Source organism: Diabrotica virgifera, chromosome 5 (assembly GCF_917563875.1).
Source record: "Diabrotica virgifera virgifera chromosome 5, PGI_DIABVI_V3a".
Taxonomy (NCBI): Eukaryota; Metazoa; Arthropoda; class Insecta; order Coleoptera; family Chrysomelidae; genus Diabrotica; species Diabrotica virgifera.
The window spans coordinates 209,970,790-210,259,147 of record NC_065447.1 but is presented as its reverse complement, the minus strand read 5'-3'; the positions used below and the strand labels follow the sequence as shown (position 1 = coordinate 210,259,147).

At 34.2% G+C, this 288,358-nt stretch overlaps 2 protein-coding genes and 5 long non-coding RNA genes across 10 annotated transcripts; 4 read left to right on the top strand and 3 right to left on the bottom strand.

Annotated features, from left to right (window-relative positions):
• Positions 1 to 5,134: 5,134 nt before the first annotated feature.
• LOC126884586 (uncharacterized) lies at positions 5,135 to 8,178 on the bottom strand. The gene is made up of 3 exons (XR_007698107.1): positions 7,796 to 8,178; positions 7,425 to 7,735; positions 5,135 to 6,614 (listed from the first exon to the last, which is right to left on the bottom strand). It is a non-coding gene; the product is annotated as an uncharacterized LOC126884586 (long non-coding RNA).
• A 1,696-nt stretch (positions 8,179 to 9,874) lies between these two features.
• Positions 9,875 to 12,030, bottom strand: LOC126884587 (uncharacterized). 2 transcript variants are annotated; one of them, XR_007698109.1, is made up of 3 exons: positions 11,330 to 11,638; positions 10,963 to 11,231; positions 9,875 to 10,601 (listed from the first exon to the last, which is right to left on the bottom strand). It is a non-coding gene; the product is annotated as an uncharacterized LOC126884587 (long non-coding RNA). The 2 variants fall into 2 exon arrangements; XR_007698108.1 differs by having other exon boundaries at positions 10,963 to 12,030.
• Positions 12,031 to 12,324: 294 nt separating this feature from the next.
• Positions 12,325 to 13,677, top strand: LOC126884588 (uncharacterized). The gene is made up of 2 exons (XR_007698110.1): positions 12,325 to 12,699; positions 12,855 to 13,677. It is a non-coding gene; the product is annotated as an uncharacterized LOC126884588 (long non-coding RNA).
• A 4,698-nt stretch (positions 13,678 to 18,375) lies between these two features.
• LOC114329704 (U3 small nucleolar RNA-associated protein 6 homolog) lies at positions 18,376 to 51,086 on the top strand. Its single transcript, XM_028278887.2, has 4 exons — positions 18,376 to 18,727; positions 18,794 to 19,966; positions 34,280 to 34,623; positions 50,689 to 51,086. Exons 2-4 carry the CDS (start codon positions 18,912 to 18,914, stop codon positions 51,045 to 51,047), a joined length of 1,758 nt encoding a protein of 585 aa, XP_028134688.1. The 5' UTR covers positions 18,376 to 18,727; positions 18,794 to 18,911; the 3' UTR covers positions 51,048 to 51,086.
• Positions 51,087 to 76,368: 25,282 nt separating this feature from the next.
• Positions 76,369 to 76,821, bottom strand: LOC126884585 (uncharacterized). The gene is made up of 2 exons (XR_007698106.1): positions 76,498 to 76,821; positions 76,369 to 76,438 (listed from the first exon to the last, which is right to left on the bottom strand). It is a non-coding gene; the product is annotated as an uncharacterized LOC126884585 (long non-coding RNA).
• Positions 76,822 to 95,152: 18,331 nt separating this feature from the next.
• On the top strand, positions 95,153 to 225,208 carry LOC114329703 (tubulin-specific chaperone cofactor E-like protein). Of its 3 annotated transcripts, none has more exons than XM_050650576.1 (7): positions 95,153 to 95,441; positions 167,816 to 168,078; positions 173,252 to 173,935; positions 179,702 to 179,886; positions 183,484 to 183,715; positions 211,243 to 211,349; positions 224,893 to 225,208. In XM_050650576.1, the coding sequence occupies exons 2-7, from the start codon at positions 167,827 to 167,829 to the stop codon at positions 224,960 to 224,962; spliced, it is 1,530 nt and encodes a 509-aa protein (XP_050506533.1). In that variant the 5' UTR covers positions 95,153 to 95,441; positions 167,816 to 167,826; the 3' UTR covers positions 224,963 to 225,208. The 3 variants fall into 3 exon arrangements, with proteins under 3 accessions (XP_050506533.1, XP_050506535.1, XP_050506534.1); XM_050650578.1 differs by lacking the exon at positions 95,153 to 95,441 and adding an exon at positions 109,035 to 109,230; XM_050650577.1 differs by lacking the exon at positions 95,153 to 95,441 and adding an exon at positions 167,593 to 167,739.
• A 4,500-nt stretch (positions 225,209 to 229,708) lies between these two features.
• Positions 229,709 to 232,791, top strand: LOC126884584 (uncharacterized). The gene is made up of 3 exons (XR_007698105.1): positions 229,709 to 230,495; positions 231,209 to 231,366; positions 232,611 to 232,791. It is a non-coding gene; the product is annotated as an uncharacterized LOC126884584 (long non-coding RNA).
• The last annotated feature ends 55,567 nt before the right edge of the window (positions 232,792 to 288,358 follow it).

Here is a 288,358-nt window from a genome sequence, read left to right as displayed (position 1 = left end):
ACAGCGACATCTCTTGATTGGAATGGTAACTAATTTGCTGTCTTGACCTTGACAATTTACGTGAAACGTCTATGAGTATGTATGGTTTGTGAGCGCACTAATAACCGGCAAAATTGCGCAAAAGATGGAAAACATTATACATTGCGAAACAAAAAGAGATGAAACTAGTGAAGGTGGAAAGCACAAACCATACATACTCATAGACGTTTCACGTAAATTATCAAGGTCAAGACAGCAAATTAGTTACCATTCCAATCCAGAGATGTCGCTGTCAGTCAATTCTCTTGTCGTATTTAACAACTGACAGTTGACAATCAAATTAATTTGTTATTTACTTTTTATTTTACAGTGTGTGGCTTAATTATTTTATTATAGTAGTGTTACGTTTTTAATTAGATTTAATCACAATTTTAATCAATTGTATTAACTTCCTATCTGTTTTTATGAGTAGAATTTTTAGTTTACATTGATCATCCCGTGTTGTGTTTTTCCACGTTTAAAAAAACAATATAATAGATCCTGAAACAGTTTATTCCAAGAGACAAGTGTGTCATCAACATTTCGGGCCTATATATTTTTGGAAGTGTATAAAAGATTATAAGGTAATATTTATCTAAACAATCATCCTACAAGATTCTTTCAAAAATTTTCATTCAACTCAATATTAGACATCAGCGCTTTCACGTGACACATGGCAGTAGTGTTTAGCATTTTGAAAACAAATTGGAATATTTGAAGTTTTCAGTAAAATATTGAATAAAACATTGAATTGACTTTCTGTTGTTTTAATTTCCTGCGAAATTTCATCAAAAATCCCACAAAATTTATAATTTTAAATTCCCACGAAACTGAAATTTGTCAATTTAGTTCCCATTCCAATCAAGAGATGGCGTTAATTCGATCCGAAAGATTGGCTGCATTCAGCAGAAAACTGCGATGACTAATCGATTACTTAGCGATGTGTAATCGCTAATGATTCTTCTGAATGGTATACTTTCATGTACATACGAAATAGGTTATGACAACTGTCACATTTTTCAAAATGATTTGCAAATACGTGAAAGACACCTCAAGAACAGAAATGGAAATTATTATGAAATGGTAATTTATCGATAACCCCGTTTAATTCATACATAGTTTCAAATTCTTGAATTTCTTGCGACATAGGTAAACCATAGGTACATACGAATAATCCAACAAAGCAGCTCAGATATTTATCAGCGTGATTTATATGCCTTTCAGCCTTCAATTCATGTTTTTTAAAGATACCTAACTTAAAATATACGTGTTACACACACGTCATACGTCAATCTTATTTTGATTTGCTAAGTAATCATATTTCAAAACCGATGTTTAAAATGGCGACCGATAAGTCATCGAATGATAACTAATCGACAATTTATGTGGCATTCAGCAGAAAATCACTAAGCGATTAGTCATCGATTGAGTCTGCTGAATGCACCCATTAACATGGTCGTGAACCGTCTATGAGTATGTATGGTTTGTGGTGGAAAGTATCCTTTAAACGTATAGGGCTTTTCATCGACTGTCATTTGTTTCGAGCTTCTGTCATGTGTCACATAATATTAATATATCTACGCCATACGTCTTTGGTTTGTATCATTGGTATATATCAATAACGTATGACGTAGATATATTAATATTATGTGACACATGACAGAAGCTCGAAACAAATGACTGTGAATGAAAAGCCCTATAAATAATTGACATTACATTACAGAGTGTCACACGTCTGTGACAGGAGTATTTTATAAAAATTCTACTGTCACAGGTCACAGTGACAGTTGTCGTACTCCTCTGATACGTCTAAAGGTGGGAAATTATGTAATTTAATGTTAATTTATACGTTTATAACGGTAATCTCTACCTCCACTAGTTTCATCTCTTTTTGTTGCGCAATGTATTATGTTTACCATCTTCTGCGCTATTTTGCCGGTTATTAGCGCGCTCATCACTGTATTTGTTATGCCTTTTGTAAAAAGCTAAGCTTATCTTATCTTATCATAAAGCTTATAAATGTGTGAGACTGTGAGATGAGATGAGGTTGATTGGTCTATAGTTTATGAGATTTGTTAAATCCGTTTATTACAACTGTTTATTAGAACATGTTAACATTTGCTAGACACTGCTAGAGTATTAAATTCAATTCTTTGAGATGGTACGAGAACTCACGTTTGATATTTCTTTTAAACAAAAAATGGCAAAATACATTATTGAAAATCGATCTGATGCTGTAGCTGCGTCACAGTATATAGGTTTATACAACAAGCAGTATAGTCACTTGCCGTGAAGTACGTTATGAAAAAATGTTTCATTTTGATACACTGCTCGAAAATAAATAGGACAAATTTGAAATAGATTTTTCGAAATAAGGAATACTTTTCTACAATTAACGTTTACGAAGCTCTTGACAATTTATCGATAGTTTCATAAATAATTATTACTGTTGTTCTGAAGACTAAATGTATCAGCTTTAATGGATTCATTGAGATTATGTACCACTATTTTCAACTAAATAATTTTTTCTATATAAACAAAATTTTGCTCTAACAATGGGCTCTACTTTATCTTCATTGGTCTTCTTCTTCTAATACCTACTCCACTAATGAAGGTTGGCTATAACCACTGCAAATTAGTTTCATTATTAGCGAATATATTTATGGATTTCTAAAGAAATATTGTTTTCACTCAGTTTTGAAAAAAATGTGAAAGCGTTGAATTATATACGTCCGTCTGTCCGTAAACACAACTCCTCAGCCATTAAACCAGATAGAATGACAAATGAGGTGTCGGATGAAAGCTTATAATCCAAGGATGGTACCAAAGGTGAGATATTTGGCAAAGGACTTCCAGTTTTAAAAATGCAATCGGAAATACGGTTTTAAATTCTCCGGGATAGTACAAGCGATATATTATTCGACGCGCCGTAGCAAGAGGAGTCTTCCTTCTTGTAGGTAGGCTTTAAAGACTGTTTCTTCTTCAATATTAGCCTCCTAAATTGTTTAAATTATCGCACCATCTTTTTCTTAGTCTGCAAATACTTCTTCATCCATTTGGTGACTTATCTCGTGCTATTCGTACTATCCTATCCTCTGCCATTCTACTAATGTGTTCGTTCCACTCCAGTTTCCGTTTTGTCACTCATCCATTTGTGTCTTCTACATTGCATGATCTTCTTATGTTTTCGCATCTCTCTCTATCCAACAGACTTTTCCCTGATATTCGTCTAAGTATTTTCATCTCGGTTGTTTCTAGTAGTCGTCTCGTTTTAGATGTGTCAGGTCTTGTCTCTGCCGTGTATGTCAATATAGGTCTAATTGCTGCTTTATAGATTCTTGCTTTTGTGTCTTGTCTTGGTGTTCGTTCTTCCAGATTGTGTCATTAAGAGATCCCAGCGCTTTACTTGCTTTTAAGCTTTGTTGTCGTACTTCCTCTTCAACATCTCCGTAACTGGGTATATCTATTCCCAGATATCTAAACCTTGCTTCCTGCTTTAATATTTTCCCATCAATTTCGATTTTACCTCGTAGTGGGTATTTAGATGTCATACATGTGTTTTTTCTGCTGATATTATCATATATTGATATTGTATTTCTTGGCTGTTGTATTGAAGATGTATGTTAATCTTTGGAGATTGTCTTCTGTCTTGGCGATTAATGCGGCGTCGTTTGCATAACCTAATATTTGGAGTTTTTTGTTCCCCATTCTGTAACCATGATCTTTACATACTGCTTCTATTATTTCGTCCATTATTAGATACATTAAAGAGCAGTGGGCTTAACGGGTTCCATTGTCTGACTCGGCTTTGTACTGGTATAAACTGTGTTAGTTTTCCATTTATCTTTGCCTGTATTCGATTATGGAAATAGATGTTTTCAATGGTTCGTATAATATTGATTGGCATGTATCTTCTATACAGTAAGTGTAAGACGTCTTCGACTTGGATGCGATCGAAAGCCTTTGTCAGGTAAAACATAGATATGCTGGTTTATTGTCTCGATGGCCTTTTCTGTGATTTGTCTACGCTACAAACGCATTCAATATGCTAAGGAAAATGTGGTCTTCACATCAGATGACAATTAAAACCGTGAACCGCAACGTGAAGACTGTATTACTATATGGAGCAGAAACTTGGAAAGTGTCAAGAAAATGTATTGGACAGATGCAGGTATTCATAAATAAATGCCTAAGGAAGATTCTTAACATTTACTGGCCAAACCGTATATCAAACCAAGAGCTATGGACAAGAACTAACCAGAAACCTATGTATATCTAAGATAATATGCAAAAGGAAATGGAGTTGGATGGAGCACACACTAAGGAGACCTGACACAGACATAGCGAGGCAAGCCCTAGAATATACGCCACATGGAAAGAGAAGACCAGGTAGACCCGTAGAAATGTGGAAAAGAAGTGTTGAAAAAGAAATTAATGGTATAGGGCTTTTCATTGATTGTCTTTTGCTTCGAGCTGCTGTCATATGTTGTATAATCTGTGTATAATACTAATATACACAGAGATATGTCAACAATAGATCAGGCTAGTCATATGCCACTCAATGCATCGGGGTGTAACGCTGATATCAAGTACGGTGGTCTAGCTATCTTTGTCTGTCGTGCGAGTGTATCTACCAAGAGGTGGGAGTAATGGAACGACAGTTACACAGAGGCGGCAGCCATCATATGCTAGAGAGAGAAAGCTGAGCGCCAGTAGAGAGAGAAAGATAGACCACCAACCCGAACTGTTCTGCGTTACTCTATTTTTCGAACTGGCCTAATCTATTCTGTTATATCTATGAATATACACGGATTATACGACATATGACAGAAGCTCGAAACAAATGACTGTAAATGAAAAGCCCTATTGGGAAAACCTGGACAGAAATAAAGATCAGTGCAAAGGATAAGACAGAATGGAGGCAGACAGTTGACGCCCTATGCTCCGCATGGAGTGAAGAGGAATAAGTAATTAAGTAAGTACTGGCGTCTACGCAGGATCTTCCGGATCTGAATCCTTGTGAGAAATCTAAAAAACGAAGTACTGATGTCTTGTCAAGAGCTAATGAGAAAACTAATAAGAGGACTTTTCTATAGAGGAAAAAAATAATAATACATTCGAATTATAAATTATATTTTGAGAATTTCAATTTTACAATACCAATTTTATTTTTTACAGATATATTCCCTACAAGCATTTCAAATTCATCCTTAAAATAAAGTTTAATAGGTACATAAAATGAACTTATAAATTTCTGTTTTGAAAGGATTGTAGATACCTACTATATACCTACTTAGATCTATACCTACTCAGCATCATATTGAGAAATCGCAGAATCGTAAATATACAGTAATGAGCACTCACACTAATAACCGGCAAAATAACGCAAAATATGGAAAACATATTAACTTGTGAGATAAAAAGAGATGAAACTGGTAGAAGTGGAACTTATCGTTATAAACGAATAAATTAACATAACCTTGGATAAGAGTTTTAACCTGCTAACTCCATTTTTCACTTTGAGTGATATTGGGCTAGTTTCTGGGTCCGTGTATTTTCATACACCACCACACAAACCCGTCGACACCAATGTAGTTTAGAAATAAAAAAAAAAAAAATGATTTATATCAAATGTCACTTCACTTATAAATGTTTAAATTGAGAAAATTACTGTAAAAATGAATAAAACACCTTAAAAGTCATGACGATTCTCATATAAAACGAAGTCCCGCCAGAAGAATCCCATCTGAAGTATTTCGCAATCCTTTGTTGAATTTTATTAGAGATTTTCGTAGGTCCGATAAACAAAATTTAACGTTAACTGAATTAGTGAGTAGAGGAGCCCAAATTTGAAGACAGATGAGTGAAAAAGACTATTTAATACCTTTTTGTAAACTAAGATAAATTAATGTTGTTTTATAATCAAAATTTAACCCTCACGCACAAGTTGTAGTCCATGTGACTAACAACTTCAGTGAGAACTTGGGTTTATTATTATGTACTAATTGTTACAAATAAACTCTATTATTATTATTATTATATTATAATAGCTATCTCTAAACTACAGTGGAACCAGCGGGCTTGTGGGACATGGTATGAAGGTACACAGACCTAGAAACTACCCCAATATCACTCACAGTGAAAAATGGAGTTAGCAGGTTAACACTCTTAGCCGACGATAACATTACATAGTTTCCCACCTTTAGATCTCTGTGACAGGAGTATTTTATAAAATTCTCCTGGCACAGTGACAGTTCTCATACTCATCTGATACGTCTAAAGGTGGGAAACTATGTAATGTAATGTTAATTTATATGTTTATATCGATAATTTCTCTCAGTTTCATCTCTTTTTACTTCAGAATGCATCCCATGTTTCCCATCTTTGGCGTTATATCCCATATTTTGCCAGTTATTAGCATGCTCATCACTGCATATTGGACTTTTTACACATAGTATCTTAGAATCAGTTGGAAGTAAATAATAAATCATGTACCTAGTTTTATTTTCATCAATAAATTCATGAAAGTATGACTGATGTTGAAAATTCATTTGACATACTGGCAAATAATTGTAATTCCTTCAGAGGAGATGTCCCTAGAAAGAATAACATATGTTTTATATTAAAATATATTAAAATCATATTGATTGGCAGAATAAATAGAGTTTTTAGGTTTAATTCTCCTCAATCACATAATTTAATACCAGATAATGTCGCCCTACTTCCATATGCTAATGACCTAATTTTTTATATAACAGCCTAAACCCCATTTTGGACTCCATTCACATTAACCAATATTATCAGATATTCATGAATAGTGTCACCACAATCCTCTTTAACAACATACTATTCTTTCATAGATCTGGTCGTTATCACAATATAATCCCATATATACCAAAAATTCATGCTCGAGTGAGAAATTGGAAAGCCAAGCAAAGGATAGGAAAGAGTGGAAGCTGATTCTGGAACAGGCCAAGACCCACCATGGGCTGTAGAGCCAATGCTGATACCTAAAAATGAACTCAAATATTTAGTGGTCTTTTTGTCCCGCAATCTTAACTAGAATAAGCATATTGAAAATATAATTGGAAAAGCTATTAAAGGCATGGCTGTGCTGCCTAGTAAGACCCATATAGATTTTTGAAGCATCTTTATGAAACCAGCACGTAAACAATTATTATAGATTTAAAAATTAGACTCACTATGGATAGGGTAGTAAGATGATACAACGAATGCAGAGGTAACCGTCTATATTTGTTATCAATGGTTTCTAGGAACATGGTTTTTCAAAACAGATGTCAATGATTTTTAGAGTTTAGATAAAGACAGTTACGTACCAAATTCATGAAAAAAATTTACATTTTCTCAGAATCATCCAACAATTAATTTTAAACATATACTCATACCTTCAATTATATATGTCATAGATTCCCTTAAGGCACTTTGCCACTGGTTGTAACTTCTCAATAGATGTGCATACAGAATTACAAAATTATCATTCCAGTTTAAGAAAGAACACACCTTCAACTTGAATGTTTAATCTCAAGACATATTTCATTTATTTTATTTTGCATTGTTTTGCAACCCGCTTTTCAGTATTTCTGCAAAGGCCTGCTCCTCAAGATGTAAAGTGCATATTTAAAAGTTAATGTAACAATATTGAGGACTGTTCATAGAAAGTTTATCACATTGAACAATTTCTTTTCATTCTGCAAACCTAAAACGACAGCACGTCAAAAATGATGTCAATGATATTAAATAGAATTTACGTTCTTACCGATTTTCATCCATGGGCAACAGGAAGAAACTCAAATTTTTATGGTGCCTGGAATTTTGCCACATAAATAAACACACATTAGGGAATCCATCGACCTGTCAAAGTTAAATCACGTGATCTTTGGTTGGCACACAAAACTGTTCTTAACCTAAACTCAATGTAATTATTGATTTTTCTTATTTGTTTTTTGTCGTGATTTTGAGGTAGTATAGTATTTAAAGACATTCATTATATTAATTATTTTATAAACTTTACGTTTTTGGTGATTTTGAGTGCTGACAACATGCCTGTGACTTGTATATTAGTGAACTGTGGAAGTCCAACTGATCGGGATAATGTTAATTTGAATTTGTTTTTTGTCCTGATTTTGAGCTAATATAGTATTTAAAGACATTCATTAGATTAATTATTTTATAAACTTTATGTTCTTGGTGATTTTGAGTGCTGACAACATGCCTGTCACTTGTATAATAGTGAACTGTGCAAGTCCAACTGATCAGAATAATGTTAATTTGTTTTTTGTCGTGATTTTGAGCTTAATATAGTATTTAAAGACATTCATTAGATTAATTATTTTATAAACTTTACGTTTTTGGTGATTTTGAGTGCTGACAACATGCCTGTGACTTGTATAGTAGTGAACTGTGGAAGTCCAACTGATCAGAATAATGTTAATTTTAATTTGTTTTTTGTCATGATTTTGAGCTTAATATAGTATTTAAAGACATTCATTAGATTGATTATTTTATAAACTTTTCGTTTGTGGTGATTTTAAGTGCTGAAAACATGCCTGTAATCTTTATAGTAGTGAACTGTGGAAGTCGAGCTGATCGGATAATGTTAATTTTTTTCGTGTTCCCTCTATAGGGCTTTTCATTCACAGTCATTTGTTTTGAGCTTCTGTCATATGTCGTATAATCCGTGTATAGTAATATTATACACGGATTATACAACATCTGACAGAAGCTCGAAACAAATGACAATCGATGAAAAGCCGTATTAGAAACTCATTTATGTTTCCTCACCTAACTAAATTGTCAAATAACAGGACGCACTCATGCTAGGAATTATGGTTTTTATTAATATTATTACAATTATTTATGTGACACTAACGTAACTAGTGACATTAATTTTTAGGCCAATGTGACAAACTTTATTAATAGTACTAAATTTTAACATTTATCCCCTATTTTGTTAAAACAATATTATTTTGTTTTTCATTCTATTCAAAATAAATGCAGTTTTGACAGGGAATTTGTTTTGTTATTTATTTATTCCATATAGACCTGGATCCCGCGTACCAAAAAAAAGTTGATTAATAGCAAGCTGAAAATTTATTAATAGCTTAATGGTGTCTAGTCTGACAAACTTTGATGTACGGGAACACTGGAAGTTTTTACTGTGGAACAGGTTAAAAATTTGGAACGTCAAACTACGAAAATGTTTATGTAATTTGTCAGATAAAACTTCCAATTGATTTGCTACCAATTCATTAAACTCTCATGCAAAAACCAGACTGGTGAAAAAATCACCAACTGGGCATTTTAATGAGTAGAACACGAAGACCATGTCAAACTACAGGAATCATGTTGGTTAGTAATAGCAGTCTGATTTTTGCATGAGAATTTAATGAAAGGATAACAGATCAATTGGATGTTCTGTCCGACAAAATATATGGGATGTTTTTGTAATCTGATGTTCCAAATCTGAGTTTCCAAACTGTTTCACAATTAAAACTACCCCTGTTCCAGTGTCACAATACATCAAAGTTTGTCCAACTGGACACCGTTAAGCTATTAACAAATTTTCAGCTTGCTATTAATCAATTTTTTTGGTACACGGGATCCAGACCTAATAGGTTTGTTCATAGTACGACACAAACGATTAGCAACTGCTGCCAACCATCAGATGCATGAGCAGTTAACAGTTAGCGTTGTGCAGTTAATAGTTAGCATTCATAGACTACGAATGCACATGTGTCTGATGGTTGGCAAGAGTTGCTGATCGTTCTACAAACAAACCTATCAGTAAGCACAATTTGTGATATCCATGGGTAGTTACTAACAGAAAGAGGCAGGATTCGATTTTTAAAACATTTATTTTAGAGTCAAAACATAGTCATACCCTCAACGATAAATGTATATTATCATTACAAGTTGATACTAATTACAAAAATAAATACACATTTAAAAGACCAATACATAATTACTCATGATGAAGAAGTACATTATAATTAAAAATGAATAACCATTTTCATATCACTGCAACACAATGCCAAAGCCATCTTATATTTCAATTCGTTTAGTGAGCGCAACAAGCACTCTGACCGAACAGTTTCAAAACTCATTAGTTTTTCATCAGAGAATGCATATGTTGCTATCTCCAAACCATCTATACCTCGTCCAATTTACTTACCGTTGCACGTCATCCGCGCCATAGCCTGTGACACGATACCAACACAAAATATTTAGGCGGTGGATGTGTTCTTTTTTAGAATCAAAATGATTCTAAAGGGGAACACACCTACCGCCTAGATATTTCGTGTTGGTATCGTGTCACAGGCTATGGCGCGGATGACGTGCAAAGGTAAGTAAATTGGACGAGGTATAGCTGTAACATATGTACATACATTGGGTTCTTCTTCGTCTGTCTTGCCCTGAGCATACTAAGCTAAAAATAGGATTGCTGCAGACTTCACTATTACCGGCCATACCCATACAATGTGAATTTGCTATGTCATCAGAACTGGCTATCACCCCACCCAAGCATTTAGTCGTTTAGCATTAGATTTTTGGAAATGCTTCACCTAAAAAAAATATTTTTTATTAATACCTTTTATTTTGTTGGAAATTCTTCAACTACAAAAATTTATTTTTATTAGAGTATTTGCGTTCTTTACAATGATTGAGAATATTTTATTTAAAATCAGACATTCATATAATATAATTTTAGAACAATCATGACAGTAATTCAAATATATGGCAGTAATAAATCATTTTCAGAGAATTATGGAGTTCGCAGTTTACAGATTAGGACGATGATATGTCTGGTTTCATACAGATATATAAACGTAAATAAATCTAATATTTAAAACCAATTTATCCAAAAGACACTAATACTGTTATCCATATATTTCTTAATGGTGAATAAATAAAATAAAGGCATACCTTTCCGACAATAATATGGAAATCAGGAAATCATTAACAATTTTTACTCCATTCAAAACAAATCCAGCTGTAAAATATTTATGTGCCTGAAGGCTTTTGTATGCTTTCATCTGCTGCTTAGAGTAGCAACTGTGACATATCAGACTCCACCAGATATGTATAAATATCTATAATAGTAACTTGATGGACTGCACTTTACTGTAAAATCCAATTCTGACTGAATTGCGTATGGATCTAAATCCCCAATTATTTTCAGCTTCAATAAATATCTAGAACAATAAAAGAAATAATGTTATTGCTTGCAAAATTCATCATTATTGATAAATATCGGGGCAAAATGAACAGTAAAAAAAATTGTTTCGCCTACCTTTCTCGCAACATCTGGAGTTTCCAATAATAATTTCCTTAAATAATCAGTTTGCATTGTGGTAAAGTTTATAAAGTTCACAAAAACAGGAAACGAAATCCAAATGAATCCAAAATACGACGATAAACAATGAAAAATCATTGAAAAATAGATACAAACATAACCTCTTTGTTAGTTTGTGTGCCAACCAGAGGTCACGTGGTTTGGATTCCCTAATTGCCTTTGGGTTAAATTCATCATAATCCCAATTCAAAATCACCAGCCTTCTTAGAAAACTGGAGAAATACCACAGTAATGCATATTAAATTCGAAGTAAACCAACTTAACAACTGCAAAATATCAGAAAACAATAATAAATTAATAAATAACTCTAAATAAACAACTGTTTGTTTATAAGGTTATGTTTGGAATAAACATACATAAATAAACCAGGTCTAGTCACTGTTGCCAAATGTCACCAATTTAGATAGTTACTTGTGATTAATTGTTTGAATTGGCTCCGTGCGTCTCCCCTCTACGTACAGTCACGTGATACGCTGTCAGATTTTGTAAGAACGTTTTAACATTGAGTCTTATGGGATTATTTTGTTAAACTTGAATATTTTATTTTGTAGTGATAATAACCGAATACAATTGTTAGAATTCATTAGTTATTAATTTATACTGTAATTTATAGTGCAACAAAATATTTTCTTTTTCGTTAATAAATATTTATTGACATAAACTGTGATAGTGAGGTTATGCATACAAAATCAAACTGATATTCAATATTGAAAAGTGAAGAATTTATAGTGCGTTTTTATTTTCTGTTTATATTAATACATAATATCACTAACGTGACACGACATTTTTTTAAATGTCTCATTTAAACATACACAAAGCGTCCTTATAAAATTTCAAAAAACCGCCACCATGAGCAGGTCGGTCGATTTTGCTTTGACACTTTGTTAACGCTCGGAGCGAATACATTCAGTCCACTTTACATCAACAATAAATTGGACAAGAAATTGACCAAGTTATTCAAGGCCAAATTTGACGTGTCAAAGCACACTTTGACATCTAAGTTTGTTCGTTATAAACTTCACGTGAAGAAATTGACGAAAAAGAAAATTGTTCTATTTTTTCATTTATTTGGCGTGAATTCAGTGTCACCAACCTGTGTCCATTTGGCGGGAAGTGGAAGTAGAGCTGTAGAGCTTTTTGTTTATTATTATTTGTTGAGGTTGAGTCTTTCATGTTCATGACAACCTAAAAATTTTGATTGGAAAATGCATATAAGATAGGGGGTGGGAAAATGGAAATTAGTGGCTTTTTTGCAGTTCTGTCTGTTAGTTTTGCTCTGGCTGGGTCTCTTTTGTTTAAACAATTATGTAAGTATTATAAAAACGTTTTCAATTTTCTGTATTCTTTAGGAAACGAATTATTTATGCATATTATTACCTGTAAATAGTAGTACCTATTTCCTATTTCTTTTGATTTTTAATTGTAAAGAATAGAAAAATTACCATTCATTTTAATTTTTTAGAATCAGCTGAAAGTGGTCTACAAAAAAACCAGGAAGGAAACGTATTATAGCCTTGTTGTGGCTATGAAAGGCAAAAGAAAGATACCTATAAAAAGTGTATTGACTAGTTGGAAGAAACTCCACATTGTCGATGCATAATAAGATATTACTTTATAAACAAATATCAAGACCTAGGAATGGAACCTGGATAATATAGTCATCAAGAAGATAGCAGGAGGTCATGAGCAACAACAACTTCATAAGTATGAGAATATTGAGGAAATCCAGCTCCTCGATATCTACTACTGGACAAACTAGAAGATTGAAGAGGACAAAGCCTTTTGAACTAGTTTGAGTGATAGGTGATAGTGAAAAGCAGAGCGTAGTGCTTGTGTGCCTGTGTATGTTAGAATAGTGCACGATCTTGTTAGATTAGATAAGAGACGCTATAGGGTAAGCTCTTCATTTTAAGGAACAGTAGTAATTTAGGTTAAATTAAAATTGCTCATTGGTCAGTTATGACCAGATTGTAATTCTCTGATGTTTGGCAAAAAGGGCTGAAGTCAGAATTGCACATCAATAATGTTTTGATGATTTCTGGACCATAAAAAAAGTGTTGCAGACTTAAACTGTATGTACCAATAAAAAGAGCCGATTTTTCTGGTCCAGAAATCATCAAAACATTATCGATGTGCAATTCTGACTTAAGCCCTTTTTCCCAAACATCAGAGAATTGCAATGTACAATTCAATACAAATGAATCATCATCGTAGTGATGATTATGGAAAAAAATATATATATATAGAAATATATATATTTTGTGCAATAAAAATGTTTATATTTATCAAGGATGTATTATTTGGTATGGCCACATATACTTCTGGTATATCGTCGGTGATGTGACAATACCTCCTATCTGCTTTTTCATGAATTTTGTAGGAGACGAAAAACCATTTTTAGGGTCATCTGTTTTCACATGTAAATTTTGACATGTTTTGTAGTAAATAGATAATTGAATTTACTACAAAACATGTCAAAAAATATCATATGAAAACAGGAGGTGACTGTAAAAAAAGTTTTTAGTCTCTCTTACAAAATGGTTAACAGTTAATAGAGAGACAGATAATCGAGGTTCCACTGTATAGTGAAATTTGGACACCCGACACCCCATACAAATTTTATGGGGGTTTTGTTCGTTTAAACCCCCCCCCCCAAACTTTTGTGTAAATTACAATTGAATTATTATTGTGGTACTATTAAACACAATGTTTTTAAAACTTTTTTGCCTCTTAGTACTTTTTTGAAGTCAGTTTTTATCGTGATATTTTGAATATTTGTCAAATCCACCACATATTTGTATATGGTTAAGTACGATTGTAGAGACTAATAATATGAAAATTTATTTATGATTTACATTTTTAGGTATATTTTGAACCATTTTAAAAAGAAGCCATATCTTGATAAAAAGAGCTTTATCGAAAAAATAGAAAGAGGTAAAAAAGTTTTAAAAACACAGTGTTTAACTAATGGTACCGCAGAAATAATTTAATTGGAACGTACCCAAAAGTTTGGGGGGGTTAAAGGGAACAAAACCCCCATAAAATTTTTATGGGGTGCACAAATTTCACTATAATTTTTCTTTAAGATGTTACTGCAATAATATTGCTTCATGTCCATTTTCAATAAAAAATCTTTAATAGTTTTCGATATATTCGAAAAAATCGAATTTTCATTTTGTATCTTCAAAGGGCTGTAACTTTTTTTGTGTGCATATTTGTACTAAGGTAAGTTAGGTTCATTCAAATTATTTTTGGTCCCAGAATATGTGATTTAATTTACGACCAATCTTTTCGGGACACCCTGTATAATAAATGGGATTAGCTGGCTTAAAAATTCATAATCTACGTTCTGTAGAAAATATACAGTTTTTGGTTTCTTTTTAACTAGATCTTAATATCTAACCAAGCATTTTAAGACCTTTTTATTATTTTTTCGATGATATATTCATGTTTTTAGTTTGTTCAAAATATTCTAGATGATTGTACACTATAATAGATAGCCAACTAAATAAACACAAAAATTTTATTTTTGTTACAGCCTGTATATAAGTTTACCTATATATACAGTGCATTACGCACCACCTTAAAAATTGGGCATTTTTGATGTCTCGAATTTCCTAAACCTGTTGTCCCATCTAAGTGATTTTTTTATAATAATATAGCCTGAGGCTATAGGTTACTGCCTTATGCTTGTCATGCACGGGGAGCTATACTGTAATATATATTATATCACGTCGCTCTCTATAGTAATGAGTGAGCCTGCACATACGGAACCATTAGTTCCCTGTCTGCAGGCTCACTCATTACTATAGAGAGCGATATGATATAATATACATATATTACAGTATAGCTACCAGTGCATGACAAGCTTAAGGATGTAACCTATAGCCTAGGCTATATTATAAAAAAATCACTCAGATGAGACAACAGGTTTAGAAAATTCGAGACATCAAAAATGCCCTATTTTTAAGGTGGTGCGTTAATTTCTTGGAGAAGTGTATTGTAATTTAATGTAAATAATGTAATATCCAATAATTGTAATTTAATATAAGATGTAATATAAGTTCCTTAAAAATATATTTTTTATTTCCCACCATACATTCTCCACAGGTCTAAATATCGATGCTAGACGTCCACCGGAGGTCCTCTCAGGACGTTAGATGGACGTTCGGCAGCAAGACATTGGACCAAACTGGGACATCCTATGAAGGTCCAATTGACATTCACTGAACGTCCCCTCGGACGTTAGGTGGACGTCCATTGGACGTTTGGCAACGTGGCATTTGGACCAAAATAGGACGTCCTGTTAAGGTCCAATTTACGTCCCCTAGGACGTCCGATTAAGGTCCAATGTACGTCCCTTCGGACCTTAAGTGGACGTCCAACAGACATTCGGTAGCGCGACATTTGGACCAAAATAGGACGTTCCTTGGACGAAAACGGACCTCCCTAAAGTCTGTGAAGGACATCCTTGTGCTATTAGGGATGTAGGTATATAGTATCTTTATTCTATTATATTCTACTCTATTTCAAACCTATTCTATATAAGTATCTACACATTACACCTATTATCATCATCATCATTCTCTTTGCCTTATCCCTATGCAGTGTCGGCTTCCCTAATTGCATTTCTCCACACAATTCTATCTTGAGTCATATCAATGTTAATCCCCTTTATCAACATGTCCTGCCTTATCGTCTTCTTTGGTCTTCCTCTCCTATTCCTTCCAGGAATCTGCACTTCAGCTATTCTTCGTATTGGGTGATTAACGTCTCGATGTTGAACATGACCAAACCATCTTAACCTATGCTCTCTCATTTTGGCATCAATTGGTGCCACACCTAGACTTCCCCTAATATACTCATATCTAATTTTATCCTTCTTTGTCACTCCACTCATCCATCTAAGCATTCTCATTTCCACCACATGCATTCGTTGTTCCGCTTTCTTTTTCACTGCCCAACATTCAGTTCCGCGCATCATAGCCGGTCTTGTGGCTGTTTTATAGAATTTTCCCTTCAGCTTCATTGGAATTTTTCTGTCACAACACACCACTCGCTTCTTTCCACTTCATCCATCCAGCCCTAATTCTACTGCATGCATCTCCATCTATTTCTCCATTACTCTGTAATACCGATCCTAGGTACTTAAAACTATTGCTTTTCACAATCATTTCACCTATTATATTATATTTTACTTTATTCTATACTATATATCTATTCGCTAATCTATCTATATATTTCATTTAATCTGTTACATTCTACTCTATTCTGTTTTAAATCAAATACTTTATTAGTAAGTATCTACATATATATTACATCTATTCTATTATATTCTACTCTATTCTATTTCAGTTTATTTTATACTATATATCTATTCTAATCTATCTCTCTATTTTATTTATTTTATTAATCTGTTCTATTCTATTCTGTTTCAAATCAAACACTTTACTCAAACAAAGAAACAAACGACATTCAAAAGCTTCTAATAAAAAAATCATTGCATTGGTACTACTGAAAATATTGACATTTTTACAACATTTATTCCAAGTTCCTTCAATTTTTTTGAGGACAAGAAAATTTTGCTTTCAAGAAATTCACGAATTTATTGGCGTCAAGTTAATAACGAACAAACTTGGATGTCAAATTGTGCTTTGAGAACCATAGAGGTATATATTAACATAGAGGGAGCCTATCTTCCGCGCTTCCTGACGACAAGATCTCATGGACTGGTTTGCTGCATCTCTTTCTAACACATTGTATCGAAAATCTATGATGACATTCAGTGTGAATATAGGCATGGAAGAGGAGGACAACTGTAGCAGCTTTACTATGCGTGAGAGTGAAACAGCACTAATCCAAATAAAAAAGATGGTGTCGTCACTTCGCTCTGAATGACACTCTCTCTATGCTAATATATAACTCTATGTTGAGAACACGTCAAATTTGGCCTTGAATAACTTGGTCAATTTATTGTTCAATTTATTGTTGATGTAAAGTGCACTTTCAATCAATAATTAGAAAATATTATTTTTCAAATTTTATACAAGTGTGTACGTAAAGGATTTTACCATTTATGAATTTAATTTTCAGCTTTTTGAAAAAAATCGATAATCATAATTATTTTATTATAATTTTGGAATATTCTTTATCGGAATATTTTAAATCTTGCAACAGCAACATTTTCCTCCTAGTCTAGTCTACTGCGCAGTCTGCTAGGACACCGAACAACGGTGTTCGGTGGCTAGGAGTTTCTGCAAGCGAAGGAACCGCATAAAAACTAGAGTGAACTAACTGATTCGTATAAGCAAAAAAACTGTGGCTGCGTAGTACAAAAATCCAGTAGGTATTTATTTTTCTGTCCTAACCAATGAACTGTCAACGGATGGAATAGGCACGAAGACAATTAATGCAGCCACGATACAAGAGAGAGCTCCTAGAGAGAGACAGACAAGGTGCTGGAAACTTTGACAGGCCGTGTAATTTGAGTTGCCTATATCAACTTAAATCGGGGAAATGTAAAATTCTAAATATAAAAGTAACATAAAAACATAATCAAGGACTTCTTCACTTTATATAAAACAGTCACTAATTTAGTATTTAAATAGTTTTAAAATTATTTAACTCCCAAATGCTTTAGGAAAGTAGGTATTTGTTTTGATAAATACAAATAACAATTCTGAAAAGTATTTAAACTGATTTAAACACCAAGTATAGTACTATGTACTCTATTCACTCTGTAAATACAAAAAAGTATTTAAATTTTGAAATATGTACTGCCAATCAGCCCTGAAAGTTAAAATATGAGGTCCATTCAACGAACTGTCAATACTGATTCAATCGGGTCCATTTATATAGGCAACTCAAATTACACGGCCTGTCAAATTCTCCAGCACCTTGTCTGTCTCTCTGTAGAACCTCTTTCTTGTATGTTGGTGGCAATCTCGCTTCACTATTTGAATGGGACAGGCCCATTCCATCCGTATTGACAGTTCATTGGTCCTAACACTGATTTCATGTAAAATAATTTTAATTTCTTTATGTGTAAAACTGGTTGCATACTTCCGACATATCCACTAATAAATTTTAAAACACAAAAGTAGTGAAAAAAGAACATAAAAAGAATCAATTAAACTAAACCGTGTCGTCACTTCAGTTTTCTTAGGTTTTTCAGTGCCGCATGGTGCTGCAGCATTTCTGTATCATGGCATTTCTTAGAGCAAGACATTGATTATAAATATTCCTATGTAATTATTAATCAATGAGCAAGACGAGCTACCAAATGTATAATGGCTGATGCACAAGTGTGCAAGCCAAATAAAGTAGAAAGAAGAAGTATGTATTATGTACAGTGATTTCTAACCTCAGTTGTCTTGTTTTTGTTGTGTTGTTTTGTTTTAGTTGAATAATAAACCCTCCACAACGTTCTTTTTAAATCATAGCTAAGTAATTGTACGAATTGTATTAATTATTAATATAAAACCGAAATTAGCTACACCAAGCAATTACTGACGACACCATGGCTGAAATTGTAGAAGGCAGAATGGAATCCATGACAGAGATACAAGAAATGCGCAGACTTAAACTATTCTCAATTATAGAAACGAAGGATATTATAAAAAAACGAAAAGCTTTTGAATGCAAGCTTAATGGGGTAGAGAAAAATTTGCAACATTTTAAGGACTACATAAATTATGAACTCTCCTTATTAAAAGACATAAAGTTAAGAAGAAAGAAATTAAAAATATCAGAAAATAAAGACAAGATAGAAATAAGAATCCTAAATAATATAAAAAGTCGATATGAAATAGCCTTACAGCGATTTACAAATGAAATGAATTTTCATCTTGAATATTTCAAATTTTGTAGAGAGTATAACTTTCATCAAGCTGCATGTTTGTGTGTCCAGAATATGATTAAAGCTTATGCACATGTTCCTGATATTTGGCTAGCTGCAGCAGCCTATTACGTCTCCCGCGATACTAAGCAATCTTTGGCTCTGATACATAAAGGTATCGCAATTCATCCCAGTTCTCAAGCACTACAGTTAGAAGCTATTCAACTAGAGCTTTTACAAAGACAAGAAAATCAGTATCCTAGCGATACTCAATGCGATACCCTAGATGACGCCTATTACAAAAAAATAGAACAATATATTGATGCTGTAGAAAAAAATATTCACGACCATGCTTGTTTAATTAGCATATTGAATATATTAGATCCACATAACTTTACTGAAAAAATTCAGCACAGAATTATAGAATTGTTGATGTCTAAATATTCCAATGAACCAGATGTATGGCATTTTTTGGCTGAAAGAGAACAAAACGGAAAACACTATCCTGTGCCAGATGAGCTTAGAACTTCAACAAAATTTAAATTACAAAGGTTGATAGATAAATACGAACTCGGATTAAGAAAAATTAGCATTGAAAAGAAAGTTGCATTGTGGACATATTACCTAGATTTTTTAATAGAACTAAATGAACTGAAAGATATATCAAACCATATGATTAAGAGTACTTTAAAGGAAAAGCTTCAAGATGCTAAACGGGATTCAGTATTGAATGAAAGGTAAAACTTAATGCTTTTTTTTTAAACAATTTTTCTTATAGGAGAATAGTTTATTATTATTATTTCAGTGTGCCCTGATTTGATCACAAGAGTTGTATTAAATATCAAACTTAACTGTTTAACATGTACAAATAGGGCTATTTATCGCATTTCACTTGTTTCAGGCACTTATGTCATATGTTGTATAATATTAATATATCTATGTTATAATCAATAACTTTTAATGGGAAATAAGCCACAATTTTACCAAAAAAATGATTTTATTAACGTTTTGAAGCCCAAATCAGGTTTCGTTGTCAAAATACAAAATACAGTAAAACCTTGATATAACGGACCTCTATTTAACGGACTTCGGATATAACGGACCAAAAATCCGGTCCAATGTAAAAAAATTAAAAATGTCCTGTTAATATTATATATACTTACATACTTAACCCTGCCGATACCAAGATACATTGCATAACAACGATGTCCCTGTGGATCCCAAACGCTATATTTTACAAAGAATTTCAATAAACTTTTTATTATAGCATAATGAGGACACATTTCTAAGTAGTCTGATTTATTTTAAACCTATTTTTATATAACAGACTTTCGGCTTTAACAGACACTCCGTTCCCCCAATTAGTTTGTTATATCGAGGTTTTACTGTACTACTAAAATAAACAAAAATGTTGTTGCTAAGTAAAAAAATTCTTCTAATAATTTATTTAATCTGACTTATTTATATTGGCAATTCAGACGTATATTATACATTTTAAAGTAGAAGACTTTAAAATGATATCGTCAATATTTATGAGTTGCGTTCCTGGGACGACTTTACTAAAAGATAGTTCATTCGATTACATGAAATCAGTCCCAACTCAAGAATATCCGTCACAAAAAAAAATCATAGCATGTGATCTGTCTTTAAAAAGACAACCAAATGCAACAATGACAGTAAAATTCTCGCGTTAGAGATTCCATAGTAAATCACGAGGGAAAACAAGGAAAAAACCTCGTGATACTATCCCGACATCGTAAGTATTTGGTCTTACATTTAATTTACTTTCAAAAAACTAATACCAAATTCTGACTTTAATATGTTTAAATTATAAATAATATTAATAATAGATAGATATACAATGAGTAATACTAAAATATAAAATTTGTATTAACTCGATATGTTATTGACTTACTAATCGTGGTATTTTCTTTCTATTGACTTCCTCTTTCAGTATGGGTAACAACATCTTACTGCATTCTACCGAGAAATTTGCGACACAATTGGTTTCATTTAGCATAATTAGAGCCGCTTCTTTGATTTTTCTCTTTTTACTATCTGATTCTTTCAGGACAACACTTGAATCTCTTCACTGAACTCTATGTTCATTATCCCATGCATGTTGACATATTTGAGATCTATCAAATTCTATATTTTTAATATAAGACTGATGCTTACTTATTCTAACGTTTAATGGTCTTGATGTTTCACCTAAATAAAATTGTTCGCATTCACAAGGTATTTTATAAATACAATTCTTTGTTCTTTCTTGTTCACTGTTAGGTTTAGTTTTAGATAGAATAGATCTCAATGTGTTTGTTGTTTTGAATGTTGTTGAAATGTTGAATTTATTTCCTATTGTTTTAAGTTTCTCGGATAGTCCTTTTATATATGGTATTGATATTTTCCTCATATTATTTCTTGTGGATGTTATAGGATCCCGTTCTACGTTGTTCTGTTCTATTCGATCCAGTCTTAACAATTCCTTACTTATAAACGATAATGGATAATAATTTTTCAATAAAACAGATGTTAACAATTGTTTTTCTTCTAACAATGAATTTTCGTTAGAACAAGTAATTTTGGCTCTACCATATAAGGATTTAATGATTCCCTTGTTAACGTTGATGTTGTGATTTGATTTGTAATTGAGATATCTGTTGGTGTGTGTTGGTTTTCTATACACTTGAGTCTCATATCCAGTATCCTTCTTTGATACTAAAACATCGATGAAAGGTAGAGTGTTATTATATTCCTTTTCCATTGTAAATTTTATTGTCTCTTCTTGATCGTTTATAGTATTTAGGAATGTATCCCAAAATTCTGATCTATGATGCCATATTGAAAACACATCATCTACATATCTCCACCATACTGTGGGTTTTAAATTTTGTTTAGAAATGATATTAGTTTCGAAATCCTCCATAAATATATTAGCCAATAATGGAGATAAAGAAGAGCTCATTGCTAGACCAAAGTTTTGTTTATAGAATTCATTATTTAGTTGAAAATAGGTATTATTAGTACATAATGTCAATAACAAATAGCTGATACATTTAGTTTTGTCCTAGTTGTCAATGTATTATCATTTTCTAATTTCGTTTTGATTATGTTTAAAGTTTTATAAATAAAACACATTTGTAAATAAACTGTTTATGTCAAAACTTACTAACATATTATTTGGATTAAATTCAATATTTGATAATTTGTTTAAAAAATGTTTTTTATTTTTTATTTCCCATTAAAAGTAATTGATTATAAAAATGCCACAAGAAAATAGCTTCAGAACAACATCTATGTTATAGTTATTGGTATATAACAATAGGGAACTTGCATAAATTTTTAAATTCGAAAAAAATGTTATAAATCACAACAGAACATAATTTAAAACATGTATCAAAGATAAAAAAGTTTTGTTTGTCTTTCATTTGGCCCCTAAAGACGATTAAAAATTCAAATTAAAACAGGTGGCAAAAACGCGTCGTGACGTCACTGGGTTGTACATTTACATTTTTCCAATAAAGTAAACAGAATTTTAAATTAGACGTTATAAACGTCAGTAGAAAATACATTTATGTGACGTTACAAGTATTTTTGATCGTTTGAACTATTCATAGAAAATTTTTACTTTTACAAAATGGTTTTATTTTCAATAGTAAACCTTCGTTCCTTTTCTTCAAAAACAGTATAAAACTCCAATTTTAACAAACTGGTATATATTATTACAATGACATACGATAAATGTCATTAGAATATAAATATTTTTGACTTATTCCACGACGATGAGCTGGCCAAATACCCAAGTAGGTGGAGGCCAATAAACTAAAGAAGGAGAAGAAGAATATACCTAAATATAAGGTTGTGTCTAGGTATACGTTAACGTGTACGCAAATAAAAAAGTTAGAGTGTCAGTGATTTCTTATTTTTTATTTGTTTAGTGTTTGTTTTTAAATTAACTATGGAGTGTGGACAATTATTTAGTTCTTTTAAGAGGATCGGTACGTATTTTCGGCTGCAATGCTATCCAAATGGGGATTCATTTTTTTCGAATCCTGAGAAAACTAATAAGTATTTTTGAAAAATTTAAACGCAGAATGAAAGATTACGTTATTAGCGAGGGCCGAAAGTCCCTGAGAACTTCTATAATGTTTATTTTAATAAGTTACAGGGGTGAAAAAACTAAGAGAAAATTTAGTGTGATTTTTAATTTCAAATATCTCATTCAAAATAAACTTTTTATTTATTCTAAGGGACTTTCGGCCCTCGGTAATAATTTAGTCTTTCATTCTGCGTTTAAATTTTTCAAAAATATTTATTGGTTTTTTCAGGATTTGAAAAAAATGAACACAATGCCGTGGTAATATTTTCCAAATCTGTCTTTGTCTTACAACGCACTCAACCGAATATAATATTGTCAGCATATATTGTCAGTCAGACACTGACAATCAGTGACAATTTTAAATATTTGACATTGCATCGGGAATATTTTGAGAAATTGATTAAATATTATTGATATATAGTGTATTTGATAAATAATTGATTTAAGACGTGAACTTAATAAAAAGTTATTTATTGTGTATTATTTGTGGAAGATCCAAGCAGAGAATACATCAGATATATATCCTGTGATCCAAGTATTTTGTTGTTAGAGATGTTCAAAATTGTAAGCGTTCCAAAATAACAACATATTAAAAAATCACTTTAACACTTTTTCTCTTTTCTCGATTGATTATTAGTTTTTGTTGTACAAATAAATTATTACACTCACTGAAAACATAGTTAGTGAAAAAATTATCACATTTATTAACTGAATTAATAATTTGCAATTATAAAAATAACAGTTATCCAAGAACATTCAAAAGCCATCTCTTTAAATTAATTATGACATTTTCAAGTAGAATGACATTCTAGTAATGTTTACATATCCACACCAGTGTGAATTTTACTACACGTAATTTGCCGTATAAAGACAGAAAAAGTAGGGATACACGTAAAATATTTGCGAATTATGTACCCATAGCCTTAACGGGTTTAAGAACATTTTAAAACAGTACGAAAAAGATAAGAGACTATAAATTAATATATATTTTTTTAGTTATTAAGTAATGAAATAGTACTACCGTCCAAGATTAAAATAAAAGGAAGACCTAAAGCTTTCACAATAATAATTAACTTGTTCTGAAGCTATTATCCTTGTGGAATTTTTGTAATCAACTATTCTAAATGAGAACTAAGCCACAATTTAACTAAAAAATTGATTTTATTAACGTTTCGACGTCTAAACCTGATGTCGTTGTCAAAATACAAAATATTATTAAATTAAACAAAAATGTTGTTGCTTAGTAAAAAATTTTTTCTAATAATTTATTTAATCTGACTAATTTTTGTATTTTGACAATGACATATCCGATTTGGACGTCGAAACGTTAATAAAATAATTTTTTAAGTTCAATTGTGGCTTATTTTGCATTTAGAATAGTTGATTATAATAATTCACTTACATATAAAAATAATTTTAACAATATTTTGTACCTACATGTCATGTCAACTAAATACATATAATTATTTTGCTAACCTAAATATATACTTTTATATATATTATATATATTATATACATTGATTTATTACAATTAAGTTTGAAACATCTGATTTGTTCTGCTTCCCTTCCCTTAACAAATATTTTTCTATCAAACAAACACTAAACATATCAAAATAGCATGTACTAAAATGTATAGTCACTGCGCAAGCTAAATAATGACGTCACTGGCTTAATGAAGTTTAATTCACGTCTACCTAACTGTTTTATTTGCGTACACGTTACCGTGTACCTAGACACAGCGAAATATAACCATAATCAAAACTAATGCAAAACTATGTGACGTCACGGGCCGTTTGAACTATTTTATACCGCCGAAGACTTTAAATATGTATTTCTAAGTTATTACGAGTTTTTGAAGAGTGAAATTTTGGAAATCTCATTTTTAAACAAAACTGAACATTATTATCTAATAAAAAAAATGTGCAAGTTCCCTATTATACAAAGGAAAAACATATGATGTATATGTCTTAATACACTGTGTCTCAGAGAAAATGGGTGATCCGCAAAATTGGTCATTTTTGATATCTTGAAATTCCTAAACCTGTTGTCTGATTTAAGTGATTTTTGAAGTTATACTTCTTTAGGCGCGATAGGGAGCGAATTTTTATTATTCTGCGCGCATGCGCACAGAGACAGTATGTTTTTCGTTGCTAAATATTTTAAGTTATATGTATCAGTCCAAAAAAGGTGTGGAAAAAATATATTAGTATTTTTAGTAAATATATTTATTATAATTTTTGTGTCTTTGGATTTGTTTTCCTCGGGAATAAGGTAATACATATTATTAAAACATTTTCATTTAACACTTCACTTCATCAATTTGTTACCGTGGTTGTCATATTGTCTGAGAAACCGTCAAAACAATGCTTTCGTAGCATCGTTGGTACAGCATTCCACTATGAATCGAGAGGTCCCGGGTTCAAATGCGGACAATTGCTGTCTTTTTTTTTAATTTTTGGATTTTTGGAAAGTGGTAAGTAACTATTAAACTCAGTTTAATATTTAATACAATAAAAATAAACTGTTAAAAATATTTTATTTCGCTGAAATCATATAATAGAAGTATAACTTCTTACGTGCGTACAAGGTACACACATATTCTTTTTTTTTAATGTGTTATAGCCTTATTCTTTAACAATATCGCTGTAATAATATTGTTGCTAAACAGGTAAATTTTCATTGTATACCGGGTGGACCAGTCAAACTGTGTTTTTTTTCTCAAAGTTCGCAACACCCTGTGGAATATTCTAGCATTTATAAAATATTGAAATTAAAACTCAACTACAGCCTCAGGTTTTCTTAACAGTCTGTTTTTTGATTCATTCGCTTATGTGGGATAATAAAAAAGTTTGGTACTTTAACAACTAGCCATGTTCTTGATCAGTACAGGGTGTTTCTAAATAATTGCGACAAACTTTAAGGGGTAATTCTGCATGAAAAAATAATGATGTTTGCTTTATAAACATACGTCTGCAAATACTTTGTTTCTGAGATACAGGATGTTGAACTTTTTTCTTACAAACTTACGATTTATTTATTGCTCTAAAACCGGTTGAGATATGCAAATTAAATTTGTTAGGTTTTAAGAGGTAATTATTGCGCAATTTTTGACATAAAATAAGAATTTTATATTCACCACAGGCGTGCATATGGGTAATATGACCATAAAAGCTTATGCACATGTTCCTGATATTTGGCTAGCTGCAGCCTATTACATCTCCATTGATACTAAGCAATATGTGGCTCTTATACATAAAGGTATTGCAATTCATCCCAGTTCTCAAGCACTACAATTAGAAGCTATTCAACTAGAGCTTTTACAAAGACAAAAAAAATCAGTATCCTAGCGATACTCAATGCGATACCCCAGATGAGGCCTATTACAAAAAAATAGAACAGTATATTGATGCTGTAGAAAAAATATTCACGACCATGCTTGTTTAATCAGCATATTAAATATATATTATACATAGCTTTACTGAAAATATTCAGCACAGAATTATAACATTCAAAAATGAATAACCATTTCCAATTTCATTGCAAATCGAAAATACAGCCGCAACATATTCTAGTCCAATCAGAGAGTGCAGCAAGCACCTTTACCGGTTTCGAAACTTATTAGTCTCTCATCAGGAGGCACCTATGCTGCTCTCTCTGATACAACCAAAACAAACCCCGGCGTGCAGTCCCGGATTGCAACGAACGAAATGGCATAGATGCCCTAGCGGCAACTGCTAGCAAAAGACTAAGTTTTCACTCTAATGGCATATAAAACAACATAATGTTACTCTACATCCCATCAGACTGAAAATAATGGGAACCTTCTCTGGTTACACCTCCGAGACTTCTACAATTTGCAAGCCATACGGATGCTGAGACTAAGGAAGATGAGGGAATTTTACTATTTATAATTCACGTCCCGTCTGCTCAGCGCGGTAAAGTTCCAACGAGAATGGTTCCCTTCGTACTCCAATCGGAGTAAACATATAAATCAAAAATGAACAACCATTTCCAATTTCGTTTCAAAACGAAAATACAGCCGCAACATATTCTAGTCCAATCAAAGAGAGCAGCATATGTGCCTCCTGATGAGAGACTAATAAGTTTCGAAACCGGTAGAGGTGCTTGCTGCACTCTCTGATTGGACTAGAATACTAGAATATGTTGCGGCTGTATTTTCGTTTTGCAACGAAATTGGAAATGGTTATTCATTTTTGATTTATATGTTTACTCCAATTGGAGTACGAAGGGAACCATTCTCGTTGGAACTTTACCGCGCTGAGCAGATAAGACGTGAATTATAAATAGTAAAATTCCATCATCTTCCTTAGTCTCAGCATCCGTATGGCTTGCAAATTGTAGAAGCCTTGGAGGTATAACCAGAGAAGGCTCCCATTGTTTTCAGTCTGGTGGGATGTAGAGTAACATTATGTTGTTTTATATTCCATTAGAGTGAAAACTTAGTCTTTTGCTGGCAGTTGCCGCTAGGGCATCTATGCCATTTCGTTCGTTGCAATCCGGGACTGCTCGCCTGGGTTTGTTTGGGTTGGATCAGAGTATCAGAGAGAGCAGCATATGTGCCTCCTGATGAGAGACTAATAAGTTTCGAAACCGGTAGAGGTGTTTGCTGCACTCTCTGATTGGACTAGAATATGTTGCGGCTGTATTTTCGTTTTGAAACGAAATTGGAAATGGTTATTCATTTTTGATTTATATGTTTACTCCGATTGGAGTACGAAGGGAACCATTCTCGTTGGAACTTTACCGCGCTGAGCAGATGGGACGTGAACTATAAATTGTAAAATTCTTTGTCTGGTTGCTGCCGTTACTTCTTCTGGTAGGATTTCGGGACCTGAATTATCTTGGTGGGTTCTTGTCCTGTTCTAAGGTCGTGGAAAAGTTTCCCCAAGTATTCTTCCCATACTTTCTTTTTATCTTCTTTGGTTATAGCGAGATTGCCTTCATCATCCCTTATTTTTTCGCTGTTGCGTTTTCGGAACTTACCAGCTATTTCCTTCACCTTTCGATGGACATTGAAGTTATCATATCGACTCTGATACTCCTCTATTTCTTGACATTGTTCTGTTTTTTTTTGTTTCTCTTTGGCTTCTCTTATCTTTCTTCTGATGATGGTGTGTATTCTCTTATATTCTTTGGGTTTTTCTTTGTTTGTTTTCTCTGTTCCATAAGCTCAAGTATTTCATCGGTCATCGACGATTTCCGTTTCTCTGTATCTTTCTTCAGGTGTTGTTATTTTACTTCTCACATTGTTTCTTGTATGATGGTCAGACTTTCATCTATAGTTCCTGCATTTCAGCATCTTTGTATTGAGGTTTTCACTCACCTTCAGTTGAACATTGAGATCTTTCAGTTTTCTAATATCATACCTTTTCATCGACTTACTTGTAACCCTCTTCAATGTGATTTTGAAATTACCTACAACTGGTACATGATCAGAATTTATTTCTGTCCCCGGGTATGTTTTGACAGATGTACAGCTGTTCCTATACTTCTTATAGGGCTTTTCATCGATTGTCATTTGTTTCGAGCTTCTGTCATATGTTGTATAATCTGTGTATAATATTAATATATAGTATTTTTACTACAAAAGCGATATTACGTAGGTCAAAATTTTTGACGTAAGAGAACTGTCAAAACATTAGAATGTGACTTTTCATTATTGCCATGTTTATTATAAACATGGCAATAATGAAAAGTCACAATCCAATGTTTTGACAGTTCTCTTACGTCAAAAATTTTGACCTACGTAATATCGCTTTTGTAGTAAAAATACTATACATGGATTAAACGACATATGACAAGCTGCTCGAAACAAATGACTGAATATTTTTGACGAAACAAATGCCCTATTTACTAGTATGTAATCGATCTGATTTCTCACAATCCTTTCCACAGAATCCTGTGGAGATTTCCAGGTGTACAATTTCCTTGGGTGTAACTTAAACCAGGTGTTCGTTATTACTAATTGATTTGCTTCCGCAAAAATCTCCAATGTATCTCCCCGATCGTTCCGGTTTCTTAGTTCAAATGGTCCATAGCGTATTTTATATATTTCGTTAATTATTTTACATAGGGAGATGTTAATTATTTTACATAGGGAGATGTACAATATAGTGGCGGCTCAACCTGAGAGAATGTTACATATTACATATGTACCGGGTGCCCCAATAAGAATGGCTCTCGGCCATATCTCAGGAATCGTTTATAGTACAGCTTTGAGAAAAAAATATTTATAACAAAAGTTGCCTCGAGAAAAGCCTGGAAATTATTTTCATAATTGTAGTTCCACCGCTAGAGGGCGTAATTGAATATCAAAAATAAAAAAATCAAAATTTTACAAAATGTACCTAATGAAAGGGCTCTGGAAATCCCATCATCGTATTCTTCATAAAATGCTGCGCATATTTGATTTGAAAAGTTTAAGTCTACCTTTGCAAATAAGAGGTGGGGGCTGGGTGGGAACCTTCTTATGAAAAAATGGCTGTAAGTCCGGTTCTGCTAAATCTAATTTTGCATACCTGGTCTTGTTGAAAACAGCTCTTTTTTTGTCAATGTAAAAGTCTTATTTTCGAAATAGCCTAATAAGTAATTAGCCAGCTAGTAGGCGTTATTTAATTATTTTCGGAAATCTAGTTTTCTTTGGAGAATATCAAATACAAGTATACATTTTTAATCCTGTATTACAAAATTAGACCAAATTAGCAACATAATACCGAAAACCGCATGTCGATACCTTTTTTCTATCTCGAGATATGTTAAGAAACGTATAAATTTTAAACAACTGTTAATGTCACCGGTAAACGAAGTTAAGGAAAAGTAGTGTGCCATGGAAAAAACAAAGAAACATTTTCCAGATGTAAACGTATATAATTAATTAAAACAACAATAAGACAAACAACACTATAAAATATAACAAAGAAATAAAAGCAACTATTTACTTAGTGACGACCTAAATGTTCAAATTGTTGCCCATCATTTTCGATGCAAGCATTTACTCTTTCAAGAGTAGATTAAACAGCAGTCTCAATTTCTGCTTTTGCAATGCTTTGGATGGTGTTTTGTATTCTCTACTAGATTCTAGATCATGTTTTCTGAAGTAGTGGGCCTAGCGGCAAAAACAAGGTCTTTAATCCGTCCCCATAAATCAAAGTCTAAAACAGTTAAATCTGTTGCTATTCAATCTACTCTGGAAAGAGTAAATGCTTGCATTGAAAATTATGGGCAACAATTTGAACATTTAAGCAGTCACTAAGACTACGTAAGTAGTGGCTTTTATTTCTTAAAAAAACAGTAAATCCTTTATAAAAGGTATATTTAAAATCCCTAAAAAGGGCTACATCACAATCACAGAACTAGTTTTCGACTGGTTTACCAGTCGTCATCAGTGCTTACGTGAAGTTTACATACTAACCACCAAGATATAATTTTACAAAAATATGAGGGTCAAAGTTCTATATAGGGTGAGGCTTCCGGTTATACCGGAAGTTGCTTAAAACTTCGTTTTTTTTAAATGGGACACCCTGTATATTTTTACATTTTTAGATTCTACTCGATGTCTTTCTTAAAATATGCGGTTTTGTAATGTTATACAGGGTAGTTTAAAAGCTAATTACGTTTTTTTATTAATTTCGTAGGAACTTTCACACCCTGTAGAATTGTAGTAGTTGGATATCAAAAACTTTATTTATGTTAAAATGATTTTTAATATAGTCTACTATTATTAAAAATTATTAGTATAGCTAAATGTTACATTTTAGTATACAGGATTGGTCGAAACTCGGAATGACGATTTTCTGAATTTTCTTAAATGGAACACCCTGTATTTTAGTATTGCAATGAAAAGACATTTTATGGTACTTTTTTATTTCTTAAGCATTCCCTACACCTAAATGCTTTAATTTGTGCTTAATTGTTAATCGCGCCAAGAATGTTAACTACGTAGGTATTTTGATAGCTCAACCATTATTGGGAATTTTAAAGATCAGTCAAGATTAATATGTATTTATTTCCGAAAAATTATTTGTGTTTGAATATTTTCACCAACCTAATAAAATTTCACGTAATTTTTGTTGAAATTAATGTTTGGCTTGAATCACCAATAACTCACAAATTAAAGCAGTTAGGTATAGGGAATGCTTAAGAAATAAAAAAGTAGCATAATATATCATTTCATTACGATAATAAAATATAGGGTGTTCTATTTAAGAAAACTCAGAAAATACTCTTTCCGAGTTTCGACCAACCCTGTATAGTACAATTCAACATTTAGCTATACTAACAATTTTTAACAATAGTAGACTATATTAAAAATTATTTGAACATAAATCGAGTTTTTGATGTCAAACTACTACACTTAATTACAAAATTAAGAAAAAAAACGTAATTATCTTTTAAACTACCCTGTATAACATTACAAAACCTCATATTTTAAGAAAGAAGACATCCAGTAGAATCCAAAAATGTAAAAATATACAGGATGTTCCATTTAAAAAACCAAGTTATAAGCCACTTCCGGTATAACCGGAAGTAGCAAATCGATGAAAATATTTTCATTAAAGAGATCACTCTTCAAAACCCCTTCATTCCAATTTTCATAATTCTGGTTCCTTTAGTTCTCGAGATATTTCTAATAGGACTTTTATCTGCCTCACCCTGTATACGTTGGCCGTTAAGGAAACATCGGTTAAAGATGCCAATTAAAACATGGATGTTAGAAATATTTTACCATTATGCCCTAGGTAACATCTGAGCTATAGTGTGACTTGATTACATGGTGGAAGTCAGGCAGCAAGTATATTTTTTGTATTACATGGTATACAGCTAACTACAGGAAAACTTTTTCCTTGTGGATTTTTATTTCTTTGTTATATTTTATAGTGTTGTTTGTCTTATTGTTGTTTTAATTAATTATATACATCTGGAAAATGTTTATTTGTTTTTTCCATAGCACACTACTTTTCCTTAACCTCGTTTACCGGTGACAGTAACAGATCTGTTTAAAATTTACACATTTCTTAAGATATCTCGAGATAGAAAAAAGGTAGCGACATGCGGTTTTCAGTAATATGTTGCTAATTTGGTCTAATTTTGTAACACAGGATTAAAAATGCATACTTGTATTTAATATTTTCCAAATAAAACTAGATTTCTAAAAATAATTAAATACCGCCTCCTACCTTGCATATTACTTATTAGGCTATTTAGAAAATAAGACACTTACATTGACGAAAAAGAGCTGTTTTCAACAAGATCAAGTATGCAAAATTCGATTTACCAGAACCGGACTTACAGCCATTTTTTCATAAGAAGGTCCCCACTCACCCCACCTCTTATTTGCAAAGGTAGACTTAAACTTGTGAAATCAAATATGCGCAGAATTTTACGAAGAATACGATGATTGGATTTCCATTGTAAAATTTTGATTTATTAATTTTTGATATTCAATTACGCTCTCTAGCGGTGGACCTACAATTATGAAAATAATTTCCAGGCTTTTCCCGAGGCAATTTTTGTTATAAATATTTTTTTCTCAAAGCTGTACCACACCATAATAAACTAGACCAGCAAGGACACTCCCCGATGCCGCCTTTGAAGTTGAAAAGTACAGAGTCGCCATTTTTCGCGTAGTAGAATTTAGTGGTGATGTGATGTGTTTGTTCATCAATGTTGCCGATGTCACTATATGAAATTATATTAAGCCACTGCTAAAATGATCAGATTTTGCTAAAAATTATGTTAAAATTTTTGATCTTGGTAGTTTCTAAGGGTAATAAAAATACATTAAGAAAAAAATTATTTTATTCAACTTAACTTGTTAATTCAATAATACTTGTAACAAAATTATATGTAATATCATATATTATACTATAATAAAACTACATCTGGAAGGCTTTCAAATAAAATTTCCTCATCCTCATCTTGTGAAAATGAAGACTTTATGTGATTAAAATAATTTAACATTTTTTGTCTTTTTGAAAGGAGTAACCATTCTTTTACTCCTTAACAGTAATTTAATATTTGCTCATAGATCGCATTTAAACGTCGACAGACAACGATATCTAAGAAAACGTGATTTTTTTATTTCTGCATTGCTGCAATTATTGACATAATTCCCACAGGCATACGTATAAAATTATGTTAAAAAATATTTATTATTAGAATGTCATAAAAGTTAAGTAAATCTGATAATGATGTACAAATCGGCAACACTGTCGATTTTCTACACTGTCTGACGCATAAAATGGCCGACGATCTGCGCAGTAATAGTGCGCGAACTTTTCCCGCCTTCTAGTGTGTCACTGCTGTTGCGTTTATTATGCTGTGGCTGTACTATAAACGGTTCCTGAGATATGGCCGAGAGCCATTCTTATTGGGACACCCGGTACATCAAATGAACTTTTCAGAGCAGCTGTCTCTAAAGTCCCAATAGCTATGATGACTGCAGAGCGTTTGGGGAACTTCTTCCATTGCTTCTTATAGCAAAAGCCAGATGGGCCGATCTATTTTTGGCCATTCTTTTTTCTATTAGTTGTTCGACCGTGTAAATGTGATCTAAGCACGCTTTCCCTGCTGTGAAACCTACCCTGGTTCTCTCCGATTTTCTCCTTTATATGTATTTCTAATTTTTCCTTTATCGTCTTATTGATATCTTCATGTATGAAAATATGATGTGATATTATATGCTTGAGTTCATTTTACCGGTAAGTCTTCTCCATTCAGTGCTCTCTCAAAAATTTTGTGTATCATGCGGAAAGTGCTTTCCCAATCCGTTTTTTATCAGTTCATTTGGTATTCCGCCGGGGCCTCCTGCTTTTTTGTTCTTTAGAGTTATGATCATTGCTTTTACTTCAGCTAGGCTTAATTTAATTTCATCATTCGTATTTTAATTATTTGTATTTTAATTTTTTAATTATCTTCTTGCTTATTTTAGGTACTATCTGACTTGGGCAAAATTGTATACAGAGGAATCAGACATATTGCGAATCATTGAGGATGGTTTAGCTGCTCTTCCTAATTCATTGGCACTGTGGAAAAAGAAGTTAATATGCATGACAATGCGAGATGATGTAAAAGCATTAAATGTAGAATTTAAAAAGGGGCATATGGCACTCAAAGAAAACTCTACTCCACTCTGGATAATTCTTATAAAATATCATCTCTTGAATTCACCAGAAAAAGTTGTTGAAACTATCTACAGAGACGCTTGCCACCAACATGGGTCAATAGCTAATGAATTCAAGGGTGATTTTGTTGAATGGGCTGCCCTGAATAAAGGTAAGTAAGAACATAGGCGTAACCAGGGGGCGGTTTTGGGGGTTGTAACCCCCCATTTGGATGTACTTTGAGCTCTATACGCTTAACACCATTACTATTCCATACCCCCCAGAGACCATTAAGTAGTTGTAACCAGGGCGGCCGAGAGGGCGGTGCAGCCGGTACATTTTACCGGGGTCCGGCGATGTAAGGGGCCCGGCGTCGACCAGACCAAAGACGTAATTTTTCCCGTTTTTTTTTTGCTCTTTATTTTATGCCCATAATCCGTTTAATTAATACTCAGCTATATTTAATATTATGACCTTTAAGGCTATGGGTACATAATTCGCAAATATTTTACGTGTATCCCTACTTTTTCTGTCTTTACACGGCAAATTACGTGTAATAAAATTCACACTGGTATGGATATGTAAACATTACTAGAATGTCATTCTACTTGAAAATGTCATCATTAATTTAAAGAGATGGGTTTTGAATGTTCTTGGATAACTGTTATTTTTATAATTGCCAATTATTAATTCAGTTAATAAATGTGATAATTTTTTCACTAACTATGTATTCAGTGATTGTAATAATTTATTTGTACAACAAAGACTAATACTCAATCGAGAAAAGAGGAAAAGTGTTTAAGTGATTTTTTAATAATATATTGTTATGGAACGCTTACAATTTTGAACATCTTTAACAACAAAATACTTGGATCACAGAATATATTATCCTTATGTATTCTCTGCTTGGATCTTCCACAAATAATACACAATAAATAACTTTTTATTAAGTTCACGTCTTAAATCAATTATTTATCAAATACACTATATATCAATAATATTTAATCAATAACTCAACATATTCCCGATGCAATGTCAAATATTTAAAATTGTCACCGATTGTCAGTGTCTGACTGACAATATATGCTGACAATATTATATTCGGCTGAGTGCGTTGTAAGACAAAGATAGATTTGGAAAATATTACCACGGCATTGTGTTCATTTTTTTCAAATCCTGAAAAAACCAATAAATATTTTTGAAAAATTTATACGCAGGATGAAAAACTAAATTATTACCGAGGGCCGAAAGTCCGTAAGAATAAATAAAAAATTTATTTTGAATGATATATTTGAAATTAAAAATCACACTAAATTTTCTCTTAGTTTTTCACCCCTGTAACTTATTAAAATAAACATTATAGAAATTCTCAGGGACTTTCGGCCCTCGCTAATAACGTAATCTTTCATTCTGCGTTTAAATTTTTCAAAAATACTTAATAGTTTTCTCAGGATTCGAAAAAAATAAATCCCCATTTGAATAGCATTGCAGCCGAAAATACGTACCGATCCTCTTAATCGATTTGGTTTAAAATTTTAACAGCAATAAATCACAGGAGTCAAGTAATACAGTGCAGTCAGATAAAACTATGGTATGGGTATGGATATGGAGATTAAAAATATATAAGGGCTTCTAGAAGATTTACAAAAAAAGAATGTGCGTGTACTTTGTACGCACGTAAGAAGTTATACTTCTATTATATAATTTCAACGAAATAAATATACTTAACAGTTATAATACAAAAAATTAACAATAATTACCAAAAATTAACCAAAACTTAACAATGCCAAAAATTAAAAAAAAATGAATCGTCCGGGATTTGAACCCGTGATCTCTCGATCTCTGGTCCAATGCCCTACCAACCAGGCTATCAAGGCGTCTGTTATTGACGTTTCGCATATACATAATTACACATCACGGTGACAAGTGAAATATAAAAATAGATATTTTATTATTTTACGCCCAAGCAAGACAAATCCAAAGACAAAAATTATAATAAATAATACATTTACTAAAAAACACTAATATATTATTTTAATGGCTTATTTGCGCTGATACATAATTTGAAAGATTAGCAACGAACAACATACTATTGAACGTAAAGAAATAAATTATTAATCACCTAGGTAGATCTTGGCCATAGAAATAAGTTGCTTTAAACTGCAGTGAAATATATCGCAGTAAGTACTTAAGGCATTATAATAGCTGCACATGACGAATAGAGGAGAATTCAACATAAGGTTAGTTCTAGCTTGTGTATTTCTGAATGTAATCGAATTTCTTACTGGATAAGACCGATACGATTATAATAAAGATACAATAACATATTTTAATAATACTCATCTTACTCCTGAGGAAGACAAATCCAAAGACAAAAATTATAATAAATATATTTACTAAAAACACTAATATATTCTTTTTCACACCTTTTCTTGCACTGATATATTTATACATAACTAGAAAGATTTTGCAACTAAACGCCATACTGTCTGTGTGCGCATGCGCGCAGGATTATGAAATTTTACTCTCAATCGCGCCTAAAGAAGTATAACTTCAAAAATCAGAAGAATCTATGTCGAAGAACCTAAATTAGTTACCAGCAATTATGGAATAAATCCAGTATTTACATCAAATAAAGAAAAACGGCACAGAAAGCCTGTGAGATTTTTGATGATGTGCCTGGGCCTAGTAGTGACGCGACTGATAATTTTGAGCCCGACGCAATATTTCACTGGGAAATATTTAATATTGTCATATCGATACATTTTTGGCAAAGTAACGTAAGTGACATTTTTGGCGAAAATCATATTTTTCCATTAAACTAACACTATTATTGTTTAGAAGGTACTGCCAAAGTGTAGTGAGCCTAAAATTACTTTAAACATAAGGCTTACTACACTGTGGCAGTGCCTTCTGAACAGTAATAGCGTTAGTTTAAAGGAAAAACATGATTTTCAAAAATGTCACTTACGTTACTTTGCCAAAAATGTATCGATATAATAAGCAATTTAACCAGAAGATTTAATGCGCAAAATAAAATTCATTCGCTATTTAAAATTTTATGGATATTCCGAGATGAAGATGAAGACAATATTAAAAAAAATTGATATAATATGTATTGCGCGAGTTTTATAAAGAAGACATCACTGAAGAATTGATAGATGAAATTTTTTATTTGAGAGCGATATACACTGATAATATTGGTGAATCTCAACTTTCTCCAATATATTTGCTTAATAAAATTAAACATCTCAAATTTGAATCGTTATTTAGAAAAGGCGAAAACGGCGAGTTCGTTGGAAAAAATACTCCCATGAGATTTTTTTGCATATGTCACAGTGCGTCACAAATGATAGAAAAAAAGGTAAGTCCGTGATAATATACATTTTAGTGACATGACATTTTAGTTAAATCTGACAGTTGTCAAATTTTATTTGCAATTTGGCAAAAAACAAATCACTTGTGTTTATTGCATTTATAAAATGGTATTTTCTTTGATTTGTATAGTCTTTCAAATTGTTCAGATTATATTCGTAGATATATTATATAATTCGCAAATTATTTTATTTTCGATTGTAGCGCCATCTGTTGACAACTAGAATAAATGTTATAAATGTCACCGACGAAATGTAATCACCGACGTGCGTTTTTTTCTGTCACATACAATTTAATGGGTTAGAAAGAAATCGAAAAACTGTGACGCACTGAAAGATCCTCATGAGAAAAAGCATAATCACATTCGTGAGACCCCCCTGAATAAGGTTAAAGAAGTTGCTCACACGAAAAGTGGTCCAATTTTTTTTAACAATTTTTTTTATTAAATTGCAAAAATCTATTTTTTTCGCCCGGAGAAATTTTTTTCAGATTTTTCGCACCATTCCGGACAGAAAAGGTCTCTTATAATTTTTCTGTAAAGTTGATCGTGTTCGAGTTATAAGCAATTTAAATTTTTTTTTATTATTTAAATTTATGTGTCTCGGCAGCAATGGCCATTGACACAAACAATATTGGTTATACAATAATTGATTACAATAAGGACTTAAAACTAATTATTATAACAGTTAATTTCTAAATCTTAAATAACATTAGGTAAAAATTATAAAAAAAAAATTGGATATACAATCATTGGATACTATAGAGACGTACAACTAATTATAAAATTGCTTCGGTCTTCTTGGGATACTTCGGACGATGTTTCGTCATAGTAGCAGTTGCATATAAACTAGTAAGATTACTGGAAGAATTGGGTCCAGACATGGTGATGCTAACAGTGGGGGAACATTGATTTAAATTGTTACTCATGTAGTCAAAAGTAACTTGAATTTGTTTATATTACGCTTTAGATGTCTGGAAATAACTGATAACCTTGGATACATCACTGGTTGCCTAACCGTTGGCGTCCGTTGGGACGGGATAGCAACAGTGAAAAACTATTGACAGTTTGACACTGAATGGGTTTAAGTTGGAAGATTATTAAGTAAAACATCTCTTACTGACTGACGCTTCTTGATGATTAACACGTAACACAATTGTTATTAGTCACTATTTGAGCGAAAACTAATTTTAATAACTAGTATTTACAGTAATAATTACAAATTTCGGCACCAATTTACAGATCGATACATACACGTTCTGACGTTAGTTTGACAGTCAATTTAAAATTTGAAAAACGCGAAAATGGCCATTTTTAAGACTTAATAACTCGGTTAAAAATGATTATTATAAAAGTCAGAAAGTGACTGAATTAAATTTAAAGCCCCCCATTCATGATCCTGAAGAAATTTGTGTCATTAATTTATTACTAAGTTGTTATTTTTAATTATTAATAATGAGTGGTAAGATCGTATTGACGCGGCTGTAAATGTGAGTGCGAGTGAGATTCGCCATTGGACTGCCGGAATGGCATCTCTTTCGCACTCATCATGGACGGCCGCCTAATACGTGCATGGCGCTCATTATTTTTATTTAAAAATAACAGCTTAGTAATCAAATAATGACAAAAATTACTTCAGGATCTTGTAGGGGGCCTTTAAACTTTGATTTAGTTACTTTCTGACTTTCATAGTAATAACTTTTAACCGAGTTATTAAGCCTTGAAAATCGCCATTTTTCGTTTTTTTAAATTTTAAAATGCTTTTACCTCGAAAACGAATAACTTTACAGAAAAATTGTAAGAGACCTTTTTTATCCAGAATGGTCCAAAAAACTTGGTAAAAAATGGTAAAAAAAATTGTTCCGGCCAAAAATATTGATTTTTGCAATTTGATTAAAAAAATTGTTAAAAAAAAATTTGGACCACTTTTCGCGTGGGCGACTTCTGGAATGTCTCACGAATGTGATTATGCAAAAAAATCTCATGGGAATATTTTCTCCAAAGAACCCGCCGTTTTCGCCTTGTCTAATTTTGCACATTACCGGTGACAGTCGCAGAAGCAGAAAGATCCTTTAGTTTTAGATCTAATTAGTGACATTTTTGCCGATCAGAAAACTCGAAAAACAACTGTATTATTATAAATAATTTCACTATTATAAATATAATCAAAATTTAATAAAATTTGTATTTGAAATGTTTTTTATTATTTATTATTAATAATTTTATTTCTGTAAAAATTAAACAATTTTTTTCGCTCTTCACTTTTTGCCGGGGGCCCGCCCTTCACTTTTTAGCGGGGGCCCGCCCTTCACTTTTTAGCGGGGCCCGCCCTTCACTTTTTACCGGGACCCGCTTATCCCTCTCGGCGGCCCTGGTTGTAACCCCCCCCCCCCCATAGGATCATCCTGGTTACACCTCTGAGTAAGAACTTCTTCTTCATGTTGCTCATCCTTTAAGGATATTGGCGATCATCATGGCCCATTTTATTCTGTCTGCAGCTGTTCTGAAAAGTTCTAGTGTTGTTTTCCCACTCCACTGCTTTAAACTTTTCAACCAGGACGTGCATTCTCTCCCTGATCCTCTTTTCCCTTACACTTTCTCTTGTATAACCAATCGCATTAACTCATATTTTTTATTTCTTAGAATGTGACCAAAGTAGCTATTTTTTTTCCTTCATAGTGTTGAGTATTTCTTTTCCCTTTTCATCTTTCTGAATGTTTCCGTGTACCTTACGTGTTGTGTCCATGATATTTTCCACATTCTTCGATAACACCACATCTCAAAGCTGTAGTGATGTTGATTATAGTTACTTTTGAGTATTCGTTACAAATCGTTACTTTTGTATAAAGTAATCATTTAGAGTATTCGTTACTTTGATTACTATGATTACTTTTGTATTTGAGTACAGGTAATCATATCGAAAATCGTATTTCTCAGTAGGTAGGTATTTTGTATAGGTATTCCGATATAACATTATCACAGATATAACAACTGTAGAAACATTATCATTTCCACATTTTTCCGGTCAGTCTAGAAACTAGAAAGTAATCAAGTGTACTGGCTGTAGATACAATAGTCGTTACTCGCTCTGATACGATTGGTACGAAGTAACGATAGTCTAGTAAAATAAAATTACACTACATGTAAATCAAAATGTAAATTTGTACAGGTTGAAACAAATTTTATATCAAATTTAGGTGGGTACAAAAGATATTTTCAAGAAAGTATCCAAATCATACAAGGGGATCATTGTTTAAATAATTAAAAAGGGGTCATTTTTCCAAAAAAATTTACTTTTTTAACTGATGAGGTCATTCAGTTACTAATGAAAGTCTCTAGGATTGTTTTCTGCAAAGTTGAAGGGTAAATCTTTCACATAAGACTAACTAAATTAAATTTGACCCTCTATTTATTTAAATAATTATACATAAAACTTTAAAATCAAATTTGCAAAAAATTATTTTTAGCGTTTTAAATACCTAAGCATTATAAAATATCTTATTTTAGGAGAAGTTGCGCTATGTTATCAGTATTAACAAAAAAAAATTGGCCCAAAAATATTTAATATTTTTTGAGATATTGAATTTGTTTATTAAACGTTACTCTATTTTCAATTGCAAAAACGCGGTTGTTGCCAAAGAAATATTCACCTGTATTAAATATCATTATTTTTATTTTTATGTATATTTTCGATAAATGTATTGATAAATTCAAATTTCAATTAAACTTCCCCTTAAAATGACATTTGAAAATTATTCAAATTTGTTTATAATTTGTTTTCTTAATAACGTCGTGGGGATTAAATATTTTGAAATGCCGTTTCGATAATTGGGTTACTGGGAATTTTTCACCAATTAACAATTTTGTTGTCTTTTTTTCCTCTTCTTTTTTTTTCTTGGAGTTATTTTACTACGGGCCCTTTTAGGGTTAAGTTTCATTAAGAATGTCGAATCTCAAGTTGTAGATTCTAGACCTAAAAATATTAAGATTGGTCTAAACTCACTTAAATAAAATGTGGCTACTTACTGAGTTACAGGGTGTTTTATTTCAAAATTTAAAAATTATTTTTACCAAGTACTTTTAAACTATTTGACGTATCCTTATAAATTGTGATAAATAAAAGTTTCTAGCTACTACCAGAGGCGTACGACAGGGGATAGTTAATGGTTGACGCTTCCAAAATTCTACGCCACTGAGGGAATTACTATTTCAGCGAAATTTTTTGATTCTCCAATACTTTCTATGTAAATAATATACTCTTTACTGGTAACGATTAAGTCATTAGTTTTCGAGATATTGGACGCTAAAAATAAAACGGCATAGTTATTTTGATTCATTAATTCATTCATTTTAAGCTTCCATTATCTCTCAAACTGATGACTTTATCGATACCAATAAAGTTATTTACATACAAAGTATTGGAGAATCGAAAAATTTCGCTAAAATAGTAATTCACTCAGTGGCGTAGAATTTGGGAAGGGTCAATCATTCACTATCGCATGTCGTACGCCTCTGGCACTAGATAGAAACGTTTATTAATCACAATTTAGTAGGGTGTATAATAGCCACACTTTCTACCAAGTATGATAAGGATACGTCAAATAGTTTTAAAGTACTTGGTAACAATAATTTTAAAATTTTTAAATAAAATACCCTGTAACTCAGTAAGTAGCCACATTTTATTTAAGAGATTTTAGTTAAATCTTAATATTTTTAGGTCTAGAATCTACAACTCAGAGATTCGACATTATTAATAAAATTTAACCCTAAAAGGGCCCGTAGTAATATAACTCCAAGAAAAAAAAAACAACAAAATTTTTTTAATTAGTAAAAAATTCTCAGGAACCCAATTATCGAAACGGAATTTCAAAATACTTAATCCCCGCGACGTTATTAAAAAACAAATTATAAACAAATTTGAATAATTTTGAAATGCCATTTTAGGGGGGAGTTTAATTGAAATTTGAATTTATCAATACATTTATCGAAAATATACATAAAAATAAAAATAATGAGATCTAAAGCAGGTGAATATTTCTTTGGCAACAACCGCGTTTTTGCAATTGAAAATATAGTAACATTTAATAAACAAATTCAATACCTCAAAAAATATTAAATATTTTTCGATCAATTTTCTTTTTGCTTAATACTGGTAACTTAGCGCAACTTAATCTGTAAAATAAGATAATTTATAGTGCTTATTTAAAACGCTAAAAATATTTTTTTGCAAATTTGTTTTTAAAGTTTTATATACAATTATTTAAATAAATATGGGGTCAAATTTAATTTAGTAAGTCTTATGTGAAAGATTTACCCTTCAACTTTGCAGAAAAATATAAGTCATGAAGGTCATAGACCTTCATTAGTAAGTGAATTACCTCAGCAGTTAAAAAAGTATTTTTTTTGCAAAAATGACCCCTTTTTAATTATTTAAACAATGATCCCCTTGTATGATTTGGATACTTTCTTGAAAATATCTTTTGTACCCACCCAAACTTTGATATAAAATTTGTTTTAACCTGTACGAATTTACATTTTGACTTTTTTTTATTTTATTAGGCTACGAAGTAATCAGAGTAATCAAAGTAACGATTTGCCTCTCTGTATTGGGACCGTGCAAGTTCGGCAAAGCGACACATATTTCTACGCTCTGCAACTTTATTCGCTCTTTTAATAATATTGGCCAATTATATTAGTCCTGGTTACTGGATAATTAATAGTCCAAAGTCCATAGTCCATAGTCCAAAAAAATAATAAGAAGAAAAAATAAGATTCAGGTTATGTTATTAAAACGTAAACAATTGTATGTAGTAAATAAAATGAGTTATTAAAATGCAGTACTGCAAGCAAAATACAATTAATTAAATTTACCTTTATATAATAATTGCATATCATATCAATATTGTGGAGCAACATATAATTGTTCTTCTTCAATGACAGTAGATATGAAATGTACGTCAATTTGACAATTTCAATTGACAATATGAATTATTTAAGAAAGTTGCAATATTTCTCCGCTATTCACGCACGTTCGTTTCTCAATTCCCTTCCAAGTACTTGCACACCGCGAATAGTAATCGTTACTTTCGGTATTCGTAAGTAACGAGTACTTTGTAACGAATAGTTACTTTTTCAACATCACTACAAAGCTGGTGAGTCTTTTTTCAGTTTCGTCCGTAATTGTTCAGGCTTCAACTCCATATAAAAGGACACAGCATAATATGTAACATCTCAATACTCTAGTTCTAATTTCTATTTCCAGTTTTCCATTACTTAATACTGATTTTATTTTATTGAAAGAGCTTCTGTCCATATCATTGCGTCGTTTTATTTCAAGGCTGCGGTCCCATTGTTAATTTAGTGTTAATCTAGTGTTCTTACTGACAATCATTGTTTTTGGTTTTTTTTTGTGTTTAGAGCCATTCCATATCTCTCTTAATACTGTGTACTGCTATCAACCAAAATTTGCAGCCCTTCTCTGCTGTCATCAAAGAAGTATTGTATATAGATATTGTAAGATAACAGCATCAACCACTTTGGGTTATTAGCTATACTGCAATTAATACATGGTTACTTAAACCTAATACATAGTATTTTTGATTATTACATAATATGTTCACAGTTAAGTAACAGTATCATAATTTACAAATTAGAAATGGGATGTACAAAATGTTAACAGTGATTACAGTTTGTTTAAATCATTAGTGTCTTTCAAATAATTTGTAAGCTAACAGTTTGGTCTTAAGACTGCTTTTAGACTGGTATTGAGTATTTTCCCGTTTGTTGATCACTTTTTCTTTAAGGAACGATTTGTACTCGGAAATAGACACTAAGTTCGCGAACACTGAAAACGCACTGTGTATTGTTTCTCTGGTATGAAAAACTGCTTTTTCGTTTCCTTGAAGTCTATGTGTGATGGAACCCATATAAAGCCTACTTGCTGCCTCGTGTTCTTTAGGAAATGTAATTGTTCTTTTATTAAAATGCCTACAGGATTACTTGTATATATATATAACTGTTCTATCGTATGTAATGCCCTGAGAGAGTCGGTAATTATGACAGATTGTGGAAATTTTTGAGTACGAATATGAATGAGGGCTTGCATAATTGAATATAGTTCTCCAGAGTAAATACTGCAAGTGGAAGATAATTTAAATTGTAATATAGTGTTCGAATCTTAACTGCTGATCCCACACCATTAATAGTTTTGGATGAATCTGTATGAATATGACATTGATCTGGGAAAGAAGCAAGTATGTGGAGAAACGATTGAATAATTGTTGCATGGGTGGTATCAAGCTTATTGTATTCAGAAAGAGTTAGATCACATATTGTACGACGAAAGGTCCAGGGAGGAGAAGTGACTGTGTTTGTCTTATCAAAAAAATTTCTAAAGGGGTTAGAAACCGTTAACATTCCATTGAAGAATCGGATCGAAGATTTTAGTTTATTTCTTGAGTTGAATTTGTTGTACCATCACTTTCTTGATTATCGGCATCGTCTAGCATTTTGTGGATTTTGTTTAATAATTTAGTACATTTGGTTTTCATGCTTTTTTCTGTAAGATACGGCTTAATTGTTGTTATCATGCCAGTAAAGTTGGGTATATCCGTTGTGTATGTTTGTAGTAAACTCAAGGGATCAGTCGAGCTAGTACAATTTTCAAAAAAGTCAACAGTTTGTTCATATGTTAAGTTCAATTTATTTGACATATCGTGAAATATTGTTTTTGTTGGCATCATTATTTCTTGAATTGATGTGGTAGCTTCAGTTTGCTTTTTTTATTTGTTTTTGGTTTGTGTTGGTATTTTAAATTCTTTATTTAATTCTTCAGTGGGAGATGGAGTAGTATTAATTTCCGAAATTGTTTTCTTATTGTTCGTTGACTGATCCTTAGATATACAATTAGATTCCATAAATAATACGGGAGCTATTCAATTAGTATCTTTTTGTTGGTTAAGTGAAGGTTCGGTACTAGAATTACTGACTGGATGATCTGGTTCCATTTCTAAGGGTGATGGATTAGACTGGGGTTGTTGTATTGGCGGTTGTACTTGCGCTTGTTGTTGTATTGGTTGTTGTGGTTGGCGTTCGATATGAGAGGAATCATTTTGTTGATTATGATTTGGACAATTTGCTGCAATGTGATCTGTTTTCTTACAGATAAAACACGAAGGTTTATCTAAACTTAAAAATATGCGATACGGAGTTTGTTCATATGTAATTAAGAAAGAAGAAGGAAGGTCAATATCTACAAGTGGTTGAATATAAGTTTGTCTTCTAAAACTGAGGATGTATTGAAATTCTGGAAGTTGACTACCGATTCTAAGGAAGGTTAAAGGTGACATTAATTAAGACATAATCTGGTTCATTCTCATCAAACTCATTCTCTATTAGAACATGTGGAATAGAAGGGCAAACATTTGATAGTAATAGTCTTTCTTTCGGAGTTACCAATTTTCGTGCTTTTAGATTTTCGCCTTTAATTGTTATTTCTGCTGGACCGGACATAAGTTTTTCCACCAAGGATTCGCTGGAGAGATAAATACATATTCTGTTATTTGATAGTCGTGATGAAAATAAAATATTCCGTGGATGAACAACTTCACCAAGTGCTATTAAGTACTCTTCTATTTTAGTATCAGGCAGCGCATTAAATAAAATTGATTGGTGCTTTGAAGGGAACTGAATTGAAATGTTGTTAAGCACAGCGGAATATGATGTTTTGTTTTGAGGTTGTTGATCGTCAGTCATGATTGTTAACAAATTTGTTAGGTTGGATCTAGTATCATTTGTTAAACTCATTAGTAATTGAGTCAGTTGTAGAACCAAAACTGGTTCTGATAACTGGCCTTTCGGTCGTCACTTAACCTTACAAACGGTATGCTTTGTAATGTTTTGAAGAAATAAAATAATAACTCACTGTTTTATTCCATAAGGAAACTGCACTATATACTCTTACTTTTTGCTTATTTTCAAGTTTAGTTGGATATAAATTACTATGAAAAAGATGATTTTTTGGGACTGAAATGTAAACACTGTTTGTGTTACCATGTTCAGGACCGGACTCCAATGTATGGCTTTCTGATATTGGAATAAATTTGTAATGAATCTCACATCACGATCATCTATTTTTGTGTTCCGTAATATGTTTGCAAGTCTTCTATGTTGTACTTTGTCGAAGTCAACCAGACATATGAATATGTCACAGTTGACATCTCGACATCATTCTGACCCCTATCCCCATTTAAAAAATCATCACACCCAAATGGGTGACGTCACTATTATAGTATGTATGTCAAAAAATCATAATTTAAAAATAAAAATCAACCTATTATCTCCGGATTTTCCAAAGTAGCCTATTTTCGAAAAAATGAATTCGATGGCTTAGAGCTTAGAGCCATAGTGACGTAACTACAAAATTGGCGAAATTGAGTTAAGATAGCCAAAAATATGTCTAAGGTGTAAAAATTTAGTGCCAAAGAAACGGAATAGCTACTATCAATATTTAAGAAGATGGCATTACGCGTAAGTACAAAAAAACATTATTGTTTTGGCCCATAGTAAAGTAAGAGCGCTTACGTTATTTGGGTTCATAAATAAATTTTGTAAAGTAAACTCGTAACGGGCGATACGTTCTTTTGGCACTAACCGTCCCTTATAAATGTTGACCTTGCGACGCAGTTCTAACTACAGGGGAACAAAGAAAACGAAGAAGAGTTGCTAATCCTATAATGTGGAAAAAAATCAAAGAACAACAAGTAGACAAAAAGGTGAAGCCTATATTTCTGTTCGTGGTAAAAAGGTGCCTGAGAAAAAAATGAAGGAGAAAGACTGCGCAATGCCCAGACTGTAAATGCCCAAAAAAGTATAGTAAAAATTTTAATCCAGAAACGAGAGATGAACTTCATAGAGCTTTTTGGCATATTGGGGATATTGAAAAACAGCGTCAATATATCCGCTCATTGATAGACATTATTAAGAAAAAATCGAAACAAACTGAAGCAGAAGTGTCTAGGCGACATAACACCGTCATATACAGTTTAGTTAAAGAAGGGGAAAAAATTTCAGTATGTCAAGGATTTTTTCTTAAAACTTAAACATATCTGAAACTTTTGTAAGGAGAATTCTATCTAAACGCACTCAGGAAATATAATACAATCTGACAAAATACGTCATCACCTACCTGCAAATAAACGTCCTGAAATTGCTAAACAGAATATTATTGATCACATAAATTTATTTCCTCGAGTACCGTCTCATTACTGCCGAAAAGATACCGGTAAGCAATATCTGGCATCCGACTTAAATGTTCAAATAATGTACTACCTCTATAAAGAAGACAGCTTAAATAAAAAATTGAATCCAGAAAAGCTGTGGTATTACAGAAATATTTTTAATACGGAGTGTAACTTGTCATTTCATACTCCCAGGAAGGATTTGTGCGACAAATGTTTCGCATTTGATCACTTGTCAGCAAACGAACAAGCTAAAAAACAGAGTGAGCGCGAAATCCATTTAAAAAGAAAAACATTAGCCAGAAATATGAAGAATTCCATAAAAGAAAAGGCACTTGCTGGTGATTGTTCCTTAGCTGAATTCGACCTAGAAGCAGTCCGCTATTGCCCAAAAACTAGTGCAAAAAAACGTTTTTACAAACGCAGATTAGCTGTCTATAATTTAACAGTTTTTAATGTTGCTTCCAAAGATGCCTATAATTATGTTTGGCAGGAAGGAATGGCTAAACGCGGTTCAGTCGAGATTGCTTCATGCATCTGGAAACATTTATCCGAAAATCAGCTGCACAGTGATCATAATTTTTTTTCAGACACGTGCATTGGACAGAATCGAAATGATAATATGGTTTCAATGTTTCTCTATGCCGTTAAAAATTTAGAGAGTGTTTTTATAATTAACCACATTTTTTCGAATCTGGCCATTCCAAGATGGAATGTGATTCTGTCCATGCGCAAATAGAAAAAAAAAGTCGAAATGTAGACATTTTTGATCCATCTGGTTGGTATGCGATTATAATAACAGCATCCAGAAATTTAAAGTACAGGGTGATTGAAATGGATCAAACAGCGTTTTTCGATTTTAATAGCTTGACACAGAAAACTATACATAATAAAAAAAAATAGATACAAATGGCAACAAAATAAATTGGCTTAAAGTCGTTTGGTTTCAGTTTAAAAAAGAAAGCCCAAACACAGTGTTTTTTAAATACGAAATGGATTCAGAAGCTTTCCTAGAATTTGATGTTTCAACTAATATTTCTGTAAGACAAAGCTTACGTAGAGAACAAAAAGTAGAATTTGATCTGGAAAGAATGTATACAAGTATCATGGCTATCTCCTCTGAAAAACATAAAAATCTTTGGAGCTTTGTCAAGATGTTATTTCTAAAACATATCATGTTTTTATGCTTCTTTAAACGAGTGTCATGGAACAGATGGGAACGAAAACATATCCGATCAAGAAGATAGTGATTAATATTATTTTTTTTTGTATTTTTTATTATTTGGCTTAATAAATACTGTTTATTTTTTTTTATTTTTATTATTAAAACGATCACTTAAGATTAAACGTATCTACATTTTTTAGTGTAACAAAAACGTAACTACATATAGGTGTAACTAAAACCTATATCATTTTTACCAAAAACATAAAATAATAAAATTTACTACAATTCTATTTCTCATACCTTTATTTTGTACTAAAAAATACTTTCGGTTGGTATAATTCCATTAAATATTTAGTAATTTGCGTTTACCCTGTTTTAAAAACCTTTATTTCACTTTATTAGAAATTGTGTTTTTTGTAGTTACGTCACTATGGTTCTAAGCCATCGAATTTATTTCATAATTTTGAACGTCTCTATATAGATAGCCGAAAATAAGAATGCAGCGCCAAAGTTAGCAATTGTAGAACTATAAATATTGACATTGGTCATTGGAGTTTTGCACGAATTTGTTGAATGTTAGAATAATTGTTAATAGTAATAATTCGTTGGTAATAAGTTTAATAGGTTAATAAGTTTAATAGTAATAAGTTTAATTGTCATAAGATTTTAATATTATAAGTTTCAATACATAGTATTGTTTGTGTTATATTAAATAAATTTATTTTATAAGACTTTTATCGTGAACGGGTGTATTACTGTGTATTTATTTTATATCTGAGAAAGATAGTACGTATATTTTTTCTCAATTCAGTGTAACCCTGTTAAAAAAATTTGAGGTAAGGCTAGACTATTTTTAAATTTTAAATTAAAAATAATCACCATCGGTAAAATGCAGTGAACATGCTTCCATATTTTTTGGTAGGTAATTGGTTTACCAATTTTCAGTTTGTATTTCCAAGCTTCCTGTCGATTCGTTAATACTTTACTTCCCAATTTTCCTTCTATCCATACAGGATATTTGTCCCCAGTTTGGGGGAAAGCGTGGAAAGTAACATTTGAATTTTTCTTTTCCCAGGAGGAAAATTGAGGAACGGAACAATACCGATTTGAACGACTCACACTTATCAAATTACTTTTAACATGTAAATATTTTTATAAAAACACACAAACTCAAAGCAAAATGGAAGAACAATGTCAATATATTTAGTTACTCCTATGCTCACCAGGTAGCGTACCGATTATTTTGATTTGCGTATACATGCGTATAGGTAGAGGTAAAGGATTTTGACAAGAGCTATGACCTTGTAAATAATATGTAAACTTGTGTGCTGCATCGGCAAGACTCATAACTCTTGTCAAAATCCATTACCTTTATATAATACGTTAAGATTAATACTAGATTACAAATTAATGGTTTAATTTGTGATTGAACATGCTAATAAGTTACTTATTGTATTTTAGGTATTGAAGATACAAGAAAGGTTTACCAAGACTTGGCTTTTCGATCTCCATTTTGTAAGGATTTACATATAAAAATGGCTAAACTTGAAGAGACAGAACTAATCGTAAGTGCCAAAGACATGGAACATCCTCTTAATCTATTATGCAAGCAGTTTGGAAAAGATGATCCCGATTGTTGGATTGCCTTAAGAGATTGTTACTTAAATCATCAAACTCTGTTTGAAAACGCTTATCCAGCGTTTAATATTAACACCAAACTTGCTCAGATTAGAACAGAGGCTCTTAAATCTATAGGAGATAGTGGACCAACTAAAGCTGAATTTTTAGCTAAATATGATACTGCTTCATTTAGTTCATAAATTTCATGAACAGTGAATAAATTTATGAAGTTAAAACAAGTAATTTGTTTTTAATTCCCTTTTCCATATGTGTTAGATGACATTGTAGCTTGAATCAATTTTTTATAGTTTCAGTAAAATAATTGATAAAAGCCAGTGTATGGTAGTGATGTAACGAATATTCGTATTCGCATTCGCAAATATTCGCATGTTTTTGCATATTCGCATTCGCATCCGCATTCGCGAAATTTGTGCGAATGTTTTGCGAATATGAAAACCAGAAAAAAAAATAATTTTAAGATAATATTAGGTTAATCAAATCAAAATCTATTCACTTCTCATCTTTTTTTATTAAGAAAAGGTAACTTAACCTCAAACATGCAGCTACTCTCAAATGGAAATATGCAGAACACAACAGCAGACAAAGAGACGGAAGATGGAATGAAGCGATAACTCACTGGAGACCTTGGGACTACAAAAGAGGAAGGGGCAGACCACAGACGAGATGGTCGAATGACCTAAAGAGATACGCAGCGACCAGATTGACAGTATTAGCACTGAACCGAGAAGAGTGGAAAAGTAAGGGGGAGGCCTACGTTCAACTTTGGACAAATGAAGGACAATAGATAGATAGAACTTAACCTTGTATAATCACATTATCAGCCTTCACTTTTTTTTTATTATTTGGTATTATGTAATAAAGCTTAAGATTCAGATTGATTTACACTAAATATCAATTAACTTTTCATTAAAAATTTAGGAAACATTACAAAAATAGAAACAAATTAAAAAAAACTGGACATTCGCATTCGCATCCGCATTCGCGAATGTTAAAAAAATGACATTCGTTACATCACTAGTGTATGGTACAGTGTTAGTGTTATGATCCAGTAATATTCAGGTAAGCTAAAATATTTTAGTTTTCGTAGTGGCGTCTTGGCCTGTTCTAGAATCAGCTTCCATTCCTTGCTATCATTCGCTTTGATTTTCCAATTTCGTTCTTAGTGTAGGAAACAGAAGTTGAACCTCGCAAAATGGAAACAAGTCCGGTTTTATTTTTTTCTGGTATACCAAGGGGTTCTTATTATAATATTATAAAAAATTTCGCCCCAGAACCCCCCTTTTCATCCCTTTAAAGGGGGTAATTTGTGGTTTTTGCGAAACGTAGCCCTTCCTGTAAGTTTTGCAAAAAATTTACTTTATAGTAAAATGAATAGCACTATATTTCCTACTATTTATTTCCCGACAGCATATGTCTATCACCCACCGTTTAGAGGGGGTGGCGCCCCAAAGTTGACAAGTTTCAAAAAAAGATGTTTAAAAAAATTATTTTTCCCTAACTGTAATGAAAATTGAGAAGAAACCCTGGGGAGATTAATCACAATCACAAATAATTGGATGATTTTTTGGTATAGGTTTCATTTAAGGGCAATTGCCCATTTTTTAATTACAGGGTGTTACATTTTAAAAAAACCCCTTTTTATACCATCTGAACCACCTATGCTAGAGTAAAAAAACTTTCAGCGATTATCACACAGTGGTGGCCCAAAATTAATTTTTTATTATTTTCTTTATTAATTCTCCTTTTTTTTGGGTGGTTCCGGGGAAAATATGGGGGTGCATTATACAAATTTGTAAATAACACTAGTACATGGATAATCGCTGAAAGTTTTTTACTCTAGCCGTTGATTGATACATCAATCAACGCTCTAGCATAGGCGGTACAGATGGTATAAAAAGAGGTTTTTTAAAATGTAACACCCTGTAATTACAAAAATTTGAAATTGCCCTTAAATGAAACCTATACCAAAAAATCAGCCACTTTTTTGTGATTAAGTACCGCAGGGTTTCTTATTAATTTTCATTAGAGTTAGGAAAAAATATATTTTTTTAAAACATCTTTTTTGCGCCACCCCTAAACGGTGGGTGATAAGGCATATGCTGTCGGGAAATAAATAGTAGGAAATATAGTCCTCTTCATTTTACTATTAAGTAAATTTTTTGCAAAACGTACAGGAAGGGGTAGGTTTCGCAAAATTCACAAATTACCCCATTTAAAGCGATGAAAAGGGGGGTTCCATGGCGAAATTTTTTAAGAAAAAGTTAGTCTCATAATAAGCACCCCTTGATATAATACCAGAAAAAAAATAAAACCCGACTTCTGTCCATTTTGCGAGGTTCCACCTCTGTTTCCTACACTAACTCTTAATACTAGGGATGGCAACGATGTATCGATACATTAAATATATCTATTTATTTTAAAATTTTATTGATATTTTTATATCGATATTCAATTTTTAATATATCGGAAAATATATCGATATTGGAGATTCAGTGTATCGCCCACACAGGATTAATATACCATAATTTGGCAGCATATAGAATTATACATAATAAAGCAGGCCTATAAGGCAGTTGATGGAAAAATACAGGAGTAAAGAAACAAACGCTCATATGGTATTCATTGATCTTGAGAAAGCATATGATAGAGTTCCTCGAGAGATTCTGTGGTGGGCACTCGATAAGAAAGGAGTCCCTGGTGAATATGTAAAGATTGTGAGGGATATGTATGAGGGAGTAACGACTAGTGTTAGGACAGGTGTGGGAGAGACTGATAAATTTCATGTGAAAGTAGGATTGCACAAAGGCTCTGTGCTTAGTCCGTATTTATTCTCATTAGTTTTGGACCAGATAACAGCGAAACTACAGGGTAACATTCCATGGTGCTTAATGTATGCTGATGATGTCGTGTTAGTAGGAAATAGTGAAAGAGACTTAGAACAAAAACTGGAACAGTGGAGACAAGCTCTGGAGGAAAAAGGTTTAAAACTTAGTAGGATAAAAACAGAGTATTTGGAATGTTCATTTAAAAATAGAGCTACTACAAATAAAATGGTATCTGGATGGTGAAATGATTGTGAAAAGCAATAGTTTTAAGTACCTAGGATCGGTATTACAGAGTAATGGAGAAATAGATGGAGATGCATGCAGTAGAATTAGGGCTGGATGGATGAAGTGGAAAGAAGCGAGTGGTGTGTTGTGTGACAGAAAAATTCCAATGAAGCTGAAGGGAAAATTCTATAAAACAGCCATAAGACCGGCTATGATGTACGGAACTGAATGTTGGGCAGTGAAAAAGAAAGCATGTGAAAGAACAACGAATGCACGTGTCGGAAATGAGAATGCTTAGATGGATGAGTGGAGTGACAAAGAAGGATAAAATTAGAAATGAGTATATTAGGGGAAGTTTAGGTGTGGCACCAATTGATGCCAAAATAAGAGAGCATAGGTTAAGATGGTTTGGTCATGTTCAATGTCGAGACGTTAATCACCCAATACGAAGAATAGCTGAAGTGCAGATTCCTGGAAGGAGTAGGAGAGGAAGACCAAAGAAGACCTGGGGGGAGACGATAAGGCAGGACTTGTTGGTAAAGGGGATTAACATTGATATGGCCCAAGATAGAATTGTGTATAGAAATGCAATTAGGGAAGCCGACCCCGCATAGGGATAAGGCAAAGAGAATGATGATGATAGAATTATACATAATAGCATCTTAAAATATAATTTACATCCTCACATTTTCGAAATGCTTAGTATGTATACTTAAAGAAATAAAGAAGGTGTCTCGACCAGTATTATTTATTTGAATATTTTATACCTACCCTTAAAATGTTAAAAACTTTCAGACGGTTTCAGCTAGTAGGAACAATATAATTTTTGAACTTTTAACAACGTTTTACGAGAGGGCAGTTGTATTATATTTTTTATTAAAACTCAACATGTGTTCGAATCCAACATTTCATTTACATCGACATCGAGAGTTGGTCCAAGTTGGTACCTATTGAGTTTTATTTCCTATCTTTAAGGTGGTATTTGGGAACAGTGTAGAATATTGTGTTGTATTGTACCGGGTGGCATCTAAACATTCCGTATATGTATTTGGAACCTAGGAGTTTTCTATTGGTTCGTTGCAGCACGCGGTCATATTTTAACCAATAGACGGCGAGGTCCCAAACGCATATACGGAATGTTATTCGGTTCCAAATTCATATACGGAATGTTAAATATTCGTACACCGAAAAAGATAAGTTTTTATTAGAGTCTGTTAAAAGGAGATTAATTTTAAAATACTTGTTACTGTATTATTAAATAAAAATAAAACAATTATAGTATTTGGAATGTTATTTGGTGCGAAATTCATATACGGTATGTTAAATATTCGTAGAACAAAAAGACGATTTTTATTAAAGCCAATTAAAATGAGACTGGTATGCAACGAGCATTTAATGATGGTCATTATGAAGCGAGCATAAGGGATACGAAACGAGCCGCCTAGTGGCGATTTTTCGTAAATAGTTCAAAGAGTAAATATTCGATCGAAAAGAATATTGAAAAAATGAGGTCTATCGACTGAGTAAAAGACAACTGTAGCTCATGAAAAGTTTCTCTTATTCGTCAAATTCCAAATCAAATATTTCAACGTGAAATAACCAAAAAATGAAATACTGTTCGGGGAAACTCATTAGAACTTTTTGTATATATATATATATATATATATATATATATATATATATATATATATATATATATATACAGGTCCAGCGATATTTAAACGGATCATAGCCAATACATGAATTTCGGCTCTAGGCGGTTGGCCAACAAAATATTGTCAAATAATTATTATATTATACAAGTCCAATACCTCAGTCGACTGCTGGATTCTGAACTAAGCTACGTAAATGCAAAAGCCCGCCTACATTTACCATTTCATTCTGTTTTAAATCAACCGAACGAGTCTAGAGGTGGGCTAATTTACGATACAGTGATATTTTATTCATTGTGATTTTTGTCTGTAACTGAATCAGTCATTGTGAAAACAATACATGTTACAATGTGTAAACTTTTAAGGAAACGTAAAAATATTTTCATTAATAGTTGGATATTCCGAGATGATACAATATTTTATACAGTGAGCACGTAAAGGTTGGAATAAATTCATTTTCTCGAGAATGGACGATTTTGGTAAAAAATCCCAAAACAGGTCAATTTTTTTTTCAAATTGCGACTTTTTGACATATGTATCATACTAGTGACGTCACCCATCTGTACGTGATGACGTCATCTATAATTTTTTTAAATGAAAATAGGGGTCGTGTGATAGCTTATTTGCAAGGTAATTCAATTCTCTATTCAGTAATATAAACATTAACTAATTATTTATACAGGGTGTCCAAAAAAATTTTTTTTTGAATTAAATTTATTGACAAAAAGAAGAATTTGTGTAATATATTTAACTTAAAATACATTTTACTGCTGTCAGAAAAAACAGGAAATAATGTTTATTTGACAAATAAATATTGTTTTTGCATAAACTCAATATTAAAGCCGCCACCCACCTTCCTCTTAACAGTTTGAACATTTGATTTAAGCGAAAAGGAATGATTATTTTCCAAATAAACATTTTTTCTGTTTTCTGAGAACAGTAAAATGTATTTTGAACTAAATAAATTACATTCATCCTTCTTTTTATGTCAATAAATTTAATTCAAAACAATTTCTTTTGGACACCCTATATAAATAATTATGTAAATGTTTATATTAGTGCATAGAGAATTAAATTACCTTTCAAATGAGCTATCACACGACCCCTATTCCAATTAAAAAAAATAATCGATGACGTCATCACGCCCAGATGGGTTACGTCACTAGTATGATATATATGACAAAAAGTCGTAATTTAAAAATAAAAATTGACCTCTTTCGGGATTTTTTTCCAAAATTGTCCATTCTTGAGAAAATTAATTTATTCCAACCTTTACGTGCTCTCTGTATAAGTATTATGGGTTATAAATGAATCTTTCTGAAAGGCAAAACAAGTTTAAATGTTTATGTATATATTATTGTGTTTCAATTTATCAATCAAAGGCAAAATGAAAATTAAATTAAAAAGAAGAGAAAATTGAGTGTGATTTTTAATTTCAAATATCTCATTCAAATGACACTTTTTTTATTCTAATGGACTTTCCGCCCTCGATAATAATGTAATCTTTCATTCCGCGTTTATATTTTTCAAAAATACTTATTATTTTCTTAAAATTCGAAAAAAATTAATGCATTGAGAAAGCATTGGCCCGAAATTTGGCGCCTATGCTCTTGTTAGATTTTCTAATAACAATTAAGACAATGAAAAAAACATGAAATTATTTATTAATGCGATATTATTTTCATTACAAAAACTACTTTTTGAATAAAATTGTTTCTCATTCTAACAGACCTAATTTTATAATCATGACCTCGACAAAATAATAACACCTGTTGAATTTTTTTGAACATTTTTAATTAGGAGTTTAAAATACGACTATTTTGTTGCTCTGTTAAATCACAATCACAGATAAAAATTACGATGGGTTACGGTTACATGATTGCAAATACTTCTAGCCCATCTCTAGGTCAGAATCAGGTATAAGAAGTATTTTATACGACCGGTTCCTATTTAAGGGTCCGCCTCGCGATCGCGCCAAGGAATAGAACCGAACCGACCGGCGACCTGACTACATGCAGAAGGCGATTGCAGAATTTGCAGATCCTTCTAGCTTTTTGTGCATACGCGGTACGAATAGAATATTTTATTTTTATAAGTTTAAGTTTATGAATATGGTTTTTTCACCTAAAATATTGTATGAAGCTATTTCTTTGTGGCGTTTATGTAATTTATTATTCTAAATACGAAATAAGCCACAATTTAACTTAAAAAATTATTTTGTTAACTTTTATTTCGAACGTCGTTGTCAAAATACAAAATATTAATAATTTAAACAAAAATGTTGTTACTTAGTAAAAAAAATCTTCTAATAATTGCCGATATGAATGAGTTAGAATAAATTATATTATTAGAAGAAATTTTTTTTACTAAGCAACAACATTTTTGTTTAATTTATTAATACTGTGTATTTTGACAACGACGTCCGAAGTGGAGGTCGAAACGTTAACAAAATCATTTTTAAGTTAAATTGTGGCTTATTTCCCATTTAGAATAATAAATTACACAAACGCCACAAAAAATAGCTTTAGAACAATATACATAATATTATGTATAATGCCAATCATCATTATCCATAAATAGATACGATACACATGAAATATTTAGCACTATAAATATTAAAATAAATATTTTAGGTTAAATTATATGTTTTAAATACATATCCAAAAACTTATAAAAATAATAACCCATTCGTACCGCGTATCTGCAATCGCCTTGTCTGTGCATGTAGGTAGTGGGTTCGGTTCGGTTCTATTCCTTGGCGCGGTGCGGACCCTTAAGTCCGATTATGTACTTTCGGCTCATTCGGCTGGGCTCGCTATTTTAGTAAATTCCCAAAAAGAGAGATAGAAGTAGGAGGTTCTAGTTCAAAGATATTTTCTACATGCCAATGTTAATGTTGCTATGATTTCTGGTTTTAATGTCTGGAACTTTTATATTGGTCCACTATCTCAAATGCAGTTTAAACACTGTGTCTTAAAAAGCTATGTTCCATATTTCTTTAATTTATACTGTATATACAGCGTGTCTACTTGAGTTGGAAACATATGGGAAACTTTTTTATTATTAATTTTACGAAAAAAAGTTATTCTTTATAAAAAGTTCTGCATGCCCCAAAACCTAAGATTCAATCATCAGATATCAAATTTTCTGAATATTATACGAGGTATGTCAAAAAATATGAATTTCGGTCAAGGGTAAAGTACCTTTATTTCTCTCAATATCGAAAATTCTTATGATAAAAAGTTGTTTGGAATTAAAAACTAAGATCAAATATTAAATTACATGCTTCTTATTGAAAAAAAAAAAATTTTTCTCAAATTTAAGGATACCCAACATTGTTTTTAATTATTACAAATATGATAACTCGTTTATTATTCATTTTACGAAAGAAAGTTATTCTTCGTAAAAAGCTTTGCATGGTCTAAAATCTAAGACACAACCATGATATATCAACTTTTATTAATTTTATACGAGGTGTGTCAAAAAATATGAAATTCGCTCAATATTATAGCACCTTTATATTTCACAGTATTTCAATTAGAAGGATGTAATTGCATATTGACACATAGTTTTTAGTTCTAAACAACTTTTTTAATAACTGTTTTCAATATTGTGAAAAATAAAGGTACTTTACTCTTGAGTGAAATTCATATTTTTTTACATAACTCGTATAAAATTAATAAAATGTGATATCTGTTGGTTGCATCTTCGGCCTTATGACCTACAGAGCTTTTTATAAAGAATACCTTTTTTTCGTAAAAGTAATAATAAAAGAGTTATCGTATGTGTAATGAATCAAAACGAAGTTAGTATCAATAAATTTGAGAAAAATTTGGAAAATATTTTTTTCCAATTAGAAGCATGTAATTGCATATTTGAGCTTAGTTTTTATTTCCAAACAACTTTTCAGAATAAGCATTTTCGATATTGAGAGAAATAAAGGTACTTTACTCTTGAACGAAGTTCATATTTTTTGACATACCTCGTACAATATTCAGAAAATTTGATATCTGATGATTGAATCTTAGGTTTTGGGGCATGCAGAACTTTTTATAAAGAATAACTTTTTTTCGTAAAATTAATAATAAAAAAGTTTCCCATATGTTTCCAACTCAAGTAGACACGCTGTATATATATAACACCAGGCTTTTGTAATTCCTTGTTTCCAGCAGGTCGGTGGCCTTCCTCTTTTCCGTTTTTCTGGCGGTATCCATCTCATTGTAATTTTTGGTAATCTTTCATCTCCCATTCGTTGGACGTGTCCATACCAATTAAGTTGGTTTCGTTGTACCTCGTCCACTATTGTTTTCTGCTTACCTACTTTTTCTCTGATCTGTTCATTTCGAACATGGTCCCATCTCGATATTCTGGCAGATCTTCTAAAAAAATCCATTTCAGTAGTAAGCAGCTTATTTTCGGATTTTTTGTCATTTGCCACACTTCGGAGCCATACGTTAAAATTGGATTCAGAATAGCGTCGTACATCCTCATTTTTGTATTTAAATTTATGTTATGTTGCCATCAGACAGGGTTTAGGGCTCTAGTAACCTTTCTAGCCTTCGTCACTCTATCATCTATACTGGGTTCCGTTCTTCCACTATTTGTTAATTTAATCTCTAGATATATATATATATATATATATATATATATATATATATATATATATATATATATATATACTCTGCACAACCCCTGATATGTAGTCACTTCCGTCAAGATCTAGGTCCTCCTGTTGTATTTGGTTACCAATGTGTAGATATTGTGTTTTCCTTATGTTTACCTCTAAACCCCATTTTCTGTATTCTTCCATCAATTTTCTGGTCATATATTCTAAGTCTTCCTTATCTTGGGCAACTACCACCTGGTCGTCTGCGTAGTTCAAAGTGTATAATGTTATGTCTCCGATTGGTATACCCATACCACTGCATTTCTGCTTCCAAAGTCTGAGAGCACCGTCGGTATATATATTGAAAATAATGGGAGATAAGCAGCGCCCTTGTTTTAGGCCTTTTGTTACTTGGAAGCTAGATGACAGATGGTTACCTCTCTTTACCCTTGACATAGAATCTTTATAGAGGCATTGTATGGCTTTGATGACAGTTGCAGATATGTGTGTATTGTCCAAAACCTCCCACAATTTTTTCACGGGCACTGTGTCATATGCTTTCGTTAGGTCGACAAAAAATATATGTGTGTCTTGTCTTGTCCAAAGAAGCTTTATTTTTTACAAAAGTTTCTAGCATCAAAACTAAGCCAGTTACGCTCAAAATACAGTTAATTCCATTTTTTGGTAAAAAATTGTGAAAATCTCCCCCTATTTAGCACCCCAAATGAAATTAACCATTATCGCCTTACAAATTACCTAACTTTTTTATACGACCTGTAAGTTTCACCGATTCAAAGTGCTTATTTTTAAGAGGGTTCTAGTTGAAGGGCTTGAACGAGTCACTAATCACGAGTATATGCAAATTTTAAACAGCCATGTCTTAACCAATTTTTGTCCTACAGAAAAACAAAATAAAGCCAAAATCTTTATAAAAGCAAGACCTACATTTATTTATTCTTTGAGATTTTTCGTGTCACTAATACTTTTTCAGTTATTTTGAAAAAAGGCGTTTTTCCAAAATAAAAAAACATTTAAATTTTTTCAAAAATAAGAACTTCGAACCGATCAAATTACAGATCACATAAACAATAAATATTTAAAGTAAATGGTAAAGCGCTAATGATAAATTTTATTTGGGGTACGAAATAGGGGAAGATTTTCACGATTTTTTTTATCAAAAAAGTGGTCAAATTTATTTTGAGCGTAACTCGTATAATTTTGGTGCTACAAACTTTTACAAAAATTAAAAAAAAAAGCTTTTTTTTGAAACATTTAAGAAAAGTTAAGAGTTTTTCCCGAAAATTGCTTAATTTTTTGGTTATTCCAGGTTGAAATATTCGATTTGGAATTGGACAAATAAGAGTAATTTTTGAAGTGAAAACTTCTTTAGAGACGTTGTGCGATTTTTGGATAGGGGAAAAAGCATTGAATTGGCGACCGTCATCGCGACCATCATTGCGACCGTCATCGCTCATGCTATATATTATGTGTATGTATATATAAATTGTGCAGAAGTATTTAAAAAAAAATGTAAAACCTATTTTAGGATGGGGAAAAAGGATTGATTTTGCGACCATCATCGCGACCGTCATCACTACGGCGAAATAAATTTTGTACATATATATAGGTATATTATGTGTATGTATATATAAATTGTATAGAAGTATTTAAATTTAAAATAAATGTAAAACCTATTTTAGGATGGGGGAAAAGTATTTATTTCGCGACCGTCATCTCTTCGGCGAAATAAATTTTGTACGTATCTATATTATGTGTATGTATACATAAATTGTATAAAAGTATTTAAATTTAAAATAAATGTAAAATCTATTTTGGGATTAGGAAAAGGATTGATATCATGACCGTCATTGCGACCGTCATCGCTTCGACGAAATAAATTTTGTACGTATATTATTATAATGTACGTATAATAATACTAATATTATTAAAGTGAAAACTTCTTTAGGGACGTTGTGCACTTTTTAGATGGGGAAAAAGTATTGAATTAGCGACCGTCATCGCTTCGGCGAAATAAATTTTTGAAGTGAATAGTTCTTTAGGGACGTTGTGCACTTTTTAGATAAGGAATAAGTATAAATTAGCGACCGTCATTGGTTCGACGAAATAAATTTTTGAAGTGAAAACTTTTTTAGGGACGTTGTGCACTTTTTAGATGGGGAAAAAGTATTTTTTTAGCGACCGTCATTGCTTCGATGAAATACATTTTAGAAGTGAAAACTTCTGTAGAAACGTTGTGCCCTCTTTAGATGGAGAAAAAGTATTGACTTAGCGACAGGGATCCCAACCGTCATTGCTTCGACGAAATAAATTTTTGAAATGAAAATTTCTTTAGGGACGTTGTGCACTTTTTAGATGGGGAAAAAGTATTGAATTAGCGACCGTCATTGCTTCGACGAAATAATGTTTTGAAGTGAAAACTTCTTTAGGGACGTTGTGCACTTTTTAGATGGCGAAAAAGTATTGAATTAGCGACCGTCATGGCTTCGACGAAATAATGTTTTGAAGTGAAAACTTCTTTAGAGACGTTTTGCCCTTTTCGGATGGGTAAAATATTGAATTAGAGACCGTCATCGCGACCGTCATTGCTTCGACGAAATACATTTTTGAAGTGAACACTTCTTTAAGGACGTTGTGCACTTTTTAGATGGGGAAAAAGTATTGAATTAGCGACCGTCATCACTTCGGTGAAATAAATTTTTGAAGTGAAAAGTTCTTTAGGGACGTTGTGCACTTTTTAGTTGGGGAAAAGTGTTGAATTAGCGACCGTCATTACTTCAACTAAATAAATTTTTGAAGTGAAAACTTCCCTAGGGACGTTGTGCCCTTTTTAGATGGAGAAAAAGTATTGAATTATCGACCGTCATTGCTTCCACGAAATTAATTTTTGAAGCGAAAACTTTTTAGGGACGTTTTACACTTTTTAGATGGGGAAAAAGTGTGGAAGTAGCGACCGTCATCGCTTCGGCGAAATAAATTTTTGAAATGAGAACTTCCTTTAGGACGTTGTGCACTTTTTGGATGGGGAAGAAGTATTGAATTAGCGACCGTTATTGCATCGACGGAATAAATTTTTAAAGTGAAAACTTTTTAGGGACGTTTTGCACTTTTTAGTTGGGGAAAAGTGTTGAATTAGCGACCGTCATTACTTCGACGAAATAAATTTTTTAAGTGATAACTTCTCTAGGGACGTTGTGCCCTTTTTAGATGGAGAAAAAATATTGAATTATCGACCGTCATTGCTTCGACGAAATAAATTTTTGAAGCGAAAACTTTTTTAGGGACGTTATACACTTTTTAGATGTGGAAAAAGTGTTGAATTAGCGACCGCAATCACTTCGGCGAAATAAATTTTTGAAATGAAAACTTCCTTTAGGACGTTGTGCACTTTTTGGATGGGGAAGAAGTATTGAATTAGCGACCGTTATTGCTTCGACGGAATAAATTTTTAAACTGAAAACTTCTTTAGGGACGTTGTGCACTTTTTAGATAGGAAAAAGTATTGAGGTTGCGACCGTCATCACTTTGCCGAACTAAATTTCGTACGTATATATATTATGTGTATTTTTACATAAATAGCATAGAACGTACGGAACGGGTATATAATATAGGTATAGCACTTCTTTTTGGATGGGGAAAGCGTTGAGCGCATAATTTATATACTATAAAAAGTTTTCACTTCTGTGGGCACTCCCATGAGTGCTTTAAATTTTTTTATTAGCTTTAACTGTGCTTTTAGTATGTCGATAGACTTCATGAATAAGTACACCATTTTCTGTATCTTATAAGCTACATTTTTGAGTTATTTGCGAAAAATCCGTCTGAAAACGTTGTTTTTTTTTTGAAAAATAAACATTTTCGCTAGCAAATGACTTGAAAAGTATTAGCATAGGTAAAGAAACTCTATAGAAGAACAAAAGTTGCTTATAATTAGTCAATTTATACATTTCCGGACTTATTTTAAACGTATGTTTTTCACCCCAAAGAGGAGTGTCATCCCCCGAAGTAAAAGCAACCAACGGCATAAATCCAACTTTGAAGAGGAGTGTAACTAGAACGTAAATCCAAATTGTTAAGCAAATACGTCCGTCGTGACTAGTGTTGCCAGGTCCGATTTGTTTTTAATCGGTACATAAGCAAAAACAAATCGGGATTTAGGGTTATAGATCGGGACAAATAAACAACAATAGTTTTGGAGTGTAATTTTCAGAGTCAACTCCGAATTGAATGAAAATGTGGTTTTAGGTTCTACTTACTGTTTACTTCAAAGTTGAACTTGTACCGTTGGTTGCTTTTGCTTGGGGGATGACAGTTACCCCTTCTCGGGGGTAAAAAACGTGCGTTTAAAGTAAGTCTCAAAATGGATTAACTGACTAACCCTAAAAAACTTTTGTTCTATATAATTTTTAAACTATGTCAATGCTTTTCGAGTAATTTTATCGAAAAAAATATTCTTAGCAAAAATGTAGCTTTTAAAATAGCAAAAAAAATGTATGTTCAGAAAGTCTATAAAACCAGTAAAAGCAAAGTTGTAGCTCATCAAAAATACGTTCTTATTCGTCAAATTCCAAATCGAATTTTTCAACTTGAAATAACCAAATAATTAAGCAATAAGTCTGTAGAATTAAAACTAAGCGAATTACTCTCAAAATAAAATTGGCCCCTTTTTTGATAAACAAAAATCGTGAAAATCTCCCCCTATTTAGCACCGTAAATAAAATTAATCGTTGCCGCTTTACCATTTACTTTATATGTGTATTGTTTATACGATCTGTAAGGTTTACCGGTTGGGAGTGCTTAGTTTAAAAAAAAATGGTTTTATAGTAAAAAAAATTTCCGAAAAAATATTGGAAAATGCCCTTTTTTCAAAATAACTTAAAAAGTATTATTGATACTAAAAATCTCAAGGAGTAAAAAGTAGGTAGGTTTTGCTTTTATAAATATGATAGATTTGCATACACTCGTGATTAGTGACTCGTTCAGGCCCTTTCAATCATGTAAAAAATACATAAGTAAAGTAAATTGTTTGTAAAGCGGCAACGATTAATTTCATTTAGGGTGCTTAGCAGGGGGAGACTTTCACGATTTTTTTACCAAAAAAAAAAAGGAGTCAACTTGATTTTGAGCATAACTCGCTTAGTTTTGATGCTAGAAACTTTTTTAAAACATAAAAATAAAGCTTTATTAAGAAAGTTTTAATTGGTTTTTCCTGAAAATTACTTAATTTCTTGGGAATTTCACGAATAAGAACGTATTTTTCATGAGCTACAACTTTGCTTTTGCTGGGTCTATAGACTTTAACAACTTCACAATTTTTTTCATTTTTTTTATATTATGCTACACTTTTGCTAAGAATATTTTTTTCGATCAAATACTTACTTTTTGAGTTATTTGTGAAAATCGCATGAAAACGTGGTTTTTTTGTCGAAAAATAAACATTTTCAATCGTAAATAACTCTAAAAGTATTAACTAAGTTAAGATTCTGTAGAACTAAAATTGCTTAGAATTAGTAAATTTATCCATCTCCGGACTTATTTTAAACGCGCGGTTTTTCACCCCTGGTTAGGGGTGACTGTCATCCCCCGAGTAAAAGCAACCAACGGCACAAGCCGTCCAAATTTTTCATGCAATTCGGAGTTGATCCTGAAAATTACACGGTGTCGCCGTATTTCCCGTTCATTTACTGGACTGTAAGGTGTTTCTATAATCTGTATTTAATCCTACATAATAGTAATAATCAGACGAAATTCCAAAAAAATCGTAGATTAGGTAAATTATTTATTTTTTATTAAAATTATATTTTTCCTTCCATTTTGCCGCTTTTAGGAGTGCCTCGTTTTTATAACATAGTTATAAAACTCACTGCAAGTCCTTCTGAAATTGGTTTAAGTGGGTGAAAATCGGGACATTTAGTGTCCCGATCAGGTAAAAATCGGTACGCGTCCTTAGACCCCTGAAAATCGGGACGTCCCGCGCAAATCGGGACACCTGGTAACGCTAGTCGTGACGCTGATAATTTCACTCCAAAACTGTCACTTACTGAGATATTGGTGTCTTCATGCATTGTTTATGACGACTTACATTTTTCCTCTTTATTGGTATAGAATAAAATAGAACAAAAATTACTAAATTATTACATTAGTATTATTCTATGAGATTAAAAACTTTCTTCGTGCACTATCTACTATCAGCAAATATACAGGGTGTCCAGAAACTCTACCGACAAACGAAGACAGGAGATTCTTCAGATAATTTTAAGATAATTTCACCCAATTCACTTAGTCCGAAAATGCTTCCTAAGGGAGCTAGAGCTCTTTGAAGATGGCGTATTGTAATTAGTTTTCTTAAATACCTCCAGAACGCTTCAATTAAGAAAAACAAAAATTGGTACGCGTATTTATTTTCAAGATATAAATCTAATCCACCTATTGCAAATTTCTAGTACCGATCATAGGCGTCCGTTTTGGGTAGGGCAACGGTTATTTTATCGCATAACTTTTTTATCTTTAGCTTTTATGCATTTCTGACACTGGATTATTAAATTGTGAAGTCTTCTAGTGCTAAAAGATACTCTTGTTTTAAATCGGTAGGACATACCGTTTTCTAGAAAACTCAATTTGAAAATTTTTCGCTTTTTGAATTAAAAAAAAAATTCAAAAAAAAACTGTTTAGAAAGACGAAAACTGGTACATTTATTTATATTCCAGAGATAAATCGATTTCATTAATTGCGAATTTCTAGTACTGGTCATAGGCGTCCGTTTTGGGTAGGTCAACAGTTATTTTATAGCATAACTTTTTTTTGTCTTGAACTTTTGAGCATTTTTGACACTAGACTATTAAATTATGAGGTATTCGAGTACTAAAAGTTACTCTTACTTTATGTTGGTAAAATACTTCGTTTTTTGTTGAAAAGTTCTTTCAATTTTTTTTCAAATTCCAAAAACGAAAAACTTTCAAATCGATTTTTCTAGAAAACGGGGTGTCCTACCGACTTAAAGCGAGAGTACCTTTTAGTACTAGAATACCTCACAATTTAATAATCCGGTGTCAAAAATGCATAAAAGTTAAGGACAAAAAAGTTATGCGATAAAACACCCGTTGCTCTACCCAAAACGGACGCCTATGACCGGTACTAGAAATTTGCAATGGATGGAATCGATTCATCTCTGAAAAGTAAATATGCATACCAGTTTTCGTTTTTCTAAATAGAAGCATTCTGGAGGTATTAAAGAAAAACTAATTTCATGACGCCATCTTCAAAGAGCTCTAGCTCCCTTAAGAAGCATTTTCGGACTAGGTGAATTGGGTTAAATTGTCTTAAAATTATCTGAGGAATCTCCTGTCTTCGTTTGTCGGTAGAGTTTCTGGACACCCTTTATATCTACAATTTGATTAATTCGAATGAACAACTTCATTTTCAATACTGAACTGCTTAAAAAACCTACGTATTCAAATAATATAACAACACATTTTTACATGTATTAGACAACAAGATGGGGCCCTTGACATATTGGGCCCCCCGTAAGCTTAATGCTGCGCGGGCCTCTGTTACGCCTCTGGATAATTGTATCGAAATACTAAACGTAGATAAAGATTAAAGAGAAAACCCATTTCTAGATTTAGAAATATTGTTCTAAAATTCGGCAAATTGCAATTCTCAAATCTTTCAATAGTCACGTATTTACACTTTTACAAAGCATTATAGTTTATTGCCGTTACCATAAAATTTCGGTAGGCCGGGAGGGATTAAGTTTCTAGATATTATAAGATGATTCACTTGGTAAAAACGTCTATTTAAAAATTTAATTTTAAACTCACAACGTAAAATAATATAACAGTAACAGCTTTTTACATAATATCAGATGACAAGATGGGGCCCCTAAGCGATTGGGGCCCTCCTGCAAGCTTCACGCTGCGGGGGCCGCTGTTACGCCCCTGACTATACATACCTATATATTTTATATACCAATATTAATATTATACGTATGTATACAATATATTTTAAGCATAATATAAAAATCCATATTGCATCACATTGTTACCTCGTACTCTCGTACATTCATCTCAAATATCTTGACAAGCTCTTGAAATTCGCCCCAATTCTTAGCGCAAAAATCACAAGTTGTAGTTTAAAAATAGCATTTGTGCTAAAAGTGTTCTTTTCCTGACCTATAACAGTCTCACTACCATTGGCTCACTGCCCTATATTTTACGGTTGGATGTTGCTTTAATTCAATTACGTTGGCACAAAAATGAAAACGTTACCTTGGCTTTTGACTATTGTGTTGGGTGAATTTTTGATCCGTTTACATTCTCCGAATGACCATCAACCCATTAAGAAATGAAAAGGAAATTGTTTGCTTTGCTTATTAACTTATAAGAAATATTAAATGTAACGGTTAGTTATTTCATTAATTTTAATTTTTAAAGAATTTTACATAAATTAATTACAATCCTCGAGCTAGAGCAGCATTTAAAGGTCGGTACACATATGCGAGCCGAACTATTTGCGAACGCTATATTTCTATAATTTGTACGGCCGGGCGGCGGGATGAACCGCTTGCGAGCTATTCGTTCGACGCTCGTCACGAACCACGGCTCGTTGGTTTTTGGGACGAACTCATCAAGAAGACAAAGTTTATAAGAATATAGAAATCTCAAAGAAATAACGAAAATATCTTCATAAACGTATCCAGTGTCGAACGAGTCGTCCAATATGCATATCAAATAAAAGCATAGGGAGACGCAGAATATCGTGGCTGCGTAATTTGAGAGAAGGGTACGGATATACATCAAATGAACTTTTCACAGCAGCTGTCTCTAAAGTCCCAATAGCTATGCTGATTGCCGACATCCGTCGCGGAGATGGCACTTAAAGAAGAGAAGAAACTGTTGGGGGTGAAATAGCTGTTAGTTTTGGTTCATAATACAAAGATTAGGGTCAAAAATTACCAACCGCCAGTACCTAGTATGTACTGTGTTTATATCTTTAATTTTGTTACAGATAAAAATGGATTACGAAAAGGAGCAGGCACGACTCACCTTTGTTTGAGGAAGTTTCTTACGGTGACTAACAAATCAGCGATGAATCTCAAAACAAAGAAGATGTGCTTGAAACTAGAACGGATAATTCAGATTTTGAGCGGGAAGGATGTGACTCCGATTTCAAAGTAAGTGAACCAGTTAAAACAACTCTCATAGTTCCACCACTCCTCTGTAGTACACAAATCCCGAAGATGGTATATGGTTATATTTAATGCTATTATGAATTTAGTAGGTATTATTACTCAGATTATTCATGCAGCAAAAAATCCAAATTACAATATACCTACTAAAATTTTCTCAAAAAAATTGCCTTCCCTGTAATTAAATGGGCAATTATGTCAAACGCAGAGCTACAATGACTAATATTTTCCTTCCTTTATGTAAGAAAAAGAGTACAAGAGGTTGCTGGTACAGCTGGTACTTCTTCAAACTGTACGTAGCCTCCACCAGGAAAAAGAAAGAGATGCAGTAAGCAGTAAGTGTAAATATTACAATAATCATCATTATTGCATTTGTTTATGCACAAAATGTCTCTAGCTAGGCTTAAAAAATCATTTTCAATATTACTGATAATTAAATTTTTATAATGATTTGTTTACTTTTCATTACAATATTTGTTGATAAACTAGAAAGCCATTTAAATTAGCTCAAAAAATCTTTATCATAAATAAATTTAATTCAACTATCTGATTTGTTCAAGATAACGCCTTTTAAATAAATAAGATAACTAATAATAGAAGTAAAATATGGTGTTCACGAAAATCACATAGTGATTAAAACCCATTATGGACCAGCTAGCCAGCATCTGGCCAGCATCCTGTAGAGCATAGGGCATACAACAATGTGAAGCATATAGAGCTTCAGTGAAAACGCGCAATCGAGTTCTATTTTGCGGTAAGCAAAGACGTCATTCCAAGACTTTTCTTGACGTCTTCAGGTTTGATCTTCTCCAAGTTTGTACGGACGACCTCTTTTAATTTTTCATGGGGAATCTACTCTAGGGCAGTCTTTGCAATACGGGAGCTATTTTTCGAAGTGTTACCGATCCAACCCCATTGTCTGGACTTTATTTCATTTTCTACCCTCTCTTGTTTGGTCAGTTGTAGCAGATCTTCGTTTCTAATGATATTAGGTCAGAAAATACGAAGAATTCTTCATACTTGCAATTATGATAACACGAACGCCCAGTGATCTATTTATAGCACGAGTCAAAATTCAAAAATATAAAACAGTTTTATGAATATTTCTATATTAAGAACAATATTACTGATAAAAATGTCAAAGTAAAATTTTTGAAATTTTACTTCCGCGACTATGGTCCGTTTGTCCTACCTGAAGGGTATTAGTGCCAGAAGGGTGACGTTTGTGCTTCGACTCTCCTGTGGCTATCTCAATTCTTCATTCTTAAGGGTTTCCTCTATATTCAGCTAACTGCTGTCTAGGCCGTCTATGTACCGTTCTTTGGTTTTCGTCATACTAAGTCAATTCTGGGATGGTTCCTGATATTGTCGAATATTTGGTGTGCTCTTTCGTCTATCATTCTCAGAACTTTCTTTTGTTGCATATGTCCAAATACATATCTTAATGGGAAATATTTAGGTATGTTCACAGCTTCCCTGATCATGTGGTTTTGGATGGTTTGTATTTTTTTCTTGTTGGTTTTACACGTGTGCCCCCATGCGGCTGAGGCGTATGTCAGTGTTGGCAAAATTATAGAATTTGCCATCCTAATCTTTGTCCTAAATCTCAATTTACTCTTTCGACCTATTAACGATGAGAGTTGACTCCTAAGGGCTTTAGCTTTGTTGATTGTTTGTTTTACGTGTTCTGTAAAGGTTAGCGTTTTGTCCAACATTACGCCTAGGTATTTGGCTTGATTTGACCATTCAATTTGGGTATCAAATAGGGATAGTACTTCATTTGGTGTGCCTCTCCATTTTTGTTACATGACGGCCTGTGTTTTGTCAGGATTGACAGCTATTTTCCACTGCACACACCATTCTTGTAGTTCGTCAAGAGATATTTGTAGGTGTCTTGTTGCAAAATCTGGGTGGGTACTGCTGTATCATCTGCGTATAGACTTAGCAACGATCTGGGTTCAGTTGGGGTGTCTGCCGTATATACGATATGTAGATATGGCGATAACACAGCCCCCTGTGGCACACCAGCCTCCATGGTCCCAACTTCGGACAGGGTTGGCCCTATCCGAACTCTGAACCTCCTGTTGGCTAGGTATGACGAGAGAAAACACGTCATCGCCTCACTATAACCATATTGGTTCATTTTATACAGCAGGCCGTCGTGCCAGACTCGGTCGAATGTTTACTGACGTCTATAAAGGCGGCCGCTGTATATTTCTTTTCGTTGGACCCGTTCGTGATATATTCTGTTAACCTCAGCACTTGAAGTTCACACGAGTGCTCGGATGTGAATCCGAACTATGCTTGAGGTATTGTTCCGATTGCTTCAGATTCTTCTTTTAGCCTGGCTAATATAACCCGCTCTGCGATTTTGCTTAATGCTGGTAATAAGCTTATCAGTCGATAATTTGTGGAAATGTGCTATTTTTCCTGGTTTTTGAATCATGATTAGCCAACCAACTCTAGAACAATACACTAAACTGCAGAGATTACGGTGGGCAGGGCACGTGGTCGACATGCATGAGAATATAATCCCCAGAAAATTGCTAAATGCGAAAGTGCAAGGAAAAATACCTGTTTGATGACCAAAAAAGAGATAGGAAGACGAAGTAGATGAGATGAAGATGCCAAAAACCTCCTAAAAGCGCGTTCATGGAAAAGAACAGCAGTCAAATGATTGGAGAAGCTTGATGAAGGAGGCCAAGGCCCGATTTGGGCTGTAGTGCCAAAGTGCCATTGGATGGATGGATGCACTTTTGGATGCATGTTACGCACTTTCAAATGCAAATGCATTTCCACCAATTTTTCTATAGTAGACTTTTTCCTGACATTATCCTGAACACAAAAGTTGCAAGTCTCTAGGTGCTGTATTTAAAAATCGTTTATTTCGTTGTTTTTAGTGCTAAATGCCCTGGTCTAAAAACTAATTGATCACGGACGCTTTCTTGCAATTAAGGAAAAGTAAAATCTTCGGAATGTCACACTATAAATAACTCCTTAAAAACAAACTGAACACGCATTTAATTATAGACAGTAAAGTTCCCAGTAAAGAAAACTATGTAAGATAACAAATAAAGAAACTAGTTCCATGTTCTCAGATAGAGGACTGTTGACCTTTATTAGTGCCTGCCTACTCGCATTTTGTACTCAACATCTGGAGGTGCATTATTTTCTAAGTATTTTTGTCATATTGTTTACTAAATGAAATAAACATTAGTAAAGAGGAAGTTGTTATCACCATTTTGCAATGTACATATTTACTTGCATCGTGGTAATATGTAACAATAATTGTATTAATGGTACACTTGAGAGCAAAAAAATCGACTCGCTCGCTGAATTGTACACTTTAGATGTCTCGAATTTTCTAAACCTGTTGTAAGATATGAGTGATTTTTTGAATATATTAATATTATAGCCTTATTCTTTAAGAATATCGATGTAATAATATTGTTGCTAGACAGGTAAATGTCATTTAATACCGGGTGTAACAATCATAATGTGTTTTTTTTCTTAAAGTTCGGAAAACCCTGTGGAATATTCTGGCATATATAAAATATTTAAATTAAAACTCAATTGTAGCCTTACGATTTCTTAACATTTTGTTTTTTGACATAATAAAAGAGATATGTACTTTTATATTACAAATGATGTATGTATGCTATTTGGTTTTAATCAATTTCATTCCAAATCTCGAGAGCTAATATTTCTACCACTTGTGAGGTTCTAGTCTTCTGCCAATTATGTCCCACAAATTAATGTTCGATCCGGTTAAGATCTGAACTATGCGATATGGCCAATTCAAAGTCCGAAGATTTAACTGTTGTAAACATTCGGTTACAGTTCGTAAAGGTGAGGTCTTGCATTATCGTGCACTAGCAAAACATTGTTACCAATATAAGGAACCGATAGCATGGTAGCTAAGTCCTTCGCTATGTACGATCACTGCTTGAACACACTCATCGCGGGTTACATTCCTTGTAGCTCGTTCCATTTCCACCAAACAACAAAAAAAACGACTTAATTATTAAATAAATCTACTAATTTTCACAGCAAACCAGACACTTTTTTACTGTTAACAATTTGACATCCAATAAATTGTTAATTTCTTATAGCCTACTTTGGGCTTGTTTATTAAACTAAGCAGAAAATGAGGATTTATTGATGAAAATCATTGCTAAGTTGTTAACATACCTAACTTTTTGAAGTTTTACTGCTTTAGGCGCGATCGCGCGATTGAGGGTTAAATTTTATTAATCTGCGCGCATGCGCACACAGACAGTATGGAGTTCGTTACTAAATGTTTTAATTTATGTATGTATCAGTCCAGAAAAGGTGTGGAAAGGATATATTAGTGTTTTTAAATACATTTTTCTATAAACGTGTTAAAAATGCAATTTATAGCACTCCATAGGAGCGTTAAAAATGCTACTTTAAAGCACCAGTGCTTTAAAAATTTTAAGGCACTGCAGTTAAAAGTGAATTGTCAAATTGTGAAACGTCAAAATATTTATATTTCATTTATTAACATTAATATTAATAATACAACTTGCGCAATTTGAAAAAGGTGGTTTAAAAGGTTTTTTTAAATTTAATTTAAACTGTATTATTGCATATTTAACACGTTTGTAGAAAAAAACTATTAAAGTTTGTTAGAATATACAAAAATAAAAGTAGATGTTATTCTATAGTTGTTATGATTTACGTATTGACAGTATAAGTAGGCAGTTTTGATGTAATGTCAAGAAAAATATAAAAATGGAATGTCAGTCAAGTTCAAGTAAAAGTTTTTGTAGGTATTGTCCTGTAATTGAGAATGGATAAATTATAATTGTTGATATATAAGACGTTTGTAGAAAAAATATTGTATGATATAGGTGTTAAAAAGTACATTTTTAAAGCACTCATGTGAATTGCATGCACAATGAGCGAAGCGAATCTTTCATATACGTGCCTTAAAATTGTGCTTTTAACATTTATATCGTAAATAACTATTATTATAATTTTTGTGTATTTGGACTTGTCTACCTCGGGAATTAGATAAGTAATATTTAAAGTATTTTATAATTCACTTCGTATGTTTGTCACTATGTCTCGAGAAATCTTGTAGCCCGTATAAACAAAAGGGTATAGCTCAGTGGTAGACCGTTGGGCTGGAGATCAATAGGTCCCCGGTTCAAATCCTGGTGTTTTCTAATCTTTTTTTAATTATTGGTATTGTTTTAATAAAATTTTTTGGAAAGTAGTAAGTAAAAATTAATTTAATCTTTAAATAAAATACAAATAAACTCTCCGAAAGTATATTTGAGGGGTGTAAAATCAAAGTCGGCAATCTCCCATTTCCATAATTTTGGGAAACCGCGAAAAACTGTAAAAACTAGCAAAATTAAATTAACGCAATAAAACTGATAAGAATCATATAAAATTTGTTTTGTGATCGGATGTCCAGAAGGCGGAGCTTAAGAAATTATTAATTTTCCTTTTTTTAAATATTTTTGTTTGGAGATTGCCGCTTTTGTTTGCAACGCTAGTAGATTGACTGACATGAAAATGATCTATAAGGATATTACCAGTTTTAAAACTAATTAAACATCATTGTGCCGGTTACTTAGTGAAGAAAAATATATTTTGATATTCAACAATAATGTAAAAGCAATTTAAATGCATATTACGTAAACCAAAATATCCGGAAGTTCGGGTATATATTCACAGGTTTTGACAGAGGTCACGACATTTACAGTTGATCACGTGCGAGCGCAACGTGGTTCTTATTGGGCCGCAGCGGAGATTGCCGTGTTTGGTACGCACTCAGCTATAAATACTGCCGCTTTTGATCCTAACATGAATTTTTAACTGCGATTTTTATACAGTTAAGACCGCTTTTGGTTTTTACAAATAGTTTTATCTAACAGATAATAAAAAAACGCAACAAATGGCGTCTCTAACTCAAAACATGAAAAAGTGGAGATTGCCGCCTTTGATTTTACACCCCTCATTTATTTCATTGAAATCATATTTAGAAGTATAACTTCTTACGTGCGTACAAAGTACACACACATTCTTTTTTTTATTATCCAACATAAGCAAATGGTACAATGTTGCATTCATAAAAAACAGAATTTGGGCCATCTTTTTGGAAATAGTGTGAATGCAGAAAGATACCTATAATTTTTGAATAAACGGTGTGGTCCGATTTTCTTGTTGACCTATTATTGAAAAACAAGAAATATGGTGCCAACGTGATGGGGCAACATGTTATTGTTAAAAGAAATTTTCGAGACTTTGACCTATGTACTATTAATGGTAAATGGATAGGGAGATATATGGACTTCCTTCGGTCTCCAACATCTCCAGACCTAACCCCTCTGGTCTGCTTTTTGAGGCGTTATTTAAAACAATAGGATTACATTAAAAGTCCATTTCGAGAGGTGGGGCGAGAGAGTAATAAAAGAAGTATGTGAAGCTATTACACCCGATGCAATTAGAAATGTAATTAATGAATTTAATTGAAGAACAACCGTCTGCTTATAAAGGAACGGGTATATTGAAGTTGAAATTACGCTGTAAATGATATAAGTTGCGTATGTATTACGGATGTAATTGTTAGTATAGATATGACAATTTATCAGTTTTTATTTATTTTCTTATTATTTTATTCAATAAATGTAGCAATTTCTGACGTGTTTATTGAAATATTTTTGTTAATTTTTCTCTAGAAACGCCATGAAATTGGAAACAACAAGTTCTATAAACGTTTTGCTTCATGTGAATTTGATTATATTTTTACTCTTCACTATAATTTATTATGATTTGTAGTGGATGACTAAATATTGAATACTGAATAACATGACACAAATAGCTAAAGATAATAAAATAATTAAAAAAGAAAACCAGATATTAAAGGATGAAATTAAATTAAAAAAAATAGTTGAAAGACTGATAAGTTTGTACACACTTGAATGAATAGAGGAAATAAAAAATGTAGTATATCAAAGTGTGTAAATAATTTATTTCTTTAGCTGAGCGCTTTCGACATAAATGTCATCATCGGAGCTAATGCTAAAATAAAAAAAGAGGTCTTGTAAGAAAAAGAAGTACAAAACTCTTTTTTTACTTACGTCAATTGTTAAAAAAGTACCGCTACAAAATTGAGGTGTTAACATTTGCATCTTGTGAAAATAACTTTTGGTTGGATATCCTCCGTACAACCCCAAACAGCAAAAACAGAAAAACGGCCACATTACACGTTACACAAACACAAAAAGAATTTTTTCATGGTATAGGTATCACCCATCCATTGTTGGCCTAGTAGAAACAGCTGACTGACAAAGTCGGATATTTAAATCTGCTTTTATCTGTTCTGCGTTGACGTATGACATCTGACATTAAATTCTGAATAATTTTAACATTTTTGAAAGAAAAATTAAAAATTTTTAAAAAATTTTTAAGGAAATTTACCTTAGATGTTTGTACTAATCAACTAATAAATTAATTGATAACATGATTGATTTTAAGACTAATTGGCCCAACATACATACACACCTTGTCAGATAAAAAATAAAAACAGGAAGTAATGAGGAAGATCAGTTTTTAATGGTGAATTCTCAAATTCAATATTCTAGGAGATATTAGATCATTGAAATTATAGATTGAGATAATATTAGATTGTTGTTGTTATTCATCTTTTGTAAATTATGTAAGTCATTGAAATGACCTTGACAGAGTGTATGGATATTTTACTAAGTTGAATCGTTAATGTTTATAGTAGAAATATTAAATTATTTAAATGCTAAGATGTTAAAATGAGTATATTCAGTTTCTACTGTTGTAAGACATTGATAACAAACCAATAGAATCGTGTTCAGTGGAATTCAATTCTTAACAAAATAGTTTCAAACACTCTTGTTGTTAAGTGTTTTATTTCTAAAGTTCTCATTACTTGATGATATAAGTATGTTATGTAAATATCTGTAATACAACAATGTATATATAAATCCGGCCAATAGACACAAGTTTTCCTTATTTGTATTTTAAGTTATAAAATTAAATGTTAAATATAAATACACTAGTTTTTATATATATTAAGCATTTTTTTTATCTTTTATTTTTTATATATTATTAAGCATCTTTTTTTATTTTAGCATTAGCTCCGATGATGACATTTATGTCGAAAGCGCTCAGCTAAAGAAATAAATTATTTACACACTTTGATATACTACATTTTTTATTTCCTCTACTGAAATTAAATTGACAAAGGAAAGATTAGAAGCAACATATTACTACAAGGGTTACCAGTTAATACGGAAGAATGTAATACACTGAAAGAGTAAATGAAAACCTTTAGAATGAGATTAAGATGTACAGGTGAATGTAAGATACGTCAAGAGATTCGGAAGTAAAACAGGTCTAAAAACATGATAAAATTAGGAAATGATAATATAATATCATGAAAAATAAAATCAAATTAAAAGGAAATAAAAGGGAAACAATATACATCAACGATGATATGTCCGAAATAGAAAGAGACATACAGGGAAAATTAAGAAGAAGAAAGAGATAATAGAAAGAACGTAAAAGTAGTTTTCCGGAAATCTATAATAAATAATACGGAATGTAGATGGCATAAAGACGGAGGCGAATTAACTTTTCGGTGTGTCATATAATATACGCCACGTTATTCAGTTGGTTGGGTGTATTCGTGGGCCACGAATACACCCAACTAACTGAATAACAAGCTGAATCAAGCGAAAGTGAACAAAAGACTAACATGAATGGAAATACAGAGAGAAATGTAAAAATATAACAAATGCAAAGCAAGAATTTTTACTAAATTAAGAACCTAGAATATCAAAAATTACACCATAAAGAGAAAGAACTAGAAATGGAGTTCGAATCTAAATTTAGAAATGGAGTTCCTAACCGAAACGAATGGGAAACAAAGAAGTAAAAATACTCTGTTACGCAGACGACGCAATATTGATAGACTAAAATTAGGCTGCAAGAAGTTAGTCTGCAAAGATTAGTCCCCAGATTTAACCTAAAAGCAAAAGAATTCAATATGACAATTAAATTTCATCTCAAAAAACTAAAACAATAGCAATCAGTAAAGAACCAATCAGATGTAAAATAGAAATTGACGGTACCTATCAGTCTTGAACAAGTAATGGCAATAAAATATCTTGGAATTACATGGTCAAGCTATGGAGACCTGGACAAAGAAGTAAGAAATCAAGTACAAAAAGCAAATAAACTGGCAGGATGTCTTAAGTCTTAATAACACGATGCGATGTGGTGAAACCGACATATTAATCCTGAGATGAAGTTAAGAATTTATAAAGTCAGTGTAAGACCAATAATGATATATTATGCATCAGAAACACCACCTGATACAGCCACAACACAAAGAGTACTGGAAACGTCAGAGCTGAGAGTACTGAGAAGAATTACAGGAAATACGCTGAGAGATCGAAAGAGGAGTGAAGTAACGAAGATGGAACGTAAGGTACAATTTATAAAATAGTGGACACTAAATAGAAAAAAATAATGGAATAACCACATAAGCAGCTTGAAGGAGACACGTGTGGTCAAAATAGCAAAGAGATAAATCACCAACCAGTAGAAGAAGTATCGGCCGACCGTACAAAAGCTGGAGTGACAACCTTCCATAGAGAGAGGTATTAATCCGCCAATGAACAATCAGAATTGCTTATAAAGAGGAAAGAAGAAAAACCGAAACTAAAAAGAAAGGCAAAGTAGAAGTGTGACTATAAAATAGGCATTTTATGTTATGGAGTGGAGATTATGAAAAATAAAGAGCAACAGGAGGTGTAGGTTTTATAATATATACCAAGAAAATAAAGATTTTGCAGAAATGGGAAGCTATCTCCTATCTCAGAAAGAATAATAATTATAGTTGAGGATGAAGAATTATCACAAGTAACTGAAGTTAGCAAGTTACATACGTATGTTGTAGGAGATCTTATAGGCAGAGTCGTGAAAAGAGATCACTAGTATACATCAGTAATAGGAAACACGGAGACTCAACAAGGAATAACAATGGCAGAATTACGTAATTGCTACCGATACCTAGCAAAGATCAGATAAGAAACAATGTTACAAGAGATGAATTGAAAATATAGTGTCGGCGGCAGGGTATATTGAAAAAAAGCTCTGAATTTGGTGGGGTTATCTGCAGTGACTAAAAAATGATGAAATACCGATCAAAAGGCTAATATAGGAAACTAAAGCACAAGGAAAAAATAGAAGATCTAGGGAAACTTAGAATGATGTAGCAAATAGCAAAACAACAAATTGAATAGCGAAACAACAAATTGAATATCAAAACAACTTGACAAATAAAGTTACGTGGTGAGAAGCAAAAGTTATGGCACAAGATAGGAAGATCTGGAAGATATTCGTGCACAGTTGAAATGACAGTGCATTTCATCCCTACACCCTATATTGCAGGTATACTCTGGGCTAATTAGCAAAATTCATGGAAAAGTTATATACCAGCAATTTTATTGCTGGAATCGAATTATAAGATCCTATATATTAATAATATAGGTATGCAAAGTCCGCAGATAGTGTGCTACTTTTTTTATAAACAAAATGGCGCCGACAAATCGTATTTTTTTCAATTATTGCTCTATAACTCCGAAGATTTTAACTTTACAACAAAAACACCCAAATAAAAATTCACCGCAATTAAATTCTGCATAGAGACATGTTTTTCACGATTTGCTCCGACGAAAATTTTCCTAACAAAAAAAAATTCGGGTTTTCCTAACAAAAACTATAATTTTCAAATAAAGTTTTAGGTAAGTAATTATTAATCAATAATTAAATAACTTAGTGACATCAAAGATTTCTTGGTATAGATTGTAATTCCAGAAGCCGGTGAAAATTAAACGAATATTTTAGCAACAATTCAATTGTGAATTAACAATTTACGATCGCAATAATAACCAAAATAATCATGATACATTGATCAAACTTATAAAGATTATAAAGATGAGATGCTTGTTTAATATTTAATCGACAAAATATAAATTTTTCTTTTTTTTTGCATAATCATTAAATTTTGAAAAAAAAATAGTTATAATACGTTGGTCTAATTAGTAAAGTACAAAGAAAGGTTATTTACCAGCAATTTTATTGCTTTAATCGAATTATAAGATCTTATATATTATTAATATAGGTATGCAAAGTCCACAGATAGTGTGCTACTTTTTTTATAAACAAAATGGCGCCGACAAATCGTATTTTTTTCAATTATTGCTCTATAACTCCGAAGATTTTAACTTTACACCAAAAATACTCAAACAAAAATTCACCCCAATTTAATTCTACATAGAGGCATGTTTTTCCCGATTTGCTCCGACGAAAATTTTCCTCGGAAAATGTGGGTTTTCCCAACAAAATCTCGAATTTTCAAATAAATTTTTTGGGGCAGTAATTATTTATCAATAATTATATAGCTTGGTGAAATAAAAGCTTTCTTGGTATAGATTATAAATTCAGAAGCCGGTTAAAATGAAACGAATATTTTAGCAACAATTCAATTGTTAATTAACAATTTACAGTCGCAATAACAACCAAAATAATCATGAGCCATTGATCAAACTTAGAAAGATTATAAAGGTGTGGTGCCTATTTAATATTTTGTCGACAAAATATAAATTTTTCATTTTTTTGCATAATCTTTAAATATTTTAAAAAAATTGTTATAAACAAATTAACATTTCTTAGAAATTGTTTATTATATTCTAATTTTAAAAAATACTTAAAATGCGCATTTCATAGGTCTTGAAAATGAATGTTTTAAAAAAATTTTCCAACCATTTGCAAAAAAGTTAGGAAACTGCAAAATAAATATACGATATCTTCATTGTTTATAATTTGTTTTAATTGTTTCAAAACTTAAAAGTGAGTCTATGGTACAATCTAATTACTCACAAAAAATGTGAAAAATTAGTGCAATGGTTATATTTTAATCAAAGATTAAAAATACTTTTTTTGTAATTTTTAGCGCGAAAGTAGGCTTGATACAGAGCTGGAGATAAAATGTTCACTCGAAGCGACTGACACGCTTAAACTCGCGCGAGTTTTTTATGTGGGCGGGTAGCTACGATACTGTATTATTCTACTTTCGCGCGTGTAAATTACAAAAAAATATATTTATAATCTTTAATTAAAATATAACCATTAAGCTGATAATCGATATTGTTTTATAAATAATTAGCTTGTACTTTAAACTCACTTCTACGCTTTGAAAGAATTAAAAAAAATTATTAACACCGTAGTAATAGTATGTTTATTTTGCTGTTTCATAACTTTTTTGAAAATGGTTGCAAAAAAGTTTTAAAGCATTCATTTTCAAGATATTTGAAATGCGCATTTTAGCTATTTTTTAAAATTATAATATAATAAAAACTTTCTGAGAAACGTTAATTTGTTTATAACTATTTTTTTTAAATATTTAAAGATTATGCAAAAAAATAAAATATTTATATTTTGTCGACAAAATGTCAAATAGGCATCTCATCTTTATAAGATTTCAAAGTTTGATCAGTGCGTCGTAATTATTTTGGTTATTATTGCGACCGTAAATTATTAATTAACAATTGAATTGTTGCTAAAATATTCGTTTAATTTTCACCAGCTTCTGAAACTATAATCTAAACCAAGAAGGCTTTTAAGTCACCAAATTATTTAACTATTGGTAAATAATTACTTATCTAAAACTTTATTTGAAAATTAAAGATTTTGTTGGGAAAACCCGCATTTTCTGAGGAAAATTTTCGTTGGAGCAGATCGGAAAAAACACGTCTCTATGCAGAATTTAATCACGGTGAATTTTTATTTGAGTGTTTTTGTTGTAAACTTAAAATCTTCGGAGTTCTAGAGCAATAATTGAAAAAAACACGATTTTCGGGCGCCATTTTGTTTATAAAAAAAGTAGCACACTATCTGAGGACTTTGCATACCTATATTATTAATATATAGGATCTTATAATTCGATTCCAGCAATAAAATTGCTGGTAAATAACTTTTCCCAAAAATGGCCTATTCTCCGATAATCAGCCCAGACTAGTATAAGAATTTGATCTTTCAATGTATTATTCTTTTTTTTTCGAATTAATGCTTTTTTTATATAAAATTGTTTTTCCGTTTTCGTTTCTGTACTTTCAAAATAAACTAAATTAATTCCATAAGTCAAAAAAGTCGGAACCTAAAAATTTTTGACTTAGGTTCATAGATGATGTGGCAGAGGGAATGGGTAGCCGAAGTCGAGAAGGCGGCCTGGACGAGATCCCTGATTCCAGATGTGGTGAGGTGGTACGAGTGCCGGCATCGGCGCATCAGCTACTATTTCACACAATTTTTGACGGGACATGGATCGTTCAGGAAATTTACTCATCGTATAGGGAAAATCGTGGACGATTTATGCCCTGAGTGTGAAGTAGTGGATGACGCGCAACATGTCGTCTTCGTGTGCCCTGCATACCAGGCGGAACGTACCGTGCTGCAGCTGGGACTGGGATCCCCTCTAGGCGAGCCTCAGGAGCTAATTGATAAAGCTATCAATAGTAAGAGAGACTTCGACCTGATCATTGCTTTCGTCACGAAGGCAATGAAGCACAAAGAGGGGAAAGAGAGGCGACTGCAAGCGGGATGACCGTCTATTTATTTATTTTTTTAACGTTTTTTTTGTGCCGTAGAGGGCAGCCAGTGGAGGAGGATCCTTTACATCCAACCTGCGCTGTCTGTCTTATTTTAACTAGTTTTCCTTATTTATTTATTTTATCTTGTTTTATCTCTTTATTTACTTCTTCAATCTTATTTATACAATATTTATCATTTTAAATAAATTTTATTACTCAAGTGTGTTGCGTGTTGTAAGCGGTAGTCAGCAGGGGGAGGACTTTTTACATCTGACCCATGCTGATTGCCTTTGTATTGTTTTGTTTACTTTCTGTTTTGTCTTGTTTTTTTAGTCTGTTTTTGTTTTGTCTCAGGTAGTGAGGGAAGATCTTTACACCCAACCTCACTGACTGCTTCCTTTTAACTGTAGAATGAATGGGTATGGGTGTGAGAGCGAATTGATGGCAGCACGAATGCTTGGAGTTGCTCGTAACTGTCGACTGGTATCCTTTTGCTAGTTTATGTTGGATTGATGGCACCCTGGTCGCCCCTCCCGCACATGGGCTGCACGGGACGGTCTTTGTGTGGGGTGTGTGCGGGACGGGGCGGCTGGGTGGCCACTTAATCTACGGAGTGCACGCAGAGGGTGCCCGTGGGGAGTTATGGGTAAGGTCGACGGGTCATACATGCTCGCCAAGAGCGGTTCCAGACCTGTCGGCTGGAGGAAGAGGAGGTGAGTTTAGTCGGTAGGCGGTTTCGGCACGGTGAAGCGTGACGGACCGAATCCGACACACCTGGGACACCTTCCCAGATGGTCTTTTGAAGATTCTCACCTCCCACAAAAAAAAGTTTCATACATGATGCTTATAGTACCTTTTTGTAATTATTTTAATAATTACCCTAAAAGGTGAGAGAGATTTGTTTCCAGTTCAGTGCTTCTACGGAGGTGCTCTGACGAGATTTTTGAAATCGAAATGTGCATAAGCACATGCATAGTGGAGGCCCTATTCTGAAACCAAATCTCAATCATCTTTTACTTTTAAATTAATTCCATCCACGCTTCAGCGTCAAACTCCACTAAAATTATTTTTAAATTTGATTTTGTTTCTATACGGTATTTTTATAGATTAATTATTGTTTGATTATTGGCATGTCCGTTGAGTATAATATTGTTGGAGGTTTTCTTTTTCTTCTTAAGCCTTAAGTTATCTGACTTTGGACATAGGCCTCCCCCAATTCAATCCAGTCTTTTCTATTTTGAATTGGAAAAGACTGCAAGACTTGTACACACTTCTAAATAGGTCAAAACGGCAAACAGGTGTATGTTTTCAAAAAACTTTTGATAGTGTGTAAAAAATATATTTTATATCAGCTAAGTACTTTCAACACATAACGTGCCATCATCAGAGCTTCCTAAAAGGACATATTTAAGATAAGATTTTTTTCATATATCTTAAATATGTCCTTTTAGGAAGCTCTGATGATGGCACGTTATGTGTTGAAAGTACTTAGCTGATATAAAATATATTTTTTACACACTATCAAAAGTTTTTTGAAAACATACACCTGTTTGCCGTTTTGACCTTTTCTATTTTGTGCCACTTGTTTCCAGTTGTGTCTCCAATCTTCTTAATGTCATCAGCCATCAGCCCATCTCATTTGTGGCCTTCCTCTGCTTCTCCTTCCTAACCATGGTCTTCATTGTTGTATTTCGTGGTTTCATCTTTTATCCTTCGGTCGGGCATTGTGACCTGCGAAGCTCCATTTTAATTTGGCAGCATGTTCACCTGCTTCTTTTACTTTGGTTTTGCTTCTAATCCATTTGTTTGTTTTTTTCTCTATAAGTCTCACCCCGAGCATTGATCTTTCCATCGCTCTTTGTGCCTTTACTATTTTATCCATATTGGCCTTGGTGAGTATAGGGAGGATACACTGATCGTAAACCCTGGTTTTCAAAAATTGTTCTATTTTAGTGTTTTGGAGATTTTCTAGAAGCTATAAAAGTGGATGTAGGGAGATTTGAATCCAGACAACTCAAATTAAAAAAAAATGGAATAAATTTAAAGATCTTAAATTGACCATTTTTTATATTTATCATTGGAAGTAGCTATCAGATTACCGAGTACTGTATTTTACAAATATTTATGTGTATAGAAAACATTTGAGTAGAATGTCAATAAACACATTATCAGCTGTTATATTCTAATTAAAATAACAATTTTGTTATGCAAATGCAATAATCTTGTGTTTTCCTATGTAAATGAGGTAGGTACATACTTTTATTACATGTCAGTTAAATTAACAAAATCAAGGTCGTCGTAAGTTTTAACATTTTTTTCCTTATTGAATACAATCGAGTTTCTTTATTATTAATTAAAATTCAAATATCGCTATGGGAATGTGGCTTATACCGTTGACTTTGAACTGACCTACAATACAGCATCTTTTTTCGAATATTCCTTTCATAATACAATTATACCTATCGATTTAATTCTCACCTTGAATTTAGATATTTTTTACGAATTACAAATAAAAATGTCGGTGTGTCAAACACAAATTTAAACTATTATGATAAAATTGTTACTGAACCACAACAGTGGCACACCATGAGTTGCAATATTATTCGGTGTATTTTTCTGGTTATTACGATACCAGTACCAGTTTTCAGAATATACAGGGTGTTTGGTAAAGAATGGGCCATAGCTTAACCATAGATTCCTGATGTTAAAATAGGTCGATTTAAGCTTACTTACCAGTACAAAAGTTGATAATAACCAGTGGCGTAACTAGTCTGACCTGCGCCCCAATGCAAGTATTCCTCGTGCGCCCCTATTCCCAGACCTATTCTCCTCCCCCCCCCCCCAACGAAACTAACAACATTTCTCCAGAGAAAGATTATACAAAGAAATATAACGGTAATTTTAAAGTTAATTATTAAAAAGTTATTATTCAACAAATTAATTGAAAGTAAAATTAAGGGGCTATCCTAGTGTAAAAGTACGAAATTCACATACTTTTTTTTTTAATTTCTAAAATAAAAAGAACTGTACCAATTATTTTGAAAATTTGCATGAGCATTGCACCGTGAAAATAAACACAGCTCCACTGCTGCAGTGATTGGGACTAATAGAGACCCTGAAACATGACATTCCAAAGTTATTATTGAAATATAAGTTATTTTCTATACCATCAACTAGGGGTATTTGATCGGATAAAAAATGTCAATTTGGCGGTTTCTGAAACTGCAAATGTTTTAGCTAATTTAAAAAAAAATTCAACACTTCGTTATTTTCCCAAATTTTAATATTTTTCAAACATCATAGTTGATGGTATAGATAGGAAATAAGTTGTTTTTTATTTTCACGGTGCCAGTATCTGGCGCATAAATCGTTTAATTTTTAATATTTTTTAATGAAAATTGTTTTACTTCTTTTTATAATACATGCCTATGCCAATTTTCAAAACAATTGGCACAGTACTTTTTATATTAGAAATTCCCAAAAAAACTACTTATATGAATTTCGTACTTTTACACTAGGATAGCCCTTTAAGTTACTGAACATTTCCAAATACCAATAATATAACTGAAGTAAGGATCACATTATATACTTACAATTAATTAATGTACTTTTTAGGACGATAAAATATACACTACTTACTTTACTCAACATTTTTTATTTATTTAGTGCCCTATACAATATAGTATACATGATATCGCAAGCAACAATATAATGTTTATGTTCCGTTTCTCAAACTTTGATTAATTTTACTAGATGATGCATTCTTACAGTCAAACCTACCTACAGCTCAAAGGAACAACACTGTACGTTAATTCCTATTCCCTGACAAAGCTTCTGCGGCTCTTTGTTTCTAGGAACAGCCTTGATAACTTTTCTACATCTAAAGACCGAGCTCTTTCATGTTCAATACTAATTACTAATTACACTAGATCACACAGTCTAGTATTGGACATAGAGTTCCTTAAGTAGGTCTTTATTATTTTTAGTTTAGAAAAAGATCTTTTACTACTTGCCACAGTTACGGGTAATGTAAGAAACATTATTAATACTGTACTTACGTTTGGGACACTTGATGCAATAAATTTCCTAATCAATAAATTATTCCTAATCAATAGATAATCAGCCAAGTGGCTGATTTTGCTTATTTTATTACTTTTGATATCGTCTTTGACTACATTTCTAAAGCAAATTACTTCATTGGTCAAAGCATGAGTCACATCAGATTCATATTTTTTACAAAACTCCGAGGCTGACTTTACAAGTTGTTCGTCAGAAAAATATAATAAATTATCTGGGTTTAAAAAACTGAACGTGTCAGTTATACATACCATAGATTTAAACCTTTCGTTTAACTGTGAAATAAGAATATCAACAGCTCTCAAAAATACCTTAACTTTAAAGCAATGCACAGGATCACTAAACTCATAGTCACTAGAAAGTTCGTCAAAAAAAGTCTTTACTTTTCTTTTGCGTTTGGAGGTCATTGTCAGTTTTTGGCGCCCCCCTAAGGTCTGCGCCCCAATGCACCGCATTGGTTGCATTGGCGTTAGTTACGCCACTGATAATAACCTAAATACAGGGAGTCAAAGTTAAACTTTTATTTTATTTATTTTTGAATATTTCCTCACAGACATGGGAAAACAACACGAAATTTGGCAAGTGGTACTTGTAATGTACAATCTACTAAATTAGGTTAAACAAACGTTTCTGGCTACTACCAGAGGCGTACGACAGGGGAACATGAATGGATGATCCTTCCCAAATTCTACGCCACTGGCGGAATTGCTATTTTAGTGTAATTTTTTGATTCTCCAATACTTTCTATGTAAAAAACATACTTTTCATTCGTAACGATAAAGCCATTAGTTTTCGAGATATTTGAAGCTAAAATCGAAGGAGCCTAATACATTAATCAAAATAAGTGGGCCTTTTCATTTTTACCTTCAAATATCTCGAAAACTAATGATTTTATCGTTACGAATGAAGAGTATATTATTTGCATAGAAAGTATTGGAGAATCTAAAAAGTATGCTAAAATATCAGTTTTATCAGGGCGTAGAATTTGGAAAGGGTCAACCATTTACTTTTCCCTGTCGTACGCCTCTGGTATTAACCACAAACGATTATTTAACATAATTTAGTAGGGTGTACAGTACTACACTCTCTGCCAAGTACCATAAGGATATGTCAAATAGTTTTATAGTACCGGGCACACATATTTCTTAAAGTTTTAAATAAAGAATAAATTATTAAAAAAAAAGAATACTTTAAAATAATTTGACATATCCGTGTGATACTTGGCAGAAAGTGTAGGCACTGTAGACCCTACTAAATTATGTTAAATAATCATTTCTGGCTACTACTAGAGGCGTACGACAGGGGAAAGTGAATGGTTGACCCTTCCCAAATTCTACGCCTCTGATGAAACTGCTATTTTAGTGTTTTTCGGTGTTTTTCACACTATTGAGCAAGTCTCTTTTAGCAGCTTCATGCTCTGAGATCGAGACTTTGTATTAATCGATGCTCAATTGACCTTTGCACCAATTAATGAATCAAACGGGAAATCGGGAGGAAGGTAGAGAAATTTTTAGGGGAATGGCAGCTGCATCATCTTTGGATCAAGGTTCAAAATTTTTTTGAGCATACCTATACTGTTTTTTATGGATTTATGCTAATAGACCTCGTGCCAATCCGGGCCGCGATTTTACAAAATATACCCGCTCTCAGCACAAGCTCCTCCTCCTACGTATACGTCATCCAGAGCTGTAAGAATCCCTACCCGTTATCAACAAATCTTACTAAATATACCCGATTCCAGCACATATGGTGCCATTTGAACCTTTTAACAAACTACTATGCAGTAATCTTGAGTGTGGAATCATGCTCTGATAAAGCTAATTTTAACGTGTGCGTATGAACAAATCTAAACTAGAAGATTTACAAATCTGCCACAAATCTGCCACAAATCTAATGTGCCAAAAATCTAATGTTGTTTTAGTCACATGATGACAAAAGAACACAGTAACTTGAATACTACAGCTTCAAATATTAAAATTAATTTAGAGTCATCCAAAACTCAAATTTTACCATCAGAACATTTTAATGAAACTTGCTCTTTTGAGTTCACGAAAATTATTCGAGATCTAAAATCAGAAAACGCCAGAATAGTTGCCCTAACAGAACAAAGTATTATCAAAGAAAATAAGGATATAATACTTAGATTTGTTCAATCACTCAAGCGTATTACGACCCCAGCACGATTAACTCGATTCTTCGTCCATACAAAAATTAACACCAACTAAGTTAATCAAAGATCAGGGTATTAGTCAAAAATGAAAGAGACCAAAATTAAACATTCACTTATTACATAATAACATAAATAAAAATCGACCCAGCAACGCTAAAATACATTCAATGAAGCTTTGAAGCTAACTTCTGTATTAACTAACTCTTAAGAGCATAGGCGCAAAATTTGCTTGCAATGCTTTTTAAAGGCAGTCATTTTTTTCGAATCCAGAAAAAGCTAATAAATATTTTTGAAAAATTTAAACGCAGATTGTAAGATTACATTATTAGCGATGGCCTAAAGTCCCTTAGAATAAACCAAAGGCCAATAAGATATTTAAAATTAAAAATTACACTCAATTTTCTATTTTTCTTACCCCTGTAACACGTAACTTATTAAAATAAACATTATAGAAGTTTTCAGGGACTTTCGGCCCTCTGTGATAATGTAATCTTTGATTCTGCGTTTAAATTTTTCAAAAATACTAATAAGTTTTCTCAGGATTCGAAAAAAATTAATGCATTTAAAGAGCTTTGCAAGCAAATTTTGGGCCTACCAACTTAAATTATTTTTTATCTGTAAATTTATCTGTAAGCCACGCCGCACACCAAAGAAACATGAAACGAAAAACATGAAACATGAAACGAGAAACATGTTTCATGAAACTAAAACACTGCTAAACAAATCTCAAAGTCCGCCTACCAATGAAACGAGTGTGATTCATGCTCATGACACATTTTTATTTTCGGAGAGTTTCATAAATGGCCGGATGTATATTTGTTTAGCACTGTTTTATTTCCATGAAACGTAAATTACGTTTCATGTTTCTTTGATGTGCGGCCTGCCTAAGTCTTATAAGTTTTAGTGCACGTTTTAATGCAGGTAGGCCAGGGACCGAAGCTTTTCACCTCGCAATTTTTACAGAATGGATCGATTTGCTTGAAAATTTGAGAATAAGTAGTGGATAGTCCAAGGATCAAAATCTATATGATGCCGAAAGGCGCTTTTACCATGGGGGTGGTTGCCACCCCATCTCGGGGGTGGAAATTTTCTATTATATTTTGATTGCAAAAGTTGATAAAAACATTCATTATAAGCAAAAAACGTTCTATACATTTTTTTGATAAAATTAATAGTTTTCGATTTATTCGCTATCGAAAGTGTTAGTTTTGTATAGAAAAAAGCAATGTTTTTCGATATACATACTCATTTACGATTCACTTAATTTTTGCCGTAGAAAAATTTTTTTTAACCAATTTCTTGGGAATTAAATAATAACCTACAGTTTTATATTGAAACAATTTTTCGTATCCCTGATGCTAATCTTTCTATTCTGAAGAAAATTGCATTTTTTACCAAACTACAAAAATTCTTTATTCGCTTTTAACTCCAGTTTTTTAAAAGCTAATCATTCTAAGCCAGTCACACTTCTAGAATCTATTAACAATACATATAGGTCTGGATCCTGCGTATGAAAAAAAAGTTGATTAATAGCAAGCTGAAAATTTGTTAATAGCTTAAGGGTGCCTAGTCGGATAAACTTTGATATATGCGAACACTGGAACAGGGGCAGTTTTAATTGTGGAACAGGTTAAAAATTTGGAACGGTCAGACCACGAAAACGGCACATTTATTTTGTCCGACAGAATAGACTTAAACTCTCCGAACAGAGATTAAACTTTCATGTAAAAATGATACTGCTATTTATCACCTGTCATAATTCCTGTCATTTGACATATTCTACATGTTCCGCTCCTTAAAACGCCCCTTTGGTGATAAATAGCAGTCTGATTTTTGCATGAGAGTTTAATCTCTGTTCGGAGAGTTTAAGTCTGTTCTGTCGGACAAAATACATGTGCCGTTTTCGTGGTCTGACCGTTCCAAATTTTTAACCTGTTCCACAATTAAAACTTCCCCTGTTCCAGTGTTCCCATATATCAAAGTTTGTCCGACTAGACACCCTTAAGCTATTAACAAATTTTCAGCTTGCTATTAATCAACTTTTTTTTCATACGCGGGATCCAGACCTAATAAATAAATAAGAATGAATAAGGCCAATGACTAAAAACACCGCTAACTTACATTATTATGCTTACAGAAGGATTTCTCCTTTATTTTTTTCAAAAAAATATATTGATTTTTTAACCGTAACTTTTTTTATTTTTATTAATATTAACTCTTTTTATAATCCTCAGTCGCAAAAAGAGGTGACTTTGAAAGTGTTGGTAAAGGTGGTTTTTTCATATTATTACAAGTTTTAAATGTCAATAGCTCATTCAATTCTTGCCGTAACAAAAATTTTTGCAAACCAGTTTCTTGGGAACTAAATAAGCTACAATTTCATATTTAAACATTTTTTCAAATCTCTGATGCTAATCTTGCTATTCTGAAGAAAAGGTCATTTTTCTTCAAAACTAGAAAAATTCGTTATTCGCTTTTAACTCCAGATTTTTAAAAACTAATCATTCTAAGCCGGAAAAACTTCTAGAACCTATTAACAATACATAAATAAAAAAGACCAAATAAGGATAATGATTAATTTTAATTAGGGTGGTGATTAGGGGGTCGCTTGCGATCACTTTTTCGCTGAAAAAAATGGGGACTGACATTCTTTTCATTATAAGTCACTTAATTTTTGGGCTAGAGACTTTTTTTATTTCTGGAGATAGATATTTTTAAGTACTTTAAATTAGTTTGAACAAGTTGTCCTCGAAAAATGCATAGTTTTCCCGTCTTTTGACTTTGAAACTACAATATTTAGCATTTGACGAAGAAGAGCCAACATATAATAAAGCATAGCTCGATTACTATTGGTCTTAAAGGAAATTTAAAAAGAAACGGTTTTGTTTATTTTTTCAAACGGTACATTTTTGTAAAGTAAAGTTGTTGTGATCAACGCAAAAATAGGAAAAGAGCAACAATACCTACCAACGATAGGTAAGCACAGCCTCCATGAAGTATGCAATGACAATGACATCAGACTAATAAATCTAGCAACTTCCCTTAACATGGTCATTGCCAGCACATGCTTCCAGCGAAAAAATATTCATAAGGGAATGTGGAGATCTCCAGATGGTGTTACAGTAAATATGATCGATCGTGTTCTTATTGACTCTAGACATCACTCAGATGTAATAAACGTATGCAGCAGACGAGGGGAGAATGACGACTCAGATCATTACCTAGTGGAAAGTAGAATAAGAGTCAGAATCTCAAACATAAAAAAGAAAAGGGATCCAAAATTGAAAAATATGAAATAAAAAACTTAGCAGACAACAGCAAAAAGGCCAAATACAAAGAATATATAAAAGGAAGGTATAGAAGACAGACAAAAACACGAGGATATAAACAGAGAATGGGAAGCGTGTAAAAACATCATACAAGACGCTGCCAAAGAGACCTTGGATCTACAAAAAAAAAGGTCAAATCAACTGAAGGGAAGTGGTTCGATGAAGACTGTCGTAACATAACAGAGAGAAAAAATAATGCATATCAACGATTACAACAACGACACAGAACAAGACAGGCAGAGCAGGAATATAGAATGCTAAGGAGAGAAGAGAAGAAAATACATCGCAGAAAAAAAGATAACATATAGAAAAAGAACTCAAAGAAATTGAAGAATTAAATAAACCAACAGAAACCAAAAAATTCTACCAAAAACTTAACAAAAGCAGAAAAGAATTTACACCAAGAACAATGATATGCAGAGACAAAGAAGGATATATAGTAACTCAACAGAGTAAAATACTACAAAGATGGACTGAATTCTTCAAAGAAAAGTGTAAACAAAACGGAGACCCACTATACCATGGAATTATACTGGATCAAACCGATACCAGAGAAACAACCCCCCCTCCCCTTCAGTAGCTGAAATGCAAGAAGCAGTTACCAGACTGAAAAACAACAAGTCACCTGGATTGGACAATATTAGCGCAGAATTAATAAAAGAAGGCGGAGACTCCCTATTGAATGCGATACACGAACTAATAGTCAACATATGGAATAATAAACAACTGCCACAAGACTGGAATACCGGAGTAATCATTCCACTACATAAAAAGGGAGATCAGCTTGAATGTAAAAACTACCGGGCAATAACGCTACTGATTGTGGCATATAAAATACTGTCAAATATTGTGTATGAGCGACTGAGACCATATGCGGAACAAATAGTTGGGGGATATCAATGTAGTTTCTGCAGGCAGAAGTCCACAATAGATCAGATCTTCGTCTTGAGGCAAATCTTGGAAAAGACTAGTGAATTTAATATACACACACATCATCTCTTCATTGATTTTGAGAGTGTCTATGATAGTATCCATCGAGAATTTCTGATCCACGTCCTGAAAGAGTTTAATATTTCAACTCAACTCATTGATATAGTAAAAGAAACACTTAAAGTACAAAGCAAAATTCGAATTCAAAACGCACTAACTCACTAACAGATACAACCATGTTAGAACGGGCCTACGACAGGGAGATGCCCTATCCTGTATTCCATTAAATATCACATTAGAAAAAATAATTAGAGATTCAAAAGTCAACAGCAAAGGAACAATAATAACAAAAGTGTGCAAATATTGGCATTTGCAGATGATGTTAATATCATAGCTAGAAGCAAAAGAGAAATGATAGGAGCATTTAATGCGATAGAACGAGCGGCCCAAAACAGTGGCCTAAGTATTAATGAAATAAAAACCAAATACATGAAGGCCAGCAAATCGACAGGCCAAAGAAACCTACAGAATCTGAGAATATGAGACTATAACATCGCAAGCGTAAAATTTTTTACATATCTAGGTTCACTAGTTACCGCAGATAACAATGTCAGCGAAGAAGTTAAGAGAAGAATACATATTGCTAATAAAACATATAATGGACTAATTAAACATCTAAGACCTAACAACATCATGAGAAAAACCAAATGCGAAATATACAAAGCCCTGATAAAACCGGTCCTTACCTATATATGGATCGGAGACATGGACACTGTCGAAAAGAGATGAGAACTTATTAGGTATGTTTGAACGAAAAATCCTCAGACACATATATAAGGGGGTGAAAGAAAATGACGTATGGCACAGAAGATATAATTTTGAACAACATACAACGAACGCGACGTCATAACATCCATAAAGATCGGACGTCTGCGCTGGATCCGAATGCGCTGGTCCTAATCAACCGAAGTGTGTTCAAATCGGGTATATTTAGTAAAATTTGTTGATAGCGAGTAGGGATTCACAATCACAGTTCTATGCGTAGGGTAGGAGGTGGAGCTTGTGCTGAGAGCGGGTATATTTTGTAAAATCGCGTCCGGGCCTAGATAGTGGTGATAGACAACAGCATGCAACATACGTTTTCAATATATTCTTCGGAAACCCATGCAAGTCTTGCTTCATATTATTAAATATTTTTCTAAGAAAATTTTTGTAAGCAAAACTATTTCAATACATAGATACCAAATACCAAGATACCTATCTATACTTTCTACACTGCCTTTGTTAGATTGGTGTTTTTTTTTTGTAAATAATGTGATATGTGATACCTATTACTTTCAGAAAAACAGAATTATTACAAATTGTATGTAACAGATAATAAATGATAAAATAGCTAAACTAATAGCACTCAAATTAATCTAATCTACTGCATCTCAGATTTTAACATAATTACACATGATAATGATATGCATGTTTTTAAATGCAATTGACATTATTTGAATTTAAAGATAAATATAATAATCTTATTTATTATTTATATCAGATAGATTAAGTTGAATAGTGGGAGAAATCAAGTAATCTACATCAAATAGTAATATCAGCTGTTCGCGCGATACGAGCAGGCAGACCAGCTGATCACAAAAACAAACGGCAGCGTTTCCCAGTGAGTTCGCGGCTAGCTGACAGTTCTCATCGCGCGTCAGAGTAGCTGTGTGTTCTTCTTTTTTAATTTGTTTGGGATCAATTACTGGCTTACGGACGATTTTCCAGAAACGACGTAGTGTTACGTGATTTCTGTGAGTTTGAAAAGTGATGCCAAAAACGTCGAAACGGCCGACGTTTATTCCTTGTGGACGTATTGACGTTCTTCCTTTGTTAAACAGAAACAGGTAAGCTGAAGCGTGCTCGGGAACTCCCGACTCTTATCGGTTTGTTATGTAAACTGTATTACTAATGCGTTTTCCGAGGTGAACGCTTGCGCGGCGTTGCCTATGTGTGTTAAATGTCGCTATTTTAACGAATAATAGTCGCTGATTTTTGCAAGGTCAAATAATGAATTATTCTCTTGCATAGAAACAAAAGTACAAGTACCTAAGATAATAATACAAAGTTTGTTTCTAATAATAATATAGTTTATAATACTTTTATGTATAAAATGGTTGTATCAACAATTTTTTTATGATTTTACCATGTAGATAAGGACACTCAATTTTTATTGTCCTGAAGCTATTTTCTTATGGCATTTTAATACAATTTGCTATTTTTAGTAGGAATACACTACAATTTTCCTTTAAAATTAAGTTTATTTGACGTTTCGATCTCCACTTCGGAAATCGTTACCAAAATACAAAACATAAATTAATTTCTTGTAAAGCATTAATTAACATTCAAAACAACAAACACATTGAGATCTATTTTATCTAAAACTCAACCTAACAATGAACAAGAAAGGACAAAGAATTGTATTTATAAAATACCTTGTGAATGCGACAAGGGCGGATCCAGGACCGATTTTCGGGAGGGGCCATGAACTTTTTTTGGGGAGGGGTACCAAGGGGTCTGGGGATAATTTTTAAAAATTAGGGTTACAATGGTGAGTTTTAAGGTACTTTTCACACACTTTTGAGTGCCATAAAGACATTCAAAACTTATCGTTATTAAAGTCAGTACCGATTCCTACACATTCCTTCGTATCCAAGGGCAGTTCTTTCAACACATTCTATGTTTCACAATGCTTCTCCTGTCAGGCATTGTTTCCCTCTATCTTGATTTTCACTAATTATTTTTATGTTCTCATAAGCGTCAATGAACTTGACAAACTTTTCATGAATGTTGTTATTGTGTATGTATCTCAAATTTAGAAAAAGCTGTTCCACGTGGGATACGTCGGTCTTTTCATCAAATTTGGCAGAGTAATAATTTGCACTTTAACTCTAATTCATTATTTGTTCAATTTTTTCTTCGCCACAACATGTTATCAATTGATTTTGACTGGTGCTATTAATGTATGTTGCCCGAGAAGATGCTGTGGATAGGTGCTGTTTAGGAGTCTTATCTCCTGATGCGATTTTAAATCTTAACAATTCTCCTCGTTTATAGGTCCATCATTTTCGTAAAGAAGCAGAAGGCCATCATCACGATGGCCTTTTAGGGGAATGTTTTGACTACCTACGAACACTATAGACTCTACTATGTATTGGTCGTAGTCTTTCTCTATTTTCTAGTAGCTGTGCAGACCTGTGAGAGTCTATCTGGTTAATGACTGACTTTTGCGGGTTGAGATAACTTTGTAGAAAATCCAGCCCAACCTGACCGTACTCCTTGTGGTATGATGTATTTTTATGGGTCTGTATGGCTCCGTCTTTGCCCATGAGTTTGGCGAAAAATGTTAAAGGTTTTGTGACAAGGCTTTGGCCTGTAAAAACCATATTTTTTATTAGAAAAATAAAACGCAATACTTGCAAAACAATCCCTTTTGAATGTGCGAAAGTACCAACCAACTTTATTCTAAATGCTGGTGACCCAAGCATAACTCTTAATTTCTTTTTAAACTTTTTGTGTACAGAATATGCAAATTCATACGATTTTGATGACTGCCAAGGTCGATCTAACAATTGGCACTTTGTAAAATTATCAACATTTTAACTTACAAAATATCCTATGCCATTCTTGAAGCTTCCGTTATTGGTTTTGTTCAATTCTAGTTCAGAAGACATACTTATCCCCTGTTTTTTTGAAGATATTCTTCTTTAGCGGCGAATCGATTGAGGGTAAAATTGTACATAAATCTGCGCGCCTGCGCACACTGACAGTATGTAGTTCTGACAGTATGTAGTTCATTGCTAATCTTTCAAGATAGGTATGTATGTATCTGTAACTGTGCAAATAAGTCATTAAAAGAATATATTAGTGTTTTTAGGAAATGTATTATTTATTATAATTCTTGTGTTTTTGGATTTGTGTTTCTCTGTAGTAAAATAATAAAATATTATGTAAGCATAACATTTTTACACTATATGTCGCCGTGTTGTGTAATTATATCCGAAACTTACATGTCAATCCCTAGGGCCTCGCTGGAGTAGTGGGTAATGCGTTAGCCCTGAGATTGGAATGACGCGGGTTCAATTCCTGGGCGATTCATATTTTTTTTTTATTTTTGGTTGTTTTAATAAAAAAATTTTGAAAGTGGTAGGTAAGAAAGTTAGTTTGATTTTAAAATAAAATACAAATAACCTTTTAAGTAAGTATATTTACTTCGTTTAATTACCTATTATATAATAGAAGAATATCTTCTTACGTGCGTACAAAGTACACACACATTCTTTTTTTTACATATATATGTGTTTGAAACTAAAAACATTTGAAATGTAAATATTTAAATTTCTATTTTTTTAATTCTCAGAGGGGGCCATGGCCCCCATGGATCCGCCCTTGGAATGCTAACACTTTTGTTTAGAACTTAGGTGAAACATCTAAACCATTAAACGTTAGAATAAGTGAACATCAATCTTATATTAAAACAAGCTGAAAATGCGAGCATTATCATAACGAAAACTTTGTTTATTTGCGTATTTTAATTCATAATATGGAAAATTGCTATTATAAAAAGTTGTTTAGAATTAAAAATCATGTTTTGATGTGCAATTATATCATTATAATTTAAATATTTTGAACTATAAAGGTACTTTACTCTTGATCGAAATTTATATTTTTTATATACCTCGTATAAAATTAATAAAATTTGATATATGATGGTTGCATCATAAATCTTAGACCATAAAGAGCTTTTTATGAAGAATAAGTTTTCTTCGTCAAATTAAAAATAAAAGAGTTATATGAAAATGTTGTTGGTATCCATAATTTGAGAAAAAATTTCAAATATTTTTTTCCATTAGAGGGATGCACATATCAGACCATAATTTTTTATTCCAAACAACATTTCATATGGTCGGTTCGCTAAACTTAGACACAACTGGCTAGTGATTTTAGTCAGTAATTTTTCCAATTTGGTAAAAAAAATAATTATTACTAAATAATTAGTAATTTTGCCAATTTTGGCAAAATTGGCAAAAAAATTGGCAAAAAACTGAAAAATTACCTACTAAAATCACTAGCCAGTTGTGTCTGAGTTTAGCGAACCGACTATAATAACAATTTTCATTTCATAACAAATGGAAATTCATTTATCATTAAAGGGGACCGTATACTCGTATAAACCTTTTTAAAGATTTTAATAAATTATTGCTTTCAAAATATACTCAAATTGTAATTTTGAACATATTATTTATTTTATATTATAATAATTACATTCACTATCAAATGTCATTGATATTTTATTAATACTTCATTTAAAATTTAGTTTGACATTCACGAAGTGTCAAACTCAAAAATGTAAATAACCTACCTATGCTTTGCTTGACAAATTCAGATTAAAAAACTAGCCTACTTACTAGCAACGATTTCAGCTGACGGTTAGTGTGTCGGCAGAAAATAAAATGATTGTTACGTCACATTTTAGACTTTGAGGTCGATTATCTCGAAGACGGTTAGAGATATCGAAATGCCGTTTTCAGATTTGGATTCAGAAGACAAAACTACATAAGAAACCATCGATAAATCTGCTCTAAGTATTGCAGGAGCGGCAACGCAATAACACACAGATTTTGCGAATTTATAAACGAAAAGTTTTCGTTGAAAATAGAGAATTTTATAGATTTAAAATATGTAAACACGCATGGGAAAATAAAAATACTAGTTCAGTAGAAAGATTCAAGTATAACCCTGAAAAAAACAGATGGTAAAAAGAGAAAAATAAGGGAAGTGGCTCTAATTAATAAAATAAATAAAGGGAATAAAATCGTCCTAGGAACGCAACTCATAAATATTGGCAATATCATTTTAAATTCATTTACTTTAAAATGTATAATATATGTCTGAATTGTCAATATTAATGAGTCAGACAAAATAAATTAGAAGAATTTTTAACCAAGTAACAAAAACAAAATTTGTTTAATTTATTAATGTGTTGTATTGCATGTAAAGAAAAGCCTCCAGGAAGGTATAGTTATGGTTAGCAAGTACAACCATTATTTGTAGTTAAAAAATTTTTGGTCCATCCTTATTACTTGACAGCATCTTCGAAGAGATTCCATCTTTGTTGAAGCTGTATTACTTACTATTGTACACTAGTGGCCAAAATTCTGGAAACTTTACAAACATTTTAGTTTTGTTAGCAGCATTCATCTCGATGAAACTTATTGCATTCGAAGTAAAAGCCTTAGTAAACTTTGTGAACTAAAGTGATGATGACGAAATGAAAATTGCATTATTGAACAAGGAAAACGCATTTTCCGAAACGCATTTCAAAGTGTTGAAAAATGATAAATTTGTAATTCGGAAATAATTGACATAAATGAGTTCAATATTAGTCTTCTTCTTCAGGTGTCGTATCCGTATTCAGACGTTGGCCGTTATTATGTTTACAAGTTAATGAAGCCTCTTTCTATCGGCTGCTGCGCGAAATAATTCTTCTACCGTGAAACCACACCATTGTCTAATATTACGCAACTATGAAAGTTTCTTTCGACCAATCCATGCACAATTCGAATGCTTCTAATTTATTTAGAATTGTAGTTTTTAACGTCCATGTCTCACAACTATACAATAATATAGACAATATTAGTAACAATTAGTAATCAAGATGCAGTAGAAACAAACAAACCAAGACAGGTTAAATGCCAAAATTTCCAAAGTTTATACATTGTAAATTATGATTCGGGAGTGCTTTTAGTAGCATTTAACGTGTCTTGGGTTGTTCATTTCTACTGCATCTTGAATGTAAATTTAGTATAGATTTGACAGCTCTCACATTTAAGAAAATGAACCGTAATAAACTTTTAGTTCTGCATCTAATGTCAAATTATCACAGGGACAATACGAATCAGTAATTTTAAGTGCTCGAGTGTAATTCGGTAAGATTATTTCATGAATAAAACTGTATTTTGATAAATAATTTTAACTAATATTTTATTGATATCTTCGTCTTCTGAATATTTGCTAAACTGTGCTGTTCACTTTGACAAGTTGAAAAACATAAAATGTGATACATGTCCCTGAATGTTTATTTATGCTTGAATTTTGTATGTACGTATTAAAAAATAATCGTAGGAATATCACACGATAGTAAAAATAAATAAATAAGAAAATAATGCATCAAATTGGCTTCTCAAACTTGTTTCCATTCAGCACTAGTCTATTGCCAGGAAACAAGTTTTCGAAAAATTGTCGCATTATTTTCAATTTATTCTCACTCTCTTGTGATATTAATGTTGATTATTTTTTAATGACTTTAATTTCCAATCGTGTAGTAAGATTTTTAAGTTTTTTGTTTCTGTTTAATTACAACGAGTTTCGTTGTTTTGACAACTATCACATTTAAGAAAATGAACCATAATAAATTTTTAGGTCTGTATCTAATGTCTAATAAATTATCAGGAGAAAAATACAAACCGGCAATTTTAAGCGCTTGAGTGTAATTCGGTAAGATTATTTCATGAACAAAACTGTATTTTTATAAATAATTTTAACTAATATTTTAACCAACAAGTACAAAGATAAATGACTGCCACTGAGATGGATTTTTGGAGAAGGTCAGCAAGAAGATCTAGACTAGAACACATAAGAAACGACGACATTAGACAACAAATGGGAATAGAAAGAACAATCATAGATGACATCGAAAGATAACAGCTAGTTTGGTACGGACACGTAAGACGAATGGATGAAAGGGGAATCCCCAAATAGTGTTAGAATGGACCCCCACAGAAAAACGAAAACGAGGAAGATTAGCAACTACATGGATAACGAGCAAGAGAGGAAGACTGTCACAATAGAAAGGAGTGGCGATTAGGAACGGAAAGGCGTAGAACGCTATAAAACCGATATAATATATAAAGTTTGGGGGGGTTTAAGGGAACAAAACCCCCATAAAATTTTTATGGGGTACACAAATTTCATATTAATTATTTTTTAAGATGTTCCTGCCATGAGAATGGTACATGTCTATTTTCAATAAAAAATATCTAAGAGTTTTCGAGATATTCGAAAAAATCGATTTTCATTTTGTAACTTCAAACGGCTGTAACTTTTTTATGTGCATATTTGTACTAAGGTAAATTAGGTTCATTCGAATTATTTTTGGTCTCAGAATATGTGATTTAATTTATGACCTGTATTTTCGTTACACCCTGTATATTGGCTCCGTGCATGACTGACGCGACACCTAGCGTAGTCGCCTGAAATTTGTGGCGAAACCAATTGGACGTTAAACATAATGATACACATATTATGATATATTTGACGTTAATGTAATATTTTTATTTACCATTTTTGATAAAATTTATTATACAAACAATAAGTTTGAGTGTCAAATAAACGTCAAATTAAAAAACGGATATTTGGAAGTTCTCTGAAGAAAATATCAATTTTAAGGGTTTTTCTTCACTTTTTCGTAATAGTTTAGTTGTCGGTGTTAACATTAATTAAGTGTACATCGAAAGCAATTAGGCAGTGTGAATTATTATTATTATTATTAGCTGGGTCTATTGAACTATTACGTTTGTGGTGTTTGTGTAACACAAAATGGAAATAGATGTCGATAGGAATATACCACCAGATCGGGGAAGGAAACAAAGTCAGTATGAAAATATTATAAAAATAAATAAATAAATAATAAAAATAAAAAAAATAATAAGGTAAGCGAAATATCTATTGAAAAAAATTATTATTTAATCATTATTCGCCAGAGTTGTCATATTTCGCTGGCATAGTTTCGTGTAGCTTTCACGGAGCCCATATGACTAATATTTTATTAATATCTTCGTCTGAATACATATTTGCTAAACTGTGCTGGTCACTTTGACAAGTTCAAAAACATTAGATGTGATAAATGTCACTGAATGTTTATTTAAATACAAATAATTTAATCTTGTATGTAAGTATTAAAAAATAATCTTACGAATATTACACGATAGTAAGAATAAATAAGAAAATAATGCTCCAATTTGTTTCTTAACTTGTTTCCGTTCGGCAATCGTACCTCGAGCCCTGGCCCTGCGGGCTCTCGCGTTTATTGCCAGGTAACAAGTTTTCAAAAAAATTATCGCATTATTCTCAATCTCTTGTGATATTAATGTTGATTATAAATACAAGAGCTTGTTTAAATAAGCTATATCTCTCTGGAATCTCCTTTAGCTTTATTTCATAAATAACATTTTTTGAAAGATCATTTTTATGTTAACTTGCACATTCTTTGTTGTATCAATTTTTTTTGTTCTTGCCATATTTGAATTTTGAATAAATTATGTATAATTATCATGACATAATTTCATTATTGCTGTTTCTTCTACCTACACAAAATGTTTAACAAAACTGTCCTATCCTATTACGTCTTAACGTCGCGTCGACAGATATACTTAGTCCCGGTCCACAGATAAACTTGGCAACGCTGTTTCATGCTCCGGGAATCGGTAGTATTATTCTTCATACCTAGCATAATTACTTATTGCAATATGCCATTGGTTCTTGATGCAAGTATCTGTTTTATTTCATGTCGTACTTTCATTTCTATGCCACTATAATTAGTTTCTTACGTAAACTTTGCAGATAATTTGGTTTTACTTGACCACAAGCGCAAGTTTGAAGCTAGAAAGGATTTGTTTCGCCATTTTTTTGCAAATTAAGATATCTCATTCTAAAATTCTGACATGTTGATAGTATCTACCTAGAGTTTTTTTTTACAAGAAACTGCAATGTTACAACTCTACACGGAGATTTGTAAAGAATATCTTGGACCAATGGTTAAAATTACTAAAGGAATGTAGGGTTACTATACACACGGAGAAAAAGAATCCCTAAGATTTTCAAGTTCATATTTCTAATGTTAAGAAACACATAACAAAAGTGGGTATTCGCAATATGGTTATGAGAATTCTTCTTTTTTGGCATCATAAACCTGGATGGATCTTTTCCTGTCTGACTGACCTTCCATTCAGATCTCTCTTGCACCCTTCTCTTCCATTGTCTTGTATTTACGGTTTTCAGGTTATCTTCCACGTCATCCAACTATCCAACCATCTCGTTTTGGGCCTTCCTTTTTCGCCTTTCTACCGGCTTTCATTGTAATATTTTCTTTTTTGTTTTTGTATCTTCTTATCCCTAGACATTGTCCAGTCATGCCAGTCTTTGACTTTTTACAAATCTTACAATCATACCCTTCAATTTCTATACGAGTTTTAATTTCTTCATCCTTCATCTTCGTTTAAAGTCTAAATACATATTACAGTGGACTCTCTCTATAACGAACACGGATATTACGAGGTCTCGCTTATAACGAGGTACACTAGAGGTCCCATGAAATTCCTATTGAACTATAACACCTCTATCTCTCTTCAATCCTGACCCCCTGGAGGGAGTGTAGTGGTCGACGTGATGTCGTGTATTGTCCGTCTCCAAAGATCTCTGTCTCTGGTCATAACTTTTAACTCATGCATAGGTCTTTTGCATATTCCCGTAATTTGATTGATCCATCTTGTTGGGGATCTTTCTCGTGATCTTCGGCCTTCCACCTTTCCTTGTATAATGAGTCTTTCCATGTTTTCTGTGTTTGCTCTCATAACATGTCCAAAGTATTTTAATTTTTGGGGATGGACTTTACTGGAGAGTCGTTGGCTAACTTTTAGCTTTCTTAAAATTGAATTATTTGTTCTATGGTCGGTCCAAGGAATTCGTAGCATTCGTATCCAACAGAACATTTCAGTGGCGTCTATTTTTCTTCTTTCCGAATTTCTCAGAGTCCAAGATTCACTTCCGTAGTGACATCAACACCTCTATAACGAGGTATATGTGGTTATAACGAGGAAAAATGAAATCGAAGAATATGTTTCTTTACCTGTTTTTAGTGCAGTAATCATCATCACACAGCCAAATTTGTCCACTGTCGGACATAGGCCTCCTCAAGATGTCTCCACCCTTCTCTGTCCTGGGCAGCTGCAATCCAGTTTGTCGCTATTCTCTTAATATCGTCGGTCCATCTGGTAGGTGGTCTTCCACGACTTCGTTTGTCCGCCCTTTGCCGCCACTCTAAGATCTTCCTTGTCCATCTGTTGTCTCTCTTTTGCGACGTGTCCTGACCATTTCCACTTCAACTTCGTAATGCGCTTTATGATGTCTTCCACTCCAGTTCTTCGCCGTAACTAATCATTTCGTATTCTGTCTCTCAAAGTTAGGCCAAGCATGGATCTTTCCATTTTTCGTTGTGCTACTTATAATTTTCTTATTGATGTTTTAGTCAATGTCAGTGTTTGAGCTCCATAAGTAAGCACCGGAAGTACGCACTGGTTAAATGTTTTTCTTTTTAGCTTTATTTAGATGTTTTCCTTGAACACGTCTCTTAGTTTGCCATACGCTGCCCATCCTAAAGCTATTCTTCGAGATAATTCGCATGTTTGGTTGTCTCTACTTTTTTGTATTTCGTGGCCCAGATAGATGTATTTGTGAACTGTTTCGATATGGCAGTTTTCTAGTGTCAGTGGTCCGCTAGGTACTAAATTGGTCATTTTAGTTTTCCCAAAGTTTATTTCCAACCCTACTTTTTGAGAAACTCGTAGTTCTTGCAGCATTTCGTGGGCTTCCTTTAAGTCGTCGGTTATTAAAACTATATCATCTGCAAATCGTAGGTGGTTCAGCCTTTCGCCATCGACATTCAAACATCTGGAATGCATGCTGCATTACTAACATTGAATAGTTTTGGTGACATGTTGTCTCCTTGTCTAACTCCCCTTTTTAGTTTTATTTTTTGAGTTTGGGTATAGAGGTTTATTGCTGTTGTGGCATTTGCATATATATGTTGAATAATGTTGGAATATCGGTAGTCGATTCTACAATCTCTCAAAGCTCTTAAGACGGCTACCATTTCGCTAGTGTCAAAGGCTTTTTTGTAGTCAACAAATACTAGAACTGGCGGCCGATTGTACATTTTTGTTGGCATGTTTCTAGCTTGTTCTCAATTCTGGCAGTGATTATTCGAGCAAACAATTTATACAGGTGGTTTAGAAGACTAATTGGCCTATAGTTTTCGAGGTCTGCTTCATCTCCTTTCTTATGTATGAGGAGCGTTATAGAATTATTCCATTCAGCTGGTATGGCTTGGTTTTCTAAGCATATATTGAAAAGTGTTTGATTGCTATGATGAGAGCAGAGCCTCCGATTTTTAGCGCGTCTGCCACTACTCCATCCTCTCCTGGTGCTTTGTTATTTTTCATTTTTTTTAAAGCATGATAGATTTCAGCCGTTGTTATCTCGGGAATATCCTCTGAACCTTGATTCATAATTTTTTGTTCTGAATGTTCTGTAGGGTTTAAGTCAAGTTTATTTGTATATAGTGTTTTATAGAAGTCTTCCACTATCTCTAGCATTTCCTCTCTATTGGATGTTAGTTTGCCATTTTTTCCCTTGAGTCTGATAATTTCTTTTCTGCCGTTCGTCAATTTCCTTCTTAATATCTTCGAGATTGCCTGCGAGATTTTCTCATTTTTATATGCCCTTATGTCCTTTCTAATAGCTTTAGAGACCTCTTTGTTTATTTTATTTAAGCATTGTTGTTCTATATTCTTATCTTTTAGCATTTCTCTTCTTTCTTCCATTTTAAGTTTGGTGTTAGCAGTGTTCTCTCCTCTCTTGTTGACCGTACAACATTTCCTTTGAGCTTCTGCTATGGTATTAGTAATTAATTAATTTAGCTGATTTATATCATTTGTAGGAGGTCTGTTTTGTAGATGTACAGTTATATGATCTGCAAACTCTGTTTCGCAGTTTTTTGGTTGTGACCATGCTTTCATCTGTTTCTTTCTTATTAGTTTAGTTCTCTCTTTGTCGATGTTAATTTCTATTCTAGCGCAAACCATTCTGTGATCACTTCCTGTTGTGAAGCTGTTTAGGACAGTGACATCTTTAACTATAAATTTTTTGTCTGTAATTATATAGTCAATTTCATTTTGCGTTTTCCCATTCGGGCTTCTCCATGTCCACCTTCTATGATGTTTTTTGTAAAAGAAGCTATTCATTTCATATAATTTGTTCTGAAGGAGATAGTTTAATAAAGTTTGTCCGTGTTCATTTCTTCCATCGCTGCCGAAGTTTCCAAGTGCAAATTCTGACGGATCGGATTTCATGCCAATTTTTGCATTCATATCACCACATAGGATTGTAAAATGGGTGTGATTTTCTTTCAGGGCTTTCGTTACTTCGTCATAGAAAATGTCTATTTCCTCTTCGCTGTGGTCTGTGGTTGGTGCATAAGCCTGTATTATTTTGATGTTGTATCTGTCGTTTAGCTTTAGAATGCTGTATATTACTCTAGCCTAGCGGATATACCATGTATTGTAACGATTCTACTGTCTTCTTCTTCTTCTTCTTCTTCTTGTAATAGGACTATGTCCTGTTTCTTCTGTTACAGTCTTTGCTGCGATCCGGAGCTCCAACTCTCGTACCATCGTTTTTTGGGTCTTCCTATGGGTCGCTTGGTGTTGGGCTTCTGTGTTTTCGCCCAATGCGCCATACGTTCAGGGTCCATCCGATCTACGTGGTCCCTCCACATGCGTCGTCGCGCTCTTGTCCATCTCACTACGTCCTGAACGCCTAGCTCTCTCAATGTGTCTTCGTTTCGTACTCTATCTCTGAGTGTGATACCTCTTATGAATCTTAGGGTTTTCATCTCTGTTGTTCTCATTATCTGTTTGGTCTTTGTTGTCTCGGCCCTTATCTCAGCTGCGTATGTCAGTACGGGTCTAACACATGTCTTATAAATGCGGACTTTGCTTTCGGTGCTCATATATTTATTCCGCCAGATTATATCTCTCAGGAAACCAGATATTCTCGCTGCTTTCATTGCCTGCTGTTTTGATTCTTGCCACAGATACCTGTCGCTAGATATTTCCACACCTAAGTATCTGCAATCCATTACCTGTTCGATTATATGGTCGTCCACTACTAACTTACATCTAATTGGGTTCCTGGATATTACCATCGATTAGGTTTTCTCTTTGGATTCTACTGTAAAGCCGTTTATTTATGAGGAAACCTACACCTCCCACTGATTTGTTCTCTTCACCAACGTGATATATTATATGGCCAGACTTTAGTGTCTGTAGGTGTTCAACCATGTCTTTTTACCTCGCAGAGCCCAATTACGTCCCACCTGATCTTTTCCATCTCCATCTCCACATCTCCATTTCAGTGATCTTGGCATCAAATAGTAGCGTTCGAGCATTGTACGTTGCGATATTCATCTTAAGTAGTCTCTGAGTCAAGGTTTTGTCCCCCCCCCCCAGAATCCGAATTCGTGGGACAGACTGATAAATCAGTGTGAGATTCTGGATTCATCCTACTCACCTGGGGTAATTTTTTAAGTCTTGACATTATTTGAGGGGGTGCAGTTGCACCCCCTTGACATTATTATCTTGACATTATTATTTGACAGTGCAGTAATGGCTATAAATAAATACCTTCCCCAACTACATGTATATAGGAATTCCCAATATCTGTGTTATTATCGAGGCCAGCACTGTAATTAACTTCACCGCCTGTCATAAAATTCTTTCTCTTTATCTATCGACCGATATTTAATGTTGTAGGAAATTTACAATTTACGATGGAAGTCTCATTGTTCAGGTCGATCATCGACACCTAATAAACTACGTAAGAGGTATCAAAACATTTCAATATGATTGTTATCTGATATAACGAGATCCGCTTATAACGAGGTAATTATTCCGTCGTTTCAGTTCTCGTTATAGAGGGAGTCTACTGTATATAGTTCATATCGTATAATGTATTCATAAGCTTTTTCTTGTCTCTTTCTTAATATGAATATATCGTCTGTAGTGGCTCTATTTTTTGGTCTGAATCCATTTTGATAATCACCAATTGTATTTTCGGAGTATTCTAACCTAACAATCTATTGTAGATAATACCAGCAAGGATTTTGTATATTACATTATTAGCAATGCAATAAATAAATTAAACTTTTTTTCCACTTTTAAGGACAAAAAAAGCAAGTTCATTAGCGGAAATTATTTTGCACATCATATTATTATTTGAAACATGAAACATTATTTGGTTAAAATATCTCTTTTTTGTTGGTAAAAAAATATAATGTGTCTTGACTAAATTACATTACCATAAATGATTATTTGAATATCCCCACAAATTTTTTCTGTATTATTTAAAAAATGTAAGCTTGAATACTCATTTACGTATAAAAATATAAGCAAAACATAAATTACTATTCAACCATTCAACCAACATTGATAGACGAAAATATAAACATCGCAATTTAGACGACCTTCGCGCAAATCTATAAACTAAGAAAATAAGTAGCAAGAAAATTTTGCGTATTATTTTTAATGCTCGTTTATTTATTCATCCTTGTGATGTGCCTGAACCTACACGTGTGGCACACTGGTGTGTTGAAATGAGATAGAGATAACAGATTTGACTGTGCTCGTTGTTGGTTTATGGTTTATTTAATTAAATATTTATGTATAGAAAATGTAGTTGTTGTTTTATGGAAATTACCTATGTAAATTTGTTTGGAATGTTTATTTCCAATTTTTCTAATAGGTAAGTACTTACTTAATTTAATTTTTATGACTGATTTTATGTTGTTTTCTTTAAATCAAAGCGAGTCGATTACAGTTCTTTTGTGTTAAAAACCGTACGCTTGGTTCACACAATAACGCTCGAAACACACTTTTGAACGTACGATGGTTGAAATTTACATAGTAACTCGAGCAATCATATGGAATCTTTCTCCCATTATCGAACGTTTCAAGCGGTGAAGGCAGAAAGATTCCATATGATTGCTCCAGCCACTATGTAGAGTTTAACCATCGTACGTTCAAACTTCTTATAGTGTGAACCAAGCGTTCGAATTTTGACCGTGCGATGGTTAAACTCTACATAGTGGCTCGAGCAATCATATGGAATCTTTCTCCCTTTGCCGCTTGAAACGTTCGGTGAAGGGAGAAAGATTCCATATGACATTGTGATTGCTCGAGCCACTATGTAAATTTCAACCATCGTTACATTCAAAATTCTTATAGTGTGTTTCGAGCGTCAGTAACTAATAAGTTTATAGCAGTACGCTGTAATTACTATTTTCTGCTAATTTTAATTCTTATTTTTTAATAACCTTTCGCAAAACGAAATGACAAAATTCACATGTAAATACAGGGCAGATGTTAAACGAAACGTTGAACAGATTGTATAAGATTAATGTTTCCTTCAAAGAAACACTTCTTAATTGATTACGATGTCCCAGCCTCCTAATGTCAAAAATTCTTGAAATCCATAAAGTTTGTCGATTTATGGCTGTCTCTGTTTTATCTAAGAAACCGCAAATCATTTGACATAACAGTGGGGGGTTCGCTTCGAGCCGGTTAGTTTTCTACCAGCGTCTGCATAAGGCACACCCTTCGAGCGTCGATATTATGTAGGTCAACAACACTCTGCTTGTTTACACACAATAAATAGAATATTACCGTTCGTTGTTTATTTATTTTTATTACATTTATTTCAATTAAATTCCCGCAACTCACCCAGCGGAATAAGTTTTCTTCCGTAATAAAGAATTTCGAAAATAAAAATCACTCCGATCGGGTTTTCAAGTACGGGATACCAGTACCCTCTACTTGAATTCTGTTCAATTCCATAGGCGTAACCAGGGGGGTTTTGGGGGTTATAACCCCCCCCATTGGGATGTACTTTGAGCTCTATACGCTTAACACCATAGCCCTCAGAGACCTTCCAGTAGTTGTAACCCCCCCTTTCAGGTAGTTGTAACCCCCTCTTAGGATTATCCTGGTTACGCCTATGTTCAATTATGAAAATACATGTTTTTCCTAGAAAATGTTTTAGTAGTGTTCGGATGCCAGATGCCATCTGTACCTTTGGATAAATATCCAGAGAATCAGTTGTGTATAGGAAACTGTCCTATATGTTTTATTGACTTAAGTGTACCTAATTTATCATACCTTTATTGAGAACTATAAAAATGGATCATCATTAAAATAAATCTTTGTATATACAGTCGAACCCCGATTATCCGTGGGCGGATTATCCATACTATGATGTTCCATTACTCAAATTGTATTTTTGAGGTTTTATCGAAATAGTATCGCTAATAATTCGCTTCTGTTACCCCGAATGTGTGAGGTTTAGTTGCGCACTAGAAAAGAGTCTCTACCCTGCTATATTCTTAAAATATGAACAAAAAAAAACTAGGAACTTTACACAGAAGTGAAACTGATAAACGAGTCTGATAGTCTGGGCTGATTTCGGAGAATAGGCCATTTTTGGGAAAAGTTATTTACCAGCAATTTTATTGCTGGAATCGAATCTTATGATTGTATATATTAATAATATAGATATGCAAAGTCCGCAGATAGTGTGCTACTTTTTTTATAAACAAAATGGCGCCCGAAAATCGTGTTTTTTTCAATTTTTGCTCTATAACTCCAAAGATTTTAACTTTAGACCAAAAACACTCAAATAAAAATTCACTGCAATTAAATTCTGCATAGAGACGTGTTTTTTCCGATTTACTTCGACGAAAACTTTCCCCGGAAAAAGCGGGTTTTTCCAACAAAATCTTTAATTTCCAACTAAACTTTTAGATAAGTAGTTGTTAATCAATAATTAAATAACTTGGTAACGTAAAAGCCCTTTCCGTATATATTATAATTCCAGAAGCCGATGGAAATTGAAGGAACAGTTTAGCAACAATTGAAATGTTAATTAAAAATTTACGGTCGCTATAATAACGACAATAATTATGATGCATAAGAATAACTACGATTTTTTCATAAAAAGACACTATACCTATCTAATATACTTTACAGAATTGAAATTGGACTATTTAAGCGGCCTCAGGAATATTTTAAAATTATAAACAATTTTTTGACTTATAAACAAATAGAATATCTCGGGAAATATTAAACTAAATTAAATTGTAAAAACGTTATTCGAAAGACAGCGGCAGGACGCTTCTTTTAAAAGAAAAAAAGTTTAATTATGACGAGTGGTTCCTGAGATACAACCGGTCAAACTTGACCGAAATTTACGGCAAAGATATAAATAATAAGATCATAATTTTCAAACCATCACCTTTTTATTATTGTCCTCTTTTTCCACACCAATTTTCATATCTTTAAAATCCCCATAACATATATTATTATAATAAAAACTATCGATAATACGTGTGAAAATTGCCAAAAATAGCAAAATTCCAATCAAAAATTAGGTTGGAGAAAATGTAACCCTCTAAGTTCAAAATCGGTATACGTTAAAAAAATGCATTTTCTCGGCTTCCCATGGAGCAATTTCCTTCATTCTTTTTTTGTTCCCAAGTAACTCGAGTAGAGCCATCGAACTAACGCATTATTAAATGTCAAACTTGCTTTTGTTTTGTTATAATAAATTAATTTATTTATTGTAACACACTACTTTAATTTGTTTAAATAAAAATTGTTTAAATAATTATACAGCTTTCAAATGAGAATATTTATGTTTTTAACTTTAAAAGGTATACTTGTAGTAAGTTTATCTAAAAAAAGCCTACAACTGGAAAAAATATGTAATTTTCTGTTCTAATAAATAAATTAATTTATTATAACAAAACAAAAGCAAGTTTGACATTTAATAATGCGTTAGTTCGATGGCTCTACTCGAGTTACTTGGGAACAAAAAAAGAATGAAGGAAATTGCTCCATGGAAAGCCGAGAAAATGCATTCTTTTAACGTATACCGATTTTGAACTTAGAGGGTTACATTTTCTCCAACCTAATTTTTGATTGGAATTTTGCTATTTTTGGCAATTTTCACACGTATTATCGATAGTTTTTATTATAATAATATATGTTATGAGGATTTTAAAGATATGAAAATTGGTGTGGAGAAATAGGACAAAAATAAAAAGGTGATGGTTTAAAAATTATGATCCTATTGTTTATATCTTTGCCGTAAATTCCGGTCAACTTTGACCGGTTGTATCTCCGGAACCACTCGTCGTAATTAAACTTTTTTTCTTTTAAAAGAAGCGTCCTGCCGCTGTCTTTCGAAACCGTTTTCACAATTTAATTTAGTTTAATATTTCCTGAGGTATTCTATTTGTTTATAAACCAAAAAATTGTTTATAATTTTAAAATATTCCTGAGGCCGCTTAAATAGTCCAATTTCAATTCTGTAAAGTACATTAGATAGGTATAGTGTCTTTTTATGAAAAAATCATAGTTATTCTTATGCATCATAATTATTGTGGTTATTATAGCGACGGTGATTACATTTCGTCGGTGACATTTATAACATTTATTCTAGTTGTCAATAGATGGCGCTATAATCGAAAAAAATATTTACTAATTATACAGGGTGTTAGTAAATAAGTATGAAAAATTTTAAGGGCTAATTCTACATGAAAAATTAATACCAGTTTGCTCTATAAACATATGTCCGCAAATGCTTAGTTTCGGAGATACGGGGTGTTAAAATTTTTATTTCAAACTGGCAATTTATTTATTGCTCTAAGACCAGTTGAGCTATGAAAATGAAATTTGGTGAGTTTTAGGAGGTAGTTATTACGAATTTTTTGACATATAATTTAGAATTTTGTATTCATCATTAGCGCGCCTACGGGCAATGGTCTGAATTTTTTTAAAGAAAAAAGTAGTACTCCACTGAGATATTTCGAATTAAAAATTATTTTTAAATTCCACGTCTAATTTATGATAAAAAACATTTCTTGCCTTTTTTTCATATGATGCACCGTTTTTATGCAGAAAAATAAAACATCTTGGCGCGTATTTTTCATTTTCTTATTACATCATCAAGCACTATCCAATATAATAATACTAAACTAGAACAATAACAGAAAATATTACTAATAAGATTTCAACTAGGTGCAAAGCTGCAAGAAATGTTTAAAATGATCTCCTTTACAGATAACAGAAGAATTTTATATTCATCATTGGCGCGCGTACGGGTAATGGTCTGAATTTTTTGAAGAGAAAAATAGTACGCCACTGAGATATGCCAAACTAAAAATCATTTTTGAATTCCTCGTTCAATTTACGACAAAAAATCTTTCTTTACTTTTTTTCATACGAGGCGCCGTTTTTATACAAAAAAATAAAACATTTTAACGCTTACCAAGTATTTGAGGTAGAGAAACTTAGTTCAAATACTTTGTAAACGTTAAGATGTTTAATTTTTTTGCATAAAAACGGCGCCGCATATGAAAAAAAGGCAAGAAATATTTTTTGTCGTCAATTGAACGGGGAATTCAAAAATGATTTTTAGTTTGACATATCTCAGTGGCGTACTATTTTTTTCTTCAAAAAATTCAGACCATTACCCGTACGCGCGCCAAAGATGAATATAAAATTCTTCTGTTACCTGTAAAGGAGATCATTTTAAACATTTCTTGCAGCTTTGCACCTAGTTGAAATAGTATTAGTAATATTTTCTGTTATTGTTCTAGTTTAGTATTATTATATTGGATAGTGCTTGATGATGTAATAAGAAAATGAAAAATACGCGCCAAGATGTTTTATTTTTCTGCATAAAAACGGTGCATCATATGAAAAAAAGGCAAGAAAGGTTTTTTATTATAAATTAGACGTGGAATTTAAAAATAATTTCTAATTCGAAATATCTCAGTGGCGTACTATTTTTTTCTTTAAAATAATTCAGACCATTGCCCGTAGGCGCGTCAATGATGAATACAAAATTGTTAATTGTATGTCATAAAATTCGTAATAACCACCTCCTAAAACTCACCAAATTTCATTTTCATAGCTCAACTAGTCTTAGAGCAATAAATAAATAGGCAGTTTGAAATAAAAATTTCAACACCCCGTATCTCCGAAACTAAGCATTTGCGGACATATGTTCATAGAGCAAACTGGCATTAATTTTTCATGTAGAATTAGCTCTTAAAATTTTTCATACTTATTTACTAACACCCTGTATAATATATCTACGAATATAATCTGTACAATTTATAAGACTATACAAATCAAAGAAAATACCATTTTATAAATGCAATAAACACAATTGATTTGTTTTTATGCCAAATTGGAAATAAAATGTGACAACTGTCAGATTTAACTAAAATGTCATGTTAGAATAAATGTCATAAATGTGTATTATCACGGAATTAACTTTTTTTCTATCATTTGTGACGCACTGAAAAATGCTCATGAAAAGAAGCATACAACTTGTGCATCCTACATTCGGGATATTGAGCTCAATGTGTCAATTATTGGTATAACTAATCAAGTAATCAACGTCGTCCATTGGACAATTCAAAGTAATGTGGCATAACTTGATCGACCTTTTACCTTCTCGTTAATATTCATAATGGTAGGGGAGCTCAAGCGGGGATTTTTGTAGTTACTCGAGCGTGTCAGATTATTACATGGGGAGAAACCTTGTACCCTGAAAATATATAGGCTCTTAATGCTGGGGAGTTCGTTAAGGGGGGGGGGGGGGGCAAAAAAAATCTATTCTTAGAAAATGTCGAAATCGTCAGATTAAATAAGGTAAGTTAAGTACATGCAAAACAGTGTATATTTCAAAAATCTGACGATTTGAGCGGGGCGTAAAGAAATGGGTGAGTCCCAAAGTTTCACAAGAAAAAAGCGAATATTTCGCGAAATGAATGACAGATCGAAAAATTAAAAAATACGTGCTCCATATTTTTCAAAAATCTATCGAATGATACCAAACACGACTTCCCAGGGAGAGGGGTGGGGGTAAATTTTAAATACGAATCCCGCGATATTTCGCGAAGTGAACATCAGATTGAAAAACTGAAAAATACACTTATTCAATATTTTTGAAAAATCTATCGAATGGCACCAAACACGACCACCCACGAAGGTGGGGTGGGGAGTTATTTTAAAATTTTAAATGGGAGGCCTCATTTTTATTGCAAATTTGGATTCTTTACGTAAAAATAAGTAATTTTTATTCGAGACATTTTTTCGAATTATGGATAGAAGGCGCTATAATCTAACAAAACAATTGTTGGAAATATAAAATTAAATTAAAAATGGAAAGTCCCCACTAAAATGGAAAACTTTACTTAACTTTTTTTGGTTTTATGACCTACTCTTCACAACCCAATAGGTCCCCATAACGCTCGAGTGACTGCACATTTAGCACACTTTGCTCCCCTACCATAATAAATTAATTCATGAATTGTTGATTGATGAAGAAATTAAAATAAAAATTCTTCTTCTTCTTTCTACTTTATAAATAGGCTCAATGTCTGTTTTACTTCGGTTTTTAGCGTCAATTGATATTATCTGACCACTTTACCTCGGTCGTCCCAATGATCTTCTTCCATTTGGCGATTTGTCTCTTGCTATTCGTACTATTCTATTTTCTGTCATTCTTTCTATGTGTTGATTCCATTCTATTTTTCTTCTTTTGGTCCACATGTTTATTTCTTCTATACCACATCTCACTCGTATTTCCTCACTTCTTACTCTGTCTCTTAGAGTTTGGTTTGTTATTTTTAAAAATCAAAATTAAAAATAAAAATACTAAAAAACATTATTTCTAAATAAGAGGTTTCTATCATAGTCCTGTCGTCCTGTCGCCAGGGGGGGTACAACGGCCTCCTTCATTCAGATGGACTTACCCAAGTTTTTTTTTATTTATTTTGGCCCGTAGAACACGAATTTTTTGGGTAACAGTTGATCCGGATGTCGATAAGATTGTTATAAACAAAGAACTTGAGGAATTACATATCAGCGATTTTTCGCAAAACAAAACATGTTTTTGTATACTTTTGGTCATTCTAAGCAAAAAATATTTTTACAAGTTTTTTCGTAGGATGCATAGTTTTTGACATAAACGCGGTTAAACTTTCAAAAAATCGAAAAATTGCAATTTTTTAACCCGAACAACTTTTGATTAAAAAATAAAATAGCAATTCTGCTTACCGCATTTGAAAGTTCAATTCAAATTCTATCGGTTTTGATTATTTTCATTGCTAAAAATTAATTTTTTTATTGTTAAACAAAGCTATAAACACATAGTGATTGAATGATGTTTTCAATGCATTTCACATTTAAAATCGAACGAGTAGGCGCGCATACAGACAATTTCTACGTAGATTACGTACATTAAAACGCATGCATTTGGCACGGGAGACACTATGTGTTTATAGCTTTGTTTAATAATAAAAAAATTAATTTTTAGCAATGCAAATAATCAAAACCGATAGAATTTGACTTGAAGTTTGAAGTACGGTAAGCAGAATTGCTATTTTCTTTTTTAATAAAAAGTTATTCGGGTTCAAAAATTGCAATTTTTGGATTTTTTGAAAGTTCAACCGCGTTTATCTCGAAAACTATGTATCATACGAAAAACCTTGTAAGAACATTTTTTGTTTAGAATCACCCAAAAAATACAAAAAAATGTTTTGTTTTATGAAAAATCGCTGTTATGCCATTCCTCAAGTTCTTTGTTTATAACAATCTTATCGACATCCGGATCAGCTGTTACCCAAAAAATTCGTGTTCTACGGGTCAAAATACATAAAAAAAACTTGGGTAAGTCCATCTGAATTAAGGAGGCCGTTGTACCCCCCCCCTGGCGACAGGACTATCAATGAAATTTTCCTGCTCTAAGATATATTTGTGACAAACACAAATTAAAAATTCTCAGAAGATTTGAGGGCTCTAGTGATTGTTTATTATAAATGTAAAGAATGAAGAAGACATTTTACGACATAATGAAAAAACTCTGAAAGTCTAACATAGTCTAGTTATTTTCCAAGAGGATCAGATGTAATATAGCCAATAATAAACTGGAAATGAACAAGTACAAGGTCTAGAAGAAGTTTGAAATCAAAATGACAATTTTGGATCAAACAATATCAAAAACAAGATAAACTTTCTTGACTAGACGGACAGCTAGACAAATCACAAAGGCAAGAAGGTGAAAACAGTAACAATGAATATTTATTTTGAATGTAAGTATTTAGAATGTATTATATTTCCACAAGGACTCCAAAGGGGATTGGTTTATGATTTAAGCAGCTTTCAGATTTACTCAAACATTAGTCAGGATATTACTTTATCACGTTATCATTTAACATTTAGTTTATACACGTACATATTAAGGTTTGAATTTTGTTTCCACATTGTATTCTTCAATAAATCGTTTAGACCTTGAATGCATTCAGAACTTCCGACAATCAAACTCGTTCAATGGCCAGACTGTTTCTGCCGGTTTGTGATTCATCTTTGTAAAATTCGTCCTCTAAAGTCCTCGACTAAATTTTGCACCTTTTCATTATGCGAGAAGAGACGGACGGTTGGTCTGCGTCGTTCGTTGTACCTGATTTAGAACATAACTTCTAATATAAAAATGATAAATAATAACAATTTATAATAAGTGTATATATAATACAGGGTGTCCCGAAAAGATTGGTCATAAATTATACCACAGATTTTGGGGTCAAAAATAGGTTGATTAAACCTCACTTACCTATATATACAATAGTGCACACAAAAAAAGTTACAGCCCTTTGAAGTTACAAAATGAAAATCGATTTTTTTTCATATATCTGTTATAGTCAAAGCCCGAATTTCAGGCACTCCTAGGTTTGACTAGGCAATCCTCAGGTCTGACTCACGGTCTTAGTCAAAGCCCGAAATAAATTACAGTTTCGGCCTTTGACTAGTCAAACCTAGGAGAGACTAAGCTGGTCAGGCAAAGGTCGAAATTTAATTTTATGAAATCGGGGTTTGACTAGTCAAACCCCGATCAGCTATTAAAATGTCGTAATTTGTTAGATTAGGTTTAATAAAACGTCATTTTTTAATTTTAATGTTTATTATTTTTATATTGTCGTAATTAAAATAAAAAAAATAGTGTTTATTCTCACATGTTGGCATTGTTTAGAGTTGCATAATACGTTACACCTTTTGCACTTACATAATTTTGAAGAGCATTTCTTATTACAATGTCATTTTATAAAGCTTTGTCCTCCAAATTTAGAATTGTTTGTACTAGTTTCTCTTTAAGACAGCTTAACGTCTGGAACATCTTCAAAATTAAGAAAATTCTCTTTGCGTTCTCTTATTTGAGTTCTTGAAAAAATTGTGTTTATTGTCCCGTATTTAGTACCACCTCGATAGAAACCGTCAATTGTTTGATCTTGTATGATACCCAAACAATTTCGAGCATCTTCTTTGGCTCTATCACAGCTGGGGATAGGTGTTGTTACAGTTTTACCGATCGAAATTGGAGGAAATTTTTTTTCACTTAATTGTTTCATAGCTTTAGCCTGGACATGAAGACCTTCAAGCGTCTTTCCTTTATTTGAGCTGTTAATATTGTGAGGTAGGAAATTTTGTGTTGTACGTTTGCTACTCTGAATCTGTCAAAATGCGTCTGAGTTGAGAGAACTGAGCTTGATTATTATTTACACGTAATTTGGTTTGATTAAGTATATGAATTTTATTTTAGCACAAACAGATGGAATGTGAATGTCATCGTCAACTCTGAAAGAAGACTGTGCAATCGGACAAAAAAACTAAGGATCACCATATTACTAACGAAGCCCCTGGACCGTCGTCTCTAGGAGAGAAAGTAAATTGTCAAACAATTCAGATTACTTCTTTAGATATGATTTGTTGTATATGCCAAAAAGAGAGCTCTGACGCACATACGTGCATACTTTGTAATCAGGTGGTACATGTTGTGTGCGCTGACAGCACACTTGGTGCATACTATAAAGATTTTGAAAGAAAAGTTACATGCATGCGTTATGCACAGACAGAAAAGGTTAAAAAAAATAAAGAAAAGGCGAAGGTCTTCATCCCAGGCTTATTCTATGAAATAACTAAGTGAAAAAAAAATTCATCCAATTTCGATCGGAAAAACTGCAACAATACCTATCACCAGCTTTGATAGAGCCAAAGGAGATGCTCGAAATATTTTGGGTAGGTATCATACAAAATAAAACAATTGACGGTTTATATTATAGAGTTGGTACGAAATACGGAACAATGAACACACTTTTTTCAAGAACTCAAATAAGAGAATGCAAAGAAAATTTTTTTAATTTCTAAGATGTTCCAGACGTTAAACTGTCTCTAAGGAAAATTAGTACAAAATATTCTAAATTTGGAGGACAAGACTTTATAAAATGCCACAGCAATAAGAAATGCTCTTCAAAATTATGTAAGTGTAAAAGGTGTAACGTATTATGCAACTCTAAATGCCAACATGCCTCAACATGAGAGAATAAACACTATTTTTTTTATTTCAATTACGACAATATAAAAATAATATACATTAAAATTAAAAAATGACGTTTTATTAAACTTAATCTAACAAATTACTACATTTTAATAGCTGATCGGGGTTTGACTAGTCAAACCCCGATATCATAAAATTAAATTTCGACCTTTGCCTGGCTAGTTTAGTCTCTCCTAGGTTTGACTAGTCAAAGGCCGAAACTGTAATTTATTTCGGGCTTTAACGAAGACCGTCAGTCAGACCTGAGCATTGCCTAGTCAAACCTAGGAGTGCCTGAAATTCGGGCTTTGACTATAACATATCGAAAATTCTTAAAGATTTTTTATTGAAAATGGACATGTGGCATTCTTATGGCAGCAACATCTTAAAAAAAAATTAAAGTGAAATTTGTGCACCCCATACAAAGGACATCGCACACATCTTATGGAAAATATAATGTCACTCAAATTCAATAAAATTGATACGAATAGATTCGTTTTAAATTAACGGTCAAATCTTATCATTGCGCCAACTCTTAATTATGATTAATTACGGCGCAAATTGCAATTAAAGTTTATCGAAATCACATTTTTTGAGTCAGTAAAAGTGTCAGTTACCATCATTATTGCTCTGGGTGCTATTCAAAAGAGCTTAAACCCCCCGCTGGGCCTAAGCGAATTAGTGAAACTAATCCTCTGATTTATGGAGTACCGACAATTTGGGTGTTTTAAAATATTTTTTCTCTCTAACTTATGTACGTATCCATTTGATTTCAGATTTATTTATATCAATTTCTGCTCTTATTATTGAAAATATAGAGTTGGCGCAATGATAAGATTTGACCGTTGATTTAAAACGAATCTATTCGTATAAATTTTATTGAATTTGAGTGACATTATATTTTCCATAAGACGTGTGCGATGTCCTTTATGGGGGTTTTGTTCCTTTAAACCCCCCCAAACTTTTGTGTACGTTCCAATTAAATTATGATTGTGGCACCATTAGTTAAACATAATGTTTTTAAAACTTTTTTGCCTTTTAGTACTTTTTCGATAAGCCAGTGTTTTTGACATATTTTGAATATTTGTCGAATCCACCACATATTTGTATATGGTTAAGTACGATTGTATGTAGAGACCTGTTAATAATCTGAAAATTTATTTATAATTTGCATTTTTAGGTAAATTTTGCAAAAGAAGCCACTTCTCGATAAAAGGTGATTTGTCAAAAAAAGACTAAGAGGCAAAACAGTTTTAAAAACACTGTGTTTAACTAATGGTACCACAATAATAGTTTAATTGGAACGTACACAAACATTGGAGGGCTTTACAGGAATAAAACCCCCATAGAATTTTTATGTTAATATATTAAAAAAGAAGCGGCATCTCGATAAAAACTGGATTATCGAAAAAATACTAAGAGACAAAAAAGTTTAAAAACGTTGTGTTTAGCCAATGGTACCACAATAATGAATTAATTGGAACGTACACAAAAGTTTGGGGGGTTTAAGAGAATAAAACCCCCATAAAATTTTTATGGGGTGGACAAACTTCACTATAATTTTGTTTTAAGATGCTCCTGCCATAAGAATGATACATGTCTATTCATCGATTTTCATTTTTATTTTTACATTGAAAAAAAATCGATTTTCATTTTTTAACTATAACTTTTTTTATGAGCACATTTGTACTAAGGTAAGTTAGGTTCAATCGAACTATTTTTGACCCCAAAATGTGTGATATAATTTATGACCAATCTTTTCAGGTATATCGGAAGGAAAGTCCGACAGATCGGTTGATCAAAATGAAATAAAAATAAATAAATCCTGGAATTATATGAGTAGGTATGAGTATTAGTATTAGAAATAAACCACTAAAATCAATAATTAATTTAGATGATGAAACTATATAATATTGAATATTTTATGTTACCGGAAGAAATAAACATGGAAATGCAAACGTGCAGCTGCAGGTACTTGAAATAATTATTATACCTGGTGGTGATTCGTCAAAAGGATTATAATCATAGCAAACTCAATGGGAAATTCTAAACTATTGAATTCCTGTTTCCCTAATTCAGTCCAGGAACCGAAGGTTTTCACCTCGCAATTTTTACAGAATGGATCGATTTTTTTGAAAATTTGAAATCAAGTAGTGGATAGTCAAAGGATCAAAATCTATATCATGCCGAAAGGCGCTGTTACCATGGGGGTGTTGCCACCCCATCTCGGGGGCAGAAATTTTTTATTATATTTTGAGCGCAAAAATTGGTAAAGAGATTAATTCTAAGCAAAAAATGTTCTATATATTTTTTTGATAAAATAATTAGTTTTCGATTTAATCGCTATCGAAAGTATTAGTTTTATATCGAAAAAATAATATTTTTACTGTTTTCTGCTCAGTATATAACTCAAAAATTATTCGTTTTATCAAAACAACTAATTAATAAAAATATACCTTTTGAAAAAATAAACCAAATGGTTTATTTTAATTTTCTTTAAGACTAATACTAACCGAGCTATACTTTATTATAGGTTAGCTGTTCTTCGTCAAATGCCAAATTTTGTAGTTTCAAACTTATTAAAACTAATTTAAAGTATTTAAAAAGTTCTGTATTAAAAAATAAAATGAAAGTCTTTATCTCAAAAATTGAGTGACTCATGATGGAAAGCAAGTCAATCCCTATTTTTTTCAGCGAGATAGAAGTGAGTGGAAAAAACCTCCTAATTACTACTCTAATTAAAATAATTAGGTTTTGGCCGGCTTAGAATGATTAGTATTTACAAAAATGGAGTTAAAAGCGAATAACGAATTTTTGTAGTTTGGTAAAAAATGCCCTTTTCTTCAGAATAGAAAGATTAGCATCAGAGATACGAAAAAATGCTTATAAATGAAATTGTAGACGTTTTAATTTCCAAGAAGTTGGCTTACGAAAATTTTTTGTACGATAAAAATTGAGTGAGATATTGATAATTAAAACTTGAACTAACATGCAAAAACTACATTTCCCAACTCTTTCCGACTCACCCCATTTTGAAACTCGAGAGTTTTAAGTGAATTTGATACTAATAGCCTCAAACTTTCTAAGGTAAAAAATGAAAAAGTTACGGGTAATAAACCAATATATTTTTTTGGAAAAGCAATGGAGAAATCCAATTGGAAGTATAATAATGTAAGTTATTGTAGCGATGTTTTTGAAGTTATACTTCTTTAGGAACGAGGGTGAATTTTTACATTCCCTGGCGCATGCGCACATCGACAGTATGGTATTATAGTCGCTACATCTTTATGTAGCGCAAATAAGGGGTGCGTGAAACGAATATATTATTAGTGTTTTTAGTAAATACATTTATTATAATTTTTGTGTCTTTGGATTTGTCTTTCTCGGGAATAAGATATTTTATAATAATAGTAAGTATATTAAAGTATTAATATATTATAAAGTATTAATAGTATTATTAAAGTATTAATAGTATTATTATAAAGTATTTTTGGTTCACTTGGTCGATTAAATTTGTCAGTATGTATGAGAAATGTTGTAACCTGTCAAATCAAAGGGAGTCTAGCTCAGTGGTAGAACGCGTGACCGGAGATCGAGAGGTCCCCGGTTCGAATCCCCGTGTGTTTTCTAAATTTTTTTATTTTTCTTATTGTTTTAATAAAATTTTTTGGAAAGTAGTAAGTAAAAATTAGTTTAATCTTTAAATAAAATACAAATAACCTGTTGAAAGTATCTTTATTTCGTTGAAATCATATAAAAAATATAACTTCTTACGTGCGTACAAAGTACACACACACATTCTTTTTGTATTTTGTACGTCAGAAACTTATATATACGCATACATTGATTCAGACTCGATTCATGGAACCATATAGTCTAAGAGCTAGTGAACCCTCCGACTAACGGTCGTCCTGTAAGGCTAGAAATTTTTCTAATGATAATTCATAGCACACCAAGGCTAAAAACCATGACCTGGCAGGCATCAGCGGTGCACGTGTTTCTACCAGGTGAACCGAAAAGTGCAAATTTAGGGGGTAAAATAAACTTTCTCCTTACATTATTTTTTTATTTTACATTAAAACACAAAAAATCGAAATCATTTGATTTCGTTTTGATTTTCTAAATTTCTTACCTTACCTTAACAATATTACCTTAGCAATTGTTTGTAAAGGTACAATAATGAATCACGGTTGCAGTATTTTCAAATTTTTTTAAAATCTTTTGAATTGTTGAATGACTTGGATTGGTTATATTGAATTCTTTTGCTCTTATGTTATATCTGTGGACTAGATAATCTTTGTAGACTATCTTCATCTTGAGCTATCAATATTGCGTCGTCTGCGTAGCAGATTATTTTTACTTCTTGGTTTCCCAGTGTATGTCCTCTGCCTGCATAAAAAATGTCTATACGTTCTGTAAGTTGTCCATCTACCATCTACATAGTCTTAACTTCCATTTTGCTGTTTTGGTAGATGTTTTCAATAGCTTTTATATCCCTATTATACCAAAGATGGATTACATCTTTTATTTAGTCTTACTCTGTCAAATGATTTCTTCAAATTAATCAGACATAGAAATGCTTGGTCTATACTCTAGTGATTTCTCTAGTGAATTTGTAAACATGTACAGGTTAATTCCCGACTGGAAACCTAAACACCAAAACAAATGTAAAATGAAATTCTCATTATAATTAATTGTGGTTTAATTCCATGGAAAATAATATTTATGGAAATGGTCCAAATCCCATTAAAGGTAGTAAATTGTATATCTCTTTTTAATTCCCATTAGAATATGTACTTAATATATTATTATCTACAGTCGGAAAAATGAAAGAATACCCATGAACGAACATATAAAACACGCTGTATTTTCCTGTCACCGTGTCACAAAGAAAATTGCCCAGCGCAAGTACATGTAATAATAATTATTACATGTACTTGCGCTTGCCAATTTTTTGTGTGACACGGCGACAGGAAAATACAGCGTGTTTTATATGTTCGTTCATGGGTATTCTTTAATTTTTCCTACTGTATATGAAATTAATTAATAACTTAAACTCATTATCTGACCAAGAATTACGCAGTAGAACTGGTCATAATCGACAACCTTATACTTATATGCATACAGACTGCCGTAAAATCATTTAAAATAAATGACCCCTAGGAATTTTCTATAAGATTTAGAAAATATAGATAAGAGAGAATCGCCGACAAAACGTTGTGCATTGAAAGCAAGTTACCTTATTTGTAATGTCCGCTACAGAACCTTTCCCGATAACCTTCACATTTTCTACACAGTTATTGTTAGGTATTATAAGCCTTGCTGTACGTCTCGTGTATAACGAAACTAAAATTAAATTTATAGATATTCATATTAATTTTTAAAATAATATCTACCTTGAATACTTATCATTATTAATATGTTCTGAATTAATTATAGGTAGAATTTATCAATCTAAAAAGTGTAGAGTATGGGGAAATAGACTTATAGGTGAAGGACAAGAAAAATCTTAATAACCTGAAATAATCAATAACTAAAACAGTGTAACATTTGATGGCATAAAGTGATAAATCAGATCTCAAAATGATTTCGAAATAACGTTTTTCAAATACTTGATATCAGTTAAGAGAACGGGCAGATCTCAGAATGGAATCTAGACTGATCTGCAAAGACATAATATTAATCGAAAAAAATGCCAATGAATATTATGTACCACAAGACTCACATTAATAATACCTATAAGCGATAGAGTTAAATATTAGGTATATTCTGGAACTGCAGAAGAATTTTAGGTAAAACCTAGCGATTGGAATCAACACATCAACCATATTATCATATTATGACAAAATATGAAATTATGGTAAAATGTGGATCAGTACTAAGGTGGAAAAAGACAATACAAAAATCCTGCATGGTCAGTTCCATTGCCTAATAAAAGAGCACAGAAAAGTACACGAACGGCATCATTATCCGTCTTATTCGTCTAATCATGAAAAATTTACATGATCATACTATATGGAACAAATAATCTCTTACCCTAATGGAAATAGTTCACTGATAGATTAAAAACTATTGATCAGAGGTCGTTGATTATGAAACTGCATCAGAGATGCTTGGACATACTTACAACTAAATTCAGCGAATTCAGAGCTAGGTGGCAATATTAGCGATAAAGGATTCATTAACCAAATTGAAACTAATAAAAACCGGTGAGGATCTCCTTAATAAACTGGCACGAAATAATACAATGTCTCTAACATGAATATCGGGGAGTGAAGGAGTACAAGTATGCGAACTAGTCAGCATGTAATAAATGGACAAACTTCAACGGCAAATCAATATAAAAAAATGATTAGCAACATTGCCAGTAGGTTTTCTTTTAGTTTAGTATAGCGACGAGATCTGAAAATGATCACAGAGGTGGGACTGGACTTTGCCAACTGAGGAAGCACATAGATAGAGGGAGTGAACCTTCTTCCTCTTAAGGTGCCGTGCCGTATTCAGACGTTATCATGTTTACAATTTCCTGAAACGTTTCTATATCGGCACGGCTGCTGCGCGAAATAATTCTACTACAGTGAACGTGTGAATCACGCCATTGTATAATATTTCGCAGTCCTGAAAGTTTACTAGAAAATTTACAGAAGCTAATATAGTCAAATATAGGATGTTTATGACTAAAGAAACAAGTTACAGAATTAATACAATTCTACAGACTTTACATTAAACTAATGAATTACAAAATGAAAAAACTAATGCAATCAATAGATCCCTAATTAGACAAATGCATAAAATGTCGTGACGCCCATGAACATAAAGCAGTCGATAGCATTTTGCAAGGTTAAGGACTAGCAATTATTACAAAAAGAGATAACACGCCTTTGCCCATTAAACAACACAATTTTATGACTACAATGTCTGGATGAGAGAAAGAAAAACAATCATTCAACCTTTTTCCACCCGCCCACATCGATATTATATGATTGAACTCAATTTGTCGGTGCAATGATACTCTATCACCGATGATACGAACTGAACGAGTTCACTAGACGTTCCATTGGGTAGAGCAGTAAATAATAAAAAGGTTTTATTTCTGAAGTGAATTAAAATACATTGTTTTCTAAATTTTGAATAAAAATAATCTACAGAGTTTTTTAAAATATTTTCTTAGCTTCAATATATTGTTTTAAGCAATTTATACCACAACACCACATTTTTGTGTTCATCAACAATCACTATTTCATTTCATGGTTTCATGGTCTGTTCCAATGGTTTTTTAGTATTGTCCCCATTTCTGATATTCTTCAGACAACTTCAGCAGGCTAACGGTAGTATGATTGTAAAAGCGCGATATTAAGGGCACCCGAAGTTCGAAGTGCTGTCACATTGTGTCACATAGCTCTGTAACCAAAGCACGGTAGTCTGGAAAAAATAGACCTATTTTTTTATTTTGAAACTAGATGTATTGTTTAGTCCCGCGTAGATTTTTGTAAAGTTAGAATGAAAGAAACATTCATTTTAATTTTCTTTAAATACTCTTACAAAAAAATCCAAAAAAGTTTAGATTTTATTTTTCATTTTACTTGTTTTTGTACATTTTTTAATAAAACTTTACGCCGGACTTGATATTATCTTTTTAGAACTACTGTAAAAATTTGGACCTTCTATCATCTAAGGATCCAGAGATATTTTACATACACGTAAAAAGTTAAAAATCCTAGTATTCAGGAAATCGCAAAAACATAAAACACTCTAATAGGCTATAAAGAAAGCTACCGGTACCAGTGGCGTAACCAGGAAGGGTTTTGGGGGTTACACCCCCCCATTGGAATGTACTTTGAGCTTAATCCATACCCCCCAGAGACCCTCCTACCTTGACCGGTACACGGTAAGTTCATTGCGGACGTTCAAAAAACGAAAAATAATTTTGTAACCATGGATATTTTCTACTATAATGTGTTATATTTATATCGTTGTTCTGAATCTATTTTCTTGTGGCATTTTTGCAATTAACTATTTTTAATGGGAAATAAGCCACAATTTTACTAAAAAACTGATTTTATTAATGTTTCGACGTCTAAATCGGATGCCGTTGTCAAAATACAAAAAAATATTAATAGTAAACAAAAATGTTGTTGCTTAGTAAAAAATTCTTCTAATAATTTATTTAATCTGACTCATTTATATCGGTCATTCAGACATATATAATACATTTTAAAGTAGAAGACTTTAAGATGATATTGCCAATATTTATGAGTTGCGTTCCTGGGACGACTTTACTGAAAGATAGTTCATTCGATTACATGAAATCAACCCCAACTCAAGAATATCCATCACAAAAAAAATCATAGCATGTGATCTGTCTTTAAAAAGACAACCACATGCAACGGTGACAGTAAAATTGTCGCGTTAGAGATTTCATAGTAAATCACGAGGGAAAACCAGGGAAAATCCTCGTTATACTATCCCGACATCGTAAGCATTAGGTGTTACTTTGATTTACTCTCAAAATTAATACCAAATTCTGACCTTAATATGTACATTGTTATTTTAAATTATAAATAATATTAATAATACATAGATATATAAATAATACTAAAATATAAAAATGTACTAACTCGATATGTTATTGACTTACTAATCGTGGTATTTTCTTTCTATTGACTTCCTCTTTTAGTATGGGTAGAATGCATTAGGATGAATTTATTTCTCCCGTCCATAAGTGAAAAGTTTGATGCGCCACTGTCGACGCATGTGCCACTAAAAAGTGACGGCACAGTGTTCATACGTTTTCTTTTAGGTTCTACTATTTAAGTTATAGGGTCTTATCGTGCCTAAAATGATTAGCAAATTTCACCTATACCGGCTCTTAGTCTATTAAGTTGTCAAGAAAATAGAATTTGTTTAATTACTATCATATTATATAATACTGACTATCATATGTTTAATCATATTTTAAAAAGATTATTTGAAATAATATACATTCGATAACAGAAAAATTCTACTATATAAAATTATATTGAATTTATTTTTCAGTGCCGTTAATTTTTTTATCTTGGTCCATTTCTAAGTTTCTTACTGGCTGTTGTTATGTTGTTCTTGATTTTATCTCACAGTTAATGTGTCTGTTTAGTATAATAAGTGTAACGCCATTTAGTATTATTAAGGCATTCTGCTAATCAATTTTCTCTTTCTACTTGATCTCTTACCCTTTTTCAACATCTCCACAGCTGGACAATGTAATATTTTCTTCTTCACGTGCCATATCAGAATTATCGGACGTTGGCGATCACCATTGCGAAGGCTTATCGATCTTCTGCAATATGGAATAGTTGTCCTGCATAGACGTCCATGTTGTCCTGCATATGATATCTGAGTCCATTCACGAATTTTTTTTAACCAATAAACTTGTTTTATTCCTACACATCTACGACCCTCTAATTTGCCTTTAAGGATCAGTTGTAATATTTTATATCGATTTCCCCTCAGTATATGTCCCAGATAAGACATTTTCCAGTGTTTAACATTCTTTACAGTTCTCTATCTTTGTTAACTCTCCTTATTGCTTCCTCATTACTCTTTCTTGCTAAAGGTATCTTCAGCATGCATCAATGAATCCACATTTCCAATGCTTCTTCTTCTTCTTCTTACATTAGACCTCTTGACCTGTTCTTAACCGATTTTGAGCTTGTAATCGTACTTGACTGCCAGCTGTCTCGCCACCTTTTACAGGGCCTTTGTAACGGGATTTAATTAAGCATCCAGAAACTCAGATTTAATTAAGTCAGATCAGTTAAATCCAAAATTCTTTTTAATAAAAATAGACTAAAAATGAATAACCATTTTCAATTTCGTTGCAAAACGAAAACACAGCCGAACAATATTCTAGTCCAATCAGAGAGTGCTGCAAGCACCCATACCGGTTTCGAAACTTATTAGTCTCTCATCAGGAGGCACATATGCTGCTCTCTCTGATCCAACCAAAACAAACCCCAGCGTGCAGTCCCGGATTGCAACGAACGAAATGGCATAGATGCCCTAGCGGCAACTGCTAGCAAAAAGACTAAGTTTTCACTCTAATGGCATATAAAACAACATAATGCTATTCTACATCCCACCAGAATGAAAACAATGGGAACCTTCTCTGGTTACACCTCCGAGGCTTCTACAATTTGCAAGCCATACGGATGCTGAGACTAAGGAAGATGAGGGAATTCTACAATTTACAATTCACGTCCCATCTGCTCAGCGCGGTAAAGTTCCAACGAGAATGGTTCCCTTCATACTCCACACAGAGTAAATGTAAATCAAAAATGAATAACCTTTCGTTGCAAAACGAAAACACAGCCGAAAAATCAAAAATGAATAACCATTTTCAATTTCGTTGCAAAACGAAAACACAGCCGAACAATATTCTAGTCCAATCAGAGAGTGCTGCAAGCACCCCTACCGGTTTCGAAACTTATTAGTCTCTCATCAGGAGGCACATATGCTGCTCTCCCTGATCCAACCAAAACAAACCCCAGCGTGCAGTCCCGGATTGCAACGAACGAAATGGCATAGACTATAATGGCATAAAAATAGACTAATTATTACTTAATACGAGTGTTTGTATTTGTATTAAATTATATGACATTGAATATATTAATGTAACTAGTACACGCACTGCTGGCCTGGCATAGAGAAAGGTGCAGAGTATCATAAAGTTTGTTATTGTATTTATAATTATGTTAGTAAAACCGAATGCACATAAACAAATAGACGTGAGATATATACATATGAAAATAATGGGAGAATAACTCTATTAATGATTATCAGACGAAGCAATGGATGTTATCCGCCAACTGAGTACTCTCAATCATTTTGGTAAGTGAACCAATAAAGTAGATATGAGTACTTAGTGCGTTCAAGTTAATCAACCCCTTGTAGGGGTAGTCTACCCCCAAAAACCACCATACCTTCCTATTCGTCTCTTGTATGTGGGCTTTAGGCTTTGAATCTCTTGCTAAACGGGTTATTCTTTCGCTGTCCATTTTCGTCACATGCTGATTTCACTCACGCCTTCTCTGTCTTCCCCACCTTACTATGTCTTGTATTTTACAGAGATCTCTTATTCTGTCGTTCGGTATTCTGTCTCTGTTTTTCCCAGTTATTGACCTCAACGTTCTCATTTCTGATGCTCTCAGTATCCTCTTGCTTTCTGCTGTGTCACATCTTGTTTCTATCGTGTACGTCATGGTCGCTCTTACACATGATTTGTATATGCGTACTTTTCTTTCCAGCCTCATATTTTTATTTCTCCACATGACATCCCTTAGACATCCAGACACGTAATTGGCTTTATTTGCTTGCTTTAGGACGCTCTCTTTAACATATCCATAACTACATATTTCGACTCCCAGATATTCGAATCTCAAAACGTTCAATTAGTTCATTGTTAATTACTATTTTGCATCTTATAGGTTCCCTTTACACTACCAGGGATTTGGTCTTAGCTGTTGATATTTTCATGCTGTAGTTCTCCAACGCTTCAGTTCCCATATTTTAACAATTCATGTAATGTCCCATCTGTACCTGCAGTTTTTCTATTCTTTAGGTTTTCAACTGTTTTCGTTCATATATTTATTTATTTTGATGCCTAAGTACCAACTCCCCAAAATCTTTAACAGATCATTAAAATTTTATCTGAATATTTAACTTTTTTATAAAAAAAGACAATTTCGAAACCACAATTTTAACAAGCAGGAACTAACAACTATTCCAAATTTTATTTAAATGGTGGAATTGGAACATTCCTAAATTATTTTTAAAAATAAAACGCCTCGACTGGACTGATAATTAAACCATGATTAAACCATAATTTAGTTATCGAGAACCTTGAACTCATTCTTTTTTGGATATCATTTCCTGTTTTATTATATTTAGGTCCCTTTTTTATATGGTATTTATTGCTATTTAATTGTTACAATAACACTAAAAATCTCACTTCCTGAATGGCAAAACACCTACATACATACTTCATATTATTATTATTAAAGTATAAATATATTTTACTATTATTTTTCAACGTTGCATTTAAATAATAGATATGCTTGCTGCGCTTGAAAATCATTTATTTAATTAAAAAAAAAAAAACAAAAACTAATATAATTATTTAAATACGTTCGATAGCGGACATAATAGACCAGGGCTTTAAAAAGAAAAGAATGTGTGTGTACTTTGTACGCACGGAAGAAGTTATACTTCTATTACATGATATATAGAAGTTAATATTAAACTAATTGTAATACTTACCACTTTCCAAAAATAAAAAAAAAAAATTAAAAAAGAGCAATTGTCGGCATTTGAACCCGGGACCTTTCGATCCGTAGTCGAATGCTCTACCAATACACTACGACGGTATTGTTTTTACGGTTTCTCAGACATTATGACAATTCACGGTAACAAATAGACGAAGTGAAGTATAAAATATAAAAATGTTTTAATAATACGTACTATCTTACTCACGAGAAAGACAAATCCAAATACACAAAAATTATAATAAATATTTTTACTAATCACACTAATATATTCTTTCCACACCTTTTTTGGACTGATACATACATAACTTACAAGGTTTAGCAACGAAGTTCATACTGTCTGTGTGCGCATGCGCGCAGAATAACAAATCGCTCCCAATCGCGCCTAAAGAAGTATAACTTAAAAAAAAAACACCGGAATAAATCGATTTTTAAATACAGCGCCTATCGACCTTCAAATTTTTGCATTGTTTGAGATGACGTCAGGAAAAGTCTACAATAGAAAAATGGGTGGACATGCATAATATTTGCATTTACAATGCATAAAATGCACCCAAAAGTGCATAAACTTGTTAAAAACAGTGTAATAAGGGCCAGATTTTGTTACTCGAAGGTTTTTGTGATCGCTGAACACGAATACGCCATCAGAACTGACCTCCCGGAGCACCTGGTGCCCAGGATCACTGCTAAGGCACGTCATCTCGAGTTTCGAGTGTTTTCAGCACTAAATTGATGCAAACATATTACTCGGGGGTTGTTGGGATCGCTAAACTCGAAAACGTCATCAGAACTGACCTCGGAACACGTGGTGCTCAGTGTCAGTGCTGAGGGACGTCATCTTCTGGAGTTTCGAGCGATTTCGGCTCTAAATTGACGCAAAGAGATTACTCAGGGGTTTAGGGGTTGCTGAACACGAATATGACATCAGAACCGATCATCGGAGTAACTAAATCGATGTAAACAGATTACTGAGGGGTTTTTCTTATTTTTTGTACCACTGATTGGGTCGCATAGTATTTCTTATTATTTCTATATTTAGTATTTCTTTAAATTATTATTTACTTCTGGTTATCAGTACCATGTAATCAGCGAATGCTAGGTATACAAGTCCTGTCCTGTTGATTCCGGCTTCTTTGAGGACAATTTCAAGAAGGATACTGAACAACAGTGATGACAGTGGATCCCCATTTCACTTAGTGTCTTGTATAGTTCTTTCCGTTTTACTCTATCAAAAGCTTGTTTAAAGTCGATGAAGAGGGCCACTTCAGATTTTCCATATTCGTAGATTTCTGCTTGTATTTCTAGCAGCAGGAAAATGAGATCTACTGTTCTGCGTCCTCTTCTGAATTCAAATTGATATTTTCCTATGTCATTTATTTCCTGTGTCTTTCTTTCGGTATATCATTCTGTCGGTATGTGTTATTGTTCCCATATTTATTTCAGAAAATTTCTAAATGCTTAATTATTACTGGTGCTCTATATTTTAACATTTCAACTGTTACTTCATCGTTTCCTCTATTTATGCTGTTTTGATGAAAGCAACATACAATGTCATATATTTTCTCATGTGTGTTTGAAAACATAGGTTTATGTTTACGTTTGTAAAATTATGTTAGGTTTAGTTTTGTAAAATTAAACAAATCTATAATATATTAATAGTATTATAATAGAAGCTACAGAAGAAAGCTAGAATATACACTGCCAAAAGAAATCACATAACAAAATAATACGTCCCCAAGCACAAGGGTTAATGGAAGAGAGAAGAAAATGCAAAGTAATAGAAGCAAAGAACACCATGAACTTAGCTTAAAGTAAGTAGAAGAATAATAATAAAGAATAAGTAAAAGTAAAACACTGAAAACGTTTGTTTTCTATACTTCCATAAAATTTATTACAAATATGTGACTACAGCTGTTTCGGCAGAGTGCCGAGTGCACATATTTGTAATAAATTTTTTCAGTGTTTTATTGTTATATAAAATGAACTTCCATCAAGTAACGGTCGAATCCATCAATTAATAAGTAAAATAGTACAAAAATCTATTAGGACGGACAACCGAAAACATAAAAGTGAACAAATCCAACAAACGATTCAAGATAACAAGAGTCTCAAAGTACTAAGGAAGAAATTGACACATGACACAAAATAAATAACGAAATTAAGGAATACAGATGGAAATATCATCACCAACAGAGATTACTAAGGGTAACAGGAGACTTCTATACAGAATTATACAAAAGTCAAAAAACCATGATGAGCAACTAACAGAAAAGTTAGAAAATTCAGGAAAAATTAGTTAACCAAGGATCGAAGTTGATGATGTTGATATATTAATTGATTGATATATCAACAGACGAAATAAGGAATTCACTAAGATAATGAAAAGGAATAAAGCTCCGGCGGGAGAAGATAATATCGTTACAGAAGCCTAAAGATTGGAGGAGAAAGATTTTTAGAGAATATAAAGGAACTGTTCAACTTATATCTGCGCCAAAGTTTCTTTTTTAAAAAAACTCCCGCAGGAGTCTGTACCAAAGTGAAACACCTATAAAACTTACCATTTTATTACACAAAAAAGGCGATCCAACAGACCTCGAGAATTATCGACCCATAAGCTTGTTAAATCACCTCTACAATTTATTTACAAATAGACTGGAAACAAAATTTTTACCAACGTAGAGAGCAGGCAGGTTTTAGAAAAAAAAAACTGTGGCATTAACGACCATCTCCACTGCATAAAAGGGATTACAGAAAAATGCATCGAATACAACCGACCATTGGTCCTGGTTGTCGTAGATTTTCACAAAGCATTTGATACGATAGAAATTAACAGCAGTCAAACTTGAGTGGCCCAAAGAATAATGGAATCGTCACTACTTGGACTGATCCTCAGAGTCAGGGTTAGAAACTAGAAAATCAGAATAATTATAGGCGTCACCGATATAGAGCGAAAATTATGGCTGAAGTGGAATTGGGCGAGCCATATGGCCAGAATGAACGAGACGAGGTGGACCCTAAAATTTACAGTGTGGAGACACCACGAGAAGACAGAAGAAGTAGAGGTAGACCATCTGCATGATGGACACACGACGTCAAAAGGGTCGCTGGGAATTGGTTACTTATAGGAAGCTCACGACCGACAGAACTGAAAGAAATTAAGGCAGGCCTGTGTTCAACTTTGGACGCAGAAGGCTGGATGTTGATGATGATAATAATATGTAGACCAGGCCGCATCTGTAAAAATATTAGTACATTTGGACGTTGAGAGGTGACTCAAATTTTTTTGCAGAAATTGCTTGAAAATAACTCAAATAATAATATTTGAGTTATCCTCCCTCTCAAAAAGGTCCGGAACATTGTTTAAATAATCAAAATGTCAAAAAATGAAGGAGAAATTCGATTTTTTTTCTTCGTTTTTTGATTATAACTTTAAAAGTATTCATTTCCGAGAAAAGTTGTACTGACATAAAAGTTGCGTAATTAAATTTCCTACAATATAGAATTGGCTAAAAATTGAAAAAATAGTCACCCTTGTTGCAAAATAGCAATAATTGTGAAAAACCCATACAAAAACAACTATTCGCATTTTACGTTTTTAAACCATTTATGCTACACTTGGGACCTTCATATTTCACTCAGAAAAGCTCTATGATACAGTAAAACAATACTGCAAATTTCATTAAGATCGGTTCAATAGATTTTGCAAAATAAATTTTGCAATCCAGCTTTCGCAAAAACAATTCATTTTTTAAAATGTTACAGGACTGAAAATAAAGCAGATAGCAAGTTGAAATTTTTTTTACTTATAGAAGTGTACTATACCTTTCATTTGCAATTTGCAAAACTAAAATCGATTAACTACCACGGCGTCAGGAATTTTTTTAAGTAGTCATTAATTATTGGTGCTACGCGCAGGACAGCGGATAGTTTGCTCTGATTGGGCATTCCAATGACCTTTGATAATGATTGATACATTTTAATTTTTATTACATTTCGATATAAATAAATAAATTTGTTTATTGCAAAATAAAAACACATACTCTCTCCTTTGAAATAACACTTTTTTTTAGCAAAAACTTTCTTTATTGATATATTTTAACTTAGAGAATAAAAGTTTATTATTTTTAAACATATGCAGTTGTTTAAACAATATTTCGCAAACAATAATAAAATTAGTTTGATTTTTGTGGAATTAAAATATTAAAATACAACAAAATATAGGGTAAGAAAATAATATATTAGATTAATTGGAAGAAATTTTGGTGGAAATCAACTTGTGTGAATCGAACACCGCTGTCCTGCGCGTAGTACCAAAAATTAATGTTTATTTAAAAAATTTCTTGACGCCGTAGTAATTAATCGATTTTAATTTTGCAAATTGCAAATGAAAGGTACAGTACACTTCTATAAGCAAAAAAAACTCAACTTGCTATCTGATTTATTTTCAGTCCTGCAACATTCTAAAAAAATGAATTTTTTTTGCGAAAGCTGGATTGCAAAATTTATTTTGCAAAATCTATTGAACCGATCTTAATGAAATTTACAGTGTTGTTTTACTATATCATAAAGTTTTTCTGGGTAAAATATGAAGGTCCTAAGTGTAGCATAAATGGTTAAAAAACGTAAAATGCGAATACTTGTTTTTGTATGGTCTTTTTTGCAATTATTGCTAGTTTGCAACAAGGGTGACTATTTTTTAAATTTTTAACCAATTCTATATTGTAGGAAATTTTAATTACGCAACTTTGTTGCACATGTTAATACAACTTTTCTTAGAAATGAATAGTTTTAAAGTTATAATCAAAAAACCAATAAAAAATTCGAATTTTTCCTTCATATTTTGACATTTTGATTATTTAAACAATGTTCCGGACCATTTTGAGTGGGAGGATAACTCAAATATTATTATTTGAGTTATTTTCAAGAAATTTCTGCAAAAAAAATTGAGTCACCTCTCAACGTCCATCTCAAAACAGATGCGCCCTGGACTAATGTTGTTCAGATGCAAATCGTATTATATTGCAATTTTAATTTGATCCAATTTGGAAAGTTTAAGAATACATGTTTATTTTGATCAATATTCTTTTGTGAACTTCGAATCACTTAAACAACACTAGTTGCATGACAAACATTATACACTCTCCGGCACAAAATTCCGCCACCCAAAATTTTTGGTTAAGTTTGACAATTTATAACTTTATTATTTGTGCTCCGATTTACAAGATTCTTGCACCAGTTTGTAGGTACATGTATTTATATCATTTGGTATTATTCCGGTAACAAAAAAATTTTGCTTGCATGGCATTTTAATAAATTAACTAACTTTAAAAAATTCTGTGGAAAAATGGAAGAGCTGATTTTGGTTCATAGTCCTGTCATATTATCCCGGAGGCATTACTAAATTTTCTTCTTTGAATTATCCGAATATCTCTTTTCTTGTAAGAGCTCTTACCATTTTTTGTAAATAAAAACACAGATGGTCTCATAAAATAAAGGTTGGATTGATAAGATTAAAATGGCCCACATGCAGCCCCGATCTCATTCCTATTGAGCATTTATGGGATGAATTAAAAAAAGCTATTTGCCGTCATCCTAGGCCTCCAGAAAATTTGGTACAGTTATGGCCCTGGTAGAGGAATATCGGGCTATTCCCCAGGCAATGATAACACATCTTTATTCGATGCCAAACAGATTGCGAGCAGTCGTTGCTGCAAGAGGTGGACATACCCGCTATTGAATTGTTTTGTTTTGTTGTTCATTTTGTTTTGTTTTGTTAAGTTTAGTGCGTTTTATATTTTTAGTTAAAAAACCTTCAAAGCAGTGTTTTTAGTTACAGCTCTTACAAGAAAAGAGATATTCGGATAATTCAAAAAATAAAACCTTAGCGATACCTCGAGGATAATACAAAAAGGAGTAAGAAGTAAAATCAGCCCTCCAATTTTTCCACAGAATTTTGTAAAATTAATACAAAGGAGAAAGGGCGTTCTGTAAAGGAGAAAATACAACGCTTCCATTCACCCCTGTATAATGCCATCTGAGCAAAAAAAATTTGTTACCGGAATAATAACAAAACGAAATACATGTACATACATGTACAATGTACATACATGTACAATGGACATACATGTACAATGTACATACATGTACATACTTACAAACTGATGCAAGAATCTTGAAAATCGGAATACAAATAAGAAAGTTATACAAATATAACAAATGTAACAAAAATACAGGTCATAAATTTAATCACATATTCTGGGACCAAAAATAATTCGATTGAACCTAACTTACCTTAGTACAAATGTGCACATAAAAAAAGTTACAGCCCTTTTAAGTTACAAAATGAAAATCGATTTTTTCGAATGTATCTTAAACTATTGGAGATTTTTTATTGAAAATGGACATGTGGCATTCTTATGGCAGTATCATAGTAAGAAAAAATTATAGTGAAATTTGGACACCCCATAAAAATTTTATGGGGGTTTTGTTCCTTTAAACCCCCCAAACTTTTGTGTTCGTTCCAATTAAATTATTATTGTAGTACCATTAGTTAAACACAATGTTTTTAAAACTTTTTTACCTCTTAGTATTTTTTCGAAAAGTCAGTTTTTATCGAGATATTTCGAATATTTGTCAAATCCACCACATATTTGTATATGGCTAAGTACGATTATGGAGACTTGGTAATAATATGAACATTTATTTATGATTTACATTTTTAGGGATATTTTGAACCATATTAAAAAAGAAGTCACATCTCGATAAAAGGTGCCTTTTCGAAAAAATACAAAGAGGCAAAAAGTTTTAAAAACACTGTGTTTAACTAATGGTACCGCAGTAAAATTTTAATTGGAACGCACACAAACATTTGGGGGGTTTAAAAGAACAAAACCCCCATAAAATTTTTATGTAAACATATTGAAAAATAAGCCTCAACTCGATAAAAACTGCCTTATCGAAAAAATACTAAGAGGCAAAAAAGTTTTAATAATATTGAATTTAACTAATGGTACCACAATAATAATTTAATTGAGACGTACACAAATGTTTGGGCGGGTTTAAGGGAACAAAATACCCATAAAATTTTTATGGGGTGCACAAATTTCACTATAATTTTTCTTTTAGATGTTCTGCCATAAGAATGCCACATGTCCATTTTCAATAAAAAATCTCTAACAGTTTTCGATTTATTAAAAAAAATCGATTTTCATTTTGTAACTTCAAAGGGCTATAACTATTTTTTGTGCATATTTGTACTAAGGTAAGTTAGGTTCAATCGAACTATTTTTAGTCCCAAAATATGTGGTTTAATTTATGACCTGTATTTTTGTTACACCCTGTAGATTGTCAAACTTAATCAAAAATTTTTTGTGGCTGAATTTTGTGCCGGTGAGTGTATTACAGGATGTTTCTTTTATCCCTTACTTCCGCATAATATGAAAGACATTTAACTCTTATTTTCTTCCACCTATAATCTTTCTTAAGAAACCTTAGACGCTCACGTGAAAACTTTAAAATTAAGTTAAAGGTAGTTTACTTCTGCATTTTTAATCGAGAAAGAAACGTGAGTTATGCCCTTTCGTGCTGCTTAACGTTCGTAAGTATTATAATATCCTTGTTATGTGGATTGTTAATTTGTTATCTGGATGTGCGTAAGTTTTAATAGTAAACTTAATGTATTTTATATAAAGCTTTTATCTTTATTGCTAAATTGCCAATTTAATGAAATAAAACGCAATGCGAATTTATTTTTTTTCATATTTACGCAATTTATTGGATTTTAGTGTGTGCTTCATCTTGTATGAGATTTTATTTATTTATTTACTGTTACAACTTTTTAACATATCGATAAGAATGTTTCTTTACTTATACGATCTTAATGTAATTTATCGCATCTTCTACTACTTCTTAAATGGATACACGTATTCGTCCCTTTGCAGCTTCCAATTAACTCGAATATGAGAAAAATCATTAAAGTACTAATCCATTGAAGTTCTCCGTGTTTCTGTTTACTGTTGCAAGCATTTGACTTGAAAATCTTTACGCTCTGAAAACAAATATATAATCTCGATTCCAGTTGTTTCTTCTTTTTCACACGTTCCCAACCTTCACAGAAACAATTTATTGGTCTGGATCTACAAAACTCTAAAAGCTGACCGAACTAAAAGTTATACTTTTAAGTTATACTTAATGTGACCAACTCCAATTTAGTCGAATTCGGGACATGGCTGAAAAAAATACCTAAAATCCGAGACTTTTCAATGAAAATCGGGCCATTTTTTTTAAACATAGAACTTTATTATTATATCATGCTTTTATTCATTACATATTTAACATTTTTATGTTGACAATATATTTTATGGTTTACATTTTTGTCCGTTTTTAACGTTTCGACTTCCAATCTGGAAATCTCCCACCAATTTTCGTCCCACCAATGTTCTAATGTTCTTAGAAGAATAACTTACTCAAAATTTCAAAATAGAAATTTTCCAAAACATTGAGAATTCGGATGGCTCGGAAGCCTTGTCGGGGACGCCGGGACATGACTTCATAATTCGGGCCATGTCCCGGATTTTCCGGACTACTTGGTCACACTAGTTATAGTATTAAAAGTTACTTATAATTATTTAAATTAGACACGCACAAATTTAATTGATTTTTCACCCTCGTTGTAAAAATCCAAAAGAAGTCGATTTCTTATGCATCAGTTAGATACCAATCGCATAGTTAGTCAGTCGCATTTTAGCACAACTCAGAATGTAGTCTCCCGAGTGTCAAGCAGTCTCAATTCATAATAATTCTCTCTTTACTCTCATACGTCCATAGTTTGGACAATCTCACGTTTATTACTCGAATTATTCTCGATTCTCTCACTATCACGTTTAAGTTTGATACTCAGAATGCGGTCCAAGTTTACTCACGATTCGCCAAGACATAGCAAAGTTGTGTATTCATAGTATATTATTCAACGAGCATGTAATGATGGCTATTACTCACGACGATGAAGTCTGTGACACGAGCCGTAAGCGAGTGTCGTAATTCATCAGAGTGAGTAATAGCCATTACATGCGAGTAGAATACTATACTTTTTCTACGACCTTCTTCTTTTTTTTTTTTTTTTAATTAGTAAAAATATAAATATCAACTACTCGAGATTAAAATTATAATTAACAAACATACCTACCAAAATGCTCTTTAACAATAGCACGTGTCTGAATAATTGGTTGCCTACTATTACCAAATTCTAAATTATGTATACGGTGCGTCCATAGTAACGCATAAATTCATTATTTCGTAAACCGGCGACTTTAAGGAAAAGTTCCGAAACAGGTCGATTTTTATTTTTAAATTACGATTTTTTGGCATATATATCATCCTCGTTACGTCATGCATCTGGGCGTGATGACGTAATCGATGATTTTTTTAAATGGGAATAGGGGTCATGATAGCTCATTTGAAAGGGTATTTAATTCTCTATCCAATAATATAAACATTAACATAATTATTTATACAGGGTGTTCAAAAAACATTTTTTTAATTAAAATAAGTGAGACAAAAAGAAGAATATATGTAATTTATTTTAAATCAAAATGCATTTTACTACTGTCAGTAAAGATAAAAAAATTTTATTTGACAAATAAACATTGATTTTCGTTTAAACGAAATGTTCAAACTGCCAAGAGACAAGTGGGTGGCAGCTTTAACATTGAATTTACGCGAAAAACAATATTTATTTGTCAAATAAACATTTTTTTCCTGTTTTCTGACAAACGTAAAACGTATTTTGAATTAAATAAATTACATACATTCTTCTTTTTGTCTCAATTATTTTAATGAAAAAAATGTTTTTTTGAACACCCTGTATAAATAAATATGTTAATGTTTATATTAGTGAATAGAGAATTAAATACCCTTTCAAATGAGCTATCACATGACCCCTATTCTTATTTAAAAAAATCATCGATTACGTCATCATGCCCAGATGGATGACGTCACTAGTATGATTTATATGCCAAAAAAATCGGAATTTAAAAATAAAAATCGACCTGTTTCGGGATTTTTCCTTAATATCGCCGGTTTACGAAATAATGAATTTATGCGTTACTTTATGGACGCACTGTATTGAAAATACAACAAGAAATGTCAATTCAAGTTCTATTCGTTTCCGAAAAATTATTAGCCCAAATTTGTACCTACTGTCAATGTTTCTAATAAATAGGAAATTGTTATTATTTTGGATGTATTTCATAAAGTTATAATCTACATTTATATTCAACTATACATAATATAATAATATAACTAATATAACTACATAATATTGTAACACATTTAACACAATATAAATTTATAAAATAAACACAATATTAGTTATAAATTCCAATTAACACAAACAAAATGCGCTAATGTCAGTGTCACTAAAAATGGCAAACGTCAATTTTTTTAGTAGACAACACGGGCAAAGTAATGGGTGTTATTATCTATTCTAAAATAGTGAATAATGAGCATGTTATTAAACGGTCGTAGAAAAAAATAGTAATCGTTATTATTGTACAGTGTTTGTAAAAAGTGTTCTGTGTTATAAAATAAAACAATTATCTCCATTTGTTATTTAATTCAACACGGATTTACACCTTGTTTCGACTCGACAAAGATAATCCGAGTCTTCGTAATCAACCACTACATAAGCTGGTTCCCGTCTTATGTGAAGAACAAGAGACGTAGTCTAGAGCTAGAGCTAGAGCCGAAAAATCATCGTCATAAGTAATATGGAGTTTGGCATGTGAAATGTGTCTATTGTATATTGATAATTATGACCCCTTTCAGGCTGACACCTCAGTGGATACAGGAAGTAGCAATAAGGGATGAAAGGGGAAAGTTAGTGTAGTCTTTGAAGGTTTTCACCTCCTATTTTGTTAAACCTCCATTGATTTGCATGAAAATTGGTGACTAGTTAGGTTAGAGCATATCCCAAGAAACAAAAATTATTTGGTGCCAACTTGCACTTTTACCCTGGGGGTGGATACCACCCCTTCTCGGGGGTGAAAACTATTTTATTAAAAATAACCCCACAAATCGATAGAGGGACAAATTATAAATAAAATTTGTTATATCATGTTATTAAAATAAATCAATACTTTTTGAGTTATTAAAGATCAAAGATTTGTCTGTTTAAGAGCACATGCGTGAAGTTACGGATGATAAAAAGAACATATTAATTAGTTGTATGTTACTAAAATATTATTTTTATATTATTTCGATATTATAAATTTAGCAAAAGTGTATTCGAATAATATGTCAAATGTACCCATTATTGGACACCCCCAGTTTCTGGACGTATTCAGTTTATATTGATAGACAAAATTCAATTAAATATCGAAATAATATAAAAATAATATTTTACTAACATACAATTAATTAATATGTTCTTTTTATCATCCGCAACTTCACTCATATGCTCTTAAATAGACAAATCTTTGATCATTAATAACTCAAAAAGTATTGATTTATTTTAATAACATGATATAACAAATTTTACTTATAATTTGTTCCTCTATCGATTTGTGGGGTTATTTTTAATAAAATAGTTTTCACCCTCGGGAAGGGGTGGTATTCACCACCAGGGTAAAAGTGCAAGTTGGCACCAAATCAGTTTTATTTCTTGAGGTAAGCTCTAACTAGTCACCAATTTTCATGCAAATCGATGGAGGTTTAACAAAATAGGAGGTGAAAACCTTTAATGACTGCACTAACTTTCCCCTTTCATTCCTTATTGTTACTTCCTGTATCCACTGAGGTGTCAGAGTGAAAGGGGTCATAATTGTCAATATACAATGGACACATTTCACAGGAAAAACTCCATATTACTTATGACGATGATTTTTCGGCTCTAGCTCTCCGTCTAACACCACCAAGTCAATTTACCAGCTGGTGAAGTGTTCTAAACAAATGTAATGACCCATTTGGTATGATTGACGTTTTCTGCCATATTGTATAGCTTGACCTTGATATGCATACCTCCTGGACAGTACTGTAAAATCCTTTAACTTATGTCTTTCTTTAGTTATGCCTGAAAGCCTACTTTTGAGTTGTCTTAGTTGGTCTTTTTCTTTTATATAAATGTAGGTTATTTAAAATTTTTATTACCCAAATCATATTTTTTAAATACCATTTACGTACTATCTTTGTTTTAAATTCCATCAATTCCATGGCTCCACCCACAGCTCAATTCGAGCCTTGACCTCCCTCAGCAAACCTCTCCATTAGCTACTGAGGTGAAGGTGGTTCTTTGTATATGTTATATATTTCATAATTTTATCTGATTAGCCACCTGTTGTTCTCATTTATAGGGCCTAGTATTCGTCTCAATATACCTTTCTTTCAAAAATGTCCATGCGGTTTACAGATTTTTGAGTCAATATTCAAGTTTCATTTTATATCTCACTATCGGTCGGATTGTGGTCTTGTAGATTCGCATCTTAGATGCATACATCCTTTGATGTACGCCTGGTGCTTTAAATATCTGGTTCATAGCAAAGTATGCCGTATTGGCTAGGATGATTCTACTGCTAACCTCTGTATCGTCAATGTTGTCCTTTGTAATGTTGACTCCTAAATAGATAAAGCTATCTACTTTTTCTAAGTTGTGAACTATCAGGTGAGCCGTGTTGCTCTCTCCGATCGGGCATCTACTAGGATTTTAGCTTTTTTTTTGTATATTGAGAGACCTGGAGTTGGGTTGACGTAGGGTTGACCTTGTGTTATCTTTTTCTTGTTAATTATTTATGTTTATATTGAGTCCACATTGTTACCTGTAATACGTGATTTTGTTCATATGAACTTGTAGGTCTTCTAGGTTGTCCACAAATTCTATGGTGTCATCTGCATATCTGACGTTGTTTAGTCGGAACCGTTGTTTACTGATTCCAGTAAAGGTTTTTGTCTGGCATTTGCTCAAATTTCATCTGTTTCAAAAATTTTTCCATCGCTTTTAGACATCGTCGAAAACTGACATTTTTCGTAACTTGTTACATATTTTCGTCTCAGATATACCTAATCTTTTGCTTTCTTTCCTCTACGTTTGGCTATTTTATATATCTTCTTTTCATCCTTCTTGGTATCAAGTTGATCATACACGCTTCTGCTTAAGCTTTTACTACTGCTACTTTCGCTTCCTTTTTGGTGATCTTTTAACGAACTATTTTCTTGCCACTCTTTATATAGCATTTGTTTTTGTTTTTCTTACCATCGTTTGACCACCACCAGATCTCTTTATTCTTAAGCTGTTTTCCTGTGGGTTTTCCAAGTATTTCACTTGCAGCATTTCTAAAATTATTGGCCATATTTCTCCAGATTCTATGGGGACTTCCTTTCATGTTCTAGTTCATTTTTTCTACCATTTTCTCCTTTTGGTTATTTTTAAATGGCAATCTGTACTTTACGTATCAGCAGTGTGCTCTGAAAATATTTGTGGTTGTTGTGTTGAACCACCTACGTAGATTTTTCAGCCAGGAAATTCGTCCCCTTTCTGGTCCCCGTTTTTGTACTTCTTTTCCCTGTAAAATTAGTTGCAGGAATCCATATCTTTCGCAGCCAAATGTACAACGTAGCAGACAAAAGATCCAGAGGAAGATATACAGCACGAATTGTCGGATCAAATAATGGACATAACTGATTAGGTACTCGTTCTCCGAAGCAAAATAACACGCACATGAGAGAGATAATAATTGGACAAAAATATTCAAATATGTTACATGACGCCATTACATCCTGACAAAGGAGAAAAAGTAGAGAAGGAGGAAGTGATAATTCTACATCTTTATTTAGTCCTTGTAGAACTTCTTCGTTTGACTGTCTTAAACGATAAACCGACATCTTGAAGGCTTTTAGTTTATTTAAATTTATAGCTTTTAACCTACATGTTGTCTCGATTCTATAAAGTAATATTGTTCATAACATGTATATTATAATATCCTATAATATGTTTTAATCTTTACCTTACCGTTTTACTTATAAAATAACTGAAAATTAAACTCCCCTGAAACCGTATTAACAATACTCGACATCAAGGTTTCACTGATTTATCAGCAATCTGTATATCGTCAACAATTTTGCCATTAATTTTAACACTTTCTTAGAACTACATTAAACAGCCATTCGCCATTTCTTTAAGTTATCTAATTGACCTTCATCAATCTCTCTGGCATACATTGTTCTATTTTTCCAGATCTGTTCTTCAAGTTCATCTAGCTATTTTTAAACCCGCTAAACTAAACTACAATTTCAACATAAAGATGTATTATTCCGTAATGCTTTGACCTAGATATATGAACTTCTCCACTCTGGACAGTTTTAGTTTGAATATTAATAAAACACCAAGAAAACCTAACAACAATTATTTTTTATTAAAAAAGATATAAGATAAAAGTATCATAAAAAGGTAGATCTGTAAAATTATTTAATTTTTATAAATACGAATTATTGCTATCTGTAGGGCAGCAAAGTATGCTAAATGTGCAGTAACTCGAGCGGTTTGGGGACCTATTGGGTTGTGGTTATTAGGTCCTAAAACCAAAAAAAAGTTAAGAACAATTTTCCGTTTTAGTGGGACTTTCCATTTTTTAATTTAAAATAAGTGTATTTTGCAGTTTTTCGATCTGATGTTTATTTTGCGAAATATCGCGGGATTTGTATTTAAAATTTAAAATTTACCTCCCACGCCTCTCAGTGGGGGGTAATGTTTGGTATATTTCGATAGATTTTTGAAAAATATTGAACACGTAGTTTTTAGTTTTTCGATCTGACGTTCATTTCGCGAAATATTCGCTTTTTTTGTGAAACTTTCTGACTCGCCAATTTCCGTACGTCCCGCTCAAATCGTCAGATTTTTGAAATATACACTCTTTTGCATGCATGTACTTAACTTACCTTATCTTAATCTGACAATTTCGAGTATTTTTAAGGATTTTTTTTCGGGCCCCCCTGAACGAACTCCCCTGTGTTAAGAGCCAATATATGGTAGAGGTACATCTGCAGGGTACCACGTTTCTCCCCATATGATAATCTGACGCGCTCGAGTAACTGCAAAAATCCCTGCTTGGGCTCCCTTACGATTAGTAAATACTCTTACGACAGCTTCATTACATTTATTTCATATAGAAAAAGTCACTTGACGAAATATAAGAAGTATTTAAAAAATCTAGAATATTCAGAAAATCCCGATATGTCTTGTATAATCTGTATCGAACTCTGGCAAGTGTTCATTTGACTCCAAAATGTCCTCCAGAAAAGCTGCTAGAAAGTTCTTGATACACTTTTAATGTGTGACTTTGGCAGTACTAATTGTTGAACCATACGTACTTCATTGGCATTTTCCCACTTCCGACGCTGTATTTAAAAATAAAATAAAAATTCCATTTTATATTTTATATTTTTATATTGGTCTTTACTCCTTTGAGTAACTAGGTCCATTTTCCGTCGGAATTTACAAGCTGAACAGACGGGGTCGTGAATTGCAAGTTTTTGAATTCCCTCTTGTCTTCTTCGCTTCAGCATCCATTTGGCTTGCAATTTTTAGAAGCCGTGGAGGTGTTACCAGGGAAATGGACCAATCGGTTTTCAATTAAAAATCTTTTAGTAGCCCAGTAAATGAACGGGAAATTCGGCGATACCGTGTAATTTTCAGGGGCAACTCCGAATTGGATGAAAATTTGGATTTAGGTTCTACTTACCCTCCACTTCAAAGTTGAAATGTTACTGTTGGTTGCTTTTACTTGGAGGCTGACAGTCACTCCTTCTCGGGGGTGAAAAAACATACGTTCAAGGTAAGACCGGAAATGGATAAATTGACTGATTTTAAGTAACTTTTGTTCTATAGAGTCTTTTACGTAAGTCAATACTTTTCGAGTTATTTGCCATTGAAAATGTTGATTTTTCGACAAAAAAAAAACTACGTTTTCAGGCGGTTTTTCGCAAATAACTCAAAAAGTAAATATTTTTTCGAAAAAAGTATCCTTAGTAAAATTGTAGCTTATAAAAAACCCAAAAAAATGGTGTATCAGTAAAGCCTATAAATTACATAAAAACAAAGTTGTAGCTCATGAAAAATACGTTCTTATTCGTCTAATTCCAAATCGAATATTTCAAGGTGAAATCACCGAAAAATTAAGCACTTTTCGGGAAAAACTCATTTAAACTCAAATAAACTTTTTTAAAGTGTTTATAAAAAGCTTTGATTTGATTGTTAACACAAGTTTTAGCATTAAAAATATGCGAGTTACGCTCAAAATAAAGTTGGCCCTCTTTTTTTTGTAAAAAAAAATCATAAAATCTCGCCGTGTTTAGCTCTCCAAATGAAATTAATCGCTACCGCTTTACAAACAATTTACTTATCTATCTATTTTTTATATGATCTGTCAGTCTCACCGGTTTAAAGTGTTTATTTTTGAAAGGATTATACTTGAGAAAGCTTGAATGGGTCACTAATCACGAGTGTATGTAAATTTTGAACAGCCATATCTTAACCAATTTGTGACTTAGGGAGAAACAAAATAAATTAGCATATTTATAGTAGCAAAACCTACATTTTGTTACTCTTTAAGATTTTTCTTATCACTAATACTTTTAAAGTTATTTTGAAAAAAATGAAATTTAAAAAAAAATAGAATTTTTTTTTACTATAAAACCAAATGTTTTTAAAAATAAGCACTTCAAACCAATCAAACTTACAGATCATATAAACAATACATATATAGTTAAAATAGATGGTAAAGCCAAACGATTAATTTCATTTAGGGTGCTAAATAGAGGGAGGATTTCACGATTTTTTTTACCAAAAAAAAAGGGGCCAACTTTTTTTTCACTGTAACTCGTTTATTTTTGATGCTGTAAACTTTTGTAACAAAACAAATTAATATTAAGCTTTCTTTCGATACTGTAACAAACTAATTATTGACCTACCCTCGTATACCAGCTCCCGTCTCCGCACAGACAGAACACTATCGATGTTTCGAGATACGCCGATGCAGCGCCGATGACGTGCAAGCGGTCGAGTCACATGGACATAGCTGGAGATATATAGATATTTCTGGAATATCTGTATCGCATATATAAATAGGACATATTTGTAAATAGAGTTAGTCTTAAGCTAAAGTTTGTAAAGTAAACTTGTGTAAATAAAAAATAAAGTCGTATATAAATTACGAACCGCTAGTTTTATTGTAATTAGAAGTAATTACACTAATCACGCTACAGTTGGTGTCGGTGTTCGGTTAACTTAGTGCGATATAAATAAGTGAATTACAGAGAGACTTTAAAAGACTTTTGAACTTTATTCGTCGGGAATAACCGGAGTGCGTTAATTGTTCGGTATTCGGAAAGACTTTAAAATACTTTTGGACTTTATTCGTCGGGAATAGTTAAAGTGCGTTGATTGTTCGGTATTCGGAAAGACTGTTAAAAGACATTTTGGAAAGTACGTGTGTGCCGACCAAAGATGTTGCTACAAGTACTTACAGTAAAACAGCTCCGTGAACAGCTCGAGGAACGGGATCTGGACAGCAGTGGGCTCAAGATAGTCCTACAAGCACGACTCGAGGATGTCCTCACGAAGAACGGAGAAGACCCAAAGACGTTCCACTTCCAGTCAGCAGAACAAGTAATCTTATCGAAATTAAAAACTGTTTCTGAAACGATCGATGAAACTTGTAGAAAAAGCGACGATAAATTCGAAAATGTTGCTAAAAGATTCGATGAGACTTCTCAAATAATTAAAGAGGTCTGTAGGCAAAACAACGAAAAACTAGAAGAAGTTTGTAAACAGAACAATGAGAAATTTGAAGAAGTTTCTAGAACATTCGATAAGATGCAGAAAAGTGTAGAGACCGTAGAAGAAAAGATCAAACAGCTAGAGAGCAGGATAACCGATACAAAAGTACAACCATCAGTTAATGCAGCAACGTTAGATCCTTTAGTGAAAGATGAACTACCGAGAGACGAAACGTCGCATAATATGAGATTCAAATTACCACCATTTGATGGAAAGTCCTCTTGGTCCATATATCTTAGACAGTTTGAAGCTATTGCGACCGCCAATCATTGGACCGAACAAGAAAAGGCTGTTTCCTTGACTGCTGCTTTACGAGGTGATGCTGCAGATATATTAAGGTCAATTCCCAAGGGTCAAGAAAATTGTTACCAGACCTTGTTCACTCGTCTAGAAAAACGCTATGGAGATGCCCATCTACAACAAGTATACAAAGCACAACTGCGAAGTAGAAGTCAACGAGCAAGTGAGAATCTGCAAGAATTTGAAGCAGATGTGGCTCGTTTGGTGCGGTTGGCTTATCCAGAGGTGCCAGACAGCGTTTTAGAAGAAATTGCAGTAGATACCTTCGTCAATGGGCTGAAAGATAATGAACTACAGAAAGCTTTACGACTAGCAAGACCGAAAGTTTTAGATGAAGCACTTGCTATTGCATTGGAACACGAAACGGCTAGTCAAACTTCACGAGGCCATAGAGTAAGAACCATTGAAGAAAGTGACGAACACAACGATGAACGTCTGGAGGAAATGATACGGAGAGTATTAAGTAATCAGATGCCAAAGAGACGCGAGCCTAGATGTTGGAATTGTGGAGACGTAGGCCACATTCGTCGTAATTGTAAGAAGATCGTACAGCCGTCGGAAAACTAGAGCGGGTCGACACCAAGGGGCAACTGCCGACCTCGAGAACTAGAGCCCCCATAGTAACTGTCAACCTTACGTCCTCCGGTGGAATCCACAACTTATACATCGAAGGTCGTATCAGTAATAGATGTAGATCATTTTTGGTGGATACAGGTGCAACGAGAACTATCGCACGTCCAGATGTAGTACGAGACCATAATAAATTATCACCTGCAACAGTAAAGCTTAGAACAGCGACTGGTGAGCTAATTAATACATATGGCGAGGCTAATATGTCAGTATCCATTGGCCAGACCACAGTTGAACATCAAGTATTAATTGCCGAGATCTCCGACGAATTCATATTGGGGATGGACGTACTAAGGAAAGTGGGGGCAATATTGGATGTTCAAAATGGAGTTCTCAAGATCAATGGTGAAGAGTTGCCCTTTCACGACGACAAAGAAGATGCCATCCGCTTACTTACTACATGCGACGTAACCATACCCGGTAATAGTGAGAAAATTCTGATGACCATGCTTGATGGACACTGCCGAGAGGGAAGTTTAAGGATGGTCGAAGATGTGGATAATGTCGAGTTCCTAACGGCGAAAACTTTGGTAAAAGTTCGAGATGTGATCCCTGTAAGAGTTATGAATTTAAGGGAAACTGCTATCAAGTTAAGTAGAGGAGCTTTGATCGGGCAGTGTGTTCCCGTGGCTTCAATTTGCTCTGTGAATACCAATGAGAAATCATCGAAGGCGAAGTATCCAAAGGAGCTTGTTGAGATGATCATTGAAAGATGCCAAGATCTTGATCATGAACGAACGGAAAAAGTGACATCTATGCTGATAGAGTATCAAGATGTTTTTGCTATTGACACGAAGGATAAGGGAAAAACAAGCATAGTAACGCATAAAATAAATACCGGAGACGCTCAGCCAATCAGACAACGGCCTAGACGACTTCCATTTGCGAAAAGAGATGAAGCCGAAGAGATTATCAAGGATATGGACAAACAAGGGGTAATTGAACCATCGAACAGTCCATGGACATCACCAGTAGTTCTGGTAAAGAAGAAAGATGGTTCAACGCGTTTTTGTATCGACTACCGCCAGCTCAATGCGGTAACAAAAAAAGATAGTTATCCTTTGCCCAGAATAGACGATACATTGGATACTCTCTCCGGTTCTCGTTGGTTTTCCACACTCGATTTAAAAAGTGGATATTGGCAAGTAGACATGGAGCCAGCCGATCGGGAGAAAACCGCATTTTCGATAGGATCAGGGCTTTGGCAGTTTACGGCTATGCCGTTTGGTTTATGTAATGCCCCTGCCACATTTGAAAGATTAATGGAGGCAGTTTTAAGAGGTCTAACATGGAAAACATGCCTGGTTTACTTGGATGATGTAATTGTGGTTGGAAGGTCCTTTGATGAACATGCCAAGAATCTAATAGACGTCTTTCAACGATTGAGGGCAGCGAACTTGAAGTTAAGTCCGAAGAAATGTCACATGTTTCGACGAGAAGTTAAGTACTTAGGACATATTGTATCGAGTAATGGTGTAACAGCTGATCCTGAAAAGATTGATGCAATTAAAGATTGGCCAGTACCAAAAGATAAACATGAAATTAGAAGTTTCCTTGGCCTATGTACATATTACCGACGATTTGTCAAAGGATTTGCCAATATCTCCAAGCCCCTAACAAAGTTGACGGAGGAGGGCAAAGAATATACATGGAGTGAGGAGTGTCAAAAAGCTTTCGAACAACTACAAAGGGCTCTGATCAGTGCACCGATATTAAGCTACCCGGGACAGGCAGGAAAATTTGTTTTGGATACCGATGCTAGCAACAGTGCCATAGGAGCTGTTCTCTCACAAATCCAGGATGGACAGGAAAAAGTCATCGCTTATTTCAGCAAAGTCCTGTCGAAACCAGAAAGAAACTATTGCGTTACCAGAAGAGAACTGCTGGGTGTAGTGAAGGCTTGCGAACATTTCCATAAATACTTGTACGGCAGAAAGTTCCTTCTTCGAACAGATCACGCTGCTCTAAAATGGCTCATACAATTCCGTAATCCAGAGGGCCAGATGGCAAGATGGTTGGAACGACTTCAAGAATATGATTATGAGATAGAACACAGGGCCGGAAGAGTTCATTCAAATGCTGATGCCCTTTCGAGACGACCATGCAGTGCAAATTGTAATCACTGTGCCAAATTAGAGGAACGATTTTGCCCCGTGAGACGAACCACCGTCGTTAATGAGCAATGGCAGCCACAACAGTTACAAGAAGCCCAAGAAGACGATCCATGTATAAAAAGAGTATTGGATTGGATGCGTCGAGGTGAGAGACCTAGTTGGCAAAACATTAGTGCATGTAGTCCGGAAGTCAAGGCCTACTGGAGCCAATGGAATTGCCTGATACTAAAAGATGATCTTCTGTACAGAACCTTTGAGAACGATGATGGTACAGAATCTAAGGTTCAGTTGATTGTACCTAAAAGTAAAGTGTCAGAAGTATTGCGTCAGTTGCATGACGGTACATCAGGTGGACACTTTGGTATTACGAAGACTCTGCAAAAGGTTCGAGAACGGTTCTATTGGGTGAACTGTAAAGATGATGTAAGAAGATGGTGCCGGAAATGTGAACTGTGTGCATCCGGTAATGGTCCATTTGGTAAAAAGAGAGCACCCATGAGACAGTACAATGTTGGAAGTCCTATGGAAAGAGTAGCAATCGACATTGCAGGTCCATTTCCAGAAACCGATGCTGGAAATAAATACATTCTGGTAGCCATGGACTATTTTACGAAATGGACCGAGGCCTATGCATTACCGAATCAAGAAGCTGCTACCGTTGCAGAGGTACTTGTTGAAGAATTCTTCAGCCGATTTGGTGTTCCCTTGGAGATCCACTCCGACCAAGGGCGAAACTTTGAGTCAGCTCTTTTCCAAAACGTTTGTAAATTGATTGGTGCCAATAAGACCAGAACAACACCCCTGCATCCTCAATCAGATGGAATGGTCGAGAGGATGAACCGAACGATGGGTAAACACTTGTCCAAAGTTGTATCTGAACATCAGCGAGATTGGGACCAACACATTCATTTATTCCTGATGGCCTACCGCTCGGCCGTGAATGAAACTACAGGTCAAACACCAACCTGCCTGATGTTGGGTCGTGAAGTTCGTTTGCCCTGCGACCTAGAGTTTGGCTGCAGACCTTCCGAGGAATATGTTGCAGGCGAAGAATACGTAGACCGCCTGAAGTTACGAATGAACAACATTCATGAACTTGCCCGACAACACATCCAGATAGCCAGTGACAGAATGAAAGATCAATATGATTCTCGCTGCAAGAATGAAAGCTTCGAAGTAGGTGATCTTGTCTGGCTTTATAATCCACAACGTCGTCGAGGCCTGTGTCCTAAACTGCAAAGACAATGGGAAGGTCCGTATGAAGTTAAGAAGAAAATAAATGACGTAATATACAGAATTAAGAAGTTACCAAACGGTAAACCAAAAGTTATTCACATAAATCGTCTTGCACCATATGCTGGCTCAAATGAAACAGAGGAAGCCCGAGTCCTCCAACAGGAGATGAAAGATGCACCACAGCCAAGTTTTAAGGAATTTATGTCAAATTACGCAGAAAGAAAGAGTGCTAGATTCGGCGTGACCACAGAAGTTCAGCAAGATCTGTTTGGTGTTCCAGAAAACGTCTCTCTAGCCCACTGTGTTGCCCAAGACCTCGAGATGACTAAAGGAATCTCGTCCGTATTCAATAGAAAGTTCGGCCGCCTGGACGAGTTAAGGAATCAACAACCTAAAATTGGAAGGGTATTGCGATTGGAAGATGGTCCTCGATCTTTGCTGTATATAGTGACCAGGAAGTCTTATACGGACACGCCAAGCTACGAGAACATATGGCGTGCTCTAACTAATTTGAAGAAAATGGTCTGTAATTATGACATCAAAGATTTGGCTTTACCAAAAATTGGCCATGCAGTAGAAAATCTGGATTGGAAGATTGTGAGAAGCATGCTGGAAGTGATCTTCAGAGAAACTGGCGTACGGATTACTGTGTGTTGCATGAACCCAAAGATGTCATACCCTTCAAAGACAGTAGACTGTTACTTCTTTTCTAGGGGTGTATGCAGAGCTGGAGAATCCTGTAGATTCCGCCATCCTGGGCCATCTAGAGTTGCTGATCGGGACGCTCAGATCTTAAGAGGGGAGCAGTGTAACAAACTAATTATTGACCTACCCTTGTATACCAGCTCCCGTCTCCGCACAGACAGAACACTATCGATGTTTCGAGATACGCCGATGCAGCGCCGATGACGTGCAAGCGGTCGAGTCACATGGACATAGCTGGAGATATATAGATATTTCTGGAATATCTGTATCGCATATATAAATAGGACATATTTGTAAATAGAGTTAGTCTTAAGCTAAAGTTTGTAAAGTAAACTTGTGTAAATAAAAAATAAAGTCGTATATAAATTACGAACCGCTAGTTTTATTGTAATTAGAAGTAATTACACTAATCACGCTACAATACTTTAAAAATGTTAATAAGGTTTTCCCGAAAAACGCTTCTTTCTTCGGTGATTTCGCGTTGAATTATTCCATTTGGAATTAGACGAATAAGAACGTATTTTTCATGAGCTACAACTTTGCTTCTACTCAATTTGTAGGCTTTACTGGTACACCATTTTTTTCATTTTTTATATGCTACACTTTTGCTAAAAATATTTTATTCGATAAAATATTTACTTTTTGAGTTATTTGGGAAAAACGGTCTGAAAACGTAGTTTTTTTGTCGAAAAATCAACATTATAAATCGCGAATAACTCGAAAAGTATTGACTTACGTAAAAAACTTTATAGAACAAAAGGTGCTTAAAATAAGTCAATTTATCCATTTCCGGCCTTATTTTAAACACGCATTTTTCACCCCCCGAGAAGGGGTAAATGTCACCCCCCAAGTAAAAGCAACCAACGGCACAATTTCAACTTTGAAGTGGAGGGTAAGTAGAACCTAAATCCAAATTTTCATGCAATTCGGAGTTGCCCCTGGAAATTACACTCCAAAACGGTCATTTATTGGGCTATAGTAATATTTTTGATATTTTTCAATATTATTAATGTTTCTATTAGGTTGAAACTTACTTTGCCTGATCTGTATTTTTTTACTCAACCTGCTTTTTTATTTGGTTTTTTAAAAAAAAATTATTTTTTCCTTTTTAAAAACATTTTGCCTAATCAATTTTTTTTTAAATATTAGGTATGTACATTTTTATATTTTTTATATTAGAACTATTAAGTAAATATTAGGTAGGTAAATATTAAATATTATTTTTTCTGGTGTGATATTATTTGCTCCAATTGTCGAGGCTATTGTCAAGTATAGGTACACATTTTTAATGTTTAAATAACTGTTTTAAAATTGTTATAAAAACATAATGAAGTAACAAATCTATAAAACATGGACTCACTGGACCTCGATACATAATAGAATTTCACAATTTCCTATTGCAAAATGGTTACTATAATTCTTAATGTATTAATGATGGTTTTACTGTTGGAATGCAATTACATTGTAGTCGACATATTTTTAAATCTAAAATACTAATTGAGCATTACAAGTTTGTCAAGATTATAGCAGTCCACATCAAAAACAAGCTAGCAAGAAGTCTTAGAACAATAGCAGAGGAGAATATCAGTGTGGCTTTAAAAAAGGGAGAAGTACTTCTGGACAACATCTTTATTTTAAGAGAAATACAAGCTGAGAGCGATGTGTATAATAAACCGACAATGGCACTCTTCATAGATTTTAAGCAAGCTTTTGATAGAATAAAAAGATATATGTAAAGCGTTAAAAAATCTAGAAGTTTCATCAAAAATGATAAGAATGATAAAGCTAACACTTACGAAAACAGAAAATAAAGTAAAAGTAACTAACAAACTAACAGAAAAATTTGAACTGAAAGGAGTACGACAAGAGGATCCGTTGTCATCAATTTTATTTAATGTACATAATATTGGAAATGGTAATAAAACATGATGGAAGATTAATATGCGTACCTGTTTTCGTTTTTCTATATAGAAGCGTTCTGGAGGTATTAAAAAAAACTAGGAAACTTCCTCGCTTAGGAAGCATTTTCGGACTAGGTGAATTGGGTTAAATTGTCTTAAAATTATCTGAGGAATCTCCAGTCTTCGTTTGCCAGGAGAGTTTCTGGACACCTTATATAATACTGACTCAGATATAATTCAATGGCATTCAAACCGGTATTCCTGGCACCCTTATCCACAGCATCCCTTCATGTTAATCTTGGTTCATCTATTGTCTAGCTTTCGCTGTATGCGAGTGCGCCTTGAAGGTTAACTCTCAATGATGGAAAAAAAAGATACATCTTATTTTGCACTGTTATGTTCTATATTGGAAAGAATAGTTATAGGAAATAAAGAATCAGAAAGAAAATGCTGCCGATTAAACAAGAACGAGGACAAAAAACAAACATATATGCACTGCAGCACAAGACCGACGCAACGGTTTGTCATAATTATAGCTAAGTCACTAAGAAATATGGGGACATGGAAACAAAACATGAAACAATACCTTTGTTTGTCTAGTTAGTTTATGTCTTCTTCTTAATGTTTACGCGGTCAGCCAATACTTCTTCTACCGATTGGTGATTTATCTCGTGCTATTTTGACCACACGTGTCTCCCTCATTGTGCTTATGTAGTTATTGCATTATTTTTTTCTATTTAGTGTCCATTCGTTTCACTGTACGTTACATTGTCTTCTAATTTGTTCACTCCGCTTTCGATCTCTCAGCGTATTTCCTGTAATTCTTCTCAGTACTTTCATCTCTGCCGTTTCCAGTAGTCTTTGTATTGTGGCTGTATAGGATCTTGTTTCTGATGCATATATCTTAGTGGTCTTACACTGGCTTTATAATTCTTGACTTCATCTTAGTATTAATATGTCGGTTTCGCCATATTAGTGTTATTAAGACATCCTTCCAGTCTATTTGCTTTTTGTATTTGTCCAGGTCTTCGAAGCTTGACAACGTAATATGTGCCACTACTTTAATATGCCTCACTGGTTGGTCTGTTCTGTGAGCACAGTATTCTCTCAGTATAGCTTATAGTTGTCATCCTCCAGCATCTTCTTCTTCAAGTTTCGCTCCTATTGGAGATTGGAAATAATTGTGGCCATTATAATTTTGTTGGTTACGCGCATGAATAGTTCAATTATGGTTTAATGGCTTAAAGGTTTTCTTTATAATTTTTAGCCTACTTAACACAAAATGATAATTAAGTGCATATATGCATAAATGAATATGCATATACGTATTTTAGTGTCTGTATTTGCTTGTAATACTTTTTGATTATGTAGACAACTATTGAATTTTCGTTTATATTAATGTATCAAAATAAATCATATTGTGTAATCCCATAGAAAATAATCGGACGCGCTTATGTATATCCCCAACCTACAGTGTTGCTATAAAAACAAATAGTTTCAATTCGTTGCAAAATATCAACCTACAACTCCAAAAATAACCCCGACTATTATTGCAAAAAGAGGTCAACCGTGTGAAATGTATGCTTGCAATTTATTTATTTTTTTTTGTAACTGATCACCGATTTACTTAAAGTATGCATGGAATTTAGTATTCGTATAGTTGTAACTTCTACCAGCAAATACTAGATACTGTTGGTAAAAACTTACATAGGTACTTTTCTTTTTAGTTTCTTCAAAAATAAAACAATTACATAGATCCGTCATTTCGAAAAGACAAAAGCCCATTAATCAAAAATTCTTTTCCGTTCTTCATTAGAAAGGGGCACAAACAAGTCCAGAATTAGTGCCATTTCCAAACGTATTTCAATTTTTGTTTGAATTTTTTGTTGACTTCCTGTATAATATAAAGATGTTCCCTTTTCACAGAAAAAGCTTAATGGCAAAGAAATAAAATAGCACCAAACGGTGACATTTAAAAAAGTGTGACTTGTGTTGTTTTCGTAATGACGGGTTCAATTAAACTTCCGTTGTTATCAGCAATCTACACGGATCTACACGTGTTACCGTTAAAACCCGATTTCAGTTAAAACCCGAATTTACTAGGAAAAACTAGTTTTAACTATGCGCTTTAGACAATTCTAGTTTTAACTAGTCAAAACTAGATTTGACTGCTACATTCAGTTAAAACTAGAAATCCCGAACGGATTTCATTTAGAGTAGTTTATATTAGTTCAAAGTAGCTTTTTTTGGAATTACTGGCGAATATGTACCAGTTAAAATAATTGTTGCAAGAGACAAGTATGTATTACGGCTTGTTCGGGGTAGTGTTAATGACGAAGGCGGCCGGTCGGTAGCAAAGTAGTGTGTGAAACAAACTAACTGTTGATTGTTTTGCATCGTTTTTATTGGTTATAGTATAGTACACCACTGTGTGTTATTCACCATTAGTGATAATATCGAAGATCAGATTGAGAGCAGAGATATAAGAACGTGAAAAGAACGTGTTTTGGAAATGATTCTACAAATCGAAGAGACAGAGAAGAAAGAAAGTCACTATAATGTTGTGACCAAAAGCATATATAATAAATTAATGGTCGAAGTACAAGATGCGGAACTGTCTGACAAGAGAACACCATTACAAAATCGAAGACTAAAATGATTTAGAATTGTTTAAGTTGGCGAGATAAAAAAATTAGCTTCTAAAATTGATCCCATCCAATATTATGTACCTGTCGAAAATATTTTTGCTGTTTTTCAAAATAATTGAAAATAAAATAATGTTGCTATTTTTCATGGAAATCGGGATAGGTTGAAGCCTGAAACCGCCAGGAAATAGGCAAATATAACTTGGTATTGATATGATCAATACTTTTATACCAATCTGTGAAACCTGCCAACGGAAGAAGAGTAAAAATATAAAAACGAAGAGAGGTCTTGTGTCCAAACCTATATTTCATTCAGAAATGAATAGTCGCTGTCAGGTAGATTTGATCGATATGCAATCACAAGAGAATCGCATATAAACTACTCTAAATGAAATCCGTTCGCGATTTCTAGTTTTAACTGAATTTAGCAGTCAAATCTAGTTTTGACTAGTTAAAACTAGAATTGTCTAAAGCGCTTAGTTAAAACTAGTTTTTCCTAGTAAATTCGGGTTTTAACTGAAATCGGGTTTTAACGGTAACATATATATATTATTTACTCGGGACAAGTATTTTAACCTTTTAAAACATCGCATATTACATACTAATACTAGATAAAGATCCTCAAAATATTTAAACAAAAGTGAAGACTACATAATGCACTTTATGTTTTAGATAAAAGCAACCGTTTAATGATAATTTAGCGATTTTAACAAAATTACATAACTCATTTGGCGTCCTTGACGTTGATAGAATAAAAAATACAAGTACCATCTGACTATCATTTGGTAATGATGAACTATTGTTAAATCCCGCATGTATATTTTTCTCTCCCATTTTGCAACATTAAAATGTAAAAACCTTTTCCCATGTCTATGTGTCTGTCTATAAACACAATTCCTCCGTTTTTAGAACAGATAAAATGACCAATGAGGTGTCGAATGCAGGGGCGGCCCGTCGGGGTAGGCAAGGTAGGCGCCGCCTATCCTCTTCAAATGTAGTACAATAATATAAATTATTAATATAAATTACTTATTTCAAAATTGTAATTTATAAATTTCGACACAATACCTACAATAAAATAGCAAAAATTATCCAAATTATTTTTAAAAATATCCAAAAAATTTTCTCACGTAGTTATAATTATTGTACGCTCCTTGTAGTACTGTATAAGATTCTATATTCTTCCTTGGTCAGGCACTTGAAAACGTAGCCTGAAATAGAACGACGCCAACACTGAATTGACGTGCGATCTCTCTCTGTTTACGCGAACTAAAGACCTGCTGCAGGTCTGCTGGCCACGATTTTGAAAGGGCGGATATTCACAGAGTCTTATAGCCGGACCTACAAAATTTTATCAGTTGCTTCTCTTGTGTCTTGTGAAACTGTTTTAAATAATTGTTTTTTGATTTTGGCTGTTATTAGTAGGTTAAGTATTCAATAAAACTAGGTAGGACAATTTAAATTTGTTTAAAAAAACTGAATAATAAACAGGTAAATTTGAGATCGGTCTATTGAAGGGCATTTTAATTTTATATTAATTTAGTAGTAATTTACTAACGACAAATAAATCTGTGAATAGTTATTTGTCAGTCGTCCATTATATTTTTATTGTGTTTCAATACAATTTGGATAATTTAAAGTTAAACTGACGAATTGTGTTATTAGATTATATAGATAATTAAAAATTTAAAGCGAGGTTAATTGTTAACTTATCAATTTATTCGAAGAGTAAATTATTATTTGATACATAAATAAAATAAGTAATATTTGACGTTGTTGAAACGTAGGTGTGTTAGTTTTATTGGTGGAAAAACTTTAGTCATCGAATATGAATATTTTAAACGATGTAATATGCAGTTTGATCGAGACGCCTTTTTCAAGGCGCCAAAATCAAGAAAGATCAGAAATTATTTCAATGGGCCGGCCTTTACCAAATTTAACAATTTTATCCACAGATAAGACAAAAGACAATCGACCATTTTCGAGATCATTTAAAACAATATGGTATGAAAATCATAAATGGCTAAGCGGAAGTTATTTTAAAAATTCACTTTTCTGTTGGCCTTGTCTGTTGCTCTCAAATTTGAAGCAAAATGTTTGGGTGAGTCAGGGATATTCAGATTTGAAAAATTTATTAGCTAGTGTAAAAAAACATGAATCTTCGAAAGAACATTTAAACAATTGCTTAGGTTTAAAACGGTTAGAAAAAAATAAACAAACTATTGACAGTGCTTTAGCTGGACATATTTCTCTATCTAATTCTAATCTACAATTCTGTTAGCAAAACAAGAACTTGCATTTTGCGGTCGTGGTGAGAGCCATAATTCTTCAAACATGGGTAATTTTAAAGAAATTTTTAATTTAGTAGTTAAACGTGATCAGGAAATCCAGGATTATGTTAAAAAATAGAAGGGGTGTTCACGGGTTTGTCAAAAACAATACAAAATTATTTAATAGATTTTCTTGCCGATTACGTAAAAAATGAAATTTCAACAGAAATTAATGAAAGTCAATTTTTTTCTATACTAGCGGACGATACTGCTGATATAACCGAAAAATCACAGTGTCCTTTAACAATCCGTTTTGTTAACAAAGTTGGTCAGGTAACAGAAATATTTTTAGGGTTTTTTGATGTTAGCGAGAATAGATCTGCAGACGGTCTATATATTTTAATTTCAAACGTGCTTGAGCCATATGATTACAAAAATAAATTAATTGCTCAATTTTACGATGGTGCAAGTGTAATGGCTGGCTCTTTAACCCTGCTGTCCCGTTCGAGTCAACTACACAAATGTACTGTTCGGGTCAATATGACCCAACTATGGTTTACGCTCCTTAATCGAAATAAAATAAGCTAATGGTAATAAATAAAACTTTATTAACAAGAAAGTATGGATAATTAAACAAAAATTATGTTTTTAATGTAAATTAACTGTACTTTTTAACTTATTAACAAAAATAAACGTTAGGTATTTTTTTCTTTCAAAAAAGCCTAGTAACAAATATCTACAAAAATTTAATTCAGTTTACAACTGGGACAGTAATAAAAAGAATGGATTTTACAAATATGTTTATGATATATACAACATAATAATTAGTATTGTTATTGTTTTTAGGGCAAGCGTATCCACTGCTCCCTTATTGGAATAAATGAAATCTAAAATAATTTTGGGCTTTTTCATTTAATGAAAATGATGCACGATGCATCGATTCATGATGCAATATGTACTCATAAGAACAACATTTTTATTATTTTTAGGAATATTGTCAACAACAGTGGTATCTTGCGTGAAGCAAAAAAAACGAGCTATGAACTTCTTTATTCGCGATTTTTGCTGTAAGCTCCGGTTTATTTTACCTATAGTCCCCGGCATTGTATCTACTTTGTTTTAGAAGAAATTGTCCTAAATTTTACGATGTAAAAAAGTTATTACACGTAATATTGTGGCCTTCCAAATCACTACTTAAGTCACACATCACACGGATTCCTGTATAGATCTGCAATTTTAGAGCATAAGAAGTTTTACTGTTCATAATTAGATAAAACCCAAACTATTGTGTCATATTTCGCTGGCTTACTTGTAATGTACCATTTGAATGGAGAGCGGCCTCTAAAGGCAACTAGTTGCTTATCGACAGCAACATTTTCATCAGGGTTAAAACAGTTTGGTACATTTCCTACGTCTCCTATCCTGTCTAGTAGTTTTGTTATTAAAACGTATTACTTGCAAACTTTTTGTAAATATATCAAACGACATTGTTGATTGAAATATACTACGACCCGTTTCTTCATTCCACAAACTTTTAGTTGATTTACCATGGGACTTATAAACCCGAGCTAAAAATAAAAGATCAATGTATCCTTGGAAACCAACTTTATTCATGTCTTTCCAGTTGGTTATAAAGACATGCTGTCCGTCCATGTCGGTCATATTTATAATTTGGTTTGCAACATCGTCCAGCTATACTACAGTTTATTTTACAAGTTCTAGCTTGCAGAAACCTGTTTTTAGTTACAAACGGATCCGGCTGACAAACACACAGGTACTGCCAATCTAGAGTACTGACAACTAAACACACATACACAGGTAATTTTTAACGGTTTAAATAAGCGGGTCACAATGACCCTAACGTACTCTAGGTAACAATTTCATTTTTATCAAAAAAATCAGGAAGTTGATTGTTTATCTCATATGCAATTGAAAGACCTCATATTAGGTAATAAAGTCATGAAATACCAAATCGTTACGCCGCGTAATAATTTGTAAAATAAGAAATAAATTATTTTTTGGGTCAAATAGACCCGAACAGGACAGCAGGGTTAAACGGATTACAATCAAAAATTAAAGTAGATGCTCCAAAAGTAATTTTTACACATCGTTGCGCTAATAGATTACATTTAGTATTGCAAGACGGCTCAAAAGTTATTACAAATTGTAGGATATTTTTTGTCGCCTACCCGAAGTATATGTGTAGCCTACCCGCATACTGAGGTCACGAGCCGCCACTGGTCGAATGAGAGCTTATAACCCAAAATTGTATTATAGGTGAGGAATTTGACCCCGGACTTCCGATTCCAGAGTTGCAATCGGAAGTACTGTTTTAAAGTCGCCGAAATAGTACAAGCGATATATTATTCGACACGTCTTAGCAAGACTTTGAGATTTCTCTTTCCTCTAGTTCTTCTTCAATTCCCTCCCTCCAGCTTCTTCTCGTCCTTCCTCTTTTCCTTCTCCCTTATAGTGTCCACGTCAAACTCTGTATATGGCCGTACCATATGAGTTGTTTTGTTTTTATGTTATCAATTATTGTATGTTTGACTGCCATCATTTCTCGTATTCTCTCATTTGGTATCCGATCTCTTCTTGATTTGCCTGCTGCTCTTCTCCAGAAGTCCATTTCTGTTACTAGTAACATTTTCTCTGTTCTTTGTTTCAGTGTCCAAACTTCACTGCCATTTGTGATTATAGTTTTAAGTATGGCATTGTATATGAGCTGTTTGTGGTCCCACAGAATGCCGTTTATCATGGATATGGCTTTTCTACCCTGTATGCTTCTCTTTTATTTTGACACTGCATTTTTTGTTATTATATTCTTCTTCTTCTTCTTCTTACTCTCTTTCTTGGCTTGCATACTTGTGCATCTGCCAGTACATTTGATTATATTGCAGCTCGTCTTGCTCTAAGCAATGCTACAACACTGAAATGAAAACCTAAAAATGTTGCCTTGATTTACCAAGTAACCAGGGGAATATTGGGGGACGTAACTGCGGGTCGAAGTATTTTAAATTCATAAATTCATTTTGTTAATATTTAAATGAATAATCACTGCCTATAGTTGTTCATGAGTAAGATGTTGCAACATATAATATTCTTCTATTAGCTTCCGTGTCATGTAACTCAAGCCGTCAGTATTAAGGGTCGTTTTCACGCTACGTCTTATTGTACGTTTTGTGTGTCATACAAAACGTACGTTTTGTCCATTGTATAATGTGGCGTGTAAACAGCAAAACGTACGTCTTGTCGAATCGAAAAATGTATAGGATTTGTCCTATTTCACAAAACGTACAATAAGACGTAGCGTGAAAACAGCAAAACGTACGTCTTGTCGAATAGAAAAAATTAAATCCGCTTATTGACAAAACGTACGTTTTGTCGTACGTTTTGTATGACACTCAAAACGTACAATAAGACGTAGCGTGAAAATGACCCTTTTAGACCGGGCAGTATCGTCGCCCCCGCTAGCGCAATTATTCCGATTCGATTTTTTTGCACAAACTTACTCAAAAAGAGGTCCTTATAACATATCCACAGCGTGCCGGGCAGTGCCGTGGTCGAAAAATTTTTTAAACATTTTTTTTAAAACAAATTAACAAAAATAATTTTTTTAATTCCAACAATTTTTTTTTAGATAATTTGGGTCATTCTGAGCAAAAAAGGTCTCCTGTCATTTTTCTCTAAAATTGACTGTTGTCGAGTTATACGCGATTAAAAATTTGAAAAATGCGAAAATGGCCATTTTCAAGGCTTCATAACTCGATTAAAAATGATTATTATGAAATTAAAAAAGTGACAAAATCAAGATTTAAATACCTTCTTCAACGTCCTGAAGAGATTTCTGTCACTATTTTATTACAAAGCTGTTATTTTTAGTTATTAACAATTAGCGGTATAGTCAAACTGTATCGTCGCCCCCGTTAGCGGAACTATTTCGATTCGATTTTTTTGCACAAACTTACTCAAAAAGAGGTCTTTATAACATATCCACAGGGTGCCGGGCGGTGCCGTGGTCAAAAATTTCTTAAACAATTTTTTTTAAACAAATTCACAAAAATATATTTTTCATTTCCCACAATTTTTTTTAGATAATTTGGATCATTGTGAGTAAAAAAGGTCATTGGTCATTTTTCTCTAAACTTGACTGTTGTCGAGTTATACCGATTAAAAATTTGAAAAATGCGAAAATGGCCATTTCAAAGCTTCATAACTCGATTAAAAATTATTATTATGAAATTAAAAAAGTGACAAGATCAAGATTCAAATACCTTCTTCAGCGTCCTGAAGAGATTTTTGTCATTATTTTATTACAAAGCTGTTATTTTTAGTTATTAACAATTAGCGGTATAGTCCAACTGTATCGTCGCCCCCGTTAGCGGAACTATTTCGATTAGATTTTTTTGCACAAACTTACTTGTTTAAACAATTTTTCGACCACCGGCCGGCACTCTGTGGATATGTTATAAGGACCTATTTTTGAGTAAGTTTGTGCAAAAAAATCTAATCGAAACAGTTCCGCTAACGGGGGCGACGATACAGTTGGACTATACCGCTAATTGTTAATAACTAAAAATAACAGCTTTTTAATAAAATAATGACAAAAATCTCTTCAGAACACTGAAGAAGGTATTTGAATCTTGATTTTGTCACTTTTTGAATTTCATAATAATCATTTTTAATCGAGTTATGAAGCCTTGAAAATGGCCATTTTCGCATTTTTCAAAATTTTAATCGCATATTACTCGACAACAATCAATTTTAGAGAAAAATTACAAGAGACCTTTTTTGCTCAGAATGACCCAAGTTATCTAAAAAAAATTGTTGGAAATAAAAAAATTATTTTTGTGAATTTGTTTAAAAAAAATTGTTTAAAACATTTTTCGACCACGGCACCGCAAGGCACCCTGTGGATATGTTATGAGGACCCCTTTTTGAGTAAGTTTGTGCAAAAAAATCTGATCGAAATTGTTCCGCTAACGGGGGCGACGATACAGTTAGACTATAGCGCTAATTGTTAATAACTAAAAATAACAGCTTTGTAATAAATTAATGACAAAAATCTCTTCAGAACGATGAAGAAGGTATTTGAATCTTGATTTTGTCACTTTTTGAATTTCATAATAATCATTTTTGATCGAGTTATGAAGCCTTGAAAATAGCCATTTTCGCATTTTTCAAATTTTTAATCGAGTATAACTCGACAACAATCAATTTTAGAAAAAAATGACAAGAGACCTTTTTTGCTCAGAATAAGGCAATTTATCTAAAAAAAATTTGTTCGAAATGAAAAAATTATTTTTGTGAATTTGTTTAAAAAAAAATTGTTTAAACAATTTTTCGACCACGGCACCGCCCGGCACCCTGTGGATATGTTATAAGGACCTCTTTTTGAGTAAGTTTGTGCAAAAAAATCGAGTCGGAATAATTGCGCTAGCGGGGGCGACCATACTGCCCGGTCTATTTACGACAAGGTAAAATTTCTGGGCTGTCTTTAGTCGAAATCACTTTCTCTCTAGACGGGTATTCACTATTCTGATTTTCTTCACCTCTTCCTCACTCAACTTCTCTATCTTTCACTTTGTAACCGTTATCAATTGATTAAATTGATTTATGAATAATTATACGTGTTTAATTATGTATTTAAAAGTTCATATAAAATTGCATCCAATCATATTCGTGCATTTATAATGTTTTATAGATGAAGTAAAAGTTTGACAAAATTTTAATCATCCTATGCTGGATTATTGAAAATAAAAAGTCGATTGATAACCTTATAATTTTGAAGTCTCTGTAGCATCACGTTTGACAATGTTTTGACACAACTACTAACTAAATTTCAGTTCATTAAGGGAATACAAATGCAGAACCAATAGCCCAAACAATGGTAAATGACATCTAAACGACGTCTAAACTTATGTGGCATTTAAAAATATTGTTCTTATATTATTTTCTTATTTTAGGTTTCCTTACCATGCCGTCCCTGCTAGAGGCCCTTGAACAAAAGTATGGCGAGAGCTCGACAGATTCAGATGGGTCCGAGGATGAAGGCATTTCTGTGTCCATATTTGTGCCTTGTAAATCTCCAAGAGCCGTCGTTCCGGCGCTCCTAGTTCTCAACGACTGCGATATTGCTACTGCCGGAGAAAAAGATGCCTTGGTCGCCAAATGTGCAGGTGTCGAAGAACTTGATTTGGCCAAAAATAAATTACAAGAATGGCCAGAGGTTGGTATATATTTTTTCAACTTAGATCACATGCATAGATATTTATGTTGACATTTCTGAACCTCCTCCTCAATGCTACCACCATCACCCCTTTATAGGAATGTCGTGACATCAAATTTTTATAATTTTTTACAAGTCCCTACTATCCTTCCAGCAATTTCTGATAGGTAGATGACGATGTATTATGTTTGACCAGTGGTGGGCAAACTTTTTTAATGGGGGGCCACAAAGTTTAAGAAATTCTAGAGGAGGGCCAGAATTGTAGAAAAAATGTGTTTTGTGTTAAAGCGGGCCATATACTATCCATTTCGATGGATCCTCTGCGGGCCGGATTAAATACTTTCGCCGGCCGGAGTTGGCCCGCAGGCCGTACTTTGCCCATCACTGTGTTTGACCTTCTTCTTCAAGTGCCATTTCCGCAACGGAGGTCGGCAACCATCATAGCTATTCGTACTTTAGAGACGGCTGCTCTGAAAAGTTCATTTGATGTACATCCGTACCATTCTCTTAGGTTGCATGATATTTTACTTCTACCTATGCTTCTTTTTCCTTGGATCTTTCCCTGCATAATCAGTTGGAGTAAGTTATATATCTCTACACATGTAATATGTCCGAGGTATTCCAATTTTCTTGTTTTTTGTATATTTAAGATTTCCATTTCTTTATTCGTCTTTCTCAGAACCTCTTTGTTTGTGACTTATGTACACTTCATTTTCAGAATTCTACACACCCACAACTCTAACGGTTCCAGTTTTTTTCATTGATGTCGCATTCAAGGTTAAAGTTTTCATTCCATAAAACAAAGTCGAGGAAATGTAGAACCTATCCAACCTAACTCTTTGCTCCAACTTCAAAGCTCTTGTGCAGAGCACTCTACCCATCTTTTCATATAGTCAATGGACTTCTAAATATGAAAAAACCGCGGAGTGCTACCATTTAAATTAAAGGGGTGCGTTTTAGAGAAAGAGGTAAATTAGTCCCTAGGGTGAATTCTATGCAGTTTTGGTACAAACACGTTTACAAAAAAATTATTCCAGATTTTTACTATCAAAATATCACCTTTTAAAGTCGAAAATATTTTTTTTACAAAAATATATTAAAAAAAAAAGCAAAAAAACACGAAAGAAAGCAATTTTGTTTTTGGCCCCATAACTTTTCCACGGGGATATAGGTATAGGCATTATAGATATAGACAGAAAAAAAACTTCCATCCTTCCTCTTTAAAATGACGTTTGGTAGAAGTCACTAGCATTTATAGTTTTCGAAATATGATTTTTCAAAGTTTGCCGCTCATAGCATTTTTGGTCAATTTTCACCATTATTTCGCAAACATTGTTCTATAATTTTTTTTCTACGCATTTCTAAGTAGGTATATGTAATGGTATATTTAGTACTAAGAGTCAATTATCTACCATTAAAGTGGTCTATTGTATAAGGTTGTACGACTATCTTTGATCAAGTTATGATTTTTTAAAATTTTATATTTTTAACGAATTTTGATTTTTTCACGATTATTTTTTAAATTTCTCATCATAACTTTTTTTCTTGTACATTTGGGTATAGGTACACATTGTCGAATAAAAAAGATAGATTATTTTCTTTTAGCTTTTAGCTTTTTTAAAATGGTGTACATACATATTTAAAATATTCTAGGACTATCTTTAAACAAGATATCCGTAGCATATCCAAGGGATCCGTAATTTGAGAAAAATTTTGATTTTTTTTTTCAATTAGAAGAATATAATTGCATATTAGAACATAATTTTTAATTCCGAATAACGTTTCTTAATAACAATTTTCCATATTGTGAAATACATAGGTACTTTACTCTTGAGCAAAATTTATATTTTTTAATAAAGCTCGTATACTATTGATAATCAACTATTTTCAATGGGAAATAAGCCACAATTTTACCAAAAAAATGATTTTATTAACGTTTCGAAGCCCAAATCGGGTTTCGTTGTCAAAATACAAAATACTACTAAAATAAACAAAAATGTTGCTAAGTAAAAAAATTCTTCTAATAATCTACTTAATCTGACTCATTTATATTGGCAATTCAGACGTATATTATACATTTTAAAGTACTTTAAAATGATATCGCCAATATTTATGAGTTGCGTTCCTGGGACGACTTTACTAAAAGATAGTTCATTCGATTACATGAAATCAATCCCAACTCAAGAATATCCGTCACAAAAAAATCATAGCATGTGATCTGTCTTTAAAAAGACAACCAAATACAACGATGGCAGTAAAATTCTCGCGTTAGAGATTCCATAGTAAATCACGAGGGAAAACAAAAAAAAAAACCTCGTGATACTATCCCGACATCGTAAGTATTTGGTCTTACATTTTATTTACTTTCAAAAAACTAATACCAAATTCTGACTTTAATATGTTTAAATTAAAAATTATTGACTTCCTCTTTCAGTATGGGTAACCACATCCTACTGCATTCTACCGAGGAATTTGCGACACAATTGTTTTCATTTAGCATAATTAGAGCCCGCTTCTTTGATTTTTCTCTTTTTACTATCTGATTCTTTCAGGACTATAAGTACTCGAAACGTTAATAAAATCATTTTTTTTGGTAAATTTGTGGCTTATTTCCCATTGAAAATAGTTGATTATAAAAATACCACAAGGAAATAGCTTCAGAACAACTATTGATAAAATTTGATATCTGATGATTGCATCTCAGGTTTTAGGCAATGCAGGGCATTTTATGAAGAATATTTTTTTCATAAAATTAATAATAAAAAAGTTCATATGGTTCCAACTTAGTGGGACATATGGCATGTGTATATGTCACTCTTCGAAAAAGCATACCATATCTTGTTTAAAAATAGTTCTAGAATTTTTTGCAATACACCATTTTAAAGTAAAGATTTTTTTGTATTGAGCAATATACAGGGTGTCCCGAAAAGAATGGTCATAAATTATACCACACATTCTAGGGTCAAAAATAGTTCGATTGAACCTAACTTACCTTAGTACAAATGTGCTCACAAAAAAAGTTACAGCCCTTTGAAGTTACAAAATGAAAATCGATTTTTTTCAATATATCGAAAACTATTAGAGATTTTTTATTGAAAATGGACATGTATAATTCTTATGTCAGAAACATCGTAAAACAAAATTATAGTGAAATTTGTCCACCCCATAAAAAATTTATGGGGATTTTGTTCCCTTAAACCCCCCCAAACTTTTGTGTACGTTCCAATTAATTCATTATTGTGGTGCCATTAGTTAAACACAACGTTTTTAAAACTTTTTTGCCTCTTAGTATTTTTTCGATAAGCCAGTTTTTATTGAGATGCGGCTTCTTTTTCAATATATTTACGTAAAAATTTTATGGGGGTTTTGTTCCTTTAAACCCCCCTAATGTTTGTGTACGTTCCAATTAAACTATTATTGTGGTACCATTAGTTAAACACAGTGTTTTTAAAACTTTTGTCTCTTAGTCTTTTGTTCATAAGTCACCTTTTATCGAGATGTAGCTTCTTTTTCAAAATATACCTAAAAATGTAAATTATAAATAAATTTTCAGATTATTAACAGGTCTCTATAACGGTACTTAACCATATACAAATATGTGGTGGATTCGACAAATATTCAAAATATCTCGATAAACACTGGCTTATCGAAAAAGTACTAGGAGGCAAAAAAGTTTTAAAAATAATGTGTTTAACTAATAGTGCCACAATAATAATTTAATTGGAACGTACACAAAAGTTTGGGGGGGTTTAAGGGAACAAAACCCCCATAAAATTTGTATGGGGTGCACAAATTTTACTTAATTTTTTTTTTAAGATATTGCTGTCGTAAAAATGCCACATGTCAATTTTCAATAAAAAATCTCTGAGAGTTTTCGATATATGAAAAAAAATCGATTTTCATTTTGTAACTTCAAAGGGCTGTAACTTTTTTTGTGTGCACTATTGTATATAGGTAAGTGAGGTTCAATCAACCTATTTTTGACCCCAGAATCTGTGGTATAATTTATGACCAATCTTTTCGGGACACCCTGTATATATACCTAAATGTAGAAGAAAAAAAATGTTATAATGCGGAATTTAAAAATAATCGTAAAACCTATCAAAAGTCGTTAAAAGTATTTGAAAACTCATATCTTGCTTAAAAATAGTCATACAACCTTCTATTCGCGGTGTGCAAGTACTTGGAAAGGGAAACGAGAAACGACCCTGCGCGAGTCGCGGAGAAATATTGCAACTATCTTAAATAATTCATATTGTCAATTGAAATTGTCAAATTGACGTATATTTCATACCTTCTGTCAATGAAGCAGAAAAATTATATATTGCTCCACAATATTGATATGATATGCAATTATTATATAAAGGTAAATTTAATTAATTGTATTTTGCTTGCAGTACTGCATTTTAATAACTAATTTTATTTACTACATACAATTGTTGCTGTTTTCATAACATAACCTGAATCTTATTTTTTCTTCTTATTATTTTTTTTGGACTATGGCCTTGACAATTATCCAGTAACCAGGACTAATATAATTGGCCAATAAAATTAAAAGTGCGAATAATAGTACAGAGCGTAGAAATAGGGGTCGCTTTGCCGAACTTGCACGGTCCCAATAATAGACCATTTTAAAAGCACTTGACTTCTCATCCTACTAAATGTACCATTGCATCTACCAAACGTCATTTTAAAGAGGAGAGATAGAAATTTTTTTGTGAAGCACTGCCTTTACCTATATCCCCGCGGAAAAAAGTTATGGGTTAAAACATAAAATTGCTTTCTTTTGTATCTTTTTTGCTTTTTTTAATATATTTTGTAAAAAAATATTTTTGACTTTAAAAGGTGATATTTCGATAGTAAAATTAACCTAGAACAATTTTTCTGTGGAAGTGTTTGTACCAAAAGTGCATAGAACTTACTCTAATGTACCTAGTGCCTAGGGACTAATTCACTCCTTTCTCAAAAACGCACTCCTTTAAATGATAACACTCTGCGGTTTTTCCATATTGGAAGGTCCATTGAACATATGGAATAATAAAACCCCGTTAACGTTATAGTTTCGTTTAGCTGTCTTATTTTGAACATAATCAATAACCTATGTAACCTAATACATAAAACATTTTTTGACAAAATATGTTATTTTTTGCCAATTTGCATATTTGTGTTTTAGGTTTTTGGCATCCTAGAACAAATGCCCCGCCTTAAATTCGTAAACTTAAGCTTTAACGTACTTTCTACACCTCTTCGATCAGAGGTGGAGCTGAACAAAGAAACAAAGTGGCAGCAACTTAAAAATCTAGTTTTAAATTCTACGTATATTAGTTGGGAGAGTGTCCAAGAAATCCTTGATCATTTACCTAGCCTAGAAGAATTACATTTAAGTCTAAATGAATACAGTAATGTTCATCTCCATGATGACAAGTCAAAAAACTGTGATAGTGTTAAAAACGATAACGAAACCCAAGAAGAAACGCTTCCATGTACTCAAACGTGCGCATGTACTCCTTACAAACTAAAGCACAAACATTCGAAACTGAGGGTTCTCCATTTCAACGGGAATCCCGTAGAGGAGTGGAAAGAGGTAACAAAACTTGGGTACGCTTTTCCTAACTTAGAGACTCTAGTATTAGCGGACTGTCCTATAAAAGCACTAGACTTAAATGGAGAAGCAGTAGGATCAAATATGAACTATGAAAGATCGGAAAGCACGTGTGAATCTTGTACTGATAAAGATTCTCCGCACGATAGTTTTAGGAACTTGAGAGTTATTAACATGAATTCGACCAATATTACCACCTGGGATGATATAGAGAAGTTGGCTAGGTTTCCGGCTTTAGAATGTCTCAGAATTCAGGTAAATATTATTAAAATAGTGCATGTTCAATTGTTCGCATCCAAACAATAATCTTATATTTTTGCTGTATAATTTCCATTATTCTCATCCTCAGTTTTAAACTATTTCTTAATCCACCCCTTATGTTTCACCCGACTCCCTACCTACCCAATACAGACAATTATTATTGCTGAGACGAAGCAACGCGCGACGCTATCTCGGCCTCATTTGATTTCATCCGCCGAAGGGTGAACTCCTCTATTGATTGTCGAGCACAGACGCTAGCGACAGTTTTTAATCACTGCCTTCTTCGCTTAAAGGCAAAATAGGCAAGCCTTTCTTTTGGGTTAAATCTCAGTACGAAAACTAACATTGTGACCAGTAATCTCTCTCTTGTGTTAGCGTTTGTTTGGCAAACCATCTCTGCAAAATAAGACGATGATTCCTTAACCAGTGAAACCGCGTGTGAAAACGCGAACAGTGAACAGTTACACAGGACCTTGGGTAGGATGTTTTACGAACTTATAACAATGTCTGTATATCGCAATCCCACTCTTAATTCCACTTGAACCAGCAACCTAAACATACAGTCCACACCTCTGAAATTCTATTAATAATTTCATATTATATGTACATGCCTAGATTGTACAGTGCATCGTTGATTAATTATTATGTAGTCTATCTGATTTCTGGTGCAACTTTATGTATTTTGTTATGGCTGTTTCCACGTATATTATCTGCGAGCTGGTAGTTTGAACCAGGTATTCACAACAATCACGTTTTGTTCTTGGCAGAACTGAAGTAGTCTGTCGCCTTGATCATTTCGTACTCTTCCTTTTCCCACTTTTGCATTGATATCTCCCAATATTATCTGAATTTAATATTTTTTCGTGCGCTGCATTAAAACTTGTAGATCTGAGTTGTTCAACCTGTGTTGGGCTTATCGGTTGATGGAGTTTATACAACATATACAACATCTTGTATAATATAGATCAGCGATTCTCAATCTGTGGTACATGTACCACTGGTGGTACATTTCATTACTTGCGGTGGTACACAAAACACAACAAAAAATTAAAATAGTAGTACTTAGCAAGTCTTCATAATACACATAAATACTACATATAAAAATACAGGGTGTAACAAAAATACAGGTCATAAATTAAATCACATATTCTGGACCAAAAATAGTTCGATTTTACCTTAGTACAAATGGGCACATAAAAAAAGTTACAGCCCTTTGAAGTTGCAAAATAAAAATCGATTTTTTCCAATATGTCGAAAACTATTTGAGTTTTCTTATTGAAAACGGATATATTAAAATCTTAAAAAATATATAGTGAAATTTGTGCACCCCATCAATGTTTTTAAAACTTTTTTGCCTCTTAGTAATTTTTCGAAAAGCTAGTTTTTATCGAGATATTTTGAATATTTGTCAAATCCACCGCATATTTGTATACTGTTAAGTATGATTATTATATAGAGACCCGATAATAATATGAAAATTTATTTATAAATTACAGATTGAGGTATATTTTTAACCATATTAAAAAAGAAGCAGATAAGGCAAAAAAGTTTTAAAAACGCTGTATTTAACTAGTGGTAACGCAATAATAGTTTAATTGGAACGTACACAAACATTTGGGGGGTTGAAAGGCACAAAACCTCCATAAAATGGTTATGTAAACATATTAAAAAAGAAACTGGTTTATCGAAAAAATACTAAGAGGCAAAAAAGTTTCAAAAACATTGTGTTTAACTAACGGTATCAAAATAATAATTTAATTGGAACGTACATAAAAGTTTGGGGGGGTGGGTGGTTAAGGGAACAAAACCCCCATAAAATTTTTATGGGTGCACAAATTTCATTATAATTTCCTGCCATAGTTGTGCCACATGTCCATTTTCATTAAAAAATCTACAATAGTTTTCGATATATCGGAAAAAATCAAGTTTCATTTTGTAACTTCAGAGGGCTGTAACTTTTTTTGTGTGCATATTTGTACGAGGCTAAGTTAGGTTCAATCGAACTATTTTTTGTTCCAGAATATGTGATTTAATTTATGACCTGTATTTTTGTTACACCCTGTATACATATGTGGTACCAAAAATAATAAAAAGAACTGTAGGTGGTACATGACTCAAAAACTTTGAGAACCGCTGATATAGCTGTTGATTGAGTTTCCTTGCAGTTGTAGAAATCTCATACGATCTGAGTGATAGACCAAATTTGTAACGCTTTTTTTATAGCTTCGCTTATTATGATTCCGACACCATTCTAGTGCTGTTTCTGGTTATTTCCTGAGTAAATATTATCTTTTCAATGACCATTTTGCCTGAATTAGGCCCTCTCATCTGGGTTGTTCCAAGGATATTAATATTTAACCTGTTCATTTCTAGAAAGATGTTATGGATTTTGCCTGCCTAGAACATGCTTTCTAATATTCCAGGTGCCGATCTCAATAATTGTTTTTACGGTTTTTCACTTTCGGGTGATTCCTAGCTCTCTTCGCGGAGATTCTTAGCATCTCCTGATCATCTAATCTAAAGTCTACCGCGGACTGGGGCCAAATGTGTGTTTGATCTTTGCATAGTCATTGTTTTTGGGAGATGTGTAGTAGTTGCCCCTTGCTTTCTACACCGCAGTTTTATAGCTGGTTTAATTTATATTTGATTGGCGCCTATAAATGTGTGATCTCAACCCTGTGAGGATTATTTGCCTCCAGCCTTCAGTCACTAATGACATAGCTGCTACCCTACGCCATATGCTCAGTTGGTCCACAGGTGCTTATTTGGTAACACCTTATTCACACATATCCTACATATCTTCTTCTTCTTTAAGTTCCATCTTCTATCGAAGGTTGGAAATCATCATGGCAATGCGGACCCTGTTGACTGCCGCTCTAAATATCTCTGCACTACTGCATTCGAACCATTCCCGTAAGTTCTTAAGCCAGGATGTTCTTCGTCTTCCCACATTGCGCTTTCCTCGGATTTTGCCTTGCATAATAAGTTGTAATAATGAGTATTTTTGCCCTCTCATCACATGTCCCAAGTACTCAAGTTTTCGTCTTTTGATAGTTAGTATTATTTCCGGTTGATTTCCTATCCTTCTAGTTACTTCTACGTTCGACATTCTTTGAATCCATGATATTCGTAGGATTCTTCTGTAACACCAAAATTCAAAGGCGGCCAACTTATTCAAATGGACTTGTTTCAACGTCCACGCTTCCAAGCCATAAAGAAGAGTAGAGAACACGTAACATCGAAGCATCCTTAGGCGTAGTTCTAACCTTATATCCTGACAACAAAGAAACTTTTTAAGTTTAATGAATGATGCACGTGCTATTTCAATACGTGTCTTAATTTCTTTGGTTTGGTCTACATTTGATGTTATCCATGTTCCTAAGTATTTGTAGTTATCCAGACTCTCAATCACAGTATCTTCAATAGTTAATTGGATGTTTACGTGAGCCGATTTAGTTATGATCATGCATTTAGTTTTCTTTAAATTCATCTTCAGTCCGTACTCATGACAGCGTTCATTAAGGCGTTGCATTACGTTCTGTAAATCATTGTTGTTATCTGTTATTATTACTGTATCGTCTGCAAAACGTAAGTTGTTCAAAACTTCTCCATTGATAGATATACCTTCTATTGGATTTGAGAGCGCTTCTTGAAATACCGCTTCACTGTAGACATTGAAAAGTAGTGGAGACAGCACGCAACCCTGACGGACTCCTCTCTGTATTTTGATATCTTGGGTGTCCTGGTTGTCAACTCTTATCTTGGCAGTTTGATTCCAATATATATTAGATATAATTTTCATGTCACGACTGTCAATATTTTTGCTTTTTAATATATCTACAAGCTTTTTATGTTGAACTTTATCAAATGCCTTTTCAAAGTCTACAAAACATAAGTACATATCCTGATTCATGTCCATGCATCTCTGGGCCAGCACATTCAAGCCGAACAAAGCATCTCGTGTGCTCATACCATTTCTAAAGCCAAATTGTGTGTCACTGATTTCATATTCGAGAGTTTTAACAATTCTACTGTGTATTATTTTCAAAAATGTTTTAAGTGTGTGACTCATTAAAGATATTGTTCTGTGATCCGAGCAGGTTATTGCACTTGACTTTTTGGGAATTGCTACAAAGGTCGATTGCAGCCATTGTTTGGGGATTGTGGCAGTCTGATATATTAGATTAAAGAGTTCAACCATTCATCAATACAATCGTCATCAATAAGTTTTAATAATTCGATGGGCACATCATCTGGTCCAGTAGCTTTACCCTCTTTGGTGTTTTTAATGGCATAGATGACTTCTCTTAATATTGGTGGTCCGGTATCCTCTGTGATTTCTAATGACAGTTCTCCTCTTTCATCATTAAAGAGTTGTTGGATGTAATTGGTCCATTGACACAATCTCTCCTTCACGTCAGTAATAATATCCCCTTTATCATTTTTAAGGGTATTCGTTCTTGTGCTTTTTCTAGAACCTGTCATTTCTTTGATTTTTTTTGTGTAAATTAAAGCTGTCATACTTTTTATCCAGGTCTTCTATTTCTTTGCATCTGTCGGAGAGCCACTTCTCTTTTGCCTCTCGAATTTTATTTCTGATGTTTCTCTGAATTTCTTTGTATTTATTCGGGTCTTTTGTTTTATGTTTTCTTCGTTCTTCCATAAGTTCAAGAATTTCTACTGTCATCCAAGATTTTGTTTTTTCTCCAAGTGGTTTGAGTGTTTCTTTTCCAACTGATACTAAGGCATGATGAATTTTTCCCATTTTTGGTCAACAGTCAGAGTTTCCGCACTATCTTCTTTGACTTTATTTAAGTTCTCGTTTATTTTAAATTTCGTTTCCGCATAGGTCTTGTCTTGTTTGAGCCGCCTTGTATCCATGATTTTATTGGAGCTAGGGCTCTTTACCTTCTTTAGTTTCACTCTCATAGACAAAACAACCGGGTTGTGATCGGAGGATATGTCCGCTCCTGGATAAGTTTTAGATGATATTATAGAATTTCTATATCTTCTGTTGACGATACATATCTGTGATTGACCTACATATGACCTACATATCTGTAGGACATTATTACCCAGGGGGACGCGCCGCGTCTGGGTTGAGAACTCCCGCGCCCATCCGTCTTCCGCGAAGTACAGAAGAGCTCGTACTTAATTCAGATCTCCTCCTCCTCCTCGCTGGGTCTAGGTTGGGAGCTTCCATGTTGTGGTCAAATATTGTGAGTATATCCAGTCGAGGAGTGAGATGGCGCGAGTGAGTGTTATTTTATTATAGTTTATGATAAAAAGAACAGACGATGATTCTGTCTTGATATTAGAAAATAGTTGTTACTATACTAAATTTCAACAAGCGATGCAGTGCATGTAAACAACGATTTTAGTTATTAGAGATGTTCAAAATTTATCTATTCATTCCATACTAACAGCATATTATTATTAAAATCAGTTTATCACTTTTTCTCTGCTCTCGATTATTAGTTTTGATTGTATAGTATATAAATTTATTGTAATCACTGAATACGTAGATACTGAAAAAATAATCCTATTAATTAAATTAATGAATAATTTACGTGATTATATAAGTACCTAACTGTTATCCAATAATATTCAAAAACTGAACGAAATAGCCATCTCGTTCGTTGCTGATGACGACATCGCTGTTAACTAATGTTTACAGCTCCTGCATAGGTTATGTGAATAAGCTTTAATTATTATTACTAAATTATTGATTTCAAATATTCAGCATCAACTATGTTTTAGGCTTGTCCTTTATGGGAGAGCAATGAATATACTGAACACGAAAGGCGACAACTAGTTATAGCCAGGCTACCAAATGTAAAAATGTTAAATGGTGGTGGAAAAATAACCGTTGATGAACGAGAAGACGCAGAAAGGGCTTTCATCCGATATTACATGGACAAACCTGAAAGTGATCAACCGGAAAGGTAGGTTAGGAGAAACACAAAAATATTTTTAATCAGACCTAACCTTTTTTTCTAATTTTTCGTTTTTATATTATACAGTGCTAGTCAAAAGTCCGTACCCCCCCTCGTATCTTTTGAACGGTTATACCTATAATAGTGAAATTGGGAGGGAGGAAATAAACGGACGTAAGCTTTTTAACTAGTCATGACAGGTGACGTAATAGTGACAGATGACGTTACAGAGCCACTGTGACCGATAATTTTAAATGGGACCTTATGGCAAGTGATACCTCGTTTGAAAGGTATTTAAAATACTTATTCAGTCATACTATTTTTTTTGGTTTAAGTTGATTTTGATTTTGGTGAATAAAGTAAATAAATATAATATTGTAGTTTCGCATTTAATTAATAAAAATTCAAATGTCCGCCTATGGTTTTTTTTTGTCAAAAAAGTTGACGTTTTTTAATTCTCTAGTAGTTTTTACGTCAACGTGAACCTTTTTGACAAGTAATATAGGCGGAATTTTGAATTTTAATTAATTAAATGCGAAACTACAAGTTTATATTTATTTCATTTATTCATTAAAATTAGCTTAAACTCAAACGAAATTAGTATGAATGAATAGGCATTTTCAATACCTTTCAAACAAGGTATCACTTGCCATAAGGTCCCATTTAAAATTATCGGTCACAGTGGCTCTGTAACGTCATCTGTCACTATTACTTCACCTGTCATACCTAGTTAAGAAGCTTACGTCCGTTTATTTCCTCCCTCCAAATTTCACTATTATAGGTATAACCGTTCAAAAGATACGAGGGGGGGTACGGACTTTTGACTAGCACTGTATAATTATTTAGTGTTACGTTTTTCATAACATTATTTTATTTATCTAAATTATTATGGTAGGGGAGCCCAAGCGGGGATTTTTGCAGTAACTCGAGCGCGTCAGATTATCATATGGGGAAAACCTGGTACCCTGTAGATGTACCTCTACCATATATACTATAAACACAGGGGAGTTCGTTAAGGGGGGGGGGGCGAAAAAAAATATATCCTTAGAAAAACTCGAAATCGTCAGATTAAGATAAGGTAAGTTAAGTACATGCCAGACAGTGTATATTTCAAAAATCTGACGATTTGAGCGGGGCGTAAGGAAATGTAAGAGTCACAAAGTTTCACAAGAAAAAAGCGAATATTTCGCGAAATGAACGATAGATCTTAAAAACTAAAAAATACGTTCTCAATATTTGTCAAAAATCTATCGAATTATACCAAACACGACTCCCAACGAAGAGGGGTAGGGGGTAACTTTAAAATTATAAGTACGAATCCCGCGATATTTCGCGAAATGAACATCAGATCGAAAAACTGCAAAATACACTTATTTTAAATTAAAAAATGGAAAGTCCCCACTAAAATGGATACACTTATTCAATATGTTTGAAAAATCTGTCGAATCGCACCAAACACGACCCCATACGGAGGTGGGGTGGGGGGTTACTTTAAAATTTTAAAGCGCTCGAGTGACTGCACATTTAGCATACTTTCCTCTCCTATTATTAAGTACCAAGTAGGCTTTATGCTATAAAAGGAAAATATTAGCTTAGCTCCCAAGTTATCTTATAGTATGATACAATTGATCCCAAAAAAGCATAACCCAGACACCCAAAGTGAAAGTTTTCTCCAACACCAAATTATTCTATATGGTCCACATATTGTTCAGTAAAAAGTTACACCATTTTGAGCGACGCGTTTGGGGGTGGCGGGGAGAAGTCGGAAAATTAGTAGTTTTTTACGTTTGTCGTCATTATTTCTAAAACTATGCGGTTTAGCGTGAACAATGTTCTAATGTTCGACATTAAATTTTAAACAAAAAACGTCTGATGCATAATTCTTCTAACGAACAGTTCCAAAGTTACGGAGGTAGTATAGTATAATTGGTCCAAAAAAAAGGTCTAACCCCGCCATCCCAAATTACCCAGAATATGCATAGGACGTTTTTTGTTTAAAATTAAATGTAAAACATTTTTATATAGAACATTGTTCACGCTAAACCTCATATTTTTAGAAATAATGACGAAAAACGTAAAAAACTACTAATTTAAAGATTTCTCCCCCACCTTCCCCCCAAGCCGACGCTCAAAATGGTGTAACTTTGTACTGAATAATATGTGGATCATATAGAACAATTTGGTGTTGAAGGATAACTTTCACTTTGGATGTCTGGGTTTGATTCTAGTTATACTATACCAAAAAATACACACCGACCATACTATGAAAAGATAGGGCTGCTATGAACAAAAGAAAGACATTTTTTAAATCAGAGCATCACAGATATTTTAATTTAGTTTTACTTCTCTGACACCAAAATTGCTGTTTACTGTGTAATTTTCATCATCACGGTGCTGCAGCTCTTAAAGGGCCTCGACCTTTACAGTAGTAATTTTTTTCCACCTACCTCTATCGAAAGTGTACTTTTCCTGACCTGATTGTAGGGAGCAAAGTCGTACTTTTCCTCCCTAGGGAGAAAAGTACTTTTTCTCCATAGGGAGGAAAAGTAAAAGTGACGCCATAGAATGTCAGTGATGAAATAACTTATTGACGCCCTATACAATATTCTATTATCTATTACGTATGTATCTATACATTTTAAGGTTTGTTTGTAGAACACCCTGTATTTTGCAGAATGATAAAAAACAGTAAATTATTATTTTGGTTTAACAATGTTTACATTAACAATTTGACGTATATTTGACAGTTGACAGTTCTACTATACCTACTTGTTAGTTTTAGTTCTCTAATTAATTTTGTTAGTTAGTTACCTACATATATAAATTATTTAAAAATGAAAAAATGACTTGTAATTTGAGGAAGGTGGAAAAATCATAATATGTATAACATGGGAGTAAAGTGCCTTTTCCTCCCTTGAATGATTACTGCCCTCCGCTACGCGTCGGGCAGTAAACTTCATTCTCGGGAGGAACAGTAGCACTTTCCTCTCTTGTTATACATATAGCTATTCCACCAAACGTGTATATATTTTGCAGTTAAATGTTTATCTATGCCTCAATATTCCGTTTTTACAGACCGCTCCTCTAATATTTTTGGTCCATTAGGTGAGAGCGGTCACTATGAGTGTTCTATACAGTCTTATAGAATTATGTACATGCAAAAAAACCCATTTGGAACCATTTCCAAAAAATGTCCTAATGAAAATTTATGTCATGACTGTAAAAATAATTAGTCCAAGTAATATTGTATTCGCTCCCTGCATGACTGACGCGATACCTAGCGTTGTATACTCAGCCATAGCTTTGCCACGATCACACTGAAGTCTGGTAACTATTAGACTATAAATTTATAGAGTCTAATAAATTACTATGCTCACCCTAAAGAGCATAAAGATATTTTTATTCATATCAAAAATGAGTATATTCTCACAACAACCTATACATAAGAGTACCTACTCAAGCCGAGTATCTACTTCTGATTTTTATTCTTACCACGAGGAGTATTTACTCCAACATTTAGAGTATAAACTACATGCTCATTTTTATTCATACGAGCCAGTCACTCTAAAAACCATAATTTTGTTATAATATTTGATTTTGTTTTAGGTACTTCGAGCTGATACAGATCCACGGAAAATTAGACCCTTTGGTACATGTAGATCTACGACCAGAGAAGAGAGTCAAAGTAAACTTTATATGTGGTGATATTAGTGAAATTAGATCACTCGACTTATTCCGTACAGTATGGGACCTTAAGGTTAAATTAGAACCGTTTGCTGGATTTTCTGCATCCAAAATGAGGTTATTTTACATTGATCAGGATCTCCGAGATATTCAGGTATACAAAATATAAAGTATCATCAATTATGGCATCATAGCTCTTCTTCTTCTTCTTCTTGTGCCACTCCTACCGGAGATTGGAAATCATCAAGGCTATCCTGACCATGTTTACAGCTGACCTAAAGAGTTCATTAGTGGTGCAGCCAAACCACTCTCTCAAATTCCGCAACCATGACATTCTCCTACGGCCTGGATTCCGTTTTCCTTCATCATAGCTCATTTTAAACCAAAGCCTTTTTCAGAACAATCTTCCATTCACCCATGTCTCTGGCAACTCATGTCCATGCTCTAACTCTAATAGATATTAAGTCGTCCTCTAGGTTGTCTTGATACCTAGGTCTCGGTCTTCCTCTGGCTCGTTATCCCATCAGCCCTCTTCGGTCAAAAACTTTTCTGGCCGTTGCACTTTCCTCTCGCCTGATTGCATGCCCTTTCCATCTAAGGCGTGCTACCTGAATGAGTTTTACAACGCCAGGTTCATCGAAACTTCTATACAAAGTAGTAACGCCTGCGCCACAAATCTTGCTGTTTTATTCCTCTATATATATTCTTCTTAGGATTTTGCACTTAAAACGTTTAAGCAGTTTTTAGTCCTTCTTTGTAAGTACTTAACTACGTTTCTACTCCATATGTTAGCACTGATCTTAATAATGTTTTAAGACGGTCACTTTAATTTTCCTGGGTAGTTTTGAGCCCATCTGTCTTCTGAAGCCATATTAACACTTATTGGCAAGTACTATTCTTCTTTTAATTTCTTCGCTGACGTTGTTACCTTGATTCAATATAGAACCTAAGTATGTAAAGGTGTCCACACATTACAGTTCTAAATTGCCAATTATTATTCTTCTAGGTGTCTGGTTACTTGACTTAGTACAATACATATATTTGGCCTTTGGGGCATTTATATTTACTCCCATTCTCTGTGCAGAAGCCCTTAATGACCAAAATGCATCGGTCAGAGACTCTGTGGACCTAGCTATGATATCGATGTCATCTGCATATCCGACAACTTGCTCAGATTTGTTAAAGATAGTGCCATTTGTGCTAATCTGGGACTTTCGAATTATTTTACTTGGTCGTTCAATTCTACACATCTTTGAATCGAGTTTCCGCAGTTTCGAAAACCCTGGAACGTACTTAATTTTCGTGTAAATTATGACATGTTTTTGACTACATTGGACCTCATCAGAGAGCGATAGAAATTTAAGACAGACTCATACAGAAAAATACAGGAAAAATACATTTTTCACTTTCGAACTTCTCTAGCATTATCTGCTGTGTGTGGCAGAAAATATGCACAACTATGTGTTATTCTTTTTCTCATAGGCATCTTTCAGTGCGTCACAGTTTTTCGATTTCTTTCTAACGCATTAAATTGTATGTGACAGAAAAAAAGGCACGTCCGTGATTACAGACATTTATAACATTTATTCTAGTTGTCGATAGATGGCGCTATAATCGAAAAAAAAAATATTTACGAATTATAAATATATCTACGAATATAATCTGTACAATTTATAAGACTATACAAATTAAAGAAAATACCAATTTATAAATATGATTTGTTTTTATGCCAAATTGCAAATAAAATTTGACGACTGTCAGATGTAACTAAAATGTCATGTTATAATAAATGTTATAAATGTCACGGACTTACCTTTTTTCTATCATTTGTGACGCACTGAAAAATGCCTATGAAAAGGACAATACTATACTAAACTATCCGTCAACAGCTAAAATATTTAAGAATATCTATATCTTACACAAACTTATTTCTTTTGTTGGTTTTATAGAGGGTGGCTTATTTTTACCCGTGTTGAGCAACCCCCCCCCCCCACTTGCATAAATTAAAAAACAAATAGCGCTGATTTATGAGCTTTCATATTCCGCAAATTAAAAATTTGGAGCTCGTTACACTGAGCAGGAATTTAATATTTTGGTGGGGGGGGGGGGGGGGGGCTGAGTACCCATTAAAAATAGGAATATTAAATCGATCTTTGCGGCAGAATTACGAGCTATTTATGAGCTCTCGAAGTGATATAGTTTCGATTTTTGAGCTCATCCCCTTCACCTCAAAACAACACTTTAATTGATTTAACTAAGAGAAAAATGCTGAGAAAATTAAAAATATATCGTATTGCGGATATAATTCGTATAGCTTATATACTCTAAGAATAAACTCTTAAATCACGCGCATTTCGATTATTGAGCTACAACCCCTTCGTAAGAAAACCACCCCATCTTCCCGGTAAGAGAGAGTTGTTTTTAAAATGAATTAAATTAATTATTTGGCGACTACATATCGTTTAATAATTTATGAGCTCCCAAAATACGCGCATTTAGATCATTAAATTGCAATTACTTTTGTATAGTGCAGTCACTGAAGGTAAAAATCAACTATTACCTTAAATTTCGGTGAACCTTCATCGATTTTCACGAAAATTGGTGAGTGGTTAGAGAATACCTCAAGAAACAAACATGACAAGGTGCCACCTTGCGCCTTTACCCTGAGGGTGGATACCACCCCTTCTCGGGGTGAAAATTATTTTATTAAAAATAAATCCACAAATCCATAGAAGGACAAATTATAAGCAAAATTTGTTATATAAAGTTATTAAAATAAATCAATACTTTTTGAGTTATTAAAGATCAAATATTTTAATTTTCGTGAAAAAAATGCATGCTTTAAAGCGATTTTTCATAAATAACTCAAAAACTGTAAGTTTTTACAAAAACGTTTTCATTAGCAAAATTGAAGCTAATGAAAAATATAATAAATTCCTTACTGACAGAAACTTTTAATATTAATTTAAAGTAAGTTATGTAATTGAATGTATATTTTTTCTGCGAGTACTCAAATCTAAGGATCCAAGCTTAAATAACGGGAAAACGATGCATTTTGTGCATATACTTACTAAATACTTGTCAAAATACTTAAAAATACCTATCAAATGAGCTCCAGAAAAAGTTGATAGCATCAAAATTTATACTCCAAAAATTTTTCCAAAAAAATGTTATTGTGGTTTTTTTAAAATAACTCTGTTAATTTTTATATCAGGCACATCCAAATAGTTGATAGGTAATTTCTAGAGCTATGAAACTGTATTACATTTAATCTTTCAAATACTTTATTTTTTTAGGATAATAGGTTAAAGGGGTTCAGTTACATTGTTCTCGCGGTAAAATTTAGGCTTAAAGGTTTCTATCTTGGTTATTTTGATTCATACAGAAATAAAAAGACAATAAAATATTTGCTAATAAAAAACTCAAATTTTGTTCCCTATCATTTTTACGTGTATCGAGTATGGAGTTATTATCAATAGAAAATAATTTACGAAAATTTGAGAAATTTTGATTTTTTTTAAATCATATAAATATATTTTATTAAAATATGCATTCTAAATCGGTCAAAATGTTTAAGGTCATTACTTATGCTAATAAAGAAAGTCTTATAAGGGATTACTAAAGATTTTAATTTTTGTGGAAATGGCGTACGTTTTATTTTTCACTTTTTCCTAAAAAATTCGAAATGTTCCTATTATTTTCATTTTCACTTGCTTAATTTTGATGATATCAACTTCTTTTGCAGCTCATTTAATAGGTATTAGTACTTTGACATTAGATATAGATATAGACAATAGATATATTTTAGTATATTTTATAAAATATATTGTTTTCCTGTTATGTGAGCTTGAATACATACTTAGATTTGAGTACTCGCTTACATAAAAAAATATACATTTAATTACCTAATAATATGTAACTCACTTTGAATTATTAATATTAAAAGGTTTTTCAAGTAAGGAGTTTATTCAATGTTTTATTAGCTTCAATTTTCGTAACGATTACTTTTTTGTAAAAACTTACAGTTCTTGAGCAATTTACGAAAAACCGCTTTAAAACATGCATTTTTTTCACGAAAAATTAAAATCTTTGATCTTTATTATTTCAAAAGTATTGATTTATTTTAATAACTTTATATAACTACGAACTATATATTTTAATAACTACGAAGGAGATGCAAGGTGGACAACATTAATAACTGGGTGAAAAGCAGAAGAGTAGAATGGAACGACCACATAAGCCGAATGTCAGCAAATAGAGTAGTAAGGACGGCGAGAGACGGTTCGCCAATAGGAAGACGATCAGTGGGAAGTTGGGAAGACCACAAAAAAGATGGAATGACAACTTACTGGAGGCACATTGAAAAACAGACAGAGTAATGTCTATATAAAAAGAAGAAGAAGAAGAAGAACTTTATATAACAAATTTTGCTTATAATTTGTGCTTCTATCGATTTGTGGAGTTATTTTTAATAAAATAATTTTCACCCCCCGCGAAGGGGTGGTATCCACCCTCAGGGCAAAGGCGCAAGGTGGCACCATGCCACCTTTGTTTTTGAGGTGTTCTTTAACCACTCACCAATTTTCGTGAAAATCGATGAAGGTTCACCGAAATTTAAGGTAATAGTTGATTTTTACCTTCAGTGACTGCACTATACAAAAGTAATTGCAATTTAATGATCTAAATGCGCGTATTTTGGGAGCTCATAAATTATCAAACGATATGTAGTCAGTAGTCGCCAAATAATTAATTTATTTCATTTTAAAAACAACTCTCTCTTAAGCCGGGAAGATGGGGTGGTTTTCTTGCGAAGGGGTTGTAGCTAAATAATTGAAATGCGCGTGATTTAAGAGTTTATTCGTAGAGTATATAAGCTATAAGAATTATATCCGCGATACAATATATTTTTAATTTTCTCAGCATTTTTCTCTTAATTAAATCAATTAAGGGGTTGTTTGGGGTGAAGGGGATGAGCTCAAAAATCGAAACTATATCACTTCGAGAGCTCATAAATAGCTCGTAATTCTGCCGCAAATATCGATTCAATATCCCTATTTTTAAGTAGTGGGGGGGCTGATTCAGCCCCCCACTAAAATATTAAATTCCTGCTCAGTGTAACGAGCTCAAAATTTTTAATTTGTGGAATATGAAAGCTCATAAATAGCTCATAAATCAGCGCTATTTGTTTTTTAATTTTTGCAAGCGGGGGTGGGGGCAGCTCAACACGGGTCTTATTTTTAGCGGTTCCTAGGTAGATCAGTGACACCGAGGTGTAAATTTTCTGTCTTCTACAGTAGAGGGCGATACTTCGCGTGTCCACTCTTCTTCTTCAAATGATATTTTCACGACGGAGGTCAGCACTCATCTTAGCTATCCGCGCTTTAGAGACGGCCGCTCTCCCTTTGCTTCTCTTTCCCTGGATCTTTCCCTGCATAATCAGTTGGAGCAAGTTGTATCTCTCTCCACGTGCAATATTCTTCTTGATGTGCCTATTCGTGACGAATGTTGGCGATCATCATGGCAATCTTCATCTTATCTGCAGCAGCGCGTAAAAGCTGCTGCACAGCTGTTGTGTTGAACCAGCTTCTGTGGTTCTTCAACCAGGATGTTCTTTTTCTTCCTGGACCCCGCTTTCCAAATATTTTTCTTTGTGGGAGTGAATATCTGGATCTATTTCACATAATGTGTCCGAAGTATTGAAACTTTCGAGATTTGATGGTGGTCAGTACCTCTCGATTCTTCTTCATTTTTCTGAGGACCTCCTCATTTGTGACTCGGACTCCGATATAGCTACATCACAAATGCTTCCAATTTTCTGCACATATCTTTGTTCATGGTCCACGATTCAACACCATAAAAAAGGGCAGAGAACTCACTTTTATACCAAGAGAGAGGTTGTTGCTCTTGAAGAAGGCCCCCATCTGGTTGAAGGTGAATCCAATTTTACTATTTTGATTGTATTCAAGATTTTCGTTTCTTTATTCACCCGTCTCAGAACCTCTGTGTTGGTGACGTATTTTGTCATAGGATTCCCAGCTTTCATTACATAAAACAAGTCGAGGAAACGTAGCACTTTGCCAACCAAACTCTTAGCTCTAACTTTAAATCACTTGTGCAGAGCGCTCTTCTAATTTTGTTGAAACTTGCTCCAGCCTTTTCTATTTTGATTTTGATTTCCTGAAAGTAATGATTTGTGCAGTTAATCATCGATCCAAGCAAGGGCGAATCCAGGGCCGATTTTCGGGAAGGGCCATGAACTTGGGAGGGGGTACCAGGGGTCTGGGGGTAATTTAAAAAAATTAGGGTTACAATGGTGAGTTTTAAGGCACTTTTCACACACTTTTGATTGCCATAAAGTCATTCAAAACTTATCGTTATTAAAGTATTATTAAAGTAAAAGACTAAGTTTTCACTCTAATGGCATATAACATATCCCACCAGAATGAAAACAATGGGAACCTTCTCTGGTTACACCTCCGAGGCTTCTACAATTTGCAAGCCATACGGATGCTGAGACTAAGGAAGATGAGGGAATTCTACAATTTACAATTCACGTCACATCTGCTCAGCGCGGTAAAGTTCCAACGAGACTGGTTCCCTTCATACTCCACACAGAGTAAATGTAAATCAAAAATGAATAACCATTTTCAATTTCGTTGCAAAACGAAAATACAGCCGAACCATATTCCAGTCCAATCAGAGAGTGCTGCAAGCACCTCTACCGGTTTCGAAACTCATTAGTCTCTCATCAGGAGGCACATATGCTGCTCTCCCTGATCCAACCAAAACAAACCCCAGCGTGCAGTCCCGAATTGCAACGAACGAAATGGCATAGATGCCCTAGCGGCAACTGCTAGCAAAAGACTAAGTTTTCACTCTAATGGCATATAACATATCCCACCAGAATGAAAACAATGGGAACCTTCTCTGGTTACACCTCCGAGGCTTCTACAATTTGCAAGCCATACGGATGCTGAGACTAAGGAAGATGAGGGAATTCTACAATTTACAATTCACGTCACATCTGCTCAGCGCGGTAAAGTTCCAACGAGACTGGTTCCCTTCATACTCCACACAGAGTAAATGTAAATCAAAAATGAATAACCATTTTCAATTTCGTTGCAAAACGAAAATACAGCCGAACCATATTCCAGTCCAATCAGAGAGTGCTGCAAGCACCTCTACCGGTTTCGAAACTCATTAGTCTCTCATCAGGAGGCACATATGCTGCTCTCCCTGATCCAACCAAAACAAACCCCAGCGTGCAGTCCCGAATTGCAACGAACGAAATGGCATAGATGCCCTAGCGGCAACTGCTAGCAAAAGACTAAGTTTTCACTCTAATGGCATATAACATATCCCACCAGAATGAAAACAATGGGAACCTTCTCTGGTTACACCTCCGAGGCTTCTACAATTTGCAAGCCATACGGATGCTGAGACTAAGGAAGATGAGGGAATTCTACAATTTACAATTCACGTCACATCTGCTCAGCGCGGTAAAGTTCCAACGAGACTGGTTCCCTTCATACTCCACACAGAGTAAATGTAAATCAAAAATGAATAACCATTTTCAATTTCGTTGCAAAACGAAAATACAGCCGAACCATATTCCAGTCCAATCAGAGAGTGCTGCAAGCACCTCTACCGGTTTCGAAACTCATTAGTCTCTCATCAGGAGGCACATATGCTGCTCTCCCTGATCCAACCAAAACAAACCCCAGCGTGCAGTCCCGAATTGCAACGAACGAAATGGCATAGATGCCCTAGCGGCAACTGCTAGCAAAAGACTAAGTTTTCACTCTAATGGCATATAACATATCCCACCAGAATGAAAACAATGGGAACCTTCTCTGGTTACACCTCCGAGGCTTCTACAATTTGCAAGCCATACGGATGCTGAGACTAAGGAAGATGAGGGAATTCTACAATTTACAATTCACGTCACATCTGCTCAGCGCGGTAAAGTTCCAACGAGACTGGTTCCCTTCATACTCCACACAGAGTAAATGTAAATCAAAAATGAATAACCATTTTCAATTTCGTTGCAAAACGAAAATACAGCCGAACCATATTCCAGTCCAATCAGAGAGTGCTGCAAGCACCTCTACCGGTTTCGAAACTCATTAGTCTCTCATCAGGAGGCACATATGCTGCTCTCCCTGATCCAACCAAAACAAACCCCAGCGTGCAGTCCCGAATTGCAACGAACGAAATGGCATAGATGCCCTAGCGGCAACTGCTAGCAAAAGACTAAGTTTTCACTCTAATGGCATATAACATATCCCACCAGAATGAAAACAATGGGAACCTTCTCTGGTTACACCTCCGAGGCTTCTACAATTTGCAAGCCATACGGATGCTGAGACTAAGGAAGATGAGGGAATTCTACAATTTACAATTCACGTCACATCTGCTCAGCGCGGTAAAGTTCCAACGAGACTGGTTCCCTTCATACTCCACACAGAGTAAATGTAAATCAAAAATGAATAACCATTTTCAATTTCGTTGCAAAACGAAAATACAGCCGAACCATATTCCAGTCCAATCAGAGAGTGCTGCAAGCACCTCTACCGGTTTCGAAACTCATTAGTCTCTCATCAGGAGGCACATATGCTGCTCTCCCTGATCCAACCAAAACAAACCCCAGCGTGCAGTCCCGAATTGCAACGAACGAAATGGCATAGATGCCCTAGCGGCAACTGCTAGCAAAAGACTAAGTTTTCACTCTAATGGCATATAACATATCCCACCAGAATGAAAACAATGGGAACCTTCTCTGGTTACACCTCCGAGGCTTCTACAATTTGCAAGCCATACGGATGCTGAGACTAAGGAAGATGAGGGAATTCTACAATTTACAATTCACGTCACATCTGCTCAGCGCGGTAAAGTTCCAACGAGACTGGTTCCCTTCATACTCCACACAGAGTAAATGTAAATCAAAAATGAATAACCATTTTCAATTTCAAAACGAAAATACAGCCGAACCATATTCCAGTCCAATCAGAGAGTGCTGCAAGCACCTCTACCGGTTTCGAAACTCATTAGTCTCTCATCAGGAGGCACATATGCTGCTCTCCCTGATCCAACCAAAACAAACCCCAGCGTGCAGTCCCGAATTGCAACGAACGAAATGGCATAGATGCCCTAGCGGCAACTGCTAGCAAAAGACTAAGTTTTCACTCTAATGGCATATAACATATCCCACCAGAATGAAAACAATGGGAACCTTCTCTGGTTACACCTCCGAGGCTTCTACAATTTGCAAGCCATACGGATGCTGAGACTAAGGAAGATGAGGGAATTCTACAATTTACAATTCACGTCACATCTGCTCAGCGCGGTAAAGTTCCAACGAGACTGGTTCCCTTCATACTCCACACAGAGTAAATGTAAATCAAAAATGAATAACCATTTTCAATTTCGTTGCAAAACGAAAATACAGCCGAACCATATTCCAGTCCAATCAGAGAGTGCTGCAAGCACCTCTACCGGTTTCGAAACTCATTAGTCTCTCATCAGGAGGCACATATGCTGCTCTCCCTGATCCAACCAAAACAAACCCCAGCGTGCAGTCCCGAATTGCAACGAACGAAATGGCATAGATGCCCTAGCGGCAACTGCTAGCAAAAGACTAAGTTTTCACTCTAATGGCATATAACATATCCCACCAGAATGAAAACAATGGGAACCTTCTCTGGTTACACCTCCGAGGCTTCTACAATTTGCAAGCCATACGGATGCTGAGACTAAGGAAGATGAGGGAATTCTACAATTTACAATTCACGTCACATCTGCTCAGCGCGGTAAAGTTCCAACGAGACTGGTTCCCTTCATACTCCACACAGAGTAAATGTAAATCAAAAATGAATAACCATTTTCAATTTCGTTGCAAAACGAAAATACAGCCGAACCATATTCCAGTCCAATCAGAGAGTGCTGCAAGCACCTCTACCGGTTTCGAAACTCATTAGTCTCTCATCAGGAGGCACATATGCTGCTCTCCCTGATCCAACCAAAACAAACCCCAGCGTGCAGTCCCGAATTGCAACGAACGAAATGGCATAGATGCCCTAGCGGCAACTGCTAGCAAAAGACTAAGTTTTCACTCTAATGGCATATAACATATCCCACCAGAATGAAAACAATGGGAACCTTCTCTGGTTACACCTCCGAGGCTTCTACAATTTGCAAGCCATACGGATGCTGAGACTAAGGAAGATGAGGGAATTCTACAATTTACAATTCACGTCACATCTGCTCAGCGCGGTAAAGTTCCAACGAGACTGGTTCCCTTCATACTCCACACAGAGTAAATGTAAATCAAAAATGAATAACCATTTTCAATTTCGTTGCAAAACGAAAATACAGCCGAACCATATTCCAGTCCAATCAGAGAGTGCTGCAATCACCTCTACCGGTTTCGAAACTCATTAGTCTCTCATCAGGAGGCACATATGCTGCTCTCCCTGATCCAACCAAAACAAACCCCAGCGTGCAGTCCCGAATTGCAACGAACGAAATGGCATAGATGCCCTAGCGGCAACTGCTAGCAAAAGACTAAGTTTTCACTCTAATGGCATATAACATATCCCACCAGAATGAAAACAATGGGAACCTTCTCTGGTTACACCTCCGAGGCTTCTACAATTTGCAAGCCATACGGATGCTGAGACTAAGGAAGATGAGGGAATTCTACAATTTACAATTCACGTCACATCTGCTCAGCGCGGTAAAGTTCCAACGAGACTGGTTCCCTTCATACTCCACACAGAGTAAATGTAAATCAAAAATGAATAACCATTTTCAATTTCGTTGCAAAACGAAAATACAGCCGAACCATATTCCAGTCCAATCAGAGAGTGCTGCAAGCACCTCTACCGGTTTCGAAACTCATTAGTCTCTCATCAGGAGGCACATATGCTGCTCTCCCTGATCCAACCAAAACAAACCCCAGCGTGCAGTCCCGAATTGCAACGAACGAAATGGCATAGATGCCCTAGCGGCAACTGCTAGCAAAAGACTAAGTTTTCACTCTAATGGCATATAACATATCCCACCAGAATGAAAACAATGGGAACCTTCTCTGGTTACACCTCCGAGGCTTCTACAATTTGCAAGCCATACGGATGCTGAGACTAAGGAAGATGAGGGAATTCTACAATTTACAATTCACGTCACATCTGCTCAGCGCGGTAAAGTTCCAACGAGACTGGTTCCCTTCATACTCCACACAGAGTAAATGTAAATCAAAAATGAATAACCATTTTCAATTTCGTTGCAAAACGAAAATACAGCCGAACCATATTCCAGTCCAATCAGAGAGTGCTGCAAGCACCTCTACCGGTTTCGAAACTCATTAGTCTCTCATCAGGAGGCACATATGCTGCTCTCCCTGATCCAACCAAAACAAACCCCAGCGTGCAGTCCCGAATTGCAACGAACGAAATGGCATAGATGCCCTAGCGGCAACTGCTAGCAAAAGACTAAGTTTTCACTCTAATGGCATATAACATATCCCACCAGAATGAAAACAATGGGAACCTTCTCTGGTTACACCTCCGAGGCTTCTACAATTTGCAAGCCATACGGATGCTGAGACTAAGGAAGATGAGGGAATTCTACAATTTACAATTCACGTCACATCTGCTCAGCGCGGTAAAGTTCCAACGAGACTGGTTCCCTTCATACTCCACACAGAGTAAATGTAAATCAAAAATGAATAACCATTTTCAATTTCGTTGCAAAACGAAAATACAGCCGAACCATATTCCAGTCCAATCAGAGAGTGCTGCAAGCACCTCTACCGGTTTCGAAACTCATTAGTCTCTCATCAGGAGGCACATATGCTGCTCTCCCTGATCCAACCAAAACAAACCCCAGCGTGCAGTCCCGAATTGCAACGAACGAAATGGCATAGATGCCCTAGCGGCAACTGCTAGCAAAAGACTAAGTTTTCACTCTAATGGCATATAACATATCCCACCAGAATGAAAACAATGGGAACCTTCTCTGGTTACACCTCCGAGGCTTCTACAATTTGCAAGCCATACGGATGCTGAGACTAAGGAAGATGAGGGAATTCTACAATTTACAATTCACGTCACATCTGCTCAGCGCGGTAAAGTTCCAACGAGACTGGTTCCCTTCATACTCCACACAGAGTAAATGTAAATCAAAAATGAATAACCATTTTCAATTTCGTTGCAAAACGAAAATACAGCCGAACCATATTCCAGTCCAATCAGAGAGTGCTGCAAGCACCTCTACCGGTTTCGAAACTCATTAGTCTCTCATCAGGAGGCACATATGCTGCTCTCCCTGATCCAACCAAAACAAACCCCAGCGTGCAGTCCCGAATTGCAACGAACGAAATGGCATAGATGCCCTAGCGGCAACTGCTAGCAAAAGACTAAGTTTTCACTCTAATGGCATATAACATATCCCACCAGAATGAAAACAATGGGAACCTTCTCTGGTTACACCTCCGAGGCTTCTACAATTTGCAAGCCATACGGATGCTGAGACTAAGGAAGATGAGGGAATTCTACAATTTACAATTCACGTCACATCTGCTCAGCGCGGTAAAGTTCCAACGAGACTGGTTCCCTTCATACTCCACACAGAGTAAATGTAAATCAAAAATGAATAACCATTTTCAATTTCGTTGCAAAACGAAAATACAGCCGAACCATATTCCAGTCCAATCAGAGAGTGCTGCAAGCACCTCTACCGGTTTCGAAACTCATTAGTCTCTCATCAGGAGGCACATATGCTGCTCTCCCTGATCCAACCAAAACAAACCCCAGCGTGCAGTCCCGAATTGCAACGAACGAAATGGCATAGATGCCCTAGCGGCAACTGCTAGCAAAAGACTAAGTTTTCACTCTAATGGCATATAACATATCCCACCAGAATGAAAACAATGGGAACCTTCTCTGGTTACACCTCCGAGGCTTCTACAATTTGCAAGCCATACGGATGCTGAGACTAAGGAAGATGAGGGAATTCTACAATTTACAATTCACGTCACATCTGCTCAGCGCGGTAAAGTTCCAACGAGACTGGTTCCCTTCATACTCCACACAGAGTAAATGTAAATCAAAAATGAATAACCATTTTCAATTTCGTTGCAAAACGAAAATACAGCCGAACCATATTCCAGTCCAATCAGAGAGTGCTGCAAGCACCTCTACCGGTTTCGAAACTCATTAGTCTCTCATCAGGAGGCACATATGCTGCTCTCCCTGATCCAACCAAAACAAACCCCAGCGTGCAGTCCCGAATTGCAACGAACGAAATGGCATAGATGCCCTAGCGGCAACTGCTAGCAAAAGACTAAGTTTTCACTCTAATGGCATATAACATATCCCACCAGAATGAAAACAATGGGAACCTTCTCTGGTTACACCTCCGAGGCTTCTACAATTTGCAAGCCATACGGATGCTGAGACTAAGGAAGATGAGGGAATTCTACAATTTACAATTCACGTCACATCTGCTCAGCGCGGTAAAGTTCCAACGAGACTGGTTCCCTTCATACTCCACACAGAGTAAATGTAAATCAAAAATGAATAACCATTTTCAATTTCGTTGCAAAACGAAAATACAGCCGAACCATATTCCAGTCCAATCAGAGAGTGCTGCAAGCACCTCTACCGGTTTCGAAACTCATTAGTCTCTCATCAGGAGGCACATATGCTGCTCTCCCTGATCCAACCAAAACAAACCCCAGCGTGCAGTCCCGAATTGCAACGAACGAAATGGCATAGATGCCCTAGCGGCAACTGCTAGCAAAAGACTAAGTTTTCACTCTAATGGCATATAACATATCCCACCAGAATGAAAACAATGGGAACCTTCTCTGGTTACACCTCCGAGGCTTCTACAATTTGCAAGCCATACGGATGCTGAGACTAAGGAAGATGAGGGAATTCTACAATTTACAATTCACGTCACATCTGCTCAGCGCGGTAAAGTTCCAACGAGACTGGTTCCCTTCATACTCCACACAGAGTAAATGTAAATCAAAAATGAATAACCATTTTCAATTTCGTTGCAAAACGAAAATACAGCCGAACCATATTCCAGTCCAATCAGAGAGTGCTGCAAGCACCTCTACCGGTTTCGAAACTCATTAGTCTCTCATCAGGAGGCACATATGCTGCTCTCCCTGATCCAACCAAAACAAACCCCAGCGTGCAGTCCCGAATTGCAACGAACGAAATGGCATAGATGCCCTAGCGGCAACTGCTAGCAAAAGACTAAGTTTTCACTCTAATGGCATATAACATATCCCACCAGAATGAAAACAATGGGAACCTTCTCTGGTTACACCTCCGAGGCTTCTACAATTTGCAAGCCATACGGATGCTGAGACTAAGGAAGATGAGGGAATTCTACAATTTACAATTCACGTCACATCTGCTCAGCGCGGTAAAGTTCCAACGAGACTGGTTCCCTTCATACTCCACACAGAGTAAATGTAAATCAAAAATGAATAACCATTTTCAATTTCGTTGCAAAACGAAAATACAGCCGAACCATATTCCAGTCCAATCAGAGAGTGCTGCAAGCACCTCTACCGGTTTCGAAACTCATTAGTCTCTCATCAGGAGGCACATATGCTGCTCTCCCTGATCCAACCAAAACAAACCCCAGCGTGCAGTCCCGAATTGCAACGAACGAAATGGCATAGATGCCCTAGCGGCAACTGCTAGCAAAAGACTAAGTTTTCACTCTAATGGCATATAACATATCCCACCAGAATGAAAACAATGGGAACCTTCTCTGGTTACACCTCCGAGGCTTCTACAATTTGCAAGCCATACGGATGCTGAGACTAAGGAAGATGAGGGAATTCTACAATTTACAATTCACGTCACATCTGCTCAGCGCGGTAAAGTTCCAACGAGACTGGTTCCCTTCATACTCCACACAGAGTAAATGTAAATCAAAAATGAATAACCATTTTCAATTTCGTTGCAAAACGAAAATACAGCCGAACCATATTCCAGTCCAATCAGAGAGTGCTGCAAGCACCTCTACCGGTTTCGAAACTCATTAGTCTCTCATCAGGAGGCACATATGCTGCTCTCCCTGATCCAACCAAAACAAACCCCAGCGTGCAGTCCCGAATTGCAACGAACGAAATGGCATAGATGCCCTAGCGGCAACTGCTAGCAAAAGACTAAGTTTTCACTCTAATGGCATATAACATATCCCACCAGAATGAAAACAATGGGAACCTTCTCTGGTTACACCTCCGAGGCTTCTACAATTTGCAAGCCATACGGATGCTGAGACTAAGGAAGATGAGGGAATTCTACAATTTACAATTCACGTCACATCTGCTCAGCGCGGTAAAGTTCCAACGAGACTGGTTCCCTTCATACTCCACACAGAGTAAATGTAAATCAAAAATGAATAACCATTTTCAATTTCGTTGCAAAACGAAAATACAGCCGAACCATATTCCAGTCCAATCAGAGAGTGCTGCAAGCACCTCTACCGGTTTCGAAACTCATTAGTCTCTCATCAGGAGGCACATATGCTGCTCTCCCTGATCCAACCAAAACAAACCCCAGCGTGCAGTCCCGAATTGCAACGAACGAAATGGCATAGATGCCCTAGCGGCAACTGCTAGCAAAAGACTAAGTTTTCACTCTAATGGCATATAACATATCCCACCAGAATGAAAACAATGGGAACCTTCTCTGGTTACACCTCCGAGGCTTCTACAATTTGCAAGCCATACGGATGCTGAGACTAAGGAAGATGAGGGAATTCTACAATTTACAATTCACGTCACATCTGCTCAGCGCGGTAAAGTTCCAACGAGACTGGTTCCCTTCATACTCCACACAGAGTAAATGTAAATCAAAAATGAATAACCATTTTCAATTTCGTTGCAAAACGAAAATACAGCCGAACCATATTCCAGTCCAATCAGAGAGTGCTGCAAGCACCTCTACCGGTTTCGAAACTCATTAGTCTCTCATCAGGAGGCACATATGCTGCTCTCCCTGATCCAACCAAAACAAACCCCAGCGTGCAGTCCCGAATTGCAACGAACGAAATGGCATAGATGCCCTAGCGGCAACTGCTAGCAAAAGACTAAGTTTTCACTCTAATGGCATATAACATATCCCACCAGAATGAAAACAATGGGAACCTTCTCTGGTTACACCTCCGAGGCTTCTACAATTTGCAAGCCATACGGATGCTGAGACTAAGGAAGATGAGGGAATTCTACAATTTACAATTCACGTCACATCTGCTCAGCGCGGTAAAGTTCCAACGAGACTGGTTCCCTTCATACTCCACACAGAGTAAATGAAATTGAAAATGGTTATTCATTTTTGATTTACATTTACTCTGTGTGGAGTATGAAGGGAACCAGTCTCGTTGGAACTTTACCGCGCTGAGCAGATGTGACGTGAATTGTAAATTGTAGAATTCCCTCATCTTCCTTAGTCTCAGCATCCGTATGGCTTGCAAATTGTAGAAGCCTCGGAGGTGTAACCAGAGAAGGTTCCCATTGTTTTCATTCTGGTGGGATATGTTATATGCCATTAGAGTGAAAACTTAGTCTTTTGCTAGCAGTTGCCGCTAGGGCATCTATGCCATTTCGTTCGTTGCAATTCGGGACTGCACGCTGGGGTTTGTTTTGGTTGGATCAGGGAGAGCAGCATATGTGCCTCCTGATGAGAGACTAATGAGTTTCGAAACCGGTAGAGGTGCTTGCAGCACTCTCTGATTGGACTGGAATATGGTTCGGCTGTATTTTCGTTTTGCAACGAAATTGAAAATGGTTATTCATTTTTGATTTACATTTACTCTGTGTGGAGTATGAAGGGAACCAGTCTCGTTGGAACTTTACCGCGCTGAGCAGATGTGACGTGAATTGTAAATTGTAGAATTCCCTCATCTTCCTTAGTCTCAGCATCCGTATGGCTTGCAAATTGTAGAAGCCTCGGAGGTGTAACCAGAGAAGGTTCCCATTGTTTTCATTCTGGTGGGATATGTTATATGCCATTAGAGTGAAAACTTAGTCTTTTGCTAGCAGTTGCCGCTAGGGCATCTATGCCATTTCGTTCGTTGCAATTCGGGACTGCACGCTGGGGTTTGTTTTGGTTGGATCAGGGAGAGCAGCATATGTGCCTCCTGATGAGAGACTAATGAGTTTCGAAACCGGTAGAGGTGCTTGCAGCACTCTCTGATTGGACTGGAATATGGTTCGGCTGTATTTTCGTTTTGCAACGAAATTGAAAATGGTTATTCATTTTTGATTTACATTTACTCTGTGTGGAGTATGAAGGGAACCAGTCTCGTTGGAACTTTACCGCGCTGAGCAGATGTGACGTGAATTGTAAATTGTAGAATTCCCTCATCTTCCTTAGTCTCAGCATCCGTATGGCTTGCAAATTGTAGAAGCCTCGGAGGTGTAACCAGAGAAGGTTCCCATTGTTTTCATTCTGGTGGGATATGTTATATGCCATTAGAGTGAAAACTTAGTCTTTTGCTAGCAGTTGCCGCTAGGGCATCTATGCCATTTCGTTCGTTGCAATTCGGGACTGCACGCTGGGGTTTGTTTTGGTTGGATCAGGGAGAGCAGCATATGTGCCTCCTGATGAGAGACTAATGAGTTTCGAAACCGGTAGAGGTGCTTGCAGCACTCTCTGATTGGACTGGAATATGGTTCGGCTGTATTTTCGTTTTGCAACGAAATTGAAAATGGTTATTCATTTTTGATTTACATTTACTCTGTGTGGAGTATGAAGGGAACCAGTCTCGTTGGAACTTTACCGCGCTGAGCAGATGTGACGTGAATTGTAAATTGTAGAATTCCCTCATCTTCCTTAGTCTCAGCATCCGTATGGCTTGCAAATTGTAGAAGCCTCGGAGGTGTAACCAGAGAAGGTTCCCATTGTTTTCATTCTGGTGGGATATGTTATATGCCATTAGAGTGAAAACTTAGTCTTTTGCTAGCAGTTGCCGCTAGGGCATCTATGCCATTTCGTTCGTTGCAATTCGGGACTGCACGCTGGGGTTTGTTTTGGTTGGATCAGGGAGAGCAGCATATGTGCCTCCTGATGAGAGACTAATGAGTTTCGAAACCGGTAGAGGTGCTTGCAGCACTCTCTGATTGGACTGGAATATGGTTCGGCTGTATTTTCGTTTTGCAACGAAATTGAAAATGGTTATTCATTTTTGATTTACATTTACTCTGTGTGGAGTATGAAGGGAACCAGTCTCGTTGGAACTTTACCGCGCTGAGCAGATGTGACGTGAATTGTAAATTGTAGAATTCCCTCATCTTCCTTAGTCTCAGCATCCGTATGGCTTGCAAATTGTAGAAGCCTCGGAGGTGTAACCAGAGAAGGTTCCCATTGTTTTCATTCTGGTGGGATATGTTATATGCCATTAGAGTGAAAACTTAGTCTTTTGCTAGCAGTTGCCGCTAGGGCATCTATGCCATTTCGTTCGTTGCAATTCGGGACTGCACGCTGGGGTTTGTTTTGGTTGGATCAGGGAGAGCAGCATATGTGCCTCCTGATGAGAGACTAATGAGTTTCGAAACCGGTAGAGGTGCTTGCAGCACTCTCTGATTGGACTGGAATATGGTTCGGCTGTATTTTCGTTTTGCAACGAAATTGAAAATGGTTATTCATTTTTGATTTACATTTACTCTGTGTGGAGTATGAAGGGAACCAGTCTCGTTGGAACTTTACCGCGCTGAGCAGATGTGACGTGAATTGTAAATTGTAGAATTCCCTCATCTTCCTTAGTCTCAGCATCCGTATGGCTTGCAAATTGTAGAAGCCTCGGAGGTGTAACCAGAGAAGGTTCCCATTGTTTTCATTCTGGTGGGATATGTTATATGCCATTAGAGTGAAAACTTAGTCTTTTGCTAGCAGTTGCCGCTAGGGCATCTATGCCATTTCGTTCGTTGCAATTCGGGACTGCACGCTGGGGTTTGTTTTGGTTGGATCAGGGAGAGCAGCATATGTGCCTCCTGATGAGAGACTAATGAGTTTCGAAACCGGTAGAGGTGCTTGCAGCACTCTCTGATTGGACTGGAATATGGTTCGGCTGTATTTTCGTTTTGCAACGAAATTGAAAATGGTTATTCATTTTTGATTTACATTTACTCTGTGTGGAGTATGAAGGGAACCAGTCTCGTTGGAACTTTACCGCGCTGAGCAGATGTGACGTGAATTGTAAATTGTAGAATTCCCTCATCTTCCTTAGTCTCAGCATCCGTATGGCTTGCAAATTGTAGAAGCCTCGGAGGTGTAACCAGAGAAGGTTCCCATTGTTTTCATTCTGGTGGGATATGTTATATGCCATTAGAGTGAAAACTTAGTCTTTTGCTAGCAGTTGCCGCTAGGGCATCTATGCCATTTCGTTCGTTGCAATTCGGGACTGCACGCTGGGGTTTGTTTTGGTTGGATCAGGGAGAGCAGCATATGTGCCTCCTGATGAGAGACTAATGAGTTTCGAAACCGGTAGAGGTGCTTGCAGCACTCTCTGATTGGACTGGAATATGGTTCGGCTGTATTTTCGTTTTGCAACGAAATTGAAAATGGTTATTCATTTTTGATTTACATTTACTCTGTGTGGAGTATGAAGGGAACCAGTCTCGTTGGAACTTTACCGCGCTGAGCAGATGTGACGTGAATTGTAAATTGTAGAATTCCCTCATCTTCCTTAGTCTCAGCATCCGTATGGCTTGCAAATTGTAGAAGCCTCGGAGGTGTAACCAGAGAAGGTTCCCATTGTTTTCATTCTGGTGGGATATGTTATATGCCATTAGAGTGAAAACTTAGTCTTTTGCTAGCAGTTGCCGCTAGGGCATCTATGCCATTTCGTTCGTTGCAATTCGGGACTGCACGCTGGGGTTTGTTTTGGTTGGATCAGGGAGAGCAGCATATGTGCCTCCTGATGAGAGACTAATGAGTTTCGAAACCGGTAGAGGTGCTTGCAGCACTCTCTGATTGGACTGGAATATGGTTCGGCTGTATTTTCGTTTTGCAACGAAATTGAAAATGGTTATTCATTTTTGATTTACATTTACTCTGTGTGGAGTATGAAGGGAACCAGTCTCGTTGGAACTTTACCGCGCTGAGCAGATGTGACGTGAATTGTAAATTGTAGAATTCCCTCATCTTCCTTAGTCTCAGCATCCGTATGGCTTGCAAATTGTAGAAGCCTCGGAGGTGTAACCAGAGAAGGTTCCCATTGTTTTCATTCTGGTGGGATATGTTATATGCCATTAGAGTGAAAACTTAGTCTTTTGCTAGCAGTTGCCGCTAGGGCATCTATGCCATTTCGTTCGTTGCAATTCGGGACTGCACGCTGGGGTTTGTTTTGGTTGGATCAGGGAGAGCAGCATATGTGCCTCCTGATGAGAGACTAATGAGTTTCGAAACCGGTAGAGGTGCTTGCAGCACTCTCTGATTGGACTGGAATATGGTTCGGCTGTATTTTCGTTTTGCAACGAAATTGAAAATGGTTATTCATTTTTGATTTACATTTACTCTGTGTGGAGTATGAAGGGAACCAGTCTCGTTGGAACTTTACCGCGCTGAGCAGATGTGACGTGAATTGTAAATTGTAGAATTCCCTCATCTTCCTTAGTCTCAGCATCCGTATGGCTTGCAAATTGTAGAAGCCTCGGAGGTGTAACCAGAGAAGGTTCCCATTGTTTTCATTCTGGTGGGATATGTTATATGCCATTAGAGTGAAAACTTAGTCTTTTGCTAGCAGTTGCCGCTAGGGCATCTATGCCATTTCGTTCGTTGCAATTCGGGACTGCACGCTGGGGTTTGTTTTGGTTGGATCAGGGAGAGCAGCATATGTGCCTCCTGATGAGAGACTAATGAGTTTCGAAACCGGTAGAGGTGCTTGCAGCACTCTCTGATTGGACTGGAATATGGTTCGGCTGTATTTTCGTTTTGCAACGAAATTGAAAATGGTTATTCATTTTTGATTTACATTTACTCTGTGTGGAGTATGAAGGGAACCAGTCTCGTTGGAACTTTACCGCGCTGAGCAGATGTGACGTGAATTGTAAATTGTAGAATTCCCTCATCTTCCTTAGTCTCAGCATCCGTATGGCTTGCAAATTGTAGAAGCCTCGGAGGTGTAACCAGAGAAGGTTCCCATTGTTTTCATTCTGGTGGGATATGTTATATGCCATTAGAGTGAAAACTTAGTCTTTTGCTAGCAGTTGCCGCTAGGGCATCTATGCCATTTCGTTCGTTGCAATTCGGGACTGCACGCTGGGGTTTGTTTTGGTTGGATCAGGGAGAGCAGCATATGTGCCTCCTGATGAGAGACTAATGAGTTTCGAAACCGGTAGAGGTGCTTGCAGCACTCTCTGATTGGACTGGAATATGGTTCGGCTGTATTTTCGTTTTGCAACGAAATTGAAAATGGTTATTCATTTTTGATTTACATTTACTCTGTGTGGAGTATGAAGGGAACCAGTCTCGTTGGAACTTTACCGCGCTGAGCAGATGTGACGTGAATTGTAAATTGTAGAATTCCCTCATCTTCCTTAGTCTCAGCATCCGTATGGCTTGCAAATTGTAGAAGCCTCGGAGGTGTAACCAGAGAAGGATCCCATTGTTTTCATTCTGGTGGGATATGTTATATGCCATTAGAGTGAAAACTTAGTCTTTTGCTAGCAGTTGCCGCTAGGGCATCTATGCCATTTCGTTCGTTGCAATTCGGGACTGCACGCTGGGGTTTGTTTTGGTTGGATCAGGGAGAGCAGCATATGTGCCTCCTGATGAGAGACTAATGAGTTTCGAAACCGGTAGAGGTGCTTGCAGCACTCTCTGATTGGACTGGAATATGGTTCGGCTGTATTTTCGTTTTGCAACGAAATTGAAAATGGTTATTCATTTTTGATTTACATTTACTCTGTGTGGAGTATGAAGGGAACCAGTCTCGTTGGAACTTTACCGCGCTGAGCAGATGTGACGTGAATTGTAAATTGTAGAATTCCCTCATCTTCCTTAGTCTCAGCATCCGTATGGCTTGCAAATTGTAGAAGCCTCGGAGGTGTAACCAGAGAAGGTTCCCATTGTTTTCATTCTGGTGGGATATGTTATATGCCATTAGAGTGAAAACTTAGTCTTTTGCTAGCAGTTGCCGCTAGGGCATCTATGCCATTTCGTTCGTTGCAATTCGGGACTGCACGCTGGGGTTTGTTTTGGTTGGATCAGGGAGAGCAGCATATGTGCCTCCTGATGAGAGACTAATGAGTTTCGAAACCGGTAGAGGTGCTTGCAGCACTCTCTGATTGGACTGGAATATGGTTCGGCTGTATTTTCGTTTTGCAACGAAATTGAAAATGGTTATTCATTTTTGATTTACATTTACTCTGTGTGGAGTATGAAGGGAACCAGTCTCGTTGGAACTTTACCGCGCTGAGCAGATGTGACGTGAATTGTAAATTGTAGAATTCCCTCATCTTCCTTAGTCTCAGCATCCGTATGGCTTGCAAATTGTAGAAGCCTCGGAGGTGTAACCAGAGAAGGTTCCCATTGTTTTCATTCTGGTGGGATATGTTATATGCCATTAGAGTGAAAACTTAGTCTTTTGCTAGCAGTTGCCGCTAGGGCATCTATGCCATTTCGTTCGTTGCAATTCGGGACTGCACGCTGGGGTTTGTTTTGGTTGGATCAGGGAGAGCAGCATATGTGCCTCCTGATGAGAGACTAATGAGTTTCGAAACCGGTAGAGGTGCTTGCAGCACTCTCTGATTGGACTGGAATATGGTTCGGCTGTATTTTCGTTTTGCAACGAAATTGAAAATGGTTATTCATTTTTGATTTACATTTACTCTGTGTGGAGTATGAAGGGAACCAGTCTCGTTGGAACTTTACCGCGCTGAGCAGATGTGACGTGAATTGTAAATTGTAGAATTCCCTCATCTTCCTTAGTCTCAGCATCCGTATGGCTTGCAAATTGTAGAAGCCTCGGAGGTGTAACCAGAGAAGGTTCCCATTGTTTTCATTCTGGTGGGATATGTTATATGCCATTAGAGTGAAAACTTAGTCTTTTGCTAGCAGTTGCCGCTAGGGCATCTATGCCATTTCGTTCGTTGCAATTCGGGACTGCACGCTGGGGTTTGTTTTGGTTGGATCAGGGAGAGCAGCATATGTGCCTCCTGATGAGAGACTAATGAGTTTCGAAACCGGTAGAGGTGCTTGCAGCACTCTCTGATTGGACTGGAATATGGTTCGGCTGTATTTTCGTTTTGCAACGAAATTGAAAATGGTTATTCATTTTTGATTTTTTTTTTTTTGATTTACATTTACTCTGTGTGGAGTATGAAGGGAACCAGTCTCGTTGGAACTTTACCGCGCTGAGCAGATGTGACGTGAATTGTAAATTGTAGAATTCCCTCATCTTCCTTAGTCTCAGCATCCGTATGGCTTGCAAATTGTAGAAGCCTCGGAGGTGTAACCAGAGAAGGTTCCCATTGTTTTCATTCTGGTGGGATATGTTATATGCCATTAGAGTGAAAACTTAGTCTTTTGCTAGCAGTTGCCGCTAGGGCATCTATGCCATTTCGTTCGTTGCAATTCGGGACTGCACGCTGGGGTTTGTTTTGGTTGGATCAGGGAGAGCAGCATATGTGCCTCCTGATGAGAGACTAATGAGTTTCGAAACCGGTAGAGGTGCTTGCAGCACTCTCTGATTGGACTGGAATATGGTTCGGCTGTATTTTCGTTTTGCAACGAAATTGAAAATGGTTATTCATTTTTGATTTACATTTACTCTGTGTGGAGTATGAAGGGAACCAGTCTCGTTGGAACTTTACCGCGCTGAGCAGATGTGACGTGAATTGTAAATTGTAGAATTCCCTCATCTTCCTTAGTCTCAGCATCCGTATGGCTTGCAAATTGTAGAAGCCTCGGAGGTGTAACCAGAGAAGGTTCCCATTGTTTTCATTCTGGTGGGATATGTTATATGCCATTAGAGTGAAAACTTAGTCTTTTGCTAGCAGTTGCCGCTAGGGCATCTATGCCATTTCGTTCGTTGCAATTCGGGACTGCACGCTGGGGTTTGTTTTGGTTGGATCAGGGAGAGCAGCATATGTGCCTCCTGATGAGAGACTAATGAGTTTCGAAACCGGTAGAGGTGCTTGCAGCACTCTCTGATTGGACTGGAATATGGTTCGGCTGTATTTTCGTTTTGCAACGAAATTGAAAATGGTTATTCATTTTTGATTTACATTTACTCTGTGTGGAGTATGAAGGGAACCAGTCTCGTTGGAACTTTACCGCGCTGAGCAGATGTGACGTGAATTGTAAATTGTAGAATTCCCTCATCTTCCTTAGTCTCAGCATCCGTATGGCTTGCAAATTGTAGAAGCCTCGGAGGTGTAACCAGAGAAGGTTCCCATTGTTTTCATTCTGGTGGGATATGTTATATGCCATTAGAGTGAAAACTTAGTCTTTTGCTAGCAGTTGCCGCTAGGGCATCTATGCCATTTCGTTCGTTGCAATTCGGGACTGCACGCTGGGGTTTGTTTTGGTTGGATCAGGGAGAGCAGCATATGTGCCTCCTGATGAGAGACTAATGAGTTTCGAAACCGGTAGAGGTGCTTGCAGCACTCTCTGATTGGACTGGAATATGGTTCGGCTGTATTTTCGTTTTGCAACGAAATTGAAAATGGTTATTCATTTTTGATTTACATTTACTCTGTGTGGAGTATGAAGGGAACCAGTCTCGTTGGAACTTTACCGCGCTGAGCAGATGTGACGTGAATTGTAAATTGTAGAATTCCCTCATCTTCCTTAGTCTCAGCATCCGTATGGCTTGCAAATTGTAGAAGCCTCGGAGGTGTAACCAGAGAAGGTTCCCATTGTTTTCATTCTGGTGGGATATGTTATATGCCATTAGAGTGAAAACTTAGTCTTTTGCTAGCAGTTGCCGCTAGGGCATCTATGCCATTTCGTTCGTTGCAATTCGGGACTGCACGCTGGGGTTTGTTTTGGTTGGATCAGGGAGAGCAGCATATGTGCCTCCTGATGAGAGACTAATGAGTTTCGAAACCGGTAGAGGTGCTTGCAGCACTCTCTGATTGGACTGGAATATGGTTCGGCTGTATTTTCGTTTTGCAACGAAATTGAAAATGGTTATTCATTTTTGATTTACATTTACTCTGTGTGGAGTATGAAGGGAACCAGTCTCGTTGGAACTTTACCGCGCTGAGCAGATGTGACGTGAATTGTAAATTGTAGAATTCCCTCATCTTCCTTAGTCTCAGCATCCGTATGGCTTGCAAATTGTAGAAGCCTCGGAGGTGTAACCAGAGAAGGTTCCCATTGTTTTCATTCTGGTGGGATATGTTATATGCCATTAGAGTGAAAACTTAGTCTTTTGCTAGCAGTTGCCGCTAGGGCATCTATGCCATTTCGTTCGTTGCAATTCGGGACTGCACGCTGGGGTTTGTTTTGGTTGGATCAGGGAGAGCAGCATATGTGCCTCCTGATGAGAGACTAATGAGTTTCGAAACCGGTAGAGGTGCTTGCAGCACTCTCTGATTGGACTGGAATATGGTTCGGCTGTATTTTCGTTTTGCAACGAAATTGAAAATGGTTATTCATTTTTGATTTACATTTACTCTGTGTGGAGTATGAAGGGAACCAGTCTCGTTGGAACTTTACCGCGCTGAGCAGATGTGACGTGAATTGTAAATTGTAGAATTCCCTCATCTTCCTTAGTCTCAGCATCCGTATGGCTTGCAAATTGTAGAAGCCTCGGAGGTGTAACCAGAGAAGGTTCCCATTGTTTTCATTCTGGTGGGATATGTTATATGCCATTAGAGTGAAAACTTAGTCTTTTGCTAGCAGTTGCCGCTAGGGCATCTATGCCATTTCGTTCGTTGCAATTCGGGACTGCACGCTGGGGTTTGTTTTGGTTGGATCAGGGAGAGCAGCATATGTGCCTCCTGATGAGAGACTAATGAGTTTCGAAACCGGTAGAGGTGCTTGCAGCACTCTCTGATTGGACTGGAATATGGTTCGGCTGTATTTTCGTTTTGCAACGAAATTGAAAATGGTTATTCATTTTTGTTTTATTATTAAAGTCACTACCGATTCCTACACATTTCTTCAGATCCAAGTGCAGTTCTTTCAACAAGTTTAATACTATTTTTCCCAATGCTTTTCCTGTCAGGTCTTGTTCTTCCCCTCTTTCTTGATTTTCACTATTATTTTTATGTTCTCAGCGTCAATGGACTTGACAAATCTTCACGAATGTTGTTATTGTGTATGTATCTCAAATTTAGAGAAAGCTGTTTCACGTGAGATACGTCGGTCGTTTTGTCAAATATGACAGAATAATAATTATTTGCACTTTGAACCTGATTCATTATTTGTTCAATTATTTCTTCACCACAACATGTTATCAATTGATTTTGACTGGTGCTACTAATGTCTGTTGCTTGGGAAGATGCTGTGGATAGGTGTTGTTTAAGAGTCATATCTCCTGATGCGATTTCAAACCTTCACAATTCCCCTCATTGCTAGATCCAGCATCTTTGTCCAGAATCAGAAGACCATCTACATTTGCACGATGGCCTCTTAGAGGAATATTTTGTCGACCTAAGAACACTAGACTCTACTATTGGTCGTAGTCTTTCTCTATTTTCTTGTATCTGTTTTGACCTATGAGAGTCTATATGGTTAATGACTGACGTTTGCGATAACTTTGTAGAAAATCTAACTCAACCTGAACACACTCCTGGTGGTCTGATGTTTTTTCATGGGATTGTATGGCTCCGTCGTTGCCCATTAGTTTGGCGAAAGATATTATAGGTTTCGTGACAAAGCTTTGGGCTGTCATCCCCTTTATTATGACCATATTTTTCATTAGAAAAATCCTTTTTAAATTGCGAAAGTACCAATCAACTCCTTTGTTCTAAATGCTGGTGACCCAAGTAACGCTTCATACCATTTTTATTCTTTGTGTGTACAGAGTATAGAAATTGATACGTTATTGATAGCTGCCAAGGTCATTCTAAACATTGGTACTTTGTATAATTATCAACATTTTGATTTACACATCTGCTTATGTCATTCTTGAAGCTTCCGTTACTGCTTTTGTTCAATCCTAGTCCAGAAGATATATTTATCCCCTGTTTTGTACATATATAATAATATGTGTTTGAAACTAAAAACATTTGAACTGCAAATATTTAATTTATATTTTTTATTCTCGGAGGGGGTCATGGCCCCCATGGTCCCCTCCCTGGATCCGCCCTTGGATCCAAGATACCTATGCATATCTTTGTCTACTCATTCGACATTAGTTCCGTTTATTAGAAGATTATCTTCTCATAGTTATTCTCATAAATTTTGCTATCATGAGGTTCATTAATTGTTAGACCGTATTCTTTTCCATACTCCGTTATTCTGGTCACCAGTCTCTGAAGATCTTCAATATTTTCGGCTAAGATGAAGGTGTCATTGTTAATGGGAACTCCATTTACCTTTATTCCAGCTGTTTAAGCTCCAAGAGCTTTTTTCAGGATTTCTTTCGAGTAGGCATTAATAAGAATGGGGGTAATGTAAGTCGCGATATGTCATTGTGTGCACGAAGAATAGATTTTTACAGAAAAAAATAATTGTACATTTTTTATGTTTTCAGGGCCCAGAATTAATGAAATTCCCCAACAAGAGGTTATACAGCTACAACATTCGTAATGGAGATGAAATAATTATAGACTGTAAAAAGAAACCAAGTGAATCATCTAAGTAAATACTTCAACATCCTAATTTTATTGATATATCAGAGTAATTTACAGAGAATATACGTTTTTAGAACTGAATTTATTAACTAAATGCAGTATTTGGTCCGAATTCCTAAAGCATCTACTGATTTAAAACCTTTGTCATTGTATTAATTTAGTTTTTATTTTTATAGTTTTATGAATGCTATGTAAAACATGGAAAGATATATTTTAGTTTAGTTGGAGAGTATTTAAACGTTGGAATATTAGAGTTTACATTAGCCATTATGTCTGTAAGACATTATTTAGTAAGAAACAATGTGGGGCAATAACTGTAAGATTTAAATTTAAAATTAAGCGTGATAGATTAAGTTAAATGGTTATTTAAAAAAGTATTTGATTAAAAATCAAGCATGAGGAATGGTATATATAATATATTAGATCCGACTAAGGGCCGATTTCTCATATCGAGTTCAACTCCAGTTTGACCTGAACTTTTAGTGAACGTCAGTTTAAAGTCGAAATCGTATTTCTCAATTCACGTTCAACCGATGGCAGTTTAAACTTGAACGATGCTTGAACGGTGGAATTCGGCCGTTCAAAGATTTCAGAACCCAGTTCAGATGATTTCATGGATTATGCATGCGTTGTATTAACACGAAACGCTGTCATAATATCAATATATCCTATTTTATTATATTAAGCCTGACGATAAACGATAACATTATTTTTGTTTTTATAACATTTATTTATGATTATTAAAATGACTATTTGACTATAAATACTTAAATTTAACTTTATTCAAAAACAGCATAAAAACGGTAGTTCAAAATGGCGACAGTTTTTTACCTTTTGCCATCTATTGGCATTTCTCGAAAGCTGTACAACGAGCACTGACATGAACGCGCAATGAGAAATGCATTCCAAACAAAACGGTAGTTCACCAGTGAACCTGGTTCAACTGAACCATAGATTACCGCAGGTATGAGAAATCGACCCTAAATGTAACTTTTTTGTGGAATAAAATTTTTGTGAAAATATAGAAAGAACGCAAAAATAAATAATTGTTTATACTGAACAAATTCTTAAATGAAACAATACTGCACAAGGTCGGTATATATCACTTTAACATTAAAGCATCTTCTATACTCCCACTAGGTACCCAATACATTTCATAAACGTACTTCACAATGCCATTGCTAGGCAACTTCCACAGCACTGTATAATAGTGCCATTGTGTTGGATGCGGATAACTTTTGTATTGTCAATCTTCTTCAAGTGCCATCTCCTCGACAGAGCTCGGTAATCATCCTAGCTATTCGTACCAGAGACCTCTGGTTTTAAAAGTTTATTTTATGTACTTTCGTACCATTCGTGGCATTATTTGTGATGTGTTCTGTCCACGATATTTTCAGAATTATTCTATACACAACTTGAATGATTAAATTTTTTCCATTGATGCCGCATTTAAGGTTCAAGCTACTATAATTAGTTGCTATTTTATATCTGGTTACACCAATAGATCTTAAGCTTAAGACGCCTCTTAAGCTCAACTTAGAAATACGCGTTGCACCATACAGTCTTAGATCAAATATTTCCAGCTTAAGTGTCTGTTTTAGTTTAACACATAATCTATAGTTCAGTTTATTTCAAGATGCACTAGAAATAAACAAACCAAGTCACGTTGAATGTTACAAGGAGCACTCCCAAATCATGATTTACAATGTACACTCAACTCCCGATTAACCGTAATCGGAATAACCGTGATGCGGCTTAACCGGGACGCGTTTCAGAAAAAATACGTAAAATTAAATGCAGTTGGAGACGGTCCTGTGAAGCTCAGTAGGCGAGTCACTCATCTCCAGCCGGCAGCCGGGCCCTCTCAAGGTCATAGACACCTCCCCTCATATCCCTCCCGATACGTCGACACACTCTCAGCCGCGCGCCCCGCCCACCCCACAATCAGTACAGTAGTGAAGTGTGACACAGAGTGTGCGTACGATGGCTACCGCTACTAAGCGTAAACGTGTTGTTTTGACGATCCAACAAAAGTTGGACATTGTTCAAAATATTGAACGTGGATCCACGGTTAAACAGATGTGTAACCAGTACAATGTTGGCGATAGCACAGTGCGTGATATTTTAAAAAATAAAGATAAACTCGTAACTTTTGCATATTCCTCGGACACGAATTTTGGAATGGCCAATCGGAAAACCATGAAAAAATCAAAGTTTGACGAACTTGATTAGTGCATGTTGGAGTGGTTTTCGCAGCAACGCGCACAGGGAACTCCGGTGTCAGGACCGATTTGCATGACGAAAGCAAAGTTTTTTTTTAAGCTCTCGGCATGGAAGGGGACTTCGACGCATCATCTGGTTGGTTCACGCGATTCAAACAGAGACACGGAATCCGGGATGTTTCTACAAAAGGAGAAATTTTAAGTGGTGACATTGACGCTGCTAATCAGTTTAAAGCGCAATTTCAAAAATTTGTGGAGGACGAGGGACTATTGCATGAACAAATTTACAACGCAGATGAATCGGGGTTGTACTGGAAATGTCTACCCACCCGGAGCATTTAAAAAGGAGCGTAATACACCGGGATACAAAGCTTCGAAAGAGCACATAACAATTATAACGTGCGCTAACGCAACTGGGAAACATAAATTGCCCTTACTTGTGATCGGAAAAGCAAAGAAACCTAGATCTTTTAAGGGCGCTGAAGGCTTTTAAGGGCCAAAAATTTACCGGTAGACTATTTTCATCAAAAGGCTGCTTGGATGAATTGCGAAATATTTAAATCTTGGTTTGACTCCAAATTTGTACCGGAGGTAAAAAAACACTTAAAAGCTAATGGTATTCCTCAGAAAGCTGTACTTCTCTTGGACAACGCACCTTCCCATCCTAGTGCAACAACTTTAAGATCACCTGCTGGAAAAATCTTCGTGAAATATATGCCTCCCAATGTTACGGCAATGATACAACCAATGGACCAAGGCGATATTTCTTCTCTGAAACGTAACTATCGCTCAGCTATCCTTCAGAAAAGAATAGAAGAAGGGAACGACCTCAAGAGCTTTTGGAAGGACTTCACAATCTTAGATGCCATCTACGAAGTACGATCTGTTTGGGAAAAAACCAAACCGCTTACTATCGTACAATCTTGGAAAAAAATCATGCCCGACATTTGTGAAGATGATGACTTTCTAGGATTTGATGAGACTGATTTTGTTGTTAAAAATATCACTGAAGCTACAAAAGATGTGCCAGGAGGAGAGGAAGTGAACGGAGAAAATATACTGCAGTGGTTGGATTGTGATGCGGAAGATCAAGGGTATGAGCAGCTGACAGATGAGCAGATTGTAAACAAGATAACAGGTGGAGTTGGGAGGTCGAGAGTGAAAGTGATGAGGAGGGGGGGTCACGCGATCAACAACAAACAACTGTGTCGCACAGTGCTGCATTGGCGAGTGTGGAACAGCTGCTTGAGTACGTTGAGAGTCAAGAAGATGCTCCAATCGCAGACAAAATTGTGTTACGAAACATGAGAAGTAGAATCAAAAAGAGATGTTTCTCTGTTCAAAAACAGAAAACTGTTACGGATTATTTTCAAAGAAAGTAATTCACGCTAGTTTGTACCTTGTAAATATTTTTTTACATATTTGAAAGTATGTACTGTTATTGTTCATATTCTTGGTATTTACAGTAACGTGTTTTATTGTGTTACAATATGTATGTGTGTTATTCATGTGATTCTTGTCAAATACAACATGCAGGTATGTTTTAATGCAATATAAATACGTTACTTACACCATTTAATAGTGCTTTGCATTTTAATACCCTCTCCTGTTAAATTTATAGTATTTTGCGGATTAACCGCGATTTTACGTATCCGGGAAGCCTTAACCTTACTTTATCCCGGTTAATCGGGAGTTGAGTGTATACACATTGTATAAATACAAAATCATGATTTACAAAGTTTATACATTGTAAATCATAATTCGGGAGTGCTCCTGGTAACATTGAAGTGTCGTGGTTCGTTTATTTCTAGTGCATCTTGATTGTGATTTTAGTATAGACAGTCATATTCTATAACCTGAGCTGGGCTAAGCTGGAGCGTAAGATCTGCTGGTGCAACCAGTTATTAGAGTCCGTAATGTGAGGTTCTGCCCCTCAGGACTAGCAACTCACGTTTTGTGGGGAGTCCTACGTTGCCTGATGTAATATCTAGGGATATTTTAAACATCACACCTAATTTTATCTAAACATGTAATTTTTTTACAACATTAAATGGTTTTTACCCCTATATTTTGGTGGCTCAAGCATGTAAAACATGTTATCAGCACTGATGATGAAATCTTTATTTCGAAAACGTTCTGTGATATAGTCCGAAAGAGATTTTTTAAGTTAAATAGGAATACCTTTTATAAAGGATTTTAATTCCTTTTTGTAACTTAAACCTTCAAGATACCAAATTTCGCTCATTTGAGTGGGCACGCGCGTATTGAGTCTGGTTATTGCTTTGCCGCAAAAAAAACTGGATCAGTTGAGCAGAAATGGACTAAAAATTTTAAATCTGTCTTATAGTGGCAACAAATGAGATGTATGAGAGGTAAACAGAACCTTTCAAAAGTATAGCTCATACCAAATCAAATCAAATTGGAAAACTGATTCATTCAAACTCATGTAGATGAAATTCAGAACTTTTATAGCAATATCTATTAGGCAGTTTAAGTTTAAGCAGAGGTTTGAGTGCTATCATTTGAATAAGTATATACAGTGATGAGCGCACTAATAACCGGCAAAATAGCACAAAAGATGTAAAACGTATTAAGTTGTAAGATAAAAAGAAATGAAAAAAAGTAGTCGAGCTGGGATATTTAGCGATATTAACTTATAAATTTACATTATATTGATTGTTTCCCACCTTTAGACATACCGCACGAGTTTGGCAACTACCACTGTCACAGTGACGTTTTAGTTGACATACTCATCTGATACGTGTAAAGGTGGGAAACAATCAATGTAATGTAAATTTATAGGTTAATATCGCTCAATATCCCAGCTCGACTAGTTTCATTTCTTTTTATCTCACAACTTAATACGTTTTCCATCTTTTGTGCTATTTTGCCAGTTATTAGCGCTATATTGCCGATTAGTCATCACTGTATATGCTTGTAAGAGACCTCTCTGGTATGATAACCAGAGATGTCAAGGATAGATCTGGCTAGGGATATGCTAAACAATGCATCGGGGTGTCACGTCGATATCAAGTACGGTGGTCTAGCTATCTTTGTCTGTCGTACGACTGTGAGCGTATCTACCAAGAGGTGGGAGTAATGGAACGATAGTTATACAGAGGCGGCAGCCATCATATGCTAGAGAGAGAAAGCTAAGCGCCAGTAGAGAGATAGATAGACCACTGACCCGAACTGCTCCGCGTTACGCTATTTTTCGGAGTTGGCCAAATCTATGTGTATAAGATCTTTGATGATAATACGTTGTTACCTCTTTAACACAGGTTGTAAAAGTTGAGAAAAATGCAACAATCCTGGGTTAGTGTGGAATTTGTAAGACTAAAACATCTTTGTGGAATTCTAAAGAAATTTGGGGAATTCTCATTGTAATAGGAAAATACCAACTTAGCTGGTTTACCACAATATAATCTCTTGAAGCACGAATGACATTTATAGGAATACATATACAAAACTTTTAAAGTATTTAAATATGTACCTACTTAAATTAGTCCCTAATTTGAGATACTTACATGCACATAAATTTGAGCAAATTATAAATAATAGTAAATGTCAAAACTCTTAAAAGTAATTTTAAACATTTTTAAAGGTGTTCATTTGTGTAATATTATATGTAGTAATATTGCAATTAGATAATAAAATAGCTGGGATAGATCACGTTTACTGACAAATTAGTGATGTTAGTTGTTACGTTTTGCATAGTATTCTAAAAATGTTTTTTGCTTTTATCTTCAAAATACAGCATTCGGACAAAATACTGCCTTGTCAAGTGTTTCACTGGCATCTAACATTCTTTAATACGTACTCAATTTACGTTTAAAACCACTGTCATACTGTCAATTTCATTTATAAGGTTGCTGTGTTCCAATTTTTTAAAATTATTTAATTAATTAATAAACTTTTGTATACGTGGTTGCCTGACCAGGCACTTAATGTACGTATGACGTGTGTATTACGTTGTTCTAGTGTATTATGTCTCGGGATCTTATAGGGATCAATGGGCAAGGGCGCCCATATAAAAATTTTTAGGGGGGGCCAAACGTGAAGATGTTGCACATTACATTTTGTATATTTCGGATGACAATATATACAGTAGACTCTCTCTATAACGAACACGGATATAACGAGGTTTCGCTTATAACGAGGTACATTAGGTGTCCCATGAAATTCCTATTGAACTATAACGCTCTATAACGAGGCATATTTGGTTATAACGAAGAAAATTTAAATCGAAGAATACTTGTCTTTACCTGTTTTTAGCGTTGTAATGGTCATAAATAAATAAATGCCCCAACTACCTGTACATAGAAATGCCCAACATCTGTCTTATTATCGAGGCCAGTGCTATAATAAACTCGACCACCTGTAATAAACATCTGCCTGTTTATAAACCGATATTGAATACTATAGGAAATTTACAATTTATGGCGGCGAAGTCTCATTGTTCACTGTTCAGGTTGACCATCGACACATAATAAACTACGTAAGAGGCATCAAAAGATTTCAATATTATTATTGTTTGATATAACGAGATCCGCTTATAACGAGATAATTAATTCACCATTTCAGTTCTCGTTATAGAGGGAGTCTACTGTAGTTTAAACCACCTAAAAAACCTAGTTTGAACCCTGTTGTGAGGAATTATTCATACATTTAAACACTAGACCAAGTTTTTAAATGGAAATGTCATGGGTACCACAAAAGTTGAGCCTCTCTTTAAAACCCGTTTGAAAAGAATACAATGCTTGCAAAGCCTTCCCTTCAACTTTGGCGAGCAGACTAACCAAGAGTATGTGTCGAACCAAGTTTTTACTGTAAAATCTTAAAAAGGAGCCCCCTTTATTTTTGCAGATATAGAATCCTTATGAAAAATAAGGCACACATATTCGAAACATTTTTAGAATTGTTGATAGATGGCGCAAATAAATCGCATTTTCCGAATATAGCGCCATCCGTCAACAATTCTAAAAAAGTTCGAATAAATGTTACTTATTTTTTGAGGAGGAAACTCAATCTGCAAGAAAAAACGGGGGTTCCTATTTAAGATTTTAAAGTTAACTCTCACCCCACCTCCAGAGTGTGGAATGAAAAATCCTGTTTGGTGTCATTCTATAGATTTTTGAAAAATATTAAACACGTGTTTTTTAGTTTTATCTGGAAGTATATATATTTCTCGAGATATTAGACCGTTTCTATAATTTTGCTGTGGTATCACGATATACCGTTTTTTCCGATTATAGCGCTATCTACCTATCCACAATTCGCAAAATGGCTCGAATAAAATTTGCTTATTTTTACAAGGAAAATCCAAATCTGCAACAAAAATTAGGGGTTCCATTTAAGATTGTAAAGTTACCCCCCGCTCCACACCCAGGGGTTGAAGTGGTGGACTTGTTTAGTGTCATCGCATAGATTTTTGAAAATTATTGAACACGTATTTTTCAGTTTTTCGATCCGATGTTCATTTCGCGAATTATTCGGCCTTTCCGCTACTTTTGGGACACCCTGTATATAACACTCATTCATCATGAAAGATCACCTGTTTTTCATTTAAATAAAATTGTTCTGTTCATCATAATGCACACTTTAAAAATAATCTACTTACTAAAAAAATACTTTTGCTAACTAAAATTTGACTATGTTCAATAAATTTTAAAAATTATTTTTCAGTATGAATTTTTTCAAAATATAAAATATAATTACTTTATACCAGTTGTTAAAGACAAATGGCTCATTAGTGATTATCGATCAGAGATCGGCATTCTTGCTGATATGGTTTTTTTGCAGTATAAATGATTCATTTAATTTGTAATTTTGGGTGTCGATTACAGTGTATATGTTTCCCAAGCCTCTAATCTCTGTCAAGGTTTTCGTTAGTAGCATACCGTGATTGTGGGAAATGTGTATTATGCACATTCCATACAGACCACTGTCGCAGACACAAAGATTTTCTGTTAAACTATTAATAACTACCCAATATGTGATTTTTTTTTATTAATAAATATGTTGTTTCCAATTTATCTCTCAAAATTATCCATTAATGTTTTGACAAAAATGCGTTTATGTAATATAAATTTAATTTTTTTCTTTCCCGAAAAGCTAGGGGGGGGCCACGGCCCCCCCCCTGCCCGTGTGTATGGGCGCCACGGCCCCCCCTGCCCGTGTGTATGGGCGCCTATGTCAATGGGTCATCACCAAATTATGAAATTATATCTCTCCTTATACTACTTCTGTACTAGACTTTCTGTTACTACTACTAGATCATTTTTATTGACTGACCCTCTTGAGAATTTCAACTCATTAATCTATGTGTGGTATCATCTTGGTAAAAGTTTAATATATTTTTGAAATGAGAGATATAGGTGTACAGTCAACTAACTCTGACGTGTTTCCTTTTTTATGTATCAAAATTGTATTTGAGTTTTCTCACTATTACGGTATTGGTCTCTCAAACAAACAGTTATTGAAGACATAGATTATCTTTTATTTATTCACTCCTTTTGACATTTAAATTTTGATGTGTCTTCCCTAGGAGCTTTACTTATTTTCATGTCTCTAATTGCGATATTTTGAATTGCTATATTTTTGAATATTGTTTAAAAACACGGATCATATCCCAATGGCCAGAGGAGTCCAACAGGGCGATACCTTATCGCCTAAACTGTTTACCGCCTACTAGAATATGCTTGTAAAAAACTTAACTGGGAAGAGAGAGGCCTGAACATTGACGGTAGAAGATTAACAAATTTGAAATTCGCAGACGACATAGTTTTGTTCTCTTACAACCTCAAGGAGATATGTACCGGGTGTCCCAATAAGAATGGCTCTCGGCCATATCTCAGGAACCGTTTATAGTACAGCTTTGAGAAAAATATTTATGACAAAAGTTGCCTCGGGAAAAGCCTGGAAATTATTTAAATAATTGTAGGTCTACCGCTAGAGGGCGTAATTGAATACCAAATAATAAAAAATCAAAATTTTACAAAATTTACCCAATGAAAGGGCACTGGAAATCCAATCATCGTATTCCTCATAAAATTCTGCGTATATTTGATTTCACAAGTTTAAGTCTACCTTTGCAAATAAGAGGTGGGGGTGAGTGGGAACCTTCTTATGGAAAAATGGCTAGAAGTCCGGTTCTGCTAAATCGAATTTTGCATACTTGGACTTGTTGAAATCAGCTCTTTTTTGTCAATGTAAGTGTCTTATTTTCGAAAAAGGCTAATAAGTAATATCCAAGCTAGGAGGCGTTATTTAATTGTTTTCAGTAATCTAGTTTTCTTTGGAAAATATTAAATACAAGTATGCATTTTTAATCCTGTATTACAAAATTAGATCAAATTAGCAACATAATACCGAAAACCGCATGTCGATACCTTTTTTCTATCTCGAGATATCTTAAGAAATGTATAAATTCTAAACATAACTCACCGGTAAACGAGGTTAAGGAAAAGTAGTGTGCTATGGAAAAAACAAATAAACATTTTCCAGATGTAAACGTATATAATTAATTAAAATAACAATAAGACAAACAACACTATAAAATATAACAAAGAAATAAAGCAACTACTTACTTAGTCTTAGCGACTGCCTAAATGTTCAAATTGTTGCCCATCGTTTTCGATGCAAGCATTTACTCTTACAAGAGTGGATTGCATAGCAATCAACAGATTTAACTGTTTAGACTTTTATTTATGGGGACGGATTAAAGACCTTGTTTTTGCCGCTAGGCCCACTACTCGAGAAAACATGATCTAGAATCTAGAGAATACGAAACGCCATTCAAAGCATTGCGAAATCAGAAATTAAGACAGTGGACTCAATGGGCTGGGTGATGTGATGATGTCGTATATTAATAATAATGTAATGGTCTTAAGAATGTTGTGGTCTTAAGATAACAGTGTATAACAGTGTATAAGAGGTACAGTGTAGTCTGATAGCAAATACATAAACCTAAAGAAGCTGAGCAAGAGTGTGTTGTGTGAGAGATACTTTTGAATGATGACTTAGAATTGGATATTTTTAAAAATGTTTAATTTCACACACACACTTCCAATTTTACTATTCTTTCTTTTTCATCTAAAACAATACTGATTATGTTGTCTTTACTCTTAATCAGATTAGCAAATTATTTGAACAGCTCTTTTGCAACATACAGCGTTGCCAGTGCAATTGACTGCAATCATTATCGACTAATCTCTTGAAAGTTAAGAATAAAATCGTTCTGCGCAACTAAAACTTGATGTTTCATGAAATTTAACAGTGATATCTAATAATTAATGAGAAAATGCCGTTGATCAAGCCTATGAGCAATAATTATAATAAATTCAGTTCTAAATTTACCACTTCGCACCCGTTGTATTCATCACATAAGAATTTTATTCGTTTCCAGATCAATCCTGATTATTGTTTACTATTACTATTTTATTATTTTCTACCGGTACTAATGATATTTGAATAGAACTAAATAGATATTGTACATCGTAACAAAAATTTGAGTACTTGATAGTTAAGTACTTACATTTAGTTGTCTACTTACATTAAAGCGCATACGAGTATGTACTGTGTACGTGGTATTGGTATCACCAGAGGTACCACTTACTTGATAAACTTTCCTTTGATACAATGTTACACATATATTTAATTTATATATACAAAAAACAATTTATCGAAGGCGACAGACAATATAAAAAAGTTCAAAAATGTGTTCACTTCCGAATAATTTTAGCTGCACAACCTATACTGTGTTCATCTAAAGTACCTTCCTCTAACTGTTGTCTCAACAACAACACCTCAGTTGATTAAGTTTTTGGTAAACTTACACTGCGAAGCCACAAAAAGATTCACTCTACGAAAAAAACAAACTTTTGGTTAACTCACTCTACGAAGAAACAAACATGTTAAGAAATAGAAACGGTATAATAATCATAAACTCAGAAGAAAAACATAAATTGGAATAATTACATATACAATACGTTTAGTTTTCAATTAGATATAGGCGAAGGAAGCGCTAAAATCGGCAACATTGCTATTCCACTACCGTTGTGACGAATGGCGAAGGACAGCAGAGGACGGTGCGACTGAGTTAGAATTGGCGAGAATCAGGTGCATAGCGTGGGAAGAGGGCACCGTCTCGTACTCGAAGGAGCGCAGTGTTGCCATTTATAGTATGTATATCTAATTTAAAACTAAACATGCTGTATCAGCTATACAATGATAATAGACCAAGGATTGGGTCTTAACACTTTTCGGAAGATACACCTGATGAGATAAAACAAGCCATAAAAGTGGCAAAGCAGTAAGTTCAGATGAGATTTATTGCGAACATTTAAGAATACTGGACGACAAATCTATATCTATTTTGGTGAACCTGTTCAATTGTATAATTTATAGAACTGAAATAATTCCAAAATATTGGCTCATCTTCACCTTTCTAACCCTAATGAGTTATGTATCAAATGTCTTCCTAAGAATTATACATACCAGAATTTACAACAAATGTCAAAGTGAAACATCACATACACATTTCGGATTTCGCAATCTTTTGGGAACCAATTAAGTCTTATTTGCATTGAATGTACTGGGACATACATGAACACAGATGTAAACCAAGATCTGTATGTCTGCTTCATTTGCTACACTAAAGAATTGACAATGTTAACCATGAGGATCTACTGGAAATCTTGCAAAAACTAAACATTGATTATCAAGATATTCAAATAATATCAAGTTTATATTGGGCTCAAACGGCAAGAATAAAACTCGAAGGCTCCCTGTCAGAAGAAATAAGTATTCAGAAGGATGTACGACAGGGATGTATTCTCTTGCCAATGCGATCCACTTTATACTCTGAATATATTTTCTGTGAAGCATTAGAAGATGCGTTAGCTGGAATAGCAATAAATGGATTTCTTGTAAACAATATTAGATATATGCTGTCATATCAATATCAGAAAAACCAAAATGATGGTCTTTTCACAAAAAATTAACAATTGTCGACAATTAGATTTTAATGGAGAGGTTCTTGAGCTGGTTTCGCGTTATAACCTTATAACGATTGTCAACGAGACTAACCAACATTCCGAAGAACTTCATCCAAGCATTGTATAAGCATAAGCTGCGTCCGTGCTTGTACAGCACGAGCAAAATGAAAAAGTCGTTGACAGCAAAGTATCTTTCTGTGACTAAGAGTAGAATGGTTAGTCGTTTTGTGTTTTTCAATGAAATAAAGATACAATACCTTGCCAGCGCGGCGAGAGGAACAAAATATCGGGTTCAGAGAAAGATTTTATTAAAACGTAGAGTTGGAAGGCGGCGAATGTAATAGCTGCGCTATCTCAGGAAGTGGTTTAATTGCTCGTCGAACCAGCATTTTAGAGCAGCTTTAAAAAGAATATAAATAGTGATGATGATCGCCAACCTTCGAAAGAAGGCAGCACCTTAAGAACATGTGTTTTCCATTCCATACTCCTCTACGGTGTGGAAAGCTGGACAGGAAATCCTTAAAAAGATAGATTCCTTTGAAATATGGGTCTACAGGTACGCTCTTAGAGTCTCCTGGACGGATAGTCATACACCGGGCAGTTCTAAAAGACTGTATATTGAACCTGAAATTATACAGCTTGAAAACTTGAGTTTCTTAACCACGTCTCTAGAGGCATAGAGTTCCTATAGCTTATAATGCAAGAAAAAATAGTTAAACGAAGAAGCATGTGACGTAAAAGAATTTCTTGGCTGCTAAATCTTCGTAAATGGTTCGGAATGACAGGGGTCGAATTATTCCGTGCAGCAGTTTCGAAAATGAAAATATGTAGTCTTGTTGATCAGCAACCTCCACAGGAGAAGCTGAATGCAAGAGGCAAGAAGATGTAAGGAAGCAACTCTTTTTATAGTTGTTCTATTGGTTAGTCACAAAATTGTGATCACAATATAATTTGCACGTATTTTTACGTCTTTAAGAGAGTTCGCTACTTACATAAAATATTGGACAATTTTCTCTAGCTTCTTCTTCATTTCGTAAACCCTATAGTCATGACCTTCGATGACTTGTTTTTAAATAGTAGTTCTTGTTTGCTTATTCAACATGTATAAAAATATGATTTTCCTCGAAAACAACTTGTAAAAGGCGTATTAACCATTATAAATTTTGTTTGCGCTAGACAATGGTATCTAATACCTCCTTTCTGGTTCAATTTTTGTAGATGTTGGAAGCAAACAAGAATTACTGAAATAATCAAATCAAAATTATTTTTAAAATATTTTTGTTAAATTTTGTTCAAAATTATGTATTTTTTTAACTAAATTATTTTAAAGAGGTTCTAGATATAATGAAAATGATGATAACGAAAGTCTTTCAAACGAAAATATTGAAAGGAGCAGTTAACGAGAGCAAATAAAAGAATGGTGCAACTACTTATTTAAGAATAAGTATAGACCTGTGATATGTAACAAAGTTTGAAGACAATTCTTTTAATTTTTTAGTAAAAAATGAAAACATTAATTCATCATTACAATTTAAATTATTGTAAATATTTTATAATTTTAAGGCAGCTTTAAGCTACTTACGATGAAGATTGTGTAACATTAAAATATCAGTGCCAATAAAAAAATAAAATATACTTATGCTTTACGTGGTTTTATTTTTTTTTTAATTCTAAAGGATATTTTTTATAGGTATAAAAATGTAACTTGGCAACACTTTTTTATTTGGCGGCCATTTTGACAGCTGTCAAGTGATTTATATCAAATAGGGCTTTTCATTCACAGTCAGTTGTTTCGAGCTTCTGTCCTATGTTGTATAATTCGTGTATATTAATATTATACACGGATTATACGAAATTTGACAGAAGCTCGAAACAAATGACAATCGATGAAAAGCTCTATACATTAGACTATAATACATACAACTCGTGACATTTCCATTGACATATTAAACGTAGACTCGGCATACTCACCAAAAAAGCGTAACGCGGAAACAGCATGGAAACAGTCGATCGGTGGTCTATGATGGCTAGACCACTTAATCCTATGGCGACGTTACACCTCGATGCATTGAGTGGCATATCCAAGCAAGCAAGCAAGCAATTTGATTCAACCCGACCTGTGGGAGATGTCCACCCTATCGAAAAAGTACATTCGGGTGTAACAATTCATTGGGGCGAGGTGTTTTGACCCGAGTTTAAAACAGGGATCACCCCACCTCGCTCCAATGCCCCAGGCCATCCCTTTCCCCCCATAGCACGCTGATGCGCGATGGGGGCACAACTATCGTAACCAAATGCTCTTCACAATGGAATCCTGGGTAATAAGATTCCAATGTGGTGCCCTAATCGAATTACAAAACTAGGCCAGCGTGAAGCGCTCTCTGCCTTTATCTTCTATTTACTTATCCGCGGTACTAAAATTGCTTGCTTGGGCCCCAAGTCATTGTACCAAGCACTGAGCTCGGTCCAATGACTTGGTGCTCAAGAATTTTATGATTTTTTTGTTTTTTATATGATTTTTTTGGTGGCTTACGCCTTTTTTGTTTTTTTGTGTTTGTTTTGTTTGGCTTACGCCTTTTTCTCTATTTTCTTACCTGGTCGTGATGTTGGACCTACGCTTGGGTTGTGTGTTTCTTCGGCACTTGGTGTTTCGAGCTACGAACTGACTACTACTTTCACTTTTACTTTTACTTTGTCACTCTTTGTTTGCTTTATTCGATTCACTTTATTCCACTATTTGCTGTTTAGGACGTTTGTGCTTCCATCGGTGGAACGCGTCACACCCTAGCATCTCTCGCAGTATGTGACTTGGGTGGTGCTCCAGCTCCGCGAATTTGACCCTTGTCTTATCTGTCATCATTACGGTGACTCTCACCTGTTGAAGTTCTCTAAATAGGAATCTTTCTGCGACGTATCTTGGGACTCTGGCTGCTTCTCTTAAGCTGCTGTTGTGGACCGCTTGTATCTTCTTTTTGTGGGTGTTGCATACTTGTCCCCATGCGAGAGATGCGTATGTTAATACCGGTAATATTATGCTATTTATTAGTCTTAACCTCGTTTTTAGTCTTAGTTTACTTTTTCATCCTGTGAGTCCTCTTAAAGTTGCTCTCGCCATGTTGGCTATCTGGACGGTGGCTTCTACGTGTTTTTGGAAGGTTAATCCTTTGTCCATGATGACTCCCAGGTATTTAGCTTCATTTTTCCACTCGATGGGGTTGTTCAGCACCGTCAGCTGTTCTTCTGGCTGTTGTCTTCCTTTCTTATATAGTACCGCTTGCGTCTTTTCGGAGTTGATGGCTATCTTCCATTTTATACACCCTTCCTCGATGTCTTCTAACGCTGTTTGCAGATTGGTCACTGCGATGTCTACGTTTCTGTGTTTGGCCGCTATCCCTGTATCGTCAGCGTAGAGGCTCATTAGGGTACCTGGTGTTCTAGGTACGTCAGCGGTGTATATTGTGTACAGCAGAGGTGACAGGACCGCTCCCTGTGGCACTCCAGCCTCCGGGTTTCCGAGCTCGGACCGGACTTGTCCTATCGGAACCCTGAAACTCCGGCCTTTTAAGTACGAGGAGATCAGCCTCGTCACCGCTCCGCTGTACCCATAACCTCGCATTTTGTATATGAGCCCTTTGTGCCATACTCTGTCGAAGGCGTTGCTTACGTCCAGGAATGCTGCTCCAGTGTACTGTGTAATGTGTGGTTCTTGTCAGGTTTTGGGATCATGATGACATGGGCCTCTTTCCATCTGTTCGGGAATATTTTGTATCTTAATATCGCGTTCACTATGTTTGTAAAGTACACTATAGCTCTTATGGGCAAATACTTTAGGGCTCTATTTGTTATTTCGTCTAGACCAGGCGCTTTTCTCGGTGAACTATTTCTTATATGTTCGTTGATTTCTTCCGGTGATGTTGGGGGAATGATGTCTTCTGGGTCCTCTGGTCTTTCTTTTTGCTCTTCGACTTCTTCCATGAAGTCTACGTCCTCGTCTTGGTGGAAGTTTAACCTGCATTCTCTCGAGTGTGGACCTCATCACCTCTGCTTTCTCTTCTATGGTATACGTATACACCATGCCGTTTTCTCCATGTAATGGGGGGATGGGTTTTCTGTCGCTTCTCATCATTTTCTGGAGCTTCCAAACATTTTTCATGTTTGAGTCTAGTTCTTCCATCTCTTGTACAAAGTTGTCCCATTTTTCGCTGCGGTGTAGTTGTAGAGCCGTTTTGACCTCTCTGTTTAGTGTATTTGCCCAGGTTTTGTCCACTCGGTTTCTCGTTCTTCTGGGTATTTGCTTCGCTCTAATTTTTCCCTTATCAAGTCTTGTACTTCTTGTGGTATGTCTTTGAACCTTCCCGTGTGGACCTCGAATTCTTTCTCTGTTGAGTGGCATATCCCTAGCCAAGTCTATCCTTTTACATGTCTCTGGAAATTTCCCATTTATTTTGTGGAAGCAAACAAAATAGTGCCATCTAGTGGTATGAGTTATAACCACAAACTATGCATTTAAAAGAAAGGTATTTTTATAGGATTAAATTAAAATACAAATTTAGTTGTGAGCTATTTTCTTTAATTTTATATTCTTACTTTTTAATTTACATAATTTTTCCTTTTTACTATCGGTAAGTTTATTTACATACGCTTTTATTAAAAGATCAAAATATTTATGTATAAAAGTTGTGACAATTTGTAGGTAAATACATACATTTTGGAGAGATTCTTGAAAGTAACATTTTAATTTTAATTAAATTAATTTAAATTATATTTAACATTTTCAACACTCTCTTGTATATAATTTTGAAAATACCTTTTGAATATATCATTAATTTTATCTGAAGCTCCCTTTATAAGTTACACCTAAATTTCACAATGTCAGGTGTATCCTTAGCCCTAATAATAGAAAATAAATTTTCTATACTGTCTAGGGTTAGCCTTCTTGTAAAAAGAAATTGCATCTAAACACCCTCTCACCGGAGTGAATGGAGGCAAGGTAATACACGTTTTAGTTAATTTTGTTGCCATCCTAGGTATTTGCTGAGAAACCATTGTAGCGAACCTATTTTATAAGACATTTTGTGTAAAAATACAAATAAAACACAATTTACCAAGATTAGCTAATTAATTATGCAAAATTAAATTTGTATGTTTACGTTGAGAAAACGTAGTTCAACTCAAGCCGGCAGAGGCGCCAGTGGCAACGTGCTTTCAATTTTCTGTGGGAGTTGGATGTATCATAATCTAATGTATTTGTTTATATTTAGTTTGGTGTCACATTTCAGCATGAATAGGCTGCCGCCTTAACAACGCTTCCAAATCGTTGCAAATTTATTTTGAAAATCATGGTTCTGTTCGAAATGCGTATCGCGCACTACGTACATTTTATGGTCAACATACTCGTCCCTTAGAGCAATTATTTAAATTAACCATGCAACGTTTTCGCACCACGTTTACTCTAAATGATAATACGTATCTATAGGGACGTCGCGTCGTACAGTGAAAGAAGTTGTAGCTGCCGTAGAGCGTAGCCTAGAGGAACACCCGAATCAGTCTATCCGCAGTGGCGGCTTGTCCTGTGAGGCAATGCCTCACCAGTATATCAATCGACTATTTACGTTATTTCGTTGTTTTATAATCAATTTTTTAAATATAATTTAGCTTTTTGAAATTTCCTAAATACCTTTATTTTTATGAAAAAAATTAAAATCCGTACGGCCCTGACTCTTTATCTTCTTATGTATCCGTCTTACACGTGCCATTCCAACTTTCTCAAATCATTACAGATGAAGCAAGCCTCACACCATCTGCAACAGTATGGGACAACGCCAACAGTAAAACCAGAGAACAAAAACCACAAACCGGCAAAATTTGAAAAATGTGCCACCAATTCTAGGAACAAAATGCAACATCCTAGAGGCCAGCCTCAGGCTCCGCGGAACGGAATAAAAATAGCCGAATGGCCGCAGGTTCCGCGGAACGGGATGGGAATAACCGAACTGAACCGACTACAAGCACCAGTCGATTGCAGATCATGGCTTTCTATGTACACGCGGTATATACGAATGGATTAGTTATTATATTTTAGAAGTTTATATGTTTAAAACATTGTTTATTTTAAATCATTGTTCATCATCACCTAATATACCCTAACAACACACAACATTCCAGGAATGTACTACCAAAGTTCTATCAATATTTGAATGTCCTGGACATTTAGGGAACATTCGGTGAACATCTGTTTAAATTATTCCTGGAATGTTACCATAAGACATTCTGTGAACATACTACCAATGTTCCTATATTTTAAGTTGCGAAATAATACATACGTGTAACAGATACAACATTACTTATAACATACCAGACAAACTAAGTGACACTTTAGGCCTACAGTGCAATAATATGTCAAATTTAAAGAGTTTCCCAAGTTCAATTAATACAATATTATAAACATACAAATGTAATAAAAATTATTGTTCGCGAATATTCAATTTGGAATGCGATTTTGTTAATAAAAAAAATACTTATAACTTATGCAAAACCCAAGAGAGGCATTTATATTTATTTCTTTTGCGTTCATTTTCAAATTCGCCGTGCATATATTTTTGTGCATGGCGCTTGAGAGGGCATCACGTGACTAAAAACGACCAACCAACGACCTCGCTTCGGCCATCTTGGCATCTTCATCTTGGCCACCTTGCTTTGCCGTGGGTGGATCGTTGTTTCTATTATTTGTGCTTTTTAAGAATATTTTTTTAATTCGGATACTTTTATAATAGCTTTAATAGTATTATTAACATAGTGAATAAAATGGTGTCCTGTTTTTAACGCAGTTGGAGTAGCAGAAACAAATGTAGATAAAAAAATCTGCAGGAATAACGTTTCAATTATGACAGAAGCTCCAAACAAATGACTGTGAATGAAAAGCCCTATTAAAAGGTTAGTATGCAAATATGTAAACGAAGGCATGCCCTGTATTTCAGAAAATAAATTAATACTATTAATACCCTAATAATACTACATATTCATAAAAAATCTTTTAAGTAACCTAGATATAACAAAGTGAATAAAAGGCATAAATCAGAAGAATTATTATTTTATTTTATAAGTTAATAATGGGTCATATCCATTTATTATTTTAATAATAATTGTGAATAAGCCACAAACTTCGCTTATTCCTAACTAAAATAGTAAATAGAGATAATAACAATAGGATTTGTAAAACTAAAGTAATTCTTTTTGCGTTTTTGCTAATGTATGCCTTTATAAATAGGATGGTAGACCACACACTATAATATGCAGTACTAACTAATGAATACACAGAATATTATAGTCGATTTGCTAAACTCATTCTCAGTACTACTGAGTCTCAGACACAACTGGCTAGTGATTTTAGTAAATAATGATTTTAGTTAAAAAAAATAATAACTAAATAGTTAATAATTACTGTAATTTTGGCAAAATTGGCCAAAAACAAAAAAATTACCTACTAAAATCACTAGCCAGTTGTGTCAGAGTTTGGGGAACCGACTATACTAATAAACAATTTCTAAGCTGTTTTATAATATTTTGTGAGTCCATTAATCATATTTTTTATTTAAAACTAAAATTTGTTAATAATGCTTAGTAATGCATATATTTTGTATTTTTAGCTTTCCAGAAGATCCTGCGAAGAAGACATGAAGTATAGATCAGATTTGTTAATAGAGGAGTATGTTCAAAACACTTTTTAGAAAAAGATATTGACAGAACTTCACTTTCATCTGTTCGTTTAAGAGACTGTGCTGTTCCAATAGCTTATGTCACACAGGTATATGCATTTTTTTTCTTGGTTTTAACATCTTTAAACGCGAAATACGCAATAGCTTATCGAATTGATGCCATGTTATTTTTCTTTATTAAGGTCTTTGTTTATTATTGTGTATGTGTATTAACAACAGAAACATTTTTGGTTATTCTTTTATTTTATTTTATATTTTGTCATCAAGTGTTCAGTCAATGTATATAGTTTTCTTATGTACACCTTTATGGGTTTATACCTGGTGGATGTATATTTCAATAAATAAATAAATAAATAACCTAATTAATAATACAGTCTGTACAATATAGATACTGTTGTAATTCATTATCTACATCGGAGATCTAAGTTGACATTGTTGCCCAACTGCAAAAAATTTTTGAATTCATTTTAAGTCAAATATATCACATAATTATTGCGAAGTAGATTATACAACAAAACAGATTAATATTCAATGTAAATAAATAAAAACATCAGAAATAGAAAACAAGAATTAAGGTATAATCTTATGTTACAGTTATTAAGGTACCAAGGGTATTATAAGGATAATAACGCTTGAGGCCAATGGTGTTTTTAACAAGGGCCTGAGGGATATACGTTGACCGAAAGCGTTATTATTATAATACCTGTGGTGCCTTCAACGTTTAATGTCTGACTAAATTATTCTTTATATGCGAAAAATTTGAATGAATTTTGAATTGATTAGTTTTTAAATAAGTACATTTACCAGTAACAGTAGTAACATAATTGTGGTAACCATAGTTTTACTTAGGTTGATATTTGTCAACTTGACAGTATCTAAGTCGTTATTTAAATTTAATGCCCAAGGGCGTTATATCATACTTAACAGACTTCGAAATGTCATTATTTGTCAAATAATGTACCAGTAGGACATTAAAGTAAATAATAAAAACAATAAATATAATGAATACTAAATACTTATTTGTTTGTGAAAAATCTATTTCTTTGTGGCTTTTTTGTAATTAACTATTCTAATGAGGAAATAAGCCACAATTTACTTGAAAAAATAATTTTATTAAGGTTTCTACTTCCACGTCGGATGTCGTTGTCAAAATACAAAATGTTCATTATTATTATTTTATTTATTAAATATTATTTATTATTTATTTAAATATTATTTAATATTTATTTTTTTATTATTATTATTTATGCGTATTATTACCTGTAAATAATATTTCTTCTGATTGTTAATTGTAAAGGATAGAAAAATTACCTTTTATTTTATTTTCTTTTAGAATCAGCTGAGAGAAGTGGTCTACAAAAAACCAGAAAGGAAACAGAATATGTGGCTACGAAAAGCAAAAGAAAGGTTTACAAAGCAAATGTGACACATTTTTTTATAATATTTAGGAATGTCAGTAAATTACATTAAAAAATGTATGTAAAGATTTTTTGCAATAAAAATGTTTATATTTATCAAGGATGTATTATTTGGTATGGCCACATATCGTCAGTGATGTGACAATACCTCCTATCTGTTTTTTTCAAGAGATTTGTAAGATAGACTAAAAACTTGTTTCGGCCACCTCCTGTTTTCATATATTTTTTGACTTGTTTTGCAGTAAATAACTATCTATTTACTACAAAAAAGTCAGAATACGTACGAAAACAGAAAGTGACCTTAAAAAATGTTTTTCGTCTCCTGCAAACCTCATGAAAAAACATATAGGAGGTATTGTCACATTACTGACGATATATTTCAGTGAATGTCTAAAAAATATTCTGTGAATGTTTAAAGAACGTTCGTAGACATTCATGGAATGTTCTAACAAGACATTCAGTCTAAAAATATACTGTGAATGTCCAAAGAACATTCATGGAATGTTCCAACAAGACATTCAGTCTAAAAAATAGACTGTGAATGTCCAAAGAACATTCGTAGACATTCATGGAATGTTCCAACAGAACATTCTAAGAATATTTAAAATGCTGACACAGCACTTTCCTGGGACTTTCCAGGGACATTCGTGTGCATTTGGGGACATTCCAGGAATGTTTTCAATGTCCTGTGTGTACATTCTAGGAACATTCATGGAATGTTTTGTGTTATTAGGGTATTGTTCTGAAGCTATTTCTTTGTGGCATTTATTGAATTTATTATTCTAAATGAGAAATAAGATTATAAAATTTAACTTAAAAAATGATTTTGTTAACGTTTCCACTTCCACATCGGACGTTTACATACAAAAGTAGTTTTTAAATGTTTTAAAAATGTTGTATTTTGTGTTTGTGTTTTTTTTTGTAAAATATATAACTATATAATAAATTATTTTTCTTTATTTATTTGTTACAATTACATACAAAAGTAGTTTTTAAATGTTTCAAAAATGTTGTATGTTGTGGTTGTGTTTTTTTTGTAAAATTTTTTTGAACATACTTATTTAAATCAGAGTGAGCAAAAGATTTAAGCGAATAATATTGCAACATGATTCCCACAGCCTTAGCTCATTCCCCATATCTTCCACGATTTTTGAAAAAACGCACACTCTTTTGTTATGTAAAATTTGAAGTTTTCAATATGGAATTGGAATTCAAAATAACTCAATGCACTGAGGCTGAAAGCAATTGAGTCGATCGCATTCACTGGAAAAGTTTTATAGAACCAATCGACAGCAAATAGGATTTTTTGTCCGGAATTCTTTGTGGAGATATTTTGAATAAAAAATGTTTGTAGATTATTTGTCCGGGATTTTTTGGGGGTCTTTTTGTCCGGAGATTATTTTGTCCGGGGATTTTTGTGGGGATTTTTTGTTCGGGAATTATTTGTCTGGGAATTTCTTGTCCAGGGATAATTTGTGAGGGTTTTTGTCCGGGATTATTGGTCCTAGATTCGTCCTAGCGTTATGAAGTCACAAAATCCACCTTCTGGCCATTAAAGAGAAGCTAACCATAATAATAAAATTCCTCAGGTGTAGTGTGCCTCACCACCTTATACTATCACGAGCCGCCCCTGTCTATCCGCCATCGTGCACAGCAGTTGTTGGCTATTTATGTGTCCATCCACATTATGGAAGATTTTGCGGAAAGATCTTGGTTTGCGTGCTTACAAAATCCAACTCAAGAATTGAAGCTACACGATCACCTAACAAGACGTAGATTCGGTGAATGGGCCAAATCGAGATTGCCTTTCATCCCGATTTTCATAAGCGAATTTTGTTTAGCGATGAATCTCACTTTTGGTTGAATGGCTTCGTCAATAAAGAAAACTGCCCTATTTGAAGAGAAGATAATCCTCAAGTGTATGTTAAGCAACCATTACATCCAGAAAAACTGACTGTTTGGTGTGTCTTACGGTGGAATCATTGGTCCGTACTTTTGCAAAAACGATGCTGGTCAGAACGTTATAGTCAATGGTGAACGATATAGAGCCATGCTTACTGACTTTTTGATTTGTCATTTCACGATTCGGACCCCCGTGGATTGGCCTCCAAGATCGTGCGATTTAACACCGCTAGACTATTATCTGTTGGGATACGTGAAATCGCTAGTCTACGCTGATAAAAATGAAACGATTGACCAATTGGAGGACAACATTCGCCGCGTTATTGCCGATATACGTCCACAAATGTTGGAAAAAGTTATCGAAAATTAGACCTCCAGATTAGGTTACGTCAGAGCCAGCAGTGACTCTCAAATGCCAGAAATAATATTTAAATTATGAAGCTAAAAGATTATCTTTCGAATATTCAATTTAAAAAAAATCATCTTTGTTTTATTCCATTTCAAAGTTCTATACATCTAAAAATTGATTGATTTACCATTGTTATGATACGCTTATACATACGCTTCCATTGTGAGAGACACTATGCAATCCGTAGAATATGATGGAATAAGAAAGTGCGCTGAGTAAAATTGTCATCCGTTATGGAGATGACACTGTAATAATTGATTCGGACCATAGCCTACAGATACTGTTAAATAGGGCCACTGAGAGTTGACGGGAAAAATGGGGATGAAGATCAATACTACGAAAACTAGAGTTATGAAAATATCTTTTTCTTCTTCTTCTTATACTTGTACATCTGTCGATCTGTTAATTCCGACGTTGAAGTATTTCTTGAGAGGTAGACTGCCAGCTATCTCTCCATCTTTTTGGTGGTCTCCCCGGCGGACGCTTGCCTGCTGGTTTTCCTTCTAGAGCAATTCTTGGTAGTCTGTGCTCCTTCATTCTTTTCACATGACTGAACCATTCTCTTCGTCTTTGCCTGTCCCATCTGACTACATCTTGCACGTAACATTGTTCTCTGATGATGGTGTTTCGTATTCTATCTCTTCTTGTCTTCCCTGCTATTGCTCTTAGTGTCTTCATTTCGGCTATTCGTAGCATGCTTTTTGTTTTATTAGTGTCTTCTCTTGATTCAATGCTATAGGTCATAACAGGTCTGATGCAAGTTTTATAAATTCTAACTTTGCTGTCCATTCTTATATATTGGTTATTCCAGACCACATCTCTCAAACATCCGGACAAGACAGCGGCCTTGTTAATTTGTCCTCTTAGGTATCTGGCTGGGTCATGATATTTTGATAACTCTACACCTAGATATTTGAACTGGTTTAGCTGTTCTACGGGTTTCCCCTCTACCACTAGCTTGCATCTAACTATGAAAACCAAAGTTATGAAAATATCAACGACCGAATATATACCCCCTCCAGTATATGTGAACCACAAACAGCTTGAATGCGTAGTCTAATACCAAGTATCTTGACTGCTGGTTCAACAATCAACTTGATTATAAACAAAAAGTAAGAGCGAGAATAGAGTTAGCCTGACAAGGCTTTATCAAAATAGCAGTAGCATCAATATCAATCAGTCTTGGACGTCGTTTTCTGCATTGGTATGTATGGTCAGTACTATTGTATAAAACGGAGGCCTGGACATAACGTATGAATATAACGCTGGTGAACAAGTTAGAAGCCTTTGAACTCTGACTTTATAGAAGGATCTTGAAAATATCTTGGGCTTTGGACAACCCACACCATCAACAAAAATATCCTGAGAAGAATAGGTACAGATATAGAGCTGTTAAAGATTATCAATATAAGAGAAAAGGCAGTTTTTATTTTCATTTGATTCAGAGTTGGACCACCATCTCCAGATAGCTATTTCTGCCTCTCAGGCGTTATCAATGGAGCTATCTATGTAGTCACAACTCTGAATCAAAAATCAACAAGCTGCCATATTTGAGGGAAATTACCGCGAATGCAATAATTCACCTTTGAGATGCAAATCAGCGACAATATAAGTTAAAAATGTTAAAAAAATTATCAATATAAGTTAGAACAGTTAGCTACCTAGTACACATAATAAGAAACGGAAAGTACCGCCTCGCGCAATTGATAATTAAGGGGAAGATTGAAGGAAAAAGGGAGTTCCGGTAAGCGTTAGATTTCATGGCTTAAAAATATCAGAGACTGGACCGGCTTGATTCAACATCCTTGGGTAAAGTTGTACAGAGACAGATTTTCCAGTGTAGTCGCTAACCTCCACTAAAGGAGATAGAACGACAATAGGCGATAGAAAAGGAGATAGACCTGTGATATGTAACAAAGTTTGAAGACAATTATTCTTTTAATTTTTCATTGATTCATCATCACAAACACGTTCGCTGCGTACATTTGTTTAAGTACTTCTCCCAGAACCTGAACTCTTTTTTTGTACTGCAATGTAAGTGGACAGGACAAGACGAATCATTGAATGGAGGCCCAGAAACTATAAAAGAAGACGATGACGACCACCGACGATATAAAAAGGTTACAAGTAGCCCTGTGTAGAGAATACTGGAAATTACTGAGGGAGGCCCATGTCCAGCACTGGACGCTATTGGCTGATTGGTGATAATGATGAATGTAAGTGGAAACATGTCGCTTATTGGCGACATCTGCACTGAAGAAGGTAACTAAATGTCGCCTATGAGCGACATGCGCATGGAACGTGTTAAATTATTGTAAATAGTTTATAATTTTAAGGCAGCTGCAGGGTATGAACGGAACAAGTGGGTCGCGGTGGAGGTGTAGTTCGCGGTAGATGCTACTAGTTAAGTCGCGGTCGATGTCAACAGCACATAGCAAGGAGGTTACCTGCGCTGCTCAGTCGAGCTAGGACCACTATCAAGTGAAGTAGTATGATGAAATTTTGATTACAAAAGTGGTAACTGATAGTTAATATACCCAACAGTGCATCCGGGTCTTGTCCCATAATACGGAAGTGAGCTGCACAATTGCTATCACATCCTCTTTCATATTTAGCACTTGAAATTCAAAAATTAACTGAATACGCAAAGGAGACATAGGTTTGTTCCACCTCGATACAAAACCGTTCTTGAATCGTTACGCGCATGCGCAATAACGAATAATTATGCGCAGTAACACATTTTTCGTTACTGCGCATACTCGTAACCGTTGAAAAATGGTTTTGTATCGAGTTGGAACAAACCTATTAAGTAGCAACGCTAGTACCGTAGCGCACGAAATGGAAGGGGGCAAGGGAATGACAACTTGGGCTTGAACGCGAACGCATCAATCACAGGGAAGCATCGCAGTAGGCATCCATGTAAAAACAAACTCATTTTATTTTCAAACGCATCGATGTAAATAAACCTCCTAGATGGCATAGCGCCATGATATAATGAAACCCGAATATATGACACCACGCAGCTCCTGTCAAATGTCAAGTGACGTCAATACGTGACGATTCCGACATTTTGTCATTTGTTGTTGTTTGTTTTCATGGTTTGTTTTTGCTATTTATCTTTCAACGATTGTTATTAGTATTTAATATGTCATCGGGTTTGCAAATACAACATAATTAACACATTTTTGTTTATTAACGTTAATAAAAAGTGTTTTGTTAAATGTATTCTATTTTTTATTTAACCCAAAAACCTACTAAAGCTTGGAAAGAAAGTATTAAGTTTATGTTCAAATTTAGTATTAACAAGAGCTCTGGATAATAGGTGTGTAAGAGACATAGAATAAATCATCTAAGAATCATAGCTATACAACCTGTTATGCACAACTTCCAGTTCAAACAAGAAAGAAAATTGACAAAAAGGCAATCAAACGTTATTTGATTGGTTTAGATGAAGAAGATACAGAATTTCTGTTGAGGAAGAGAATAAGGTCACATTGGCAAGAGATGTTAAACATTTGGAAAAACTGGTTGTCAGAAACGAGTTCAATTGCCTCTACAATACCTCCTTATAGAAAATAATTATAAAAATGACCATGATTATATAGTTATTTCTCAATTAGAACAAAATGAGATCGATAATGAAATAATCTCACAGAATGGTGAAGATGACCATAAAAGAATCGGTAGATATGGAAACAGGAAGATATAACCTAAGAAATTGTGATCAAACTAAAAAGCCTTCACACAAATTTCCACTGCAGAACAAGTTACAGATGTGATCACCAAACCTCTAACGAAAATAAGATTCCACATCCTCTCAAAGACGTGACTGATGTAGATGCGAAAAACCTTTTTAATAACGGAAACTGTTGAAATTTAGTAGGTATTAATAAGGTTTTTCTCATTTTATTCAGTGAATGTCATAATTACGTTAGTGTGATAATAATTTTAATAAAAACATCACTATTTTAAGTGCACATTTGCCTATTTTATCTTCAATAAATCCATAATTCACAAAAGTTTATATCCATTACTTTATCACTACGTTTCGTAAAAAGAAATTTAACATAAATAATCCGTAATTTTGTTACCAGAATGCTTCCACTCTTCATGTTATCCATAGGGTATTTCAAATTGGCGCCGCTAACTAGTCACGTATTGACGTCATGCGCAGAACCGAACGAATTTGAAACACTTTGGTGTCATATCTCGCAACGTTTTCGCACCACGTTTACTCTAAATGATAATACCAGTGGCGGCTCGCGACCTCAGTATGCGGGTAGGCTACACATATACTTCGGGTAGGCGACAAAAAATATCCTACAATTTGTAATACATTTTGAGCCGTCTTGCAATACTAAATGTAATCTATGAGCGCAACAATGTGTAAAAATTGCTTTTGGAGCATCTACTTTAATTTTTGATTGTAATCCGTTTAAAGAGCCAGCCATTACACTTGCACCATCGTAAAATTGAGCAATTTATTTATTTTTGTAATCATATGGCTCAAGCACGTTTGAAATTAAACTATATAGAGCGTCTGCAGATCTATTCTCGCTAACATCAAAAAACCCTAAAAATCTTTCTGTTACCTGACCAACTTTTTTAACAAAACGGATTGTTAAAGTACACTGTGATTTTTCGATTATATCAGTAGTATCGTCCGCTAGTATAGAAAAAAATTGACTTTCATTAATTTCTGTTGAAATTTCATTTTTTACGTAATCGGCAAGGCAATCTATTAAATTATTTTGTATTGTTTTTGGCAAACCCGTGAACACCCCTTCTATTTTTTAACATGATGCTGGATTTCCTGATCGCGTTTAACTACTAAATTAAAAATTCTTTAAAATTACCCATGTTTGAAGAATTATGGCTCTCATCACGACCGCGAAATGCAGGTTCTTGTTTTACTAACAGAATTGTAACATCAATTTCTTCAACTTCTTCAATCTTTTTCAACTTCTTCATTAGATATCTTATTAGATAGAGAAATTTGTCCAGCTAAAGCACTGTCAATAGTTTGTTTATTTTTTTCTAACCGTTTTAAACCTAAGCAATTGTTTAAATGTTCTTTTGAAGATTCATGTTTTTTTACACTAGCTGATAAATTTTTCAAATCTGAATATCCCTGACTCACCCAAACATTTTGCTTCAAATTTGAGAGCAACAGACAAGGCCAACAGAAAAGTGAATTTTTAAAATAACTTCCGCTTAGCCATTTATGATTTTCATATTTCATACCATATTGTTTTAAACGATCTCGAAAATGATCGATTGTCTTTTGTCTTATCTGTGGATAAAATTGTTAAATTTGGTAAAGGCCGGCCCATTGAAATAATTTCTGACCTTTCTTGATTTTGGCGCCTTGAATAAGGCGTCTCGATCAAACTGCATATTACATCGTTTAAAATATTCATATTCGATGACTAAAGTTTTTCCACCAATAAAACTAACACACCTACGTTTCAACAACGTCAAATATTACTTATTTTATTTTTGTATCAAATAATAATTTACTCTTCGAATAAATTGATAAGTTAACAATTAACCTCGCTTTAAATTTTTAATTATCTATAAATTCTAATAACACTTCTATCTATATCTATAAAATATAATGGACGACTGACAAATAACTATTCACAGATTTATTTGTCGTTAGTGAATTATTACTAAATTATTATAAAATTAAAATGCCCTTCAATAGACCGATCTCAAATTTACCTGTTTATTATTTAGTTTTCATAAACAAATTTAATTTGTCCTACCTAGTTTTATTCAATACTTAACCTACTAATAACAGCCAAAATCAAAAAACAAAATTATTTAAAACAGTTTCACAAGACACAAGAGAAGCAACTGATAAAATTTTGGAGGTCCGGCTATAAGACTCTGTGCCTATGCGCCCTTTCAAAATCGTAGAATACGCGAGACCTGCTCGCGTAAACAGAGAGAGATCGCACGTCAATTCGGTGTTGGCGTCGTTCTATTTCAGGCTACGTTTTCAAGTGCCTGACCCAGGAAGAATATAGAATCTTATACAGTACTACTGATACTACAAGGAGCGTACAATAATTATAACTAGGGAGAAAATTTTTTGGATATTTTTACAAATAATTTGGATAATTTTTGCTATTTTATTGTAGGTATTGTGTCAAAATTTATAAAATACAATTTTGAAATAAGTAATTTATATTAATAATTTATATTAGTGCACTATATTTGAAGAGGGTAGGCGGCGCCTACCTTGCCTATCCCGACGGGCCGCCCCTGGATAATACGCATCCATAGGGACGTCGTACAGTGCGCACAAAAGAAGTTGTTGCTGCCGTAGAGCGTATTCCGGTTGGTGTATGGCGGAATTTAATTAAAACGACAAAGAAATAATGTGTACAACGAACGGTAATCTGTTTATTTATTTTGTGTGGACAAGCGGTGTGTTGTTGACCTATATCGACAATCGAAGGGCATGTGTTGTGCAGACGCTGGTAGTAGACTGACTGGGTCGAACGAAACCCCACTGTTATGTCAAATGATTTGCGGTTTCTTAGATAAACCAGAGAAAGCCATAAATTGAGAAACTTTATGGATTTCAAGAATTTTGACATAACGAGGCTGGGGACATAACCTAACCTAAATTTATTGTATCATGGCATAGCGCTAAACCTCCACCGCGACTTACCTGCTCTGTTCTCTTTCATTCACCACAATGTGTTTGTTTTACATGGATGTCGATGTCGACATCGAGCGTGACCTCCACCGCGACCCATTTGTTCTGTTCTTACCCTTAAGCTTCTTATGATGAATATTTTGTAACATTAAAATATCAGTGACAATAAAAAATAAAATATAATATAGATACTATGCTTTATGTTACTTTCTTTTAATTCTACTTTACCATTGGTATGTTATGATACGCTTATATATACGCTTCCATTGTAAGAGACTATGCAATCTCTAAAATATGACGGAATAATTCAAACGTCAAGGAAGTGCGCCGAGGAAAATTCATCGTTATAACAGCTGTTCCAAAGGATTTGGAAACCAGCAGAAACATCTAATTCTCTTGTAAACGCCCGTTTCAAAACCGGAAATTCAGAAGAGGAGGACAATTAACATTAGTAATTTAGTTAGAAATATGCGGAGATTCTCTTGATTTAATTCATTTTATTTTCCAATGTTATTTATGACTTCTGCGTCACTAATAAAATTTTTAACTAACGATAAAATAGTTTGTATTTTGTTTTCACCCATTCTACATTATTAAAAAAATGGTGAAAACTTTGAATTATCCACGTTCGTCTGTCCGCAATCACATCTCCTCCATTAATATAAAAGATACATAAAGAAATAAGGTGTCAAATAACAGTATCTGATATCACTTCCGGTTTCATTTAAATACTTCTTCTTCTTCTTCTTTTTCTTCTTCCTTCTTGTATGTAGGCTTTAAAGCCTGTTTCTTCTTCAATATTAGCCTCCTAAATTGTTTAAGTTATCGCCCCATCTTTTTCTTGGTCTACCAATACTTCTTTGTCTATTTGGTGACTTATCTCATGTTATTCGTACTATCCTATCCTCTGTCATTCTACTAATGTGTTCGTTCCACTCCTGTTTCCGTTTAGTCACCCATCCATTTATGTCTTCTATATTGCATGATCTTCTTATGTTTTCGCTTCTCTCCCTATCCAACAGACTTCTCCCTGATATTCGTCGGAGTATTTTCATCTCTGTTGTTTCTAGTAGTTGTCTCGTTTTAGATGTGTCAGGTCTTTGTCTCCGCCGTGTATGTCAATATAGGTCTAATTGCTGCTTTATAGATTCTTGCTTTTGTGTCTTGTCTTAGGTATTTGTTTTTCCAGATTGTGTCATTAAGAGATCCCGTCGCTTTACTTGCTTTTAAGCTTTGTTGTCGTACTTCATCTTCAACATCTCCGTAACTGTGCTTATATCTATTCCCAGATTTTTAAACCTTGCTTCCTGCTTTATTATTTTCCCATCAATTTCGATTTTACATCGTAGTGGTTATTTAGATAACATAGATGTCATACATTTGCTTTTTTCTGCTGATATTCTCATATTGTATTTCTTGGCTGTTGTATTGAAGATGCATGTTAATCTTTGGATATCGTCTTCTGTCTCGGCGATTAATGCGAAATCGTCTACATAACATAATATTTGGATTTCTTTGTTCACCATTCTGTAACCATGACCTTTACGTAACGCTTCTATTATTTCGTCCATTATTATATTAAAGAGCAGTGGGCTTAACGAGTCACCTTGTCTTACTCCGCTTTGTACTGGTATAAACTTCGTTAGTTTTCCATTTATCTTTGCCTGTATTCGATTCTTCAACTTCGACACTATTACTTAATTGTTTTATCTAATCTATAATTTGGAAAGATGATGATTTTATATGAAGCTCTTCCAGAATTGATAGATTGGTTCTATATTCTGTTCGGGACACGCGTATAATTCTTCTGTAGGCCCACATCTGGTGGCTTCGATATATCGATTTTCTTGAGAGTCCATGTTTCAGCTGCGTATGTAGCAATGGGAAAAATCAGGGCATTGACCAATCTGAGGTTTCGTCATTCTGGCACAAGGCAAGTTCAATACAACGTTCAAGGATAATATGCAACAGGCCCTGAACGTAGTATCAAAATGGACAAGTGAGGTAGGATTATCCGTAAGCCCTCACAAATCCAAAATAGTAGCCTTCACCAGAAGGAGAAAGTTAGACGGAATAGGACCTATGAATCTCATGGGGATTTTCCTGAAGGTAGAGAGGGAGGTAGAGGTAAAATACCTCGGAGTCATAATAGACTCGAGGCTTACCTGGAATCAACACCTAGAACGAATAACCAAAAGAGCAATGGTCAGTTTAATGGTGACCAGACGCACACGTGGCAGAAAATGGGAACTTAAACCGGACATGATGCATTGGATATACAACATGATGGTAAAGCTCACAATAACGTATGCAGCATTGGTCTGATGGCCAAAGGTGCAACAGAGAAACGCTATAGAGAAGTTAGGCAAGATACAAAGACTTGTCTGTCTCAGCATAACAGGTGCAATGAGAGGCACACCAACTATAGCAATGAAAGCCTTACAGGACCTTCCTCCCTTACAAATCATAGTGAAGGGCGAGGCAAGGATGGGATTACATAGACTGCAGGGAAATCAAAGCATCACTGCAATGGGCAAGGGACAATGCAGCTTCAAGGATATATGCGGAGATTCGATATGGGAGATGATAACAGACTATTCAATCCCCAAATATAAAATGGAAATACCTTTCCAGGTGGAAATACACTCCAGGGAGATATGGTGAGATCCTGGCAGACATCTGAAGTATGATTGGCCACACCTGGTATACAGATGGGTCCAAGACAGAAGATGGTTCGGGATCAGGAGTATATAGTGAGGATAGAAACTATAACGGTTCCATCCCACTAGGAGATTAAACTTCTGTATTTCAGGCAGAGGTATAATCAATCCTGCACTGTGCACAGAGAAACAGATTGAGGACTTATACTAATAAGAGAATCAATCAATATCTGTTCAGACAGCCAAGCGGCCTTGCGGTCTTTAAAGTACCCAAGGATAACTCAAGGCTTGTATGGGAATGCCGCGAAGAACTTGATATCCTGATGAAACATAGTGAGGTAAAACTCATTTGTATGCCTGGACATCAAGGGATCGCTGGCAATAAGAAATTGACGAACTTGCTAGACGAGGATCAGCAACAAGATACTTCGGTCCAGAACCGGCACTGGTTCTAGACCGGAGTGCCCAAAAGCACAATCAAAGACTGATTAAGAGGCTGGATATGAAGATAACACAGAGTACTGCGAGAAGAAATCCCTACGCAAAAGCATGCGAAGAGATTTATACCTCAGACATGCGCAAAAAGAGATGAAGAACTCAAAATGAACAGAAATCAGCTCAAAATCACTACAGGTTTCCTATCTGGACATTTTCCAGTAAAAGGACACCTACACACGATATGACTATACAATGGAGATCTCAGTTGCAGACTATGCAATAGAGAGACCGAGACAGCCAGACATACGACATACATTCTGCGATTACGAGGCTCTGGACCGCAAGAGACAAGAAATACATGGAGACTGCAGACCAAGTCCGAAAGTATATGGCACTAACCTAATGGACCTTTACTGGCTAGTGAAGAGCACTACTATATTGGATTGGGTGTCATGAGAACAAATGGAAGAAAGCACAATAAGCCAAAAGACTGCAGTGCGACAGGGTGCATGCACGGACGGCTTCCAGAAGAAAAAAAGTCTGAGCTTAGTATTCCTTGTTCTTGTTTTTCTATATTTTAGTAAATTTATCTGTTGCGGTTCGGGCCATTGCTATTCTACACTTGTCTAGATTTCTAAGGAGCAATCGCCATTGTTGGTTATCAGGAAGCCCAAGTACACAAATCTGTTAACTACTTCGAAGATCGCCACTTGGTGTATGTGCGGTAGATTATTCTTTGCCCTAATTAAAATCAATATTTTTATTTTTCCGATGTTGATCTGAAGTGCGAATTCTTTACTTATCCGGCTTAGTGGTTCGGTAAGCATTTCGACTTAATGGCTGCTAGTATAAGTGTGTCATCTGCGTATCGTAGGTTATTGATTTTTCTGCATCCGACAGTATACACCGACAGTATCGTATGCTGCCTTTACCTTTACGAAGATTTAATAGCAGTCTATATAAATATGGCCGTGGTACTCGCACTCCGTCGTTTCTTTATATTTGTCTGATGAATAATCAACGATAGATATCGGAATAATATCGGAATATCGTTTCATCTTGTCCAATTAACTGAACTTACACTCACAGGTGCAGAGAGCATGGTAAAAATCCAAAACGATCTCTCAACACCCTTCCATTGCAACAATGGACTAAGACAGGGTGATGGACTATCGTGTCTCTTATTTAACCTGGCATTTGAAAAAATAATTCGAGAGTCCCAGATTACTACGAATGGTACTATCTTTAACAAATCAGTACAAATTGTCGGATACGCAGATGACATAGACATCATAGGTAGATCTAAAGAATCTCTGACTGAAGCATTTCGGTCGTTAAGAGCATCTGCACAGAGGACACCTACAAGAATAAAAATTGATGACCTAGAACTGGAAGGTGTCGACAACTTCATATGCTTAGGCTCGCTGCTAACTAAAGGTGCAACCAGAAATGACTCAGTTAGTAAAGCTAGTATTATGGAACGCCAATGGCTTAAGTCAACATGTAGAAGAATTAAAACTATTTATTAACACACAAAAAATTGACATAATGCTGATTACAGAAACTCATTTTATATCAAAATACCACATTAATATTCCACGATTTACAACTTATCATACGCAACATCCCAACGAAAGAGCACATGGAGGCACTGCAATAATAGTAATAAACTAAAGCACTACGAAATACAAAAACATGAATGCGACTATCTACAGGCCACCAGCATTGTTGTGGAAGTTCAACTAGGCCCACTAACAGTATCAGCTATATACTGTCCGCCAAAGCACAATAACAAAACGGAGCAGTTAATAGTAATAAACTAAAGCACTACGAAATACAAAAACATGAATGCGACTATCTACAGGCCACCAGCATTGTTGTGGAAGTTCAACTAGGCCCACTAACAGTATCAGCTATATACTGTCCGCCAAAGCACAATAACAAAACGGAGCAGTTTGAAAATTTCTTTAAAACATTAGGAAATAGATTTATAGCAGGAGGAGATTTTAATTCTAAGCATACTACCTGGGGATCCAGAATTATTACCACAAAAGGCAGGGAACTTCTTAAAGCTACAAACGCGATCAATGCAAATTACCTCACCACGAGTATGTACAAGAATTCATCTGTACTCAGTAGATATATCTTAAAAACACCCTGTAATTATCTACGATAATTACTTTCAGTTATTTATGTCATCATAACAATATTACAACCTTCATTCGATTATATAAATATTGTTATCCTAGATCACGATTCACTAATAATTGCAGAGTCAATTATAAACACTTTTCATGGTCGATGCTGAATAGGCATTTCTAAATATATAAACAGCAAAACTATAACAAGGGAATTCTTATTATTATATCAGACATTCGTCATTCTATTTTGTGATCAGACGTGATGTTTCCACATTAAAGATAGTGTCTTTTTCTACACGAGACGTTCTTTGGGTGCGGTGCTACCAGCTTATGCTCATGCGAGTGTAAATAAAACAACTCAACAAGTAAAAGCGTATCAATTATTCCACCCCTCGGATAAGGGATAACCACCCTCACCGGGAGCAGATAGCCTTAATGCCAGGGCTGTCATAAGTAAACCAACTTACTGGCCTACCGACAATGCCAAAATACCTGATCTACTCGAGTTCTATATTGTTAAAGGAATTAATGTTAAATTGGCAAAAGTAGAATCTTGTTACGATCTACCCTCCGACCACTCTAGCGTAATCGCGACATGGTATGCAGAAATAACAAACAGTACTAAACAACCATCACTATACAGTAACAAAACAGACTGGAGCATTTTCAAGACTAAGCTAGATGAACTAATTAACATAAACATCCCATTGAAAACAGAAAGTGACATCTACGCAGCAGTAGAAAATCTTCAGAAATGTATACAAGAAGCTGCTTGGTATGCTACCCCTGACTGCTACCAAACAGAATTTAAAGAGCATTGCCCAACTGTAATAAAAGAAAGGATTGCTAGAAAGAGAAAAATAAAGGAGGAGTGGCGAAGAAAAAGAACATCTGAGAACAAGACGTAATTAAATAAAATCACCAAGGAAATTAAACTACAATTGCATAATATCAAAAATAATAAAATACAAGAATATCTTACAGGTTTATCAGCAAACACAGATAGTGAATATTCCCTTTGGAAGGCCACGAGAAAAATCAAACACCCGAAACAACAAATACCACCAATACGGAACCAAGAGGGAAACTGGTGTAGAAATAATAAGGAAAAAGCCGAAGCATTTGCAAATCACCTCACTAACGCATTCTAGCCACATCCCATGGAAGATGGTGACAAAGAGGACGAAATAAATGACTTCCTGGAATCGCCCTACCAGATGGACTTACCTATACAAAAAATCACCACTAAAGAAGCTAGAAATATTATCCAGCATGAAATCATTCCACAAAAGCTCCAGGGTATGACCTGATCAACGGGAAAGTACTGCAGCAATTGACATGCAAAGGTCTGAAAATGATAACGCAAGTATTTAATGCAATATTTAGGCTAGGTTACTACCCAGAACAATGGAAAGTTGCTCAAATTATTCTCATACCTAAGCCAGGGAAAAATAAAACTCAGGTGACTTCATACAGACCAATAAGCTTGCTACCTGTTCTATCAAAAATCTTGGAAAAAATTCTCCTTAAACAATTGTCCCCAGTTATAGAAGAAAGGAAACTAATTCCCCAACACCAATTTGGGTTCAGAACACAACACGGAACGATAGAACAGGTACATAGACTTGTAAAACACATCAGAAGTGATCTAGAAAATAAAAGGTATTATTCTGCTGCATTCCTGGACATTGGTCAGACCTTCGACAAGGTATGGCATGCTGGTATGCTCTTTAAACTAAAGAAAAACCTTCCCTATCCTTTTTATTAAATACTAAAAAGCTATATTTCCAACCGACATTTCCTAGTCAAGCAGGATAATGAATACACAAGCCTAGGACCAATAAAAGCCGGAGTATCACAAGGAAGTGTCTTGGGACCGATATTGCACTTGCTCTACACTGCTGACCTACCCACAAGTAACAGAGCAAGGTGTGCAACTTTTGCTGCTGACACTGCTGTACTAGCCTCTCACCATGATCCAAATACAGCATCCAGAACCCTTCAGAAAGACCTTAATAATATACAAAGATGGCTTAAAAAATGGAAGATAAAGGCGAATGAGAGTAAATCCATCCCTGTAACCTTCACCATGAAAAGACAAACATGTCCATACACTAAATGAAACGCAACTCTCACAAACCGATACTGTCAAGTACCTAGGAATCCATCTTGATAGGAGATTAACTTGGCAAAAGCACATTTTTACAAAAAGAAAACAACTACTAGATAGTAAAAAACGACTGATAGTAAAAAAACAATTTTGAAAATGAAACACTTTATTCCACATTTCTATTTGATAAAAAGTTGTAACTACAGAGAGTCGTAATTAAAATCATGTTTTTCATCTTAATTTTATTTGGATGTTGATGCATGGCACTGCGTATCATCCACAAGTTTTTCATATTATGGGGAAATATTTATTTTTACTACCTTAATTTGGGGAAATGCAGACTGACACAAGTATATTGATCCAAAAATGCTGTGAACTACAGAGCTACTTGCCTCAAAGACGGATATTTGTCTGGCGATATAAAAGGCAAAAAAATTTCGTATTGGTCGCTCTGGATTGAAGATATATTATTTTCAGTACCTACCTCATTTTGGACGGAAATTAGCTGATTTAATCTAATTGAAAGTAATGGAGATTTTAGTTTCAATTTTTTTCATCTGTTCACAAGAAAATTGATTAGACATAAATATTACAATATCTGTGTTTGTTTTAAGATCAGCGAAGCGTCTATCAAACCTAATAATAAACATAATTCAAATGAGGGTTTTTCTTTTTTTCAATGATGGAAAGTTGTTTAAATCCTTTCTGTTTATTTGATTAAACAATAATTTCAATTTGTCGATAAAGCAATATAGGTACTGTGCTCATCACATCGATAATAATTGTTTTATTTTAATCCTGTAGTTCCAAATTAAAGAGGTTCAAATGATTTGCTAAATCTGATACGACAGCCAAATCACTCAGCCATTTTTTGGTTTTGAAGTAGATGAGTGTCGTTCCCTCGTTCTTCGAGAAAACAAATTGTTTCGAAAAGTAACTCCTGGAACCCATTTAAAAATTTTCCACGGCTCAACCACCTCACATCTGTATACAAAAGTAAATCAGTATGTTCCGCAGAGTCGCTAGCTTTCAATTGCGCTTTAAAAAACGTCGTTGCAAGCTTCGCGCCCTGATTGAATTCACAATTTTTGTTGTCATCTTCATGACGTTTTTCATATTTAAAATTTTGGAACACAAAACTTTCTGGTGAATGATGCAATGAAATGAAAAAACGATGGAAAGTCATCGTTAACTCGACACAGTGCAACACATCCATTGTTAACGCCAGTCACGGATGGTGCACCATCAGTTGTAATACACACTAGTTTGTAAATCGATAGCTCCTATTATTTTACAAAATTAAAAAACAAAACGTTGTATATATCATCTCCGCCATTTTTTTCTTTCAGAGGCGTTGTTAACAATTCTTCTTTAGCAAACATATCAGAAAATACCATCCGAATAAAAATACACAACTGGGCGGTATTATTAATATCGGTTGAGTCGTCAAATTGCAAAGAAAAGTTCACTTCATAGTATCATTGAGCACCACTGTACTGGATCATCGGTCGTAAATCTCAACTATCTCTTGAAAACAAACTGCTGATATATAAAACTATATTAAAACCAGTGTGGACCTATGGTATCCAACTTTGGGGGACAGCCAGTCAAACTAACCTAGAAATACTGCAGAGATTCCAGAACAAAGTCCTTAGAACAATTCTGAATGCCCCTTGGTACGTGCCAAACTATGTGATAGAGCAAGATTTCAATGTGCCATCCATAAAAACAATAATAACATAATATTACAAAAAATATTCCAAGAGACTAGAATCTCATCCAAACGAGTTAGCCAGCAACCTCACTGATGACCACAATGATGTACGACGCCTGAAGAGATTCAAAGTAGTGGACCTAGCAAGAAGATTCGAATAATCTGTGATAACTAAACTTATTTTTAACTTGTTTTAATTTAATTTATGTAAAGAGGGTGATCACTGGATCTCCCTCTACAGGTCAAATTTTTTGAATTTTTGTCAAATAATTTACCTATTGTTCTTAGTTAAGGACAGATTGTAAATATTACAACATTAAATAAAAAAAAAATAACAAAAAAACTAAAGATAACAATGTCAGTGAAGAAATTAAAAGAAGAATAGTGCTCTCCAATAAGTGTTACTATGGCTTAAGAAGACAGATGGCCCCAAAAATACCTAGAAAAATTAAACTGACTGTATAAAAAACACTAATAAGACCTTATTTCTGAAATCACACATGCGCTGAAAGAAATGAAATCAGGTAAAGCACCTGGCTTTGATGGTATCCATCCAGAGTTCTTGATACACAGTGGTGCATACACGAAACAGTGGCTTGCAATGTTCTTTAATGATATACTTCAGTCAGGTAACATTCCTTTCTCACTTAAGCGAACAAAGATAATTGCAATTCCGAAACCGGGCAAATCAAACGATAAGCCAGAAAACTACCGCCCCATAGCTCTACCCAGCATGGTATATAAACTATTAGAAAAGCTTCTCCTCAACAGAATTAGTCACAGGATACTAGAAAATATCCCCATTGAACAAGCTGGCTTCCGCCCTCATCGAAGCTGTACGGACCAAGTGCTGTCATTAACAACTTTTATAGAAGCTAGTTTTCAAAAGAAACAAAAGACAGCAACAGTATTTATAGATCTAACAGCAGCATATGATACAGTTTGGAGACAGGGATTAATATATAAACTGGCCCGCATTATCCCCTGCAGAAAGATAATTAACCTCATTGACAACATGCTGACCAACAGAGCCTTCCAGGTTATAATGGGAAAGGAGACGAGTAGACAGATGAAACTTAACAATGGTCTTCCACAGGGTTCTGTCCTTGCCCCTTTACTTTTCAGCCTCTATATTGCTGACATGCCTGAAACCGAATCTCGGAAGTTTGGATATGCTGACGACTGGTTCCTTGCAACAAGCCACCAATCTTTAGAAACTACAGAAATCACTCTCACGAATGACTTATCCATCCTCAGCGAATACCTTAAGAAATGGAGACTACAGCCAAGTACTACAAAAACTGAAGTATCAGCTTTTCATCTAAACAACAAGTTAGCAAACAGAGAATTGCGAGTGTATTTTAATAACAAGCTGTTAAAACACAATAAATACCCGAAATACCTTGGGGTTACTCTAGACAGAACGCTCACATTCAGAGAACACCTGACGAAAACAGCAGCAAAATTGAAAACACGCAATAATATAATACAGAAACTCTGCGGCACTACATGGGGGTCCACAGCATCAACATTAAGATCCTCTGCTCTTGGCCTGATATATCCGGTGGCAGAATACTGTGCTCCAGTGTGGCTAAATAGCAGGCATACCCACCTGGTCGACACCCAACTAAACCGTACTATGCGTATGATAACAGGCACAATTAAGCCCACCCCTACAATGTGGCTACCTACCCTTAGTAATATAGCACCACCCAACCTACGCCGCGAACATGCATTGGTTAAAGAATATAACAAAATAATGGACAGTCGCCAGCTTCTAGTCCACAACGACATCCCCGATATTCTTGGAAACCGTCTCCGATCCAGGTTACCCCCTCTACAATCTGCTCAAGCGCTGCAGCAATCCAACTTTGACTTAAATACCCGATGGAGAGAAGATTGGGAAAGTAGGACAGATCCGCATTACCATGGTCTACCGGACATCATAGGGAAACCTGGCGAATTTGAACGTCCCCGTAAGATTTGGGCAGCCCTTAATCGAATTCGAACAAACTGTGGAAGATGCGCCGACTCCCTCCACAGATGGGGTAAACTCCCCTCGCCTTCTTGTGACTGCGGCGCTGCAAGACAGAGGATCAGTCACATTGTTCAGGACTGCCCACGCAGAGCATACACAGGCGACCCTATAGACTTTGTAATGGCAACCGAAGGGTCAATCGAATATATAAAAAAATTGGACATCTGTTTGTGATGCATTGTATAATGCATAAATCTAAATATATTCTGTGATATACTTAAGCCATACGCTAAATAAAAAAATAAATACTAATAAGACCAGTGCTAACATATGGCTCAGAAACTTGGTCACTTACACAGAATGACCAAGAATTGCTCAAACGTTTTGAGCGAAAAATACTAAGACGAATATATGGAGGCATAAAAGAACAAGGTTTGTGGCGCAGGCGTTACAACTTTGAGTTGTATAGAAGTTTTGGAGAACATGACGTTGTAAAATTCATTAAGGTAGCATGCCTTAGATGGATAGGTCATATAATCAGACGAGAGGAAGATGCCATAGTCAGAAAAGTTTTTGACCGAAGGGGGCCGATAGGACAAAGAACAAGAGGAAGACCGAGACTTAGGTACCAAGACAACCTAGAAAATGATTTAAAATTGATTGGAATTAGAGCATGGAGAAGAGTTACCAGAGACAGGGGCGAATGGAGGATTGTTCTGAAGAAGGATTTGGCTCATAAAGAGCTGTAGCGCCACTGATGATAATATCGGAACCTTTCAGAGTCAATAAAGGCCTACGATAGGGGTGCTGCATATCACTGCAAAGTACTAAATGGGTAAAGCTCTCCACCAGTGAAAATCGAAATGCAAAGGAATGGGCATACATGTGGACGATGATACTGGCTTGTATACCCTCCAATTTGACGATGATCAAGTAATATGTGCAAATGACAAAGAGGATCTCGAGTACATGACACGAAAATTGAGTGAGGAATTTGAAAAATGGGGTCTGATAATGGACATGGAAAAGACGTTGTACCTCTGCGTAAGAGAGGAAACTACTGACCTGCAACTGGAAAACAATAAAACAATAAAACAATAAAACGATGTGAAAACTTTAGATACCTGGGAATAAATTCTAACAAAGAAGGAACGGATGACGCAGAGATAAACAGTAGAATAAATAAAGCTAGAAAATTAATTAAATCTCTGAATGGAATATTATGGAGTTCTGAAAGAGGAAAACAAAGAAAATTGAGAATATGTATATGACGCAATGATAAACAGCACACTGCTGTACGAATCTGAAATGTGGCGTCTTAAAGAATATCAAATAAAATAGAAGCCACAGAAATGGATGCATTAAGAAGATCAGCTAGAAAAACGAAACTTGATAGGTCTCGAAACAACACAAGAAAGGAAGAAATGAAGAAAAAGCAGCTTACATGGTATAGACATGTTAAAAGAATGCTAGAAGAAAGACTACCAAAGAAAGTAGCAAAATGGATACCACCGGAATACAGGAAACGAGGAAGACCAAAGAAATCGTGGAATGAAGGAGTTTGAAGATCAATGAGCGAACGAGCATTGAGAGAAGAATATTGTAATGATATGACGCGGTGGCAATTGGGGATCGGACAACGTCGCAGGACGTTGTAACCCGAATCGATATATGATCAACGGTAGATATATATTTTTTAAAAAGTTCTACTCTATTGTCAGAATATTGTGCTATCCGTTCGTTAATTATCAGGGATAACACTTTGTATGCCCTATTACGGCGGAAAAAGCATATAAGTGACCTTATACTTTTGAAGTTCTATGTGCGACCTATTTTAGTGACTCCACCATTTATCATTTATCATATACTGTTTCTTATTTTTTTCTTAAAATTAGTTTGAGCACCACCACTTTTCCTTACTCTGAAACTCGTCGATCGAACTTATGCAATTTTTTTTATCAAGTTCGTTATCAACCTTTGTAAATAGCCTTTACTGAAAGACGAATAATTATAATTACTAATTAAAAGTGATTATGATTGAGACGGTCAGTGCTAATGGGTGACTAGGGGTGCAGTGTCACGAAAACTGATTTTCGTCTTTAAGAGAAGTCTAGACGATCCAATGACGTTACTGACTTTGAATAAATTTCGACTTTATACCGGAATTATCTCAAACTTTACTATGTACTTATATTTACAAAATACCATGTTGTTTTGTGAATATTTAGTCCTAAACAAAATTTTGTATAATTTTACAAAGCATTCATGCATTAGTAAATAAATAAAGTAAATATATCAAATCAAACCGTGGATTTAATCCTTGTTACTATATTCTCATGGCATTAAGGGCTTAAAGTTGTCTCGTGTTAGAATATTGCCTTCAAAATTGTATTTAAGTAAATGGTATCAATTATAAATACACAGGGTGTTTCTAGATAAGTGTAACAAACTTTAAAGCGTAGTGAAAATCTCAAAATTCAGCCCTGAAAAATGATGAAACTAGAAAATTCAAATGAATTATTTCAGGGCTGAGTTTTATGATAGAAGATGAGAGGCGAGTTTTTGGGGATTGGTCAATGTAGCAATCAACAGAAATTTATTAGCAATAAAAAATGCCGCCAGGATGGGCTCTGAAGTACGTTTCCTTGCCGAGATATAGCTATGGCGCTGCTAGCTTTGTTTATGTGCTGCTAACATAATGTAAAAGCAAAAACACTTTCGAATCTTATATGACAAGCGCTATAATAATAAATATACAAGTATTTTTAGAAAGACCAAGTTTTCAATCTAATGGCATATAAAACAACATATTGTTACTCTACATCCCACCAGACTGAAAACAATGGGAATCTTCTCTGGTTACACCTCCGAGGCTTCTCCAATTTGCAAGCCATAACGGATGCTGAGACTAAGGAAGATAAGGGAATTTTACAATTTATAATTCACGTCCCATCTGCTCAGCGTGGTAAAGTTCCAACGAGAATGTTTCCATTCGTACTCCAACCAGAGTAAACATGTAAATCAAAAATGAATAACCATTTCCAATTTCGTTTCAAAACGAAAATACAGCCGCACCACATTCTAGTCCAATCAGAGAGTGCAGCAAGCACCTCTACCGGTTTCGAAACTTATTAGTCTCTCATCAGGAGGCACATATGGTGCTCTCTCTGATCCAACCAAAACAAACCGCGGCGTGCAGTCACGGATTGCAACGAACGAAATGGCATAGATGCCCTAGCGGCAACTGCTATCAAAAGACTAAGTTTTCAATCTAATGGCATATAAAACAACATAATATGTTACTCTACATCCCACCAGACTGAAAACAATGGGAACCTTCTCTGGTTACACCTCCGAGGCTTCTACAATTTTTAAGCCATAACGGAGGCTGAGACTAAGGAAGATACGGGAATTTTACAATTTATAATTCACGTCCCATATGCTCAGCGCGCATAAAGTTCCAACGAGAATGGTTCCCTTCGTACTCCAATCAGAGTAAACGTGTAAATAAAAAATGAATAACCATTTTCAATTTCTTGCAAAACGAAAATACAGCCGCACCATATTCTAGTCCAATCAAAGAGTGCAGCAAGAGCAAACACCTCTACCGGATTCGAAACTTATTAGTCTCTCATAGTTGTTTTCAGTCTGGTGGGATGTAGAATAACATTATGTTGTTTTATATGTCATTAGATTGAAAGCTTAGTCTTTTGATAGCAGTCGCCACTAGGGCATCTATGCCATTTCGTTCGTTGCAATCCGTGACTGCACGCCGGGGTTTGTTTTGGTTGGATCAGAGAGAGCAGCATATGTGCCTCCTGATGAGAGACTAATAAGTTTCGAAACCGGTAGAGGTGCTTGCTGCACTCTCTGATTGGACTAGAATATGGTGCGGCTGTATTTTCGTTTTGCAACGAAATTGAAAATGGTTATTCATTTTTGACAAGTATTAAGGCCACGTATAGTATAACAGATTTAACTAAAACGCCCAAGGTCAGTTGCACCGCATAAATGAACGTATTTCGTGTCTCCTCCTCGCGGTTGCAGATAAATGGGCTTTACTGTACGTATCTATGTAGATAAACTCGTTCCAAAAGTAAAAAATCGTTACAAAAGTGAAAAAATTGTCGCGAAGATAGTTGTTTTCGGTAAGATTTGTGTAAAAAGGAACTTTCGATTTAATAAATCATAGAAATTTTATTTTCGGGACGGCTCGGCTGCAGCAAATAGTTATTTATGTACCAAGTCAGTAAAGTGACTCTTTATCGAACGAGTCTGATATTATGAGCCGAGCAAGGCGAATAACAGACGAGTTCGATAAAGAGTCTTTACTGACGTGGTGCATACAAAATTTTATCGCCAATCATAAAAAACATTAACACTTACTTAATTACATCCTTCTAATGAAAAAAGAGTGTGTACTTAAGTCCTTATAATAGTCGAAATATGTCAATAACCATTAATATTAAACAAAAAAGAATATGTTTGTACTTTGTACGCACGTAAGAAGTTATACTTCTACTACATATTATGTGATTTTTAAGGTAATACCAAAAATTTTAAAAAAATAAAAGAATAAAACGCACACAAACACATTGAAAAATGCCACAAAGAAAAAATGATTTCTGAACGATAATAATTGTTGGCAAAAATTTTAAATACGCATTTTCTGAAAAAAAAATTATATAACAAATATACTTACAATCATAAAATGCATAAAAAATAAAAAAATAAAAACTTGCATCGGGAATCGAACCCGTGAATTTCGTGGAGCTTTGATTCGTAATCGAAGCCTAGACTCACTCGTCCAATTCCACATTATTTGTCATGTGGAAAAATAGGGTAACTGAACGTTTTACTGTTTGACAGTTGTTTTGAATATAATTAAATTATGTAGTTTAAATTTTGTGGAAGAAAATATTAAAATACATATAACAAAACAGTAAGAAAACAATATATTAGATGAAGATTGGTAGAACTTTTGTTGGTAATCAAATTAAGTATGTAAATCAAAGCACTACATACCTACTAGATAAATAAATCTACGCCAAAAAATCATAATTTAAAAATAAAAATCGGACCTAATTTGGGATTTCTCTCTAAAATCCCCATTCTTGAGAAAATAAATGTACAGTAGAGCGTCGATTATCCGAACGTCGATCAACCGAACGACCGCTTATTCGAACTATCAACTCCCGCGTCCCGCACTCGAATACCGAGCAAGCGTTAGTAATTGACGCTTAAAATATCTTCAATTTTCTTCAATATTTTATCCAAAAATAATTATGTTGTTGCAAAGACTGCACTTTTTTGTTTAGTTGCTAGTTGTCATTATCAAGATATAAATAAATATGTAGGTATATAAATATGGATTTTATTCACTTGTGAATAAATATGTATGACTATAAATATGTATCAATATATTGTAGTCCGATTATCCGAACAAATCGGTTTTCCGAACACCTATGTCCCCCAATTAGTTCGGATAATCGACGCTCTACTGTATTTCAACCTAATCCAAATGTATAATTACAATATGATTATAATAAAAACTACTTACCAAATTAGAATGAGTTTTCCTTGTCCAAAATAGTTGTCCAAAATAGCTGTGCCACAGCCGCCATATTGAATAATTTTTGACATGTCATTTGAACATCCAATCAGAACAAAGTTATAATGCGCATGCGCCGGAATCATAGGTTTTAACATATAAAAATTCACCCTCATATCGCCGGTAAAGAAGTATAACTTCAAAAAAGTTTTCCTTACGAGGGATTAGAACCAAGTACTGACACGTCCGTAACTAGATACGCATAGTATCTACGCATACGCATATAGCGCTAGCCTACGCAACCACTTGCTAGACATGGCCGATAATAATTATAAAAAGAACAAATAGGCAAGTAAAAAATGTAAAGAGAATAATTGACATTAAATGAAAAGACATTATACATATATCAAGGTAGATTCAAGGATATGAAAACGAACTTTACGTACAATATAATATGTAATAGTAATTTTATTTTTGTTGAATTACCTTCATCATTAAAAATAATCGTTATCAGGTGCATTTAATAAGAAATTTATCACTTCTTCTTGCGGCAGGGTTTTTGATTTTTTGAGAATGTAATTCCTTCCTTTTTGTTTCAAAAAAGCTGTAAGTTTTTTATAACTGCTTATATCTATGTCTTTATTTGTGGTCAAAGTTGCCTTTAACATTGAATAATAGGACCACATAGTCGATGGAGAATATTCTTTAGGCAATTCAAAGAAATATGCTAGTAAAACACTTTCATTATAATTTGCAATACAATTTTTTTCACGCCATGCTTCAAATATGTCATATTGCCTATTGTATTTTTCGATGGATTTTGCTGGGAGAAGCTCTGAAACTGCCTCTAACGATTTCTTGCGTATTTCAGGTGGCGTTCATGTAATTTCTTCCATTTCCAAAGCAGCACTACTGTACTATAATTTGATATTCGTTTTAACACTTTTATTACAATAAATACAATTTTCAATTTAAACTTTTTAAATAGGGCAGTGATGACAGGTGACTTCTGCATGCCGCTTTCGATTTTTAATCGATAGATAGTTATCAATATTGCATAATTACTAAATCGGTAAAATTTTGATTAATTTTATATGAATATAATTGCAAAATACTACAGAATTTCACTTTTTGGCATAAATTTAATTAATAATAACGTAAATTGTGTACAATATTTTTAATAATTAAAGTAAATAAATTTTAAGCTCACTCAAATAAATAATCTCGGTTAATTTGATTAATCGCGGCAGGTAAAGTAAAATTCTTCTTTCAGTACCATAAAGTGTTACTTTACTGCCGCAAATGGCGTCAAATGAGTACAATAATGAATGACTTTAGTGACGGTTGGCGATAAAAGACTTTATTTTTCAATTTGACAACTGATTTGGAACCTTTGTTAGAACATAAATAAATTAAATAATAGAACATTTATCAACAAATTAATAAAAAAATAATATACCTACTATTATATTTTATTGCAAATTATCATCGAGGCTGTTTGTAAATCACGGAATCATATTCTATTTCAATTTTAATAATTTTCATGTTGCTGAACAATTAGCATTCACAGCGCTTTCCCGAATGATTTGTGAAATTTATTCTCCCTTTTAAATTTAACTTATTGTTACGCAATTTATTTCAATGCTCAACGCTTTTTATCACAACAACACTGGCCCAGAATTCGCAAAATGTAAAATTATGTAGCTTTGGTTACCATACTTATACAAAAGAGATTCGCTTCAATGCGGCTGGGTTCGAACCAGTTGTTTCAAAGGCAAAGGAAATCAAATTTAAATGACATGTGTCCAGTAATAATAAAAAATAGGTATTGAGAAAGAAATTGCGCAAATTGTGTTTATAGTCCAGTCGTGGACTTCGCATTAAAAAAACTTTTTAAGGCCATGGGTACATAATTCGCAAATATTTTACGGCTATCCCTACTTTTTCTGTCTTTACACGGCCAATTACGTGTAGTAAAATTCACACTGGTATGGATATGTAAACATTAGGTTTGTTCTAGCATCAGTTTCAAACGGTTTGAAAGCATCAGCGAATAGTGAACCAGCGCGAGTAGAGGGGATAGCACTGGTGACTGTATTATGTTCTCTCACTGACCAACTGTTTGCTAACGGTTTCTGACTAGTTTCACTGTTTGCTAGAACAGACCTATTACTAGAATGTCATTCTACTTGAAAATGTCTTGATTAACTTAAAGATATGGCTTTTGAATGTTCTTGGATAAGTGTTATTTTTATAATTGCAAATTATTAATTCAGTTAATAAATGTGATAATTTTTTCACTAACTATGTATTCAGTGATTGCAATAATTTATATGTACAACAAAAACTAATACCCAATCGAGAAAAGAGGAAAAGTGTTAAAGTGAATTTTTAATAATATATTGTTACTATAGAACACTTACAATTTTGAACATCTTTAACAACAAAATACTTGGATCACAAAATATATTATCCTGATGTATTCTCTGCTTGGATCTTCCACAAATAACACACAATAAATAACTTTTTATTAAGTTCATGTCTTAAATCAATTATTTATCAAATACACTGTATATCAATATTTTTTTTATTTAGCTAATGCCTCGACAACTAATGGCCATTGGCATGGTAGGTACGGTAATTTTGAACAGTTAGGTACCTAGTGTCATGTGTAGTGTGTGTGTTGAGTAAGTGACTTGTTACTTTTGCAAAGTCGAAGTCATTGTCTTTGCAAAGAGACGTTAATTGTATCCGAACGTCTGCGGTCCCTCCGGTGAGTACCGATCCCACAAGGACAGAAACTATATTCATTTATTAATTTATAATAAATGAAAAATTTCTGACCCTGGTGAGATTCGAACCCACAACCTTTCGGATTTTTTCGATCCAAAGGCAGGCGCTCTTACCACTGAGCCACGGAGTGGTCTGTATATCAATATTATTTAATCAACAACTCAAAATATTCCCGATCCCATGTCAACTATTTAAAATTGTCACTGATTGTCAATGTTTGACTGACAATATATGCTGACAATATTCTATTCGACTGAGTGCGTTGTAAGACAAACATAGATTTGGAAAATATTACCACGGACATGGTGTCCATTTTTTTCGAATTCTGAAAAAACAATATATACTTTTAAAAAATTTAAACGCAGAATGAAAGAATAAATTATTACCGAGGGCCGAAGGTCTCTGAGAATAAATAAAAAGTTTATTTTGAATGTGATATTTGAAATTAAAAATCACACTAAATTTTCTCTTAGATTTTCACTTCTGTAACTTATTAAAATAAACATTATAGAAGTTATATATATATATACACTATTAACGTAATCTTTCATTCTGCGTTTAAATTTTTCAAAAATACTTATTAGTTTTCTCAGGATTCGAAAAAAATGAATCCCCATTTGAATAGCATTGCAGCCGAAAATACGTACCCATCCTCTTAATGCAATATATCACCGGAGTGATTCCCACAGATTGGCTCAAATCCATCGTTGTCGCAATACTCAAAAAACACAATGCGAGAAAATGCTTAAAATATCGATTAATAAGCCTAATGAGCCACACCTAAGGATACTTCACAACAGAATTAGACGCAAATGCGAAGAAGATATCGAAGATATCCAATTTGGTTTTAGAAATGCTACGGGAACCAGGGTGGCATTTTTGTGCTAAACATCCTATTATTGCCGTGAGCAAAGAAAATATTTGCATGACTTCGAAAAAGCATTCGATAAAGTAAATCATGTAAAATGAATGCAGATACTGAAAAATATAGAAATATATGACAAAGATATTCATGTCATTAATCATTTGTATTGGAATCAAACTGTTATCGTAAAAATTGGAGATAACTACACCGATGAAATCTCCATTCAACGAGGAATCAGACAAGGTTGTATTTTGCCGCCAACATTGTTTAATGTTTACTCGGACCAGTTATTTAAAAAGGCACTTGAGAGAAATCCATATGGAATAAAGATCAACAGGGAACTACTTAATGTGATTAGATACGCCGACGGTACAGTAATTCTGTCAGATAATATTGAAGATGTCCAAATTCTGCTTGACCGTATTCACGAGGTAGGAGAGGAAATGAGTTTTAAAATAAACTCAAACAAAACTAAATTTTTAGTCTAACAATAAAACACTGAAAACGTTTGTTTTCTATACTTCCACAAAATTTATTACAACTATGAGACTACAGCTATTTCGGCAGAGTGCCTTTCTCAAGTGATGGCTTTCCAAACCAGATGGCTGAAACGGGATAGGAGCACCCAGCAGGGCCCCCGTAAGGGTTGATGGCGCCTGTGTGCAAAAAAGGATTTTGGCGCCCCTTAGGCATTTTAGTTCATGTTTATTTATTTATTTTTTAGAAGGTAGGTCGATAGGTGCTTGAAATAAAGCAAAAAACTGAAGTTTAGAAGTTATAATGAGTTTTCTCCGAAATTGCTTAATTTTTTGGTTATTTCACGTTGAAATATTCTATTTGGAATTTGACGAATAAGAACGTTTTTCTTATCAGCTCCAATTTTGCTTTCACTAGGTCTATAGACTTCATGAATACACAATTTTTTCGTTTTTTTATAAGCTACATTTTTGATAACAATATTTTTCGATAAAATACATAGTTTTTGAATTATTTACGAAAAACCATCTAAAAACATGTTTTTTTGTTAAGAAATAAACATTTTTACTCGCAAATAACTCACCAAATAACTTTTAAACCTATATATTTATATTCACCACCGAGAAGGGGTTTTATTCCTCTCCCAAGCAAAAGCAACCAACGACAAAGTACAACTTTGAAGAGGAGGATAAGGGTAGAACCTACATCCAAATTTTCGTGCAATTTGTTCGTCACCCTGAAAATTACACGGTATTGCCGTATTTTACGTCCATTTACTGGGCTATAGGTACAATAGAAAAATAAAAAATAGCTATTGTAGTAGCGATATTTTCTGAAACATTGCTGTTGCAAATTCATCAATTACATCTCTTAACATTTATAACATCAAAAATTTCTTGTTCAATTGCTAATGTTGCTAGCCCAGGCAATCGTTCTTGAAGCATTGTCCAAATGATTTTTAACTTTGAAAAATATCTCTCGTCAGCAGCTAAATATACAAGTAATGCCAAAGAATTCTTAGTGAAATGCTTACGTTTGGAAGGTTGAAGATTAAATTGTTTTTAAATATATATTGTAAAATACTTAAGGGGTCAGTATCATCAGGTAATAAAAATAACTTTTTAATTGCATTAAACAAATCATTGGAGTCTATACCTATCCTTATTATCTTGATCTGTCAGTCATTCTTCAAGAACAAAACAACGTTTTAAAAGATCGCTAATCCTATTTAATTTCTTAACTTTTGTTTTAAAATTAATTTTAATTTTTTTTGCAAATTATTTTCCAATTTTTGACCCTGGGTTTTGGCGCCCCTAAAGGATGGCGCCCGTGTGCATTGCACACTTTGCACACATGGTAGCGGGGGCTCTGGCACCCAGTACAGAAAACAGATATTATAGCTGTTTATCTTAAGGTATGTCATTCAGAATTGCATTATAGATTAGATAATATAAAATTTAACATCCTAGATTCTAACTTAAGAACGGAAGTCGATAATATAACAGACAAAAAATTTAATACACAGTGTAAAAAACTAAATAATCTAATTTGCAATAGTGAAAGACTCAATACTCATTATACAAAATTTTTTCAAATCATAGTTTTTCAATAGATTTATAATCTTAACAGATACTAAATTCAATAATAGCAAGACAGAACTTTTAGAGAAAGGATTCAAACACAACTTGCCTCAACATAATCAAAAAAATTTAGAATATTTAGGTGTAGAATGTGAAGCAGCGTTAAACAAAACTACCAAGAACATAGAAACAAGCATCATTGCAAAATGTATTACCGATGTGTGTAGTGAAACTAATAATTCCTGTTACAAAGATAACCAAATAGCCGTTTCAATTAAAAATCAATCCATAAAACATGACATAATATTTACAAAAGCAGACAGAGGTAACACTACTATTGCTATAGATAAAAGAGACTATAATACCAAAACAATAGAATTTTTAAATAACCAAAATAGTATAACATTAAACAAAGACCCCACAGAAAAATACCGAAAACAAATTAAACTAGCTATTGAAAATTCAAAATCCATATTAAATCCAACAGAACAGAAATTAGTTAATATTATGAACTTACAACCTCCTAAATTATACTCTTTTATTAAACTACATAATAAGGCCTGTAGTTTCTTTTATACAGCTCCGTCATATAAACTTTCAACAAAACTGTCAGATATTATTACAGAATACACTAAATTTTCACCTAAATTCACCGTAAAAAATACACTAGAACTAGTTAATAAAATACAACATTTTCAATTGCCCAACAACTCCAGACTAATTTCATTTGACGTAAAAAATCTTTTTCGTAGTGTTCCTCCTACAGAACCTTTTGTTCTAGTTAAAAATCTTTTACACCATAATAGTACAAATCCGATCATTGCATCTGAAATTTTACACCTTCTTGAAATTTGCATTCATAACCAAATATACACAAACAACAGTGCAGGACTTATTATGGGTAATCCTTTAAGCCCATTGCTATCAGATATATTTATGAACCAGCTTGAAACAACAATTTCTAAACATCCCGTATTTAAACAGTTCTTATATTGGTGGAGATACGTGGATGATATAATAGTATGCTTTACAATAACTAACAGGCAACTTGACCAATTTCTATCATACTTTAATTTACTTCATAGTAATATTGAGTTTAGAATAGAAACAGAACTGAATAAGTCCATAAACTTTCTAGATTTAACAATTACCAGACTACCCAGCAAACATGAGTTCTCCGTATATCATAAACCTACCCATACTGACACAACTATACACAATTCATCATCCCATCCTACACAACACAAATTAGCAGCCTACCATAGCATGACACATAGACTGACAGAAATTCCCATGTCAAAAAATAACTTCGAAATAGAACTGAACATCATTAAACAAATAGCAGTAAACAATGGCTATAACGAACAAACAATTAATGACATTTTAAACCAAAAACTCCGCAAGGAAGCTCCGAAATTAGTCTATCCACCACCGCAGAAAGAACCCAGTACCTTCTGCTCTATCACATACACTGGCAAGATAACAAAAAAAAATAGCTAGATACATAAAGAAAAAGGAATAACACCAGCTTTCAGAACTAACAACAACTTAAGCAGATATATTAAGAACAATAAGAGCCGAAAGAGAAAACAACTACAGAGTGGTGTCTACAAACTAACTTGTGGTGACTGTCCGAAAAATTACATCGGTCAAACTGGCAGAACCTTTGGCAAATAAATAGCAGAACACAAGAGGGCTTTCAACAATAGAAAAACAGACATTTTTACATACGCACTTCGCCTTCTAGATCATAATCATTCTTTTAATGAAGAGTTTCAAATTCTGCATATTCAAAATAAAGGCCTTAAGCTATCTTTATTAGAATCTATGGAAATTAACAGATTGAAAAATACAGATATAATTCTGAATGACCAACTCGAGACAAACAGCTCCCCACTCCTCGACCTCTTCAGTTAAAGACTTTAAAAAGGCAAACCCATATTAAACTAAATCACTTGAGAAAGGCACTCTGCCGAAACAGCTGTAGCCACATAGTTGTAATAAAGTTTGTGGAAGTATAGAAAACAAACGTTTTCAGTGTTTTATTGTTAGATAAAATGAACTTCCATCAAGTAACGGTCGAATCAATCAATTAAATTTTTAGTTTTTAGTCGCGACCCACATCCAGATGCAGAGCTTCCAGAGTGGAGCCAAAACCTCAGTTGGCGTGCCTAGGCATGCCGGTCGAGGGGCAAATTCATCATAAGCCCCCCTCCTCATCGATCTGGCGCACTCTCACTGGTTGGTCGCACCCGCGCTCCGACACGCGAATCCGACCAACCAGTGACGTTTGGCTCTTTTTGCTGTGGTCTTTCAGCAGATTAATCGGCGTGCTAAGATGAGCGTATGCACCTACCTCATAGCGAACGCCATTCCCAAGAGAACTCTGAAAAAATTACGAGGTAGTAATAATAAATCTGAATATTAATAGTAAAAATAGTCAAAAAATGGCGTGAAGCGCCGACATTCACAACACTTAAGACATTCACATAACATTTAGATTAGTCTAAGATTAAAAAACTTATGCGTTACCCTGACGAACGTATATCCCCTCTTAGGAAGAGCTGGGAGGATTACTCGAGAATAGTTTCATAAGTTCACTCATTAGGATTTCATGAAGTGACTATGAATGAACAGGCTGCCTTGAATGGTCTTAAGAATGAGATTCCTTATGTCTTGCCGTGATAGGCTAAGAATTCGCTGGATCTTCGAATTCGCTTGACACCAAGTACCTCTAGCCCCTACTATTAGAGGTGCCATGCAGATAATTTTCCCTGGATATAGGGATTGCACGGTCTGAAGGAATAGGGGCTCCGTATATTTTGCCGTCTTATTAGCGGCGGCAAAACTTAACGGATCTGGGCCTTCCCAGGGAACGGCTACGTCTGCAACCAGTACTCTGTCACCCAGAACTGCAACAAAGTCAAGTATTTTTAATTCGCCACTGGGCAATTTAATGCGCGGCTCAACCTGACATATCCAGCCTTTCTTTTCGCATGTTTGACGCAGATGGAGTCTAAGTTAAATGGAGTCTAAGTTAAGAAAGTTCTCAAAATTACATATTTGGGAACTGTGGTAACGGACCAGCTAGATCCAGATATAGAAATAAAACGTAGAGTAGCAATGACTAAAACTACTTTTATGAAAATGAAGTCATTTCTTTGCAATATGCATCTCAGTTTAGAGCTAAGACAAAGAATGGTTAAGTGCTACGTTTGGTCTGTACTTTTGTATGTACTTGGTGCAGAAGTGTGGAAGCTTAAAGTGTCGATCATGAACAGAATTAAAGCATTGGAAATATGGATTCATAGACAGATGCTGAAGATACCTTGGACAGCAAGAAAAACTAATGAAGTACTAAGGTGGGTCAATAAAGATAGATAACTGCTAAAGACTGTTAAACACTGGAAAATGTCTTATCTGGGACACATAGTAAGGGGAAATCGATATAAAATATTACAACTGATCCTTAAAGGCAAAATAGAACGCCGTAGAGATGTAGGAGATTCTTAAAAAAGAATTTAACCATAGAATAAAAAACATCGGAGAACAACTAGAAGATCCTGAAGAACTATGGAGTGAATTTAAAAACCAAGTTAACGAAATCTCCACAAACAATAATTATAGAAAAAACTTAATCCAGAAAATAAATGGATGACAGACGACATCTTGAAATTGATGGAACAACGGCGACTGATAAAATCTAATAAAACAGAATATAGACACCTGCAGAGAAGAATAAAAAAGGAGATCAAATTAGCCAAAGAAAAATGGACGAGAGAAAGGTGTGACGAAATGGAGGATGTGATATCTAGACACGACTTATTTAATGTGCACAAAAAACTAAAAGAGGTAAGTAACATATTTAAAAAACGAGTTCCCTCTGTACTCGTTGGCAATAATAACAAAATTATTGTAAATGCGCACGAAATAAGAAAATAATGGCAGCTGTATATATCAGAGTTATTTGAAGATGATAGGAATAATATTGCCGAATTCTACCAAAACTGTACTGGCGGCCCAGAAATTATGAACTGCAAGGTAGACCACGCTATAAATAATGCTAAAATTAGAAAAGCTTGTGGTCCAGATGATACATCAACTGAGTTGCTGAAACTCGTAGAGGATGATAACATAAAAGTAGTAGTAAGACTTTTAATTCAATATATAACACCGGAGTGATTCCCACAGATTGGCTCAAATCCATCTTTGTCGCAATACCTAAAAAACACAATGCGAGAAAATGCTCAGAATATCGATTAATTAGCCTAATGAGCCACACTCTTGATTTTCCTAAGAATACTTCACAAAAGAATTAGACGCAAATGCGAAGAAGATTTCGAAGATGCCCTATTTGGTTTTCGAAATGCTATGGGAACCAGAAAGGCACTTTTTGCGCTTAACATCCTATTACAAAAATGCCGTGACCAAAGAAAATATGTAATTGCATGTTTCGTGGACTTCGAAAAGGCATTCGATAAAGTACAGCATGTAAAATTAATGCAAATATTGAAAAATATCGGAATAGATGACAAGGATATTCGAGTCATTAAAAATTTGTACTGGAATCAAACTGCTATCGTAAAAATTGGAGACAAGGTTGCATTTTGTCGCCAACATTGTTCAATGTTTACTCGGACCAGTTATTTAAAAAGGCACTTGAGAGACAGCCATATGAAATAAAAATCAACGGGGAACTACTTAATGTGATTTGATATGCAGACGGTACAGTAATTCTGTCAGATAATAGTGAAGGTCTCCAAATTCTGCTTGATCGTAATCACGAGGTAGGAGAGGAAATGGTCATTAAAATAAACTTAAACAAAACCAAATTTTTAGTGTTTGGTCGTGGCCCACATCCCGATGCAAAGCTTCAATTAAACGGAGTCCAAGTTGAGAAAGTTCACAAAATGACATATTTGGGAATTGTGATAACGGACCAACTAGATGCAGACATAGAAATAAAACGTTCATTTTATTCATTGCGAATAGCAAAGACTATTTTTATGAAAATTAAGTCATTTCGTTGCAATAATCATCTCAGTTTAGAACTAAGACAAAGAATGGTTAAGTGCTATGTTTAGTCCATACTTTTGTATAGTGCAGAAGTGTGGACGCTAAAAGTATCAATCATGAACAGAATTGAAGCATTGGAAATGTGGATTCATAGACGGATGCTGAAGATACCCTGGACAGCAAGAAAAACTAATGAAGAAGTACTAAGGAGGGTCAACAAAGATAGAGAACTGCTAAAGACTATTAAACAGGGGCGGATCCAGAAAATTGTGTTGGGGGGGCACAAGGTTCAAACTTAGAATAAGGAATATTATGTATTACAGTGAGATTTGTGAATTGCGATGACTAAATACCTAAACCTAATTTTTTTAATAAATTAACTTATTTATAATAAAATATGCAGTTGTATTCAAAATTATTTGTTTGCATTTTATTAGGAACTTTAGAATTATTAATATCGAATATTACCATTTTAATTCAAAAATACTGGTCAGAAGACCTCGACCTGTAAGCTGTTAGTTACCATGAATTTAAGATCTCCAAAATGTTGTTTACATGATAAAAATACACAACACATAAGTATACGTATACTGTATTTCAATATAATACAGCTAAAGACATGAATAAAATTACTTTTTCTTCGACAATCTTATAAAATCTTGAGAGACAGCTTTCGCTTGTGCTTCCTTGCGTACACGTCCAAGACTTCTTCGGCGTCCAATGCACTAGATAAGTCTTGGTGAACATGGAGTAATGCCAGTCCATTAAGCCTCTCTTCCGTCATGGTCGTTCGCAGATATGTCTTCATACGACCAAAGCCGAAAAGGTTCGCTCCGCTGTACTCGTCGTCACAGGAAGAGTGCACAGCAGCTGCAGTAAAAGTTGTACATTTGGCAGTGGTTCGGCCAACTTGTATGCCTGTGCTGGATGTTTTGGCATTTCTTTTGCAGAATTGGACCACAGGTGTTTCCAAATTTGTAGCTCACCTTTCAGAGCAGAGAAGCACGGTAAATCATATTCATATTTACGAGCTCCTTGAAGAATATCCCTTATTTGATCATCATTGAGATCTGGTGAGAGAAGATGTTGTAGCTTACCTACACATTAAATTTCATTTTTGGGAAATCTTGCCATCAGTTCATTGATAACAAAATCCAGAAATGGGATGTAAATTGTCATCCTATAATATTCTTCAACCGTTTCAGCCTGGACATTGGCTCGGTTTTTTTGAAGGGATGTTGTCCTGGGCTTCTGAATATCTGTACCCATTTCTTCCGCCAGCTTTGTTGATTGACTGAATAACTCCTTGAATGTGTCGGTGCTGTTGTTTCTTCTCTCTTGTAGGATTTTTGTAGTGGCTTCTACAAGCTCAGTTGCTTTAAGTACGTCCATGTACTCAGCTTGAAGTTTACGTGCTAGTGGTAAGGTTATTCCAAGGACCTCAGCTAACACTACCACACTGACCAAAAACTCGGATGAAAGAATAGAGTGCATGAAAGAAAATGCATTGCTTCCCTTGCCTTTAGGGGAATTGGCGATGGTTTCTAGAGCAGCAGGGAGTGTAGGAAGGTGTTCCACAAAAGTCAAAATAGCATCGTGTCTTTCAATCCACCTTGTTTCACAGAGTTTTTTCAGGCCATGAGTTCCTGGTTTCAGGTTGTGATTCTCTCTTACTTCATTTTCCAAAATTTTAAATCTTGCTGGAGAATCACGGAAGAAAACTGCTACGGAAGATATAACTCCCATGGTATTCCTAATGCTAGCAATAGAGCAAGCTTTACTAATTGCCAAATTCAATCTGTGATTGGCACAGTGAGTGTACATTGCCAGAGGCTGGATCTGTGAAATTCGGGCTTGTACGCCTTTGAAAACCCCACTCATGTTGGAAGACCCGTCAAAAGCTTGACCACGGCAGTTAGCTAAATCAACATGAAGTTTTTTTAGTTCTTGAGCAATAGTGTTTGCTAGGTTCTCTCCAGTTAGATCAACAACATCAACGAACTTGATAAAGTCTTCCTCAATTTTGCATTTCTTGGTGTCGAAATATCTAATGCAGATGGTTAGCTGTTCTTTAAGCGACAAATCCGTCGTTTTGTCTGCCATAATAGTAAAAAACTTTGATTCTTTTACTTTAGATATGATCTTGTCAGTGATCACATCGCCGCAACATTCAATTATCTCATTCTGAGTTGTTTTGTTTATGTAGCTAGCATTCTTTCCACAAGATTTTAAATGAGAGCTTAGAACCTCATCCCCCGCATCCACCCTGAATTGCAATAGTGCCCGAAAATTACCTTCCCGGAAGCAGCTCTCAGTGTTTAGATCAATTATACCATCATCTCTGTGGCCACGAAGTGGTATATTTTGTACCCCACATAAAATAACTGTCTTAATAATGGGAATCAGCTTTTTGCGATTCTCTTCGACCATTTTTTTTTCTGCTGTATTCATACAAGCTACTACATTGCTAATCTTGCCTTCATGAATCAAACAAAAGTTATGATATGCAACCACATTTCGGCTGTGGTATTCAGTACTTGCATGATTCTTCAGCAATTCAGTAGCCTTTTTATAAGAAGTCATTGGCTGAACAACCAACTTTCCCAATTTAACATCATTATTCCCACCTTCTCTACGACCAAACATAACACAGTACTTGCATAAACCACCATGTACTAGTTTACTGTAAACTAGCCATTCATGTGTTTCTAACCAGCTTTTCTGAAAAGAGCGGTTTTTCTTGCCTTCAGAGACCATTGGGAATATGAAACTTTGACATGGCACCCAAGGGTTTTTTACCCATTGAAATTTCTCTTCATCTGTTAGAAGTGATGGTGTGACATCTCCATTCTTAAGAAGACGACCAAAATCGCGAACAGATAAGTTATAAGTGCTGACTAATAATCCTGATGCAGAGCGATCTGTTCCTGATTCCTTATCTCCAAATATATTAGCCTCTTTAACAAGGATGTTACTGTTAGCTGTTGTTTGATTTTCTGGTTGGGAATCTGCATGGTCCACCTGAAAATTACGAAAATACAATAAACATTACATGAAAATTTAGCATACCCAAAATATCGCAAGATTGGTATTTCTTTAATAAAAACTTAATGTTCTCAGTTATTTGTAACCTGATCTCAATAATATTTTGTATTGTTTAGAAAATTAAAATACTCAAATCTTTGCGTCTTGTAGGTATATTTTTTGTAAAATGTATGGTTTTTAAGCGGAATGGGACGTTTCGATGCCGCCGGTTCATCGCCAGTCCATTTCATTGCCGTCATATGTCGCATTTCCTATAATTCCTAATTAATACTAAAAATAAATAATAATTCTAACTGTCGAAAATTCGGAAATATATCAGATAGCGATTAATTGACTGGCGATGAAACGGCCTGCATCGGCATCGAAACGGAGGCGATGAAACGTCCTAGACCCGTTTTTAAGATACATATTAAGCTTCAAAAAATAAAAATGGTCGCCATTTTATAATAGTACAAATTAGAAATTTGAGTTTCCATATTAAAATAGGTCCTAATATTTATCAAAAAATTACTGAGTTTGAAGTTGATATCTTAAATGGTTCTAAAGTTATGATTAATTGTTTTAAAAACACATACAGACAAACAGACTGAAAATCGAGCTAGATAGACCATATTATATTATGTATTTAACATTTTTTGGCTGTTTTGAGTCCAGGATCACGCCCTCAAGGTTTGTGATATCCCATTGTGAACACACCTGGAATGTAGGCTACTTTCTATACTTCCTATACGTGGAAAATAAATAAACTCCGTGTATACAAGTTACATTAAGTTTTCAAAAAAGTTTTCTTTGTCTATACAACTATGTACATATATACCGATACTAATTAAAATGGTTTAAGCGATTTTGACGTGGTATTAAAGAATAACCAGGTTGAGTGGGAAGATTTCCTTTTTTGGCATTTTTCGATAAATATTTGAAAACAAACAGCTTTTAGGGCAAACGACAAACTTTTAAAATAAAAAAGTTGTATATTTTACCTCGAATTAATAATTTTACCTCTCTGAACTATGTTTTATTTATCCTAATTGATAAAACCTTCAGAAATGTATATTCTGTAATTTGGTGTACATATATTTATTCAACAAACTATTAAACTTTAATAACTAGGCCTACTGCCACAGTGTCCAATATTTAGGAGAATCTAGTTATCTAGTGTGATTGTGGAAAATTGCCAGAAACTTGCTTAAAGAGAATCAGAAACATAGGTATACAGTAATATCTTTAATAAAACTAGGCTCATTAATTTCGAATAAACTTGCTATAAAAACACTTCATTGTGCTTTTTACTATGTAAATGCATTAGCAAACACTTCATTGTGCTTTTTAGTATGTAAATGCATTAGCAGTAATAAGTTCGAAATCATCAATATGATCAGTTATAAATCCAGAAATAAAATACAAGAAATCTATTACTTATGCTCTCGCTTGAACCTATAGTAGACCTAAACATCGTAAAACAACATGATCTAGGAATTTCAGGAGTAAGTTTTAACAGTAAGCCAATGCAATGAAGACAGTGAAGACTAAATGAATATGTTTATCGAACTTACCTTAGGTTTTTTAGAAAAGAAGGAGTCAAGGCCTAGTTGTCTTTTATTCTTTCCACTAGAACTCATTTTACACAACACAACACAACACTGACAAAACGAGTAGAAACGAGAAAATTTTAGTTTTTTATTGTGAGTTCTGAATTACGGCACGTTGGCATAAACACGTTTATAAGCTCTGATCACAAACTGGGAAACTGAGCTAGTAAAATGGCGGATAGCGGGTGGATGCGGGCATGCGCTAGTTGTTATGCGGTTGTATTGCTCTTGGTGGAGGATTTTCAACGCAAGATTTTCAGCTCAGCGCCGACTGTCGTAGTTGTAGCCGTGCTGGTAAAGTAGAAACCGAAACTGACATGAATATCAGTTCTATGAGCAGATATAACATATTATGTTGACTGTAGAAGTGTAGAGCAGAATATATTGTATTTTATGAAATAATATAATATTGTAATATAACCAATTAATGCATTTATGTTCCCGAAATAAATTATTTGAATCAGGTACAATATGTTTCATAAAATAACTTTTGAACCCATTTTATCTAGTGTATTTTTATTTCGTCTGGGGGGGGGGGCACGTGCCCCCGTGCCCCTCCCTTGGATCCGCCACTGCTGTTAAACATCGAAAAATGTCTTATCTGGGACATATAGTCAGGGGAAGTCGATATAAAATATTACAACTGATCCTTAAAGTCAAAATAGAGGGTCGTAGGGGTGTAGGAGGAAACAAGTTTCTTGGTTGAAAAACAATCGTGAATGGACTCAGATATCAAATGCAGGACAATTATTCTATATTGTAGAACATCGAATAGCCTTCGCAATGGTGATCATCAATGTCAGATAATTCTTATATGGCACGTGACGAAGAAAAAGTCAAGTCGTTCGAAATTTTATGTCTAAAAATAAGACGAATAAGCTAGATTTTGTCATGGATGTCAATTTTGGCAGCTGTCCTACCGCTGGGCTTCCACCCCTCGTAAGGGAGGAAACGGAATAGAATGCAAATGGTAAATGCAGAGATATGCGTATTTGCAGATGACACAGTGTTATTTGCAATACTTATTTCTTGAGTTACGTGGTACTTTGTTGAAAAATGAACATATCCATTCGCAAATAACTCGAAAAGTATTAATGAAAAAACAACGCTATGGAACAAAAGTTGAATTAGTCAGTTTATCCATTTCGGGACTTATTTTGAACGTATATTCTTTCACTCCTGAGAAGGGGCGAAACTCACCCCAGGTCAAAAACACACGTCGGCACAATGTCACTCGTTTGCCTTAATATCTTAGCTATGTGTAAGCCAAATTTCATGTCAATCCAACGATCAAAAGTACGAAGAAAAGGATGTTTTTTTTTTTAATTTGAAGCAAAAACCGTGAATATGATAATATTGTAGTATGTAGTTCTGCTTGGTATGTTTTCTTCATAATAATTCTTTATAATTATAATTCTTTATAATTATATGCACTTACTGTGACTTAGTTTCAATAATAATATTATTATAGATTTGTTATAAGCATAGTAGAAAATTCTTAAAACCTACACCGACTGTTTAAATAAACCAACATTACATACTCATATTTCTAATATAATAAACAAACAATTTTAACGTAATTTTTAATTCTTCAAGTCATTTATATTAAATATAATATGTAAAATAATCCAACCCTTTTCTAGCCGCATAAACCAGTTTTAATGTGCAAGTAGCAAGTGCAAAAACGACTACTTTTGTCATAAACAAAAAACAACAAAACAGTCAGTCACAGGCACAGGCACAGACACAGAATAGTCACAGACACCTTCTTGTTCGTTGGCACGCGCCTCCTTGTTTCAATCGTGCCGATATTAGTACAAATTATTATAACACTAAATTAAATTATAATATTGGCGTAAATATTTTCAATTGGACTTATGTAGTTTTAGATATTCAAAAATGCTTAAATTATTGTACATTTTATTCAGTGCGTGATGTTGGTTGTTCTAGTGCGGTTTTTGTTTTTAATTTGTGAACAATTACCTAACTGTGCAGGTTGTGCTCATACTGCAAATTTTGGTAAGTCTTTGTTAGATTTTATACAGTTTTCCTATTGAATTTTATTCATCTTATAGTAATTGTAGTTTTTTTATAATACTCATTTAATCATATGTGATTACAATATGAAATTCAAGATTTGTTTTACTTGACAGCTTAATATTTTTGGAAATAATTTAACTAGTGTTTAATAATTTTCTTACCCAAAGACCATTTTTGTTATCCCAAATAGATGCCATTTTTATCTATTCGTATTTACCTATCTATCTATCTAATTAGCCTTCTTCGGTCCATCTCTGCAGTCTGTCGCTCTACAGTGATGTTGATTCTAGTTACTTTCGAGTATTCGTTACAAATAGTTACTTTTGTATAAAGTAATCATTACAATATTCGTTACTTTGATTACTATGATTACTTTTGTACAGTCCGGGAATCTTTACCCGTGCGTCATCATTTAAAGCATACGAAATAAGTCGATGATTAATCGGAAATTGAAATTTACTAAACGCAACAGCAAGTGACAGTAAGTGACTTGCTGTTGCGTTTAGTAAATTTCAATTTCCGACTTATCATCGACTTATTTCGTATGCTTTAAATGATGACGCACGGGTAAAGATTCCCGGACTCAACTGTATTTGAGTACCGGCAGTGGCGTAGCTAGGGTGGGGCGGAGGGGGCGGTCCGCCCCGGGTGTCACCCGTTCGGGGGTGACACCAAAGAGACCCGATCACAAAAGAATGAACCGTTAATTTGTAACTTTACTCACTTTACAATCTAAATAAAATTAGATACTATTTTGTGAATACACGAAACCAAAAAAAGTCGAGGTCAAAGAGGCATTTGCTAATGTAATGAAATTCTCAAGGAGCTTGAAATTATTGATTCTTTAGATTTAAAAGTGCCGTTCACAGGGATACGATAATGCAGCTGTTATGAGCGGAGTACATAGAGGAATACAAGCTATTATTAAAACAAAAAACCATTTTTGTTGGATGTATTAACCCAACTGTGTTGGACTGTCAGCACTCTTTTGCACAAAATACATCATGTACAAAACCTCTACAGTTCCAAAAAAACATTTTTCGGAACTGTAGAGGCAATTTATAATTTTTTTTTTGCTTCCACTAGTTGCTGGGAATTGCTTATTAAACACAGCAAAGCACGTGTAAAACGACTTTCCACAACACGTTGGAGCGTTCACTATGCTGCAGTTAAACTATTGGCAGAACATTTTGATAGTGTTATTGCCGCAATTGAGGAATTATGTCAACAACAAGAAAATTTACAAACCAGTGCTGCACATAACCTTATGTCCGATGTATGTAATTTCAAATTTCTTTGTCATCTTTTCTTTTGGAATGATTTACAAAGAGAAATAAATTGTTGTCAGATTGAACAGCAAAGGAAAGGTATAACCGTTGGTCACATATTGAAGAAAAACGTGGTCATATTATAGATGAAGCACCGAAAAACGAATTCGACGACAAAAACAAATGGATGGTGAGTTACAAGACTCACACTTCGAGCCGAACTTCAAAAGGATATGTTGGAATGTTTTGACCTATTCAATCTTGAACTCGACACCAGATCGAAGTCCATTCATGATATGGCTTCAGTTTTCTAGGTTGTGCAGATACACACTTTACTTTTCACGAAAAGCGAACAGTTAAAATTAGCTGTTTCAACATTTTGTGACTTTTACCATGAAGAGGTATCAGAAGGAGACCTCCTGCTAGAAATACCAAGGCTCAGAAGACATTTACAAGCGGTCAATATTACAGCCTCTAAGTGGTTAGCTGTAGACTTTTTAAAATTCATTGTTGAATGGGATTTTATGGAATCCCTACCAAACTTGATGGTCGCATTAAAATTGTTTATGACCATTTGCGTATCGGTTGCTTCATGTGAGAGAAGTTTTAGTAACCTAAAATTAATCAAGTATTACTTGCGAGCAACAATGACGCAAACAAGGCTAAATAACCTCGGTTTATTAACTATCGAACGTAAAGAAACACAAAATATAAATATAGAAAATGTTATTTTCGAGTTTGCTGTTAGCAAAGCTAGAAAAAAAATTAATTCATTCACATAATGTAAAAAAAAATAAATAAACTGTTGCATACTGTTTATTGCAATTTCATAAATTATAATTCTTAATTTTTCCATTATTCGAAACATGCGTTTATATAATTTTCGTTTATTTTAACAATTTTAATTTTTATGATTTGGGGTGACACCAACGATTACCGCCCCGGGTGTCACCAATGCTGGCTACGCCACTGAGTACCGGTAATCATATCGAGAATAGTATTTCTCAGTAGGAAGGTAGGTATTTTGTATAGGTATTCCGATATAACAACGACCTTTACCGATCTGTTTAAGGGATAAAAATGATTTGATAACTATAATTACTTTTGTGTTTGAGTACCGGTAATCATATCGAGAATCGTATTTTTCAGTAGGTAGGTATTTTGTATAGGTATAGATATAGATCTAGATAAAAATATAGGGTTCTCACATTCGATATTTGTTAATGACATACATTACATATTTTACCTCCATTATACCTCCCTCTGTTTCATCTTTTATCTTCTCCTCACCCTCACAGTGTGAGGCTCTGAGGCTCACACCCTTGTAGATTGTAGATTGCAAAAGGGGTCGATTGGCCCAGTTGACCTTACTACACTGCGACCTTTAAGATCTTTTGTGTATACCCTACATCTATATTTTAGTCCAAAAGGTCTAGGCTTCTAAGAAAGTCCATTATCCGTTTTGGAGCTAGGTTTGTAATCTGATCAGGATCAAGGAATACCTGTTCCAGATATTTATGGCGTTGCCGAACAATTACTCTGCAATTGCAGATAATATGTTCTGACGTCTCATCTGCCTCATCGCAGAATCTACATGTCCCACTGTCCAGTATGCCCATTTTACAGAGATGGTATCTGAGTGAGCAGTGTCCAGTGAGAATTCCTGTGATTACTCTGAGATCAGATTTCTGAAGCTCTAAGAGTAATTTCGCGTAGCGGGCAGAGGGTCGTAATAACCTTTTTGCCTGTCTTTGGCCTGGAACATTTTTCCAGTAGGCTGCACTGAGTTCCTTTTCATATTTTCGAACTTCTTCCATTATGCGGCTTTTTGGTATGCCACAAAATGGTTCAGGTCCGATGAAAGGAGTACAAGCTCATTCCTTTGCGAGACTATCGGCAATCTCATTTTCGACAATTTCTTTATGCCCTGGCACCCATAGCAACATTAGTTTGTTGCGACTAGCCAGTTGTTTAAGGGATTGTTTGCAATTCCAGGCTATTTTTGACTCGTAAGTTGTGGACTTCAGAGCCTTCAAAGCAGCCTGACTATCAGACGCAATAAACATTCTTGCTGAGTTGAGGCCTTTTCTTAGGCACTCTTGAGCACAGAACTCTATTGCTATTAGTTCTGCTTGAAATATTGTTGGAGCATTTCCAAGGGCTGCGGATATCCTAATATTAGGACCTGTGATCCCTATTCCTACTCCTTCGTTTGTTTTTGACCCATCAGTTTGACCCATTTAAGGCTCACACCCTTAAAACGCTTCATACCGATAACGATATTAAATAACACTCGTAAAATACCGGTCCCGTCCGTTACTCCCTGGGATACGAATGGTAGAAAGTAATCAAGTGTACTGGTTGTAGATGCAATAGTCGTTACTCACTCTGATACGATTGGTACGAAGTAAAGAAGTAATCAGAGTAATCAAAGTAACGATTTGCCTCTCTGTATAGCAATCGTTACTTTCGGTATTCGTAAGTAACGAGTACTTTGTAACGAATAGATACTTTTTCAACATCTCTACTCTACAGTCATCCACTTAGAGCCCACGTGCTTCTTGATATCATCTGCTCATCTCATTTGGGACCTTCTTGTGCTATATTTATATTCCCACGATATCCAATTTATAAGAATTTTCCATCATCGGTCTACTTTTTGTCTTATATTGTGTCCGCCTAATCTCCATTTCAGTTTTGCAACTTCTTGTGTAACATCCCTAACTTCTGTTTTTTCTCTTATCCATTCTTTTCTCTTTGTATTCATTAGTCTTATGTGCAACATTTGTCTTTCCATTGTTCTTTGCGTTTTTATGATTTTGTCCATGTTTGCTTTGGTAAACGTGCACGTTTGGGAACCATAAGTGAGAACAGGGAGTACGCATTTATTGTATACCTTGGTCTTAAGATGTGGATATACCTATTTTGTTTTTAAGCATTTAGCTTAGTTTGCCAAATGCCAGTCTAATTCGTCTTTTGATCTCTGCTGTTCCTTGTTAAGTTTTATAATTTGACCCATATGTGTAATCGTGAACTTGTTCTATTTCAAAGTCAAAGTTTTAAAGCTTTCAACCTAATAGAAATATTAAAAATATTAAAAAATATTAAAAATATTCCTAAAAGATATTTAACTGAAAACTTATTGGACCATTTTCCTGGTAACACCTCCATGGCTTCTAAAAATTGCAAGTCAGATGGATGCTGAAGCGAATAAAACAAATGGGAATTCAAAAAACTTTCAATTCACGACCCCGTCTGTTCAGCTGGTAAATTCCAACAGAAAATGGACATAGTTACTCAAAGGAGTAAAACCAATATAAAATGAAATAAAAATGTTGAAACGAGTAAGCGATGAACTACCCAGCTAATTGAAATAATATTCGAAAATATTACCTCAACTAACCAAGATAGCCATCGTTACACCCTTAGCTTAGCTCAGTCACTCAGGTGTGTGTTCGTCTTGTCCTAACCTTAGATATGAACTCTGAAAATTTAGAATGGTAGCAAACAAAACAATATATTTTAACTAATCATGTTTATTGTTCATAAAGATATAATAAATAAAATGACTTAGTAAATCGCATTAACAAATGTATTCAAATTCTTGCCAAAAACTAACAATTCTGGATTATACTTATGGCTTTTGGTAGCTGATGGTATCTTCTTGATGTCGAATGGTACTGCTGTTGTAGACTTCTCGTAGGCCTGGACGGATCTTCGGCCCTAGGCCCCTGCAGCTAGAGATGGTGGTTGTGCAGTCTACGTGTCATGGTCTCACGTTGTCAGCCATCTGGTGCATCGCCGGCGATGGGCTTCATACTCCCGAAAGGAGAAAGTAGATTTTATTCCCAAAAACTATAAGATAAAGACACATATCAATCATCAAGAAGAAAAACCAACGTGTGCCATCTGCCGTTCTAATCGTCAGAAAGAGTAGCAGATGCCAAGAATAAATCAAATGAAATTTAGATGAGAATGGTTAAAATTCTGATTACTAAACGTGCATACATGTAAATTAAAAGATAATTATATTTGAAACTAAAATATCAGAACACATGGTCTGACATTGGAAGTTAGGTTAGATAAAAAGACAATATAAAAACTGTTAGATGGAGAAATATAATTACAATATAATATTATCCTTACCCCAAGAGATGATTTGATGGAACAAAATGATTTATTTTTCGAATTACATGCCTTTTTAAGGATTAATTTTTCCCTTCCAGTTTATGTCATGGAGTAGGGATGACGGATGAAGTGACACTTTCATGACAGTGCGACATCGGTGGCGGGTATGTTCCGTATTGAGACATATACTTACGGAGTGAGAATGTATACGAGGTACGTTCAGATGATGATTTAAATAAAAAGAGATATATTAAATAGAAGATAATAAAAAAGGATAATAAAATGATAATCAAAGAGGATAATAAAAGAGGATAATAAAGGAGGGCGCCAACCGATTTTTATTAAAGGGGAAAATGGGTAAACCAAATAGACGAAGATAATTATTAATGAAATATTAAAGGAAATAAGGTAAAATAATTATTTAAAAATAAAATATCAAAGATGTGACGTTTGTAACGTTACAATGTATACCATTTTTATTCAGTTGCAATGCGAAGACAAAACTGTCTTATTTTTCACTTAGAACAGAGAGCGCAAGCCAGAACTCTAATTCGACGATTTTCGACTCTATTCGACTCAATATGAATGAGTCAGATAAAATTGAATTATTTAATAGAGTTTTTTACCAAGTACCAAAAACAAAATTTGTTTCATTTATTAATGTTTTGCATTTTGAGAATGATTTCGTAAGTGAAGCTTGAAACGCCAAATAAACTTAATTTTATAGTAACATTGTGGCTTATTCGCAAAAAAAAAACAGTAAACTAATAATTAATACTACCTACTTGAACTGTCAACTTCCTGTTTATATACATTTTTTGACGTTTCAGACTCAGACTTACTAGTCATTTCGGGATATTTTAATGACATCTAGATTAATCTAGAACATTCTAGATTCTTAATACTTCTCCTTTTTCGTCAAGGGACTTTTTCTGTGTTGAATCCATCTTGTGAAACTGTCGTAACAATAAAAAATAAATTGATTAAATACAAAAACGAAATAAATTGAAGTAATGATAAACCTAACATTTGACGCTAAGAGGCATAAAGTTGTTAAAAAAAAAGAATGTGTGTGTACTTTGTACGCACGTAAGAAGTTATACTTCTATTATATCAGAGGTTCTCAATCTGTGGTACATGTACCAGTGGTGGTACATATCATTATTGGCGGTGGTACACAAAACACAAAAAAAAATTAAAATAGTAGTAAGTGGAACCTCGATAACTCGGATTAATCGGGACCGCGGCCGATCCGGGTTATCGAAAATCCGAGATAGCCGGAGAATATGGTAAAAATTAATAAAATACGGTATACTTACAGATAAACTCCGTTAGAATTGAAATAACATGAAATATATTTATAAATATGCACAGTACCTACACATCAAAATTACTGAAAAAAAAAACACCAAACACAAACGTAAGCAAACGGAAGCGAACAATACAAGACACACAATACAGTCACAACGATGTAATGTTATTTAAGAACAGTGAAAACTAAAGACCATTGTTTATAAAAGAATTTTTTAAATAGTCGTTCCTAAACAATGCTAAGACAGTTTGAAATAAAAAGGAATAGGTACTACAGACAGGTGCCTGTTGTTTCTGCGGCGTGTGCTATGAGTCATTTTTACTATCGACTATCGTATAGTTCAAATTACACACATACACATCTCTCAAATATTATATTACATACATTTTTATTGTTGAAAGGTTTGTCTGATAATTAACTATTTTGATGGGAAATAAGCCACAATTAAATTGAAAAATAATTTTATTAACGTTTCGACGCCCAAATCGGGTCGTTGTCAAAATACAAAATATTGAAAATCAAAATGTTTATCGGATGAAAATCGGTCCGAGTTAGCCGGACTTCCGGGTTATCGGGGCCGACTTATCGGGGTTCCACTGTTAGTAAGTATTGATAATACAATTTAAATATATAGGTGGTACCAAAAATAATAGAAATAACTGTAGGTGGTACATCACTCAAAAATGTTGAGAACCGCTGTATTATATGATTTTAATGAAATCAATATACTTTAAACAGTTTATTTATATGTTGAATGTTTATTATTTATATGTTTATATGTTGAATTTATATATTTTATTTAAATATTAAACTAATTTTAATACTTAAAACTTTCCAAAAATTTTTATTAAAAAAATATCTACCAAAAATTAAAAAAATAAAAGAATAAAACACACGCAAACACATTGAAACATGAAACAAAGAAATGATTTCTGAACAACTGTTGAGAAAATTTTAACTAAATACGTATTTTCTGAAAAAAAAAATATAATAAATATACTTACAATCATAAAATGTATAAAAAAAATAAAAAAGATAAAAATTTGCATTGGGAATTGAACCTGCGTCTATCAGGTTGTTAGATTATTTTGAACTCATCCCACGCAGAATTTAACTACCAAGACACGTGAATGAACTGGGAAGATATAGCATCTAAACGTTTTAAAATTTTTTGACAGTTGCTTATTCTCTTAGTTTAATCAAATAAGTTTGATTCTTGTGGAATTAAAATACAACAAAATATAGACTAAAATAGCAATATATTAGATGGAGATTTTTGTTGGTAAATCAAAGCATTACCTAGGTAGGTAAGTAGCTGGGTTAGCTAGGTAGGTACATTTTCCAAATAGGTATTTAATTTGTAATTTTTATTACAATACTGAAACATTTACAATAAGGTACGTACCTGTTGCTTTTAAAAACTATTTAAAAAGTCACTACAATAATTATTATAAACTTGCTTTTTGTCTCTGTCCTCACAACAATAAAAACTAATATACACAACATTTGTTTATGCATAATATTCATTTGAACAAATATTGACAGATGATTTTAACACCCAATCAGATCCCGTATAACGTTTGAGCGACTAAAACCATACTGTCGGTGTGCGCATGCGCCCGGCAAAATAAAAATTCACCCTCGTGCCTAAAGAAGTATAACTTCAAAAAATTTTTAAAGCTTTTATTTAACAAAAACTTACAAAGAATTAAAAATATCGAATGTATGATGGTATAATTTATCTAAAATATTTTATATTCATCCAAATGGATTGCAATTCTTCAGAATGTTTTCGGTCCAGTCAGACCATCGTCAGTGTAACATTCTGTTTGTAGTTGAAACTAGTCCACATTTTGCTAATAAATTCTTTGGGTTATATAATATTAAATTGTAAAATTGAAGTGACACTAGGTCGATGTTAAAAGATAGATTTCCCTGCTCGAAAAAGGGGGCCGCTCAGCGAGTGATACATACTATCTGGATTTATTAAAAAAAAGAATGTGTGTGTACTTTGTACACGTAAGAAGTTATACTTCTATTATATGATTTCAACGAAATTGATATACTTTAAACAGTTTATTTTTATTTTATTTAAATATTAAACTAATTTTAATACTTACTACTTCTCAAAGTTTTTTATTAAAACAGTGCCAAAAATTAAAATAATTAAAGAATAAAACACACACAAACAAACAAATTGAAAAACGCCACAAATGATTTCTGAACAATGTAGGAAAAATTTTAACTAAATACGTATTTTCTGAAAAATAATTATATAATAAATAAACTTACAATCATAAAATGTATAAAAAAAAATAAAAAAATAAAATTCGAACCCGCTTATCAGCGCAGTTAGTATTGAAATTCATTCACCTTAAACTTTTACCCACGGAGACCATGTGTCATCATGTGCGAAGATTAACTAACTAAACGGATTAAACTTTTGACGGTTCTGAATTTAACCAAATTATTTTGATTTTGAATTGAAATTATTTAGAATTGAAAGAAATATTAAAATACAACAAAACATAGAGTAAGAAAACAATATATTAGGTGAATATTGATAGAAATTTTGATGGTAATCAAATTATGTAAATCAAAGCATTACATACTATTTTGGTATGTAGGTTCTTTTTAATTTTTTCAAATAGGTAGGTACCTATGAAATTTTTTGTTAGGATACTGAAACATTTACAATTACTACGTACCTGTCGCTTTTAAAAACTATTTAAAAAGTCACTACAATATTATAAACTTGCTTTTTTCTCTGCCTAAAGAAGTATAACTTCAAAAATTTAAATAAAGTATACTATCATATTTTTGTAGTTTTTTTCTTCTTCGTAAGTTTTTTTAAAGTATGGTGTACAGCCAACTACTGGGGTTTTCTCTTTTAATCCTTTATTTAAATTTTCCTCGAAAGCAATTACATATATTTTCATTACGTACATGTCTCCCGCCAACAATTTATATTGCAACCATAAACTTTTAATATCAACAAAAAATTCCTCTAGAAGCAGACGTTTCTCGCCTTAATAATGATAAAATTATATAATTTATATGCATAGTAAGAAAACAAATCTACCCTTCAGCTATGCCGTACTTTTCGTTTTTGTCTTTCATCTTGTGACTTTGTCTGTCTTGTGTACTCCGTGAAAGATCATGTCAGTCGCTAACAAGAAGTATGGATCTCGGCGTTTTTTCCTTATTTTTCTGAGCTTTATATAATGATCAAAGAGATGTTTGGAAATTGGCATGTCGGTAACAAAATTCTGTGGTAAATAAATAAAAACACCATGTTATAACAAAAAAGCAGTTGTATCGATACAGGTAAATATTTTAGTAGAGTTCTGGCTTTCTGTAGAGGTAGGATACCGTAGATGATTGTGTTTTTAAAATATATAATATTTATAACTTATATCAATTTCATATCGTGTAATCGTTTCTGACACACCTACGCGTTTCTTAGATACAGTGCTAGTCAAAAGTCCCCTCCCTCATCGTATCTTTTGAACGGTTATACTTATAGGTCTGGATCCCGCGTATGAAAAAAAAGTTGATTAATAGCAAGCTGAAAATTTGTTAATAGCTTAAGGGTGTCTAGTCGGATAAACTTTGATATATGGGAACACTGGAACAGGGGAAGTTTTAATTGTGGAACAGATTAAAAATTTGGAACGGCCAGACCACGAAAACTTCACATGTATTTTGTCTGACAGAACTTCCAATTGATTTGTTACCCTTTCATTAAACTCTTATGCAAAAATCAGACTGCCATTTATCACCTGTCATAATTCCTGTCATTTGACATATTCTACGTGTTCCACTATTTATAATTCCCATTTGGTGACAAAGAGCAGCCTGATTTTTGCATGAGAGTTTACTGAAAGGGTAACAAATCAATTGGAAGTTCTGTCAGACAAAATACATTTGACGTTTTCGTGGTCTGACAGTTCCAAATTTTTAACCTGTTCCACAATTAAAACTTCCCCTGTTCCAGTATTCCTATATATCAAAGTTTGTCCGGCTAGACACCCTTAGGCTATTAACAAATTTTCAGCTTGCTATTAATCAACTTTTTTTTTCATACGGGGGATCCAGACCTATTACAATTCGTCGGCTTAGTGTCACAGAAATGTAACTACATTTTGTCTCGTTTTGAGATATCTACGCAACTGAACTTACCTTAGTGAGTTCTTTTGAGTGACACCTCTTTCTGAACACCTAAAACCACAGTGAGGAGTTACGAAAACTCCTCACTACGAAACTCACTAAGGTAAGTTCAATTTCGTAGATTGAACTTCAAATCTCATTAACAAGTGTGTAAGTCATTGTTCAAAGTTACGCCGAGTGTAATTATTATCAGTAGGTCAGTAGCTGTCAATTTAGGGTTCACTTTTTTCAACCTAATAAAAATATTTAGAAATATTTTTCAAAGATATTTAATTGAAAAACTTATTGGACCATTTTCCTGGTGACACCTACATGGCTTCTAAAAATTACAAGCCATATGAATGCTGCAGGAAGACAAGAGGGAATTCGAAAAGTTGCAATTCACAACCCCGTCTACAGCTTGGTAAATTCCAACGGAAAATGGACGTAGTTACTCTATAGGAGTAATACTAATAGAAAAATAAAAATGTATACCATTATACATTTTCATTTTTCTTTTTTATTCTTATGTTTATTTTTATTTTTATATTATTTTATTTATTATTTTTCTATTAGTATTACTCCTATAGAACAACTAGGCCCATTTCCCGTTGGAATTTACCAAGCTGTAGACGGGGTTGTGAATTGCAACTTTTAGAATTCCCTCTTGTCTTCACTGCAGCATCCATCTAACATGCAATTTTTAGAAGCCATGGAGGTATCACCAGGAAAATGGTCCAATAAATTTTTCAATTAAATATCTTTTAAAAATATTTTTAAATATTTTTATTAGGTTGAAAAACTTTGACTTTCAAAGATGATTCTATTAGCTTCGAGTACTCAAAAAAATTTTCAGCGGTCATTTCTTTTACTAGGCCTTTTTCCCATACATACCAACTGACACCACTCTTCGGGAACTCTGACCTGATATGTAGAACCTTTTTTTGCTTTCTCAATTCTTGTTTTCAACATTATAATGACATGATAGGGTTAAACGTTTTTAAAAACAAAATCTTTGTATATAAAAAATACTGCTCCTGAAGAAATAAGATAAGTTAAAGAAATATAGAAAAAATGTCTGCGAAAAGCTGATAAACCCACTTGAAGTGTACATATCTGATTTTTGCTAGCGCAATATTTTATGAGAAAGGGACTCACATTGTTTTCAATATTATTTATTGTACCTATATATCAGCTTTTGGCAAACGAATCCAGATTTAAAAATAGTGGATAAACTACATTTCACAGTAAGCTGGATATATCTGCTTTTGGCACACTGAGCATTTAATCACACACCACCAGCTTTCATAAAAAAGTGCAAATGACAAAAAGTGGACATTTCGGCTTTTGGCAAACGACCACAGAACTGTCCAAATTTATTTTATAAATACATTTGATTACCTAATAATTTAATTTGAAGCTTCTTGTTAATAACGTCGTCGATATTTTGGGTATAATACAGACAGCTACATTCTATACCGACAAATTTTAAAAAATATTTCATTTTCGGACTAGAGCTTTTCAGTCATTAGCAGAGTTATGTAACTTGCAGGCAGGACATAATATTTGAGAAATAATTGGCTCCGATATTTCGTTTCGATTTTGATATTTTGACCTATCGATCATTAGAGTGGGCAAATGGCACTAATGGTCGTTGTTTTATTACAATCATTTTAAGTACAAAATATCTTGAAATATGTAACTGGGTAAATATGTGTTACACAGTTAGTTAGTTAACAGCGGTGGCGGATCTACACATTTGACTGGTGGGTGTGGGGACTTCCAAAACCGAAAAACATAGAAAAGATAAAACCAAACTACCTACATA

Excerpts from the sequence above, each read along its gene's own strand:
- LOC114329704 (XM_028278887.2), top strand. The coding sequence starts at position 18,912 with ATGGCTGAAATTGTAGAAGGCAGAATGGAATCCATGACAGAGATACAA. Across the intron at positions 19,967-34,279 it reads GATTCAGTATTGAATGAAAG|GTACTATCTGACTTGGGCAA; the intron begins GTAAAACTTAAT and ends TGCTTATTTTAG. Across the intron at positions 34,624-50,688 it reads ATGGGCTGCCCTGAATAAAG|GTATTGAAGATACAAGAAAG; the intron begins GTAAGTAAGAAC and ends ATTGTATTTTAG.
- LOC114329703 (XM_050650576.1), top strand. The coding sequence starts at position 167,827 with ATGCCGTCCCTGCTAGAGGCCCTTGAACAAAAGTATGGCGAGAGCTCG. Across the intron at positions 168,079-173,251 it reads AATTACAAGAATGGCCAGAG|GTTTTTGGCATCCTAGAACA; the intron begins GTTGGTATATAT and ends TTTGTGTTTTAG. Across the intron at positions 173,936-179,701 it reads TAGAATGTCTCAGAATTCAG|GCTTGTCCTTTATGGGAGAG; the intron begins GTAAATATTATT and ends ACTATGTTTTAG.